We start from the raw sequence: 224521 nt of genomic DNA on the forward strand, positions 1-224521 counted from the left end.
AATTTTTCAGCGGCTCTTAGTTTACAGAGTAAAATTCAAGCTTGACCATAGCACGTAGGTCTGACATTTACTTATTTCTAGTCGCTCTAAAGAGTCCCCAAAAGAATAAAATTACTTCATCCCTCAATAATTTTGAAAATCCATCAACTTAGCCATTTTACTTTCATTCCTACCCGACCTTCAAAATTCAGCTTGAGTTGTTGCTAAAACATTCTAACGTTCCTTTGCTTTCAATTCCCCCCCCCTTTTTTTCTATAAGAAGCACCTGTGCATAATTTCTCTTCACCACAGTGGTTCCTGAAATTTACATATATCTCCTGGAGGAAAGGAAACATTTTTTGACTTTGAGTGATACTTGTGGATAGATGGACAAGGAAATGAACATTTATAGGAGCACAAAAAAAGATAATACAATTGGGTATAGTTGAGAAAAGGCTTCATGTTAATTTTTGGTTCACTGTCCCAGAGGTATAATTTTAACTTTCCAATGAACTTGTATTTTAGGTGTAGTCTGAACCAGCTGGACCTAATTATGTAAAGTGACCTCTCTCTCTCCCTCACACACAATCAAAACCTACGCAAGAGAGTTTTTCTTTCATCTCTTACAAAGCAATGATCTAAAGTAATGATAGTTATGTTCATTTTTCTGTTGCCCGTTATCAAAAAGGAAACAAATGGTACATCAAAAGTGTTAAAAACAATTCTTATTTCATAGTACTGTGTATGAAAACAAACCAAAAATTGCTCATGAAGATATTTAGTAGCTCAAAAGGAAAATGAAAACAAAATACTTTGAAATGGAACAACAAAAAGCTGAATTGAAAATAACTTTATAGCAATCAAAAGTACCAAAGAGCATAGTTTTAAAATCGTAGTGCCCAAAACTTCCCACCTCTACCCCACCACCTCTAGGTTTCTTTGACATCTCAGAAATGTCTTGTTTGCATCCAGCATCATTGATACCTTTGAAACTAACTTCTTGACTCACATCATTGGTTTATGTAAACTAGGAATACATCGTTTAAAGATCTTGCACCCTTCCATTCCCAATGTCAGGAATTCGATAGGAGATTACTGTTATGGGGCTGAACTGGGTGAGTGAAATACTAATTAAGATTACTATAAGCTTCTCCTGGATAGGATTAAAGAAGACCAGACTAAATTATTTATGTAATCACTTTGCTTTGGCATTAAGAGTGTATCATTTGGTTGAGCAGAGCCAAGCTCAAGATGATGCTGGAGATTGGTAATTAGATATGGGACTTTTCATAACTTGATAAAAGGCTCCATCTAACTCAAGAGAATTGTGACAGCTGCTCAGTAGCTGATGTTGGAAATGATCCAGTTGTGTGTGTGTGTCTGTGTGTGTGTGTGTGTGTCGTGTGAACCCTTCTTGTAAATGGCTATCTCATGTTACTCAGTGACTTCATAAAACCCTTCATATTATCATTAGAAACCACACAAAAGTCATTGGATGAATCCACCAAGAAAACCAACAGGTGCAGTCAGGCAATTCAAGTTCTAGTTTCATCTCTGACACTGAATTATCAGGTAAGACTGACTCTTCTGCCTCAGTTTTCTCATCTGCATAATAGGTCTGATATTATCCAGCAAGAATTAAAATAATTACAAAGTTGTTAGTACTATGAATAAAATAGTCATAAAAGCAATATGGATTTGAGTTACTCCTAGGAAAAACTCTAGAAATCTGTAATTATTTACCATGTGTTTTCTGGATTTATACAGATATATGAATTACAATGTATGTGGAAAATAGCTGCTTTTATTTTTTCAGGAATTTCTATATACTATTAATTACCATGATAATACCTATAAAAATGAAGATAACAAACATGCCTTTGGTTGTAATAGATTAAATTGCACTCTAATAGTACTTAGGGAGGGTTGAAATTATCTGTAGTCAGTTTTACCCTCATTCTACTATTAACCCCTGTATGACACAGACTGTATACCATTTATCTTTTGATCCTAAGTGCCTAACAGAATAAATTCTTGATAAGTTCTTTTAAAGATATGAATAATAAACGCAACAGAGAATGAAATTTGGCATGTGCCTATTTATTCCAGACTTCAAATTGTGCTGTTCTGTCTGTCAGCCACCAGAGGGCACTTGAAGCCCGTAGTTTGGTTCCATCCGGGGCTCTCCCTAACTCTAGTGTGTTCTCTTGACAGGCCTAATTTCAATTCGGGCCAGCCAGATTTTTCAAGATGAACGTGCTATTGAATTAAAACTTAATGTGAGGACCTCAGAATGTGGTTCTGGTATAAATTAAAATGAAGCTACAGTGAGATGCGCTGCTTTACTGGTATCATTTTCTGAAGTCAATCCAGTGTTTCAGACAGCAAGTTGGATTTAAATAGCATATGCCATGACTGAAATAGTTCTGTTTCAGCTATTTTATCAAAAAAAGAAGGACAGTAAATTCTTAATAAAAAGTGAAAGAAAATCTCCAGTGTCTTATTTCCCTGTCATCGTGGTCCTCTCTCATAGAGTCCTTTTAGAAGGGAATAATACTCATATCTTCCTTTTTCATACTATGTTAGTGTTTAAAAAAGGAAAGTATAAATAGAACATTATATAGTGCCAAAATCCTGTAGACACTCAATGAATGTTGGCTTATGATGATGATGGTAAAGAATGCCAGTTAATGAAGGCAGATAGATTCTGTACTTGGGGTTCAATGTCGCTCATAAAATAACGTTGAGTACAGGAACTGGTGCCAGTACTTAGGGCATTCATAAATGCTCTGGCATAAATGCTCATAAATGTTCTGATCACCAGAACTGAGTGATAATAAATGGCTTTCAGTTACTGCAAACCTTCCGAATCCAAAATTATCTGTTGAGGGCACATCTTTAAGAATTTATCCTTTCTAGGTGGCTATTTATATCCAAATTGGGTTTTGACAAAATAAGAGGCATAATGTCAAGTAATGAAAATAAAGACGTCCATCAAGCCCCAGCCCTTCCGACGTGCAGGCGATTTGGGTAGTGATATATATTGTGTCATTTGAGGAGCGTTCAGTTTGGCTAATACAGCATGTGAGTGGTACTCTGGTTCTCTTCTCGGAAGTATCATTGATGTGCTTGGTGATTTCATTAGTCACTTACAAAGTTCTACATGACTATTGCCTATCATCCACATGATTCCTTTCTGCTAGGGATGCTGAAAATATAAAAAACCAGGAGAATCACAGAGCTCCTCTTAGCAGGTGTAACATAAAGTCAAAGTTATAGGAAAGGACTTTACAAGTCCTTATGTATATAATACATGCTGTACTTCTAGCAATGGGGCTCATGAAACAGTTTTGTGTATGGGATCTATCTCCCAGATTTTGTCTCATGCATAAACATTTTTGGCAGACCTAGGTACTGAAAAACACAGATGTATTCACTGATCAGCTGCTTTTCCTATGTTCCTGACCCAGTTCTTTCACAATATGGAAACTTTGTAGAAACCTCCAGTTAACCAACTATCCCTTTATTATTATCCTCACTCCCTTCATGGTCTCGTTCCCTCCTTTTACCCATTGATGGTAAAAGTTGATGGTTTATCATTAGAACTCCTTTACAATTAACTTTAACTTCTCTCATCCTTTTTCCCCCCAATCACACACAGTCCTGCTTAAATGTAACTACCCTGAGAGCTTACTCCCTCCACGCATCTTATCTCCTGAACTTTGTGTTGAAGAAAATTACACAACATTCTGATAAGTCCTATTCTAAAATAACAACTACAACATTCTGAAGTTGGCCTAGGCTGGTCAAAAATGTTAATGTCATGAAAGAATGAAAGGCTATAAAAATTGAAAAGGGAAAAAACCAGGGTGCCTGGGTGGCTCAGTCAGTTAAGCATCTGGTCATGATCTCACGGTTAGTGGGTTCAAGCCCCACTTTGGGCTCTGCTGACAGCTTGGAGCCTGGAGCCTGCTTCCGATTCTGTGTCTCCCTCTCTCTGTTCTTCCCCCGGTTGAGCTCAGTCTTGGTCTCTCAAAAATAAATAAAATGTAAAAAAAAAAAAGGGGGGGGAGGGAGCGGAGAAGGAAAGAAATGAAGATCAAGAATTGTTTTATGTTTTAAAAAAAGAATAGATATTTGCATTTAAAAATTTTTTTAAACGAAGTTTATTTTTATTCATTTTGAGAGAGAGAGGGAAAGAAAGAGAATCCCAAGCAGGCTCTGCACTGTCAGCACAGAGTCCAATCGATGCAGGGCTCAAACGGTCAAACCATGAGATCATGACCTGAGCTGAAACCAAAGATCGGATGCTTAACCAACTGATCCACCCAGGTGCCCCCTAGAGAGATATTTGTCTTTAAAGCGATGTGACAGTCTTACTAAACAAAATTATAAAGAATATTATTAGGACACTTGGTAATTTTTTTTTTAATTTTTTTAAACATTTTTATTTATTTTTGAGACAGAGAGAGACAGAGCATGAATGGGGGAGGGTCAGAGAGAGAGGGAGACACAGAATCTGAAACAGGCTCCAGGCTCTGAGCGGTCAGCACAGAGCCTGACGCGGGGCTCGAACTCACGGACCGTGAGATCATGACCTGAGCCGAAGTCGGACGCTTAACCGACTGAGCCACCCAGGCGCCCCAGGACACTTGGTAATTTTTAAACATAGGCTATAATATCAGTATTTTAAATTTCCTGAATGTTACATTTGTATTAGGAGGAGGAATGACTTTGTCCCATGTTGTAGTATTTAGGGATGAAGTGTTACATCATAACAAACTTTCAAAGGGTTCAACAACAAAAACAAAAGTATATATACTTAATATGGAGAGAATGATAGACACTGTTAATCTAAGAGAAGGATATACTTATCACAAACAGCCTTGAAATTTTTCAAAATAATATTTTTAAAAGAAATAATGGTCACAATTCTCAAATGAACACTTCTCGCTGCCCCCAAAATTCTACTATACTTCCCTAGCCTACACTTCCCACTCCCCCAAATGCCCGTTTCACACTCCTCTCCCACAGTAACAACACTACTTCCTGCTTTACCAACAAACAGCAGCAATCAGACAAAAACCCAGCATCATCACATCACCAAATCTGTCAGCCTTCCTGAATCTGAATCCACTTTCCCCACTTTCCTCCACTTGTGCTCTGGATCCCAGCACTCTCTCTTTCTTGATAATTTCTTTCCTGAGGTTACTCCTCTCCAAAATTTTCCAACAGAAGTTTTTCCCTCTATTTCATCAACCCTTACAGCAGAAATTTGGCCTGGTAACTTGCATCTTTTACAAAAAAGCATGTCTTGGTCACAAATCTCCCTCAAGGAACAGCCTCATTTCTTTGCTCACATTCAAAGCAAGGAAGACTTCTTAAAGAGATTTTTTTGTTGTTTAATTTTGAGAGAGAGAGAAAAAGAGAATGTGAGAGGGGAAGGGACACAGAGATAATCCCGAGCAGGCTCCGTGCAGGGCTCGAACCCACAAACTGTGAGATCATTACCTGAGCTGAAATTAGGAGCTGAATGCTTAACCAGCTGAACTACCTAGGCACTACTGTAGGAAGGCTTCTTAATTGAGTTGTCTATACCTCCACTTACTTCCCACTCACTCACTCAATTTGGGGTTATGGAAATTGTCATTTCACTGAAGCTATTCATGTCAAGGTCAAGAGAAACATCTACCTTAATAACCTCTTAGCAATAATGGTAACAAATGACCACTCTCCTTGTTAGACACATTCCTCTCTTCTTTCCCATGTTGCAAAACTCTCCTACTTTTTCTCTTAACTCATGGCTGCTGTCTCTCAGTCTTTGCTAACTTCTCAAACCTCAATTATATGGCCTAAGTTCTTCTCTGTCTCAGGGTTCTTGACTGCTTTGTGTTATTTTGGCACTCAAGTGAAGCCTATCAATTCTTTCTCATAATAATATATTAAAATGCACAAAATAAAATTCTTAGAGTTACACAGGAAACTATATTAAAGTATAATTATAAATATCTTTCAAAATAAATGCACAATATTCATCTTTATTAACACAAAAATAATGCCTTATTCAAATATAATTCAAATTATAATTCAAATATAATTCAAAATTAATGCATTTCAAATATAGGTAGGCTTAAAATCACATCTTATTTTTAAAATACCAATTTAAAGGCTATTTATTTCTTAACTTTTATAAGAACATTAAGTTATGAGGTGGTGTTTAACCAAGCATATATATTACATGTGATATTTATATGATATATTGGACATTCCATCAATTTCAAATTTTTGTTTTAATGGTTATAAGTACTGAAAATATTGATTACTTAAGAGACATTTTTTCCTTTTTTTTGCAAATGGAATGAAAGCTTCTTCAGCTCACTTTGCAAAGCCAGGAAATCTTGTCTCAAAGAACACCAGGATTCTTTTTGAGTTACATTTCAACTATAATAAGATTTGGTCCTAAGATCAAAGATCACAGGCTAGGACAATATCTTCAATAGAGTTTATTGAAAAGAAAAGGATTATGGATCTCCGGTTCAGCTTTAGTATTATCAAGATAAAAGTAACTTCTGAAAGAATCAATAGTTTCCCATTGTCCCTAGATTTCTCTTTTTGAAGAAACTGACAGCCATCTGAGGACGAAGCACCTTCTCTAACATTTCAAGGTTTGGAGGGTGTCAGCCTTGCTTCTGGTTGCCTTGCTTCCTGATCAGTTGCTAATCCTAGTCACCTTATGATTTTTTTTTTAAGTAGAAGGCACAATAGTCTTGAAATGAAAGTTTTATCTCATTCATATGGTTAAAAATAACTGCCAGGGGAGCCAACTCATGGATAAATCATTTTTTTTCAAAGTGTTCCAAATGTGGAGTGTTTTGGCTTTTAGAGAAATTAAAGCCAATGGTCTTTAATTCAGATAAGCATTTAAGTCTTGTTCTCTGGGAATGCCAATGAACTATTTGGTAAAGATGTCCTTCTTAGTCTGATCCTCTCTCTTGACCAATTCTTTTTTTTTTACATTTTTTTTAACGTTTTATTTATTTTTGAGACAGGGAGAGACAGAGCATGAACAGGGGAGGGTCAGAGAGAGGGAGACACAGAATCTGAAACAGGCTCCAGGCTCTGAGCTGTCAGTACAGAGCCCGACGCGGGGCTCGATCTCGTGGACCGCGAGATCATGACTTGAGCCGAAGTCAGCCACTTAACCGACTGAGCCACCCAGGTGCCCCATCTCTTGACCAATTCTTAAATGCAGTTAATTATTCAGAGTAATTATCAGAGGATAGTGTTGATAACTTTTACAGTTGTTGGCAAAGGATTTTAGGAATAGTCTTAATTCTTAGTGCATGTCTATGTTAAAAAACAAAAAGTGATGACATCATGAGGTTCTTCCTTTCCCATTAAGGTAAGAATATTGGATATATTACCAAGTATCGCTGCAATCAGGAAGGAAAATAATGCTTTTTTTTTCCAGTTGAAGTTTTGTTTGGAGAAATAATGTTTACAAAAAACAGACCGATAAAACTTTTCACAACTTCAAACCTGTCAACAACCTTGCCCATTTCCAAAAGAGACTCACAGAATAAGAATTCTTCCAGCCACATACTCAAAGGGAACAGGGAGGCTGTCAATTTCTCCATTTCTTGTTTCAAAATGTTAAGATATTTTTATAATTCTACCCTGAATGAGAACATTTGACATGAGAACCTCTCCTAGATTTCTGCCGGTTTGGGAGCTTCTGGGTAAAACCTGAAACTAGCCCCTGTACATGGAGGGCACTTAGAGACAGAAGAAAGAAGCAGGCCACTTCAGACAGAAGTTTTAATAAGCGGGGAACTTACATATGAGGCTTGCCTTGGGCAGCAGAAAAACAAGCTGATTTCTGCACTACCTGCCATAATCTTAAAAGTTCACATAGAGATCTTAACTTGGTTCAGTGATATATCACACAGTCCAGATGATCTCAACAGCAACTCACTCTCTCAAGGCTGCGTTCCTGAAAATAGTTCCCACTGTTGGAAATGGTGGGCAGAGTGTGCATTCCAAGCCTCTGATTGCCTGGGTTTAAATTGTGGGTCAACTGGTGGTCACATCCCCTCTACCCACCTACTCCAACAATTTCCTCTGTTCCAGTCCAAAAACCAACTTGAACATTTTCAGTGAATATGGCTGAACTAGTCTCTCCAATTTTATAGGATGTTAGAAAAAAGAATTTTGTTAAATGGAAATTCCAAATTTCAGAAGTATCCTAGCTTTCATCTTGAGATTTTCTTGCATGAAAAAATGCCACTCTTAAGAATTTTTACAAATAAAAACTCTGGTGGCATGATCCATGAAAGAACTAATCAATAAACATGACTTCATTCAAAATTTAAATTTCTGCTCTCCAAAAAGCACTGTCAAAATTGAAAAGACAAACTACAGACTGGGAAAAAATATTTGCCAAAGGTTTATCTGATTAAGGACTGTTATCCAAAATATAACAAAGAATTTCTTAAACTCAACAAGAAAACAAAAAAACAAAACATGGGCCAGAGACCCCACCAAAGAAGATCTACAAATAGCAAATAAGCATGTGACAAGATGATCCACATCATATATCATCAGGGACATGCAAATTAAAACAATAAAGAGATGCCATTATACACTTATTAGAGTGGCCAAAACCCAGAACGCATTGAATGCTGAGGAAGATGTACAACAGGAACCCTCCTCATTCTATTCCTGGTAGGAATGCAAAATGGTATAGCCACTTTGGAAGACAGTTTGATGTTTTTTTACAAAACTAACTGTACTCTAAACCATGCAATCCAGCAATCACACTCTTTGGTATTCACCCAAACGAGATGCAAATATATCTACATAAAAACCTGCACATGGATATTTATAGCAACTTTATTCATAACTGCCCAAACTTGGAAGCAACCAAGTTGTCCTTCAGTAGGTGGGATGGATAAGTAACCTGTGGTACATCTAGACAATGGAATATTATTCAGCACTAAAAAGAAATGAGCTATTTAGTTCATTGAAACTTAAAGGCATACTACTAAGTGAAACTTAAATGCATACTAAGTGAAAGAAACCAATCTGAAACCCAAAGAATACAAGGTCAAGAGTGAACCCTAAATTACAGACTTTGGGTGATAATGTATCAGTGTAGGTATATCACTTGTAACAAATGTACCACTCTGGTGGGGGATGTTGACAATGGGGGAGTCTCTGCATATGTGATGGCAGGAGGTATATGGGAAGTCTTCATACCTTTTGCTCTACTTTGTGAAACTAAAGGGCTCTAAAAAATAGTCTGTTAAAAAACAACTACACTGTAGCCTTTGTGTCCCTTACATGAGGTAATAAATACACAACTAATACACTAGCATCTGAGATGGGAAGAGTATACTTATGTTGTTATGGGTCTAATAATTCCTTTAAGTAGTGATGAGCATAAATGATGTTTCAAGATACCTCCAACAATTGTAATATTATAGAAGAATATCTATGATTTCCAGTGATATCACAGACACCAACGACACTACTGTGGTTTGCTGTCTACGTTAATAACTGAAGGGAATGCAAAATAAAGCTGTAATATTTTTCCCCATCAAAGTTCACAGCCATCTGCCCTCCGAGATCTTAGCCACTCTTGTGGCTTCAAATTCCATCTATGTGCTGCTGAATAAGTCCCAGGTTTTATTTGTTTACTTAACTTGGCATTTACACTTGGTCTATAAGAATAGTTACCATTGTTGAGGGCTTCCTATATGCTAAGCACTATTATAAGCATTTTACATTTACTAAGTCATTTACTTCCCAAAGTAATACTATCAGTAAGTTCTATTCTCATTTTACATAACAAGAGACTTGAAGACAAAGACGTTAAGTAGTTTGTCCTGGCTACTGAGTAGCAGAGTGAAGCATAGAGCCCTGGAGGGCTGCCTTCAAAGCCTGTGCTCCCAGACTGTAAGCCAACCCTTCTCCTAATCAGTACTTCAAACTCAAGTTGGAGAAAACAGGGGTGTGGCTCACTGACCTCAGAATGTACCTCCTCCAGCCTTTTGATATCAAAGTAAATGATCCACCATCCACCTAGGCATTAATGCCCCAAACTTAAGACATCATAGGTTTCCCTTGCTCCACCAATGCATTCCAAAATATAATTCCAAACGTAAATAACAATGCTATCTTTAACCTATATCCAGGCATCTGTCCATTTCTTAACAATTCCAATACTTCCTTTCTTTTTAAAAAAAATGTTTAATGTTTATTTATTTTGAGAGAGAGAGAGAGAGAGAGAGAGAGCAAGCAAGCAGGTGAGGGGTAGAGAGAGGGAGACAGAGAATCCCAAGCAGGCTGCACACCGTCAACACAGAGCCCGATGCAGGGCTCAAACTCACGAACTTTGAGATCATGACCTGAGCCAAAATCAAAAGTCAGACACTTAATCAACTGAGCCACATCCAGGAGCCCCTCCAATACTTTTTTTCTAATTTCATCCTCATTATCTCTAGTCAAGAACACTACAATAACATACTAACCAGTCTTATGTCCATTCTTGTCCCCAATTTAATCCCTTACTGCAAAGCAGGTATAGTGCATTTTCTGAAACATAAATCAAGGTTTAAAACTTGAACAACTGCTTCCTTAGGTTTTAAAAGCCTACTTTATCTTGCCCTCATATCGCTTTCCAAACTTACCTCATGCTTCCTTCCCCCTCATTTGCTATCTCCAGTTGCACTGGCTTTTTGTTCCTTCCCAGTTATTTATTTAATTGTTTGTTTATTTGTTTTTAGTTTATCCTTATTTGCCATTATTTTGAAAGGGAGAGAAGAGGGAAATAGAAATAAAATCCAAGCCATCACTTAAAAATGTGACCATAGGCACTGTTATTTATGTGTCATTGCATCATGGCATTTGATAAAAATGTTTCCTGATTTTCTTGAGATATGATGAACATATAACATTGTGTTAGTTTAAGGTGTACAACATGATAATTTGATATATGTATATATCACAAATTGATTACCACAATAAGATTAGTTAACACGGTCATCTCTTCATATTATTATAATTTCCACAAAAATCAGGAACAAGACAAGGATCCCACTCTCACCATTCCTATTCAACATAGTACTAGGCAGCACCAGGATGGCTCAGTTGGTTAAGGATCCAACTCTTGGTTTCAGCTCAGGTCATGATCTCACCATTAGAGAGACTGAGCCCCATGTTGGGCTCTGCACTGAGAGCATAGAGCCTGTTTGGGATTTTCTCTTACTCCCTTTCTCTCTGCCCTTCCCCCACTCATATGCATGCATGTGCGCTCGCTCTCTCTCTCTCTCTCTCTCTCTCTCTCTCAAAATAAATGAATAAACTCAAAACAACAACAACAACATAGTACTAGAAGTCCTAGCCAGAGCAATTGAGCAAGAAAAAGAAGGAAAAAAGGCATCAAAATCAGAAAGGAAGAAATAAAGCTGTCACTATTTGCAGATGACAAGATGTTATATATAGAAAACCCTAAATATTCCACCAAAAAAAAAAAAATCCTATTAGAACTAATAAGCAGATTCAGTAAAGTTTAGGGAAAAAATCAACATATAAAAATCAGTTACATTTCTGTAAACAAATAATGAAATATCTTAAAGAGTAATAAAGAAAATAATCCCATTTACAATGGCTTCAAAGACAATAAAATACCTAAGAATAAATTTAGCCAAGGAGGTGAAAGATCTGTACACTGAAAATTATAAGACATTGATTAAAGAAACTGAAGACACAAATAAATGGAATTTTGTTTTGGTCTCATAAACTGCAAGAATTAATATTGTTAAAATGTACATACTACCTAAAGTCATCTTTAGGATGACATCTTTAGGGATTCAAAGCAATCCCTATCAAAATCCCAAAAGCATTTTTCACAGAACTAGAAAAAGCAATCTTACAATTTGTATAAACTACAGAAGACCCCAAATAGCCAAAAGCAATCTTGAGAATTAACAGAGTTGGAAACATCACACTTTCTGATTTCAAACTATATTACAAAGTTATAGTAATCAAAAAACAGTATGGTAATGGCATGAAAACAGACACATAGATCAATGGAACAGAGACCCCTGAAATAAACCACTGAATATACAGTCAACTAATATTGGAAGAGGGAATCAAGACTACTCAATGGGGAAAGAATGATTTCTTCAATAAATGGTGTTGGGAAAACTGGATAACCACATGCAAAAGAATGAAATTGGACCTCTTACATCTTTCCAGTTCTTACTCATTCTATGTTTGTTCCTTATTTAAGATAATTGCTCTAGATGTTACCTCAGTTGAAACTTTCTTATTTGACTGTAAGCTCCATGAGGGCAAGGACTTTGTATGTCTTCCTCATTGACACATTTCTATTACCTAGAACTATTTTTGATGATCAAGCATCCTTAACAAATATTTGTTGAATAAATGCATGAATATATATATATGAATATGGGAAATTCACTAAGAAGCATATATATATATATATATATATGCTTCTTAGTGAAAATATAAATTAAAACAATATTTTATTTGAGTTTATTGGAGTTTAATACACCTAACAGAATGCTGGGCAAATAGTAAGTGCACAATAAATACTTTTTTGATGAACTGAATATGACCATTATATTGTTAACCTACTTTCAAAGTAATACAAATTGCTAATTATCAGCAATACTTGGCCAGGAAATACTGTAGAGTGTTTCAAAATATAAAGTCAAGATTGAAAGCTTTTTGTTTACTTCAAAACAAATAACAAATGGTTATTACCATTTGCCAAGGGCATATAAGATGTTGATTTGTTCTCAGTTCTGTCTAAGAAATGTCTTCTCAACTAGGATTATCCTAGCATGTAGATAGCTATTTGGGGAAGGGAGGCTTAATAACATTGTGTCTAAAAAAAATTGGGGTCAATACAGTTTCCATATTTAAATCTCCTATATAAGGTTTTGGGAAAATAAGAATTGCCAAATGACTCAGCCCTCTGAGAACACTGCCCCACTGGTCCTTCACCTTCACCTTATTAAATATTATACCCAGTGAGGCATTTTTCAAATTGGCCTGTATCATTTTCCAGGGCTTTGCCCTTGACACAAAAGTATGATTTACTAATAAAAATGTTTTCTTAATTAGAATTTGGAGGGGGGGTTGCAAACAAAAGTAACTAACTGGAAAACTTAAGCAAAAGGAAATTTATATAAAGAATAATGGAAGCTCCATATTCTCACAGGAAATGTGGCAAATCAAAACATGGAAACAGGTAGGAACCAAGCCACTTTCTTTCTTTTTTTTTTCAATGTTCATTAAATTATTAATGTTTATTCACTTTTGAGAGAGAGACAGAGTGTGAGCAGGAGAGGAGTGGAGAGAGAGGGAGACACAGAATCCGAAGCAGCTCCAGGCTCTGAGCTGTCAGCACAGAGCCCAACATGAGGCCCAAACCCACGAATCAGGAGATCATGACCTGAGCCAAAGTCAGACTCCCAAGGGACTGAGCCACCCAGGCGCCCCTGTACCAAGCCACTTTCTAAGCCTTGGAGGAAGGAACCTCAGAACAGTCCTGTGTGAACAGACCAGTCAGGGCACCTCTGAGGCAATGAATGAATTCCAGCATTTACTCTCTCAAGGCTCCTCTGCCCAAGGTTCAAGCTCCAAGGAGAATCTGATACTCTGGGTTCCCCCCACCACACATATACACACCTTGGGTCACCAGACTACATTTAATTGGGAAAGAGATTATTCCACAAAGGAGAAATTGGGATGATGTTTAAAAGGGAGAAAAGATAGTGCTCCCCACATAAAAACTGTCTACTTCAAACAACAGAAACAAAATTCTCAAGGCATTAAAAAACAAAATAAAACCCACATGCTTGCCTGAGAACAAAGGTTTGTTCTATCAGTAGGTTTTAGTCTCTTTACCCCTTTACATTTTTCTAGTTTCCTGACTTTTTATTAGAGAATGCTGCCAACAGTGTCACCTAGTGCCGGCAAGTGCCTTAAAGATAAGTGAGTAAAACTACTAGCTTTCCCAAATTGCCTACTCTCATGCCTGCACATGCACACCTCCAAGTAACTGGAGAAAAGACACCATTCTTGTTGATTTCACTTTAATTCAAGACTGCTATGACCACTAGTCTGATTGGCTGCCTGCAGGGAGTATTTTCCGCTGACCTTTTGACTCTCCAACTCTTCTATCTTGTGGTGAATAGAGTCTAAGATGGTCCCCAAGTAGCCCTATTTTTTCAGGAATCTGCTCCAATCAGGATTTCACTCCAGCCATTTCAATGGTTCCTGGTTATAAACTATTCTAGTATAGGATATGGGACAAAGTTTTTCATTAACTTCTGATTTATTTGTTAACACTTTTGAATGACATTTACTACCTTTTTAATACTAAAACCACTTAAAATATTTTAGTATTATTTCACCTATTCCTCATATTCTTTTTTAATATATAAATTCAGAAGCATCTGAAAAAAATAAAATTTTTGAATTAAATTGTATTTAAATTACTTTTTAATGAAATCATCTAAAGTTTAATTTAGGTTAATTTAATCTAATTCTAATTTAAAAGCAGCAGAAAGAAATCAAAATTAACCAAGCAATTCCAACTTTTATTCCCACAGTACATTTTATTTTGGTTTTTGATATTGAAATATATATACACTTCTACACATTTCACAGCTAATAATTTAAAGTGAGTATTTTTGAAAATGCTGCTAAGCAATTCTTGATAAAGCTGGTAATTATTGCTATATGACATTGCAGTCTTCAAATTTAGTAAGTTTGGCAAATAATTAATCAGCAAATTGGCATTCAATGAGCTGATTTTCTGCTAATTGACCAACTTCCAGATAGAGGAGGGAAGGGTGAGTAAAACCTGCAGAAACATCAATTTTCAGGAAGAAGAAGTAAGAGAAAAATAGAAGATGGAAATGATTGGAGAGGTAGGAAGAAACCCAAGACTCTTCAGAGGAATGGAATTTCAAGAAAGATGTTACCAGTGTCACATGCTACAAAGAGTTCCCAGAGGCAGTGGTACCTTGCAGGCACTAGTTTCTGTGGGATGGTGACATGGGGAGTCAGTTTGCAGAACATTATGAGATGAATGTAATTAACCGGATCTAACAACAACAAAAACATTCAACCCCCGATGAGCTAGGTATAAACTCTTGAAGAGCAAGGGCCTAATATTATTATTTTTCATATTTTAGAGTTCTCGCTTCTATTTCTTCTCTCTTCCCTCCCAGCTAGAGTAGTCAGGTTTAGTAAACACAGGATACTGAGTTAAATGTGAATTTCATTTAGATAATGAATAATTTTTAGGATGAGTATCTCCTAGGCATTGCAAACCCTCACTAGAGGTGTGCTAAACTGGGGGGCAGTGGAGGGGTTAAGTGCATTGGCTCTGGAGTCACTGCTTGGTCCTCACTGCACTTAGCTACGTGGCCTTGGGCAAGTCACTCAAAGTTTGGTGCCTCAGTCCACAGCTTGGAACAATGGGGATAACAATAGTAATTGTCATTAATTTTAATCATAAGAGTCCTTTGGGGATTATTGTGAGTTGAAGTCTCTAAAGCACTGGGCATGGTGTTTGGGACATGCAGAGAAATCGATACATATTAGTATGATTGTCAATTAAAGGATCAGCACTAATTTATATGAATGTGAAGGGGGAAAAAACGTGTGGGGTTTGTGCATTAGGTGGGCTTTTAGGCCCACCTGGTGATAATAATTAAAGCAGACTGGCAAATGAAAGCGCTTAGGCCTAGAATTGAAGGGGGGTGGGGAGTGGGGCAGGATTCATGGAAAACTTGCCCATTGATCTCTGTTGTCAGATCAAGTGGAGTCATTACACTCATGGGGACAGCCTTCAGACGTCAGCACCCAGGTTTGCCTGTGGAAGTCTGATCACCACAGACCGGTCGGGGAGGGATCAGTTCTCCCGCGCAGAGGAGTGTATCTGCGTGCAAATCCCAGAGGTGCGGCGGGACGGCCCGGGGCGGGGCGGGCCTCGGGTGGCTGAGTTCGTCTGCGTGCGTGGGAAGAGCGTGGCGCGCGAGCGCGTCTCCGCCCGGACCCGAGCCCGACACTGGCTGCAGCTGCGAGTGAGCGGCGCGCACGGACTCTGCGGGGCTGGCGCGGCGATGGGACACCTGTGGCTCTTGGGAACCTGGGGCCTCTGGGGGCTGCTCTTGTGCGCCGCGGACCCCCGCACAGGTAACTCATCCCGGGCACGGTCCGTGCAGACGCAACCCCTGATCCCAGGGGTGGCGTGGGAGAGGCGGGACTGCCTGCCACCAGCCCTGCGCCAAGGCTGCGAGTGCGGCTGCATGGCGATCCTGCGGACCTGGGACCTGCAGGGCAGGCCTAACAGAGAGAGACAGAAGAGAAGAGGGATTGCTCTGAAGTCTTAAGAGTTCCTGCATGAATTATGGAACCTCACCGCCCCCACCCCCAAGTGACTCCATTGAAAAAGACACTGAAACTTGGCTGGGGGTGGGGATGGGGGACACAGTCTGAGTCCTCTCTCTTCTCACTCTTTTTGGGTCCCTTTCCCCCAAGGTATGGAGAGCAGTCCCCCCCCCCCCCCGCCGCAGGACAGGAATGGATCTCTGTGACTGGTGTCAGTCACTTTCAGGGGCAGCTGCCCTGTGCCTTCAAAGTAATACCCAGGAGAGAGTTGGAAGAGATGATAAGATAAGAAATTGGAGTTGTCCGTGGAGATAACGGGAGAATGAACCTGAGATAGGTGAGGAGCAGCACGGTCTTGGAGATAGGGTTCAGAGTCCTTACTGGAGTTTCCTACTCTTGGCTGTGAGCTGGTGGGAGTTATAAATGTGCCTGAAGCAGAATCAGTCTTGGAGCTCTTGGCAAAGTCAGACCTAAAGTATAGACACATCAGAAGTCCATACTAAACTTTTTGCATGCAGGAATGTACTATACGATTATAATTTCTTTAACCTTTTCTCATATATCCATTTTAAACAGTAATTTGTGTGGCCTTTCTTTTTGGTCTCCGCTTAAATTTTTCCACCTACTTTGAGAATTGTTACTGAATCTTATAAGTACCAGATTTGTATAGTTTAAGCAGAAAACGAACTCTTGTAGCCAATGTGTATCTTTGAGTTGTTTTAAAGCATACTTCCAGTTCTCCAAAAAAGCAGTCCACTCAGTGACCTTGTGTATGCAGAGGCCCCTCCCTGTTTCTAGACCTCTTTATCTTTCCCAAACTTGGTCCAGGCCAGCTATTCACATTCGCCCTGCAAGATGCAGACGGGGTGCCCCTTCTTTCAAGAAGCCAGTATGACCCAAGCAGTGTGGATGAAGTGCCCCTTCTTAGTCACCCATGGCCCCTGTGCTGTCTTCTGTGTGCTGTCACTCTGTGCTGTCTATCCTAACTTTTGGAAAGTTGGGACTGTCAATGCATTTGTATATCCCCAGGAACCTTACACCATTCATTGAATGAGTTAGGGACCATTAGAGTAAGAACTTACTATCATCAGGAGGCTGAAAAGATTCCAGAAATTATCTTCCCTAAAGTCTTACGCTGTCACAGAAAACAATTTCTTCTTAAGACATATCATTACCTTTTGTACCTGGACTATTCTTTCAATTGACCCAGCTTTGCACTTCTTCTGTGCTCTTATAACGAACAACCCATTTCTCCACAGTGTTATTTCTGCAGCATTGTCTGCTGCTGTGTGGGCTGCTAACTGTAGTTATGGAACTGTAGTTAGTGAGCACTACATGAAATTAAGGGTTGGAATAAATCTTTTGTAATATGATAGGTAAGAGTGATGAGAATGATCATGTATTATTCCCACTCTTTGTGGCACCTAAGATAGTACTTTGCATAAAGCCAATGGGTATTAATTAAGTTAATGACTTAGTTTCTGTCAAATCATTGGTTAGTAGTAGAGCCACAAATAGAATATGGGTGTATTTACTTTCAGTCCTGTATCTTCATGATGTTTTTCTTTTAACATTGTAATATGTGGTACTATTTGATGCTTGAAATGAGTACTTGATGCTTTTACTTCTGCACTGTAATATCTTTCAGGTGGCTCCAAAATTATTCCCAAAGTCACAGAAATAATACCTAAATATGGCAGCATAAATGGAGCGACAAGGCTGACTATCAAAGGAGAAGGTAAGGTTGCCTCTTTTTTTCTTTTTCTTTTTTTTTTTGGCCAAGGTTGAAGCATTTTAAAGACTATAGCACATTTAGAGATTTGTGGTTTAAAAAAAAAATCCATAAGAGTTGTTTCTCCATTTGGCCAGAATATTAACTCTACCCCTTTGACAACTAACAAAATCCCCAACAATCTCTACCATCCTGATCATCCGAATTCATATTATAATCACTTAATTTAACTTCCAAGGTCTGGATTATAATGACTGAACTGAAAGGAATATTTTTTTTAAATGTTTATTCATTTTTGAGAAAGTGAGCATGAGCAGAGGAAGGGCAGAGAGAGAGAGGGGAACAGAGGATCCAAAGCAGGCTCCGCACTGACAGCAGAGAGCCCAATGTGGGGCTCCAACTCAGGAATGGTGAGATCGCTACCTGAGCAAAAGTTGGACGCTCAGCTGACTGAGCCACCCAGGTGCCCCCAAAAGGAAAATCTTGAATCCACCTTTGCAGTTATTTGCTTTGTTCTTCATGGGTCTAATAACATTTATCTTTATCAAATATAACATTTGGAGGACTTGGGAAGTAGAATGTTTAATAAGAGGCTGTGATGGATAACTAGAATGTTAATGAAGGCAGAAAGGCAATTAAAAGCAAAACTTAGGATGGCTTCTCCTGCCACCCAGTCCTTTTCATATACTTCATCAAAGCATGGGTTATGTATGACTTTCTCCTTGCCTGGTCATGGGTGGAAATATAGTAGGCAATCAGTGAACTTCTTTAATGAACAACTGTTCCTAAGATTAAATATATGGTTCTTTTAGTCCTAAGGCCTTTGCATTCTAAATAATGGTAATATTCTGTTCATGGATTTTTGAAGGATAGGAAAGAAAAGCATTTTTGAAAATACAAAAAGCTGTTATTTAGTCTTTAAAATAAAAAGACAAATGAGAACCTTTGGGAGTTAGAATGGACAGAGCAACACATTTAATTATTCTGTCATACATACTGAAATGTCTTTCGATACTTCTAAGTAACATTTCTGCAGAATTCGATCTCTCAATGACATATTTAAAATGGTTTATGCCTCTAAATTGTGAAGAATATATTTTGGACTAACGTTTGATTGTTGTTGTTTAGAGCTAAACACCTAAAGCCAATGTATTTGCTGAAGACTAATTTAAAAGAGGCTTTATCCATAGTTTCCTTGTATTGTAAATTGCTGTTAAGATGTGCTCGAAAGCTATTTGGTTCTTAACAGAGTTTTCAAAGCCGTAAAGAAATGCCCAGACTAAAACAAAGCAAAACACAACAAAATAAAACAGAACAGAACACCACTCAACTATTTCTTTCTGCCTTGAGACCTAAACTTTTTCTGATCTAAAAACCATTCTTTGAGATTAAGGACGTAGACCCAGATGGCCCTTAGTTATAAATACAAAACAAAACATTCTATTCTTAAGGTGTTTTGGAAGAACATCTTTATGAATTTAGCTGTAACCTTTGCTCTTACATGGCCTTTCTGAGTCACAGTGTATTGTGTGCCACTCGTGTCATGGTGAATTTCTAGTTTTCCCATCTGTCTCAATTGCTGGATGCTCTTGCTAGAGATAGAGGATCATGGGATAGTGAAATCCTATTTGAGTTGCAGATACCTGCATCCCCACCTTGATTTGTCTTCCCTCTTCTTACTTTACCCACGTACTGCAGGTGACTAAAAATGTGTTAGCATATGTCTTTCTCAGAGGCTGAGTCCAAATACTGTTTTATATAGGTTTTCAGGGCCCATGATATATACAGAATGTGTATAGAGCAATGCAATGAATTTACAAAACACACCAGACTTCCAAAGCTAAGTGAATGTGCTACTTGAACAAACTTTTTTGAAGAACTACATACACATACTCCATCAGTGCTCTCTAGCCCATATTTCATGTTTAGAATTGCATGCAGACCTAATTTATTAATCACACAAGAACACTTTCTAAATGGAATTGTCACTGCTAGATGATTACCTAAATGTTGGTCCCATATGACTATATAAATACTTTATTTTTGTAAAAGTCATGATGAGAAAATTAAATGTTATAGAAATGTTCGACTTAGAAAGTGAATTCCTGAAATTCCACCATCTAGAAAGGTCTACCGTTAATATTTTGGTGTATCCATGTGACTTACGGCTATTTCCGCATATCATATTCACCACTGCAGGCAGAAATTTGCTGCTGCATTACTTTGTTCTAAAGGCTAGGCTTCAGGAGCCAAAGATATAATTTTACAATTATGTGGCCTAAGTAAAAGTGTCTTAAATATTTTTGAAATATTTATTTATTTGTGAAAGAGAGAGAGAGTGAGACAGAGTGCTAGTGGGGGAGGGGCAGAGAGACAGGGAGACAGAATCCGAAGCAGGCTCCAGGCTCTGAGCTGTCAGCACAGAGCCCAACGTGGGGCTTGAACCCACGAACCACGAGATCATGACCTGAGATGAAGTCTGGTGCTTAAAAACCCCTAAGTAAAAGTGTCTTGAGCAATGGCATGATCATGGAAATAATTGTGTCTCTGTCTAGGAGGCCTACTTTAATGAGGAGTGTTATCATTTTGATTAGTTCTGGAGTGTTTCTAACTTTCTTGGCCTTGTTACTTTATATTCATACCTTGTATTTCTCAAACGTCTTTTTTTAATATTTCTCTTAAGAAAGTGAGTAAGATGGAAGGAGTAGCATTTTACTTTTGGCTTTTTTTTCTAGAGATTTCCCTATTACATATATTTTTGTCTAACCGAAGTATTGAATTATATAGTTTTTATAATGTTATGAAAACACAGGGACTTTTTGGTCCAGTCTGACTGGCTTTTGTCCCATCTCTGCCCCTTCCCACTGTGTGACTGGGGCCGGTTACTCCTCTAAGCCTCAGCTTCCTCATCAGTAACATGGGATATTAATTCCTACCTGTTGGGGCTGTTGTAAATATTGAAAAGGATGATGTATCTAAGGTACCCATAGATACTATCTGTTCCGTAAATTAGAGCTATTTTATTTTTATTATTTTTATTTTATTTTTGCATTTATGTTATAGGTTTGGTTCCATTCTTTAGGAATCATCCTTCATCACACTGCACCTTTCCTTCTCATTGTTTTGAATGTTACAACTTTGCTTTCAACTCTGCTTTGTTTTTAACTAGAGAAACCCAAATAGCCTGCATTGTGCAAAACGACTACTGGCCTTAACAACACTGACATTTTCCATGATAGCAGCACAGGCTGCTATCAGGAGAACCAGGTTTGTGTGCCTGGCAAGTCTTATCTCCAGTTTTTCTGCAAAAGAAAAAAATACATCAACATGCCAGGAATTTCCATCTGAAGCTTCAACGTTTTCTGTTTCCAGGGTACACCCAACCCTTCCTGTAATCTTTGTGCTTTGGAGTACTTCCAGAGGTATCTTCTTCATACTCAATTATTTTTTAGAATTATACTTTTATATTGAAATTCTTTCTAGAGGGGATTCTTTTTAACTCTTTGGAGTTAGCTAAAACATTAGAAATATTTCTATAGTTTTTTTAAGGAGAATTTATGAGGATATTTACAAATCTTACAGATTTGGCCTATGCTTTCCTATAGATTTTACTCCTGGGAGATATGTCTATATATGTGACATAAATACTGTATAAAATTTATGTATGACATATATGACTTAAAAAATAAATGTGACATTAAGCATATAGATGACATTAAAACAACTCCTAAGCAAAACAAACAAACAATATCTTCTTTTGTTGGTTTTATTTTTTACAATTGTATTTGCCTTAAGAATGCTTATGAACAGATCTATGTTACCATATCAATTATGTGACATGTGCCTAATAGGAAAATAAATACATGCATCACATCCTGAACCACACCACTAGTAAAACTTTCCATGCTTTAGTTAGTTTCCAGCAGCCCTTCTGTGTATTTCAAACTCAACAGGAACTCCAAAGATAAGCATTAGCTGGCAAAAGGAAAGAACACGTTTTCAAGTAGCTAGCTTTCCTCTGTTTTCATGTATCTTTTCAAAATTCCATTTTAGCAGTAACTGCCATCCTAGAATCAAAGCTTCAGATTCAATGCAGATATCTTTTACATGTTAAATTGGTACTTATATTTGAACTTTAGCCTATGTTGGATAAGTTCTGTTTGTTTACAGTTTATGCTTAGAGGAAGAAAGCGGTATTTATTGAAATCCCTCCCCTTTGTTGAGTTCTGCTTATGTTTTCTATGTTTAAAGGACAGGAGAAGAGCTAAGAACATAGAGTCTGGAGGAAGTTATGTATGGTAATGGGTAATAGCTTTGTAATGAACATTTTTTAATGTTATTTTTCTCCCAATATCATGTGTGCCAGGTTGACATCTACAATTAGATTCAAATCCTAACCACCCACTTATTAGTTCTGTGTTATTTATAAAAAGGAATATTAATACTGAACTTAAACTTCAGGATTTTTGTGACCAATAATAAGAGCAAATATCATCTGAGCTTTTAACATGTGAGCCAAGCACCAAGCTAAGCAATATATACAATCCTTGGTTAGTCTTCCTACAATCTAATAAGTATGTTATTATGTTCATTTTTCTGATGAGGAGACTTAAGAATGAGAGAGTTTATGTCTAAAATTCTAATGCCCAAAGTCATACAACAAGGACATGTGGAGCTGGGATTTTACCCAGGATGTCAGGGTTCCTTTAAAAGCGCTATCTCCTGGGGCAGCTGGGTGGCTCAGTAGGTTAAACCCCAACTCTTGATCTCAGCTCGGGTCCTGATTTCACTGTTCATGGGTTTGAGCCCCGCATCAGGCTCTGCGCTGACATTGCGAAGTGTGCTTGGAATTCTCTTTTCTCTGTCTGCCCTTATCCTGCTCATTCTCTCTCTCTGTCTCTCTCTCTCTCTCTCTCTGCAAATAAATAAACTTAAAAAAATAAAATAAAATAAAAATAAAAGCACTATAGTCTAACATGTAGCTTTACCAGAGCTGGGGCTTTGGGGCTTTGGCATTTGATGAACCTCTGGAACAGTGTAGTCCTACTTCCAGTCCTACCTTAGACAAAGCAATATTCATGTTTTCTCATGGACTTTTTAGAACACCGAAAATGTTCAATACTTTAAAAAGAAGTCACGCCACAGATATCTGTCAACCCCAATTCAGCCACTTCAACTATTAAAGGTTGTTAATTGTGAGCACTTGTGGTAGTAGTGATTGTTTTCTGAAACAAGCTGCAAAACTACTAACAATTTAAAGCAAGTACTTAATATTTATTTTTTCTAACATTAGTAATATATACACAGGATTTAGAGTTAAATCTACATCTTTGGGTTTAATATTTTTCGTGGCTTGCAGATTTTAAGTTTATTATGGTACTGTGGGACAATATGCTATGTAGGTGATTAGGTTCTGAAATTCAGATAACTTATAAACATTAATGACATGTATGCAAAGGAAAAAAATTCATAATTAAAAAATATTAGTCATCAATTTGGCAATAGTGCTGTTTTAATGTTAAGCACTTGTGATAGAAAAAAATAACATTTAAAAACGCACATACTTTTTAAAACTAAGAATTTAGGAATTTTAGATTTTGAAGTGGTCAACTACTGCTCATTTACTAACTTAACTTTATTCCAGAAAATATTATAACATTAACAAATTCATAGATTCACTCTGCATGTTAGAATACTAAGTATCTTTTAAACATTTTTATTAGAAGAATATTTAATTATAGGACTTAATCAATAGAACATTATCCAATTAATCTTAACCAAAGATATTATTTCTTGGGTTATTTTCAAAATTGAATGTTATTCCAACTATATAAAATACTTACCTGTGGCATAAAATTACTTAATGGATATTTAACTACTTCCAGATCTAGTCTGGAATTTTCATATATTTATAGTAAGATTAAAATAATTTTCATCAATTAAAAAATAATTTTCTACTCTGTTTCACATCATCTATTTCTCTGGTTCTATTGAATCACACCCATTAGCATGCAAACATACTGTTATTTCACCAACCTAAAAAAAAACAAGAGCAAAATCATCAAGTTTCCTCTTGCCCCACAACCCCCTTCTGGCTACCACCCACGTCTCTGCTTCTGTGTACCGTAAAACACCCCCGAAAGGTATGTTTCTCTTCACTGATTGTCCTCCAATATTCTCTTGACCCCATGCCAATTATTTATCCATTGATCACTGAAATAGCACCTTCACTGCTGCCCCTCGTCTATATTCTCAGAATAGAAGCTAGTGAATCTTAGAAAATGTAAGTCACATCACGCCCCTCCTCTGCTGTGAAGCCTCTAGTGCTTTCTCACTCATAAAAATAATCTAAATGCCTCAACTTCTGGTCCCATGTCCTGCCACTCTTCTCACACATACTTCTCCAACCGTGCTTGCTAATTCTTGAGTCCAGAAACATGTTCCCAGTATAGGACCCTGAACATCATGTTCCCTCTATCTAAAATGCACGCGCCATAGATAGTCTCCTGGCTTACTCCTTCCAAAAAGCTTTCTTGACCATTTATGTCACATGCCTCCTATATCCCAGAAACAGGGTTTGAAATCAGAAACAAGAAGGTCTTGGAAACAGGCACGTGAAGGGGCTCATGGTATGAGCACAAAGTATGCAGATCTGTATGTCTCAAGTTAGTTCCTGCAAGAGAGGATCCCCCACAGAGGGAACAGAGCAACCACGTTGATGGAGTGACTCATTCAGGAACTTCTCTCTTTGTCCACCTCAGTGCTTGTGCAATGGGCCCATGAACAGAGGGGCCATGAGGTGAAGGCCATGGGCCAATACCATGGACTCCCTTTTCCTGAGGCTAAGCTGCTCACTGCAGTTGCTGAATACCTGACCTGCCAGTAGCAGAGACCAATACTAAGCCCTCAGTAGGGTCCATCCCTCAAGAAGTCTACCACCTATTTAGTCACAAGTTGATTGCATTACTCCCCTTGTCTCATGGAAAGAACAAAGATCATTATTGCAGGAACAGACACTTCGGATATAGATTTTGCCTTCTCTATCCACAGTGCCTCTGCCAGTTCCATCTTAGAGCTTCCAGAGTCTGAGTTATTGCCATGAAATTCCACAGAATAGTGCCTCATAACAAAGAAAACATTTATAGTGAAAAAGTTGTAATTATTGGCACATGACCACAAAACCTGTGTTACCCTGAAAGATGTGGCCTAGTAGAATGATGGAATGGTCTATAAAAGATAAGTCAGCTATAAAAGGGGTCTATAAAAGATCCCAGCTAGGAAACAACGTTCTGTGGGGTGAGATGCTAGCCTCCATCACATGCCATATGCATGGAGCCATGGCAGATACATGCTGCTGTTTCCCAAGAGACAGAATACTTGGAGCTGGGAAAAAATGGTTACTCTCTGTCAGTATTGCTTCCAGTGATCTGGAAACTGAATCTGTGCTTTCTGTCCCTACAGTTTTAGATTCTGCTGGATTATAGAATGCTTTTTCTTTCTTTTTCTTTTTTTCTTTTTTTAAGAGAGAGAGAGTGTGTGCACATGAGCTGGTGGGGTAGGAACAGGGAGAGAGGGAAACAGAAGATCTGAAGTGAGCTCCATGCTGAAAGCAGAGAGCCCAATGAGGGGCTCAAATTTACGAACTGTGAGATCATGACTTAAGCCAAAGTTGGACACTTAACTGACTGAGCCATCCAGGCACCCCTAGAGAATGCTTTTGCCAGGGATCCCTGTATGGCTTCCACTGAACTGAAACGACCACTACTACTTGATCTGTTTGAATTCATCAAACATAATTAGCAGACTACTAGAGATAATCAGTACTGATGATCATGGAGAGGTAGGGTTGCTTTCCCTAATGGAGATAGGGAGGAATATGTCTGGAATTCAGGGTATTAATGGAGTATCTCTTGGCTTCTGTGTCCAGTGATAACTGTGAATAGGCGATTGTGGTAACCATAGCCTAACAAGGGCAAGGCAATTAAGGGCTCAGACCCTCAGTATGAAGGATAGTGTCACTCCATTAGTTGAAGTACTGGTTAAGGGTAAGGAAATCTATGTGTGGTAAAAAAAATAAAATGGGTATGGTGAGTATTCATTATAGCCTCAGGAACCATTGTGTTAGTGTGGCGTGTATCTTGCCCCACTAACCTTCTGGTATTAAATCTTTAACAGAGCTCTTGGCTTGAAAATGGATTGTACTTAAAATGTGGGGCATAAGCATGTCTATATGTTGTGAAGAGTTGACTGTAAGAGGTGTCTTTTACACTCAGCTTCACATCCTCTTGTTCTCACCTCTAATGCTAGCCACAGCCATGGCAAATTGTCCCTCATATACTTTGACAAAGTCTATGCTTGTAGCTCTTGCTTCTGTGCCCAAAGCATGTCTTTGTCTATTGTCCCAGGGCTTCACTGATGCAATGACTTGGGACATTGGAATCCATATGGCATGTGGACATATGTGCAGCCCGAAAGTGCAGGAAAAACCCTTTTCCCCTAGGGAGAACTCTCAACTAATGCGGACGGGATTTGATGAAGTGATGTTTCTTGCCATTGATTCTTTGATTCCGAGAGGTAGTCTGTAGTTTCCTTGGAAGTTTCCAGCAAGATTGAACCCCAGCTGTGCTTTTGGCTCAGGTTTTCTTTCTTCAGGTTTTATTCTTTTGTCCCAAAGGGGTCATCACTTGAATAAACCATTTGCTTGCAAGTTCTCACCTCAGACTTTGCTTTTTAGGAACTCAAAGTAAAGATTCCATCCCTTATAAAATAGTGTTCGCCTCATCTACTCTTCCTACCCCATCAGGCCTGCTTGGTTTCATAGCAGTTATCCCCAGCAGATATAGCAATTGGTGCACGTCTGTTTTCTCCAGCCTTTCACACCCTACCACTGGAATCTAAGCTATTTAATTCCATGCCTAACAAATAATACGTTCTCAAGCATTAGTTTTGTGGAGAAATGAATTGAAAGCAATTTTTTATGCTTCCAAGGAGGATTATAATCTTGGGATAAATACAAAATAGGTTAACTGCTTACTTTAGTACTATTCCTTATTATTTATTGATGATTCAGTACTGAATGACAATTGTTAGATCTTTGAAAACAGAATTCCATTAATAATAATTCAGTGTTTTTACCTTTCCAGGTTTTGCTCAAGCAAACCAGTTTAACTATGGAGCTGATAATGCTGAGTTGGGTAACAGTGTGCAATTAGTTTCCTCTTTCCAATCATTTTCTTGTGATGTAGAAAAGGATTCAAGTCATTCAACTCAAATTACATGCTATACTAGGTATGTTTTATACTACCTTTAATAAGAATATCTTTCTCATATACATATTAGTTTTATATAGTTTTTTATATAATCTGGATATTAATAGTATTTTCTGATGATCAGCTGTCTTTATTTCATGTAGTTTAGACTATTTTATAACTTTATTATATTGAGTTGTAATGCTCTTTCCACATATTGGCACAATAAAATATATTCTAAATCTTCTCCCAGGTTATTATAGCTATTATCTTATCATTGTTGATCCCTTTTAGAAGATAAATGGCTACTATTAAATCATAATGATGCTCCTCAAAATAACAAAATTATGCTTTCCTGTCTGATTTGATTAATTTTGTTCAAAGTCTTGACATAATCATTAAGATTAAAGATGATCCTTTTGTAGAGTGACATTTCAAGTTCTTTACTATCAGCCCAAAATGATGTTTGTTATTAGCAACTTAGAGGAAAAAATTAATCATTATAAATGGCAACTTTTACTAATAAGACAGGTAGCATGTATTCTAGAGGATTTCATCTACATTGAACTTGTTGGCTATTTTTCAGCAGCAAAAACTTTCTTAGAAATTTGATCAAACTTTTTAAAAAGCAAATCATAGCATAACTGTACCAAGGTGACAATGATAGCGTTTCAAGTTATTATTCTTATATTTGTTAATACATTTGTTTTCCTCCTCAGTAAGCACCAGTGCACTTAGAATAAGCATTTGCCTGAGGTCCATGATGCTAGAATCTGCAGTACAGAGTTCAGGATGGACCTCTCTCCATAATATAGAATGGAATTCTAATAATATAGAATGAAATTTAGCTGTACGTCAATTAGAATTTTTGACACTTTGTTTTCAAAAATGACTTGTAGTCTGGGGCAGTATTTTTTATTGATGATATACATGAAATAAAAGGGTCATTGCATTCCTTATATGTTCTTCATTTGCTTTGCAGAGCAATGCCAGAAGGTTCCTACACCGTGAGAGTCAGTGTGGATGGGGTTCCTGTTACAGAAAGTAATACCTGCAGAGGTCGCCTTGACAGCTGGGCATGCACCTTCAATGTACATGGGATCTCCTCTTTAGCTTAACGGATAATCGATCTCGTGCTTGCTCTCTTGCAGAACTGGGCTTTTATTTTTTAATTTTACAGATTGTTATCTTTTCCACATTTAAAAAATATACTAGCAGGTAGCTAAGGATAACTTCACTCAGTTTTAATTATCTTCTATAGTAGTGGAATCTCTTTTATCATTTATTTGTTTCCCTCTTTAATTTTACTATTGAATTAAACTTTTAAACTTTAAATTGTTTCCTCACTCATACTCTGTTTTCTCTTTCTCCATTTCTACTCTTAGTTTGATTTTCCTTTTCTTATTGTCATTGGATTCACCTTCATTTTAAATAGCCTATTTTTCCTTTATTTATAATTTCTAATGTAAAGAGATGAAATATAACTGCACATACCATAGAAGTCATGCAAAATGTAATTACCCTATATAGAGTTATTTACAATAATACATTTCTTCTAAGGATAATCCATATATTTTTTAAAATTATGTGTGTCTATCAAAAGTATTAGAGTTTCCATCACCCTTGTGGGCTCCCTGGACTTCTGCTCTCTCCCAATTCCAATCATGTTTGTCACAATTCTTAAGAATTATACCTGCATTGCTCTAGAAAGTTATCATTAGCTTAGTTACTAAAGCTTACTTTGATGGACTTTTTCCAGGTTTTGCTTCTGTTTATGAAATATGCTTTGTTATTTTTTCTCCATTGGCTTAAATAAAAGGAGGCTTTCTGTAATTTTATTTCAGCAAATTCCTAAAAGTTGTTACCAGAGAACCTTATTACTAGGGTTTGACTTACACTGATAACGAAGGATGATTGAATGTGAAAATTCCAAGCTAAAAACATTTTGAAATGAAAGAAGATTTTTAGTGGCTAAGGAAAAGATCTTGAATCATCAGAATAATATTCTAAACTTTATTTTCTTATATGTAAAAAGATATATTTTGTCAGTCATATTATGGATATTGTTGAAATGTAAATAATGTAAGGAGCAGAGATATTAGCTTATTGACAGTATTATTTTACAGGCAAAAAGTTTCAGAACCCCAACAATAAAGAGCATCACACCTTTATCTGGAACTCCAGGTCTGTTATAAGACAGCCGAAATATTTTTTTTTGTTTTGTGGTCTTTAATTTTTAGTATATAAAATTATTATATCTGATAATTTATAAGTAATATCTTTTTTATTAAAGTATTTATTTATTTTGAGAGAGAGAGAGTGCACATGTGTGAGTCCGGGAGGGGCCGAGAGAAAGGAAGAGGGAGAATCCTAAGCAGGCTTCTCACTGTCAGTGCAGAGCCCAGCGCGTGGCTCAGACTCACAAACCGTGAGATCACGACTTGAGCCAATACCAAGTTGAACGCCAAACCGACTAAGCTATCCAGGTGCCCTAAATAACACATTTCTGATTGTACAATAGCTCTCAATATTGTCTCAAAAATGATTTTCAGTGGGTGCATATGAATCTGCTATAAAGTATTTATACCCCTATCGGACATTTAGCTGGCTTCCAGTTCATTATAGTTATAATTATACCAGTGTATAATCCCAACAGGAATATGTGAAAATACCCTTTTCTATACTCTTGACAATTTTAAGTACTAAGTTTTTTCAAGTATTTATATGAAAAATATAGTAGCTTATTTCTAATTTTTCCAGTTCTTGATTTATGCAGTTAAATTTACTCATTTATGGGGCGCCTGGATGGCTGAGTCAGTTGGACGTCCAACTTCGGCTCAGGTCATGATCTCTCAGTTTGTGAGTTCAAGCCCCACGTTGGGCTCTGTGCTGACAGCTCGGAGCCTGGAGCCTGCTTCGGGTTCTGTGTCTCCTCTCTCTGCCCCTCCCCAACTGTGCTCTGTCTCTCTATGTCTCTCAAAAAATAAATAAATGTAAAACAAAAATAAAAAAAAATTACTCATTTATGTATATTTATTGACCATTTGCATTTCTTCTTTTATAAATTACTTGTTCATCACATTGGTTTAACTTAATGCTAGTCAATTTTTCCATATTAAGTTACAAAAATTCTTTATATTTTAAAGATATATATATCTTTATGTGGAAAGTATTTTTTTTAATTTACCATTTACTTTTAAATTTCATTAATGGTTTTTCCTGTCATTAAGACATTTTTTATTTTGTAAATTAAATCTATAGCTCTTAACCATTGTCATTCCTTCATTCATTTTATGCTGTAGAAGGCTGTACCACCCCAAATTATATAGATATTTTATAAATTTGTACTTATTTTTCAAGAGTTTTTATGGTTTTAGTTTTATATTTAATTTTTATTTCTCTTAGGATTTATTTATTTTTTTTGGTAGAGATCTTATTTATTTTTTCAAATATGTTATTCATGACCCAGGCAGTATTTATTGAATAATTCATTCTGTTTTTCATGAAAAACTGCTTTAATAAATACTTTAATAAATACTATCTATAAATACTTACAGATAGTGCTTTAATACCATAAATACTCATGTTTTATTGTATTTGCTAGAACTTTCAGAACAATGGTAAACAATAGTGATGAACATGGGATATAAGTATCTGGATGCCTGTTTTATTGGGAATACCTCTGATGTTGGGTATTAAGTGTATGGGTGTATGGATAGATAATCTTACACAGATTTTTTTGTTTGTTTGTTTTAGGCACACTAATAACTATCCAAGGCAGAATCTTCACTGATGTCTACGGAAGTAATACTGCATTAAGCTCAAATGGGAAAAATGTTAGGATTTTGAGGTAAATTTTTGATGTGGAAACATATGCTTATCATGGTATTTCATGATGTGATATTCCAAAATAAATGGGTCCAATGATATTAAAATCACTACAATGTGATGGGATTAAGCAGTGTATTTTCAGCCATATTATAGGAAGAAAAGTAGATTATTAGGTGATTCATCCATCAGCATGGAAGCAAAGGGCTAATATGCCATTCTTTTTTGGTTTGATGTAACTCTTTTTTTTTCTTTGATGGATATTATTAATGGAAGGAACATGGAGGTAAGTTCAATAGTAGTTGAGTTAGTCATAGAACTTTATTACTGGATAACTTGTTACCTAATCTAACTGCCTCAATTTGTATATATATGTAGCTGTGTAGCTTGGAGGTTTATAGCTTAGTCAAGATCAGCGGGATGGGGGAAGACGGGGGGAACCGAAGCCTCCTAACATGCAGTTTGGCCCTTTTTCTTCTACACCATGGTGCATGGGAGAGTGCTGAAACTGAAAATAGTAACTTATAGTGACAGTGTAGGATTTGAACACTGGTTCCTCTGTTTACCAGCTATGGACCAGATGGTAATATTGGCTACTTACCTAATATCAAGAAATAATTGTCCACATTTTGGACCAGAAACTAGCATTATCTTTCTGTAGCATAGGTGTGCTACACCTATTTCAGTCCTGCCTTGGAAGACATAAAGCCCTCTTCATTTGCTATAGAAGGAAGTACAGAATCAGTACTATGGCTTTGAAGAGGCTCCATGCTTATCGAATACATGTATAAAATGGATAAATAAATTAGATAACAGTTCATACAGCAATTAGAGGTTTTTTTAAATACTGAAAAGGTGATATATATGTATACACACATATGAGTATATAACTGTGTAAAGCAAGTAATTTGAAAGGTTTTACTAAATGAAACAAAGGTAATTTAGGTAGCATTCTGTGAGGTAGAACTCAAATCACATTTGTATGTATGTGTAATACTCTGAAAATGTTTATATTGTTTCCTTACATATAATAAAATAAGTACTAAATAGAGAAAAAAGTACTTAACATTTTGTATAGATAGTTTAGCATAAAGATTTTGTTTGCTTCCATATAGTTGAATGCCATGAATGGCTTATATTCTAATTCTTAGATGGTATTTTCTAAGTCATCCTTTCGTATAATAATGCCAGGAAATAGAAAGCTTAACCTTCAAGAAGATTCCTTTTTTCGCAATTGTAGCTGAAATTTCTTGTGTTTAGTACAGGGGAATGGATAGAAATTATTTCATGAAATCACAGGACTGCAGTCAGCAGCGACCTAGAGATCAGGCTACCTAGTCCTTATATTCTGGAGACCCTGAGATACTATATATAAATGTAGAAAAACTTTTCACACATCTATTGATGTGAGAGGTTAAGAAGGTCTTAGAACTGCATTTATCTCATTTCTACCATCTTAATTGTGACACCAAGTACCCCCAAAGCAGTTTACTGGGCTTGATTCCCTTAGCAGGGAGCAGTGGCCATGTTCTGAGCAGGAAGTCAAGACACCAAGGTGTTTAAGCTGCTTCTGCTTCTCACAGGTCTTGTCAATTCAGCCTCATCTCCAAACTCAGATGAGGTACAAATTATAGAGGACACACAAATAACTAACGGACTTGGTACCCACTAAGGAGATTTTGGTATAAAAGATAAGATGGAAAAAATTTTATATATTTAAGGCCAAATAGGGTAGTAATCCCACTGATAGACAAATCCAGATCACTGTGGGAATCACTGGGCATGGTTAAGAGCACCTGCTGGAGTCCAACTGCCTGGGTTTGAATCCCAAATCTATTCCTTATGGCTGTACGCTTAAGCAAGCTACTTAACCTTCCTGCCTCAGTTTTTTCATCTATAAAATGGAAGAGTAATAGTTACTAACCCATAAGATGGTTGTAAGGATTAAACATAGTAAGTGCCTATAGGTGTTCGCTGCTAAATTTATTATTTAGATGCAATAAAGTGGGAGGTTAGAAGGAGAATATGAATCCATAAATCTCATACTGGGTACAGTAATTCAGTGTACTTGTATTACAAACCTAATGTAATGATAAAAGATTAGTGTGTAAGAGTATATTAAAAAGTGTAAAGTTCTCTGCAAACTCAAGTCCTAACTTTAAGAGTTCATGTTTGTATCTGCACTTACTTTGAATTTGGGATTTGTTGGCATGGAACCTGGGTGGTTTGTTCTGAGTGCAGCAAAGAATACAGTACCAGTCATGCCTGCAGGCTTCCAATAGCATCGGGGTCTGTCATCCTTAAAGCAGTAGGTTGACCTGGTCATCTAGGGAAATGCACAGGCAGATGTTTCCCTCAAGGCTAACCCTGCCTCTTCTCAGCTTTTTATTTCCATTCCAGTGGCATTGAGGATGTTAGTTCTTTTCATCCTGATTACTCTGTGGGGTTTCTGCTGTGGACCTTGTGTAATTCCTACCTGTAGGAATTAAAGGAACATACTTTGTATTACAAAACACAAAATTCTGTTTTGTATTTGACTTAATTGAACTTCTGATGGAAGAGTTCCCATTATCTGTTTCCACATTTTCTGTTCCTGTGGTATTATAACTTTCTAACACACCAAATGTATTATGATTATCATGTTTGTTATCAGGTCTTTCCCAGTTAGAATGTCAGTCCCACAAGGGCAAGATTTTTGTTTTATTCCCTGATGTGTGCCAGTATCTACAGCAGAGACTGCAACATAATAGATGTACAATAGGTGTTTGTTGAATGAATGAGCGATGGATAATAATAAGTGATTGTGAGAAAAATATAAGGTGTCAGCGAGCTTAGTCGGAGGAGAGCATTTTGAAATGACTTACTAAACATAACTTGATCTTTTCCAATAAAATATTTATACAGAGTTTATATTGGAGGAATGCCCTGTGAGCTTCTCATACCACAATCTGATAATTTGTAAGTAATTCAAATAATTTTATTTAGAATATGAATAGTAGGTATAAACATGCCAGTGTAAATAGTAATATCTAGCAATACTGTATAGTTGAATACTCTAAAATACAGTTAAAATTATAATATTTTGTACGGTAAATCAGCAGTCATTTATATAGTTAGATGTAACCTGATATCCCCTATTGTCTCCAGTACAGTATGATATGAACGACTATTTAGATTAGTATGTTTTAGGATATTTTGAGAAATATCTGTGTCAAATGACTATTTCATTTGGTAGTATTTAAAAATATTTAAAAGGAATATCAATGGGGATAGCCAAGTTAACTACAAAATAATTATAAACTGAAGCTTTATTCAAGTATCTTCAACCAAGGCTGGGAAATATTTTCATTTTACAGAAATTTTTGTTGTAGCAACAGTTTCTGTCCTGATAGATATTCTAAAGTCCATAAGATGTTTTCAAGGAAACACAGTTATTTTATTTTATTTTACTTTATTTTATTTTATTATTTATTTGACAATAAATGGATCTTTATTATATAGATCCTTAAGGGAAATACAGTATTTAAGAACTCTATTGTCAATCTAAACTTTGTAATTAACATATATATTTTATTAGGTATGGTCTAAAACTAGATCATCCAAATGGAGACATGGGTTCTATGATTTGTAAGACGACTGGAACCTATATTGGTAAATGTTGATCATCATTCTTCATAATTCTCAGAAATGCCTGACTGACTCTGTTTCCTTGTTTCATATTCTCTTAGACCTCCCCTGCCCCTTCATCCCTTTCTTTTCAACATTTCCTCTTTACCTTGGCTTCTTTTCAGTTTCATGTAGGCATGTATAAATTACCTTTTTCCTAAGGTTTACATTGAGGGTAAACTTCAGATTTCTTTTTTTTTTATTCTTCTGTCATCCAGAAAATTACATTACTAATTTAGCTGTTTTCCCTTTAGCCTTAATTTTTATGTTGTTTTTTTTCCCCCTTGGTCTATGTACTCCAGGCACATAAATCTTTCCGTTCTTTTTTTCCAGTTTTATATCGACATAGATCACTATGTAAGTTTAAGGCATACAACTTGATGGCTTGATACTCACATATTGTGAAATGATTGCCACAGTAGGTTCAGCTAGCATCCATTATAATCTTTAGTTCTAGAATGAGCTTCACTTCATTCTGTCTCAGAGCCTTAACAAGCCTCCTCCCATCTTGAGAATTTCCGATAAAATGTCATGTCTTCAAAACAGCCTTCACTGATGCCCTGCCTTCCACTCTCAAAGTTCACTCTCCTTCTCTTTGATAGCTTTATCACAATTTTTAGCTCTCTGTGTCATTGCGCTTGGCTCTTTCCTCTACTGCACAATATGCTCAGTTTGGAGAACTGAGAGCTCACCCTGCGTCTCTCATCTCCCTAGCAGAGTGTCTCCCCCAAATAAATAGCTGTTGAATGAATCAAGGAAATTTGAGGGGTATATGGTTATGCATATGTTCTTTTATCATCCTTCATTCATTATTATATTTTGTCAGGTTTTTCTAGTTATATTTTTAAAAAATTTAAGTTTATTTATTTTTAAGAGGGAGAGAGTGTGTGAGTGGGGCACAGGCAGAGAGAGAGGGGGACAGAAGATCTGAAGCAGGCTCTGTGCTGACAGCAGAGAGCCTGATGTGGGGCTCGAACTCACGAACCATGAGATCATGACCTGAACTGAGGACAGACACTTAACCGACTGAGCCTCTCAGGCACCCCTCTAGTTACAATTTTGAGACATCTTAGTGTGTATATTTTAAAATACTTCTTTCAGATAATGTCTTTGAGGATTAATAAATGGTTGTGTAATTACAGTTTTAATTTTAAATGTCTTTACTTTGGTTTTAAATCAGCTTTATAATGTATAGTTATTGTTCTCCTGTGATTGGGAATTTAATTGATTGTGTATTTTAATTAATTCCAGGTCATCACAATGTCAGCTTCATCTTGGATAGTGATTATGGAAGGTAGGTCATTTTGTAAATAATAATTTTCATAATTGAGTCAACTGGGTAAATAAAATAAAAGTATATATTTACTTTGTGCTATAGATCCAGAGATTAAAGAACGGCTAATCACTTCCTTCTCCCAAATTAATGTTTAAGGGGTCCGTAACTCCCTTTCTCCAGTTTGTATCTCAGACACAGCCTTTCAACTGTTGGGAAATCTGGCATTACCTAAAACAACAAAATAAATCTTTGATTGTGATATTGAAAAGGGTTCTTTTATGTCTTACAGCTTTTCTGACTTAATTGTAATTCTTTTGATAACTGAATAGTTCAGTTTTGATGTGAACTAATGTAAGAGTAAATAAAATCCCACAGTTAATATTATCGCATAAAGGTATTCATTTAAAGCATCAAGACATACAGAGTGATGAAAGATGGCAGTTACAGCTCTCAATTGTCCATCTTAGCACCAATGTTAATCACTTATAATCATGATTTTTAATAAAGCTAGAAATCATCTTGGAATCAATCAAGATTTTATTTACTCTTAACATTAGTTCACATCAAAACTGAACTATTCGGTTATCAAAAGAATTACAATTAAGTCAGAAAAGCTGTAAGACCTAAAAGAACCCTTTTCAGTATCACAGTCAAAGATTTACTTGTTGTTTTAGGTAATGCTAGATTTCCCAACAGCTGAAAGGCTGTGTCTGAGGCACAAATTGGAGAAAGGGAGTTATATGTAGATATCCTACATCCTAATTTCACTAAGAAAGACTACCATATGTTTATAGAAATATCAGAATATGCAAATCTCAACACATGTTGCAAACCTCATATTACAGATAATAAAGAACATTTAGTCGCAGGCATGGTACTAAGCACTTTACATATATTGTCTAGTTGAATTCTCCCAAAGAACCTATGAAATTGAGTGTTACCATCTCCCCTGTGTTGCACACTGGGAACAATGAGACTCAGGAATGTTGAGTAATTTGCCCACGGATATTCAGCCAGTTGGAAGGAGTGCTGGAATGTGAACCCACACAGCTTAACTCCAGCCTCTGAGCATTCCGTTCCAGTGCTCTGCAAAGAGTGGTGGAGGGTTACAGCCATAGAACCACATTGGATCACTACGTAACATCCTGATCCAGAATTCTTTGACCATGGCAGGATTACCCCACCTCTCTGTGCATTTGTAAATGTGTGGGACATTTGTTGGCTGTCACACTAACTGGGGCATGCTAATGGCCTTTTATGGGCAGGACCAAGATGTGCCAAACCTAAATGAATTATTCTGCCCAATGTATCATAGTGTCTTCCAATGAGAAAATGAGCCAGTTAACAGAAATCCAAATAAATCATACTATCAAGCCATCCAATACTAACATAGCTGTAGTAGATCAATAATAGGATAAGTCTTTTGATTTCTTTTTTGTTTCTGAAGAGAGATGAATGATTAGAAAAGATTGAAAAAAGATGAAAAAGATTGAGAAGAATGGCAATATTACAATCAAAGTAGGTGTTATTCCTCACAGACTGCAAAATAAGGATGATGTTTGATCCTTTCATGCATAGAACCGTAATTGAGTTGGTGAGACCAAATCCATTATCATTGTATTTGAGGATCATCTGGTTCCAGACATCCAGAAGGAATAGGTTTATAACAAAGTGATGATTGGATTGCATACTTTATTATAGACCAATATAGACTGGACCAAAACCATGAAGAATATTATTCAAGGGCAGACCATAGTGGATGGCATGTAAATGGTACTATGACTCACTGTTGTGATTTCCATGGGGCAAATGACATAGTGTCCCATGATTTACCAGCTTTTTTTTTCAGCAGGGACAGTACCTACATATGTATATAGGCAATAGGATTTTATTGAAAAAATTAGAAAATCATGTTAGAAGCAGTAATTACTGAGTTTTAAATGATTTCTTGAAACGTGTTTGCTTTTTTTTAATGCCACTGTCATTCTTCTTCAGGTGAAAAAGATGAATTCTTAGTTCTGAGTCTGTGTGAAAGGTATTAATTACCAAATCCGTCATAGATTTCTCAGAGAAATAATTATCTAAAAATAGGTTTGAGTGATCAAGCTTGAATGTGATTGATAAGTATATATAAATCAGCATGTTGCATTAACATGCCCTGAAACTTTCAATTTTAAAAAGCCAGCAAATTTGCACATAATATAGGCAAAAATATTGCTTAAAATAGTTGATTCTGTGATCTTGGTGTATAATTCCTTTTTTTTTTAAAGCCAGTAGCTTTTCTTTTGTATTAATGCCTCAGAATTGAGGAAACTGTGTTTCTATATAAAACAATCTTAGGACTTTAAGATAACTGGTAAAAATATGGCATATACTTTTTAAAAGCCCAGTTTTATGATTACATGGCATTAAAAAGTTAAATCATTTTATAAATTAAAAAATCCATATTTTACAAATTTCAGGAGTCTTCCTGAATATCAAATGAACCAATTAAAGACCATCGTGGCTTCCATTCTCTATTTCTTTTAATAGTTCACCTTCTCTCCTCTATTACCCCAAGTTCAAACAACAGCTGTTCCAAACTGATAAGGTTCAGATGAGGCTGCCTTAATTGAGAAATGCCTAGTCATTATCAATGAATTAGTGAAAATCATCTCAGTGTCATACCAAATAAATTACATTCACATTTTATTTCAGGAGGCAATTTTCCCACCAACTTAAGAAGCAGGGTTAATTTTTCAGATGCAGGATCTGGCCACAGACAATATTTTTGGAGTTGGCATCATTTCAGATCTTTGAGAAATCAATTGAAAGGCTTATAGCATACAACCATGAATCCAGTATGAACTTCTTAAATAACTAATTTAGCATTCAGTATTTGCAGAGACCCTTTAGTCTTGCAAATGTGGATCATAGTGCTTGGGTCAGATTTGTAGTTTACTGCTGGTCTCAACCACAAGATTTGCCTTATCCTTTTAGATTCTAGTTTGGTGTGTTAGAAATATAATGAATGGGCTTTCAGTCTTAATACTTGAATTTCTTAACTTCTCTAATTATGAATTACATTGAGGTAACTAAGGGAACAGCATTTAACTTCTAGGATCGGATTCCTTACCGTCCATGCTCTCCAGGCTATGAAAGTGCAAATCTTATGTCTGTCAAAAAATGTGAAGAAGTTCTATGTTTGTGAAGGGTGACTTAACTCTGGTGCGTTACTGTTAATCTGCTTTCATTCATTGTGCTTTCATGCAGATTAGTGAGTGGCAGGAGAAGAGAACTGTGTAGGATACAGGATAGGAGCCAGAGGTCAGGACTCAACTTGCCTGACTTCAAATTCTATTTCTACCACTTACTCCCCATGTGATTTTGAGTAACAGAAGTGGATTCTCTGACTTGTACCTACCTCATGGGGTTAATGTAAGGATAAAATGGCATAATAAGTTTAAAGCTTAAAAAATCTTAGATTAAAAGCTTAAAAACCTTAGCATGATATCTGATAAGTGTTCAGTAATGTTAGTTACTCTGATGTCAAATGGGTTATAAGAGAGGAGAGACAAGGGCCGTCAACACAAGAGACTGCATGAAGGGTGATCCTATTTTTTTACATTAATATGAATTCTTTACTGAGGTATAATTTGCATATAATAAAATGTACATAATTTAAGTGTGCAGTGTAGTAAGTTCTGACAGATGACTACTTGATTTGTATACTGTTATATTTATGTAACCAATAAGTACATCAAGATATAGAACAATTTTTATCTTCCCAAAATGTTCTGTCCAGCTCTTTTGCAAATTATGACATGATTTATATCACTAAAAAAATAACATTTTCCTAAAGTAAAGTTTATTTTAAAGTAAGGATTTTTACTTTTTTTTTTTTTACACAGGAGTTTCCCACAAAAAATGGCATATTTTGTTTCTTCTCTAAATAAAATTTCAATGTTTCAAACATATGCAGGTATGTGACCTGTGTGTGTGTGTGTGTGTGTGTGTATGTGTGTGTGTGACAGAGAGAAAGAATGAGAGGGACAGAAGGGGGATATGTGTGCTTTCATCAAATCGAAGATAATAATGATTTAAGGGAACTATATTAATTTATGTATTGCTAAGAAAGGAAAAGCACACAAGATGGGGAGCCTAATAGGAAGCCCTGACATTAAGCTAAGTCCCTGAAAACTATATTTTAATATTTATTTATTTTTGAGGCAGGGAGAGAGAATGTGAGTGGAGGAGGAGGGTCAGAGAGAGAGGGAGACACAGAATCTGAAGCAGGCTTCAGGCTCAGCACAGAACCAACGTGGGGCTTGAACTCACAAACCGTGAGATCATGACCTGAGCTGAAATTGGACGGTTAATGGACTAAGCTACCCAGGCACCCCTGAAAACTATATTTTAAATAGAAGGTTGAAAAACCAAGGGAAAGACAGAAGAGAAATTTGCATGTCTCTGCTTGGGCTGTGGGTTGAGGGAGGAAAAAAAATTCTCCACTGTCAGTTTAATCTACGAGGCAGTACTCTCAGATTTATGGTCTCGGTATGGTCCAAAAGAATCCTCAAGCAGATTATAATTTATTGTAATTTACAGAAATCTCAGGTTGGTAGACTCCTAGGAGAGTGTCAAAAGCAAACACAAACCCTCCTGGAAGAATTACACTTCATTCCAGGTCAGGAGTGATTGATGGAATGGCACGTTCAGATTTCAGAGATGTTCAAACGTGAAGAAAAGTGTCTTGGAATCAATCACATATGACATATCCTGGCTTTTTCTATTTAATGTGAAACTCATATGTAAAAATACAAAGAACTTTGATAGATAGAACTAATAAGAATAAATTTCAATAAGAATCTACCATATATCATGCACTGGCTATTTTACTAATATACCTAAAATTTTTATATATGAAGCCAGAAGACTTCCAATCATAGTTAATGCATTACCGTATGAGAAAAATACAAATATAAGATGTTGGCCCAGAAATAGAAGAAAAACTTATTATTTAAGAGCATAGGGGTAAAGAGGCTGTTCTCTTGCCTTCCTGTGTTTTTTCTTTGTTTGAATCAAACAACTCTGCTCAGCCCAGGTTTTCCTTAATTTCTGCATCCTCCATTACCAGTATCTCTTTAGTACCAGTCAGCACTAAAGACTGGTTCCCACGAGATGTAGGTCTCTGTGAGAGCCATATTAATTGTCCTTTTTGCAGGGTTGCACCAGAGACCAAATTGAAACATTTAATTCATTCATTTAGTAATCCAGTGCCTGTGCTGTGCTATGTGCCAAGGCTAGGTAATCTAGAAAATTTATAAAACTCAAGCATTTGGGTTTATGTGTAATGTTCATGAAATTTTATTTAATGTGTTTCTCCTCCCTCTCTCCAGAGGTCACTATGATTTCCCCATCACGAGGAAGCATTCAAGGTGGCACCATGCTAACAATAAGTGGACGATTCTTTGATCAGACAGATTTCCCAATCAGAGTTCTAGTTGGAGGTATTTTTTATGACTTTTAATATATTACATTATAAGAATAGATCCTGGCTTTTAAATAATTTGTAAGCAGAATAATAGTCTTTTTTCAATTAATGTCTTACATTTATTTAAGTTTATTTATTTATTTTGAGAGAGAGCGCGAGCTTAAGCCAGGGAGGGGGAGAGAGAGAAAGAATCCCAAGCAGGCTCTGCGTTGTCAGCAGAACTGTGACATCATGACCTGAGTAGAAACCCAGAGTTGGACACTTAACTGACTGGGCTGCCCAGGCACCCCCTTAATGTCTTACTTTTAAAGCTGAGTATTTTCACATGGGCATTTGGTTTTGGGGCTTGATACTTTTCCCATTGCTACTTTTCAGTGAGGGCTATTTCTTGCAGCCTTACCTGACCAGGACTTGGGCTCTGAGTTCATCACCAAAGGACATTGTGTGGGAGCATCGTAGTTGCCATCCACAAATTCCCCACCATACTTTGAGACACATATACCCTCTATTTAGCAAACTTTTTTTTTTTAAATTTTTTTTTTCAACGTTTTTTATTTATTTTTGGGACAGAGAGAAACAGAGCATGAACGGGGGAGGGGCAGAGAGAGAGGGAGACAGAATCGGAAACAGGCTCCAGGCTCCGAGCCATCAGCCCAGAGCCTGACGCGGGGCTCGAACTCACGGACTGCGAGATCGTGACCTGGCTGAAGTCGGACACTTAACCGACTGCGCCACCCAGGCGCCCCTATTTAGCAAACTTTTAAATGCCTTTCTTGAACTGTTGTATAATTCTCAGGGGGTTGGTTATGGGGAAATGTAAAGTACATGGGGATACTCTTCTCATTCCCTTTTCACTGACTGTGTTTTATCTGGACATCAGGAATCACTGATGATGTTGGCTTTGGAAAGAGCATTAATGTGTTCTATCTTTACAAATGTACATAGGGCTTGGTTCTCTTGTTATACATCATTTTTATGTGTCTGGTTGAGACCAGTTCAAGGCAGGGAGCTGTGTAGCTCAAAAAGGAGATAGAGGATGAATGTAATAGAGGGGATCTGCCCACTTTGTCATAATGATCTTACCTACCTTGATGAGCAGAGGACTGCATGTCTGCCCATGCAATTGGGTACATACTTTTTCTGATACAGCCCTCTGCCATGGTACTTTCTACTTGTAAGGAATATACCCATGAGCCAACCAAAATGTGATTTGAAGAAAAGAAATTAATATAAAATAACCTCATCTAACATTTATATCTCTATCTCTATGAATCCTTACTGGTCACCTGCATAAATATTAAAACTGAGGCAATAAGATTTTTAAATATCATGTATGTTATTTTGAAGTTTATATATAAATATGTTTCAAATATTAAAACCAAGAACATAAAATATTTTTAATTTATATACTGTGCTTTAGGATCTGATATTGTGATACAGTTGACATGCAAATATAACTATAGCATGCTAAATTTTTATGGTACTTCATTGCCATTAATGTGGCAACCAGGTTTAAGATTTTAAATCCTCAGTAATTCCTTTTTCTTTTAACTTGTTACTTTTTTTAAAAGGTGGGGTTTTTTTTTGCATTTTTTAAAATATAATTTATTGTCAAATTGGTTTCCATACAACATCCAGTGCTCATTCCAACAAGTGCATGCCTTAATCCCCATCAACTATTTAACCCATCCCCCATCCACCTCTCCTCTGGTAACCATCAGCTTGTTTTCAATAGTTAAGAGTCTGTTTCTTGGTTTGCCCCCCCCCCTCTGTTTTCCCTTTGCTTGGTGGTTTTTCTCTTAAATTCCACATATGAGTGAAATTATATGGTATTTGTTTTTCTCTGACTTATTTTGCTTAGCATAATACTCTCTAGCTTCATCCGCGTCATTTCAAATGACAAGATTTCATTCTTTTTATGGCTGGGTAATATTCCAGTGTGTGTGTGTGTGTGTGTGTGTGTGTGTGTGTGTGTGTGTGTATACCATCTCTACTTTATCTTTTCATCACTTGATGGACACTTGGTCTGTTTCCATAATTTGGCTATTGTAGATAATGCTGATATAAACATTGGGGTGCATGTATCCCTTTGAATTAGTATTTTTGTATTCTTTGGGTAAGTACCTAGTAGTGCAATTGCTGGATCATAGGATAATTTTTTTTTTAACATTTTGAGGAATCTTGTTCTGTTTTCCAGAGTAGCTGCATCAATTTGCATTCCCACCAACAGTGCAAGAGGTTTCCCCTTTCTCCACATCCTTGCCGATAGCTGTTTCTTGTGTTGTTGATTTTAGCCATTTGACAGGTGTGAGGTGATATTTCATTGTAGTTTTGATTTGTATTTCGCTGCTGATGAATGATGTTGAGCATCTTTCCATTGGTCTTTTGGCCATTTGTGTGTCTTCTTTGGAAGAGTGTCTATTTGTGTCTTCTGCCCACTTTTTAATTGGATTGTTCATTTTTTGGGTGTTGAGAAATCGTCAGTAATTTCTTGAAAATAATGATTTGTTTATGTATCTTTCCCTTGCTCCAAACAAAATGGGCTAAGTTGGTTTAATATACTGTTCAAATGCACTGTTTTCTAGTTCAATTACCTTGCATTCACAGAGCGTTCAAAATCACGACAGGTAGTGTTGAAGTATGTTTTCCAGGCCACCAGGCAGGACTTGGAAAAGATACCTTCCTCCATTTGCTAACCCTTGCCTCACTTTTCATGGGCTGTGATTCCCATGTCAGTAAATACTTAATGGACTCACCTTACATTAGGCTCTGACTGTGAGGAACACTTGGAAGTCTAAACCATAGACTCTTTGTTCAATTCAAATTGTGCTTATGTATAAGTATAATCATTCTCATTTAGACCCTGTCTGTTTTGGTTTCAGTCTGCCTGTGAAAATACCATTTACAAATTATTATCTCTGTTGTTTTCATTTGGAGAACTTGGACTATAGGGCCATTTTATTTATTTATCTTACCTAAGAGGGCTGGGATCATCTGCTATTGCAGATTCTGAACATCATGAGTTTATTCAGCACCTTTTCTGTAGGAGACAAAATAGAAAGCTTCACTTTGGACTCAGAGTGAAATCTCTTACAGTGACATAGTTTTATCATTTTTTAAAAATTTGTTTCTCAGAAATTACAAAATTTTCTAACTCAGGCTTGTGATGTTTTGCCAGGAAAACATTACCATGTAAAAGTATGACAATTAATGAGTGATGAGCTTTCATGGAGAACATATAAAGGAAATGAAGAACCCCTAGCTTTGTTTCTTTGCTTATGCAACTTGGTTTTTATCAAAAAAGTATTTCAAGATAAGCTGATTGTGATTTACATTATGGAGCTCTGTAGTAATAGCTTTACACCTTGCTTCTTCCTAGGCCAAGCCTGTGATATTTTGAATGTCACAGAAAATAGCATATGCTGCAAGACACCCCCTAAACCTGATGTTCTCAGAACTGTATATCCAGGTAAGTTACCAGAAGAGAGAACAGCCATTTCTGCATTTATGTAAGAAGACATATATCATTAGGGCTTTAGTACATTCAGGCTGCTAAAACAGAACACCATAGACCAGGTAGCATATAAACAACCAACATGTGTATCTTACAGCTCTGGAGGCTGGGAAGTCCCAGATCATGGTACCAGCAGATTGGATGAAGGCCTGCCTCCTCATAGATGGCACCTTCCTGGGTCTAGAGAGCTCTGTGGGGCCTCTGTTATAAGGACTCTAATCCCATTTATGAAATTAGGTCCAATCTCATGACCTAAACAACCTCCCAAAGGCCCCCCCTGCTAATAACATCACATTGGGCATTAGGTTTCATTATACAAGTTTTGGAAGGGATACAAATATTCAGCCCATAACAATTAGTAACAAAAAATATTTGAACTATTTAGAATTTGTGGTGAGAATTATAATAAATTTCTTCCTAGTTTTTGGATCAGGAAATATTTGCATTAAAATAGCTGCATCAAAGCTGCACCAAATTCCTCAGACACCCTACTGAAAACAACACATCTCTATTGAATGAGTTCAGTGGTGAGTTTATTTAAAATTAAATGAGATTACTAAATGTTGGTGCAGGCTACATGGAAATTGTATGAATGCCTTTCTGTGGTTAAAAAATAAATGGGAGAGGTTAAATCCTTACTTGTCTGGAATGTTTTAAGAGTGATAACGGGATGGGAGAAAGGGGACTCAAAATTCTTTCCAGACTTTGGCCTGTGGCCAAAGTGACATCTGCAGTGATAGCACTGAGAGGCTGTGCCTGGATCTGAGGGTGTGTTTCTCATATCTTGTGCACAAAGTGAAATTGGTTTATAATTGTATCACTGGTTGGTATTTGGAGCCAAGAAAATTACATTTATCAGCCTCTTAAATTTCCTTGTTTTGGATGACATTAGAAAAAAATGACCAGTTTCAGAAGAGAATTTTGATAATCACAGTTGGTAACTTTAAAGAGAGTTGTGTATATCAGAGCACACTGCTGGTGCAGAAGTTTGAGACGCACAAACTTCTCTCTGAACAAACTCCGCTGAAGAGGAGGAGCCTTTGTTTTCTAGATCCAGCCGCTCCAGAACAGCTTAAGGCTGCTGAAAGAAGGCATGTGTCTGATTGTTGTGTTTCAAGGAAGAAAAAAGAAAAAAAGTGAGATGGCTCCCTTATGATTAGGAAAAAACTTTTAATTACAGAGTTTACATTGGCAAGTGTAGGTTAACTTTAATGATAATTCTCTCTGATTCTGTCCAAGAAGGAGATGAATTCATAGCAGATGTAATGTCAAAAAGAAGAACAAATAATGACAAATCTTAAAGCCAACACTGTCTGTTCCTTGATTACTTGTAAACCATTAGTAGAGTAACTTTTGTTAGAGTAATCAGGCAAAGGTTTTGAAATCAAATGGTCTGAACCGTGAAGTTTTGAGATTTAACTGTATAAAACAACATGAGTCATGTCATAGGTAATAATTATTATATTATTATCTTAAGTAAAGCACTAATATCTAATCCCCATAGCAACCACACAAATAGTAATATCACTCCTATTTTACATATGTAGAATCTGAGGTGCAAATATATGAAATAATCATAAATAAATTGTAGACTATCTTAACAGCACTCTAAACTGTGGATACAGGTATATGTACAGGTATGTGCAATTGTTTCGTTAACATGCATGCTCTAAAAATGTGAATAACAGTAGAATAATCTATAACTACCACCCACATAGAGGGCCATTGAGACACCACATCAAAATTCTGATGAGAATACTTTTTTGTTACATTCAGGTGGGAGAGGCCTAAAGCTTGAGCTCTGGAATAATAGTAGGCCAGTACATCTTGAAGAGATACTTGAATACAATGAGAAAACACCAGGGTACATGGGTGCCAGTTGGGTAGATTCAGCTTCCTATATCTGGCCTATGGAGCAAGATACATTTGTCGCACGCTTCAGTGGATTTTTGGTGGCTCCAGAATCTGATGTCTATAGATTCTACATTAAAGGTGATGACCGTTATGCCATTTATTTCAGCCAAACTGGACATCCAAAAGATAAGGTAAGGAAGCCATAGAATACTATTTAATATTACAAAAGCTATATGGCAACCTTTATATGTATCTCATGTATCCTAATCCAAACCAATGCATATATTAAAGAGTTTATGAGAGATATTTTCATGTGATTGGGTTCTTGGCTATTTTAACATGTGTTACATGAACTATAAAGTCATCATAGAAAACCCATGGCCTAAAAAAAAAATGCTTTCCTGTATCTAAATTTGCTCTAGGAAGGGAAAAACATGCATATTTCCTTTAAATATCATTTTAATTATGGAAGAATTATAACCATACTTAGGCAATTTGGGAAAGAGTGAAAATATTTCACTATTCTACTACATCTATTTCACTATTACTTGGTCATGACATCAAAGTCTATCATTTCTTTTTGTGTCTATTTTGTTTTTTTTTTTTATTTAAAAAAATTTTTTAGCGTTTATTTATTATTGAGAGACAGAGAGAGAACATGAGCATGGGAGGAAGAGACAGAAAGAGGAGGAGACACAGAATCTGAAGCAGGCTGCAGGCTCTGAGCTGTTAGCACAGAGCCTGATACGGGGCTCGAACTCACAAACCGCAAGATCATGACCTGACCTGAAGTCAGACTCTCAACTGACTGAGCCACCCAGGCACCCCAATTTTGTTTTTTATATACATAAGATCACACCTCCAATTTTATAGTCATTTTTGTCACATATAAATATTTTCACATTTTATTAAATAATTTACACAACACAATTTTTAATGACTGAAAAGTGTTTTATTGCATGGGTTTACTAAACCTGTATAACTTTGTGCATGTGGATAAAGTTTTTAGTTTACTTCTGACTTTTCATGACCACAAATAATACTCCGTTGAACATTAGTGTTCATTAAATTATTCTGCATTAAAAAAAATTTTTTTTTCAACGTTTATTTATTTTTGAGACAGAGAGAGACAGAGCATGAACAGGGGAAGGGCAGAGACAGAGGGAGACACAGAATCTGAAACAAGCTGCAGGCTCTGAGCGGTCAGCACAGAGCCCGACGCGGGGCTCGAACTCACGGGCTGTGAGATCATGACCTGAGCCGAAGTCGGACGCTTAACCAACTGAGCCACCCAGGCGCCCCAAATTATTCTGCATTTTAATTATTTTTTAGGAGTTTTCATAAATGTGAAACTAATGAACCAAATCAAAAGAACATTTTATGACTCCATGTACATGGCAAGATTGCCCCCCAACCTGGAGGAACAAATTTAAATTGTTGCCTGTAATATATGACTTCTAATTTTACCATAGCTTTTCAGCACGTTTCCTCCAAAGATAGTATAATCTTTCCTGATGGGAAGCCCAGAATTTTCTCAATCTGGCATGCAGACCCATTTAGTGACCTTGGCATCTTTCAGACCTACTTTTGGTGATCTCTTGTAGATTAAACCCCTAAAACCTCTCCACAGAGCAAGAGGATGTTTTATTTAACAATATCAACCTTCCTCCTGGTATATATCTTTCTATTTTCCATCGCAGTACTAATTGTGGAAAAGCTGTGGTTTGTGTGTATTTATGGTATAGTGGTTCTGATGTTAGGTAAGGGTGGAAAGTATGAAGTGAACTTTGATAAGTTTTAAACACTGGATTTCACCATGGATAACAGATCTTAGAAGAAAAATATGTAGTTTCACATTTTCTGTTCATGAAAGCTCTAGGACTGACAGAAATAATAAATGATAAACAAATGCTGAAAAGTTTATTAATAAGTTCTCCTCTCTCTCTCTCCCTCTCACTCTCTCTCTCTCTCTCTCTCTCTCTGGGATAAGGTGAAGATTGCGTATCATTCTTCCAATGCCAACAATTATTTTTCCAGTCCAACACAAAGTTCAGATGACATTCATCTTCAGAAAGGAAAAGAGTAAGGTTTTTTTAATTTTCATTAAACTGTTATGTGGTATTTAAGAACTGTAAGTTTATATCTAAAAACATTGTCAATTTGTTTTATTGGTAGAAATGATGTTATTTCATTGGCTTAATTTATAATTGGTCATTCTCTATAATTTTATTAAAAATTGCTTCTGTATTTCCAAGAATATTGACATTCATCTAACCAGGGAAATTTGAAATCTAAATATTTCTGTTGCAGAAATTATAATTTTGTGAAATTTACTTGATCCTGTTCTTAGTTTCTTACTAGGACCTTTCAGTCAATTCAGCCATCTAAGCTGAGCTCTTGAATATTTCTAGAGAAGAAACATAAAACCACATGAATTATTAACACAGCTAACATATATTTAATATTCACTGATTTAGATATTGGGCCAGGAAATTTAATACAAAAATATTCAAATCTACTCCCTACCCTTAAGGAGTATATCACTTAGTGCTGAAAGGTCAAGTCCAGGGAGAAAATGAGAGTTTCATTCAAATATGAGATACCATTCAAAAAGGCATTCAGGATTCCTGGAAAGCAAGAGGTAAAAGACATGATAAATTCAAAGTAGCTAAGTTACACGGAGATCTAAAGACTCCGTGATATCATCTTCCATTTATCATTTGTATGTGTTAGGTTTTGCTGCATAAGATACCAGCCCGCCCCCCCAAATTTTGTAACTTAAGCAACTCAATTTTGTGATTGGCCAGGCAGTTCTTTTGGTTCTGTCTACTCTAGTTGGTGATGGATGGCCTAGGATGGCCTCACTTATATATCAGGAGCCTCAGTTGGCATGGCTGGAACTTAGATATTTGGGATGTCCCACTCCACATGGTCTCTCGCCTCCCAAGAGCTACCCCAGGCTTGTCAAATTTGTGAATGGGTTTCCAGCAGTGAAGAAAGAAATTCCTACTGTACATAATCTTTTTAAAGATTCTGCTTGTATCACTTTTGCTAATATCCTATTGGCCAAAGCAAATGGCCAAATCTAGATTCAAGGGGGGTGAAGAAATAGACTTCACTTCTAGATGGAAGGATATTGTTGTTTTTTTCCCCCTTCATTCTATCACACCATCCTTCCAGATATTGACAGCACCATGAAGATCTTTTGGAACTAGACAGAGAGGGTTGGGATTAAAGGTACCTGAAAGCAATTACGCTCAGTGTTCTCACTGAAATCTTAGTAATAATGACATGGAGAAAGCGTTCCATTCTTTCTATCCTCCTCCTTCTACTATCACTTCTTTATGTACTTAAACACTTGCTTTTTTAACCAGGATCAGTGGGCCAATTCAGGGTAAATGGAACACCTAATTAATCCCTACTGCTATTAAGTGTTAATACACTTTCAGGCTTTGCCTTGGCCGTGGAAAATGCATTTAGTTTACCTGCTTGGCAGGAGCGTAGAGCTTACATGAAAGTGAGCCCTAATACATCTGCTGTCTGCTTTCTGCAAGGCAGCTTGGAATTTACACACTGATGCTTATAATGATGGCTGTGAATTTTGAAACTGAGGCCACTGTACTTGGCTTATTGCACAGTGGTCCCTAGACCTTTCCAAAGGTAGCTGCTCATTTGCCAAATTCATCCTACTCAGATAATATAGCCCCATCTCTAAGTGAATTTCTTTTTCATTACCCTGTTCTACTTTGAATCAGTTACTAATTTTTAATAATCCTTTAATCTTTAAAACTCTCTTAGTCTCTGTTATTCATATGAACAAAGAGAATTATATGTTTTACAGGACTTTGTGAAGATTAAATATGATGTCTATAAAGTTCTCAGTTTAGTGTGTGATACATAGAAAGTGCCTAATTAATATTTTTAAGCTGCTAACAGGGTACAGAATTTAATGGTTCTTCTTTGAGCACTACTTCTTTTTTTTTTTTTTAATTTTTTTTTTGTTTTATTTTATTTTTGAGACAGAGAGAGACAGAGCATGAACAGGGGAGGGTCAGAGAGAGAGAGGGAGACACAGAATCGGAAGCAGGCTCCAGGCTCTGAGCCATCAGCCCAGAGCCCGATGCGGGGCTCGAACTCACAGACCGCGAGATCGTGACCTGAGCCGAAGTCAGACGCTCAACCGACTGAGCCACCCAGGCGCCCCTGAGCCCTACTTCTTAGTATTGCCCACATTCATTTGGTAGAGCTGGCAAACAGATTCTCAGAGCAGCCAAGAGCCTGATGGAATCCTCCTGTATCAGTTCTATGAGGAGGATGACCCAGAGCCTCATCATCCTAGAAAGATGAGAGGTGATAAATGTCCCTCATTCAGTCTTTCATGAATTGTGAATATTTATTCTTCATATACAAAAGGGTATCTGTTAAACGATGTGAGGCAATTTAGAGGAACTCCCAGCTGGCCTCTCCAAAGATGGGAGCAATGGTGACATTGATTGAGATTTAAGTAGGTAACCAGTAGCTTTTCACTCACCTGTAACAGCCAGTCAGCAAATACCTTATCCTGGACATGCAATTAGATGATCCAGCTTGTTGGAGAGGCCATGATCAATCTAATCAGTAATAGTTTCCTGAAGCAGTGTTTTATTTCCCCAGTTATAACTGGAGTCATTATTCAAGGAACTAGAAAGGAACTTCCATCCCTGACAACATTTAACCACTCAGATACAAAACATGATATGTCTAAGTTTGCCTGTTATTTTCTTATACACATTAGAGTATTTAAACTCTGTATGCCTTCTGTGTTTTATGCCAGGGAGTTTGCATTATAATCTACAATGTAATTTTGTTTTAAGCTCCTTGAGGATAGGATAGGGGAATGTATTTTTTTTCAATAAATATTTATTGACAAAACTGAATGAATTAGTCACGAATGGGGACAACTCTGTATCTCTAGTGCAGATACCCTACATAATTCATTTTATTTTAAAAAAACTGCCATGAAAGTTTAATATTTAAAATCAGGGATACTACAACATAAATCATTTAATAGGGAGGTATTTTATATAGTGTTGAAATTTTATTCATTGGAAAAAATTTCATATTTTTCAGGTACTACATTGAAATCTTGCTGCAGGAGTATAGACTGAGTGCCTTTGTTGATGTTGGCTTGTACCAGTATAGAAATGTCTATACTGAGCAACAAACAGAAGATGCAGTAAATGAAGAACAAGTTATCAGATCCCAGTCGACAATTGTCCAGGAAATACAGGTTTGCTGTGAAGATAGATCTGCTTTGTAGAAAGTTAACATTCCAAGATAGCTCTGTTCAGTTATTAATTTTACTGTGGAAGATACCACTTGAGGGGAAAGCAGTCATGGAAAATTATTGACTTGTGGTTAGAAGTATCTGTATTATAAATGAAAGAGGCTGTTATTTGATAAGACTGAAACTTTAAAATATTTTATCATTTGCAGTAAAATAGAGCAATAAAGAAGCATTGAATAATTATCATGCTTTTTAAATGTGCTTTTCTATACAGTGAAGGTTTTTTTTTAACTGGGAAATAGGTTATAACATTGGAAAACTGGGAAAGAACTACTGCAAGGAGTGAAGTTCAAAAGATAACAGTAACCAGCCCATGCGTGGAAGCTAATTCATGTTCCCACTACCATTATAGATTAATCTATAACATGGAAAGAACTGGTAAGTTGCAAATAATAAAGGAGATTTCATGTCTCTTCATTTAGAGATGAAATTATAAAAATTTAGTCTAGTCTAGTTCTTTCTGGAAAATATTGTTTTGATAGTGTGCTAGACAAAGAAGCTAAAAATGTATTATGAAGAAAAACCTTTGGACTGGGATAAAAAATGGTATCAGTAAAAACAACTTCCTGGTATATACTATCATTTTCTTTTGTAATGATCACAATAAATGTATATCTAAGTGCATAGAAGGATTTTATGTATCTGTGACTCACAGGGATAAGTTAAGATAATAAGAATTAAATTCATCATTACAGAGAAGTAAATATTCCAATTTCTCAAAAAAAAGTTGTGAGATACTAATTTATCTGTTAACAAAAACATTGAGTCTCTATATTTTATAATAAACCTGAAAATATAAGTTTTCTATTTCTGTTAATTGTTTCAATAAGTAAATATTAATGGGTGATTACTGTTTTCCAAATAGCTTATATAACAATAATAACAATGGTAATAACAATGCTTATTACCATGGGAATATTAAAACAATAAAATACGATCCTGATCTTTAGGAAATTACAATCCAATGAAGTAGTCACTATTATTGAACTCAAATTACTTTCAAAACACAATTTTATTAAATGATAATATATGATACAGACTACGGGTGCTTTAAAAATTCAAATATAAGACATCAGTGCTGGCTGTGGTTAGTGCAGAAAGATTGCAACTCTTTTCTTTTTTTTTTTTTAAATTAAGGCCCCTAATCATTTGCCTTTTTATTTTTATTTTTTTTTAATTCATCCAAGTCTTGGTACCTGGTGATGCTTCTGACTTCATACTGCAATCAGCTTTAAATGACCTCTGGTCTATAAAACCAGATACAGTTCAAGTAATAAGAACACAAAACTCCCAAAGCTATGTTTACATGGTAACGTTTATATCAACTAGAGGTAAGCATCTATCTCATTTTGTACTTCTGTAAATTTTTCTCTAAGAAACAAATTTATATTCTCTAAAGCTCCACTGAAAAAATTAAAAACTCCATACTACGTGGCAATGAGAAAGAATGAAATATGGCCCTTTGTAGCAACGTGGATGGAACTGGAGAGTGTTATGCTAAGTGAAATAAGCCATACAGAGAAAGACAAATACCATATGTTTTTACTCTTATGTGGATCCTGAGAAACTTAACAGAAACCCATGGGGGAGGGGAAGGAAAAAAAAGACAAAAAAGAGGTTAGATTGGGAGACAGAATCAAAGCATAAGAGACTCTTAAAAACTGAGAACAAACTGAGGGTTGATGGGGGGTGGGAGGGAGAGGAGGGTAGGTGATGGGCATTGAAGAGGGCATCTTTTGGGATGAGTACTGGGTGTTGTATGGAAACTAATTTGACAATAAATTTCATATAATAAAAAATTTAAAAAAAGTAAAAAAAAGTAAAAATTCCATAAAATGGCAGAGAAAGAAGTGGATTCATAGCCTTGATCACTTTTAGGAGAAATAGAAAATAAATGGTCAATTTTTTTCTATTGTAATTAAAATTTTAGTCCTATTTCAAGGAATGTACAGCTTCAATGCATGAGAAACACTATATATACCATAAATGCACTATCTGTATAATAGGCTACTTCATATTTAGAAAAAATAAGCAAAGATATGAATTCTGGAAATGAGCTTTAAGTAGTTAGCATGTCTTGGGAGACACTAGTCTAACCAGATCTTGCCTGATGAAAGGATTCTGTGGTCAAATCCACATGGGAAACTGCATACCCCAGCTTATCCTTGAAGATTGACAGATCTCATTAGAATAATAAAATCCCTGAGAATTCCTACAGTGAGAAAAAAAAAAAAACATACAAAAACAAAAACTGAAAGAAAACATTTCACCTGTGTTTAAGACACCATTTACCAAAATTATTTTTACCTCTCTGTCCTTTTCAAGCAATAGCTATTAACTTCCTATTAATGTTTTGCATTTTCAAGTCTTAAAGTCAAGTTTAACGACCAAATTTAGTGTTTGGGCTATGTAGTTCAAAAATAGGTCCCTGAATATGTATGTGTTTACTTTTCTTTGGGCAATAATTATGTTCCAATTCATTGTTTATTTCTCATTTTATAAAATTGTTTAATTTGCTTGTTGGATGGAGGGCAAAGAATTTCATTTAACATGAATTGAAATTCTAAAAATTTCCCAAAGTTTAGATTGTCAAAAATGCTGTATAAATGAAGATATGGTGATCCTTGTTCTCCAAGGAATACATCTATAGTTCAGAGAGAAATTTTACAGCTTCAGCAGCCTTAAGAAATATAGTACCAAAATCATAAGTACCAAATCAAATTCTAGGACTCTACCCAACAGAGGTCAGTGGGTTTCCAATGGTGAAGCATCTTCCCAAAGCAGAGATAAATCTGAGGACAAGCCCTTATTTCTCTTAAAGTGAGATTGTATTAACAGGCCTCCCAGGCCTCGGGCTATTTCCTGGAATTCAGTTTTGTACTGTATTCATGTTTAAAGAAAATAGCAATATCCCAACCTAGCCCTCTATACTATGATAATGGTACTGGGACAAAACGAAAAGAAGTTTTGGAATATCCCACTGGTCGTTGATCTTTACCTCATGGTCCCAATACCTCCTTTTGTTTATCCCGTAATACTTTATTTTAAGCCATGGATATTGAACCTTAAATGAATAGCACTTTATCTGCTATTTTGCTGTTTCTGCTACGGCTAAATCTTTAGCTCAAATTCAAGGATCCACATCTTCCCCATTCATCCCCCTTTTTTTTGTGATAATACAATAAAACCAATTTTGTTACTCATGGATATATTGGTATTTTATTAAATTAACATCTTCAAATCCTATTTGGTACTTCATCACAGGAGACTTTGATCTGCTTGGTTATGAAATGATTGAAGGGAACAATGTCACCCTGGATATTACAGAACAAATCAAAGGAAAACCCAGTTTGGACACATTCACACTAAACTGGGATGGAATCACTTCAAAACCTCTGACCCCATGGTCATCAGAAGCTGAAGTATGCTCTTAGCTAATTTATTAAATAGAAAGCTATTTAAATATCACCTTTCTAGTAAAACAAAAGAAAACAAAATAAACCCCACACTTTAAGGAGCGGTAATATACTCTTTTACTTGACATGATGTGTTGGAGCCAACCCATAGAGAGTGGAGAAGGGAGGAAACATCACAGAGACACAGGGGATGAAAGGGGGGGTTCTTAGATCTGTGCCAACAGGATCCATTGTATCTCTGTGTGGGGCAGCTGTTTTTGTAGAAAGAATGTTTGCTTGGGAGTTATTGAATTTTGACAACTATCTACACAATGAGTTTAGGTTAATATTTGTTTGATGATTAACATCTTACTTTATCTCCTTAATTCTAAATGCTAATTATATCTGTGCTTTGCAAGAGAAGTAGATGTGGAAATTACAGGAAAACTTGTGAATAAATGTGTACCAATTCCTGTATAATCCAAGATCATTTATTATTTTTAAAATAACCATCAATACAGTCTTATAGTATCTGAATCTCTTCTTTTGAAAAACAGAATACATTGTATATTTTGTATATTGTATTTGCATATTTTGAAAAACAGAATACAGTGTATAGTTTTTTCCAGTTAATTTTGAGCTAATGGGGAAAACTATTCACTTGGAACCTGTTTAATTGAGTGCTAATTCATTTAGGTTTGCCTCATTGCCCTCTTTAAAAAAAACTACTAAACAAGTATGTCTACCTTACATAACAACGGTGTAAGCTAATGTTACCCAATTGGATGTAACTATTGTGATTCTAAAATAAAACTCTTGAAAAAGTCACTAGACACTAAAATTATTACATATTAACTTAAAATTATTTAGGAAATGATCTCATAATGATGGCTGAAGTATGGGAATTATGCAAATGTTCAATTATAACTAATTAGTGGAATGAGTAGTAATAGTATAAATGCTCTAACTCTTCATGAAAAAGAAGTTACTAAAGCTCATATTTTTAATTTAGTTTCAGGCAGCCGTAGAAGAAATGGTTACTGCCAAGTGTCCACTGCAAATTGCAAATTTTGAAGAAGGATTTGTTGTGAAATACTTTAGAGATTATGAGTCTGATTTTAACCTGGTATGGAATGTACATGAACAGTGAAACTGACCAAATAAGAATTTGTATAAATGCTTGGAATCTTGTGATTCTCTTTGGACTAACATTAATTCCTATTGTCAAATTGCAAAAATAATTTGTTACACATTTATTGGTAAGGTCTGCTTTATCATCTCCTTGCATTATAATGTGATTCATTTGTGAAATTCACCACATATGAATTTTCTCGATCAAGGGAAAGTAAGAAAGATGATGGACAATATAAGATCTATAGGGTGTTTTACTTGTTTACTTGGACGCAGAGTATATCCTGTTTCCTCGTTGGCTTCTGAGCATATAATTTGTAGTAGAGCTTCCCTTGATTTTTGAGATTACCCTCTGGTCAATTAGTAAAATACTTGTCCTTATTTCTCTCTTGGTGAGGTATAAGAACTTTTCTTTGATGTACAGTAAAGAAAATTTCAGAATACTCTTATCTTCCTAATTCTTATTTTGAAAATCCGAGGAAGCCAGATATTCACCATTTCCAAATGAATACCATAAGAATAAGGACTATATAGGCTAGTGATTTGATTCAGATCAATACCTTAGAAATGAAAATGAATCCTTAAAGATATTTATCACATGCTTTAAATCACATGCTTTAAATCTGTTTAAATGAGCAGATTTATTAGTGAAAAAACAAGGAAAATCTTTCCATTTAATTGGCTCTCATTTCAAATTAATTTAATAAACATGCATGTACTTGGGTTCTCCTATCCTGAATGTAGTGCTAGCAGCCTTGGGAATTGCACAGTAATTTACACTATGCTCTTTCCTTTCTTCATTTCCCATCATCACCCTGGCACACGTTCTTTGCTCTATCTTACTTTGATTATTTGCATTTCCCAGCACCATCTTCTTACATCCCTGCTTATTTCACTTATTTTACCCTCTCCCTGAAGCTCCTTAGTCCACCTTTCCTTTGAAATGAGTCTTGTTTATCTTTAAAGACAACTCATGTAATGCTTCCTCTGAGTTATCTTTCTTGATGCTTTATATGTGAGTTAGGCCTCTCTTCAACCTCATAATTATATAATATATGTATAATACTTCAACATCAGTATTATAATCCTTAGTTCCTTTGTCCCAAACTTCATGGGATAGGAAATATCCCATATAGGGATAGTGTTCTTCACCACTTGAACCTTGAAGATTCAACAAAAAACAAATTAACAAACAATAACCTGGCACATAGTGAACACTGAATGAATATTTGTGGAGGGGTGCCTGGGTAGCTCAGTCGGTTGAGCATCCGACTTCCGCTCAGGTCGTGATCTTGGGAGTCTGTGAGTGTGAGCCCTGCATTGGGCTCTCTGCTGTCAGCACAGAGCCTGCTTCAGATCCTCTGTCCCTGCCTTTCTTTCTGTACCTCCCTCCCTCACTCTCTCTTCGTCTCCCTCAAAATAAATTAACTTTAAAAAAATTATGAAAAAATATTTGTGGAAGGAATGAATAAATATCCCTAAGAGTTCATGATATAAGAAGAAATAGGGGCGCCTGGGTGGCGCAGTCGGTTAAGCGTCCGACTTCGGCTCAGGTCATGATCTCACGGTCTGTGAGTTCGAGCCCCGCATCAGGCTCTGTGCTGACAGCTCAGAGCCTGGAGCCTGTTTCACATTCTGTGTCTCCCTCTCTCTCTGACCCTCCCCCGTTCATGCTCTGTCTCTCTCTGTCTCAAAAATAAATAAACATTAAAAAAAATGATATAAGGAGAAATATAAGATTTAGGAAATAGCCAAATACAGGTACAAGGGATTATATGATTGTGGAGCCAAAGGAGTGATACGGGATGAGAGCATTAGACTTTCAAAGAAGAGAGAATATTTCAAGTTAAAGTGGTGTGGGAAGCAATGGATCCAAGTTGGAACTTGAACAAATTGGGTGGAGATGTGGGGGAATAAAGCAGGACAATAAGTCATGTTTTCATTTGAAATATTACTGTTTCTGTAGGAACATATTAACAGAGGGCAGAAGACAGCGGAAACTGATGCTTACTGTGGTCGTTATTCCCTGAAAAACCCAGCTGTTCTCTTTGACTCCACAGATGTTAAACCAAACAGACTACCATATGGAGACATTTTATTATTTCCTTATAATCAGGTGAACTCAACAAAATGATATGCTAATTTAATCTGTAAAATACCTTGATAATAAAATTTCCTGAAATATAAGACAGGGAAAACTGCTTGTCATGTGAAATCATGTCACATTAGACAGGTACTGTGGTTCACATTCTGGGGGCTTGTGATTTCCTCTTCTGTTGGTTTTCAAAAAAAAAAAAAATGAAAAAAATATGTAATATCATGCACACGTATTCTGCTTTATCTTATAATTTCAGAGAAAATTACTTGCACATGAATTTAAATATTAAAACAATTAAAAATGTATAATCTCCTCAATATATTTTATTTATTAAGAAGAAACAAAAATGGATAGCCATCATAGAGTGATCTTGGGTATCCAGTCAAGGAGAAGTGAAGGGAAAGCATGAGTAGAGATGGGAGTTTTAGGATAGGTATTTAAGATTGGCAATCATAGTCTTGTTTACCCTTTCTCTGGTTTTAAAATTCTCATGTTGTGATATACATCCTCAAGTTCTAAGTTCTAAATATATTCGGTATGCTTAAGATGTTGTAGACCATTAAGATTGGTATTTAACTACCATTTTACAGTGACATGCATCTTTACCTCTAAATGCTTAGTTGCATTCACATCCCAATTAATCCACTTCAGTGTTTATCTCCTCTTTGTGTGTTTGGGCTTTTACATCCACTGTAGAGTTCACTTAGAGCTGGATTTAAATTTTACATTGCTACATGACTAAAGGGAGTGAATTATTTTCATTTTTTAAGGAAACCATATCTAAGAAAACAATAAGGAATTAATCCTTAATTGTAAGGTCGTTCAACTCCACTTCCTCTTCTAGAAAATCTTTCACAATTCTTCTATACCTAATTGGCTGAAATTAATTATCCCTGTCTCTGTGTTCTGAAATATTTTGTATGGAAAATTATCAATATTTATTTACTGGATTAGGTTGAGTTAACTTGGATTGCTATAAAACAACTTAAAGCTAAGATATTATTACTGATTTCTTTTTTAATTTTCTGTGTAGTTATGTTTAGCATACAAAGGATTCCTGGCAAATTATATTGCTCTAAAATTCCAATACCAAGACAGAAGCAAGATTACTAGAAGCAATGATATACAATTTACATATAACTTTACTAATGGAAACAAGTAAGTTACATTCTGTGAATGTAAAATGGAAGTTATAATACAGTATATAACCTGAACATAAACCCACTCTTTGTTAACTTTTTAAATTTTTTTTCCACTTTTTGTTAGTTTGGGTTTTTTTGTTTTGTTTTTGAGAGAGAGTATGTATGCATACAAGCAGGAGAGGGGCAAAGAAAGAGAGGGAGAGAGAGAATCTTAAGCAGGCTCCACACCCAACATGGAGCCTAACACAGGGCTCAATGTCACAACTATGAGGTTATGACTTGAGCCAAAAATCAAGATTTGGACGTTTAACTGACTGAGCCACCCAGATGCCCCACTTTTTGTTAGTTTTTGACAAATGCTGTGCAGCATAGATCTGACTGCTGTTTTCATGCCCTCTACATTAGCATCCTAACAGAAATAATTGTGGCAAAAATAAATAGATAGATTATGAAAATAAGAATTGGTCTAGTGTTATCATCACCCATGACCATTTGGAAGGTAAAACAATGGTAAACCTTATAATTTAAGTCATGTATTATTAAATCTAATAATGTTCCCACTTACTGAAGGCAGGTAGAAAGAGACTCCTTTATCACAATATTGTCATTAAGCTTTGATCACTGAAAACAAGGTGCTTTCTAGGTGTGAGCAGAGCAAATAAAATATTTCAATGAATATTTCAAAATTAATGGAGAAGAGACACTTTTTAATGCTTGGTTTGCCAAAAGTTAGACACATAGAAATGCAAGCAGAGAAATATAAGGGAAGAAGATAGATGTCTAAGAAAGCTATCTAATGACTATAATTGCCACACCCTCAAGCACAAGTTAGTTCTGCATAATTACGTTTTGTTTTTTATTATTGTATCTTCTGAAATTTGTGTCAATCCGCTTTTGTATTTCCACATAGAACGCACATACAAATTTCACACACAATAGAGTCATAATGAAGACATACACATGCACATATACACCTTTTTTATTTGAAAACGTGTTCTCCAGGTGCATTTTGCTATAAACATTCCCTGCGTGCCTGAATTGAACAGATTAGATTGACAATTTTAGTTTTGGTGAGCATCACCTGCATGCGTTTGACTCATTCACTGTGACAAGATTTTGGAACATTTTACAGATCTTGGTTCTTTCATATTCATCAAAGCATCACTATATTGCTAAATAGGTCTTTCCTTTTAACCTGCAATTTATCTGCTGTAAAATACATTTGATAAGACTGATGGGCTTCCTTTACCCTAAATGCTATGATATCTTTAAACAAGAATGTCATGATTTTCAGAGGAATACGGGTCACTGGGTAAAATTATTGCCAGTCAAGGCAAAGTAAACTCCCCTGCTCCTATTGTGTATTTCTAAATTTGCTTTGATTTAGGTTAGACAGGCCACCATCAAGTAGATGTGTTAGAGTTAGATTATTTTTAGTACAATGTTAGTGTTAGAAGTGCCATTGCCCCCCCCCCCCAAGAATTATGGTATAGCCTTTCCAAAACAGTGATTTTTGTAGCTATAAATCAAGTTTCAAAATCTGAAAAGTGAAATATGATTTTCTTTTAGAAAACACTGTTATCTAGGGATGCCTGCATGGCTCAGTCAGTTAAGCGTCAGACTTCTGCTCAGGTAATTTCACAGGTTGTGAATTCAAGCCCCGTGTCAGCTCAGAGCCTGGAGCCCACTTTGGATTCTGTGTCCTTCTCTCTCTTTGCCCCTCCCCCGCTCATGCTCTGTCTCTCTGTCTCAAAAATAAATAAATGTTAAAGAAATAATAATAATAATAATAATAATAATAATAATAAAACACTGTTGTGTAGCCACAAAGACAGTGTGCTGTTCACTTAAGTTTTGATATCATTTGTAGTCTCTTTTTGTCTGATAAAGGGTCCTGTTCAGTATACTAAATTTTCTAAGTAGTAGTTTCTTAAACTTTAGAATTATATAATTAGGGTAGAATTCTACTGAGACCCTAAGTGGTTTTTTTTTTCATATTTATTTAAAGAGCACTTTATCTTGCTGTAGTTCCACACACAGTTTTCTAAAAATATGTTAGCTTAAGCTAAGCTTTGAGGCACTGAGGTGGATCCCATGATGAGTTTGGGAACCATGAAGGAAATTAAAATAGTAGGTGCTCAAACAAACTAGTCAGTTAATAATTACAGCAGTAGCTGATATAAAGATTATTGTTAAATTGTGTTTAGTTATTTTGATGGCAATATTTTTCTCTTTGTTGCAAACGCTCATAGCTGAATTGCTTAACTATAACTCATAGAATTCCAATGCAGTTAATATCAAGTGCAAAATCTGAATCTAAATTACATATTTAAGGGGTAATGTGCTTTACGTAAATCACTTACCACTTTTGTCTCATATCAGGAGACAGTGCAACTCTAGGGAGCCCTTTTGGGAGTAATAACAAGTTCCAGTTTTGCTTCTTGGTATTGAACTGAATTTACTGTTCTATCCTTGACATTTTTTACTAAAATAGTTTACTTTATTCTTGTGTCTCGTTTTTATTTATATGCTTGCTCTACACCAAGGCGCATACTCCTTAATTTCCTTACCTACCACTACAGAATATTTCACCTTCCTGTGGCTATTGCCAAGGCTACAAATAAAAGAAAACCCATATTTACAGTATACAACATTAAGTCTATTACTACCAGTTCAAATTTCTGTCTGCTGTTTCTTGTTATGGCTGCACCTCTGCGCTAATAAAGTGTGTTTAATGGTCTTCTTGTGGGAAAAAAACCACTTTTACTCTTTAAGAATTTAGTGCTTTTTTATAGTGTATTGGTTTACATTAATCAACCATATTTCAGCTGGACCTACACTTGCATAGACCTTCTGGACCTCATACAAGCCAAATACACTGGGACAAATTTTTCTCTTCAGAGGATTGGTTTACAGAAGGCATCAGAATCACAGGTTTTCTATGTAGATACAGTATACATTGGACAGACATCTACAGTGTCTGCGTGGGATGGTATGTTGTATCGTTTCATATCGATTCAAAACCTCTAAATCTATCTTGTAGAAAAATCTTACCATGGGAATTATTCTTTACTTTACATAGAAACATTAATCTCTAAATATTTGACTCATTCTTTTATCTGAATATTATTTAAATAATATTATTTTTTATTCTAAGGATAAATGTACCCTTAATGAAAACTTTGTCATTATGGCAAGAATTAGTCTTTCTAGTCCTGGATTCTGTTTATAGATATATAAACTGTGACAAATATTTTCATTTTGCTTTGTTTGATTTTTGAGAAACTAATCACAAAGATATGTGTTCCTAAAAGGCAGCTATTGACATTGGCATCTGTTTGGTAGGATTAAACTGAATATTTTCATGGACATCATGGTGATAATTAATAATACTATAAATGAAAAATTTATTTCTGGTAGTCTAAGCATTGTTTTATAGTCATGTCAGTAGACTCCTACATATGAGCTGTGATAATAAAATAATTAAAATTAAACTGTGATCTTTAAAAAAATCAACCTAATTCTAAACAGTCACCTTTAACAGTGACTACTCACATTTTTCAGAGAAATTTTAAAATCCTTTCCTTTGGAACTACTTTCAAGTGCAAGGTCACGAGTCAACTGGTTAAAATTAAATGTACTACTTTAGAGTCACTTCTTTTGAATCTGCTCTCACCAGAATTTACATTCTGATCAGTGGAGCACATATATAAGACAGCTCACTTGGGCTCAGATGGATGTTGTAGTTCAACAGATAGCATGCATTTAGTACCTACTGTGTGCCAGGCAATGTACTAGCTACTAAAGAAATTGCTGTGGACAAGACAGCCCGAGTCCTGTCCTCATGCAGTGCACGTCTTAGCACTACGTTCAGGAACCTAGGACAGAGCAGAGCTAACAGGCCCACAGAAGGCTACATGAAACCCAGGGTTTGGTGGCTTTTAAATATTTTCTTTTACCTGATAAAGCTCATATGTTGACAGACTTTAAAGCTTTATATTCTAGAAGTAAAAGTTTGCCAAGCTCCAAAAACTACTTGTCTTAAGATCTTCTTTCTAAAATTTGATTCTAAACAGCTATTCCTATTCCATGACATGGATATTATTTGATGATTTTCTTTTTTAGCAGCAGAAGCTATGAAATTTTATTTTCCATTTATTCCATGTTCTTTAGAAATGCCAAAGAGAAGACTTCCAGCATTAGCAAATAAAGGGATATTTTTAAAGAACTTTCAGGTGAATCAGACCAAAATTAATGGATCAAGTATTACCAACCAATATTCTGTCACCATGACTTCATATAATTGCAGTTATAATATACCCATGATGGCTGTGAGCTTTGCACAGGTAAGCTTAGAATGTTGCAACTTACTGTTTTCAATTTATGGAAAATTAGCTTTGATCTAATAACCTTTTTAAAAAATTTTTATAAATGGCTGACATTCAGATGGAATATCTTTTAATAGGACAAGATAATTATTCTAAGCATAAATGAAGAGTTAGAGGCTTGTTAGACTTGAGCATGAAAATTCACTTTAAGCATTAAAGTCTTTAAGAAATATATCTATGGGAAAAAACAAGGGGAAACTGTCTTAAGAAACAGATTTAACTAGAATTTTCTCTGTTGACTTAAAAGGAAACGCTATGGGCTCTTTCAGTAAAAGTTTTGAACAGAGATTATTGAAAGAAAATTTGAAATTCTGCAATATGTTCTTAAATTGTTTCTGTTAGAAACACCACTTTTTGCTTGTATCAAAATTGGTACTGGGAGGAAAAAGATAGCTTTCCAGAATTCCAAAAGGACCTGAATAATTTTTGTACTGCTTGAGTTATTTATAGTAAGATCAGTATTAAATACTATAAATGTAAGTACTTTAAAATGTAATGTCCTCCAAAACTATCCAAGGAATTAATATAATTTTCCACAGTGAATCAAAAACAAGTATAATAAGCTCTAGATTGGAGTTAAATAGTAATTAAATATTTTTGTGAAAGTCTCAAAGAGTGTTTTGCTTAATGATAGTCTGATTCTGTGATTAAAAATACAGGAAAACTCTTAAGTATTCCACAAAAGTTGCTTTACCCTATGCTGGCTCAATGTTGTAATCTTAGTATCTTCAAGATGAAATGTCTTGTAAATATGTTTCAGTCGTTTACTCTTAGCTGCACAACAGAATGTAGTATCAGGGGTTTGTGTTGTTAAATAATCAGTGACATCAGCTCCCATTTTTCAAGATTCCTCATTAAAATTGGTAATTGTATCCTCTAGCTTTTGTTATTCAGTCAAAGTTAAATTAAGGAATATGGGACATATGTTTGTGACCTTTTTAAAAAAATTCCAGTGAAAGATACACGCAGTAATGTGCACATCTGTTAAATGTTATTTGTATTGATAAATAATCCAGTATGTGCTCTTTTGCATCTAGCTGCTTCTGTTTGATATTATGAGATTTGTGTGTTGCATGTAGCTGTAGTTCATTCTTTGTCATTGCTTTACCGTATTCCGTGGTGTGAATATACCACAATTTAACCATCCTGTTGAAGGGCTTTTGTCTTATTTCCAGTTTGGGGCTATTATGAATAAAGCTGCTGTGAACTTACGTCTTTTGGCAATTATGTTTACTCTTTTCTGTGGGCAGTGAGGCTTAAAGTTTTAAATTCCACAAGATTCACAGACAACCGTGAGGGATCTGAAGCAGGAGGATGTTATCATTTTCACTAGTACAGTCACTGTGTATGAATTTTTATAGCATGTGTCGCTTTTGTCAATTGATTGGCACTCAACGTTAGGCAGGTTTTTCTTGAGTCTGGATCAGAATCTGTGCTGATTATATACTTTGGTATATTGTTAGTTTTCTAGTCCCCATATGTTATTTCTCCGAAGAGATTTCCAGTTTTTTGATAGCGAAGACTTCATCTTATGTTTCTTTGCCTCCCCACAGTGATTAGCACTGTACCTTGAATGGGATGCCTGTTCAATAAATATTTGTTCGTTGAGTGATGGAGGGTACACTCTGAATTAATGAGGTATTACTAAGGTTCCAGCTGATTGCTGCACAGATGACTGAGTTGACTTTGGCCTCATTATTGCAGCTTTGTAGGTATGGCCTGTGTTGATTTATGTGTCTCTCCTTAATGTTCTAAGGAATCCTGAATACCTGAGGCTCATTTATGTCATGTCACAGGATTGTACGATGGTGAAATAGAAATCATGTTAGCTGTTGTTATGTTTAATCATTTTATCAATATTTATTTTGGAAATTAGATAATCACAAATGAGACAGAGAATGAGTCTGTTTACAGAGGAAATAATTGGCCAGGGGAGTCAAAGATTCGTATTCAGAGAATTCAAGCCTCGTCTCCACCTCTAAGTGGCAGCTTTGACATTCAAGCTTATGGACACATTCTCAAAGGTATATGACAAAAGTTCAGAACGGTTGGACAATGCCAATCTAGGCAGCCATAATAAAAATTTTGGTGTATTTCTTTCTAATATGATTTCCGTACATAATTTATATCCTTGAGATTATGTTAGTGACATAAAGCTAAATTATCCAGAACAAATTATATTTTCACTTTTTCTTTATTGCCTCACCAGATATACCAGGTTACATTCCCAAAAGTTTGTTTTTCTTTTATGTCCCCAGCTTACAGGTTCTCTATAAAGTTAATCAATAATCAAAAACAAAGGTTTTTGAGCCAGAGCTATCATCTGAGGTACGTTATTCATGTAATTTTTGCTTCTAAGAGATTCATAAATTCTTGGCCTAAATAAGACACAAATTTCATTTTTACTGTATTGGAGGAGGACAGTTGGCTTACAATATGTAGCACACACTTCATGGATTTTAAGAGTGAAATTGGTTTGTGAATTTTTGACCCCTGCTATTTGCTGTCCCTCTGTTGAATGCAGGCCTTCCTGCCACTGTGTCGGCTGCAGATTTACAGTTTGCTCTCCAGAGTGTGGAAGAAGTGGGACGAGTCTCAGTAACACGGGAGGGAACATGTGCTGGATACTCATGGAACATCCAGTGGAGAAGCACACGTGGAAGGCAGAATCTTCTACAGGTTCCCTCCTCTGGCTTGGCTTTTGTTTGTTTGTTTGTTTTCCATGTGTTGCTGGCTTATTGCATCTTGCCTCATTTTTTTTAAAGAATTAGAGACTGTCTATATTTAAAAAATGCAAACTATAGACTAAACATTAAAAAAAGAGAAATTGAGGGAAGATTGTTCTAAGTTAAGTTGATTCGATGTTCTCTTTCATGGGGAATTGCTGTTGGTACTTTATTTGCTGTCCCCTCTGAAAAGAGACCAGGGATATGTGTTAGAAGACCCTTGATAGGGGCAGGAGGAGCCCAGGCAGGGCTTATAGGTTATCCTGTGTACCCCCAGGTAGCTCCTGTGGTAAGCTGTTATCTAATTACCTTTGCTTAGTTAGAGTGTGAAGGGGGTCAGAGGAGAGGAGTTGGACCCAGAGTATGTGAAGGAGAGGAATCTAGAGGAGTCTGGGAGCTCAGACTGTCAAAAACATTAAAAAGATGATGCTTTTGAGTGATAGTAAGAGTGTGAGGGAGGAACCTGTCTGTCTCATGCACTATTGGCGAGAAAGTTGATTCGTATGATCATTTTAGGGGATTATTTAGTAGAATCTGAATATAGATACCTTCTGATTTAGCAATGTCAGCTATATAACTGTATAATACTGAAATAATAACACAAATATGAAATGATGTAGGCACAAAAGTAGTCACTGTGATAGTATTTGTAATAGTAAAAACCTAGCAACCTGGCCCCATCAAGAGAAGAATGGTTGTTAAAATGACACAACATTAGCCTGAGTACCATGCAGCCATATATAGTGTAGACCCACATATATTCACCCGGAAAGGTGTCCATGGCAGAAGGTGGAAGAAAATACAGAAATCTACTTATGGGACCATTTTGAGAAAAGAAAAAAAAATGAGGAGAGAGGGGAAAGAGGAGACCAAAAACAAACAAACAAACAAACAAACAAACAAAAAACCGTATATAAATGTAACATATGATGTACCTTACATAGACTATGGGTGTGCAGAATAGTAACAGTCATAAAGATATGGAGGTAATTTAAGAAAACACATGGTCTGGAACTAGAATTAGCAGATTCTGTAGCTGAGTGGCTCTCGTGACTGGTCTTCCTCTTGGTATCATTGCTGATGTCTGTGCATTTACCCCCTTGTCTCTTTTCTGACCAGTCCTTCCCTGCTTGCTCATCACTTCTGCTTCTTATCACCACTTTAGCACACACAGGGCCCAGCGTGGAGACTCCTGTCTCTTTGCTAGCCACTGTATATATGAGAAGGCTGCCGTATTGGCAGAGGGATTTTGAAATAACCAAGTTGTATGTATTGATTTGATATGATTCATTTTTATCATTGGCAAAAAATATAATTCCACAAATGGATGTAAAACCAGGATAATCAGGGGTGAAAAATGCTGAAGGGGAAAAGTTGACTCTCAGGTGGAAAGAGGTATAACTTATTCAACTATTCAAAAATCATTTATCAGAATGGTCACATTTAGGACAATCATAGAACATTTTGAGAAAATAAAATTTAGTAAATTGATTTTCCTTAGACATGCTTTATTATAACAATTCAGGTTGATTTTAGTCATTCAGTTCAACTTGTAATTGATGTAATATATTATAATGCAATCATGTTAGCCCTTTTTTGGGGGGGGTAGATTATGCTCACTTTGGAAGAGGCTCCTTTTTCAAAAAATGTGACTAAGGTGCTTTTTTGAATGATTTTTTTCATCTTTGACTTTTATTCACTTTCAACCTTTCTTAATTAAAAAAAACTAGTATAGTCATATTTATCATAGCCTTTCTAGTAAAATAATTTTGTGTAAAAATAGATTAATGATTCCAATATTATTGGAGAAAAAGCTAATATGACAGTTACGAAGATAAAAGATGGTGGCTTATTCAGACGGCGCATACTTGGAGACCTACTTCGTACACCCAACCAACAGCCACAGGTATTTCTGAAACTTTTCTCATGACCTGTAAATAATTTTAAATATGTACCAAGTTTGTAATACATTAAAGACCTGTTGAAACAGCAGGAATGATGTCTTTATTTTCATCTGAATATTAACTCGATAATATTATCATGACTTTTGGGAAAATTACCTTCCTTATGATAAAAGTGTGGATTTCTAAGCTTGACTACTACCTGTTAGAATTTGAAAATATGCTTTTTAATTTAATCTTTAGTTATTCTGTGAAGTAATTATTAACATTCCTACTTTAATGATGAGGAAATTAATATGTAAAGAATGTAGGTGACTTTCACAAGAGCATCCTTTATTGTCCTTCATAGCACTAATCACTGCTAGGGCATAATATGCATTTACTTCTTTTTCTTTATGCTTATTTATTTATTTTGAGAGAGAGAGAGAGAGAGAGAGAGAGAGAGAGAGAGACTGAGAAGGGAAAGCACGTGTATGTGTGCACAAGCACAGGAGGGGCAGAGAAAGAGGGAGAGAAATCCCAGGCAGGCTCTGTGCTGTCAGCGCAGAGCCCAATGTGGGGGCTCCATTGCACAAACCAGTAGATCATGACCTGAGCTGAAATCAAAAGCCAGACACTCAACTGACTTAGCCACCCAGGCACCTTGCATTTACTTAAAAAAAAAATTTATAGTGCAACTCTCTGTCTCCCCCCCCCCCACTAGAATATAAATTGAGTGACAGCAGGGATGTGTTTAATGTTGTCTTAATGCATTTTAACACTTAGAACTGTGCCTTTGCATACGAGGCACATGTGCTGAATGAATGGTCAAAGCAGAGAGTATAAACAGAATAGACTAATTTTTGAAAACAAGCAAACAAACAAAACCCCATCATTTGTTTAAATCTTATGTATATTCTCCATAACTGTGCTACCCGTTCTCTGTTTCTGTGTTTCATTATTTGAAGGTTGGAGTCTATGTCAACGGAGGTCCAGCTAAGTGTTCAGGTGACTGTGGGTTTACGTGGGATTTCATGGCGACTCCAGTAGTCCGGGCCATAAACCCATCTCAAGGTAATCTCCCGCTTTTTAACTTGGAGTAGAGTGTGGAAGACGAGTAGCAAAAATGTAAACTAACAATGATTTTTAAATATACTGGTTTCACCACCTCAGGCATGCAGACATTGCTACATAGTTTTTTAAAAAATCTATCAGAAAGCTGTGGAAAGAACATTAATTACTTACTTTTGAAAAACAAATCACACTTGAAGTTGGACTCGCCAGTCTACTTCTCTAGTTTCACCATGTTAGAGTCGGGTCTCTAAAATTTCACTCTGACGAGGCATTTTTGTGAAATTCTGCTTGCTAGGGTATTAACAGGAATCTTTCGTCAGATGAGACCACTTTTAGGAGATTTAGTACTAAAAAGCTGGTAATGAGACAGCTGCTGTTGAGTAAAAGAAAATAATTAGGTCCTAGACTTGAGAATTAGAGGAAAACACATTGCCAAGAACTCAGTCTTGGATGACACATTGTACCATATCTTCATATTATGTAATTACTTTAAAAACGTGATTACTCTTTGTGTCTGAACTCCCCAGCACGGAAGTAAACAGCAGGGGCTAAAGATTGTAAGGAGTGGCTTTTCTTTTCAGTCAGAATGCTAAACTCAGATGGTATAATCACAGATTTAATCTTGGTAGCTAGTAGGAAAATTCATCTGCTAATTATATATCACCAAAAAAAAAAAAAAAAAGAAAATTTAAAAAATAACTCATCTTTATGTTGAAAGAATATGTTCTTCAGACTTCTTTACACTAATGATACTACTTTGGGATAATCCATGTTACATGGGATCAAAACTATCAAGTATAAAAATTTGATGAACTTTAATTTGGTTGTGGTCCCTTGATATTTATATTTTTACATCTATCCTTGTATCTTATAATGAATTTCCACTTTTATATGTACTTCCTGAAAAAAACTGTTTCTTACTCAAAATAATTAACAATCTAAATTGTTTTTTTGCCATATTTTGATAAATTTTAAAATAATGAAAAGATAAGTATAAATAATGCTGTAAAAAATACCTATCTTCTCTTCACTGAAAATTAATGCAGTTAACAGTTTGTCATATTTACTTCCAATTATCAATTTAAGAAAGAAAATTTTATAGGAACAGCTAAAGTCCTCTTGAAACACAATCTCTGGTTCTAGTTCCTAAAGATCTCCCCAGAGGCAGTCACAATAATTAATTTTGTGTGTATTCTTCCATGCCATTGTTAATACCTTTTGTAAAGAACACACACACATAAGGTAATTTTAGTGTTTTTAAGCTTGTGAAAGAGATGTTAAAACGTAAACATCAGAGAAATTACACTGTAAATATTATTTGCATCTGACTTTTGTCATTCAGCATTCCTTTTGAGAAATATATGTATGTTTTTATGCATATCTAATTTGTCATTTTAAAATACTTCATGAATATACCAACTTATTTTTGTCTCTGTTGATGGACATCTAGACTGTTTCCAAACTTTTGTTTTTACATATAATTGCATTGAGCTTTGTTGTACAAATCTCCTAAGGTGTACATGCTAGAGCTTATTTAGGGTACATGCCCAGAGATAGAATGGCTGGATAATAATTGAGTATGTGTGTATTCAGCTTATTAGATGGCCAAATTTCTCTCCAACATGCCTGTACTTCCAGCATATGTGAGAGCACTGTATTCCTCACATCGATGTCAATACTTAGATTATCAGCCTCCTAATTCTGGTCAATCTGATGGGTGAAAGAAATTGTCTCATCATTGTTTTAATTTGTCTTTTCTCTGATGAGTAATGCATGTAAGAATCTTCTTATTGGTTCTTGGACATTTAGAGTATTTCTTCTGCAGATTGCTTGTTAACATCCTTTATTTATCAGATTGTCTTTTTTCGACTGATTTGTAGCTGTGTATTTTATATTATGTTTACTGATCCTCTAGCACATCTTCTCCCAGTGTGTCACCTGCACGTTGTTTTAGTATCTTGTTTATGGGAGCAGTCAAATCACTGATTTATTCCAATTTACTTATCTTTTCCTTTATGGTTAACCATGACTTTTCAATGTTATTTAAGAAAACCATCTGTACATTAAAGTTAAGATGTTTGATTATGTTTTCTTCTAAAATTCAAGAGGTTGACATTTTTCATTCTTAGCTATTAAAATCCATGTGGAATCCATCTTGTATGTGATGTTATATAAGTAGGGTGACTATACCACTTATCGCCCAAATCTGGACACACTTTTTTTTTTATAATATGTGAAGTTTATTGTCAAATTGGTTTCCATACAACACCCAGTGCTCATCCCAAAAGATGCCCTCTTCAATACCCATCACCCACCCCCCCATCAACCCTCAGTTTGTTCTCAGTTTTTAAGTCTCTTATGCTTTGGCTCTCTCCCACTCTAAACTCTTTTTCTTTTTCCTTCCCCTCCCCCATGAGTTTCTGTTAAATTTCTCAGGATCCACATAAGAATGAAAACATATGGTAGCTGTCTTTCTCTGTATGGCTTATTTCACTTAGCATAACAGTCTCCAGTTCCATCCATGTTGCTACAAAGGGCCATATTTCATTCTTTCTCATTGCCATGCAGTACTGCATTGTGTATATAAACCACAATTTCTTTATCCATTCATCAGTTGATGGACATTTAGGTTCTTTCCATAATTTAGCTATTGTTGAGAGTGCTGCTATACACATTGGGGTACAAGTGCCCCTATGCATCAGTACTCCTGTATCCCTTGGGTAAATTCCTAGCAGTGCTATTGCTGGGTCATAGGGTAGGTCTATTTTTAGTTTTTTGAGGAACCTCCACACTGTTTTCCGGAGCGGCTGCACCAGTTTGCATTCCCACCAACAGTGCAAGAGGGTTCCTGTTTCTCCACATCCTCTCCAGCATCTATAGTTGGACACTCTTAAGAATGAATGGAAAAAACAGTTATGAGTAAAATGCTGAGACAGAGGGTGTACCCTGGGAATATCTCAGCCACTTGAGGATGCATATTACCCCAGACAGAGGAAGCTTATTTTATCACAAGTGGAAAGTGCCCACAAGTATTGTGCAGTTCATCTTTTTTCTCATGAATTTGTGATGGCAGTTCTGTCATACGATAAGTTATCATATAGGGATGCCTGTTTAATTTGTCATAATGATAATTTTCCTTATATCATTCCATACTTCAGACAGATATTCTGCTGCTAATCTCTATCAACACAGATTTAAAATATGAACAAAATATAGAGCAATTCAATGGGAAAAAATTTACCATTGGTAAATATGTGTCTGTTTTCCCTGCTTATTTACCAGCTTATTGTTTATAGCCTTTAGATGAAAATAGGCTTATTTGTCTCTGCAAAACATTTGAATTCATAACAACAGATTCTTTGGTTTTTTTTCTTTTTCATATTGTTATTTAAATTGATCATTTTCAGGATCCTTTGAAGAAAGCACAATTCTAACTATAGTAGGCTCTGGATTTTCCCCCAGTTCAGCTGTATTGGTCTCTGTTGGACCAGTGGGTTGCTCTCTTCTTTCTGTGGATGGTAGGTCCTTTGTAAAATTATTATTATTATTACATTTAATTGTTTTTCTCATAAGAGAAAGTAGAGTCAAAGAGCAGTATTAAAATAGTCCTTCTGTAGAGTACCTCTGGGGACATGAAATTGGCAAACTTCTCTGGATAAATGCATTATGGTTTTTTTTTTTAATTTTTTAAATGTTTATTTATTTTTGAGAGAGAGACAGAGTGTGAGCAGGGGAGGAGCAGAGAGAGAGGGAGGCCGAAGCAGAATCTGAAGCAGGCTCCAGTCTCTGAGTTGTCAGCACAGAGCCCAATGTGGGGCTCAAACCCAGGAACCACAAGATCTGACCTGAGCTGAAGTTGGACGCTTAACCAACATACCCAGGCACCCCAAATGCATTATCTTTTTGATCTTTGGTTATGACCACAAACTAGTTCTTTCAGTGTTGGACAGTGTGTTTTATCCCTTAACTGTTGATTTTTGTTCTTTTTCCCTCATAAAGTGATTATATAAAAGCTTTCCTTCTTGAGGTGCCTGGGCGGCTAAGTCAGTTGAGCGTCTGACTTTTGATTTTGGCTCAGGTCACGAACCCAGGGTCGTGGGAGCCGCATGTTGGGCCCTGTGCCGAGCGTGGAGTCTGCTTAAGATTCTGTCTGTCTCTCTCTCTCTCTCTCTCTCTCTCTCTCTCTTTTCCTCTGACCCTCCCCTACTCACATGCACATAAGTGCACAAACTCTCTCAAATTTAAAAAAAAAAAAAAGCTTTTTTTGGTGTGTCTCTGGGACACAAAAATATAAGAGACACCACTCTGGTATTTGATGGTGCCCATGCTTTGACAGTGTCACATTAATAATGCAGCAAAGAGACATGGTCATCCTCCCTGACTTCGAGTCCAACAAAATCTCTATCCGTTAATAATTTCAAGATTATTCACATTTTTTACTCTTGAAAAAGTGAGAGCCATGATTGTGTATTTCCCTAAATATTACCTTTCATAATTAATCCTAGGTGTTTTCCTTAATTTTAATAGGATTATATAAGCAAATGTGTCTTTCATATAATTTGTTTTTAATTCAGATACTCTATGCATTCTTGAGATCTAAGTCAGTAATGCATCTGTATTACAAATGTGCATATATTGTTCTAAATGAAGTGTGAAGGATAGATTTTCATTTAGTTTTTGATCACCTTTCTTGATGAAACCTGATATTTTACTTAACATAAATCACATATTTGACCAACAATTTTAGAATTATTGATATAAATGATTTTCCAGATTAGGATTTTAAAATTACTAGTACAATAATCCCCTCCCCACTTTTGGGGGGCCACAGTAGAAATCAGGAGTAAATTGTTCACTTTGCTTTTATTATTATTTCACCTACCTTTTTCTAACAGTGTCTGAATCATAACATCAGGTAGTTGGTAAAAACTTTCGCCCCATTCGTATATGAGTAGTTTTCCTCAGATATATTTCTTGGGATGTAAAAATGAAGCCCACTATTTATATTTGCAAATGTAAACTTTCAGTAATCTTATCTTACAAAAACATTTGTTTTATCATGTTTTTCTTTTGTTTCACGAGAAAATGAGATCAAGTGCCGGATTCTGAATGGCAGTGCTGGACGTTTCCCAGTTGCTGTGTCCATAGCCGATGTTGGACTAGCACGGAACATAGAGGGTGAGGTACTCTACTTCATTTATCAGAATCAGATCTCACACATCTGGCCTGCTTCTGGGAGCCTGGCAGGTAATAGTTAATTGTTCTAAACAAAGAAAATTGCATACATTTCCATCATTTCGTTGTACTGTTTCTAGAACAGGGTGGAGGGAGAGGAACCCAAAGCCCCCTCATATAGAACAAAGGAGACTCCCCTTTTGGAAAGCACAGTAATTAAATGGCTGACCAATTCTTTTGTTTCTTATGAAGCACAAGTCAGGGTGACTGCTTATACTTACATCTTAGGTTATTGAATTAATATCATCAATTATTACATGTTTCTATAACAAGCTCATCAATTATGTCAAGATAAGATTTATTAGTTATTATTCTGCTTACCAGCTGCTCCATTTGTAACCACAGTCTCAATGGAGCTACTTGACCCAGAAAAAGTTCCAGGAACAAATCGGGTAAAGGAAGCCTGACGCAGAAGATGAAAAAAAAATAACACATTTTTCCTGTCCTGCTTCATTTCCCTTAGTTTGGGATTTTTGCCTTGGTCTTGATCCTTTTGGTGTGTTTTGTGTTTTTATTTCACTGTATTTTTATTTTGTTGGGATTATTTCTGAGTTTCCCTTTTAGCGATAATAAAATTTGGGATTTGGTAAGAGTCTTAGTTGACTTTAATTTCATTGAGAGTCTTAATTCACTTTCAGAACACAATATGGTTGAGCATATAAAACCAGCATAATTTCTCTTTAGAATGAAGAAGACACTATAGAAAATAGCAGTTGATAGTAATGCCCCAAAACAGATGTTGGTTTGCAAATCTGTTATTTCATTAAATCACTTAGCCTAGTTTCCTTTATGGTTCCGGACTTCAGAGCTCAGGCTATACTATGTGGCAGTGATTACACACACTGAGCCTAGTCCTTGATCTATTTGACGACCCATCCATTGGATGATAAGAAAATTCTTGAAGGATGAGTTAGATTCTTGCCAAAGTTTCCTTTTGGTATTGTTGACCTGTTATTGTTGTTGTCATTTCCTTATGAAGGTGGTACTCTTTTGACTCTGTCTGGATTTGGTTTTAATGAAAATTCAAAGGTGTTAGTTGGAAATGAAACCTGCAATGTGATTGAAGGGGATTTGAATAAGATAACCTGCAGAACACCAAAAGTAAGACATCTGATTTTAGTTGTTTTTTTTTTTTTCTGAAAACTAATGAATTAAGGGACATCTCAGGAGAAGTTTAAACAAGTGACATATTTACCTAGGAACTGCAGCATTATAATGTTCCTTCACAATTATTTCTTCAGCATCTTTCTGCTAAGATCCAAATAGGTAGTATTATATCCACATTCTAGATACCTAACATTTAGAAAGACAGACATAGAAACCAATACTAAACAGTGTGTTCGATTTGAAATAATAGAAGTAGAAACAAACTGGGGGCGCCTGGATGGCTCAGTCCGTTAAGCGTCCGACTTCGGCTTGCAGTTTGTGTGTTCAAGTCCCATGTCAGGCTCTGTGCTGACAGCTCAGAGCCTGGAGCCTGCTTCAGATTCTGTGTCTCCATCTCTCTGGCCCTCCCTCACTTGCACTCTGTCTGTCTCTCAAAAATGAATAAATGTCAAAAAAAATTTTTTTAAAAAGAAGTAAAACAAAGTAAAAATAAAATAGAGCGAGGAGAGGCTGTCAGAAGAGTTTCACAGAAAAATAGATGGCCTATCAGAGCTTGAAGGATGAAAGAGAGTTGATCAGGTAAATCTAAGTATGAAAGAACCTTAGCACTAACAGTCTAAAAAAATTCAGAGAAGCAAATCTTTTGGTTTTTTTAAGGACTATATATTTTAAATGTGTTAAAGTTTCAGTTTGTTGATAATAAATAAATACATAAATCTAATACCAAAAAAACACCCCCATGTGAAGTTCCTTGTGGAATATTGCATCTTAGCACTAAATTGTTGTTCTTTCTCTTAAAAAATAGTGTTTAGGGGCGCCTGGGTGGCTCAGTCAGTTAAGCGGCCGACTTCGGCTCAGGTCATGATATCGCGGTCCGTGAGTTCGAGCCCCGCGTCGGGCTCTGTGCTGACCGCTCAGAGCCTGGAGCCTGTTTCAGATTCTGTGTCTCCCTCTCGCTGACCCTCCCCTGTTCATGCTCTGTCTGTCTCTGTCTCAAAAATAAATAAAACGTTAAAAAAAATTAAAAAAAAAAGTGTTTAAATTTAAACCAAGACTCTTGTTTGTTTATTATGTGCACAATGATGCTGGATACGGTAATTAACATTAAAAAAATTTAGCAGACTAAGTGGGGGTATTATGTAGTTGAAATCTATAGGAAGAGTAAATTAGAGCACGTGTTGGACCGAATGATGATGAGAATCTGGAGGATAGGGTAAGTGAAAACATTGTTTAGATTTTGTGTTTCAGCTAAAGGCTGAGTGTGCATTAAGCAAATACTACGTGCTGGAAAAACTGTTTTTCCTAATTGGGAAATCTGTAGGTCCTCTATCAGTGAGAACACCAAACGTTTTCCTTAGGGGTCCAAGTATTCGTCTTGCATTGTGAATCCAAGTCAGCAAAAGATATAATAATGTGATTTGTCAATGAAGAGGAATAGATTACATGAGTGTATTTTAAGAGCAAAATGTCAAAACTTTTAGTATCTTATGCTTTATTAATTTAAAAGAGTCACTTGTCCAGAGCATCTTAACTATATTGCAGAGCCCTTAGGAATCCAGTAATATAGATACATTTAAGTTGGTCATAACCTCCCTCAAAACCAGTACATCATATACCTTTATCTAAAACATTAAAACACGTAGCCTGCATTTGACACCACAGCTTTCTAAATATCTGAAAATTGATTCTGATTCACAACTTTGAAACAAAACATCTTCAGCAGTTTATTTTGAATGGTTCTAGTTGTTTTTAGCCATCAGATTTCTTCATCTCAACATTGAATATTTTCTAATTTTTTTCTTCTTATTTCAGAGAACTGAGGGTACAGTTGATATTTCAGTTATTACCAATGGATTTCAAGCCTCAGCAAAGGATGCTTATAGTTATAACTGTTTGCAGACCCCGGTTATAACTGATTTTAGTCCAAAAGTACGAACAATACTAGGTAAGGAAATTTTTAATGAGATCAGTCATTTGACATGTGCATGAAAGATATATATGTATATGTAAGATGCATGTTTGTAAGATATATATACATACGTCATCACACATACATATACATCACATATATAAATGTAAACTATTTCTAGAAAGGTTTTTGAAGTATAGTTTCTCCTGCAATTTTTTTTTATTGTTTATTTGTTTTTGAGAGAGAGGGAGGGAAATCGAGCATACATGGGGGTGGGGTAGAGAGAGGGGGATACAGAGGATCCAAAGAAGACTCTGTGCTGACAGCAAAAAGCCCATTGCAGGGCTCGAACTCAGGAACTGCAAGATCATGACCTTAGCTGAAGTCGGACACTTAACCAACCAACTGGGCCACCCAGTTCTTTCTTAAAGCAAAACCAGCCACAAGTTCTATTAGTCTATTTATTATTTCACTTTGAACATGTGTGATAAGGAGAAAAATATTAAGTTTTTTAGAAAGTACTTTGCCATCTTTTTTTCCTCTGTGAAACAATTAGATATGAATTTTATCTCCATATGGCAGATATCAATTCTTGCACTGATTTTTCTTTTGCCCCTGCAAGCGTTAGGATTTCCTAAATCTGATGAAAGATAAGAAATGAGTTCATTTACTTAATATGCAAATTTTATGCCACATAATAAGTGGAATCTTCTTCTAAAACTTCTGTTCTCTTTTAAAATAATAGGAGAAGTTAATTTAACAGTTAAGGGTTATAACTTTGGCAATGAACTCGCACAAAACGTGGAGGTGTATGTTGGAGGAAGACCCTGCCAGATTTTTCACTGGAATTTCACAGATATTAGATGTCTTTTGCCCAAGTTGTCTCCTGGAAAACATGATATCTATGTAGAAGTCAGAAACTGGGGTTTTGCATCTACAAGGTATAGTAATGACCATAAACTCATGGGGTTGTGGGACACATGGGGCTAACAGCTTTGGGATAAGAAAAGAAGTAGCCATTCATCTTCTAATATTTGCAGTTGCTTTCTTCACCCATCTCTATCTCCTTTTGCAAAAGATTCTGAAAATATAAAGTGCAATACGTGCTTAGTTTTGAGAACAATTCAGATTATGTTGTAGGATTCTCTGTAGAACTAGATTTGTGTATATATCACATATTTTCATTCATTCTGGAAATACTTACCGAGCAGTTAGTTACTTGTTCACTGCTGAATTCACAGTGCAGAATAAGAGGGACATGTCCTCTGCCATTAATAATACCCACAAATTTTGTTGGGGAGGCAGATTTCAAACACATTACATCAATAACTTAATTATAAGTATGAAAGAGGCTATGAATAAGAGGTTGCAGGTCTGTAAGAGCATATAGTAGAGAGCACTGACTTTTCCTGAGGGACAGGAAAGCATTCTCTAGAAGGTGACAATTAAGCCAAGAAATGGGTAGGAGCTGGCCATCTGAAGGAGAGGATGGAGAGAATCTTTCTCCAGCTTTTTCCTGTAGGTAACTTCTCACTATTTTCTTCCTGGAAGCTGTTTGTTAAAATTTTGAAGTAAAATTTCAGTGCTGGCCTAAGGAAAGTACTGGTGTAGATACTTAGAAAAAGAGAAAACTAAAATTTAGGAATTAAGAAAAAAGCAGGTAAAGCTGAAGTCAGAATAGGAGGAGAGATTATCACAGCAGAATCTTGAGGTGAAGGAAGATGAGCAAGAGCAACCACGAACGAACCCCAGAACTACATCCCGCCTTTGATTAACAGGGCAGCTGGTTTGTGCTTTTGGCGTGATGGAGATAATGAATAGAATTGATAGCATACACAGCTGGGTGTTTCACTGGCAGTTTAAGAAATACCAATCCAGGGGCACCTGGATGGCTCAGTGGGTTGAGCATCCCACTCTTGATTTCAGCTCAGGTCATGATCCCAGGGTTGCGGGATTGAGCCCCATGTTGGCTTCTGCACTGGGCATGGACCTGCTTAAGATTCTTTCTCTTGCCCTTTGCGCCTCTCCCCCCACCTCTTCCTCAAATAAAAAAATAAAAATAAAAAAATAAATAGCAATTCAGTTGCATAGAGGAAGTGAAATAAAAGTTAATACAAAGACTCATTTTACTTATGGTGAGAGCTAGGATGTAGGAGTCTACTTCTATGTATCAGGTCAGAACAGCATGACCTCCTCGGAGACACATCGTCTGTAACAACGCAAAACAAATTTAAAACTCCCTCATTGAAATAGTGGGAAGGGAGATCATGACAAGTTTCCAACATATATAGAATAATAAATTCAAATTAGTTGCATACAACTTTTATTTCTTTTTTAAAATTTTTTTATATGTTTAATTTTTGAGAGAGAGAGAGAGAGCATGAGCAGGAGAGGGGCAGAGAGAGAGGAGACAGAATATGAAGCAGGCACTGTACTGACAGCTCAGAGCCTGACATAGGGCTCAAACCCACGAATGGTGAGATCATGACCTGAGCCAAAGTCGATGCTTAACCAATTGAGCCACTCAGGCGTCCTATTTCTTAAATGAAATGTATGGAATTTCATTTCTATACTCTTACAGATCATGAATGCTGCCTTTATGTTTTACTGTAATGAATATGTAAAATATTTTAAAGGATAGCATATATTTCTTGTGACCTCAGTTCTCATAACCATATTTATTTCACAATATTTTAATTTCCTCCATCTGAAATTATTCTGCCATGGGATTTTCAGAAAACTAATTTTCATTGTTAGGGAAAAACTATTATTATATACATTATGATTATATATATAGTATGTTGTTACATATGTTATATGATTATATTATTATATATATACACACATACATACAAACCATCCAACCAAATTAAAGCCATGATAATTATCAGATTATCTAGTTTGAAAAAGTAATGTCTAATTAAATATTCAACTTCTTCCTCCTTTGAAATGGGTCATATTCTAATAAGAGTTTAGCAACAGGGCGCCATGGAAAAGTCACTGAAACATCTACCAATTTTTCTTTTGCAGAGATAAGTTAAGTGCTTCTATACAGTATATTTTGGAAGTGACCACCATGTTTCCACAGAGAGGCTCTTTATATGGTGGAACTGAAGTCACTATTATGGGCATGGGGTTCAGCACAATACCGACTGAGAACACTGTGCTCTTAGGTAAGAGTTTCATCCTCACCAAAGAGTGTTATCCCTTTTTCTCACTGTAAAGGATGTGCTTATAGGTGCTGAGTTATTACACAAATACTGTTCAATCATGGAAACGTTATTTTTCTATTAGTGTATAAAAAGTTAAGTGTGGTTAAGGTAGTAAAGAGAAATTGAGTAACTTTTTTAATTTTAATAAATATTTTACATTTGATGCATATAAAACACTTTAAAAAGCTAAGGTCTCTGTTGTAAAAATAATCAGTACACAAACATGATAACTATCAGAAAACTATCAAAGATCCTGCTACATAATGTGGAGTTTTTGTGGCTCCTTTACTGTTTACTACTTATACTTCATTTCTATATTTTACAAAAAGTATTTGAGAAAAAATTTCCCCCATCTTTTTTCTTTCTAGGGTCCTTCCATTGCAGTGTGATTTCATCATCAGAAAATGTCATAAAATGTATTCTTCATTCAACAGGGAATACATTTAGGATTACCAACAGTGGAGAAGATTCAGGTATCAGCCAACATTTGTATATTGTAAATAATGGAAGCACTTTACCCTGGTATTGATTTTATTTTCATTTATTTAATACTTCAAAGTACTCAGAGAATAAATATTGCTATTTCTTTCTATAATTGGTCAGTAATTTGTCTATACTTTATCTCTTTGACATAGGGGGCTACATATAGAATGAGCCAGTGGTAGACTTGAGTCTAAAACGCTAGACTGCAATTGCCAAGATGAGGAATCGCCATTCGATTTTATTGCAGTCCCAAACCTACTGAGTGTCTGTTGTTTGTTATTGGTCATAGGTCCCTAAATAAATATTCAAATTGACGTTATATAGATTTTCGCATGCCTCTATGCCTGAGAAAATTATGTTTAAAAAATTGACCATAGCTTTAAAAAAATATTCCATGTGACATTTCTGAACAACTTGTTATTGACTTTCTGATTTTTTTCAAACTGTTTCTTGATCATCAGTTTTGGAGGTGAGTGGCTTATTTTTTTCCTTAGCTTCTCATGATCATACTTTCCATTATTTCTGTTTATTTTTGTTACATGTTTAAATTATGCACATAAAAAATTTAGGATGTTAGCCTAAAAGAGTTTTTTGCTAGTAGCTGTACAAAAATGCAATATTTGCAAAGATAATTATTGAGAATTTTTACTCCTTTTCCTTTTTTCTTTTAAAAATGTGTCTCAATTCTTGCTCCTAGTACATGGATTAGGTTATGCCTGGTCACCATCAGTCTTAAATGTATCTGTGGGAGACACAGTGACATGGCATTGGCAAACACATCCATTTCTCAGGGGAATAGGATACAGGGTTTTCTCTGTATCCAGTCCTGGAAGTGTAATTTATGATGGCAAAGGATTTATGAATGGAAGAGAAAAATCTGCATCAGGTATGTTTCCACTTTGTTGAATTTCGTGTTATGTTTCTTTTTCCTAGATATAATAAAAGGATATTGTTTATATTTAAAATACTTTTGCATAAATAATATGTATAAATACACAAATGATTTATTTGACATTGTATTGCTATAGTAAAAACATTAAAAATTTATAAACCTATTATAAGTGAATGTAAGCAATGTATTTTGTATATCAGAGATGATTTCTGATATCAGAAATGTCTTTCTTCATTCTGGAATAACCAACCAATTGAAAAAGTATTGAGATAAGCAAAATACAAAGAAAACTGGAGTATGACACCAAACTAGTAGCAAGTAACAAATTTCTGTCGATTGGAATCAGCCTTAAAATCAGTATTTCTCCTAGAACAGTTCAGTGTAAAGTGTACTGTTAGACTGCCTATTTTGTTATATATATATATATATATATATATATATATATATATATATAATCACTTTGAACTTTTTCTCATGAACACAAAGTATTGTTTATTTTTCACTGCATGTTGAGTTTTTCTTTAAAATTTGGTAAGTTATGCCATACTTAATGTGGTTTTCTAGAAAAATTAATGCTGGCTCTTGTCTTCCTGGAATGTAATTTCATTATACAAGATGGTTCTTTTATAACCAGTGAATCATTTTTTTTACTACTTCCTGTTGAAATGTCATGTGCATGAAAAATAATAAACCTGTCATCTGCATGTGTGTTTGAATGATCATTTGAAATTTCTTTTTGAGGATGCATTAATTGCTTGTATTTATTACATACAATCTTATTTTATGGCAGGTTCATTTTCTTACCAATTTACTTCACCTGGAATCCATTATTATAGCAGCGGGTATGTTGATGAGTCTCGCTCTATTTTTCTCCAAGGAGTCATTAATGTTTTACCAGCTGAAACCAGGCACATTCCCCTGCATCTGTTTGTGGGTACCACTGAAGCTACATACGCTCCAGGTAAGAGGGTTAAAGATGGAAACTCTGTTACTCCAGTGACCCAGGGTGTATGTGACCTTTCTGGAGGAGGAGGCTGATGACTAGGTCTAACACTGCTTCTGTCTCTGACCAACCACACGACCTTGAATAAATCTGGACTGTTCTAAGACTGGAATTTGTTCTATAAAATGAGGCCCATGTTAATGTTGTCCTACCATTCTCCCAGAATCCTTGTGTGCCTCAAATGAGATGTAGTGTGAAGAAGTTATGACACTCTGAGGGCACCTGGATGGCTCAGTTGGTTGAGTGTTGGCTCATGTCATGATCCCAGAGTCAAAGTCTCCAGCCCTGCATTGGGTTTCACACTGAGTATGGAGCCTGCTTGAGATTCACTCTCTCTCTTTCTGTCTCTCTCTCTCTCTGCTTGTCTTCCTCTGTCTGTCTGCCCCAATCATGCTCTCTCTTTCTCTCTCTCTCTCTCTAATAAAAAAAAAAAAATGGGCCACCTGAGTGCCTCAGTCGGTTAAGCATCCAACTCTTGATTTCGGTTCAGGTCATGATCTAACAGTTTGTGGTTCCAGCTCCATGTCAGGCTCCGTGCTGACAGTGCAGAGTATTCTTGGGTTCCCTCTCTCTCTCTTTTCTCTCTCTCTCTGCCTCTCTGCCACCCACCCCCACTCACACTTTCTCTCTCAAAATAAACTTAAATAAAAAATAAGGTTCTGACCCTCTGTATGTGCCCCAAAATATATTAAGATGTGAAATGATGTTAGTGTTTTATTTTCCCTATAGAATCTGGCTTTAGAAACATTGAAAAGGAAATTATTTTTATATTCACTTTTCTCTCTTTACTGCACCATCCTTGTCCAGGTCTTTATTTTAACTTTGTATTTCCTGAGCCCGTCTTGTCATTAAAACAAAAGAAAAGAAAAAGTTTTAATGGAATATAAGCCACCACCATTAAAATAAAGAGTAATGCATTCTGAGAACGGTTCTTGTTTTAGAATATTTATACATGACTTACAGGTAGTTCTTTTTATCTAAAGGACCTGTGAGTTTGCACTTGGGAAGCTCTGGGACAGACTGCCTAGCAACAGAACCCCAGTGTGGCCTGAACAATACTGGGGTTAAAAATTCAGATAGATTGGTCTTTGAGCTTTCAAGTTGTTTTTCACCATCTATAAGCAACATTAGTCCATCCGCTGGAACACTACATGAATTGATAACAATTACTGGATGTGGCTTCAGTAATCTCACATGTGCTAATAAGGTAAGAATATAATGATCTCCTTTTTACTACTGTGTACTCAATAAAAGGAAAATGTTTCATCCATAACCTCATAACGTAATTCCTAACAGCTTTATTGCAATATAATTCATATACCATACAATTCACCCATTGAAAGTGCATAATTGAATAGCTTTTAGTATATTCACAGAATTGTGTATCCATCCCCACACTCAATTTTAGAACATTTTACCTTAACCCTTAGACATTATCCCCAACCTCTCCAACCCTTCTAGCCCCAAACAACCATTATCTATTTTCTGTCTTTATGGATTTCCCTATTCTCGACCTTTCTTATAAATAATTGAGTAATGTATAAATAATAGAATGATAATAATAATAAAATAAAATGTATAAATAATAATGTGGTCATTTGTGACCAGCTTTATTCACTTAGTGTAATGTTTTCAAGGTTCTTCAATGTTATATACTATGTTTATCAGTGCTTCATTCCTTTTTATGGCTGAATAATATCCCATTATATAGTATACACATTGTATTTATCCATTTATCATTTATGGGCATTTAGATTGTTTTCACCTTTTTGGCTATTATGAATAATGTAGCTATGACCATTCATGTATGGTCATAATTTAGTTTTAAGATTGATCCAAGAGATGCTTTAATCAGCCCCCCAAATCAGTTTTATGAAGAAAAAAGTTTGCACATGATTAAATTTTTAAAATTCAGTTGCTGTTAATATAAAATTTAAGTTCACTCCAGAGTAATGTATTGACTTGTTTCCATATTCATCTTACTTTCAGGTTACGATTGGTAGCTACCCTTGTATTGTAGAAGAAAGTAGTGATAATTCCATTATTTGTCATATCGACCCTCAAAACTCAATGGACGTTGGCATCAGGGAAATTGTCACATTAACTGTCTACAACCTGGGCACTGCTCTCAATACGCTGTCCAGTGAATCTGATGGGCGTTTTGTACTTTTGCCAAACATCGACATGGTGCTGCCAAATGCAGGATCAACTAGTGGAATGACCAGAGTGACCATAAAAGGCTCTGGATTTGCGGTTTCTTCTGCAGGTGCAGAAGTCTTTATGGGTCATTTGCCATGTAAAGTTCTGTCCGTAAATTACACAGCCATTGAGTGTGAAACATCTCCCGCTCCCCAACAGCTGGTGAAAGTGGATCTTCTAATACATGGAGTGCCTGCCCAGTGTCAGGGGAACTGCAGCTTTTCATACTCAGAAAGTATCACTGCTTTCATAACAAGAATCCTCCCAAACTCCATCAAAGGACCTGGGGAAGTTCTTATTGAAGGAGACGGTTTTGGCACTGCCTTGGAAGACATTGCTGTTTTCATTGGAAACCAACAGGTCAGAGCAATAGATGTTAATGACAATAACATCACTGTGCTGGTGAGTCCTCTCCCAGCTGGACTTCATCCTCTTAGTGTTGTGGTGGGAAGTAAAGGTGTGGCTCTGGGGAACCTTACTGTTAGCAGCCCAGCAGTTGCATCTGTCACACCCATTTCTGGAAGCATTGCTGGTGGAACTCCTTTGGTGATCACAGGAAATGGCTTCTATCCAGGCAACACCACAGTCACTGTTGGGGATGAACCTTGTGAAATTATTTCTGTCAACTCCAGTGAAGTCTCCTGCAGTACCCCAGCAGGGATGGTTGGGAGGGTCGATGTGAAGATCTCCGTTAATACAGTTGCTTATCCAGCTCTGTCATTTACATACACCTTGGAGGATACTCCGCTTCTCAGAGAAATTGATCCAAGGACAGGTACTCCAATGCCTTCCTTTTATTGTCTTGATATGATATTATCAGTAATATTTACTAGTGTAGAAATGGAATAATGTTTATCTGTGATTATTAAGATGTGTTCTTAGACAATCCACTTAACTCAATTAATACATGGGATTTGAGTTCTGTGTGGTTTCCGTTTTGTGATTATTTTTTGCACATTCTTATGATGAAATTTTTAGTCAAATTCCAACTTCTACTTTGAAACAAAATCCCCATTAACATGACCTGAATTTCAAAATGAGGAAGAAATAGATGGGTATCTAGGAGTTGAATTGATAATTTATGTCATTAATGCTGGTATGGCACAGGAAACAACTGTTAAAATTCAGGGGTAGGTGATCTTACTAAACATTGAGACTTTTTCTATGTATCTTGTTTCCATGAAGCTACAATTGAATACTAACTTATTAACTCAACAGAGTACTTTTTAAGAAGGTAATTGGCCCATTCAGATGGAAAAAATATTATGAAATAAGATTTGCATAATGATTTAGCATAACTCATTTTTCTAAGCTAAGAATAGATTGAGATGTCTTCTTAATTTTTTTTGTCATTATTCTATGCTGTTTCTGATAATCAAGGTGTTGGAATGCTTATCATCTACATAATGAATTCTGGAGAGGCAGCTATAGTGTAAAGGTGAGAACATGGCCTTGATGCCTAGGTTCAAATCTTGGTTCTTCTAATTTATAGTAATACAACTTTGGACAAATTTTTTTTAAATATTAGTTTCCTTATACATGCAAGTACCTACCTGATAAGGTTAAATAAATTCATTCATAAAATGTAACTTAGAGTGGCAACTTTAATAAGAAAATAATTAAATGTTAGCCTTAAAAAAATTTTTTTTTACATTTATTTATTTTTGAGAGACAGAGACAGAGCATGAGCAGGGGAGGGGCAGAGAGAGAGGGAGACACAGAATCTGAAGCAGGCTCCAGGCTCTGGGTTGTCAGCACAGAGCCCGACGCGGTGCTCGAACTCACAAACCGCGAGATCATGACCTGAGCCGAAGTTGGACACTCAACTGACTGAGCCGCCCAGGCACCCCTAAATGTTACCCTTTTAAAAGGCTATTTAAAAATAATCTTTTTAAGTTTATATTACCAGAAAATGTGCCAGGTTTGGGTAAGATGTATTCTCTCCCTTCGAGAAGTTTGCTAGTGAAATTTTCTTTGATACATTAAGTTTTCTCATTTAGGAATTTTTTTTTTTTTTTTTTTAATTTTTTTTTTTTTTTCAACGTTTTTTATTTATTTTTGGGACAGAGAGAGACAGAGCATGAACGGGGGAGGGGCAGAGAGAGAGGGAGACACAGAATCGGAAACAGGCTCCAGGCTCCGAGCCATCAGCCCAGAGCCTGACGCGGGGCTCGAACTCACGGACCGCGAGATCGTGACCTGGCTGAAGTCGGACGCTTAACCGACTGCGCCACCCAGGCGCCCCATCATTTAGGAATTTTTTTTTAAAGCGAACATTAATATAGCAATAACATACATTTCCCCATGTATTTGTAATCATTGCAAATGATGAATTGGATATTGGCATGTGTTTGTATTTCTGTGAGCCATTTCTGTTCCATCTTTTTTGCCTGAGTGTATCCTTCTTTAAAAAAAAAAAAAAAAAAAAAAAGGTTTATTTAGGGACACCTGCCGGGCTCAGTCGGTTGAGTCTGACTTTGGCTCAGGTCATGATCTCATGGTTCGTGAATTGAAGCCCTGCATCAGACTCTCTGTGGTCAGTGCACAGCCTGCTTCGAATCCTCTGTCTTTCTCTCTCTGCCCCTCCCCCAGTTGTGCTCTCTCAAAAATAAATAAAACATAAAATAAAAATTAAAAAATTAAAAATAAAGTTTATTGATTTTGAGAGAGAGAGAGAGAGAGAGAGAGAGAGAGAGAGAGAGAGAAGGAGAGAGGCAGAGAGAGAGGGAGACAGAGAATCCCAAGCAGCACAGGGCTCAAACTCTTGGAACCTTGAGATCATGACCTGAGTCAAAATCAAGAGTCAGACTCTTAACATACTGACCCACCCAGACACCCCTGAATGTCTCTTTCAAGCAATGTATTTGAAGTTATGGAACTTGCAGACAAGGGAGAACTGAGCTGCTTTATTTACCAAAGAGATAGGCAATAGATCAAACTTAGAACAACACTTCCATTTGAAAGGTGAAAATGCTAGACAAAATTATAAATTTAAGACTAAAAAATCATTTTTTTTGGCTTGTATCTTAAAACTATTCCTAACATGAAAGATCTTATTAATTTCTGTGGTCTTTAAAATGACCATTTAAATGTCAGTGGTCTTAACTATGGTCAGTTATATGGCCATTTTTACCATTACTACTTGAATTAAAATCAGCCTACTATTTGATGACTCTATGTGTAACAAGTTATGTTGGTTAATATCTATTCACTTATTCTTTAAATATTCATTTGGCATTCATTTGGATGAACTATGAAAAATTCCATGTGTTTAATGCCCTTAATGCATTTTTGTGAAAAGGAAGAAGGATTGAAGTACTTTGTTCTTTGTGCATTTATTCAAGGCATCAACATTCATCTATAATTCTTTAAATTAATTCCTTGTTTCTGTATTTACTATCTTACCTATCATAATTTGTTTATCAAGTATATATATTGAAAATATTTAAATTAAGAAAAAGAATCCATCCTCAAAAGAGTTGCCAATATCAGGAAAGTACTAAAAATAAAAAATTCTAAGCCTCATTCATAAGATATACTCCAACTCACCACCCTGCTCATTCATACTTTTTTTTTTATTTTGAAAGAGAGAGAGAAAGAGAGAGAGAGAGAGAGAGAGAGAAAGCATGATCAGGGGAGGGACAGAGAGAAAGGGAGAGAGAGAGAATTCCAAGCAGGTTCCACACTGTCAGTGCAAAGCCTGACGTGGTTCTTGAATCCATGAAGCACAAGATCATGGCCTAAGCCAAAATCAAGAGTCAGACACTTAACCCACTGAGCCACCCAGGTGCCCCAGACATTCATACTTCTTAATTCTAAATCTTTTTCTTCTCTCTTCCCCTCTTCTGCAGTAGCCTGAATTAACATTAACAATAGCAGAATAACAATGTGCTGGAAAATAATGAATGTTGAGATAATTTATAGTAAATATACTATAGATTATAATATATGGTATAGCCAAACTTTGTATTTTGTTAATATTTTTTAAGCTTTAAAATACTGGATATTATTTTGTTTATGGAAGTAATTAAGTATATCTTTCAATGCATATATAAGTACTGGATATATTGTTTTCTTTTTTTTTTTTTAAAGGTCCACCAGGAACCCAAATTCAAATCACTGGATCTAATTTTGGTATTGATATCTTGGAAATTTCCGTGATGATAAACAACATCCAGTGTAATGTAACCATGGTCAATGATAGTGTATTGCAGTGCATCATTGGAGATCATGCTGGTGGCACCTATCCTGTCATGATGCATCATAAGACAAAAGGCTTTGCTGTGTCCACAGTTGTATTTGAGTACCCACTTACTATTCAGAATATTCATCCAAGCCAAGGTAGCCATGAATGTGTAGGAACCTACAAATATTTTATATTGTTTCAGTAAACACTTAATCTTATTTAAAAAAATATTCTTTCAACACTGCTAAGATTCGTAGTTCCTATAACACATTGAAGATAGTTTGGTTTATCCATCAAATAAGTATGTGCATGTATCAATGAATCACTTCAAAATATTCATTTACTGCCTATATTTCTGTTAGTGTTAACATAATTTTATAAAATCATATTTAGATGTCACTGACCTATAATTACGAATACATAAATATTTTTTTCTATTTGAAAATTATTTTAGTGGTTAAAGAAAGTATAATCAAGGTACTCTTAATTAAATAGTAATTTTGCATTTATGTTTTGACTACTCTGAAATTCCTTTTGACATCTCTGGTAAATAAAATTTTAGTTCCTAGAAGTAGTTGAAATAAATGACAGGATGTAATGTTTACTCAGTAAAGGTTTTAAATTAATACCATCAAAAGGAATTCTGTTGCATTAATATAATATATACTATATAATTTCAGTTCTAAGAATCATTTCATTTATTATAATATACTTCCATTTCAGGTTTTGAAATATGTACACAGAGGAGGTTTTCATTTCATTTCATTTCATTTCATTTCATTTCATTTCATTTCATTCATTTTCATTTCCTTTTATTTTTCTTTATTAGGGAGCTTTGGTGGTGGTCAGACCATGACTGTGACAGGCACTGGGTTTAATCCACAGACCTCAACTATATTAGTGTGTGGCTCAGAATGTGCAGTTGACAGGCTTAAATCCGATTACACAACACTATTATGTAAAACTCCACGTAATAATGGTAAGTAGTCAGAAAAAAGAGTGGCAGTCTCTGAGAAATGGCTAATGTTAAAGAAATCAGAGTCTAAATTTCTTCTTCTAAGATTTGGAGGCAATTGAATCACCTTTATGACTGTCCTCATTTAAAAAATTTCTTTAAAAATTTTTTTTAACATTTATTCATTTTTGAGAGACAGAGACAGAGCATGAGTGGGGAAGGGACAGAGAGAGAAGGAGACACAGAATTCGAAGCAGACTCCAGGCTCCGAGCTGTCAGCACAGAGCCCGACGTGGGGCTCGAACTCACAAACTGTGAGATCATGGCCTGAGCCAAAGTTGGACGCTCAACCAACTGAGCCACCCAGGCGCCTCTGACTGTCCTCATTTTAAACAATTTCTGTAGAACTTTGTTTTCTAGGTTTATATGTCTTTCAAGACTCATGACCTTTGGGCTAGATTAAATTGTTTATAATAAATTGTGGTTTTTCAGTTTATCAGGTAAACTGAGCATGCCTAATGGAGAACACATTTTTAATTCCTATTGAACTGTTAGATTTCCGTTAAAGATAGGAAAGTATAATGGTTATGAGTGTAAACCGTGATAATGCATTGCCGAGATTCAAACCCAAGCTGTGTCTTTGGGCAGGTTATTCAACTACTCTGTGCCTCAGTTTCCTCATCTGTAAACTGAGAATAATCACATTTTCCTACTTTATTATTGTAAGGTTTAATAAGTTAATGTATGTAAAGTGGATGGAATGATATCTGAAACATGAGATGTGATTTGCTGTTGTTATTATTATTACTCTTATTTATTTTTATTTGGTGGTTAAGAGCCCAGGCTCCCAGGAGTCCCTGAATTTCATTTTTCTACTTACTGTGTCACCTCAGTTAAGTAACTGAACTCTATTTCAGTTCATGCATCTATTAAGTGGAAATATTATTAACCCTAATTCTTGGGTTATCGTATTATTGTGAAGTTTAAACATCTGGTATTTTAAGTACACAACACATTTTAATTATCCAGTGAAATTTAAGATGAAACAAAAGGAATGCTCTAGGTGAATAAAAAATATGGTTTATACACATTTAAAAAAAATTAACAAAATTTGAGGAAGTCTTTATAAACATTTTTACTTCTTCTCTGACTTTTTAAAAAATGTTTATTTTCGAGAGACAGAGGGAGACAGAGTCAGACAGAGTCCAAGTGGGGGAGGGGCAAAGAGAGAGGGAGACACAGAATCCGAAGCAGGCTCCAGGCTCTGAGCTGTCAGCACAGAAACAGACGTGGGGCTCGAACCCACGAAACATGAGATCATGACCTGAGCCGAAGTTGGACGCTTAACCAACTGAGCCACCCAGGCACCCCTGACTTCTTAAACAAAGAATATTGAAGAAAATTTAACACTTTTATGAATGAGCTTATTTATCATTTCAACATCAGTTTATATGCTGATTTTTTTTTAATGCAACAGTGCTGTCAAGATTTGTCGAGGTTTTTGGGGCTGTCTTGATGCCAGCTCTGCTTCTTTGTACACTTTCGTACCAGGTGTCTGTGTTCTTTCTGTCTCTTAGCTCACTTCCAGCTGTCAGTCCTTGCTGCTCTCAGCCTGTGTGTCTTACCAGTTCTCCCTCCCTTCCTGCTCTGATTTGTGGTGTCGCATCCTCTAGGGCTGGAAACCACAGGGAGGTTTGTACCATCATCTACAGTAAGAGTCTCCAGTAAAGGGTCTAAGGGGTTTTCTCTTTGACTACATGCATGAATTTTGACATTTTTTGGCTATTGCTAAAGATCCTTATTAATTGAAAAATAGCCTGTGTATATTGGAAGTGATTACAGGAAAAGGAAGATGTTATTGAAAATGGGAGTTTTGGAAAAGAATAAGGGCCTGATGGCAGAACTGTCCTCAGTTCGATCCTCTTCTCATAGGCAGAGGACCTGAGCAAGCCTGTGAAGTGAGTGTGGTCAATGGGAAGGATTTGTCACAGTCCACGACCCCTTTTACGTATGCCATGTCACTGACTCCACTCATCACGGAACTATCTCCCAAAAGAGGCAGTACAGCAGGGGGCACCAGACTTACGATCACGGGATCAGGCTTCAGGTACTGTCTTCACACACACATACATCGGTGTGTATAAGCTCAAGGCATCACTCTTCCTTTCTCCTATGCAAGGACAGTGCTTAAAATACTCACGTAATGTGTACCCATCTGCTCAGAAGTCATGCTTGAGGCACATCCTAGTACTAATAGCCAACATTTATCAACTACTTACTCCATGTCAGGCACCTTCCTACCCCACAGAAACTTCCTGCCTTACCATCTTAGATATTTTTATCCCATTTTATGGCTAGGAGACTGAAATTAGGTTAAATAACTTGCCCTAAATCCTAGTCAGACCCCAAGTATAAATCACATCTTGTTATGTTTCCCCCACTATCTCATCACCAACCATGATCTGCTTCACTGAGTTGATGAAACATGTCTTCCATCATGTCCATTTCATTGTAAGTGGCCGGATTCCTTCTTCCTAAACATATTCATTATTTGGCTCAAATTTATATACTGCACGGTCATTATTCTTCAAGTGGATAAGGCTGACTTCAAAACCACAGATCATTTAAATCATAGAAGGCAATTTTAATTTCTCAAGTACTTAATTTCTCAAGACCTTGGACTTGAATTTTTACATGGATATTAAATTCTGAAGTCTTTGAATTTAGTGAAAATAATCACATAAACAAAAGGATCCCTGAAAGTCTCTACCAAAAGTGGCTCTTTAGAGACCAACATGGATTCTTTCAATAAATTGAACCCAGGCAATTTTTCTCCTAGCACTGGAATGCCTGCTAATTTGTACAGCAGCTTTATGTCCTGTCTTCTTAATCTCTGTTTACTTTTTTTCTTAACACATAGTTTGAAGACTTGCTATTGAAAAAAGTGTCAGTCTGCACTTTGATGGATCATAGAGTAAGATCATTATTTTTGCAGTAGTGCATATCATTAATAGGGTTTGAAAATGTTACCTAGAAATTTGAGGGAAGAAAGTCAGTGTTTTGTTTGTCCCCTTTTTTATTTACAGTGAAAATATGCAGGACGTTCACATCACCATAGCTGAAGCCAAATGTGATGTTGAGTATTCCAACAAGACGTATATCATCTGTGTGACAAATGCCCACACCCCTTCAGGGTGGGCTCCAGTTAACGTCAACATCAGGAGCAATGGCATGGCCAAACTGGTAAAGGTGCTGTTGAGTATAGTACTAATGACAGTAATAGAAAAGTAGAAGAGAAAGGAGAAATAGAAAACATTATGGGAGATGACATAATTGTTAATGGACTTTGTACTCTGTTAATGTCTCCAAAAAATAACTGAAATGTAACTATGCTAAATTTAAAGTAACATGTTTTTGTTGCTTGTTATTAATATTTTATGATTTCAGGTTTTTACTTATTCTGGATTGTAGGCTAATTGGTAATTGATTTTTCACTTTATAATTATTGTGAAATAAACCAACAGACAGCTGTGACATATTTAAAGTAGATTAAACTTGGGGCACTTGAGTGGCTCAGTCAGTTGAGTGTCTGACTTCAGCTCATGATCTCACAGTCTGTTAGTTTAAGCCCCGCACTGGGCTCTGTGCTGACAGCTCAGAGCCTGGAGCCTGCTTCAGATTCTGTGTCTCTTCTCTCTGCCCCTTCCCTGCTTGCGCTCTGTCTCTGTCTCTCTCTCAAAAATAAATAAACACTTAAAACTTTAAAAAAAAAAATCAGGTAGGGGCGCCTGGGTGGCTCAGTCGGTTAAGCGTCCAACTTCGGCTCAGGTCATGATCTCGCGGTCTGTGAGTTCAAGCCCCGTGTCAGGCTCTGTGCTGACCTCTCAGAGCCTGGAGCCTGTTTCAGATTCTGTGTCTCTCTCTCTCTCTGACCCTCCCCCCCCCCCGTTCATGCTCTGTCTCTCTCTGTCTCAAAAATAAATAAATGTTAAAAAAAATTAACAAAATAAAAAATAAAAAAAATCAGGTAGATTATACTTTGTTACTAATGAAAATGTTTCCTGGTTTAGGTTCCTTCTTGTTTGAGAAGTTGAATGAATCATTCTGATAAAACATCTGTATTTAAAAGCTTCTCGTATTTTATTACAGGATGATGCTGACTTCCTGTATGTCGATGCCTGGTCTTCCAACTTCTCATGGGGAGGAAAATCTCCCCCCGAGGAAGGGTCTCTAGTTGTTATTACAAAAGGACAGACAATTTTGCTGGATCAAAATACACCTATTCTGAAAATGTTGCTTATTCAGGGTAAATTTCTGACAACCTGCTTATTAGATTCTGTCTATGGAATATTTCTGTGAATAAAATTTAATTAAAACTCATGATTATGAATATTTATAGTGGTATGATGTTTTTAATACAATATGGAATACTGTGTTCTTTAAATTGAACATTATAATCCATTTGTGGTATGCTGTTATTTAGTGTGTTGTAACCATAATCTTTTGATGAAATGGAATGGAAAATATCAGAGTGTCTTGCCTTCTTATGGGTAAGCACCTTCTAAAGTTAAATGTTGTTTTGTGAAACTTTTGTTTCAATAATAATGTATGTGCATGTGCCTATGCCTCTCCACATGTGGTGAATCACAATAGTAAAAGGTATTTCCCATTCAGAAAAGGACTGGTATAGTGGGCCCCAGGGGTTATAAAATCAGAGAGATTTGCTAAATTCTATGCTAAATGACCACCCCAACTCCCATTGGGTGCCAGGTTGTGACTCTCACCTTTGTCTTTCAAACTACTTTCGTTGTACTTGGGCTTCTCTCTGCTTCTTGATATTCCATTAGTACAGAGGAGGAAATAACCAGAACTGTTACAACTGCATGTAAAAGCAACAATGTTTGGTGAAAGTAAAATGTTTTGGGCTTTCAGGTATCAACTTTGCCATAATGGCTTTAGCTGCTCAAAAACCTTTGTATTTTGTTTTTGTTTTAACTTCCAGGATAATAGTGTGTTTCAAGTATTTGAAGTTATTAACTCTTGGACCTTTGGACAAGTAAAGTTTACTGTTCACAAATTTACATCAGTCTCATAAAAATATATCTCAGCACATTCTTTCATAATGCTAGTCAGGCTATAGGTGTTGCTGGTGCAAATTAATGGATAGGAGTTCAGAGCTAATGTCAGCATTGTAATGATTTCTATAAAAAGTGCTTTTCTTTAATTTTTAGTTTAATTTAATTTAACTTTTTCTTTTCTTTTTCTTTTCTTTTCTTTTCTTTTCTTTTCTTTTCTTTTCTTTTCTTTTCTTTTCTTTTTTTTTTAGAGAAAGAGAACACAAGCAGAAGAGAGGGGCAGAGGGAGAGAGAAGGAGAATCTTAAGCAGAATACATGCTCAGCATGGAGCCCAGTGCAGGGCTCAATCCCATGACCCTGGGATCATGACCTGAGCTGAAATCAAGAGCTGGGCGCTCGACTGACTGAGCCACCCATGTACCCCTAATTTTAATTGTTTTTGGCCTTAATTTATATTTTGAAGACTTGTGTTTATAGAACATGTAGCTGCACTATTTAAAAGCATAGAAAATAACAGTGGTCAAAGGAAAATAATCTGTCTAGGGATTTAATTTTCCATCAACTCTTGGGTCTTGTCTGAAATTTTTGTATTTTATATTGCTAAAAAGCTGAAGTTAAAGTGACATGCATAGTGATAGCGGATAAGAATAAGAAATTAGGGCTGGCTCAGTCCGTTAAGTGTCTGACTTTGGCTCCGGTCATGATGTCACCGTTTGTGAGTTTGAGCCCTGCATTGGGCTCTCTGCTATCAGCACAGAGCCTGCTTCCTCTGCTCCTTCTCTCTCTGTCCTTGCCCCACTCACGCACATGCCCGCTCTTTCTCTCAAAAACAAATAAACATTTAAAAAAGAATAAGAAATTAAAATTTATGTGTAATTTGATAAATAGCTTTTAATAATTCCTTTGTTATATTTCAAAATTGTATGGTTCACAGGTGGAACTCTAATATTTGATGAAGCTGACATTGAACTCCAGGCAGAAAATATTCTAATTACAGATGGAGGCATTCTTCAGGTATACGAGAGAACCTGATATGGAATCCTTGCTAACCTCTTTCCATCTCTTTGTAAAATACCACTTGTAAAATGGATGGTTAATTATAACAGGCCCTCACAAGTTTATCTTTATGTAGGTCTCCATTACTAGTGTAAAATCCCCTTTTTGGGAAAATGTCTTCCAGAGTGTTCTTGTGCTTTTAATGGGAAGAGAATAGCATACTATCATAGAGCCAAATTTTTTTTTTTTTTAATTTTTTTTTCCAACATTTTTTATTTATTTTTGGGACAGAGAGAGACAGAGCATGAACGGGGGAGGGGCAGAGAGAGAGGGAGACACAGAATCGGAAACAGGCTCCAGGCTCCGAGCCATCAGCCCAGAGCCTGACGCGGGGCTCGAACTCACGGACCGCGAGATCGTGACCTGGCTGAAGTCGGACGCTTAACCGACTGCGCCACCCAGGCGCCCCCATAGAGCCAAATTTTAAATAGAACAGAAAAAAATAATAGCTCTGAAATGTGGCTAAAGTCAATCAGTATACTTTCCAAAGATCTGACTAGAAAATGTAAGGTTTATCTTCTGGAAGAAAGATACTAACAACGGAGCAATCAATTTCTCAAAAGAAAGGGTTACTTTTTAAGTGGTTAAAACTGTGGATATTGACTTAACTTTCCAAATGATGCCTGTGAAATCCCTTGCAGATTGGGACAGAAGCATCCCCGTTTCAACACAGGGCGGTCATTACCTTGCATGGGCACCTGCGATCTCCTGAGCTCCCAGTATATGGCACCAAAACTCTGGCTGTGCGAGAGGGAATCCTGGATCTGCATGGTAGGGCAGCCAAAAGGGCTCAGGGAATTGGTCCAGGAGATACTAGGCAGGAAACAAGGGATAACCCTCCTGACAACTCTCTAAAGGAAAACTTGCCAAGCTTCTCCTGTCTTTACATGTCCCCTCTTTGTTCCTCTTTATCTCTGCCCTCCCCTTATCCAGGGCAGGTCAGCCCTTCCTACTACCAAGACTCACAACCCAAGTCACTCCTGGGGACACCATTCTGGATCTTCTCTACACCGTTCTGCTTCTTCCTTTGTATGTGTTCCCACAACACCTTTTGCCTATTTCAGCACCTACCAGAGTACATAGTGATTATTACTGCTTTCATTTGTCTATATACAAAGGCATTAAGTCTGGAAGCAGAAGATTGTAACTTCTAATGTTTGTATTTTAAAATGGGCTCTTTCTAAAATATAAGTTTATAGTTGTACTTCTATATGACTATATTCTGGAAAATTACCAGCAAATAAAAATGACTATGATCATGTTTGAGGTATCAGGCTTACTTATTTAAAGGAAGCATGGTGTGAATCCTTTTTATGTTAAAGTCTTCTATGTTGCAATAATCTGTTTCTTTCATAAATTTAGAATGTATAAACATAATCTCTATTATGATAATAACTGTCACCCTGCATTGTGCTAAATAAATAATGTAATTTTCAGAAGTTTACACATTTCATTTGTCTCTAGATTATCAATATAAGCAATTTATATCAACAATGGCAAAGGTGATAGGCTGCTGCCTGTTTTAACAATAGTATCAAGTCACATTTATATTGTGTTTTTATAAAGATGATTGTTTTAAATGGAGTATATCATTGCAGAAGGATGATTTTTAGTTTTATAGACCCACACATGTTATCATAATGTAATTGTTACTTTTATAAAGCAAGCATTCTAAATATTTCTTTTTCTTTTTTGAGAAAGGTATAAAATGCCAAGGTAAAATGAACCTTTCCAAAGTTGATTCAATCCAGGCAAATATGAAAAATACATAAAGCTCTCACTATGCAAGAAAACACGTCTTTAGACATACTCAGTCTGGGGGCACCTGGGTGCCTCAGTTGGTTGAGCATCTGACTTCAACTCAGGTCATGATCTCATGGTCCATGAGTTCAAGCCCCATGTCAGGCTCTGTGCTGACAGCTCAGAGCCTGGAACCTGTTTTGGATTCTGTGTCTCCCTCTTTCTCTGCCCCTCCCCTGCTTGCGCTTTGTGAATCTATCTCTCTCAAAAATAAATAAACACTGATTTAAAAATTAAAAAAAAAGAAAGAAAGACTCAGTTTGTCTGTTGGCTCCAGGTCTGCCTGTTTCTGTGATCTGGACTCGTCTGGCTCATACAGCAAAGGCGGGGGAAAGGACTTTGATTTTACAAGAAGCAGTAACTTGGAAACCAGGCGATAAGATTGTAATCGCAAGCACAGGTCACAGGTATGATGTCTTCTGGGCATGATAACTTTGATTTAGAATAGAGATTTTTTTTTTAACTCTGCAAAAGAGGGATGATCCAGAAGGTCTACAACTATTTGATTTAAATTTGAAACCTCTAATAAAGAAATATAAATAGCCAAGTACGTATTTGCTAAATGTTAGCATCAGGTTGAACACCACTGTGTTGTTTTAATTGGTTAATTTCTAATAGGAAAAAGTATAAATTTGAACCTATAAAATGTATATTAATGAAATATTTTAGTTGTTTTTCACAGATAGATTCCCATGTAAGATTTTGCTTGAAAAAAGCATTCTGCTATTAAGTCATTTAAAACCTCTGACTTAGAGCTTTAGCTAAATACATTAATGAATGCAAAAATGTAAACGAGCTGCTTTATTTGGGGTCACCAGAGAACACGTTGTCAGGCTGCTGGGGAACTCTTTCATATGTTACAGTCTTAGCAGTGGTTCCCATGGAGCAAGGTTGTTAGTAATGATTGAAACAAAGAGAAGAAATTATTACAGATTGAGTGATGATTAACACGACCTTTTACATGTCTGACATTTTACAATTGAAACGGCCTATGACCCTGAATTTCTGCTTAATTATATATATTAGCAAACGAGAAATAAAAAGAATAAAAATAATACAGCTACACCAAGAATATTGGTGGGGAAAGGGAGCAGGAAGAGCTTTATTTTTGCTTTATTGTTCAAATTATGGGTAATAGCAAAATTGGGTATGGTCATGCTTATCAGGTAACAAGTAGTAATTTATGGTAAGAAATGGCTAAATTATGTTAAGGTCGTGACTCAATTTAGAATTAAAATTCAAGATGGCATTTTGATTTTGCCATTTTCCAAGTTAAAAATAGACTTGCAGATGTTAGGAAGAGTTAAGTATATACTTAGCTTTATAAGTGCCCTTTTTTTTCCTGCCTTTGGAAGAAATTTTCATTACATAATGGCAAAATAAAAAGCAGCAAAATGAGAGGGCTTCCGAGTAGAATAGAAGGTTCTTGTTTATAGCTTTTCTGTGTGAAATAACAGGGTAAATTTAGAATTTAGCCTAGAGGTATTTAATTTTAAGGAACAAGAATTAAGAAGTTTCCCACCAAACTGAACTCATTGTTTACTATTTCATTCATACGTTGTATTTAAGAATTTGTAAAAGCAAGTGGTTGAGAAAACTACTAAAATTAGTCAGCCTGGACCCATTTCCCAGCAATACCACTTGCCAGGTCTGCAGCCATAGTATTTCATCTCTGTACTTCAGGAAAACTAGAATGCTAATAGTGTCTATGTCAGAGTCATTGTAAGAATTAAATGAGTTAGTATGTGTAGGCACTCAGAGTGAAACTGGCTCAAAGTAAGTGCTGTATAAATGTTAGAGATTATTACAAAAGCATAAAAATTGTGTTCAGGTGCACATAACATATTAAAATGCTTTGTACAACCTTCTTTTCTAAAGAAATCTGTGTATCATCTGAATCCAAGAGAATTTGGGGGAGGCCATCCTAAATCCCTTTCCTATATCGCCTAAGGGATCTTACGCTCTTGGTATACCCTTAACTCAAGCATCATTAATCCTTACCTCCCCATGGCTTCCTTTGCCCACAGTTCCTTCTCTGAGTCTTTTGTACTTTGGCTTTCTCCAACCACTCACTGTCTTGAAAAATAACTTTATTCTCTTATCTTTTCTAGCTGCTTCCATTTTGCTTAAAAAAATGATTAATTTGCTTAAATATTATGCCCATTTTTTTCATTGCATCGTTGTTATCCTTTTTTTCCCCTTAAGCCCTTACAGTCTAGTTTTGATCTTCACAAAAACTTTCCCAGTGACTTTCTGACTATCAGTATCTGTCACTTCCTGCACATCACCAAGTTCTTTGGGTCCTGCCCTTGAAATGTCTCTTCCATCAGCTTTCCCTGCCCTTAGTTTAATTTAGACTCTGTCCCTCACACCTGGAATATTACATCACCTTCCGATGTGGACTCCATTCCTCTATTTTCCTCCCCTCACTAATTCGTTCTGCATTAATTTGTTAAATCAATCAAACACTGTTCCTGAGTTGTGACAAGCACTGTACTAAGCGCTCAGCACACAAAATGACTTAACCTCTGGGTGCCTTACCTGCAGGAGCAGCCAGGTAGTGGAAAGGACGAAGAAGCAGATAGGAGAGCCACAGCAGACATGATGGGCCTGCAGTGTGGCAATGGTGGGCACTGACAGGGCATGAGGTAGAGTGTGTTGGGAATCCAGAAGAAGGGCTGGGAAAGTTGAGAGAGGTGTCTTTTTACCCAGTTTGCATGTGACGTTGTCATTTGAACTAGTATTTAAAAGAGGAAAAAGATTTGCCAAGGGAGAGATGAGTCAAAAGGGAAGGTCAGGAAGACACAGAAATAACTCCCCTAACCTTACCTCTGTTGAAAACACCAGTCACACGCTTCGGTAGATAATACACAATCAGGCACGGGCACACACGTCTCTGTAAAGTCAGGGGTACTTTCTACTTGGCATCCTTCGCTCTGTGCCTAGAAAACCAGCTAGACACTCAATAATTGTTTGCTGAATGACTGAATACATGAGTGAGTATATTATAGAATCGAGAGGTCCTTTCGCTGTGGCTGGAATTGGAGGTGTTTTGAAGAAGTGGTAGAAATAAGACTTCATATACTTCCCCTCAGTCTTGTCTTTTCCCTACTCAGAAACTTCCAATGGCTTATCAACCTCAGCACTGTTGACACTTTGGGCCTGACAAGTCTTTCTTGTGTGGGGCAGCCCCTTGTGTTATAGGATGTTTAGAAATATCCATAGCCACTCCCCACTAGATGCCAGTCGGACCCCCATTTGTGACAGCCGAAAATGTGTCCAGGCATTGCCAAATGTCTCATGGGCAGATATAATCATTCGCAGTGGAGGACCACTGAGTGTGATCTTGAAAGTTTTAAGTGAATGGCTTATTTGAATACTTTATAGGAATTAGTCCAGTTCTCTCTAAACAACTGCAGCACTGGGAACATATTTATTTAATTGAAATGCATTTATAAAATTTGCTCACTCAAAGAGTTAAACACCATTTTCGAATTCCTCTTCAGAATATTGTAAGACACTTAAAAATTTCCTAGTTTATAGATGGAGTGTTCAGAGAGCATAAAACAAATGCACTGAAACAAGATTATGTTGATTTAGATTAATCTGGAAGGGTTTTTGTTGAAATTTTTACAGACACGGTCAACGAGAGAATGAAAAACGCACCATTGCATCCGTATCTGCTGATGGCACAAACGTAGTACTCACTGACCCGCTGAATTACACACACTTAGGAATCACTGTCACACTCCCTGATGGAACTCTGTTTGAAGCAAGAGCAGAAGTTGGAATTCTCACAAGGAATATTTTAATAAGAGGATCTGATACTATGGAGTGGAATCACAAAATTCCAGCATGTCCTGATGGATTTGACACTGGTAATTTTAGCAACCTGAGTGTGTCAGCTTGTAAATTGTTTCCAGACATTGTAAAAGTGCTCCCTGGGAGAAAAATCACCCCCAGTTAAAAACTGCTGTTGAAAGAGCATACTAGGTTGTGCTCTAGTACTAAATAAACCTCAAATGGCATTTCTCTTTAAAATGAGAAAGGTTTCTGGGGCGCCTGGGTGGCGCAGTCGGTTAAGCGTCCGACTTCAGCCAGGTCACGATCTCGCGGTCCGTGAGTTCGAGCCCCGCGTCAGGCTCTGGGCTGATGGCTCGGAGCCTGGAGCCTGTTTCCGATTCTGTGTCTCCCTCTCTCTCTGCCCCTCCCCCGTTCATGCTCTGTCTCTCTCTGTCCCAAAAAAAAAAAAAAAAAAAAAAAAAAAATGTTGAAAAAAAGAAAAATTTTTAAAAAAATAAAATGAGAAAGGTTTATTTCTCACTCATGTGCACGTGTCCAATATGCTCATTGTTATGATTCTAGGATATAGGCTGATGGAGACTCCACCTCAACATAGGCCTCTGTGATCTCGGGGACAGGGCAATGGGATGGCCAGGGAGTCAAGCAATAGCAGTTAATCACTTTGGTCCTGAAGACACGTGTCTCTTCCACTCAAGTGTCATTAGACAAGAAATGATTCCATAGCTTACCTCAGTTCTTATATGTGTGCCTGTGTGTGTATGCGTGTATATATAGATAGAGAGAGAATAGATAGATAGATGCTTTTATGTAATAAAAATACCATTACAATATGATGTATAGTTAAATATTAAGAAATATGGTTTAAAGATAGACTTTTCTTCAGTGGGTTATATTAGAAAAGGTTCTCTGGATTCAGTGTCACATAACCTACATTCTGATTCCAGTTCATGAAACCTAATATCATCCTGTTTAAAATAAGAATGTTTCCTGTTCTGCCTACTTACTGTAGTTATAGGAATTAAGTGGCAATATGCATATTCTAGTGCTATACAAATATAGGATTTGCATTATGTTAATCTCCAAGTATTGGGGCAAAGCTTCAGAGATAGTAAGAAAAAAATATCTTTATTAGTATTAATTTAACCAGTCAAATATTTATTTAGTATCTTTGAAAAATGCTGTAATAGGTACCTTAGGGAATGCAAAGGTGAACGAGATAAGGTACTTACCTTTCTTACTCTCTAGAGGAGGAAATGATGTGAATGCAAATAATATCCCAGGATGAGATTAAAATTATGTATGAATAAAAAGGTATAATTAGGTATGGGGGATCTATATAATTAGAGGATTTTGCCATGGTTTTTCTTTATGATATCTTAAAAAATATTTTTCAAGGTGAATTTGCTACACAGACATGCTTCCAGGGAAAGTTTGGAGAAGAGATAGGAAGTGACCAGTTTGGAGGCTGCATTATGTTTCATGCTCCTGTCCCTGGTGCTAGCATGGTAACTGGAAGAATAGAATACGTAGAGGTAAGACGCATTGTTAGTAAATCACAGTGGTTTGCCAAAAGTTATCCATGGCAGTGACTAAGCACTGAACTCCTGCTGTTGACCAGATGCTGCTTATGATCTGGTAGAGGAGACAGAGAAGTAAACAGACAATTTTGATACACCCAATTATTCACCCATTTAAATCATGCCAAAATTTTGTTTATTTTTCTCACACCCCACATAAAATTCGTCAGCAAGTTCTACCCACACAGCCTACAAAATATAATGACCTGCATCCACTCTCCCTCCACTACTGCCACCCAGTCCCTCACCCAAGCCACTGTCCCCTCTCACCTGGACTACTATGATTCCCTCCTAACTAATCACCATGCTTCCACCCTTTCTCCAATAGAATCTCCATGCCACAGCCAAATAAACTTTTTAAAGTATAAATCAGATCTTGCTGCACCCTGTTCCAATGGCTTTATATTACACCTAAAACAAAAAGCCCAAGTCCTTCCCATAGGACCCACACGATCTGTCCCCCAGCTGGCCTCTGACTTTATCTCCTGTGACTCTACCCAGGCTCATGCCATACTAGCTGCATGGGCCTCCTTGTCAAGCACATTTCTGTCTCAGGTTCTTTGCATTTGCTCTTCTTTTTGCTTGGAATGCTCCTCCAGCAAATGCTTGTATGGCTCACATTCATTTCGGTCAGGTGTCTTTCTCAAATGTCCTCCCTTAAGAGAGGCCTTTCCTTACTGTCTTTATTTGAAATAACTGCCCAAACCTGTTTTCCTTCATTTACTCATAGCTCCTGACATATATATATCTATTTTCAATCTCTCTCCCTAGAACATAAACTCAGTTAGTTCAGAGATTTTGTCTTTCTGGTTTTCTACTGATTGTCCTCTAGCTGAAACTGTGCTTGGCATACAGCAGGTTCTCAACTGATTGTTAATGTAACCAATATGTGAAAAAATGAATACGCAAGTTATCCCCAGGAGATTAGGAGCCCCTCTGTAACTTACTCCTATTCAGTCTATATAATCAAAATTTAGCACAGTTGTTATCAGATGTTCAGTAAAAGGGAGGAGGATAGGAAGGATGAAATGATGAAAGGAAGGAAGGGAGGGAGGGAGGGTGTGTGTGAGAGAGAGAGGAATAGTAAAATCCATAAATCTATTAAATTGGAGACACCCAGATTGCAAACAACGTATTGAGGGTGGTAGAGGCAACACCTGTATCTCCCTCTTTCTAGGATATGTTACACATATGTGACATCTGAGATATGGACTAAATAAGGTCAGGGTCAATCTGTGTATTGATTGTTAGTAATAGTTTTTTATTTTTAGATGAAAAATGAAAATAAATAGATGCCCTAATATTTTTTCTAACATTATGGGATCATATTACACCTGCACACTTGCACACGCACTCCCACACACTGGTATCCTCTGTATTAAATTAATGGATTATAGACCTACTGAAAGAAAGCACAGCACAGTGGTTAATAAAAGCACCAACCTAGAATCAGACCACCTTTAATGGAGTTTAAATGGAGTTTTATGACCATGAACAAGATTCTTAGCCATCGTAAACTTCATCTGTAAAGTGAAGTTGGTGACAAATGGCTACCTTGTAGGACTGTGGTAAAGATTGATCATGCATATAGGACACAGCACAATATCTGGCAATCGGTAAACATTCAAGAAATATTTGTTATTATTATATAAGAATCAGAGTGAAGGAGAAAAATAAGTCTTTGAAAGGTTTTATATTGCCAAACATGGAAGTTTAGTAATAGATTGAGGTGAAAAACAAGATTCAAAGATGGCTTTTGTTCATTCATTCATTTGGTAACAAGTATGGGCTGTTATATATTGAATAAAACAATGTGGATTGAAGGTCAAATAACAGATTTGAAGGATAAACATGAATAATATGGCAGATATAAATGTATCGATAATAATTAATGTAAAATTGGAGATTGTTATGAAACAAGAAAATATAAGCCAGGCAAATTATGAGTCTTTGTGTATCACTAAATAGCTATGATTTCTGGGCTTGACAGATATTCCATGCTGGCCAGGCTTTCCGCTTGGGGCGATATCCAATTCATTGGCACCTGCTCGGAGATTTGCAATTTACATCTTATGTAAGAGGCTGTGCAATTCACCAGGCCTATAACAGAGCGGTTACTATCCATAACACACATCACCTGCTGGTTGAGTGGAATATTATATATGATATCAAGGGAGGAGCATTTTTTATAGAAGATGGTATTGAACATGGCAATATTTTGCAACATAACTTGGCAGTCTTTGTGCAGCAAAGTACTAGTCTTTTGAATGATGATGTGACCCCAGCTGCATTTTGGGTAACCAACCCAAACAACACCATACGACACAATGCAGCTGCTGGAGGCACTCACTTTGGCTTTTGGTACCGAATGAACAACCATCCTGATGGGCCATCCTATGACCGAAACATTTGCCAAAAAAGAGTTCCTCTTGGAGAATTCTTTAACAACACTGTTCATTCTCAAGGCTGGTTTGGACTATGGATATTTGAAGAATATTTCCCCATGCAAACAGGATCTTGTACTTCTACAGTGCCAGTGCCTGCGATATTTAATTCACTTACTACTTGGAACTGTGAAAAAGGAGCTGAATGGGTCAATGGAGGAGCCCTTCAGTTCCATAACTTTGTGATGGTAAATAATTATGAGGCTGGAATCGAGACCAAGAGGATTCTGGCTCCATATGTTGGGGGATGGGGTGAAACCAATGGAGCAGTGATTAAAAATGCGAAAATAGTTGGGCATCTTGATGAGCTGGGAATGGGGTCTGCATTTTGCACAAGGAAAGGCCTGGTTCTCCCATTTAGTGAAGGCTTGACTGTATCTTCTGTACACTTTATGAACTTTGACCGTCCCAACTGTGCAGCTTTGGGAGTGACATCCATCACTGGAGTTTGTAATGAAAAATGTGGAGGTTGGAGTGCAAAATTTGTTGACATCCAGTATTTTCACACACCAAACAAGGCTGGCTTTCGATGGGAACATGAAGTGGTACTGATTGATGTTGATGGTTCACTTACAGGTAATGTTATATTCTAATTTCTGATAATATACATTGGAAATATGTTTATGTTTACACAGAGAGTTGAACTGTCAAAGCAGACTCACATGAGTCACAGATCTTACCCAGCATCAAACTTTGGCAATGATTTAAAGATATAGGTCAGCACTAGGCACAGATGAGACACTCTTTTTGTGGAAGAAGCCCAAATTGTCAGGTGTAGCCTTTAAAAATATCCTTTATCCTTTTTTTTTTCCTCTTGCATTTGCACTTTGGTTTGGATTAACAGCAAATTTTGAGGAATATTTATGGGAACTCTGACCACAAAGGGAAATTTTTTGCTTATTCATTTTATATTCAGTTAATTATACAGATAAGAAACTGTTTACATGATTACCCAAATTCTCTAAGCTAATCATGCCCCATCAATGTATATATTCCAGGTTTATTTACATAAGCAATGTAAGCAAACTAGAAATATCCTGCTAAAATACTGTAAAAGAAAGGAATAAGTTACAGGGCTACTGTTAACTCTTTCCTCTTTTTTTTTTATTTTTTAACGTTTATTTATTTTTGAGAGAGAGAGACAGAATGCGAACAGGGGAGGGGCAGAGAGAGAGGGAGACACAGAATTTGAAGCAGGCTCCAGGCTCCGAGCTGTCAGCACAGAGCAGGATGTGGGGCTCAAACTCACAAACCATAAGATCGTGACCTGAGCCAAAGTCAGACACTTAACTGACTGAACCACCCAGGCGCCCCAGTCCTTTTCTTACCACTCTAAATTCTGAATTTGAAATTAGTTCAAAGAATATGTTAACTGTAGTACAAAATTCAACATAGAGCATGCCACATTTTCTGTAACTATTCATAATTTCTACAGTTTAGTATCTGTACACATTTTAATGATATATTTGTCTAAATAAGATCACAAGGATTATGTGTGGGATTCTGCATAATTCTTTAAGAGATCATTGACAAGTAAATCTACAGATATTAACAATTTACTTTTGAAAGACTTTGTAAGATGGAAAAAGATTCATCTCAGTATTCAAATAGACTTAGTTCTCAACTATAGTTGTTGACTTTTGACTGTTGTTCTAATTGTGGCTTTTAGAGGGAGAACATTTGGGTGATTCTCATTTATAAAAATTTGTATAACCTTTATTAGTTTATCTAATTCATTCAGGTTGGGTATTTAATGGTAGTTGGCAGTCCATTGGTTAAGAGTACAGGCTCTGTGGTCAGACTGCCTGGATTTGAATCCTTCTGTGTATCCTTGAGTAAGTTACTTATCCTATTTCCCATCCTTATTTGGCTCTCATGGATTCTTCAGATCCTGTGTTTCATCTACATCTACAATAATCTCCCTAACCAAAGAATCCACTGCAAAGCTTCCATATGAGGTCCTATTCCCCCATGCCAAAAAAATAAATTACCAGGACTTTTAGATTTTGTTACTGGTACTATGGGTCACAGTAGCTATATGTTGTAGACAGTTTGGGGTTTTGTTGGTTTTTTTAGTTTTCTAACATGATACAGGAAACATGCTGTTTATGTCCATCTCCTAGGTCACAGAGGACACACTGTCATTCCATACAGCTCATTGCTGGACCCTTCCCACTGCACACAAGAAGCCGAGTGGAGCATCGGGTTCCCTGGGGCTGTCTGTGACACCTCAGTCAGCTTCCACCGTTTGGCATTCAACAAGCCTTCTCCAGTATCTCTGCTTGAAAAGGATGTGGTTCTCTCAGACTCTTTTGGTAAGTGAAATACAATAGTTTAAACTAGTAACTTGAGTATTTTTCTATTTTCATCATCATCTTTTTGAGTTGTCACTCACTATTTGGAACATGGAAAAATTATAATATTTTTTTTTTTAATTTTTTTTTTCAACGTTTTTTTAATTTATTTTTGGGACAGAGAGAGACAGAGCATGAACGGGGGAGGGGCAGAGAGAGAGGGAGACACAGAATCGGAAACAGGCTCCAGGCTCTGAGCCACCAGCCCAGAGCCCGACGCGGGGCTCGAACTCACGGACCGCAAGATCGTGACCTGGCTGAAGTCGGACGCTTAACCGACTGCGCCACCCAGGCGCCCCAAAAATTATAATATTTTTATTAGTCATTATCAGGCAGGAAACAAATAACACACCCAAAATGGGCATGTGAGGATATCGAATAAATGCATGGACCAGCATGATGTTCTGCTGCTCAAGGAACCTCCAGATAATATTACTACAGAGAGTAGGAAAGTTGACATAGTCCTTGGAGCAAGACGGTAAAAATACACTGTTGTCCCTGCTAGTGAAGGCAGAGCCTTTTGATTATATTTGTTGATTGAAATGGGTTGGAGGGGCATTTGTTAGGTCAATAGCTGTACACCAGGTGCCAGGGATTATTGGTTCACCGATTTGTTTTAGTAATGATATCATACCTGGAATATCAGATGAGCTTGACATCATTACCTGACTAGGTTGAATTAATTTGCTGTCATTATTCATGATCCCTCTGGCATTTGCACCAGCCAAACAAGCAAGTTAAATGGCAATGTGCCCTTTGGTGGAGAGATGCAGGAGCCCACCGAGAACCCCCTACTTCCTCACAGGGAGAGAGTCAGGGGACTAATGAGCTCATTACACATTCCTCTCTGCCTCTCTTCTTCCTCTGCTCCCCACTGTCCAAACTCATGAAGAATAGTGGACAGTAGATCTGCAGGGGAAACAGTAAGTACGAAGCAATTCTTTTATCATTTATTATGATGTTATCAGTTATTATATTTAACTTTTAAAACATTCTTACTAGAGTTTCTTCCTCCTATGAATTGAAAAGGTCATACAGCAACTCTCTGGGTAATGGTTATACCCACTATCTCAGTGGCTTAAAAACATGAACCCAGCAGCCATTCCTTTTCTTGTGATTACCAGATGTCTGGGATGGAGCAACATCACTTAAACTTTTAGAGACAGTGGTACAATAAACAATATTTTAAGCAAAGTATCTATGAATGTTTTCTTCTGATTAAAAACTGAGAAGCTAAAACAAAAAGGAACCAAAACACCAAAAGGAAATGAAGCTATTTTGTCTGATGAGATAATCCATTAATATTTCCCATTATTATGTTATCAAATAGTTACTTATGATAAAAGTTTTAATCATATCTTCAAATACTTTATGACTGAACATTAGCTTTTTATAAAACGTGGTCTAAGATGATTTTCCAGAGGACTCAGAGATGTACAAACCACTGTGAGGAAATTATTTTAAATATACAGCATAATAAAAAAATATACATGCCTTTAACTATTTTTCAGTAGTAATATTTAAACATTTTGAGTCTGTAGTTTAGGGTTTGTTTTTTGTCATTGTTGGTTTTTTGGTGGTGGTGGTGGTGGCAGTAGCGATGATTTTAGAAGTTTTTTTATTTGTGTTATTATTCATTTTTATTTTTTTTTAAAAAAATTTTTTTTTCATCATTTTTATTTTATTTTTGGGACAGAGAGAGACAGAGCATGAACGGGGGAGGGACAGAGAGAGAGGGAGACACAGAATCGGAAACAGGCTCCAGGCTCCGAGCCATCAGCCCAGAGCCCGACGCGGGGCTCAAACTCACGGACCGCGAGATCGTGACCTGGCTGAAGTCGGCCGCTTAACCGACTGCGCCACCCAGGCGCCCCATAAAAGTTTATTTATTTTGAGAGAGGAAGAGAGTGGGGGAGGGGCAGAGAGAAGGAGAGAGAGGCTCCCAAGCAGGTTCCATGCTGTGAGCATGGAGCCCAACTTGGGCTCAAATCCACAAACAGTGAGATCATGACCTGAGCCGAAACCAAGAGCAGGATGCTTAACCAACAGAACCACCCAGGTGCCCCATTTGTTTTTATTTTTGATTTAAGAAGTCTAATATTTCTGAATTTATGAGATTATAGCTTTCTTGTGAAGTCTCTCTGTGCCTTTTTGTCTGATCCTTTCAGGAATGAAGATTTTTATTTAATTACTAAACTGAACACCTTGGTGGCAAGATCTATAAATTTATCTTTCTGTCACCCACATAGCTCAATACAAGACATTGCGATAGTGGAGACTCAGTAAGCATTGAATTACAATGGAATTAGTTGTAGTACCCAGACCAAATTACAGAGTAGAGAAAACATCATGCCAGGTATTTTCCTTTATAATGTGACATAAAAAATAAATCAATTTTCATAGTCAAGCAAATTTGACTATTTTTATTTTATCTCCATTAAATCCAAATAAAATTACTTAGTACTAAGAATTAAAAACAAAAAAAAAAGATCACTTGTTCTCATTTTATATATATACTAAATGAATCAAAAGTTCAACAAATATACTAGAAAAGTGGGAAATAAGATTTGATATAACTTTACATATATCTTTAGATGTCTTTATCAAAGGGTCTTATACATGGTGATGTGTGTATCTTTATGTATATATGTATGAATATACATATCTTTATGAATTCATATGTAAAGTTAGACCAGATGGCAAATTAATTTTTGACACTGTTAGTGATACTATAGACCAGATGGCAAATTAATCTGAGACACTTACTTTTAATGATACTATTTTTTTAAATATCAATTTCAAATTTCAGTCCAAGATGCTTAAAATCAACGTGCTGAAAATGAATGCATCTGAAAAAAAATTAAGAAAACAAAAATAACTATTAAAAATGATAATTAGTTTTATTTACAAAACAATCATGAAGGAAGTTCAGCTTAAAGTATAATTCCATGCATCAGAAAAACTTTGGTGGAGGTTGGTTCTGCCAAACATAGAGCAAATTCTAGGGGTTGTGGATGATTGTCATGAACTCTTATCTAAGTCAGCTATTGCTTCCTGACAGACTGTCCCCAAACTTAATAGCTTAAATCTACAATCATTTGTTTTCACTCTCGTGTCTGAGGACTGGGGGTTGGGTGATCTTGGCTGTGCTCGGCTAGGATGCTTTGCCTGAAGGTGAGGAACCAGTGGGCTCTGCTCCTCCCCAACAGTTGAATTCAGGTTGTTCCATGTGTGTTTATTCCAGAGCACATGCTGAAAGGAGAGCCAGCTCCCTGGGGCAGGATCTCTGCATTGCAACCAGAGGCTCAAGATGGCAAGGCTCACTCAGCTAGCACTTTTCAAATGGTTATGAGTGTCTGGTCCCCCAACATCAATAGGCCTGAGGAGTCTACACTGCACTTAAGGAAGAGAGAGGAATAAATACTCACTGAATAAAATTGAAATCATCATAGTTCTTCTCATACATTGGAGGTCATTTGGAACTGTATGTTTTCAGGGTCTCTGCTCATGACCTTTTTAAATGCAGTGCTAATTCACAAGCTTAAGAATTAATGAATTTGTTCCTCCTTAATATTGGAACTTTTTTGCCTCATTCTCCAAAGAAAAAGGATGAGAGTTTATTTTATAGTCTTTCTTGTAGCTTCCTCTTCCTAAATTTATAAGGGAAGAGTTTGCAAATTTAGCATAAAGTTCAATCAGAGATGACAAGAGAGAGGGAAGGGAATGGAAAAAATAGAATGTAAGCAATTAATCATAGATCTCTTCTTTACATTGTAAGAATTCTTCTCAAATCTTTAGCTGAAGTTGTCAGGCACTCTCTCATGAACAAGAATTACCAAATTAAATATTTTTTTTCTCATAACAGGTAGTTTAGGTCCCAAGTTTGTTCACAAAATTTAGGGTATCATGGCCACTGTTCATGGTAAGTCTGGTGGCAACCTAGATCCTTAAGAGCTTTAAATCAAATCTTTCCATTAGTACTTGTTACTCAGATTTTGTTAACTCAACAAATACAGGAAATCTAATAAAGAATTAGAACTTATATTGACATGCCCTGCAAATGAAGCATCCTGAAGAATTAAGTTCTTAAAAGAATAGCAACACAGTACATAGTTTTAAAAAATTTTTATGTATTTATTTATTTTGAGAGAGCGAGAGAATGCACGCACAGCGCAGGCACAGAGAGAGAGAGGGAAAGAGAGAATCCCAAGTAGGCTCCACGCTGTAAGCACAGAGCCTGGCACAGGGCTCAATCCCACGAACCATGAGATCATGACCTGAACCAAAATCTAGAGTCAGACACTTAACCAACTGAGCCACCTAGGGACTCCTCAAAAGAATTATATTTTAGACCAATAATACTTAAAGCACTGTGTTAATATATTTAAACACTTTTGTTATAGTGGTCATAATCATCATCATGTTTGAATTTTATCTTTCCCTAAGGAATAATGATGTCATCTCAGTTCAGAATTCTAAGTGAGAAAGCATTTTGTATTTTAGTTAAGTGGAATATTAAACATTGGGGCCTTCAGTTAACAAAGACATTTAGAATATAAGTAATGAAATGCTATGTTGACTTCTTCAGAGACTTCCGTTGGCTTGGCTAATATTTGACATTTGCACTTCTTGGTAAAAATAGGAATTTTCTAGAGATAGAGATCACTATTATTTGTTTGTTTTGCATTCTGCTATAGGCACAAGCATTGTTCCCTTTCAGAAGAAACGACTGACTCATATGTCTGGATGGATGGCTCTGATTCCAAATGCAAAGCACATTAACTGGTATTTTAAAGATGTAGGTCACATAACCAACATATCCTATACATCAACATTCTATGGATTTAAGGTAAAGAGCTATAAAATTCATCTTCTAATAATTATGATTGCATATAACACGAATGCAGCATGGAAGGTGCTTGCCTCACATGCTGACCTGCACACACTTCATGACCCACCCTGAATCTAAGCAGCCAAAAAAAAGGAACCTTGTGTAGGAATCGAAGTCAACAATCTCTGCCATATTCCCATAATACTAAGCTGGTGTCCTTTTATTATCACCGTAATAATAACTAGCATTTATTGAGTGCTTATGATGTTCCAGGTACCAGTCAAAGGCTTTATAATTTGTATTATTAAAAATTTTTTTAATGTTTATTTATTTTTGAGAGAAGAGAGAGACAGAGCACTAGTGGGGGAGGGACAGAGAGAGAGGGAGACACAGAATCCAAAGCAGGCTCCAGGCCCTGAGCTATCAGCATAGAGCCTGACACCAGGCTCCAATCCACGAACTGCGAGATCATGACCTGAGCTGAAGGTGAACACTTAACCGACTGAGCCATCCAGGTGCTCCTATAATTTGTAATTTCATGTATCAAACACAAAAAACAACAGGCCAAATCCTCTATGCCTACCACCTAGATCTATCTGAATCTAACATTCTGTGTATATTTCCTTTTGATTTTTAAAAAAAAAAAAATTTTTAGATAAAATGGAAGTCCCCTGTTTGGCTTACCCTAATCTTATTCCCCCACTTTCCACCTCTGGTGGTAAACAGTATCCTGAATTGGGATTCATATTCTTCTACTTATACTACAGACGTGTAGCCAAAAACAATACCTATCATTGTTTTAAATGTTTCAAACATTATAGAAATAAAATATTCTCTAGATATGTGTGTATGTGTATGCATATACAGAGAGAGAGAGAGAGAGAGAGAGAGAGAAAGACTTTTGTTGCCTTAGGATATAGTTAGCATTATTTCCATAAATGTGTAAATGTTACTAAACAAAATATGAATGCAAAATGACAAACTAAAACCACAACTTAAGTCTTAATATAAGCTGTATCTATATGTCATCAAAATTAATGTATATTATGTAGGATATTACCATATAAAAGAAATCATATTTGGGGGAAAACTTTTATAGGAAGAAGACTATGTAATCATATCTCATAACTTCACTCAAAATCCTGATATGTTTAATGTTCTTGATATGAGGAATGGCTCTTCAAATCTGTTGAGTTGGAATACTAGCAAGAATGGAGACTGGCACCTTGAAGCAAACACAAGTACTCTGTATTACTTGGGTATGTGTTCATTGGGCAGAAGTGATTCTTTTATCTAATGCTTTGTCTAAAGGAAGAGAAAAATAGCTTAATGAGCAAATATGCCATACAGTGTCCTGCATATAGCAGGAATCAAGAAATGTTTGCTGAGTGAAAGGATTAGAGACTGAATTTATGTTGAAAAGGGCCTTGACAAAATGAACAAATCAGGAGACTATAGATGCTGGAGAGGATGTGCAGAAATGGGAACCCTCTTGCACTGTTGGTGGGAATGCAAATTGGTGCAGCCACTCTGGAAAACAGTGTGGAGGTTCCTCAAAAAATTAAAATAGACCTACCCTATGACCCAGCAATAGCACTGCTAGGAATTTACCCAAGGGATACAGGAGTACGGATGCATAGGGGCACTTGTACCCCAATGTTTATAGCAGCACTCTCAACAATAGCCAAATTATGGAAAGAGCCTAAATGTCCATCAACTGATGAATGGATAAAGAAATTGTGGTTTATATACACAATGGAATACTATGTGGCAATGAGAAAGAATGAAATATGGCCTTTTGTAGCAACGTGGATGGAACTGGAGAGTGTGATGCTAAGTGAAATAAGCCATACAGAGAAAGACAGATACCATATGTTTTCACTCTTATGTGGATCCTGAGAAACTTAACAGAAACCCATGGGGGAGGGGAAGGAAAAAAAAAAAAAAGAGAGAGGTTAGAGTGGAAGAGAGCCAAAGCATAAGAGACTCTTAAAAACTGAGAACAAACTGAGGGTTGATGGGGGGTGGGAGGGAGGGGAGGGTAGGTGATGGGTATTGAGGAGGGCACCTTTTGGGATGAGCACTGGGTGTTGTATGGAAACCAATTTGACAATAAACTTCATATATTGAAAAAGAAAAGAAAAGAAAAGGGCCTTGAGTTGAATTAAGAACTTACATTTTATTTTTTACAAGAATTTTTTAACGATTTTATGTATGTATGTATGTATGTATGTATGTATGTATGTATGTATTTATTTATTTATTTAAGAAAGTGAGCTGGTGGGGAGAGGGGCAGAGGGGGAAAGAGAGAGAGAGAGAGAGGGAGGGAGAATCTCAGGCAGACTTCATGCTCAGTGCAGAGTCTTACACTGGGCTCGATTCCACAACCCTGAGATCATGACCTGAGCTGAAATTAAGAGTTAGATGCTGAACTGGCTTAGCCACCCGGGTGTCCCAGAACTTACATTTTATGTTTGAGATAACACCAACACTGTTACACATGGCCCTGACATTTATTTCACAAAATTAGAGGAAATGAGTACAAAGGAAGCTGTCAAATATTTCGTTTCCATTTTTATTATTTTATTATTTGGGGCAATTATAAATATTTAAGAATACATTTTGAGTTCCAGAATACTTGTTTTGTCAAGACAGTTTGACTGCTTCTCAATAAGACATGTGCATTTCATCAGAATTTTTCCATATGTATTGCATACGTTTGAGCTCTACCAAGCTACTATCTAAAGCATATTTTCAAGTTGCCATGGCTTTGTCTACATTCAAGTTCTTTAGTCATCTTATGAATTTACTGTTTTTAAATTTTTTTTAAATGTTTATTTATTTTTGAGAGAGAGCACAAATGGTAGGAGGAGCAGAGAGAGAGGGAGACAGATGATCGGAAGCAGGCTCCACACTGACAGCAGACAGCCTGATGCGGGGCTCAAACTCATGAACCCTGAGATCAGGAACTGAGCTGAAGCCAGACACGTAACCACTAGAGCCACCCAGGTGCCCTGATCATCATATTAATTTAAAATACTTTCCTTCACCTCCAGTGTCAGGAAGAAATGAACTTCAGCAGAGCCAGCCCATTTCTGGGACCCTGGATCCTGATGTGAAAGATGTTATTATTAATTTCCAAGCTTACTGCTGCATTCTCCAGGATTGCTTTCCTGTACATCCCCCATCAAGAAAACCAAATCCCAGGAAGCGACCAGCCACATATAAGTATACAGGCCTTTTGTTTGTTAATACCTTTGATAGCACTTGATGGTTTTCACACCTCACTCTTGGTTGAGAAAATAATGCCCTGGACCTGCGCAATGCCTTGTAAGTCACCAGGCATGTCCACACTCATTACTTCACTTGGGCCTTATAACCACCCTGATGAGAAAATGGAAACGTCTCACAAAAATTATGTGTGAATGTTACTGGTAATCTCAAACTTGCAGAATGTTAGATATGGATTGCTAGGCCAACTCACTTACTATATATGTGAGAAAGCGGGCGCCAATGACCTTTAGTGAATTACGCGACTTCACAAAACTTTTTTTTTTTTTTTTTTTTTTCAACGTTTTTTATTTATTTTTGGGACAGAGAGAGACAGAGCATGAACGGGGGAGGGGCAGAGAGAGAGGGAGACACAGAGTCGGAAACAGGCTCCAGGCTCCGAGCCATCAGCCCAGAGCCTGACGCGGGGCTCGAACTCATGGACCGCGAGATCGTGACCTGGCTGAAGTCGGACGCTTAACCGACTGCGCCACCCAGGCGCCCCAGCGACTTCACAAAACTTTTGATGACACTTTCAGAATAGCACCAGAAACTAAGTCTCCTCATTAATCCAATGCTTTCTTAGCAGGTCATGTCTTCTTTGTCTAGAATAACTATCATGGCCAAATCTTGTAATACAACTTATTTTAGTTCAAATGTTTGATTCCCTGGGGCGCCTGGGTGGCTCAGTCGGTTGAGCGTCCGACTTCGGCTCAGGTCACGATCTCGCGGTCTGTGAGTTCGAGCCCCGCGTCGGGCTCTGTGCTGACAGCTCAGAGCCTGGAGCCTGCTTCCGATTCTGTGTCTCCCTCTCTCTCTGCCCCTCCCCTGCTCATGCTCTGTCTCTCTCTGTCTCAAAAATAAATAAAAACATTAAAAAAAAAATTAAAAAAAAAATGTTTGATTCCCTAATGTATGTTAATTCTCCTAGTTAAAAATGATTTTTCTGTCTTTGAAACTTACATAGACCTTTACCTTTATGTCTCATGTGAAATGTCATCTCTACCTTGTATTATAGCAATTACCATATATCATGGAACTAGTATGTGATGACTGTACTAGCCTTTAAGACCCTTAAAGGTATGATCCTGATTTTATGTTATTTTTGTCCTTTATGGACAAGTAATCATAAAAATAATGTTAGCGATGATAAAAGCTAACATTTAGTGGGCACTTAAGAGCCTACTACTATGCATCAAGTATGCCTCAATATTTCTTATTAGGTGAATTACATTTCAAAATATAGACATACTACAGTAGCTACTATACAAAAAGAATAATTGAATTTACTTATATATTAACCCAATCATTTAAAAAAATGTGCTGAGCACCTGCTATGCCTCAGACACTGTGCTGAGCATTGGGGAGTCCATTGTAAACAACAAAGATGTGGTCCCTGCCCTCATTGCACTCACATTCTATCCAAAGAGATAGATGCCAACAAAAGAAAGCAAAGAAACAAAAAAGTAAAGAGAAAATAAAGCACATGAGTGTAAGTTGTAATAAAGGTTATAAGGGCAATGGTTAGGGGCTGGGACAGAGAGCAACATGACAGGGACCTCCTTTGGGTGGAATGGTTAGAAAGGATGGGAAATTCCAGCTGAGAGCCAAAGGGTGAGGAAGAGAGGACCATGGGAAGGGTGGGAGAGGAGTGTTCTAAGCCAAGGAAGCATCTTGGCCCTGAAGTGGGAAAGAGTGTGGTATATCTAGGAACAGAGAGAAAATCAGCATGGCTGGACCCTGGTGAGCAGAAGAGAGTAGCCTGGAAATATTGTTGGAAACAGGTAGACATCAGACCATTCAGCTCAGGCAGGCAGTTAGTATTAAGAAGTAGAAGCTTTTAAATGATTTTCAGCTGAGAAGTAACATACTCCAAATTGCATTTTGGAAAGACCACTTTTGCTACTCTGTCAGCATTACAGAGGGGCAGTGAAGAAAGGCTCATGAAAAGACTCTAGAGAGCTTTGTAAGAGACATGGGCCATCAGGGTTATTGACCAAAAAGCCCTTATGTAGTCTAGGGTAGAAAAAATAGTTGAAAATTTAATTAATATTCATTATGACTCACATAATAGGTTTAGATTGGTCTAGACCAGAATGTGATAGAGGAATATGTTGTTATGCTACGTGAATAGGTCTTAGAATAGGGTTTTTCCCTTTCATAGTATGAGTTCTGCTCTCTAGAAATGGCTATAATTGGATTTGTTAAATAGTATTATGCAGATAATGCTATCAGTAAAAACAAACAGAATCTTGATCCAGAGCTGGTACCTCAAGATTAGGATGTAAAGCTCTAGCTATTCAACACACATATGCTTAGTTTAAGAAGTATTAGGCTTCATTTCATTGATTATAACGATGGGCAGTAAGAAGAAGAATGTATAAAATGCATGGTATAGTGCTAGTAGGGGTAAGAATGAAAGGCTATTAATCTTGAGAAGAGCTAGATAAAATCAATTATCCAATCTGTACAATGCTGGCCAGGTTATTTAGTTAGAAAGATACAACCTTAAACAAACCTTCCCTAAAATTGCTTCTTGAAAAATAATGTATTATTGTCAGTCTAACTGCTAACCTCACTTTTAAAACTATTAAAACAAATTTTTGTAACAGAATTTTTGATTAACACATTTCTTAATGATAAAATTAGTAATTTAAATGTATACTACAAGTATACTTTTAACCAAACTGTATATTGACCCTTTTTTAGAATTCCAGAATTAGTATCATAGAATTTTTAAAGTTTTTACTAGTTAAGGAAGCAACCACTGATTGTGAATGTTTTCCAGTAGGAAAATATCATCAACTTTATAATAATATTCTTTACAACAATTTGGACTTGAGGTGGTTTCTGGAAAGTATAGTGATGAAAAGAGGAGACTGCCTCTCCCCCAAAGCACTTTTTATATCTATTTCAGTTTAACATAACCCTCACTCTGGTTGTACACCTACCATCCCTGACTCCAGCCCAGGGGCTTAACCTCATTGACTCATCGTTGCCAATTCACATCGCCAATTCCATCCCTCCCTTCACAGAATCTAACTGACCATATCCTATTTCCCCTTTCCCCATGCAGTAGCACCACATGTAAGGGTCTTTAAATGGACAAAGGATGCATTCCTTTTCTTTTTTAAAAAAAATATTTTATTTTATTTTTTGAGAGAAAGAGAAAGAGTGAGCCAGAGAGGGGCAGAGAGAGAGAGAGAGAGAGAGAGAGAGAGAGAGAGAGAGAGACAGAATCTCAAGCAGGCTCCATGCTGACACAGAGCCCAATTGCAGGGCTCAAACTCATGAATTGCAAGATCATGACCTGGGCTGAAATCAAGAGTTGGGTGCTTAACTGACTAAGCTACCCAGGTGCCCCAGGATACATTTCTTTTCACTTTCTGTCATGTGAAATCTTATAAGGAAATTAAGTAATTTACATCTTAGCCAAAATGAGGGTATTACAATGAGGATTTAGTGGGAGAAAAAGTGATTCAGACTGTAGATGGAAAGGAAGTTTTCTTCGATGGAGAAAAAAAAAGCTGTATATGTAGTCATATGTGTTAAGTGTCCTACCAATTGCACCTATCAGCTCGTCTGCTTAGTGACAATGTATAAATTCTCTAATTTACATTCTGTCATCCCCGAAACATCTATTATAGTGGTACACCCTAAGGAGATGGTCATTAAGTATATAGAGATAGTACTTAATGGAATCATTTCTCTTCTCTTTTCAGCTTATGGTCAAATGATTCTTTTTGGCAATCATCTCGAGCAAATAATTATACCATACCTCACCCAGGGGCAAATGTGGTTATTCCTGAAGGTAAGTATATAAATGTAAGTAAATGAAATGCCTATATTTATGTGACATTAGGATAGATACGACAATAGTTACATTCCACCTTTAAGCAGCACACCTTGGGGAAAGAGCAAATGTGAAGAGATGGATTCTATTATTGTGTCCTGGGTACCAGACCTAGCCTTCTGGGTTTTATGTGGATTTCAACCTGAAGATTAAGGATAGCAGATTTCCTGGGAGAGGTAAGAATAAGTCATTGTGTGGAAAAAGGGTTGCAAACTTCAAAACCAGGGCTCACTGATAAGGTTGTCATTGTTTTTATCTACAGGCAATAGTTTATGGATTATGTTATATTTCTCATAATAAAGCATTGTTTTATAGGAACATGGATTGTAGCAGACACAGATATTCCGCCAATGGAAAGTCTCATTATTTGGGGAGTTCTAGAACTGGAAGATAAACACAGTGTGGGAGCTGCAGAGTCTTCTTACAGAAAAGTTGTTCTAAATGCTACCTACATATTGCTTCAGGTAGGAGGAAGGGTCTTACAATTTATACCTTTATTAGTCTAATTCTAGGATGTTGGAGATTTACTGAAAAAATTATAGGGGTGCCTGGGTGGCTCAGTCGGTTAAGCGTCAGACTTCAGCTCAGGTCATGATCTCATAGTTTGTGAGTTCTAGCCTCGCGTCAGGCTCTGTGCTGACAGCTTAGAGCCTGGAGTCTGCTTCGGATTCTGTGTCTCCCTCTCTCTCTGCTCTTTCCCCGTTTGCTTTCTGTCTCTCTCTCTCTCTCTCTCTCTCTCTCAAATAAATTAACATTAAAAAAATTATAAGAACATATGTTCCATCGATGTGAATAAAAAACATAACTGGCTCTAACCTATGATATAAGTCCAATATATTTCTGCTGCCCTTTAAACTGGTGACCACACATTCCTTAGGGAGTAATTATGCTACTTTTTACTGTGAAGTTTGTCCATTTTTAATCCTACGTAGAATATTTGTATTATTGTTAGGTAAAGCTAAACCCACAACTTGCTCCAACAACCAGAGAATCCGATTCCAGGAGTTGTGGAAAAAAATAAAAAATTTAAACCTTTTCTTTTATTTTTTCTTTTTTTTAAATTTTTTTAACATTAATGTTTATTTTATTTTTGAGACAGAGACAGAGCATGAATGGGGGGGGCAGAGAGAGAGGGAGACACAGAATCGGAAGCAGGCTCCAGGCTCTGAGCCATCAGCCCAGAGCCCGACATGGGGCTCGAACTCACGGACCGCGAGATCGTGACCTGAGCCGAAGTCAGACGCTTAACCAACTGAGCCACCCAGGCGCCCCATAAACCTTTTCTTTTTTTAAGAAAACAGTGTTTCTTAAAATGAATGGACATAGATGGAATTATGACAACAGGAGAAGATTACTAAAAATATTTCAGTTGTTTGGAACAATCACCTCATTCTCTCATAAAGCTCAGACTGTCTTGAATATGTAACAGTATAATTGGTTGAATTGTTCTGTCAGTTTTTATTGTTAATTAAAAAGAATGGCCTAGCCAAAAAGCTGTTAAGTGTCCTAAGAAAATAAAAGTAGTAGTAACTTTTCTTTGCTAAAACTAGGCCTTTACTGCTTTAAAGATATGCAGTATTTTAGTATTTAGATGCATGAGCTTTGAGGTAAATTAAAGGTACGACTGAGTCCTTACCTCAGTTGGGAACCTTGGGTAAGTTATTTGACCACTTTTAGCAACAGTTTTCTCCCCTATCAAGTGAGAATAATAACAGCAATTCATGGGCTTAGTGTAAAGGTCAAATGATATAATGTATGTAAAGCCTTACACATTATGCCTGGCAGAGAATCAGCAAGCATTTAGTAGTAGCTATTATTATCAACAAAGAGGGCTCCTTAAGAAACGAAATAGATGAACATAGGGGAAAGGGGGGAAAAAAAAGAGAGAGAGAGGGAAACAAACCATTAAGAGAACAAACAGGGTTGACCGAGGGAGATGGGTGGGGGGTAGGCTAAATGGGTGATGGGCATTAAGGAGGGCACTTGTAGTAGATATTGTATGTAAGTGATGAATCGCTGAATTCTACTACTTAAACCAGTATTACACTATATGTTAACTAAAATTTAAATAAAAATTTGAAAAAACAAAACAAAACAATGAGGCCTCCTAATGGGCACAGCTTGGAATTAAGTGTGAGGAGTGTACTTCATATATGTCATATTGTGCTAAAATAAAACGTCATCTGTCCAGTAGCACTAGTTTAGGTCTAAGCAGGTCTCAGCTTTAAGACAGTGCTGACAATAAGTAGCTAGTAAGTCCGACTTTGAAAAATCATTTAAGCAGCCTATCCCAAAGTGACAGGGTTAAATCAAGGTCGCTTCCAGATACAATAGTGTTCTTTGTATAACAAATTTCATTCATTTTTACTAGAGGAGGCTACCAGTATCTTTCTAATTCCATTTTTATGGGTGAAATTTTTTTCTGCCCAATTTTTAAGTATTAACAATTTTCTGCTTCACTGCAGGGAGGTAGATTGATTGGTGGCTGGGAAGATAACCCTTTTAAAGGAGAATTACAGATTGTTCTTAGAGGAAATCGTTCTACTCCAGACTGGGCACTTCCAGAAGGACCAAATCAAGGATCAAAGGTCTTAGGTATGTGTTTCCAGATACCAAAAGTATCATGTCAGTTTTGAGAATCTATTTTTTTTAATTTTTTTAATGTTTTTTTTTTTTTTTTTAATTTTTTTTTTTTAACGTTTATTTATTTTTGAGACAGAGAGAGACAGAGCATAAACGGGGGAGGGTCACAGAGAGAGGGAGACACAGAATCTGAAACGGGCTCCAGGCTCTGAGCTGTCAGCTCAGAGCCCGACACGGGGCTAGAACCCACAGACCGTGAGATCATGACCTGAGCCGAAGTCGGACGCTTAACCGACTGAGCCACCCAGGCGCCCCTAATGTTTATTTATTCTTGAGAGAGAGAGAGAGACAGAGACAGAGTATGAGCGGGGCAGGGTCAGAGAGAGGGAGACACAGAATCTGAAGCGGGCCCTAGGCTCTGAGCTGTCAGCACAGAGCCCGATGCGGGGCTCGAACTCACAAACCACAAGACCATGACCTGAGCTGAAGTCAGACGCTCAACCAACTGAGCCACCCAGGTGCCCTGAGAATCTATTTTAAGACATATGGCACTAAAATACTTACCAGTTCATGATGTTATGGTATCAGAAGACTTTACAGACATTTATTTATAGTAAAGCATTATAAAAATAAATTTTAAAATGTTTAAATCATGTCACACTAAAATAAGTATAGATGTGCATATTTGAAACCAAAATATAATTCATTGCAAAACTAACATTAATCTCTCCATATGTGTATTATTTCTCCAATCTGGTTTTCTTTATAACTGTCTCTTTTTATAAATAATCATACTTTCTCATATCTTAGTGCTTTTCCCTTAAAAGGTAACTTTTCTACACATTATTCTACTTATAGTGTTAATAATCTGTGAATCAGTTGACTGCCATCAGTTATCCAGTCACAACTGTTGCTGAACTTTATACTTTCCTGTTGGATGTGTATGGCTGTACGTATTCCTATCTGAGCCTGGAAAGTAAAGGAACTGAGAGGGTTTATTTGGTCATGATTAATAACCAAGTTTATTAACAGTGCTGCATATCTGTTGGAAAGATACATACAAGCATGTGCTGCAGTCGCTTTGCAATACAATTTCTAAACGGTGACAATCAGTAAATAGGGGCATAAAAAATGGCTTTGACTGAAGGAGTCAGCTCTCCACTGGTAAGTGTTCCAAGGCAGACAAATTCCATCTTAAAAAGAACTTGCTTTTATGTGTTTATTTTTTTGTTTCAAAAGTAACATTTCAAACAACATAAATGATATCAATAAAAAATATTAAGAAAAAGTATACATCTTTCCAATACTACCCCATCATGAGGAAACTAGTATCTAGTATCATGTAAAAAATTGGCAGTTTTTACATGTCTTCTCATGTTCTTTATATATGTGTACATTCATATTGCATATATTGATTTGTGGTTATAGTATTGTGCCTTTTACAAAAACATGGTCAAACTAAATATATTCCTATGCAGTTTTCTTTCTCAGTTAACATGTTATGGATATCTTTCTACGTCAATATTTACAGATAACACTCTGTCTTTTTATAGCATATTACCCTAATGTATTAGTATATTATAATTTATTCCATCATTCTCTTATTGATGTACATTTAGATTTATTCCATTTTTCCAATATTTTCTAGGATTATGGTGGGCATTCTCATTCATGTATCCTTGTGCGCTGGCTTTAATTTCTATGGACCAGATTCCTAGAAGTGGCTCAAAGAGCCAAAGCCATCTTGTATAACCCTGAGCAGATATCCAACTTCATTCCATTCATTCTAAAATATCCAATCATTTATTAAAATGAATGGTTTCATTTTATATTAGCACCTAACTCAGTACTATGTGGTGAATAAATAGAAGCTTTTCTATTTCAGGGGTGTTTGGTGAGCTGGATCTTCATGGATTTCCACATTCAATATATAAAACTAAGCTCTCAGAAACTGCAGAGGCTGGTTCCAAAGTCCTATCTCTAATGGATGCTGTGGATTGGCAGGTACAGGAAATATTATGTTGTGGGAACTGAATACACACAGTGGGTCAACTTACAAAGGTTTCTTTTTTATTCTCATGCACATTTTTTTTCCATAGGATTGATCAGATAAGAAACATATATTTTGCATTAACTTGCACTCAGAAGCTGACCTGATAGTAGGCATTTAAAAATTGGGATTTTAAAGGTCCTTCAGAATATATAAAGAACACTATTTATCTTTAGTTATGAAAGGAAAATATGAAAGTTTTTGAATGGAAAAAAATTTTTTATGTGTGTCTTTCCCATATTTCAGGAATATCAAGTAATAGTTAATTATATTAAAAAAACTGGCAAAATTTAAGAATATTGTACTGACCAGTTTTTAATATAAGTATGAATATATTTGCTTTGATCTATTTAATTTCTTAAAAGTATATTGCCTGTGATTTTATTTAGTGACTGAATTAAATTTGAGGAGATGTTGAGATAAATCATAATTTAGAATTCTTAATATCAAACACAAGCATATTTATTTTTAGAGACCTCAATGTATGTTTGTTCTTTCCGATAATACCATGTTGCTAATCAGATATAAATTAAATTAGAATTTTAAAAGTTATTATTAAGAAATAGAAACCTATTTTGAAAATTGTTCTTGAATTTGGCACTTGAATTTTTCTAAGGAGGGAGAAGAGATTGTGATAACAACTACAAGCTATGATTTCCACCAGACAGAAACTAGAAGTATCATTAAAGTCCTGCATGACCAGAAAATTCTGATTCTCAATGATACCCTTTCCTACACTCACCTTGGTAAGTAGCTGTTCTTTAAATAGATATGTAATTAACATGCCTTGAAATGTTCACATTTTTAGTGATCTCCTTTGTAATTACAACTATTTGATTTAAAAATCTAACATTTTTGAGGAACATTTCACTCTGATTGGTACTAGTACCCAAGGGGCACTACTGTATTGGCTTCCAATAGTCCCTGCTGTATGCATTCATTCATTCAGCAAATATTCAGCAAAGACTAACATGTAACATCCCATGGGGGTAAAGTTAGCACTTTCTGTTTTAAGCAAGCTTCTAGGTGATTCTCATCCACGTGAATTTTGAGAACCCTTGAGCCAAGAGCATCTTTGTCCCAATTTGTTTTGTTAACACATTTCTCACCTATAACTGCATTTAGAAAAGCTACAACAAAATGGTAGAACCATAATTCTCAAGGATTAGAAGGAATTCATCAGAATCATCTGAAGATGATCTTTCAACTTACAGGATCAAGGCTATCCCAGCACCCACTCTTTCCCCATTTGACATTCTACTTTCATCTGAATCTAAGAAAGTGGTAGCAGACAGGAGTGTTATGTTAGAAAAGCCATACAGATGCTTCTGGTGCTCATGAGAACTTCAGCTATAATGTGGCATGATTGATAGGCAGATGTTTGACGTTCATGGAAAAGAAACTTCAAAGAACTTTTTATAGCAGTATTTTGATAGAAGCATATGTATCTATCATTCTATGTCACACATTTTTTTAAATCAAAAGGAAAAATCTTGTTGACCAACACTGTAATTATAAAACAAGTTGTTTTTATAAGTTTGACATTATACATTCTTTCATTTAAACTACCAAACATTTATTTCTGTTGAAATACACCTGCTTGCCTTAAAATTTTGAGTAAGAGTTCTAGAAGTGTAGAATGTAATTTAGATTATATTTTACAAATCATTAAGATATAAGTGTATAGACTGCGCTTGATATGCTACTACACATTTGTAAAAAAATGTGATCAGTATAAAATATGCTATAGGAAAATTGGAACAAACCAAAGTTCAGGCATCATAAAAGATAATATCTGTGTGCTTCTGATTATCCATATGACCTTGGACAAATTATTTTACTTCTCTACTTCATATTCTCAGCTTGGCCTTACAACAGTGATTTAATTTATAATTTGAAGTTATTGTTATTGTTACTACAATATTGGTATTGTTACTACCAAGTAAACAATAACTTCATAATTGCTGATTATAATCATACTTTTGGTGTAAACAGAAGAAATGCTTTTTATTTATTTCATTTTATAAATTAAAAAGTATTATGGGGGGATCTAAGATGGCAACCTAATAGGAAGATGCTATAGACTCATCGTGTCCCTTGAACACAACTAGATAACTGTCAAATCATTCTGAATACCCAAGAAATCAACCTGAAGACTGACAGAACAAACTCTACAACTAGACAGAGAGGCCACATGAAGAAAGAAGGTAGGAGGTGCAGAGACATGGGTTAGAAGAGAAATGAATCACTGTGGAGGTGCTGTGGAGAGGAGGGAGCCCTGGTCATGGAGAAAGGCAAGAGAGAGCATAGCACACAGGGGTAAGCACGAGGAGAACACTTCCTCAAAGTTATTGCCTAGGAAAACAGAGGGGCTGATTTTCGTGAGTTTTTGCAACCAGCAGGTCTGGAAGACTAGAGTTTTAAAGGTATGTGGGCATGGCTTGTATAGAGCCCTGAAGGTTCTACCCTGCTCCTGGAAAGAAGGCAGGCAAACAACCTGGGAGGCAGCTGGCAGAATCTGAGGAATGCCTAAAACACAGGGAGAGACTGTTCCCTCTTCTTGGAGCAGTTCTGTGAAAGGTAGAATTCATGGAGATGCGTCTCTGTCTCGGCCATCCAGGGGCCTCGTTTCCCTTCCCTGTCCCTCAGCATAGCTGCAGAGCCACATGCAGCTGGTCTCTGACACTGGCTGCCTGGCCTGCCTCTTCCGAGTCCCACACCCCTGTGCTCTGGCGGGACTGCCCTTCTTGGTCAAGCCAGCCTCAGTCACAGGGCGGTGGGCCTCTCCCTCAGAAGACCAGTGCAGGTCCCCATCACACCATGTTCCTAAAGCCTGGAGTTTTAAAAGTCAGCAGGCTTGCCTGGGATAGAGCCCTGAGGGCACTACCCGGCTCCTGAAGTGAAGGCAGGCAGACAACCGGGGGGTGGGGGTGGGGGACAGACAGTGTGGAAGCAACAATCTGAAAAATGTCTGGGGCATACAGCAGGGAGATTATTTGCTGTTTTGGGAGTGCTTCCCTGAGAGGGATTGTGCCTGGAGACTCCTCTCTGGGGACAAAGGAGCTGCCTAGCACCATTTCCCACCCCTGTCCCTCAGCATAAACACAGAACCACCTTCAGTAAACAGCACAGCACCAACACTGGTTGCCTAGTCTACTTACACCAGCTCCCACACTACTGTGCTCTACCAGTAGGGCCCTTCTCAGTCAAGTGTGCCCCAATCCCAGCATGGTGGGCCCCTTCCTTAAAAGACCAGCAGAAATTCCTGCCCATACCATGTCTCCTGACCAGAGACTTCTGCAGGGCTTCAGTTCTAGTGGAAGTAGCATCAGGTCTCACTTAACAGGCAGACCAGAGCAAACCTACTTAAAACCCGGCACACTATGGCCAAGGACCAAACACTGCCCACTGCAGGCAAGGAGAGCCTCTGCAGACAACTAGCCTGAAGGATAGCAGCCAAAACACTATAGCAGTGTACATCCAGCAGACACTAGAGACATGATCTTTTCCTCATAAAACCATCTAAGGAGCAGGACACATAACAGACTTTTCTAACACAAAGAAGAAGACAGATATTTAGACAAAATGCCAAGATGGAGGAATTCATCCCACATGAAAGAAAAAGATAAGGTCACATCCAGAGATCTAAGTGAAACTGATATAAATAACATATCTGATGGAGAATTTAAAGCAACAATCATAAGGATACTCACTGGGATTAGGAAAAGAATGGAAGATGTCAGGAAGGGCCTTACCACAGATATAAAATAGTTAAAAAAAAATTGAAATGAAACATACAATAACTGAAATTTGCAACTGACTGGAAGCAATGAACACAAGAATAGAAGGAGAAGAGGAATGAATAAGTGATATAGAAGCTAGAATAATGGAAAATAATAAAGCTGAACAAAAGAGAGAAAGAACTATGGATCACAAGAATAGATTTAGGGAACTCAGTGACTCCCATCAAATGTAATAACATTTATATTATAGAAGTCCCAGGTAAAGAAGAGAGAGAAAAGAAGGAAGAAAATTTATTTGGGGAAATAATAGAAAATTTCCCTAATCTGGAGAAGGAAACAGATATCCAGATCCAGGAGGCACAGAGAATTCCCATCAAAATCCACAAAGCAGGCCAACACCAAGACATATTGTAATTATATTTGCAAAATATAGTGATAAAGGAAAAAATTCTAAGAGCAGTAAGACAAAAGTGGTCCCTAACTTACAAGGGAGGGTTCATAAGGCTAGCTGCAGATCTCTCAACAGAAACCTGGCAGGCCAAAAGGGAGTGGCATAATATATTCAACATGCTGAATGGGAAAAATCTGCAGCCAAGAATACTCTATGACAGCAAGGCTTTCATTCAGAATAGAAAAAGGCACAAAGAGTTTCCCAGACAAACAAAATCTAAAGAACTTTATGACCATTAAACTAGCCCTCCAAGAAATAGTAAAAGGGACTCTATGTGGAAAGGAAAGACCAAAAGTGACAAAGACAAGAAAGGAACAGAGAAATCTCCAGAAACAAAACAAAACAAAACAAGTAATAAAATGACACTGAATAAATACCTATCAATAATTACTCTGAAGGTAAATGGATCAAACAGTCAAATCAAAAGACATAGGGTGTCAGAATGAATTAAAAAAAAAAAAGACCCATTTATATGCTGCCTACAAGAGTCTCATTTTAGAACTAAAGACACTTGCAGATTGAAAGTGAGGGGATGGAGAAACATTTATCACACAAATGGATGTCAAAAGAAAGGCAGAGTAGCAATACTTATATCAGACAAACTAGATTTTTTTTTTATTTTTTTTTTTTTAATTTTTTTTTTCAACGTTTATTTATTTTTGGGACAGAGAGAGACAGAGCATGAACGAGGGAGGGACAGAGAGAGAGGGAGACACAGAATCGGAAACAGGCTCCAGGCTCTGAGCCATCAGCCCAGAGCCTGACGCGGGGCTCGAACTCACGGACCGTGAGATCGTGACCTGGCTGAAGTCGGACGCTTAACCAACTGCGCCACCCAGGCGCCCCTCAGACAAACTAGATTTAAAAACAAAGACTGTAACAAGAGATGAAGAAGAGCACTATATCATAATAAAGGGAACACCCCAACCAGATCTAATAATTGTAAGTATTTGTGCCCCCAACATGAAAGAACCCAAATATATAAAACAAGAACAAACATAAAGAACTAATTGATAATAATACAGTAATAGTAGGGGCTTTAACACCCCACTTACAACAATGAACAGATCATCTAAGCAGAAAGTCAACAAGGAAACAATAGCTTTGAATGACACACTGGACCAGATGGACTTAACAGATATATTCAGAACATTTCATCCTAAAATAGCAGAATACATATTCTTTTCAGGTGCACATGGGACTCCAGAATAGACCATATACTGGGTCACCAATCAGGCCTCAATAAGTACAAGAAGATTGAAATCATACCATGTATATTTTCAGATCACAATGCTATGAAACTTGAAGTCAACCACAAGAAAAACTTTGGAAAGACCAAAAATATATGGAGGTTAAAGAACATCCTGGTAAAAATGAATGGATCAATACAGAAATTAAAAAAGATATTCAAAATACATGGAAACCAATGAAAATGAAAACACGATGGTCCAAAACCCTTAGGATGCAACAAAAGCAGTCATTAGATGGAAGTATATAGCAATACAGGCCTACTTTAAGAAGCAAGAAAAATCTCCAATAAATAACCTAACCTCGTACTAAAAGGAGCTAGAAAAAGAACAACAATTGAAGCCAAAATCCAACAGAAGAAGGAAAATAATTGAGATTAAAGCAGATATAAATGATATAGAAACTAAAAAAATAGACCAGATCAATGAAGCCAGGAGCTGGTTCTTTGAAAAAATTGATAAAATTGATAACCCCTAACCAGACATATCAAAAGGAAAAGAGGAAAGGGCCCAAATATATAAAATCACAAATGAGAGGATAAATTAACAACCAATACTACAGAAATAAAAACAACTATAAGAGAATATTATGAAAAATTATATGCCAACAAATTGGACAACCTAGACGAAATGGATAAATTATTAGAAACATATGTACTACCAAAACTGAAACAGGAAGAAATAGAAAGCTTGAACAAACTGATAACCAGCAAAGTAGTTGAATCAGTAGTGAAAAATCTCCCAATAAATAAATAAATCTCCCATCCTGAGCCAGATGGCTTTATAGTCTAACTCTGCTAAACATTTAGCGAGTTAATAGCTATTCTTCTCAAACTATTCCAAGGAAACAGAAATAGAAGGAAAACTTACAAACTCATTCTACAAGGCCAACTTTACTCTGATCCCAAAACCAGACCAAGACTCCACTAAAAAAGGGAACTACAGGCTAATATCCCTGATGAAGATAGATGCAAAAGTCAACATACAGAAATCTTTTGCATTTCTATACGCCAATAATGAAGCAGCAGAAAGAGAAATCAAGGAATCAGTTCCATTTACAATTGCACCAAAAACCATAAGATACCTAAGAATAAACATAACCAAAGGGGTAAAGATCTGTACTGTGAAAAGTATAAAACACTGATGAAAGAAATTGAAGAAGACACAAAGAAATGGAAAAACATTCCATGCTTGTGCAATGGAATAGCAAATATTGTTAAAAGTCTATATTACCCAAAGCAATCTATACTTTTAATCCAATCCCTATCAAAATACCACCAGCATTTTTCACAAAGCTAAAATAAACAATCCTAAAATTTGTATGGAACCACAAAAGACCCTGAGTAGACAAAGCAGTCTTGGAAAAGAAAAGTAATGCCAGATGCATCATAATTCTGGACTTCAAGCTATATTACAAAGCTATAATTATTAAGACAGTATGGTATTGGCACACATACAGACACATAGATTAATGGAATAGAATAGAAAATCCAGAAATGAACCCATAACTCTGTGGTCAACTAATCTTCAACAAAGCGGGAAAGAATATCCAATGGGAAAAAGTCTCTTCAACAAATTATGTTAGGAAAACTGGAAGCAACATGCAAAAGAATGAAAGAGGACCACTTTCTTATACCATATACAAAAACAAATTCAAAATGGATTAAAAACCTGAATGTGAGACGGTAAACCATTAAAATCCTAGAGGAGAAACAGGCAGTAAGTGCTTTGACATAGGCCGTAGCAACGTCTTACTAGATATATCTCCTGAGGCAAGGAAAACAAAAGTAAAAATAAACTATTGGGACTTCATCAAAATAAAAAGCTTCTGCACAGTGAAGGAAACAATCAACAAAACTAAAAGGCATCCTGCACAATGGGGGAATAATGGCATATCTGATAAAGGGTTAGTATCCAAAATATATAAAGAATTTATACAACTCAACACCTAAAAAACAAATAATCCAATTAAAGCATAGGCAGAAAACATGAAAAGACATTTTTCCAAAGAAGACATCCAGATGGCTAAAAGACACATCAAAAGATGTTCAACATCACTCATCATCAAATCAAAACTACAACCGGTGTGATTTCACCTCACACAAGTCAGAATGGCTAAAATTAACAATACAGGAAATAATAGGTGTTGAAGAAAATGTGGGGAAAGGGGAATCCTCTTGCACTGTTGGTAGGAATGCAAATTGGTGCAACAACTCTGGAGAACACTATGGAGGTTCCTCAGAAAGTTAAAAATAGAACCATCTATGATCTAGCAATTGCACTACCTGGTATTGACCCAAAGGATACAAAAAAAATAATTCAAAGGGATACATGTACCCTGATGTTTCTAGCAACATTATCTACAATAGTCAAATTATGGAAAGAGCCCAAATATCCATTGACTGATGAATGGATAAAGATGTGGTATATATGTATATATATACGTACATATATACACAGTGAAGTATTATTCAACCATAAAGGAGAGTGAAATCTTGCCATTTGCAACAACGTGGATGGAGCTAGGGGGTATTATGCTAAGTGAAACAAGTAAGTGCGAGAAAAACAAATACCATGTGATTTTACTCATACGTGGAATTTAAGAAACAAAACAAATGAATATGCGGGGGGGCAGGGGAAGAAAGACAGCAAAAGCAAGAAGCAGACTCTTAAATATAGAGGACAAGCTGATGGCTACCAGAGGGCAGGTGTGTGGGGGGATCGGTTAAATAGGTGAGAGAGATTAAGGAGGGCACTTGGGATGAGCACCAGGTGTTGTACGTAAGTGTTGAATAACCAAATTCCACACGTGAAACCAATATTATGCTATATGTTAACTGGAATTTAAATAAAAACTTGGAAAAAAAATTAAAACTATCATAATTTCAGTCTGCCATCTATGTATGTTTAAGCATGCAAATCTAATTAATTCACACATTTGTGTTGACTTTTGGCATATTAGAAATTTATGTTGCCTGTGAATTACAAAGGAACTGATAAACACAGGTATTTCTCAGCATTGGTAATAATCTAGCTGTCTTTTCTGTTGTAGCTGAAAGATACCATGTTCCTGGAACAGGTCAGAGCTACATGTTAGCAGCTGATGTTGGGATACTGAGTAGGAACATCAAAATATTTGGTGAAGATTACCCAGGATGGTTCAAGGAATCTTTTGGTGCACGTGTCCTGGTCAGCTCATTCACTGAAAATATGATGACATTTAAAGGTTGGTACAAATTTGAAAGATAACATGGTCTCTTCTATGTTTGGTCATTTCTTAAACAATTGTCACTTCTTTTTAGGATCACACATGTTTAAAAAATTCAAGTGAGTACATTTTAAAGATCTTACTGGCTTTAATCAATGAATTGTGAATCAGGCAGTGTCTGATCTAGCGGATAGAAAGGAGCTCCAAAGAGCTGTGCAAAATGAAATACTTTTACAGGCAGAAGGAAGCAGGTTACTTGCCTCTAGGGGACGTCAGGGGCTAATCAGGGAGATTACCTAACCAGTGCTGATCAGGTGATTCCTGACTGACTGGTTTAAGATTCCATTTCTGGGAGTGGAACTGTAATTAAGTTCAGTCTCAGTTTGGTGACATGGGGCCGAGCATAAGCAACTCCCAATTTGGGCCTGTTGTCTTGTTTTTAACACATGGGAGAATGAAGCCTTGAGAGGGATTATGTAAACCCAGGTGCTACCCTCAACAACCAAATCCCTAACATTTTCTACTTATTTTATCTTCATAGACAATAAGAATTATTAAATTAATAATGACCTTAGGTAACAGCCCAGCTTCTCACCCAAACAGAAATCATTTGATAACAAGCACAATAGATCTGTTAATTTTGTTTGAAGGAAAATTTCAAATATATACAAAATTTTCAAACATAGAGAAATGTATAATGAACCCCAGTGTACCCATCACTAGGTACCACAATGGTCAACTTTGGTCATTCTTGTTTCAACTATACGACCACCCACTCTCTTCAAGCCCCTGGGTTATTTTGAAGCAACCACATACCTTTTTTTATTGAGATATAATTGATATAACATTGTATAAGTTTAAGGTGTACACTGTATTTATGTTGATACATTTATATATCCCAATATGATTACCATTGTAGTGTCAGCTAACATCTCTTTCATGCACATAATATGTCTTTTGTGTGGCGAGAGCAATAAAGATCTAGTCCCTTAGCAATTCTGAAGTTACAATACAGTGTTGTTGACTGTAATCACTACGTTGTACATTAGATCTCCAGAATTTATTTAGCCGCAGGCTGCAAGTTTATACCCTTAAACAACATCTTCCTAATTCCCCACCACTACCACCCCAGCTCCTGGTAACCACCATTCTCTGTTTTTATGAATATGGCTTTTTTAGATTCCACATATGAGTTTCATACAGTATTTGCCTTTCTCTGACTTACCCCACTTAGCATAATGCCCTCAAGGTCTGTCTGTGTTGTGGCAAATGGTAGCAAATGGTAAGAGTTCCTCTTTTCTTAAATGGCTTAATAATGTTCCATAGTTCATATATGCCCCATCTTCTTTATCCATTCATCCATTGGTGGACACTTAGGTTGTTCCCATATCTTGGGTATTGTAAATGAAGCAATAACATATTATTTCATCTAAAAATATTTCAGCATGTAACTTTAAAAGACTTTAAAAATGTTTGTAAGAGGGGCGCCTGGGTGGCTCAGTCGGTTGAGCGGCCGACTTCGGCTCAGGTCATGATCTCATGTCTGTGAGTTCGAGCCCCGCGTCGGGCTCTGTGCTGACAGCTCAGAGCCTGGAGCCTGTTTCGGATTCTGTGTCTCCCACTCTCTGACCCTCCCCCGTTCATGCTCTGTCTCTCTCTGTCTCAAAAATAAATAAACGTTAAAAAATAAATAAATAGGGGCGCCTGGGTGGCGCAGTCGGTTAAGCGTCCGACTTCAGCCAGGTCACGATCTCGCGGTCCGTGAGTTCGAGCCCCGCGTCAGGCTCTGGGCTGATGGCTCGGAGCCTGGAGCCTGTTTCCGATTCTGTGTCTCCCTCTCTCTCTGCGCCTCCCCCGTTCATGCTCTGTCTCTCTCTGTCCCCAAAAAATAAATTAAAAACGTTTAAAAAAAAAAATAAATAAATAAATAAATAAATAAATAAATAAATAAAATAAAAATGTTTGTAAGTATCAGATGCTAAAATGTTAATGTAATTTCTTATATCAAATGATTATTCAGACTCCCCCAATTTATTCTTTCTCTTTCCTTCCTTCCTTCCTTCCTTCCTTCCTTCCGCTTGCATTCCCTTTGTTCAATCAGGATCTAAATAAGACCATGCTGCAATTGGTTGTGAATTTTATAATTTTTTTAAACATTTATTTATTTTTGAGACAGAGAGAGAGACAGAGTATGAACGGGGGAGGGTCAGAGAGAGAGGGAGACACAGAATCTGAAACAGGCTCCAGGCTCTGAGCTGTCAGCACAGAGCCCGACGCGGGGCTCGAACTCACAGACATGAGATCATGACCTGAGCCAAAGTCGGACACTTAACCGACTGAGCCACCCAGGTGCCCCTGTGAATTTTAAATCTCTGATTCATGTATCTCTTCTTGCAGTTTATGTACAAAAGAACCTAGATCACCTGTTCAGTAGTATTTCCAACAGTCTAGAATTTAGTAATTCACCCCTAGAACTTCACTTGTTCCTGTATCCTTTGTATTTTCTATCATAGGTAGTTTAGAGCTAAAAAATTGATCATACTCAGACCCAATTTTTAGGCAAGAATTCTTCATGGTTGACGGTGTACTTTTCCACTAAGTAGACATGTAATGTATGATTATTCCATTTGTGTCTGATAAGCTTCTTTTGTGAAGTTAGCAGCTATTAATGATCATTGCCTGGATCTGTTAAATCACTGAGGTTTAAAGTGGTGATATTTTAATTCTACCACTCCCTTCTTATTTGTAATCTAGAATATTTCTGTAAAGAGAAGCTTCCCCAGACAACTATTTGACTACCCTGAGAAATAGTTTATATACGAATTGTAGGAAAAATGCCTGATTCTTTCCTATTATTACCTAGTTCTGAAGTAGTAAGTTGGTGCCCAACCATTCTCCAAAGGTGACAAAGCATCTTTATTTTTTGTTTGTTATTAGTGTCATTATGAGCTCTGTGGATTTAAACATATTTGGTGTTTTCTAATCCATATATGGATTGTGATTGTTAATCTTACTGATATTACAAATGCCCAGTTGCCATTGACAAATGAAAATGGCCCATCACTGACCTTCAAAACATTTTCATGTTGATGCCTAAGTCCTTTTGATTTAGGTTTCGTTAGCTTCTTCAGTTTCTGATATGACAAACGCATGTCTTTTGTTTTGTTCTTCCGAGCCTGAGACTAAGTCCTTCCTCCAAGTAATGCTGATTCTTTTATTTGGAAACTGATATTTCGATCCCACAATCTGGGTTCCAGGATTCACTCATTTATTCTTGACTTGAAATGTTTAGCAGGTCTTCACTTGTTCATAATTCTGCCTATTATGTTTTGCAACAGTTCTAATTTTAGAAAGCTTTTATACTGAGCAAAAAGTCATCCCAGTATAGCTTCTACCTGTTGGGTATAATCTGTCAATAGGAGCTTAACTGATGGTAACAGTAATGATGATCATGGCACAATATTCCAGGCACTGTGCTAAACATTTAACATAGATTATCTCATTTAATCCCCATAGTGCTATGCATAAATATTGTCCCCTTTTAAAGACAGATAAATACATTATTAGAGGGATGAAATTGCTCTGACCATGGATACTAATCCACACCTGCCTCACTTCAAATCCATGATGAATCCAATACTCATGACAATTTTTCCTTGCTCCTATAAATTGTTTTGTGATGTTATACACATCTATGGCTTTTATAGGCCCAGATGATCTGTAGTAACCATTTCTTCTCTGTCTCTAGCTTATGATTATGTTCTTCATCGTACATCCAATTGCTGGCTCATGGGTTTTGAGACAGGCTTTTCCCTTGCAGTACAAAGTAACTCTTCTCCACTGCATTTTATTAAATATCAGTTTTTGAAACAGGAAATATCCTCTACTGTTGCTTATGAGCCATGATTCTCTGTGGCTCTATTTTCTTATATAGAATATAAGAATAATAAAACTTCCTAACTCATAGGATTTGAATTAAACCACAAATTGCCTTTTAAACCCTTAGTGCAGCACTTGGCAGAGTAATGAGAGTAATCTCTCATGGATTGCTATTGCTGTTATTACTAATCTATGAAATTGTCTCTTGTCACCTCAGTGGTACTTATGACAAACTGATGAGCAGATACTTACGATGCTTATTCTGGAAGGGATTATGTAAAGATAATGCCCTTAAAATCTCTTTAGAGCATCAAAATTGAACGGTTGGGTAAATTATATCTTGTGCTTTATGTCATGCGTTCTCAAAAGGGACAATATCACTACCAAGGGGATGAAAAATGGCTCTTAACAGGACCAAAAAACTTAGATGAGCAATGGTTTGTGGCCCCCAAAGAGCCACCATATATTAACAGATATATAGTATATCTGAGGTATTGAAATTTCATGGGGAGGGGAGGCTATTAGAAAAAAGTCCAAAAAGGCCCTTGTGGAGGGCAGTGAAAAAAAGTCCGGAAATACTGCCTTATTTAGATTAAAGGAACAAAGAAGAACAAATGAAATTTCAATGAAAAAGTTAAAAACAAATTTGTTATTTGGAAAATTACAATTCTTATAGCTTACAAAAACACAAATTTTATTATTTCAAGAAAAAAAAAATGTAACTCTTTCTTCCCTACCCTGCCAGGAAATGCAAGGATAAGCAATGTGGAATTTTATCACTGTGGTCAAGAAGGCTTCAGGGATAGCACAGATCCAAGATATGCAGTAACATTTCTTAACTTAGAACAGGTTTGTACTTGAATTTTTGTGTATATTCAAAATGAAACATTTTGATTTTGATTTGATTTTCATTTAACTTTACTAAAAATGCCATATCTTAGAATTGCTAAAACTATGATCTAATGTAACTTCCTTAGATACATTTCGCACCAACTTTTTTAGACTCATAGCATTTGATTTACCCACGTCACGCATTTAAAGTCAGTAAAAAAAAAAAAAAAAGGCAGAAAGAAAACACAGAAAAAAGGAGCACAAAGGTGAAAGAATTAAAGATCTGTGATATTATTTCATATCTCCACTTTATATTGCAGTGACCAAAAATACTTCCAAATAGTTTCTATTAAACATAGCGGGGTTTGCTTATATTTCTCAAGTGAAAAGTATGTGTGCATATCCAAGCCTCTGTCAAAATAGATGTGCTTAGAAGGCTGGTGATTGAAGAAAAAAATGAGAGAGAACATGTTTCTTATGGAAATGAAAAATAATGTTGCAGGTTTGAGGTTGCAGCCCCAGTCCTACTCATTGACTGGTTCCTACAGACATTTGACTGTAACCCCCTGCCTAGAGCATCACTTTTTTTAATTAAAAAAAGTCCCTGCTTAATCATATAATAAATTATTCTGAAAAATACTTTTTAGTTCCTTAACATTTTATAGGTAATGATAGAAAATAAATGCATAGAAAAGTACTTCAGAATTTTTATCTACATTTAAATATGCATTTTTGCTTTACTTAATCATAATTTGAAGACATGGAAATTTCCAGAATTAAAAGATATACAGGGAAATCATCTTCTTTCATGGAAAGTAAATTGAGTATTTTATTTATGAACATTTATTTCCTGAAAATCACTTACTTCAAATTTTTTCTTCAAATATATTTAATTTTATTTGTAAAATTTTCACTGAATCCTGATGTTTCATAGATTCAAGATCATGGCTCATCTTATATTCGAGGCTGTGCCTTTCATAATGGCTTTTCCCCAGCAATCGGTGTGTTTGGAACAGATGGAGTGGACATAGATGACAACATCATTCACTTTACAGTGGGGGAAGGTAGTATGATAATATTTTTGTCCAAATAACATGCTTCCTGAGACAATCTTATCTGAAGACTCTAGAGCCATGCTGTTTAATTGATCTTCTTGTGAGAATGGAAATGGCCTATATCTATGCTAATATGGTAATTACTAAACCACATGTGGCTACTGAGCACTTAAAATGTGGCTACTGTGATTGAGTAACTGGATTTTTAATTTTAATTGTACTTTTTTTTTTTTTTTTTTTTATAGTGAGAGAGAGAGTGCGAGTCGGGGAGAGGGCAGAGGGAGAATTCCAAGCAGGCGTGGAGCCTGTCATGGAACTCACTGCATGATCCCCGGATCACGATCCCAGCCAAAATCGAGAGTCACATGCTCAACTGACTGAGCCACCCAGGCACCCCTAATTACACTTAACTTGAATTGTACTTGCTTTATATTGAAGTAGTTGCATGTGGCTATGGCTATCATAGCCATAGCAGTACAACTCTAGAATTATTTACCAGACCATGATATCGTGTGAATCATCTAATCACCAATAGTTTAAATTACTATGACTCTTAAAATACTCCTCACATATCAATCAAAAAGATTATTCACAAATAAAGGTTACTATTTTTTAAAAATTGGACTTGGTTTTAGGGGTTATACTTTCTTGAATATCAGTATAAAGCACAATACAAACTCATTAATGTGTATAAAATTGATGTGTTTGGTAAAATCTGAGGCAGAGCCTGTCAACCCATGTATTTAATAGGCACCCCAGAAGATTTTAATGCAGGTAGTCTATTAAAGAGGTAGAGTTCAAAAGGTGTACTCTAGAATTTAGGAGGTTGATTTGTCAGGCTCAAACTAGAAAATGAATTTCATGGAAACATGAAAGACATTCCCCATAGGACTCATTGAGGGGATTTTTACGTATTTGAGGGGATTTTATTAATTTTTTGCAGGAATAAGAATATGGGGGGATGCCAACAGAGTTCGAGGAAACTTGGTGGCACTTTCAGTTTGGCCGGGAACCTATCAAAACAGAAAGGATTTAAGTTCAACTCTCTGGCATGCAGCAATTGAGGTAGAGTGATCAGATTTATAGTTATACAAAGGTATACAAAATTATAATTTGTAATTTCTTCACTGAAGATTATAAATTCTGTAGAAACTGTAATTCTCAAAATACTGAAAACGATTTCTTCCTTAAAGATTGGTGAACTAATAAAATAAGCTAAAGAAAGGAGAGAATAAACTTTCTTAAAAGATGTGGAAAGCTCCCACAGCCATTGGATTTTTGTTTGTGTTGATGTCCAGTGGTTTAAATATTCTCTTATTTCCTTGTTTCTCCAACATTAGTTATCACTTTGAAGTTCTGGTACAGGGTCTCTCTGCTGTTAATTGACTGAGTGCCCTGTCGATATTACTACTTTGAATTTAGTTTTCTTCTTCGTAAGGAAAATTAGAGTAATAGACTACAGAATCTTTAAAATCTCTTTCTCATCTAAAACTCTTATGATTCTCTATGCAAAGTTACTTAGTCTAATCGGTATTCTTAGCTGAACCCTTCTTGTTGCTCATAAAGTTTCTTCAATCACTGTAGGTTGTTAGGGGTAGGATGAGAAGGCAGGCAAGCAAATAGAAAGTACAGAGGAAGGGTTTGGAGGAAATAAAGCTCCATCTTGTTTTTATTTTACTTACCTATGCCATAGGAACCAAAAGGAATTTTAAAAATAGCTCTCTTCGGAATATGGGGTAAGGATTGAGTTTTGTTTTTGTGCAACTATTAACAATTACCTTAAAGTAAAACCTAAAATCCTGAAACATATACATTTATGATAATGTTCTCTTTCATCTATTTATAGATGTGAAAATGTCATCCAATGGCAATTCTAAATCTTTAAAGTTTTCTGTACCTTTTGAAAGAAAAGACACTAATTTTACTTTTATGGATTTCACTTGACTCTGTTCTCTTATCATAATATTTAAAAATAAAAGTGCTTAATATACTTTAAATAGTTGAAGTTTTGGCTGTTTCACTGACACCAGAGGCGAAAACTAAATCTTCTGTACTATATGCATTTCATTTTTTGCCACTTTGGTCTCATAAAATAAAATTGTTCAGTGACTGCCTAACCAGTTTTTATTATAGCAGATTTTATTTAAACTAGTGAGTGCTTCTATTGAATCTTATGGTCTACTGTAATTGCCTTAGTTGTTTTTTTCTTAATAAGTTAAATTGGTAACATAATATAACCAAAGAGTGATAAAATCCTACTAACCTTGCTGTAATACTGAATTTGGCCCTTGGCTTATAATTATTGAGTGACACCCAGTGGATTTTGTGACTGAAATAAAAAAAAATATCTTTCATGTAGTTTTCTAATGAAATCTAAGGCATAGTATCTAGTGATGATTTTATACCAAGAACCTAAGGTAATTTCAATACTTCATTTATCATGTAAATTTGGACAGGGTGAATAATGAAACACATTTTTCCTCCTAAAGAGTAGTCATAATTAGTTTTCCTATATATGTTGATACTTGATCTCTTTGTATAGTTGTATAAGAGCCTGACCCATGGCATTTTCTTTATCACTGTGCTAGGTAAACAGAGGGACCAATACAGTCTTACAAAATAATGTCGTGGCTGGATTTGGAAGGGTGGGATACCGTATTGATGGTGAACCTTGCTCAAGTAAGTCTTTTGGCACAGAGCCACTAAAACTAGGAAATACCGTGTTCAAATTGGTTAGAAAGAAATAATTATTGTTTGTTAGTTCAATATATAGTATCTCCTCCTCCAGGACACTAAAAGAAGTCAACAAGCTAAATTATTTGAAGATACCATTGGGTCTAAAGAAAAAAGGAATAGACTTTTAAGGATAATTACTCTTCCATGTTTATGATTGAAAAACTCTAGCAGTCACTTCAATTCTTGATGTGGCTGGTGTTGGACCAGTGAGTGCCTCATCCCACTACTACTTTCACAAAAGTAACACTTTCAAGCATAGAGATACATATCTCTAGGGATATGACACTGTTTCATGCTTCTTCTTTAGAGGAATTAATGTTCACTTTTCCTGTGTTTAAACCTACAAGCATGAAAAAGTCAAAGGGCATAAACAGTTCTCGGATACATTTCTATTAGATGAGTAAAAGTCCAAAATTAACCAAACAACTACTCTTTTGGCAAGGCTGTAGGAAAGCTAGGACATCTACACATTGCTGGTTGAATGACAAATATAACCAACTCCTATAAAGGGGACCAGGGCAGTAGCTGCCAAAATTATAGGAGCATTTGCCTTTGGCTCAACATTTCCACTTCTGGCAATCTAACATTTGCCTCTACAACACTTAGAAAATGATTTATGAACAAAGTGATTCATCACAGCATTGTCTGCTAGCAGGAAACTGGGCCCTGCCTTGTGTACAATAACAGTGGACTAGTTTTATAAAGCCAGACATTGGAACACTAGGGACCTCTCAAAAAGAAGGAAGAAGATACATATTGATGTACTGATATGGAGAGAGAAATCCCCAAAGATATTCTTAAGTGATAAATGGAGATTGCAGAACAATATATATACAATATGGTTTTGTTTGTGATATGCTTTATGGAAGAAAGGAAAGAAAATATGAATATGTAGGGTATTTGTGTTTAAAGAGACACAAAGTGTAAAAACAAACAAACAAAAAAAAAAGGTGAGTAAGATCAGGGTGACTGGTGACTTATTATTGTATAATTTTTTATAACCTTTTGGTTTTTCAGTTAGTTAAATGAATTATCAGATCAAAATAAAATAAATACTAGAACTGCAGGGTTCACCTCTTGAGAAACTTAGGGGAAATGGGACTTTCTCTGAATACTTTATATCCCTTGTACATCTGGTTTTTATATCTCAGTATGGTTGTTTTTAAGATTGTTTGAGTCAGTATTTTTTCTGTAAATTCAAAAATCATTGGGCTTAAGCTAATATTATTCTTATGCAAAATACATTTTGAAGGAATAAAACAACTTCCAACAAATTCCTTATTATATGCTCTTATTAAATATTTTAATTCCCAACAACTTAAAGGTTTTCTTTGACTAAAATTTTACAATATGTAGTTCTTCTGCAACTTCTTTGAAGTAGTCTTGGATTTTTTTAAGTCAAAATATGACCTGTGAATATGAACATTTACTAATATGTGTGTTTCACCAACTAATTAAATATTTAGGAATATTTAATTAGTGATATTCCTAAATAATTGAGAGTGTTTACAAGGAAGTTTGGGATTTAGAGAAATTGAAATAGGAGACATCACTGAGGAATTGAGGGTTTATGTTCATGGAATGGGACACCAACCTATCCAGTCCACCTCCCAGGCAAGTGGGAGGCTGGCACCAAGAGGCCCACAGTGAGAAGCCAGGAGGTGGGGAGGGGAACCCTGACCCACACTGGGTCCCAGGGGCAACACTGCATGGGACCAAGGGAGAGACATGTGAACAGCCTCTTATGGAGAAAACAAAACAGAATCCAGGCAGTTGATAAGTAAAATGTCAATCCCAAAGCATTAGGAGGAAAGAAAAGTCAATAGAAGATAGGAGGAAGTCAAACACCAGGAGATTTGGACAAGAGAACTGGTACTAAGTAAAGTTCAGGAGGTGATGCTGCTGTATATAAGGAATCCTTCAATGTATGTATGCATGGTTGGGAGGGAGTTATTAAGGTTGCTGATCTGACTTGGACATAAATAAAGTTTCATAAATATCCACCTCAATTATCCTATATATTTAAAACAATTTTTTTTAATGTTTATTTATTTTTGAGAGAGAAATAGAGCACAAGCAGGGGAGGGGCAGGGAGAGAGGGAGACACAGAATCCAAAACAGTGCCCAGGCTCTGAGCTGTCAGCACAGAGCCCAGCGTGGGGCTCAAACCCATGAACTGTGAGCTCATGACCTGAGCCAAAGTCAGACACTCAACCGACAGAGCCACCCAGGTGCCCCATAACTATCTTATATATTAATAATGAGTATAGCATCCATTTATTGAGGCACTTTATGTGGGTTATTTAATTTCAGTTTGAAACTACTCTCAATTAGGCATTAAAACATTTTTTTAAGTTTATTTATTTATTTGGAGAAAGAAGAAGAGGCAGAGAGAAAGAGAGAGAATCCCAAGTAGGCTCTGCACTATTGGTTCAGAGTCCGACGTGGGGCTTAATCTCACAAACCATGAGATCATGGCCTGAATCAAAATCAAGAGTCAGATGAACACTCAACTGACTGAGCCACCCAGGTACCCCCAAAGTTTTTATATATGAAGAAACTGAGGTTCTAAAAGGTTAAACAATGTTTCCAAGGTCATACATACATTAATTCAACAGGTAGTTAAATGAGCACCTATCTCTGCATTACCCTCTAGACTCTGGGAATACGGTGATCAATGAGGTAGACAGACACAGTGTATTCTCTCATGAAGCTTACATTCTAATAGGACAGAGGAGATGGACAATTCATGAATAAGTAATAATAAAATAATTTTAATTGCCATGTGGAGAAACCGAGGTGCTACTTTGAATCAGATAGTCAAGAGAAAGCCTTCTAAGGAAGTGACACTTAACTTGAAAATGGGGTGACCGGAAGGAACCAGCAACAAAAAGGTGTGTAGGGGAAGCATTTTATAAACAGCAAGTGGTATCACTTGTGTTTCAAAATTAGCCTTCTTTGAATCCAAACTTCATGTACTTTCTCATGAAATTCATGTTTGGTTTAGTCAGATATAGTAAATTCAGTGTGCTAGCAACTAAACCAAACTTATGCAAATGAGTATACAATCATTCTACTGGTAAAGGAACAAATTAAGTAAGATTAAATACTGAGTAGAGTAAGCCATAAATGGCCAAGCCATAAAAATATTTGATCATCATGTTTAAATTTGCATAAGAATTATATATAGTAAAACCTTGGTTTGCAAGCATAATTCATTCCGGAAACATGCTTGTAATCCAAAGCACCTGTATATCAAAGAAAATTTCAAGAACCATGGGCTGAGTCATATCACATGACATTTGGCATCACGTACTACTCATATTGCAAAACATCACTCATTTATCAAGTTAAAATTTATTAGAAATGTTTATTCCTCTTGCAAAACACTTGCAGAACAAGTTAATTGCAATCCAGGGTTTTATTGTATTTAATTTTTAAAAAATTTAACCTGTACTGTTGATAAAGCTCTAGGACATGACTTATAATATTCTCCATTTTCATATTTCCTTCCAAGGTCAGTCTAATCCCATGGAAAACTGGTTTAACAATGAAGCACATGGAGGTTTATATGGTATTTATATGAACCAAGATGGCCTTCCTGGATGTTCTCTTATACAAGGATTTGCCATTTGGACATGCTGGGATTATGGAATTTATTTTCAGGTAAATGTGATCCAATATGGTGCTTGTTTATCTTGTTTTATGATTGTATTTTGTGCTATGTGACCTACAAGTTGTTTTACAGACCACAGAGAGTATGCATATCTATAATGTGACTCTGGTTGACAATGGAATGGCCATTTTTTCAATGATTTACACACCAGCTGCTGTATCTCACAAAATTTCCAGTAAAACAGTGCAAATTAAGGTAAGAAATGAATACAGCCACAATAAGAAGAAAAGGTGAACGTTTTGAAGTTCCAATAAGAACAATCTCCTTGATGGGGCACCTGGGTGGCTCAGTTGGTTAAGCATCTGACTTTGGCTCAGGTTATGATCTCATGTTTTGTGGGTTCAAGCCCCACGTTGGCCTCTGCACTGAAAGCTCAGAGCCTGGAGCTTGCTTCAGATTCTTTGTCTCCCTCTATCTCTCTGTCCCTCCCCCATTCACAGACAGTCTCTCTCTCTCAAAAATAAATAAATGTTAAAAAAATTTTTTTTAAAGAGTGATCTCTATGACTTCATAGCTTGGCTAGTCCAAACATCCTCCCCTTGTTCTCATTGTCTTCTGCCAGGAAATGCTGTATCCTTCCCTCTCCTCCATGTTCTCCTCACCCCTTCTTGCTTGCCACCTGCTAATATTGCCATAGTTAAATTTTCATTTCCTTTGTGAAACCTTTCCTGAATTTGCTTAGATAGTATTGACACTTTCTCCTCTTTTTGTTTCTACTTTTTCCCTGGGCATATTTCTGTCACAGAAATATGTCATTATGTATAAAAATTTACCAGCCTGTCTTCCCCCTTCCAATTTGACTGTAATTCTATTCAGGGCATAAAATCACATCCTTTCATCTTGGTTTTATGAATGATCCATTCCTCAAACTGAAAGGCTGTGTTTTGCTACAGTGGAATTTAGAATTACCCATTATAATGTTTTTCTTGAAGAAAAGCTATTATTTAAGCTGTACTGTTTGAATTTTTTTAATAGAGCTCATTAATTGTTGGAAGTAGCCCTGGATTTAATTGCTCTGATGTCCTAACTAACGATGATCCAAATATCGAACTTTCTGCTGCCCATCGGAGCACCAGACCTCCATCAGGTGAAAATTTTAGAAATTTAATTTTGGTGTTCATATGAATGCATATTTGAATTTTATTAACTTTCTTTCTTTTATAACAGGTGGGAGAAGTGGGATTTGCTGGCCTACCTTTGCTTCAGCACATAACATGGCACCCCGGAAGCCCCATGCAGGGATCATGAGTTACAATGCCATTAGTGGCCTTTTGGATATCTCAGGCAAGTTTAAACATAGTCTTGAAAAATCTACTTAATCAAGTTCTATAAAGAATATGTAGAATATATCTCATAATGTTTCACTGTAAATAAAAAAAAATAATGATTAAATAAACTTATATATGAATTTGCTCAGTATGAGAAGCAAAGAAATCAGATTATCAGTCAATTTGAAAAGTGGTCCCCTGCCAAATTTATATATGTTAAAGAAGTCCCATTTATTTTACCTTCTAAAACAACAGAAATAACACTGGTATAGTGATTTAACATTAATTAGTTTCTATCAATTATAAAAGCCCTTTTATGTAAGTAGGGTTATATATTATTATCTCTCTTTAGAACTGAAGAAATTTAAGCTTATAAAACCTAAGAGCATAGTAACATCTACTGGCTATATTATTCTGTTCCCTCATTTCTTCAGTGCTTCTTCCATAGTTGATACTGCTTTGTGATCATTTATATGCTTACTCCCATTGACCCATACCCTTGCTTTTCCCTCAGGCTTCCTTTTACCCAATCATCCAGTCTTATTCCTTCCAGGCCCTTGACCAACTAGCTGTGTCATTTACCACTGCCTGTAGTCCATGTTTATCCTTACCTCAGACCACTCCACTCTTCACACGAAGTGGATCACCCTGTGTACTACCCAAATTTCTATCCCATAGCAGAATCCACCCACACCATACTCTTTCAAGGCCATCCCCAGTTTGAGCTGAAATGCACAGGCATTATATAATAGAGTGATTCCAATATTGTCCATTGCTCAGAATCTTTTGAATCCTTCTTCTACAGTCTGCCATGACAATTCTTACCATTCTACTTCATTTAAGGTGGAACATTATTTTTCTCAAACTTGGAAAAGCCATGGCAGCAACATGGGAGAATACCCTCATCCATATTGACACTCTCCCTTGTCTAGCTTTATATTCTTTACCCCTGATCTAACACCATCACAGTTTACTCTCCAATATATACTCCTAATTCCTGCCAGTACATGTTACTCAGCTTGTGCAGTTCCTTTGGTAAATAACTCCTCTCATCCCATAGCATGCTTAGAGCTTTCCCAGTGAGGCCATGTTGAGACTTGACCAGGCTTACTGCTCTGTTTTCTAGAAGGGGGGGCAGAGACAGGTCCTGAAAAAGGCAATATTTTCCTTATAAACAACTACCTCTTTTGAAGTCTTGTCAGGATTTCAAACAAGTAGGGCAGGGCAGCTAAGCTCTAATAAGGAAGAAGTGGACCACTTGCACAGATCTGGACATTCAAGGGGAACCCAGAGTTTCAAGGTTGAAGTTCATCTTCTTCTATATTCCCATCCTAACTCAGCGTTCCATTTCTTTTCTATTAGAGCCATGACTTTGAAGTAGGAGACTTGCCAGTCTGAAATTCCACCTTCTAGGAACGTTCTGCTGGTTTTGTGATTAGATCCTGAGGTTTGCTTTGAATTTGTGATTGATCACCACAACTTACATTTTCTTTCTTCAAAGCATCAGTGAGGGTCAACAGTTGACTTCTTCTAGTTTCCTTGTAATTACTATTTCCCCTCTTCCACTCAAATGCCAAAGTTACTGTACAAGCCAGAGCAATTCTTTCCACTTTGATATTATCCCAGTTTACCACAGGTGAAATCTTAACAATTGCACTGTTACAGCATTCCAGAGACTGTCAGTACTACACCTGCCACCAGTAAGGGTGTCCTCATTCCCATCTAGACAGCAAGTGAACTAGATTCATCATTGCATCATTACACTGTATATCCCAGGACCACTTATGGTTCCAGCTGTCTAAATCAGGTGGTCTAAAAGTAAAGCCAGAGATAGGATTCTTGTGCAGGTGGTTTATGAATGATGCACGTTCACAAGAAAGGGAGTGAGGGAAGTAGGACAGGGCAGAGGAAGGAGTAAGCAAGGATATGGTCCCAGCTGGAGTCTAGCTCCTTCTTGAAACCTCGCAGGGCTGTGCAGTGTGAGCTGTACCACTTAGTTTCCCCCTCTTGAGGCAAGGGAGCCTTCTGTATCACTTGCCAATCAGGCATGGTAACCTTTTGGTGGTGGTGCTAGGAGTGCATAATCTCTTAAGAGACAGAGCTGTCATCTGATCTGATCAAAGGCAATTCTCCAGAGAAGGGGGCAGCTGTGAGTAGTTAGCAGCCAACACAGGAACTAAGGGGCAGTGCACTGGGCCAGGAAAGCAGATCTATACAGCTTAAACAAACAGTATCCACTACTTTGCTATTTCATTAATATTCATCTACAGGCTCATATTCATGTATATACAATATCATCTTAAGAAAAAAGTATCAGGAAGAGTAGTAGATAGCACGTAACTGATTTAAGAATTCTGGAGTCACCTTTTTTTTCTCCTATTTTTGAGTTGTTGGATTTTAAGTACAATGGAGATTAAGTTTTGGATTCAATAAATGTTATCTTCTGGTCACACAATATATGAAATAAGGCCAAAAAAACCCAAAAAACAATGTGTCCATTAGTCTTTGCTGCATAACAAATTACCACCCAAATTTAGAGTCTTTAAACAACCATTTATTAGCTCATAATTCTGTGGATTGGCAGTTTGGGCTCTGTTCAGCTGATAGTTGTCTGCTGGTCTCATCTTGGATTATTCCATAGGCTGCCATCAGTTTACAGGATGGATAGGGAGTAGTTGTCTAAGACAGTCTCACTTCCATGTCTGGTGGTTGGTGCTTGCTAATGGCTGGGCTGGTCTTTGACCAGAGTAATTGGGCCACATTTCTCCTAGTCTCATTCACATTCTGGAAATCACAAGATTCCCCAAGAACACCAAAAGAGAGCAAGCCCTAATACACAAGACTTTTCAGATCTACTTAAATCACAGTTGCGCTTGTCCCATTAGTCACAGCAAATCACATATCAAAGCTCAGAGAAAATATGAGAGGACTATTCAGTGGTATTGATATAGGGAGGCAACAATCTAACATAACTAGTGGAGGACTAGCTACCACATAAGGAAAGAGCTCCCTGTTCAAGGTGGTGTTAAATGATGCGTTTGCTGGAATGTACATGAAATGAAACTGATTCTATTACTTTCTTCATAAAAAATTATTTATTATTTTTTTGTTATTTATGTTTTAGATTCAACATTTGTTGGATTTAAGAATGTTTGTTCAGGTGAAACTAATGTGATATTCATTACTAACCCTTTAAATGAAGATTTACAGCATCCCATCCATGTGAAGAACATACAGCTGGTTGATACCACTGAACAATCAAAAATATTCATACACAGGCCTGATATAAGGTATAATATATGAAATCCCATTTTTTTTCTTTCCTGTATTTATAGCTTTGCCTTGTCTTTTTCCCCCATCATAGATCTGAGAAAGTTGCTATATTAAAGTAAATATTAATTTCTATAAAATTTTAATCAGCATCATGAAAATTAAGGCTAATGCATCTGTATTTTCAGTTAAATTGAAAAAGTAGGCTTTGATGTGTATATTTTCTCACTCTGTTTTTTCCATGCATGATAATACCATCATTCAACATAAAATATTGAGACCAGGTTAGGAGCGTGTTATACATTAATATCTCTCCATAAATAATCATTAGGAATGAGAGATATCTCTATCATTTCTTCCCTTTTCCTTACCTCTTTTGTTTCCCGTTGCTTTCCAAATATCTTATCATGTTCACTCCATCATGCACTTTGAAATTAAATGTCAGTCATTTTAATCACTGTGACTGAGAATATGCAAAAACTTACCACAGTGACTTTTCAATCACAAAAGTCAGTGTCAGACTATTTCTAGAAGCTGAGCCACTTAGATTCTAAATCTTAAAAGAAGATAGCCAATAACTGCTACACTTTGTAGGAGATGCAAATCAGGAATTTAGATGTAAGACAAGATTGGAGGAAAGAAATATTTTATGAGAGATCTTTGACCATTTTCAGTATAGGAAGAAGACAAGGAATACTGCTAATTAGATAGACATCTCTTCACAGAAATGCAGTGTTTCATAAATAGTTTGACTTCATCTGATTTTGTGGGTTTTTTTTTAATTTTTAATTTTATTTTAGAGAGAACACACGAGTTGGGGAGAGGGGCAGAGGGGGAGAGAGAATCTTAAGCACTTAATCTTAATTTCCATGCTGAGCGTGGAGCCTGACACAGGGCTCGATTCCACAACACTTTCATGACCTGAGCTGAAATCAAGAGTCAGATGCTCCAAAGACTGAGCCACCCAGGTGCTTATCATCTAATTTTGTTTTGATGATAACTGCACACCTCTTCATTTAGTAATTAACTATTGAACTGTAGTATTTTTGGCTCAATAGAGCCTCCCCCCACTAGCAGATTATTAGCTCCTGTTTAGTTATCATTGAATCTTTCAGATGTAATATATAATTTTCATAACTAGGTCATGAAGAAAATACATTTTAAAGTAGTCTTTGAGCTCTGTGCGTTTATTAGGATGCTATTGATGTTCTCTCAGATCCCCTTTACAAGGCCCTAGTGCTTTAAATGTTGGCCAATAATAACCTACAGTTGCCCACTTTTCCAGAAAATTGCTGTTAGCCAAACAGGAATAGCCTTGGGGGGCTAAAACCCTCCCTAACACCACCTCTTTGCAATCCATGGAAAATGACTAGTTTATACAGGAGTTCAAAAGGGCAGCCTCCTTATCTCCAGGTGGAAGCAACTCTTGGTACAGTTAATGATCCAGAGGTACCCCTGAGATAAGATTGAAACTAGTCCACAGGCCACAGTCACCTTGTTTTCTTTCCCTTTCCAACTATGTGGCTTCTCTCCTTCTTTTTTGATGGTACTCCTTCAATAAATCATTTGAACAAAAATCTATATTTCAGCCTCTGTTTCTTTGCAATACGAAGTAAAGACAGAGCCCTAATCCATAATATAAGTGTGCCACTGGGTACTCTTCCCACAGACTTGCTCACAAAAGCACTCTTCTCATACTTGAATACAGAGAACACATGAACTATGTATTCAAGTCATCTCCAAAACTGTTATAGTACAGTAGTATAGTATAGTAACTTACCCCACATGTCCCCCTTACAGCAAAAAGGGAGCAAGATGCTAAACACTACCTAATAGATCTGAGCTTTCCATTATTATTTTGTTGTTATAACTCTGGAATAAGATGTATTTCCCCATACTATGTAGCATGACATAGTGTAACTACGCAATATACCATGTATACATGCAATGTGCAGTATTTTGCAAATTAAGCACCTATTTTACTATTAGAAGCAGCTAACAATCAACACTCCAGGTAGCTTAAGTTGAAGGCAGAATGCCATGTATGGTTGAACTGCATAATGAATGACTTTATAGTATTTCATCTCTTACAGTTTGGGTATTTACATAATGGTTACTGAAATATATAGCATAACAATTATAATCCAAGTATATCTGTTTCTATCTACATAAATAAAAGTCTATAGGAATATATACTAATCTGCAATTGGTAATGGCCTAAGAGCTTGAGATAGGAAAGTGAAGGAGACTGAACTTTTATTAAGTATTTGCATTATTTTATACTAAGCATAGAATACTTATAAATGTTAAAGACCCATGAAAAAAAAATAGGAAGGGAAAAATAATAAAGACTTCCCCGCCAGCACAGGGATTTTGTATGTCCTGCACAACAGAGTAACTGTTCACCTGCTTGATGGGACAGTGTTAGTACACTGTGAGCAATGTAGAAAGATGAAATCTTCCCAACAAAATATGGAATAGCAAAATGGAATTCTAATTTTATATCCTACAGGTATAACTTGTACTTTTGAAATTCCAATGAATTAATAATAATACCAACAGAATGGAAAAGCAGACCTCATTACAATACTAATTATATATGCTACTTGGTCCTACTTTGAATCCTTTCTGAAATGATAAGATTCAATCAATCAAAAATTCTTTTGGATACTCTTTTTTTTTTAATTTTTTTTAATGTTTATTTATTTGTGAGACAGACAGAGACAGAATGCAAGTAGGTTAGGGGCAGAGAGAGAGGGAGACACAGAAGCCGAAGCAGGCCCCAGGCTCTGAAATGTCAGCACAGAGCCCAACACGGGGCTCAAACTCACGAGCTGTGAGATCATGACCTGAGCCAAAGTCAGACGCTCAACCAACTGAGCCACCCAGGCACTCCTGGATACTCTCTTATCAAACACTCAATTGAGTGTTCCCCTAGAAACAGGGGAAGGATACTTAATCTAAATATTCATCTGTTTTACTTTTTCTCCACAGTAAGGTGAATCCATCTGATTGTGTAGACATGGTTTGTGATGCCAAAAGGAAATCTTTTCTCAGAGACATGGATGGCTCCTTTCTGGGAAATTCTGGTTCAGTGATACCTCAAGCAGAATACGAATGGAATGGAAATAGTCAATTTGGAATTGGAGACTACAGAATTCCTAAGGTGATGCTCACATTCCCAAATGGAAGTAGAATTCCTGTCACTGAGAAAGCACCTTACAAAGGTTCGTTGGATATTATTCTGTTAGTCCTCAAGTTTGTGAAACAAAGTACATATGTTTTTATGTTTACTAATTGGGGTACTCAATCAATAACATATTTTCTACTTACTAATCTTACGTAAATGAAAAATATAGTCTGTTGATGCTTTTGCAAAGAGATTGCTTTTCCTTGCTAAAATGTATATATCTGTTTTTCTAGGAATTATTAGAGATTCAACCTGTAAATACATCCCACGATGGCAGGGCTATCGGTGCTATGGGATGGAATATGCAATGATGGTTATTGAAAGCCTGGATTCTGACACAGAAACTCGAAGACTCTCACCAGTGGCTGTAGTGAGCAATGGTTATGTTGATCTCATTAATGGTAGGTATTCAGTGTAAACAAATTAGAGTTACTCAAACATTTGCTATTTATTACATGCATGGAGACATCACATATAAAACTAGCAAACATCAGGATTGCTTTACTTTCTGTTTGTAAGAAAAGATACGTGTGCAGGAGAGATGCTTGACACCTAAACAGTTTCCCATATTAGAAAGCAAGGACAGTTATTGCAAATTGACCATCAGAAGAAGAGGAAAGTTATTCCTTGAGTGATCTTCATACCTGTATTAATAAGGTGGCATAAATATTTGAAGGAAAAATTGGCCTGTCTCCAAAAAGACATTTTGCCTTACATAAATTAAAAAACAGACAGTGTGAAAAAATAACAACAACAGATAATGTGTTATTTGGAATACTTGAGAACAGGTATTTCCAGCCCACTTGTTTTTCATTTTCATGAATCTTTATAAGGCTTAATCTTGAAACAATGTGTTTTGGGTTTTTTTTTTCTTTTCTTAATTCCTTTGACTGTCAAGAATATCTTGACAAGCTCCAGAGTTTAGGCTCCTTACATTCTGGTCGTGGGTGGCTCTAGTACAGAGGGATGGCAGTGGCCTCCATAAGAATTCAGATCAACTCAGAAGTCCAGGACTTTTTGAATACCTAAGATGAACTTCTAACATCTGCAGAAAACAGAGGGCAGAAACTCGTTGTATTACCCTGAAATAGTCAGGGGCCCAAAGATTAGTCCCTAAGAAGACTTAAGAGTCTTTTAAGTGCCGAAGGGGCCTGTAACCTGCCTGAGAAAGATTTCTGTGCCCTGGCAGTGTCAAAACATGTACTGAAATATCCCATGATTCAACAAAGTGGCCAGTACGCCACAAAAATACTCATTTTTTAAAATGAGTCGAAGAGAATACAATGAGCTAAATCAGGGGTGTCCCAAAGTTACATGATTTCAAGTCTTTCCCCACTTCCGTGGCATCAACAATTTGCCTGGTTTCTCTGGCCTGCAATCAACCCAGTTACAAGTGTTGCCTTTAAATCTTACAAAGCAGAGAGCTTGTGGGAAGAATTTTGGACCAGTCAGTGAATAATGGAGATGTTTTTTAATTACTCTTTTTAAATGGTGGAGAAAGATTTTATTCTATTTATTTTTACATTTTTCTTTTCTGAAAGACAATACAAGCTTTCTACTTACAATAGTGACATGACATTTCTCTTAAAAATAAATTTAGGGGCGCCTGGGTGGCTCAGTCGGTTGAGCGTCCGACTTCAGCTCAGGTCATGATCTCACGGTCCGTGAGTTCGAGCCCCGCGTCGGGCTCTGGGCTGATGACTCAGAGCCTGGAGCCTGCTTCCGGTTCTGTGTCTCCCTCTCTCTCTGCCCCTCCCCCGTTCATGCTCTGTCTCTCTCTGTCTCAAAAATAAATAAAACGTTAAAAAAAAAAATTAAAAAAAAAATAAATTTAAATTTTCATTAAAAAATTTTTTTTTAATGTCAATTTATTTTTGAGTGGGGGAGGGGCCGAGAGAGAGGAAGACACAGAATCTGAAACAGGTTCCAAGCTCCAAGCTGACAGCACAGATGCGTCACATAATGTGGGGCTCGAACCCATAAACCGTGAGATCATGATCTGGGCTGAAGTAGGACGCATAACCGACTGAGCCACCTAGACACCCCAAAAATAAACTTAAATTTTTAAAAGTGACTGTCAATTTGAAGAAGTCTTAATTGATAGTAACATTGCAAAAATTATGATGATATTGAAAGAATCACGGAATCATGAGATACACTACATTAGATTGGAAAAAAAAATTTCCAAAGATTAAAGTTTCCTTTAAAATTTTAATACTCAATTTCATCTATTTTTAAAATATGGCTTTTGCTACTCTAAATTTTTCATTTAATACATAGAAATTTCTTTCTGTTTGTTTTCAAAACCCACAAAGAAGGTTTGTTTAAAAGTACAATTTATATTTTGGATGCTAAGAGAAAGTTCATATTCTACATGAGATTCAGAAGTTTATACTGATTCAAAATTTGATTGAAGTTCAGTTATAAATATTGATTAGAATTCCAAGTAAGCCAGGAAATTGAGCAAAGCTATTGAATAAATACATCAAGAAAATTTATCATTCCATATCTCACTCAACGTTTTATAACCCAGCTGAAGTGAAATAGTTTGCTACAAAGATCATATTATGCCTGTTCTGGAAATGTCTGGATTCCACTGTCTTTTGGCTTTCTAGAAGGATTATTGAAGTATTATTTCTCAGATCATTAATGATGTTGACCCCCCAGTGGTGCTTATAATCCCAGTCTTTAATAAAAAATGTATTAAAATAACAATGCAGGAAGATTAAAGACTTCATAAAAAACATACTTAAGAGTGTGTCAAATGCACAAATTAACTGATGAAGATGAGTGACTGAAGGAAAAAGTTAATGAATCCATGGGTTAGCCGTGTTTCCAGGTACAAGCTCTGTTTTTAACAAATTAATGGTTAACAGCATATTTCTCACTAAAGAGGCTCCCCACCTGAATTCACATTTAATAAGTAGGAGAAAAGATCAAGCACTTTCTTACCATGTGGCCTTGGCTTTAATATGATTATTAAAGTAGAGATTCATAGAAACCTGTTTCCTTCAAAGACCTTCTAGTGCAAACTCAACACACTAACTTCCCTTTTTTCACCCTGTGCAGTATAAAAGTATGGGTAGTAGGGAGAAGTGGCTTCCCTGCCTTCCTTTTTTTTTTTTTTTTTAATTTTAATGTTTATTTTTGAGAGAGAGAGAGAGAGAGAGAGAGAGAGAGAGAGAGAGAGACAGAGCATGAGCAGGGGAGGGGCAGAGAGAAAGGGAGACACAGAATCTGAAGCAGGCTCCAGGCTCTGAGCTGTCATCATGAGATCCATGAGAGCGTGACCTGAGCTGAAGTCAGAGGCTTAACTGACTGAGCCACCCAGGCGCCCCTCTTGCCTTCCTTTTTTTAAGCTAAGGTTTGAGAAATGGCTTAGATCGCTGGATAGATGGGTGGATGGATAATGGATGTAAATGCTGAACCTGACCACTGCAATTTGTTTTTAATACAATTAGTCTTCAGACTTTGCACTAAATATATTCATAATATGGAACATGAACGTTTACTTATGTGGCTTTAGGCCCACAGGATCATGGCTGGTGTGCCGGATACACATGCCAGAGAAGACTGTCCCTGTTTCATAGCATTGTGGCTCTGAACAAATCTTACGAAGTTTACTTCACTGGCACCAGTCCTCAGAATCTTCGACTGATGTTGCTTAATGTTGACCATAAAAAGGTAACACGAGATAGAAATAATTTCTTGAGTTATTGGTGTTGCTTATTGACATACATTTCTATGTGCTAAGGACTTTCTGTCCTCCCCTGTTCTCTTGAACATTGTCAGCCCTACAGCTCATTTTCAAGGGTCACCAGCGTACTACTAAAAATCCTGTCAATCCAGAAGGTTTCATCAGCCTGAGAGCATAGATGCATACCAAACACCCTTCCCCCATATACACTTGATTCTCTGCTCTACGTCTGAGGCATGACAGTGAGGCCTACGATTTGTGTGATGGGCAAGCAAACCTGAAATTTCACATAAAAATAGTGCACATCCAGAATTGGTCACTGGAATTATATATTTATTTTTCCAGGCTGCCATTTATATATTTCAGAAATACACCTTTGGAATTTACCTGAGAGATCACAGCATGTTGTCTTAAATATCTTCAATCATATCAAATCTTGGCTATAAACTGAATTCAGGTGGGATGATTACATTTATATATATATACCGTGTCAGTGGAAAAGAGTATGAGGTTAAGCAATAGTCTCATAGTTGAGATTTTCTTTTCTCAGAGTACAAGACTCGAACATCCCAAAGTATTAGGAATGTGAAGAAGGGATGTGGATAAGATAAAGCAGAGGAGTAACAAAGAGAGACACCTGCCTCTTCTCAGATGATACCAACCTCATCCTTTCAGTTGCTGGAGACAAAACCTTGGACCCATTCTTGATTCCTCTCTTTGGGTCATATTCCTCATGCAGTCCATCTGCAAGTCCTGTTGAGTCTCCCTTCAAAATATCCAGAATCTGTGACCACTTCTCACCACCATCACTGCTACCACCCATTTTGAGCCACCATGATTTCTTCCCTGGATTAAGGCAGTTGGCTCCCCACGCCTGCTGCTGCTCTGTCCCTGCCTGCTCTAGTGTCTGTACTCACCTCAGCAGCCACAGAGGTACCTCCAAAATATAAGTCAGACCAGGTCACTCCTTGCCCCAAGCCCTGCGATAATTTCCCCATTGGGCTTTGTACAAGAGCCAGAGTCCTCTGACTTCTCCTCCAGCCACACTGGACTCCTAGGTGTTCCTGCTACCTACCACCACCTGGGCCTGTGTTCCAGATGTTGAGTCTGCCTGGAACATTCTACCCCAGGTGGCTAACTTCCCCTCTCTACAGACCCCCTCCAATCCCCCAATGGGCCTAGCCTGTTCACCCCTCCCCAGCTGGCTCTCCCAATTATCCATACTCTGATCTCCCTTTCCTTTTCCCATAGCACTTACTGCCTTCTAACATGCTTCATATTTTACTTTTTATTATTTCTACTGTTTATTTGTCTCTCTCCTCACACTAGAATGTAAGCTCAAAGAGGGCAGGGACTTTTGACAGCTCCTAGAATAGGGCCTGGCTTAGAAAGGCATTCAAGTTTTGAATGAAAGAGAGTATTTTTAATTTTAAAAGTAACTGCAAAGTAATGTGACTGTTAATGTTCTGAGATGTTGAAGATAATTTCAAAAGAAGATTCCCAAACTATGTATAGCTTATTATATTCCTTATTAATTTCTCCCTGCCCTTGTGAAAGCTAGTCTCCTTACTTTATGATTACATCTGATATTATGAGATGTGAAGAATATAAACATGGAAAATGAACAAAATTGAATCAGAGAGTATAGTTATGTTGACTAATTTTTTAGTTTTACTACCAAATTTGTCTCAGAGGTAAGCATTTTTTTTCAACGTTAACTAAATTTGTTTGGTTGCGTTATAGAGCACTGCTAAATTCCCTATTTCCCCCTGCCCCTGAAGCTCAAAGCCTATATTGAACTTTTTTACCTTTGAAAGGAAATGTTTCTTTTAGAGATACTCCTTTACTAATTCTTTCTTACATTATACTTTTCTACTGAGAATCATCAATTAAGAGTTAAGCTATAATGTCAGTATGAATGGTTGAATATAAGACCATTTACAAATTTTAACTCAGTATTTATCATCAATTCATAAAACTTAGTTTTAGTATTTTACAGAAGATATATTTAGTTGAAGGACATTTTAAGTGCTAAATTCTAAATATTGTTTCCTTGTTTTCTTAAGAAATAAAAATGTTGTTTATTTTTAACAGGCTGTCATGGTAGGAATTTTTTTTCACACACTTCAGCGTTTGGATGTCTATGTGAACAATACATTGGTTTGCCCCCAAAATACAATATGGAACCCTAAAAAGAAACACTGTGAACTTAAAAGACATCTGCACACAGGTATTTCCTCAGAAAAATATTTAATTATGTATAAAATTCTTTGTAATGTCTCATTATTAATATTTCTAGTTCCTTAGCCATTGACAAATGAAAAGAGAAAATATTTTTTGCCACGGTCCACCAAATTCTAAGATGTATTCATTTATAGCATATGTGTCCCGAAAGATTATTCCTGATGGAACTCTTATCTATCTGTACACATGTGGATTTTGTGTATGAGGCACATTCATTGGCCCCCCTGAGAACATTTACATTCTACACGTAGTTCAGTTAATCCTATATACAGAAGAGATTTTGCTTAGAATGTTTACCCTATTTCTGCTTTACTTCTATTTCATAGAGGTCAGAGCCAAAACTAATTGGCAGTCACCAGAAATATTGCCAAGAAAGCTAGTATAACATCAACCAAACACCATGAAGTCAATATAATAAACTGGATTTAAATGAAATATAGGGAAAAGGCTAAATGTCCATTTATCAGTATTTTCAAGGCCAGGATTTATATCTTCTCATTGAAGTCTTTTTGTTAAACAAGGTACTTATAAATCCAATACCTTCCATTCCACATGTGCTACTTATCATTTTTAGATGTGCCCCATAATGTTGGTTAACAATTCCTCAAGTGCGTGCTGTAGGTCATAACATCACCTAGACTTCAGAGTATGAATGGATAACCCATATCTATTACTGTCTATGGAGCAAGTCCTATTTCTACTAATAGTCTGAATAGCTAATGTTTCCAGAAATGTTCCTGTGTGCCAGGCACTGTTATAAGTGCTTTGTATATAATACCTCATTGTTAAATATTCTAATAATAATCCTGTGAGGTAGGCAGAGATGAGTAAACTGAGACAACAGGAGGTGTCTTTGCCACAGTCTCTGTCATAGCTCTGGCTGCCATAACAAAATGCCACGAACTGGGTGGCTTAAAGACAAATTCATTTTCTCTGAAGGCTGCAAGTATGAGGTCAGGGTGCCAGGAGGGTTAGGTTCTGGTGAAAGCTCTCCTTCTGGCTTGCAGATGGCTGCCTACTCACTGTATCTTCACAGCAACAGCAGACGTTGGGATCTCCTCTTATGAGGGCACTAATCCATCATGAAGTCTCCACCCTCATCTAAAGCTAATTACCCCATCTCCAAATTCCCTTACACTAGGGGTTAGGGCTCTAACATGTGAATCTGGGCGGGGGGCGGGGGGCACAGTTCAGTCCATGGTAATGTCAGAGATGGTGAGGGCAGAGCAAGGACTTGAACACAGATAGTCTAGCTCTAGAAGCCATGCACTTAACCATTAGGCCATATTGCCTCCTTGTAAGCTAAAAGAGTCTGTGTTATCACTTTCTATATGTAAACAGCTACTCATATTTGCAGCTTCATTTCATTATTTTTAACTCTTTTGAAAAACAACACTTTGGGTACCAAGTACTCTATCATTCAAGTTGGGGAAATAGAAATGATCTCAACAAGGACTATTTAATATAGGGAATTGATTATACAGGTGTTGAAGGGCTGAAAAACAGTATTACCACTGCCTTCTTACAAGATTTTTTTTCTGATATAGCATTGTTTATAAATGAACATTTTTCCTTTGGCACTTAGAATGCAAAATAATTTCCCCGTATTGTGAATCTATACATATTGTTTTAGATTACCCAAAATGTTTCATTATGTATGTCTCTGCTTCCTTCCATTACTGTGAAGACATGAGGAAGTTACCTGAGATAAATGGTGTATGCACCTCTAAATGTAGTTTGAGAGAAGTTTCAATTTATAATACAAAAGCATATTCTTCAGATTCATAGAATGTTTAAACCAAATTGCATCTAGAACTTACACTAGTAGCTCTGAAAGAGATACATAGTGATAATGAAGTGGCTTCTTAATACCAACTGCTATGAATGTCTATTACATTCATAAGAAATATCTTCTTCTTTCTAAAACTTTATTTTTTTATTAAGCCTCACTATGAATGTGGTAAGAAGCTACGTGTCTCATTCTAGTACTATTATATAATTCCTTTGGGCTCTGTTAGTGGATTTATTAGCTTAGACAGTTTTGACACTCTGCCATAAATATATGTGTATATATATATATATACACACATACACACATATACATAAACACATATGTATATGTGTGTATATATATATATATATATATATATATATTCACTCATTTTATATATATAAAAATCTCAGTCACTTTTCCAAAAGTCATTTCCGAAGTAGAATTTGTTTTGCATTAAGCAAAGATTTTTCAGGCTGAAATGTAAACCTGTTTCATTGGTATAAAATCATTCTGAGATACTTTTGTATATACTTCATTTGTATTATATACTTTTCTCCTTAGTAAAAATAGAAGCACTGAGTTGTAAAAGCTCCTTAAGAGTTGATATATAGCACTGCATAAACTAGATAGCTATTAAAGTTAAATTTACATTTTTAAATTACCAAATGCCTTGGGTAAAGCCTTTAAAATTCTGAACATGTAAATAGTGTTCCAGGTACAATATAGGCTCTTGGGTTCATAATTGAATTTTATTTCTCAATTATACTGTATCTATGGCTAATTGTTTTTAAAATAAATTTAATGTATAATGATGATTAATGGTATTGTTTAAAGTGTTGACTTTAATTTTGCATGTCAGTTCTAGAAGTGTTTTTTTAAAGGCGTTACTGTTTTTAATATGCATACTTTCCTATGGAAGAATAATGTTGAACTTTTTCAGAATTTCCTAAATTTAACAAATATTAAATACTACTAAATACATGGTTATTATGATAATATAAAGATTTTTACTGTGCTGTTTTGGCTTTTTTCCTTCATAGAGCAATTCCTTCCTCACCTGAATTCCACTGTCCTTGGTGAAAACTACTTTGATAGAACCTACCAGATGCTTTACCTTTTGGTTAAAGGAACTATACCGGTTGAAATCCACACCACCGCGGTCATATTTGTTTCTTTCCAATTGCCTGCTGTTACAGAAGATGACTTCTATAGCTCTCATAACCTGGTTAGAAATCTTGCCTTGTTCCTAAAGATACCAAGTGACAAAATCCGCGTTAGCAAAATAATACAAGGGCAGAGTCTGCGGAGGAAGAGATCCACGGGACTCACAGTTGAATTGGAGATTGGAGATGCTCCTCCTCAGTTCATAAACAATGATACCACAGGTATGAAGAGTAGGTGTTTGAGAGAGAAGAATGTAATGCTAGACCCACGATGACCCTACCAGGGCCTGGTAAACCTGCCCTCAGGAAATCCCACCAACCCCACATCCTGAACCCTGTAAGGGCCTAGAGACCCTTTTCCTACTCTACCCCTGTAATCCCAAACTGTTTTGGAATTATGAAGGAACTATAGCCTCTATTTTGTTATTGTAGCAATTAGTAAATTCAACAAAAAGATTTGAGCTAACACAGAAGATTTGAGAGGTGACATAAGGAAGTGACTTTATAGCTGAGAGATTAAGCATAAAAAGAATCAGTCTATGAAAAGAGAAAGGTAAGAATGTTCAAGTGTAAGGAAATGGGAAACCAAAAGAAGCTCTTCTCTTCATAAGCTGAAAGGACTGTGGATGTTTCCTTAAGGAGAAGAGTAGATCTTTGGAGATGCTGAGCTGTAGTAAAGTCACAGATTTACCCTAGCAAATGCAAAGGTGCGAGAATATGTTCTGTCTTTAATTCCTGTGACTGATCCAATCAGTGTCCCTAGCCGTCACCCTTTTCCCTGTCCCTTACTCTCCATACCCCCATTTTCTAGGTATCAGATGAAAATCAGCTCAGCTGTCACATCAGAGGTATCTTTGCTGCTTTAAATTACGTCCTTAGAGTGACTCAGTTTGGGCATTTGGGTAAATGTTCAACCCTTCAGATTTTTTCCTTTCTATCTGTTTAATTTGGTATCTGAATACCAAGGGGACTTTCCTGTCTTCAGACCCCCATGTGGCCTCTTGCTTTCATAGTCGCTGCTATAGGGTAGGTGGTCGCAAGCCTCTCTTGAGGTGCAACTGTACCATCCTGGCCTCTTGGCATGCTTCTCCGGCATGAATCCCCAACCATGCCCATTGCCTCCAGTAATCAAGCACAAGTCTCAACTAGGCACACTCATCTCCAAAAAGATGAGATGTAGATCCCTGTCAGAGGAAGATTAGCATCGAGCTAATGAAGCTTAAGCTTCCAGGCCTTTCACTTGTACAAGTCATGGGAGGGACTTGAACTTTTAAGACTGGGAGAAGGGTCCATTTAATAATGTGGTCTAATCATTGTTATTATAAAAGTTGCAAAAGTAAGCACTTTCCTTATTCTTTTTCTTAAAGAGAGCCTCCAAACTATATAAATTTTAGACCCAGAAAATCTGGATCTATCTGATCTCTGTCCAGCATCTTTTTCATACACACCTGGACTCTATCATGTATAAACCTGGGTACTGGGTAAAGTTCTCACCTCTGTCTCTAGGGGACATGACTCATGGCTCAAGGAAAGCCCTACAACTTGGCAAAGAGGCATTTCACAGCAAAATATTGGGAAGTGGCAAGAAAGATGTGCACGTAGAAAAACTCCTGGCTCTCCACGTCCTTCACATAGTGTCAGGATATCCAGGAATTCCCAGGTGTCTAGAAAGGGGTCACTCAAGGGATCCCTACAGAGGGGACCTCTCGACAGATTGGTCAGGAATAAAAGCTCTTCAGGTTAAGGACTTTGGTTTCTTAAGGTGGCAGTTAGCAGAAATGGGTGCCTTCATGTGTCAAGCAGCCAGAGAAAATGTGTAAACAGTGCAGGCAGGTCGGACCTGCCACGCTGCACCAAAAACCAGCGAGGACGAGTGGTAATAGTAGTCTGTGGATATGAAGCACCTTTGTACTGCTACCCCTGGGTCACATGAGCCCTCATGCCTGGGAAGCCATCTTGGAGGAGAGTATATGGAGGGAATGGGGTGGAAGAAGGAGTCTGAAAGACTGAGCATTTATTCAGAGGGTCTAAGTCAACCAAAAGAGACCTGTTAAACTGACAGGACTGAAATTCCCTATGACCACGATTTTGAAAGTGTTCTGTGAGATCAGCTGCCTCCTTCTTCATGAGCACACTGAGCTTCATGGTTCAGCCTTAATGGAAGAAATGCAGTGCTCCTCGTCCTCAAGGCAGGACTCTGGATCTAGAAGGCACTGGATACCTAAGCACGAGGTGTTGTCAAGATTCAGAGTACACCAAAAATATCCTGCATAGAGTTGTTTTTTATTTTTTATTTTTTTTAATTTTTTTTTTCAACGTTTTTTTATTTATTTTTGGGACAGAGAGAGACAGAGCATGAATGGGGTAGGGGCAGAGAGAGAGGGAGACACAGAATCGGAAACAGGCTCCAGGCTCCGAGCCATCAGCCCAGAGCCTGACGCGGGGCTCAAACTCACGGACTGCGAGATCGTGACCTGGCTGAAGTCGGACGCTTAACCGACTGCGCCACCCAGGCGCCCCTAGAGTTGTTTTTTAAAAGATCACCCTGACTACAGTGTATAGAATGGAGTGGAAGAAGGAGAGAATGGATACAAGAAGCCAGTTTAAAAGTTGTTTTAGTAACCCCCTTCCCCCAATGATGGCTTTGACTACGATTTTGACAGTGGGGACAGAGAGACTGAGAAATCGGTAACTGATGATACGGTATGGGGGAGAAATGAAGTAGAAGAAGGGATCAAGCCAAAGTAGCAGGCTCTGACAAATGAGTATGATGAATAGAGGTGCCCCTTCTTAGGTAAGGAGCTCTGTGGGGGCAGCAGGTCTACGAGGACCCACCAAGCTAGACAAAGACAATAGAAACTACCTGTAGTGTTAAAATTAAACTTGAAAATCAAGGTCCAAAGCAAGTAACAATTTGTGGGTAATGTAGTGTTAATTTCAGAACTTACTAGCAGACATAGATGCGATGATGCTAATTATCCTTACATTAGAATTCTATTTTAAAAAAATGCTATGTGGCAATAAACTTGCATGACAGTGCTTCACTTCTTAACAAAGAAGGACATGGGAACGTATTAAATTAAGAAACATATTTCCCACTATGCTGTCATTCATTTTTCTTGTGTCTATTTTATCTACCTTTGGTTTTTCTTTAATTGCAGCTTAAAAACATATTCTCCAGAGTTCTCCATTTTCCTAAGCTCATCCATATGACTTTGTCATGTTGAGCTCATGTGCAGAGAAAAAGCTAAAGCATTCCATAATTTGGATGGAGGAGTGCAAACAAAAACTAAAGTGAAAAACTCTCATAATTCTATATTCTTAGATCCCATATGACATATTACTGTTTCCCCATAGGTCAGATGCAGTTATCTGAACTCCAAAAAATTGTTGGTTCTCTTGGACAAGCTGTAATTTCAGGAAAAACCAGTAGTATCCTTGGATTTAATATTTCTTCCATGTCTATCACCAATCCCATCCCCAGCCCAAGTGACTCTGCCTGGATTAAGGTAAGAAAGGGCAACTAGAAAAATATATCTTAGGTATTTAAAACATTGCTGCTTATTTCTTATTTTAACTCTTTATATTTCAATGCAATAATTTAGAGAGCATGTCTTTCTAATTAACGTTGGCTGTTTTTAATGGTATACTAAAATGATAAAGTAGTTGAAAAAGGAGCATATCTTCTAAAAAATTATTATTGGTATAAAATGTGATTTTCTTTGAATATTTATAACAGTGCTTCATGAATTTGATCAGGGGGAAATATTTTAAGAAAATTAATTTCACATATTAAGCATATTTTTACGCTTATTACATGTTACACTTGGCTTAAGATGAATTTGCTACTGACTGTAATTTATCATGTGAAAACCACTTCATCACTCATGACCGTTAATTTACAGGTGACTGCCCAACCAGTTGAAAGGTTTGCATTTCCTGTTCATCATGTGGCCTTTGTGTCCTCGCTCTCAGTGATCACTCAGCCCGTGGCAGCACAGCCAGGACAGCCATTTTCTCAGCAACCTGCAGTAAAGGCAGTAGATTCAGATGTAAGTTATAACCCAGAGCTTTAACTGAGTGAAGGAATTAAGCTATAAATTCTGGAAGGTGAGCCAACTTCTGTAATCCTGGTATGCTGGCAACCTGAGGATTTCACTACCCCTTGAAAACTGGACTAAAACCTGTGGATATCATATTTTACTGTTTTAAAAATGTTCCTTTTCAATGAACTTGTTCCACTGCCCACCCATATTTGTGAACTCCTTGTACAGGAGAAGCTTCTACAGATTTCAAATTTGTATTGAGGCATTTTAAATAATATAGTTTTGCATATCTTAAAAAAAAAGCATGGCAACAGGACAATTATAATTCTCTATTACTTTTTTCTTTAGGGTGATTGTGTATCAGTTGGGATTACTTCACTGACTTTGAAGGCCATACTAAAGGACTCCAATAATAACCACATCACTGGTCTTAGTGGAAATACAACAATTCCATTCAGCAGCTGCTGGGCCAACTACACAGACCTTACTCTTCTTAGAACAGGTGAGTGTACTATTTTGGATCTTCACATATACATCCACAAATAGGGATAATTATAATTGAACAAAGCATTCTATAATACTCTGATCAATAAATTATAGAAATTGGAACACTATACCTGCCTTGTTTCAGAGAACATTTCAGATAACATCTAGCTTACAAAAGTATCCAAAACAAAATAGAAATTAAAATAGGTAATTAAGGAAATTAAACAGATAATCTGAGGCTGTGCATCAAAATTATATCATGATTCATATTTTTATCCATTTGTTGATTTTTCTAAATTTTCACTAAATATGCATTACATTTATAATAAAAACAAGCAATACATAGATTTTCAAATTGAAGAAAAGGGAGGATAAGATAGGCTAATATAACTTTAATGCCCCATGCAGGGGTTCAGATTTGGACTGAAAAGTGGGTTCTAAGCTTTCTGAAAGCCATTACAAAGGCTTTCAGTGATTCCACACTGTGATTCCACAGTGCCCATCAGGAAAAACCAGTAAACAAACCGGTTGTTGCAGAGAATTATAACTTGCTCTGAGATCAGAACAAATGTGTCCTATGAATTTTCATAAAGTATACCAAATGAATCTGTATGAAGTGATATCTTCAATATTACAATAAATAGTTATAACTTCCACTGTGATGTTTCTTATATTATCGTTATACGGGTTGATGGCATAACTCCAATTGGTAAAAGCCTTCCTACTGAGGCCAAAACAGATTGTAGACTATCTACTGGTGATAGATTGTAGAGTATCTAAAAAAGAGAAATAGATAAATTACTTATACTTGAGACAGGCTTCTGTTAATCTGTTTACCATTAGTCTGGGCCCATTTAAGAACTTTATAGGCCCTAACTTCTGAAAAGTTATATTGGTACTCCCCACTTCTTACCACTGTTCTCTCACACATATATACATACTAAAGGTGAGAATAAAGGTAAAAAGTGAAGAGTAAAATAAGTAAAAGAAATTCCAATAATAGTCTGATTCTTTTCATATCAACCAAATATCAAAGACAAAAATCATTGCCCCTAAATATCTTTTTTCTTATTTTTTACTTCTTCTTGCTTTGATGGTACCCTAAACCAGACAAGCTTGGTCTGCCTACTAGGCAGCAGTATCTCAACCCAGTGTTCGATGGGACTCAAATGAAAATGAGTTGTGATCCTAGACAGGTACCTAGAATACCCTATACACTTGCTGGTTAAGGGCAGAGCCTAAGTCTTTCTGAGTCAGTGTAAATGGTAGTAGAACTGGGATCCTCTTCTGGGAAGTGAGGCACTTAACAAGAACCCAGGTGAAGAGAAGGTTGCCCACTGCCTCATGAAGGTGGACCCAAATGGTACCCAGTGGCAAAAACCCAACCTGGATGTTATGTTCTTCAAAGTGCCACTTCCAAATAGCAATGTTCCAAAATAACCAGTATCACTGGAATGCTGAAACAATAATATAAGTTTTGGTGTTTTATTGCGATAACAAAATATCATTCCCCTTTTATACACTAAATTTTCCTTCCTAGTGCAAAGCTTCCCTCGAAGTATTTATCTGACTGCTGTGGAGAACAGCCATTGATTGCTTCTAATCTCTTTCTTGCTTGCTTACCTGCTGTCCTACTTTCTTACTTTCATCAAGTGTACGGTCTCAGTTCTCTGGTTGTATATAGTAAGGAACACCAACGACAGTCATCTCTTCATTATCTTTAGATCAGTTATCTAGTTTGTAGATTAACCACTATAAAATTGTAATAACAACAAAGCACATGAGAAAAAAATAACAAAGCATTGTTTTTGTAACTCTTTCTGGTAGGCAACCCCCATAGTTACTGGAAGTAGGAAATCCCCTTGCAGATCAGCCGAGAGCCTGACAGTGTGGCCCCACACCCTCTTCTGCTTTTAGCTCAATAAGAAGCAAAGCAGGGGCCAAGATAGAGAGGAGGTATGGGTTGTGGTTTCTCACACAGAAAATGGGGATGTGAGAATTAAGTGAGAAAAGGGTGGAAGAAGAATAAAGTAAACAGCTGAATCTGCATCTTTGAGCAATCTGGATAAAAAATAGTATTCCTAGTGGATAACAACATTTGGGACATGTTTACCTGGCAACCTATATGATATAAAGTGCTTGTTTCTGTTCTTATTGCTACATAACACACCAGCCCCAAATCTAATGGCTCAAACAACAACCATTTCACTTGCTCACAACAGTGTGGGCCAGGAATTTGGACAGGGATGGCTTATATCTGCTCAGTGATGTCTGGAGCTTTAGCTGGGATAGCTTGACTGAAATCATATCCCTAAGGTTTTGATTCTGGATTTTAGCTAGGTTCTTCAGTTCTCCTGCAGGGAGTGGCCTCTCCACAAGGCTCTCTTGGGCTTCCTCACAGTATATATAAAACGTACTGAAAATACAGTACATTTTAAGAAAAAAATACGCCTGCCACGAAACTGCAGTTTTTTTCAAACTGAAAAAAGGAAAGAGTTAAATACGCCATTGTCATGGATTGTAATGGTGGCAGAAAATTCTATAGAACAAGGACCGTCTGTCTTGAAAGTTACAGAATGCACTGGCGTTGTTTGTGAAAGCACAATGAGGTCAAGATCTAACTATACTCTGAAAGAAAGGAAAGGAAGGGGAAGGGAAGGGAAAGGAAGGGAAGGAGAGGAAAGGAGATGGAAGGGAAGGGAAGGGAAGAAAGAAGGAGGGGGAGGGAGGGATGAAGGGACAGAGAGGCAAAGAAAGAAAACAGAAATGATTTTTTTAAAAAAAGATAATAGAAGGCGAGGAATGAAAACTTCAGGTTTGGACAAGAATTGCAAACTCGGTGTGGTAGCCATTATTAATGACAGCAGGAGTTGTAGAAGCAATTATGTCAAGGAAAAATATATTGGTTATCTCATGTTCAAAACCGGGGAGATTTAACATATGGATTAAAAAATATTTGGATAAGCTTTTTATGTTCCACATTCTAAAAATATCTAAAAAGTTTCCTTAAGCTTGTCTGCATGGAAGTAAGAAGAAAGGGTCACAATCGTGCAACACAAAAATAGCATCTGACTTAAAGGAAGTGTGAAAAACAGTAAAATTGTTGAATCAAAATGGAGGGCATATGGTTTTTGTTGTACTATTCTTCCAACTCTTCTGTGATTGAAACTTTTCAAAATAAAAAGTTTAGTATTTCGGCATCCACCCCCATCTCCCCCAGCTGAGGCTGAGGCTTCTCTACTGCAGGCCAAGTATCCAGGGATGGAACAGAGGCTCAGTATTTTTACTTCCTTTCCCTACTGTCCCTCATTTTAAGCAACCTCTCTCTAGTCGTGAGCACTAGGAAGATATCCCTAAGAAGCAAGTACTGATGCTACAGAAAGAAAATCTAGCCAGATTTCCCCTGCCCACAGTTGATGGGCAGTTGGAACTCTAACTCTGAGACCTCCTCTATGCGTGTTTATACTTCAACGAATCTATTTGGCTCAATTTCCAAAAATACTTCATTAGGAATTATACAGTACTTTTAAGTCAATGAAAACCCAACTGGGTCTGTGTGAAAACAAACAAATTATAAAAGGAAGTCAAATTCTATAATGATGTTTCTTCCTAGGAAAAAATTATAAGATTGAATTTATACTGGATGATATTGCCCAGGTGGAATCTGGGACTCTGAGCCTACCAGCACAGTCTATCGCTAGTGGTGGTGGCACCAATGGTGGCAGCAGCAGCAGTGACAGTAGCAGCGGCAAAGCATCGACTGTGAGCACAGCTGCGCAGACAGTGATTGTAGTAATTAGCTGTCTGATGGGAAGAGTGTTGCTCTTGGAAACATTTATGGCCACAGTCTTGATTTTGAACATAAATCTAGGTAAGCATAGTTCATTTCTTATGTAATGTATGTGTATGTCTCCACATACTGAGGTTCCAGTAAATGTTTACTAAACAGAGATCAAGGGCACAACCATTGTGCATGACACCACTGGGAACACAGAGACATGGTCTTGGCCATTGAGAAAGTAATAGCTTCAGTGGTAGAGATAAAGACAACCTTACAGGAAGTGTTATTCACATTACATGACGGCATATGGGAATGTGGGGAATGAGAAGATAATGGTGGGCTCTCTTTCAGTTACAAGGGGTAGAAGCTCAGCTTGAATTGGTTTAGGCAGTAAAATGAACTCACTTAACTGAGAAGTCCAGTTGTGATTTCTGCTATAACTAGACCTAAGCACTCACATGATGTCATCCAAAAATTATGTCTCTCCATCTCTGGGCTCCATGCTACTTGATGGTAGTAGATTCACTCTCAGGCAGACTGACCACCCCCAAACCTCATGGCAGGGGTACCACCTGTGTCTTCACGTATGTTCTACCAGCCCGGCAGCTAATGCAGAAAGAGCAAACGACTTTCTCGACACTTTCAGCAAAATCCCAAAGCAGTATCATTGACCTAGTTTGGGTCACACATCCATTCTTGAACCAATCACTAGGGCCACCGGGTGCTGTGTACCCCATCCCAGCTAATGCCAAGGTCATTTTTCTCATCTCTCAGGCTGATACTTCTTAGGCTTCTTTCCTTCAAGCTCCATGTCCCTTCAAGTTGCCCTGTGTCCATCCATAATGTTACAGATCTGTTCCTCCTTTAAAGTCTTGGGGCTCCACTTACAACTTCTTCTTTTTTATTACTTCTTTCTTGACCTTTTATAATAGCCTCCTGAATTCCCTGCTTCCGAACTCCTCACTTTCAGCCTATCCTCCATATAGCTGTCAGATTTATGACATGTAGTGATGTCATGTAGTGATTTGTCATGTCAGATCCTCAAAGATTCCTCACTACATGCAAATTGTAATCAACACCAAAGGTCCTGAAGTCAGTTTTGAAGATTTCCTCCTGTGACAAATCATTCCTAGAAAAGATTCTTACCATCCTACGTATTCCCTCCCTTTGGGCTTTCTCTGCTCATGGCATCCTGCCAGGCCTTGCTGAAGATCCAGCTCCTCCACCAGGTTTCCCTTCTTTCTTCCCACTCGCTAATACATGTAATTCTCTTCTCCCTTGTTCTCCAGTTATGCTTTGTTTCTACCATTATTATAGCCTTTCCTGTGGTATACTTGTATTAAACTTACACAAATTCAAATCTACCTTCCTTCACTAAATAAACTGTGAGTACTCAGAAGATAAGATCACATACCGTATTTATCATAGGTGCTAAAAATGTGGTTTAGTTGATTTTAAATATTAAAAGGGGGACAAGTCCTGCCTGTCAACATAGGAGGAAATGTTGAGTTGGGGTAATATAGGCAAACAGTAAAAAGCTTAGATTGGCAGGTATTAATCAGTTTGCAGTTGATCTAATAGGGGAATGATGAAGAGTTTCTGACAGATTAATGAGATGAAAGTATCACATAAAGAATACTGATAAGATTTAAGAAGATGAAAACGGTTCTAGAGATTGGTTGCACAGCAGTGTGAACATACCTAAAGCTACTTGTCCACTTTAAAAATGGTTAAAATTTGGGGTGCATGGGTGGCTCAGTTGGTTAAATGCCCGACTTCAGCTCAGGTCATGGCCTCACGGTTGGTGAGTTTGAGCCCCATATTGGGCTCTGTGCTGACAGCTCAGAGCCTGGAGTCTGCTTTAGATTGTGTCTCCCTCTCTTTCTCTGCCCCTCCCTCACTCACTCTCTCTCTCTCTCTCTCTCTCTCAAAAATAAACATTTAAAAATTTTTTAAATAAATAAAAATGGTTAAATTTTATGTTATATGGATTTCACCCTGATTAAAAATAAAATTTAAAAAATCAGGTTGATCTATACAGAACCAATACAGATCTCCAAATATCAAAAGATGATAAATATTCTAAGTTTTAAGATACCTAATTAGATTCTTATATTTGAGTAATAATCAAAATCCAAAGAAAGATTTAAGAAGAATTTGAGATGGGGTAATAATTTAAAAGGATACTGAAGAATTTCAAGCAATAAAAGCCAAGACCAGAATTTAAATTTAAACATAGATAAGGTCAGGATGAAGGGACACATTGAGGCTGGTTCTGGGAGTAGCAGAACAAACTGGAGGCTGGGGTTTCAAGAACAATGATCAAACAGGAATTATCTGTTCTTTCCTCTTAATGGCAGAAATTAATTAGGAGACAGCTGTCAAGGGAGAAGTGTGGTTTGAAGAGACTCAGTCCTGGCCTCTTATAGCTGAATAAGGGTGGGTTTAGAATTAAGGGACAAGAGGGAAATGATCAGCACACAAGTTATTGTATTTTTATAAAGCCAGAATTCTAAAAGAAGCAAAACCAGACGTCCATTTTACAATAGCATGACAGGTACTGCTTGAATTTGTTTCTTCTCAGAAGCATTAAACTATAAGGTATAACTACTGCTTAGTATATCTTTGTGCATTTTGTATTTACTCACTAAATGCATTGTTTTCTAATTATCCTCACTGACTTTCAGCCTGCTTGTTCCCAAAAACTTTGGAATTATATAAAATTCAGAAAATTCTATTTTCAAGTCATTAGTAAATAATATTGTTCCTGGCATTTTCTCCTCCCCCCTCTTCCCCCCCTCCTCTCCTTCTTCCCTTCCTCCCCCTCCTCCCCCTCCTCCTCCCCCTCCTCCCCCTCCCCTTCCTCCTTCCTCTTTTGAATGTTTATTTATTTTGAGAGCAAGACAACATGAGCAGAGGAGGGACAGAAAGACACAGAATCCAAAGCAGGCTCCCGGCTCTGAGCTGTCAGCACAGAGCCCAATGCAGGGCTCAAACCCATGAACCTCAAGGTCATGACCTGAGCCGAAGTCAGTCACTTAACTGACTGAGCCACCCAAGCGCCCCTATTCTTGGCATTTTCTTTAGGACTTTTTTTCTCCAGATAGAAAAATTAATCAACATCTTCTCCCTTGCTACTAAATAATTGCTCAGTAATCTATCCTTCAATTAAAACATAAAATGATTTCAACACCACTGTCCTAGTCTTGGGCTACTATAACAAAATACCACAGACTAAGTGGCTTTCTCATGGTTCTGGAGGCTGGAAATTTATTTCTCATGGTTCTGAAGGCTGGAAGTCTGAGATCACGGTGCCAGCATGGTGAGGTGAGGGCCCACTGCTAGGTCACTGATGGTGCCCTCACAGGATAGAAGGGCCTCAGGAGCTCTGGGGGTCTCTTTTATAAGAACACTAATCCCATCATGATGGTTCCACTCTCAGGACTTAAACACCTCCCAAAGGCCCCACATGCAAATACTATCTCATTGGGTGTTAGGTTTTCAATGTAGGAATTTGGGGGTGGGGTGCATTCACACCATACCAACTATTAATGAAATGAAATGCTGGGATTTTTATAACTTTGCATTCTGAATTAACACTTCTATTTGTAAGAAAGTCATGAAGTTCCACTAAATAAAATGACATCTTGAATGTGAAAAATACAAAATTTAAGCACCATTATTGTCTCTCCCCAGTTCCACAAAAAGAGTCATTATTGATTCAAACAATACATGGTCAACTTTGAAATACTACTTTTTTCGTACTGCTTTTGCCCTATTAACCATACCATGAAATATTAGAAATGTTAAATGAATGAAACATATTTTAAACCACACTAGATGTTACTGCTACTTAAAAAAATACTTGTATTGTTTTCACGTTTCAGGATGCAACTAAAAGTGTGCTGTTCCGAAGAACAGGCTGAAAACAAAAACACAAGAGCTGCTTTTTACGAGCTATTTTATTGCGCAACAAGAAAAAGCCTATAGCGTTTTCAAGAAAATAAGCGAAAAATATTTTTATAATATATAAAATGTACTAATTAGCTTTCATGACAAAAATCAAATTTATTCAAAATATAAGTCTTTTGATTCCTTATATTCATATGTTCTTATTTCATTTAAAAAAAAACTTTAAGAAATCTTTGATTTGGAAGCAGATATGCCACCTCCAAGTTGCTATACCTACAAATCATAGAGTCCTTTATGTTTGCAAGAGCTTGTCTAGTTTTGACTTACCCACTTTTAGATCAGATTGGAAGCATTTTGAATTTGTGTATGTACTGGGGGATCTGACTTCCTTTATCCATTCATGACGCTCTGATTTCCAATGATCTAAACCATTCTAATTTCTTAGGATTTTGGAGAAATGAGATTTGTTTTATACCTTTTTCAGACAAAGTTGCTGATTTTCAGATCTATAGTAATCCTGTAAATTCTAGGTTGCCCTGAATTTCTGGGCCTGCCAAACCCTGGCTACCATTCTAAGAGTTTTTGTTGTTGTCTCTGGAGCAAACTTTTGGAAAAAGCCCAAATTATCTCTGCTTACGTTCTTCCCACTCAAAAATGCCTCAGCTATGAGTGTAGCTTCCTACAACCCCATGCTATAGCACAAGAAATACGTATTTTTAAGAGAATAAAATAAGGGAATGCAAAAAAAATCATAATTAATGTAGATAAGTTAACCAAAAGCTCTCATACTATGAAAATTGTACTTTTTACTCAGAAAATTCTAAAGGAAATGCTTAATTTTGAAGAAGAACTATCAATAAAGGCATTGTAGCTATGTCCAGAGCAAGAAAAACTGATACTCAGAAAAGTTACCTTCCAGCAAGTAACAACACTAAGGAAGCATTGGGAACAGCTGCGAACATTCAACAAATTTCAGACCTTTCTCTTCTGTCTGCCATTTCCTAGTATATTCACCCCACCTCATTGTTAATCTTGGTTAAGAAAAATAGTAAACATTTACCAGGTAGCAAATCCAAATATCTTTGTATAAACCTGGCATTTTGTTCAGTCAAACTGAACAAATCTATTTAATCAAATCTATCTATCTAGTCAAATCTATTTAGCATTTACTAGATATGAGACATTCTAGTGAGAAGACTACAGGGAATAAGATGCTGTCTCTACTTTCTACCAGCTCACAAAGTAGTTGGGGAAATAGTCCTGGAAAAAGGTAACACTGATGCAGTACAGTATGTGAGGACCACAGCTCAAGGGTGATGCCTGAGATGAGTGTTGAGGAATAAAGCATGAGATGAACCAAGGAAGGAAGAGAGTCCTGGCAGAGGTGTGGTGGCAAGAACGAAGGCTGAACACCAGTAGATGGTGAGTTCCTTGAAGGCAGGGCACTCCTTATGCAGCATGTCTTCCTGCCATGTAACAAAACATCCAGCACTAGTAGATCCTGATTCGCTGTTTAGTGGACAAATGAAGCATGGAATGTGGGGAAATCAGCAAGCAGTCTGATGTTACTGGAACACCAATCTGACATAAGGAACGGCACCAAGCAAGGCTGGAAGGAGAGACAACAGTCTTCTGTGCCATGCCATCAGAGGAGCTTGGATTTATTTTGTAGGTCCTAGGGATGCAGTTTTAACTAGGTATTAAAATAGAAGTTTCGGCTAGGACACATTTTAAAGGGGGGGGGGGGGGGTTACCAAACAAAGATGTACAACCTTTTTAAGTAGGTAGCCCAGAAGAGTAGATTGGAGGATTTTTGGAGAGCAGTTTTTTGGAAATAGCTATGCTGAGAGACCCTTTGCAAAGGGAAAGGATTGGATGTACTAGCTTGCAATGCCAAAGCAAGAGACAAGGATTTTAATTAGGCTTATGGAAGCTCAGAGGTTTGAGGCACGCAATGGATTGGTGTCGGACTCATTGCTGTTAAGAATCCTAGACAAAAAGGTTTTAAATAGCCTTCATTCATAAGCTGGCCACCTTTAAAAAAAAATGTTTCTTTGAACAATGCTGTCTTAGAAATTCATTTTTAATTTTTTAGAAATACTTTTTAATGTTAGAAGTGGCTATTTACTGGTATATTAGGATTGTTCTATCCACGATGTGAAAAATTCATAAAAATAAATATAATGCTTCCACTTTGCTCAATGTAAGAAACAGGATAAGTTAATAAGAAAGAAGAAAAAAGAATGTCTTCCTATATTTCTGATAAGTAAAACATTTATGTCTTGTACTACTGTTTCTACTCTTTTCTAGGCTCTATCACTTTTGATCATTGCAGTGTCTCCCAGACGGTGCATCTACTACTACCACTGCGGTGCCTGAGTGGCTCAGTCGGTTGTGCGTCCGACTTTGGCTCAGGACATAATCTCATGCGGTCAAAGCCCCTCATGGGGCTCTATAATGACAGCTCAGAGCCTGGAGCCTGCTTCAGATTCTGTGTCTCCCTCTCTCTCTGCCCCTCCCCCACTCAGGCTCGGTCTCTCTCTCTCAATAAACATTAAAAAAATTAGAATACTACTACTAACAATAACAATAAATAAAGATTCACCACATGCTTACTATGTGTCAGACATATGCTGAGTGTTCTATGTGGACTCTTTCCTTACAATAACCCTGTGAAGTCATTGCCCCCTTTTCCAGATGAGGACACTGTTGAAACCTAAAAAGATTTAATAAAATGCCCCAGTTCACAGAGCTTCCAATGGTAAAGCTAGGATTCAATCTACCTCCAGAACCAAGTGGCAACATTTCACTGCTTCTCACTTTTCTTCAAGCACTGGAAAGTGTTTCATTCTGAAGAAGTTTTTCATAAAACGTATTTATGTCTAAGACACAAATTCTAGGTTTATACTTTTGACCTCTATGGCCTCAAGCATGTTCTTAGTTTTTCTCATTCTCGGTTTCTTCACACGTAAAATGTGGAAAATATCTACCTTGCAGTGTGGTATTTGAGGACTGATGATAGCATGTATATGAAATTCAATAATAGTGCCTAACAGGTGGTAGGTGGTAAATGGTAGCCACTCTTGCTATTTTTAGTACCATAATGTTGCCTATATCATGTCAATCCCTGGCCCAATAAATCATTAGACTTCTTATTACACCAGAACAAGGTCTAGCATGTAATAAACACTGTGAGTGTTAATTAAATAGACTCTTAGGCTGGGTACAGGCCACCTAGAATAAAGACTAATTCCCCATCTCCCTTGCCATTAGGAATGACCAACTTTTGTGTAGTAAGTTATAAAACTGGAAATAATCTTGTGGAATATTGTAGAAAGTTAAAAACTGGCTGTTAGGCATCGCTTTGCCTTTTCTTCATCCTTTTCTGCTGTGTGGAACAAGATGTGTCCTTGGGCCAGGGAGACAAAGGCCAGCCCCTGAGTGCTCAGTTGCAAGGAGCTTGAGTCCCCGACAATGTGGTGCCCTATTACCAGCCCTTGCTCTTGCACGGTTTCCTTGTTACTTGGCAGAAATACTAAACCTAAACGACGTATCTCCTGGTTTCAGAAGATTCTTGAAAGAAACAAGAGAACAGGGAATTAATCCTTCCCATCCAGGGATGTGGGCAGGGATAATACCAGGGCAAGAGAATAATTTAAAATATCACATATATCTTTGAAGTTTTTGCCTGTATCCTCCAAAACAGAAGTGCTTAAACCTTGATCTGAATCCATTGCATATTTGGTTTAGGAAGCCTACCTGAAACAGGTGAACCATCACACTTTTCTTCCATGTTCATCAGTGGGCATTTTCAGCTTCCTCAGGCCAGTACCAGCTGCCAAGAAGTGTTCAGCTTCCAATGAAGGAAACACTCACCTCTCCAGAGAGTAGCTACAAACACATTTGTAAGACCAAAAGGAAAAGTACCTGCTGTAGGGGTTACAATAGGTATTTGAATACTTGTGGGCAATCTGACCAGCTGTAACAAGCCTCTAGCTGTCTTACTTACAGGTCCTAATAGACTACTGTAATTATGATGATCAGATTGTTCTAAAATTAGATAACTCCCTATGAAAAAACTGTTCTTTCAGGCATTCTGTTTACCCATGACAAGCTGATTTTATTAGAGAAGTTCCTCCAGGTTAAGTGTTCTTTATGCTTTTCACTTCTCTAACATGCTTAGCACACGCTGTGCCGATGGTCAGTGTTGAATAAACTGTTTCATTAAACAAATGAGTAGGCTGCACAATGAAACTTTACAAGATTTTTGAGATAAACAAGTCCTTCCAAATATTATAGAAATTGCACTTTATCTTCACTTACTGCCTTAACATTTCAAATAACAGTGTATAAAATTCACATCCAGTTAGACAACACAAGTTGTGGTTGCTATGGTAATGGGCTCAGAGCCTATGAGCAGAAAAAAATAATTCCTTTTGAACAAGATATTTATTTGTGTGTCCAGTTACGTGGCAAGAGTATTTTCCTTTGGCTTTTCTTTACAGTAATTTATTCAGGCAGATGACCTTTTATGTATATAAGTTCTCCTGAGGAAGACAGAAAATAAATATATTAAGTTTTTATATTAAAACAGTATATACAGAGAAATGTTTTTAATAAGAATTGATGGTATGTCTCACATTTTAAAGGGCCAGACATGGTCACAGGGGGATCCAGGAGCAGCAATTTGAAATGAAGAGATTAAAAAGCAACAATCAAGACACATGTCCTTCCAAGTGAATTTGAATTGATGGACAACAGCAAATCTCTATTTTGAACAGGACCTTTATTGTGAAGAAGCTTTAAAAATATTTATATTAATCATACAGCAAAGTACCAAGCTAATTTAGAGGAAAGAAAAAAATAAAATACAAAAGACTAGTTAGAGATGATTATGAGAATTCTGGTGTGCTAAAATGATAGATACTGAGAAGAAAGAATGGACAAAACTTGGTAACAGATACTATTAGAAGCACAATATCCCAGAAGTAGTGAGAAAAAGCATGGAGAAGGTAGGGTTGTAGGTGCTTTCCTTGTAACAGCTGTTTTCACGTTCTTTTTTTTTTTTTTTAAGTACTCATTTATTTATTTTGAGAGAGAGAAAGAACGAGAACGAGTAGGGGAGGGGCAGAGAGAGAGAGGGAGAGAGAGAGAATCCCAACAGGCCCTGTACTGTCAGCCCGGAGCCTGTTGTGGGGCTCAAACCCATGAACTGTGAGATAATGACCTGAGCTGAAATCAAGAGTCAGATGCTTAACCAACTGAGCCATCCAGGCACCCCTCCCCCTCTGTTTTTAAAATCAAAAGGGCAAAGGAGTTGAGGGATGTACTCAGAATGTAACTTTAAAATTTAGCATTCCTTCTTCTTTCCCCCTTTTTATATGTTACTAACAAACATGTCTATTTCTGGCTGCTGGTAACAGAAAATTCACTCCTCTTTTTCCTGGAAGCACTATGCCCTGCTGTGAGCTGAAAGAAGATTCTGCTAGACTTGAAGATGATAAAACTTTCGTTGACCTTATTGCTTTGTTTCCAACACATTTCCACATACATTATGCCACTTAGTTTGCAAATTAAACCTATAAGGCAGGAATTATTAATCTAATTTTGCAGATGAGAAAACTAAGCTCAAATGTGTTTAAGGCTGAAGCCACCATGTCCATCATGCTACAGCTGAATGAATTAGGCTTTCATTGTTCATTCAGTGTTGTTTCATTTTTAAGTTTTCAATTCACATACGAAACAGATTGTGTTATAAACTGTTACTTTATATTGGTTGTCAGCATGTTAACACATTTACCCTTAGAAATAATAAATGACCTTACATTTCCAGATCTCAGATCACATCTACTTAACTCATAATATAGCTGAACTATATTACAGCTCTAATAACAACATGGACATTAGCCAAAGAGGTATTATGTTGTTGAACCTCACTACTGGAACACAGAAGTGAAGAGTTAAGGGTATCTTTTTTAAATGAATCCATTTTCTTTCCTTCCTTCCTTCCTTCCTTCCTTCCTTCCTTCCTTCCTTCCTTCCTTCCTTCCTTCCTTCCTTTTAGAGAGAGAGCACAAGTGGGAGAGAAGGGCAGAGGGGGAGAGGCAGAGAGAGAGAGAGAGAGAGAGAGAGAGAGAGAGAGAGAAATCTTAATCAGGCTCCACGCTCAATGCAGAGCCCAATGCAGGGATCAATCTCACAACCACGAGATCATGACCTGAGCCAAAATCAAGAGTGGGGTTGCTTAACTGAGCCACCCAGGTGCCCCTGAATCCATTTCTAATAAAAGACATGGATTATTTTTATCTATTCCTATCCAGGCCTCTTCTAAAGGTTAAGTTGTTTAACCCTAAATTATTCTTAAACCTTGGGTCTTCCTGTATTTAGCAATAAAAATTACTACCAATTGAATATACTATAGTAATATTTGTGATGGAAAATATTTAAATCCTTCACAGAAAGTCAGTTTTCCTTTAACAGAAAATAAGAAAGCTGCTTCAGACTTTCTGTTTTCTCTATTAAGCAACTGATATTATGTATTAAATGGTGATGACGGATATTAAAAAATAAGTTAGTTTTCCAGAACATTAAAATGTATTATTTTGAAAGCAAGCACGATTCTCTAGAATAGAAAGATCAATAAAACAATCCATTAAGATTATCATCAGAAAATCCTTTGCTTTCAAACGTATCTATTCAAAACTGTCACTCTGTGAGCCGCGAGGCTTTGTTTTGCTTGATCGAGAAATGAATGTGACTTTATAATCTGTATTCAACCACGAACAGCTGCTCATTAATAAAAGGCCATTAAAGTCCAAGTCAGAACAGCAGGTCTAAAATTATGCTTGAGGAAAAACCATCCCTTTAGTGAAAAGACAGAGAATTGGGTTGGGGAGATCTGGAAACACTGGGCTGTGTTTGCAAGGTCTGCCCTAACTACTGGGCAGGGATGGGAGGACAGTTGACAGAACACTACTCAGACCCACATGGAGAACTCAGAACAACAAAGCCCATACAGGCTTTGAACTGGGAGATTAAATGGTGAGCTGGAAGTTGATAAAAGTGAATAAATCAAGTTGGTGATTAGGGATTGGGCAGGGGCAAATCAGAAGCCTCAAAATGGGCAAAGTGTCTGAACACAGAGCAGGTAGAATTAACTGCAACCCATGGAAGACAGGCAATTCAGAAAATTTTTCATATACCAAGTCTATGCCTTATCCTCCTCCCACTTGACATTTGGTGGTCCCTATTCCCACCCCACCCAAGCCTTGGGCGGAAGACTGGTCCTCAAATTGCACACTCCCAAAGGATGGTCCCCATGTAAGATCCCAAGTTATTGGCAGCTGTGATTCCCAATTACAGAATTACTAGTCAACGACTGAAGATGATTTTAAATGTGATTTCATAGGTATTTTCAAAGTAAACCAAGTCTGCAATCTTTAACAAGTTTTGTTTTGTTATTGTGTTGGAAAAGAAATATTCAGTAACTAGTTGTTTCTAGAAAAATATATACCTTTTGTTTCGTTTCATTTGGAAATGGCAAATTTAATTTAAAAAACCCTTAAGAATAAAAAATATCATAGGGGTATGATAGTTTGAAGCAAAGATATGTGTCTAAGAAAAAACATTTTGAAAATATGTTTTTGTCAAGATGTAGGCTATTTTGGATTATTGATTAGGGGAATCCAAAAAAAAAAAAAAATTGAGGGATTTTGCATTGTTAGGATATAGGCATGTGAAGAGATTAAGGTTAGAATAGGTGTTTAAAAGACTGCAGAGGATTTAGTGGGTTTACGGAGGTACAGTAACTGGGAATGATGATGAAATAGTGTACTAGTAGTATAACAGCAGCAGCTGCAGTAATAGCTATTGTGTATGTATGCTTGCCGCGTGCCAGGCTCTGCCCTAAGAGCTTTGAACCGGTTAGCCATCCTAGGAAGTAGGGACTATTATGTGCACAGGCTGCTTTCAAGCAAACAGGCTTGAGCAATGGAGTATAAGAAGGGCCCACAGAGACCCCCTGGCTGAATACAGGCCCATCAGGGGTTCCACCTCAAAATATCCATAGGCCCTAACTGACCAATGGGCTACTTACAAATAGGCACAATTACCAAAAAAGGGAGAATTCAGTACTTCACCATACCTCCTTATCTTCCCCCTTTAAAAACAGTCCCAGGGACACGTGAGAGGCTCAGTTGGTTGAGCATCTGCCTCTTGACTTTGGCTCAGGTTATGATCCCAGGGTCCTGGGATGGAACCCCATGTCAGACTCCATGCTGGGCTTGGAGGCTGCTCAAAATTTTCTCTCCCTCTGCCTCTCCTCTGCTGTGCTGTGTTGTCCCTGGCTCCCCTGTGGTGTATTCGAGAAAGTTCTATCTCCTTTGTTCTGCCTCATACACATTTTTTCACCTCCAGGGCCATTGTCCACCTGATGGTGTCTCCACATTTGGGGGCTCCCATCCAGTGGTGAGACACCCCATTATGGTCATGTTACTGATGAGGAAACTGTGAAATAATGTATCCAAAGTTACATAGAATCATTCTAGAGCAAAAGTTATAAACATACAGTTCATCTCTTGGGGATAAACAAGTTAAATTACAAGAAATGTGGTACGGATTGGAGTGGGAAGGGTACTTACAAAGTAAGTGGGTAGGTGAGTGCTGGTTAGGTGACTTAAATGATTGTAGTAAAAAAGAGATAAAAAACCAAAACATAACACGAACTGCTTTCAGCCTCTGACCATAAAAACTATTGCTTTGCGACAGTGGAGCAGATAGTTTTCTGACGGCCCCTCGCCCACAACAAGCAAAGAATCCCGGCCTTTTAATAGCATACAGGACAAAAACGGACTTGAAAGAGAGAACCATAGAAAGAAAGAAAATCTTAGTTTGGCAGAATGGCTAGCTTGCGCTGCAAGCGACGAAAAAATGCAGGAACAAAGTTAAGTGCCACTTTTTAACTTCTAATTAAAGGAAATTCAATAACTTGGAGGAGGCCAAGTCCTGAATTAAACTAAATGTTTCGCACCCCTAAAGTGGAGGAATGATTGAGACCTGGCTTACCGACAGCCAAATTACCCTGAGACAGCCGCAATTCCCCCATTTTGCAATCTAAATACTGCTCTCCCTTGATCCCATCTGGTAGGGGGATTCTGTAGGTTGAACGAAAAAGGGGCTTGGTTGGAGCGGAGGAACTCTGCACAGAAAGTAGAGCAACACGGAAGAAACCCAGTCGTTGTGAGACGGAACAGTCCGTACTGCCAGCAACAGACACAGAAAACCTACCCGTACCCTAGCCTCTGCCACAGACACGCCGGCCACCGCTCTCCCCGCCCCGCCGGCGCTCATTGGCTTAGCCCGGTCGCCGGACTCGCAGTCTCTTGTCTATTGGGCCAGACAGGACCTGGGCGGGGTGCGGAAGTGAGGGCCCGGAGACCACCGAGAACAGCCTTCCAGGAGGGCGAAGTGGGAGGGGCTGGGGGAGTGTTTCCCGAGGAGGGGGCGGCCATGGCAGCTGCGCGTCGGCAACGGCGGCTGCGACGGAGCGCGCGCCCGGCTTTGAATGAGCGGGGCTGGGACTGAACGGGCGGAGCGCGAGCTCGGGGAAGCGACCGGCAGCGCGCGTGCGCGCGCCTTGTGTGCGCGCGCGGCCCGCGGCAGCTCGGAGCCTCCGCCGGGCGGGCGGGGAGGGGGAGGGGCAGGTGAGTGTGTGCGGCTCGCGCGTGCCCGCGAGGGGCTTCCCTCCGCCACTGCCCCCCGATCCTAACCTGGGGCTGGGAGGGGGGTCTTCTGCCTTTCCCTGGTCAGCCTTCTTCTTCGTCCCGCACTTCCTGCCCTCCCACCTTCCTTTTCGCCCCTCCACCCGGTTTCTCCCCTCTACGGCCGACTGCCACTCTGGGGTACTGTTTCCGGGTCGGGGTGACCTCTGGGGTGAAGGAACTGCGACTGGGAGCAGGCCCTGGGCGTGCAGCCCTCACCACGCCGCGCTCACGCGTGGAAGGCACGCCTGCGGGACGCAGGCGCGGAAGCCCTCGAGTCTCCGAATGGGCCCCCGCAGGTCCTTCCTGCCCTTCTTCTGCAGGCCTTGCTTCTTCCCAGATTTTTCCAAAATCCAAATCCCAACCTACCCCTGCACCCACTTCTAGCGATTTAGAGCGTTTTTCTGAGCGCCGTTTGCATGGCGTTGGGTTGTGTAACCTGAAAATGCTCTTGTTTTTCTCATCTGTACAGTGGGTATGATTTTTTTTTTTTCATCAGCCAGTTTCAGGTGGGTGACCATAAGTGAAAGCATTTTAGTCATGAAACTCCTACCTTTTGAGGCATTCAGGAGACCTTAACTCTATCAACCCTCCTTGTTAAGAGTTCGGGTGTCACATATTTGAGGGCCTTTAAGTGGCAGAGATGGTACCTTCAGCGTTCCACTGTACAACCCACTCCCACGTTCCACTTCTAGTTCCCTTTCTCTTTGGTTTTTCACATGTGAGATCAGGTAAATTTTATTTTTGCAGTCTTGTGATATTCCTTAACCAACTTGAGACTTACCAACTTAATTTGAGGCTGCTCCGTACTGTACTAGATCGTATGTATTTTTAAATTTTATTTTGGTATTGAAAAATTTCAAAAATATGTTTTTAGAATTACAGCAATTGAAGACTTATTTATTCTGGTGTGTACTAACATAGATTTTGGCTTGGCTTGTTTGACAAATTGTGACCTAGTGACTCTGCTGAAAGGGTCTCGCCAGCACTTTAAGGGTTACAAGGAAGGAAGATACATTTAATCTTGTAGTTTCTAATGCAGTGTCTTTTCACAAGTGTAGATGAATCTTTCTCTTGACCGAGTGGAGTTCTCATTCCTGTTGATTTCCTAGAGATGTTCATTTCTCCAAAAGCCCTGAGGATAGGTTGCTTCAGAATTCTGATTCTTTTCCTGCTGTATCTTAATTTTTTGCATTTTCTTACTAATTTTAAAGGAAAATTTAATTTAAAAATCAGGTTTTATTAGCATTTTCAGTTTTGAAAGTATTTTGAAGTAACCAAACTGCAAAGTAGCCTAAGATGCATACTTAACAAGTTGATGACCTTTCAAAAATTAAACTGAGACAATAAGTACAAAATTAAAAGCTTTGTCAAATGCAATATGCTGTGGGGAGAGCCTGGGCTTTGGGGTCAGTCTCTAAATCCTGAGTGAATGAATCTGAGCTTCACTGTCAGCCTCATCTGTTAAATGGGTATAGTGGAACTTAGCCTCCTTTGTCCTTAGGAGTCCAGCAACGTGATAGAACATAGATTGTCTACAAATATGTCTTGAACATACTGAATACTCAAGGAATGTTCATTTTCCTTCATTCAACAAATATTTGAGTACCTGCTATGTGCTTATCTATTGGATAAGATCTAGAAATACCAACCTGAGCAAGACTGATGAGTCCCTGTCTCTTTGGTCCCTTACATTGTCACTAGCCTGTGACAGTTGAGAGCAAACTAAGGGTTTCTCTGTACTGGGTCAATAGTTTTTCCCATCACCCAGGGTAGCATCTGTTAGATAGTAGGTGCTAAACATATATATTCGTTGAATTGAGTGGGCACATTAAGCAACTGTGGGTCTCAACAATATTCCTGCCTGCAAATGAGTGTAATTTATAAAATCAGAAGTATAGTTAACTTGAGTGCATTTTCCCGTTTCATTGCAACTGGTTAGAAAATTTAACCTGGAAATTATAAGATCATCACTGTGTTACTAAGAATGTGCATTGTTAGTGAGGTGTTCTTGGCCTTGGAATTAAATAGACCTCCGTTTGAATCTGAGTCATTGGGTGTAGGAACAGGGAAACATGGGCTTACTCTTAGTGCTTCAGTTCTATGAAATGAGAACAATATTATCTATCTCATAAGATGCTTTTATGGGTTAAGAGATAATTTTTAGATAATGCTTAGCATATAGTAGCTGGTCAACGAATATTCGTTCCTCTCTTTTGATAATCACAAAAGCAAATTTTCCATAGAATGAAGATATTCTTCATTGCTGGGGAGAGAATTCTATTGTCAGTAATAGCCCCACTTTCTGTTTTTCTGTTGAACAAAACTTTATTTTTATTTTAGAGAGTGAGAGTGTGAGAGGGGGAGAGAGAGAGAGAGAGGGAGGGATGGAGGGAGGGAGAGAGAGCAAGAGAGAGAAAGAGAGAGAATCTTAAGCAGGCTCCACGCTCAGCAAGGAGCCCACCTAGGGCTTGATCTCTCAATGTTGGGATCCTAACCTGAGATGAAATCAAGAGTCAGACGTTCAACTGAGTGAGCCACCTAGGTGTACCTGTTGAACAAAACTTTAAATTTTAATTTCAGTTACCATTGAAATCGGCCAAGTTGACAAATACTGAACAATGACACACAACAATATTTGTGGCAAGGTGATGACAGTGGTTGCAAAGGTTCTATATGAAATTTATTTTCAACTGTGCGTGCGTGTATATATCCAGAGACCCACACCTTTCCCCAGTCCTTAGATATTAAATATCTTCTCCCTGATAGAGTATTTCCTCAGTTCTTTTCCCTTTTCCCCCAAGTGCCACATTCCATACAGTCTCTTTTCTAGTTATCTTTTTTTGTTATAATTTTTCTGAAATTTTAGCCTAAATTTTTATTTAGGGAAATTTGCTTTCTTTTGGTTGAGAGTTTTATTTTTGACAAATCAGCTTTAAAGTGAAGCTTTTGTTCATCTTAACTAGTCAGGTCATTCTGTTCATAATAAAGCAGTTAAACCTTTCAGGTCTGTCTTTGCAGCTGATAGCTGAAGGTACTAGGTAAACAAGATTCCCTTGGGAAAGATGGTACAGGGCAGATAAGGTATATAGAAAAAACTCTAGTACAAAATATAGAATATAAGTACTGTAAGAGAAATATACTGGAATTAAGAAAACTTGATAACAGCCCAGCAAGAAATAAAAAAGGCTTATGCCAGAGAGATTGCAGTGGAAATAGAGAAGAATATGGGCAGTACTAGGAAATGGAATAAGGCCTTTTGACAGTTTGGACATCAGAGACTAGGAGAAAGGAGCAGTCAAAATTATTGCATTTTTTGAAATCCAGTAAACCAGTAATTGAGGGTTTTGTTGACAGAAATATTTAAGTTACTTGAATAGTGAACTTCTTAATTTTTTTTTTTTTTTTTTGGTTCATACTCTGAGTCACTATTTTTTCCGTCCTCTCAATTAGTAAGCCAACTCTGAATACAGGCATTCAGTAAATCATTCCATTCATGTGGAGATAAGGCCTCCGGTTGTACAAAAATGTATGAGCATTGCTAAGGGAGCCTTTTGGAACTCTGTTACTATAGGGTCTACTTGGCCTTTCTGCCTTTTTAATTGTAGAAATGAAAGGAGCTAGCTGTGTGTTTTGCTCTTCTTTGAAGGGACTGGCCGTAGTGGCTCTATAGAGCAGTTAGGTCAGGTACCATAAGAGTTGACTTGTATTTCCTTGTTTGCTTGTGTTTCTTTTTTTAATAGTTTATTTATCCTGAGAGAGAGAGAGAGAGAGAGAGAGAGAGAGAGAGGGAGAGAGAGAGAGAGACACCAAGAATCCCAAGCAGGCTCCATGCTACCAGCCTAGAGCCTGATGAGGGGTGGGGCGGGGTGGGGCAGGGTGAGGTGGTAGGGAGGGCTCAAACTCCTGAAACTTTGAGATCATGACTTAAGCTGAAACCAAGTCTGAGGCTTAACCTACTGAGCCACCCAGGTGCTCAGTTTGGAATATTTTATTCTTTCTGTTTTTGTTTTGTTTTTGTTTGTTTTGAACTTTTATATTAAGGCATAACATACAAACAGTATATATAGTATACTGGTGTTGTTACCACTCAGATTGAAATGTAGATCTTAGTTCCCTTATGCTTCCATACAACTCCTCCACTAGAGGTGACCACTATTTTTTACTATGTTCTTTTTAATTTAATATAATATCTTACTAGTTGAGAAAACGGTTACATGCTGTTTTCAAGACTTTAGGAGGTTATTACTCATATCTGGTAATTAAAAACAAAGAGTACTGTCTGCTTTAATCCATACATGAATGAAATATATTTTAAAACACCAGGTTATTCATAGAGGGATGGTGTATTTATCTAGGAAGATTTGAAACTTCTATTTATAAGTTTTATTGCCTATCTTTAAAAAAAAATTTTTTTTTAACATTTATAATTGAGAGACGGAGTGAGACAGAGCATGAGCATGGGAGAGGCAGAGAGAGGAGGAGACACAGAATTTGAAGCAGGCTCCAGGCTCTGAGCTGTCAGCACAGAGCCCGATGTGATGCTCGAACCCACCAACTATGAGATCATGACCTGACCCAAAGTTGGACACCCAACTGACTGAGCCACCCAGGCGCCCTTTATTGCTTATCTTTATAAAAAAAAAAAAGTCAGCATTTTAATTTTGGGTAGAAGTAACATAAAGCTCTCTCTGATTCCATGATAATTATTACTTAAGTGAGGTTTCACCCTCTTTTAAGTAAATATATATAGAACTGATGTCCAAACATAGTGTTTATGCTTTTTTATTTTGGAAAAAATAATGTATCAAATTATGTTTTCATTTGTTTTATCAAACCATTCTACTCCAAATAATGGTATTAACCGACTGTAATGATTGTTTCCCAAGTTGTTACTAATGGACTCGGAGGCAGATGAGTTTTAGTTGTGTGGCTTATTGCCTCACTTTGCGCAGAAAAGTTAATTTCAGTGTATATTAGTTTGCTGATTGAGGCCATTAAGAAGTTGGATGATATACTGATATATTCAAATTATTCCAACATAGGAATCCTATTCTAAGTGCTTACTTGGTAAGTTTCCTCCTGTGACAAAAGGCAAGGAGCCGCTAAAATGTGAAAATTGCATTGTCAGAAACACTACTCTGTGTGTGTGTGTGTGTGCGTGCGTGCGTGCGCACGCGTGCACATGCATGTGTGCAGTTGTAATTTCTTCTGATTTGATTTAATGTTATTTGCTCTACCTTCCGACAGTGGAAAAATAGTCATCTTTCATTGATTAGTGAACTGTATTTTCATTTTCTGTCTTGTATTTAGAGACTCTGAATGTGGAAATGTTTACTCATTCTCCTTGGCAATTCATTCTTCTCATCACTCCCAGTCCCATCCCAAGATACTACTGATCCACTTTCTGTCACTATAGATTTGTTTGTATTTGCTAGGGTTTTTAAAAAATATATGGAATCATATATGTTTTCTGTCTGGCTTTTTTCATTCAGCATAATTATTTTGAGAAACAGCCATGCTGTTGCTTCCAATAGTAGTTCATTACTTTTTATTGCTGAGTAGAAATCTACTCTATGTATATACTATGGTTTGTTTATTCATTCACCTGTTGACATATATATTTGGGTAGTTTCCAGTCTGGAGCTATTAAATATAAAGCTGCTGTTCTAGTACAAGTTTTTGTATGGGTACATGCTTCCATTTATCTTGGGCAAATTCCTAGGAGTAAAATGGCTGGGTGACCTAGTACGTGTTTGTTTAACTTTGGAAGAAACTGCCGACTATTTTCCAAAATGGCTATACCATTTTACATTCTCACTACCAGTGTATGAGAGTTAAAGTTGTTCCACATCCTCACCAGTACTTGGTATGGTCATCATTTTTTAATTTGATTAATTTTAATAGGTATAAAATGGTTTTAAACTGTGGTTTTAATTTGCATTTCTCTGATGATTAATGTTGACCATTATTTCATATACTTATTTATCATTGTATATCTTTGGTGAAGTGTCTGTTTAGACCTTTTGCTCATTTTTTATTTTTAAATTTTTGTTTATTTATTTATTATTTTTTTAAATTTACATCCAAATTAGTTAGCATATAGTGCAACAATGATTTCAGGACTAGATTCCTTAATGCCCCTTACCCATTTAGCCCATCCTCCCTCCCACAACCCCTCCAGTAACCTTCTGTGTGTTTTCCATATTTAAGAGTCTCTTATGTTTTGTCTCCCTCCCTGTTTTTGTATTATTTTTGCTTCCTTTCCCTTATGTTCATATGTTCTGTGTCTTAAAGTCCCCATATGAGTGAAGTCATATGATATTTGTCTTTCTCTGACTAATTTCGTTTAGCATAATACCTTCTAGTTCCATCCACATAGCTGCAAGTGGCAAGATTTCATTCTTTTTGATTGCCAAGTAATACTCCATTGTATTTATGTACCACATCTGCTTTATCCATTCATCCATCAATGGACATTTGGGCTCTTTCCATACTTTGGCCATTGTTGAGAGTGCTGCTATAAACATGAAACAGCACACCTGTATCCCTTGCATAAATGCCTAATAGTGCAATTGCTGGGTCATAGGGTAGTTCTATTTTTAGTTTTTTGAGGAACCTCCATACTGTTTTCCAGAATGGCTGCACCAGTTTACATTCCCACCAGCAGTGCAAAAGAGATCCTCTTTCTCCACATCCTCACCAACATCTGTTGCCTGAGTTGTTAATGTTAGCCATTCTGACACATGTGAGGTGGTATCTCGTTGTGGTTTTAATTGGTATTTCCCTGATGAGTGATGTTGAGGATTTTTTCACGTGTCAGTTTGCTATCTGGATGTCTTCTTTGGAGAAGTGTCTATTCATGTCTTTCGCCCATTCTTCACTGGATTCTTTGTTTTTTGGGTGTTGAGTTTGGTAAGTTCTTTATAGATTTTGGATACTAACCCTTTATCTGATATGTCGTTTGCAAGTATCTTCTCCCATCCTGTCATTGCCTTTTAGTTTTGCTGATTGTTTCCTTTGCTGTGCAGAAGCTTTTTATTTTGATGAGGTCCCAATAGTTCATTTTTGTTTTTGTTTCCCTTGTCTCCGGAGACATGTTGAGTAAGAAGTTGCTGCGGCCAAGATCAAAGAGGTGTTTGCCTGCTTTCTTCTTGAGGATTTTGATGGCTTCCTGTCTTACATTGAGGTCTTTCATCCATTTTGAATTTATTTTTGTGTATGGTGTAAGAAAGTAGTCCAGGTTCATTCTTCTGCATGTCGCTTTCCAGTTTTCCCATTACCACTTGCTGAAGAGACTGTCTTTATTCCATTGGATATTCTTTCCTGCTTTGTCAAAGATTAGTTGGCCATATGTTTGTGGGTCCATTTCTGGGTTCTGTATTCTGTTCCATTGATCTGAGTGTCTGTTTTTATGCCAGTACCATATTGTCTTGATGATTACAGCTTTGTAGTATAGCTTGAAGTCCAGGATTGTGATGCCTCCTGCTTTGGTTTCCTTTTTCAAGATTGCTTTGGCTATTTGGGGTCTTTTCATACAAATTTTAGGATTATTTGTTCTGGCTCTGTGTAGAATGCTGGTATTATTTTGATAGGGATTGCATTGAATATGTAGATTGCTTTGGGTAGTATTGACATTTTAACAATGTTTGTTCTTTCTATCCAGGAACATGGAATCTTTTTCCATTTGTTTGTGTCTTCTTCAATTTCTTTCATAAGCTTTCTATAGTTTTCTGTTTATAGATATTTCACCTCTTTGGTTATATTTATTCCTAGGTATTTTATGGTTTTTGGTGCAGCTGTAAATGGGATCGATTCCTTAATTTCTCTTTCTGTTGCTTCATTGTTGGTGTATAGGAATGCAACCGATTTCTATGCATTGATTTTATATCCTGCAATTTTGCTGAATTTATGAATCAGTTATAACGGTTTTTCGGTGGATTATTTTGGGTTTTCTTGCTCATTTTTAATTGAGTTATTTGTTTTGTCACTGAGTTTTGGGAGGTCCTTATATATTCTGGATAACAGTCCTTTATCAGGTATATGCTTTGCAGAGATTTTCTCCTAAGCTGTGGCTTTTCATTCTCTCAACAGTGTTTTTGAATTTTGACAATTCAGTAACTTCTACAGTTACTAATTTTGATGTAACCCAAGTTATTGATATTTTCTTTGATGGATGGTGCTTTTGGTGTCCTATCTAAAAACTCTTTGCCTCACTCAGAGTCACCACGATTTTGTCCTTTTTGTTTTGTTTTGTTTGTATTTTTTCTCTTAGAAGTTTTATAGTTTTAGGTTTTGTATTTAGATTTTTATTCATTTTGAGTACTTTTTTAAGTGATGTGAGATATGGATTGAAGTTTGTTTTGTTTGTTTTTGTGTCTGGATGTCCAGTTTTCCCAGTGGTATTTGTCAAAAAGACTGCCCTTTCTCCATTGAACTGTCTTTACATCTTTGTCAAATTTCAGTTGTCCCTATATATATGGGTCTATTTCTGTACCTTTTATTCTGTCAGTCTTGACTCCAACACTACACTATTTTGATTACTGTGGGTTTATGTAACAGGCCTTGAAATCAGGTAGTATTAGTCTTTCTACTTTGTTCTTTTTAAATGTTGTTTGGCTCCTATAGGCTTTTTGTATTTACATTTGAATTTTAGAATTGTCAGGTTTTAGAGAAAAAAAGCTTGCTGAGATTTTGTTTAGTATTGCATTGAATCTATAATTTGATTTAGGGAGACTTAATATCTTTATTTATTTATTTATTTATTTATTTAATATATGAAATTTACTGTCAAATTGGTTTCCATACAACACCCAGTGCTCATCCCAAAAGGTGCCCTCCTCAATACCCATCACCCACCCTCCTCTCCCTCCCACCCCCCATCAATCCTCAGTTTGTTCTCAGTTTTTAACAGTCTCTTATGCTTTGGCTCAGGGAAACTTAATATCTTAACCATGCTGAGTCTTCAAGCCCTGAAAGATCTTTTTAAGTTAATTCAGGTCTTCAGAATTTCTCTAAGCGATATTTTATAGTTTTCAGTATGTAAGTCTTTCATTACATTTGTCCTAAGTATTTCATATGTTTTGTGCTTTTATAATTTTTTTTAAATTTCAATTTGTAATTGTTTGCTGTTAACATATAAAAATATGGTTGATTGTAGATTCCATTGAATTTTCTAGATAGACACACACTGTTTTCCTTCTTCCTTTCCAATCTGGTTTCCCTTTATTTTTTTTTTTTAATTTTTTTTTTAACGTTTTATTTATTTTTGATACAGAGAGAGACAGAGCATGAACAGGGGAGGGTCAGCGAGAGGGAGACACAGAATCTGAAACAGGCTCCAGGCTCTGAGCTGTCAGCACAGAGCCCGACGCGGGGCTCGAATTCACGGACCGCGAGATCATGACCTGAGCCGAAGTCGGCCGCCCAACCGATGAGCCACCCAGGCGCCCATCCCTTTATTTCCTTTACTTATTGGATTGCACTTGCCAGAACCTCCACTACAGTGTTGGCTAAAAGTGGTAAAAGGAGACATGCTTGTGCTATTCATAATCTTAGGTATGAAGTGTCCAGTTTTTCATCATTAAGTCTCATGTTATTATATAGGTTTTTCATAGATGTCTGTGACCGGGTTGAGAAAGTTCCCTTCTATTCCTAGTTGATAGTGAGTTTTTACTAGGAATGGATTTTGGGTTTTGTCACATTCTTTTTCTACCTCTGCTGAGATGAATATAGGGTTTTTCCTTTTTAGTTTGTTAATATGGTGAATTACATTTGATTATCAAGTGTTAAATCAACCCTACATTCCTGGGTTATTCCCCACATGGTCTGAGATATTATCCTTTTATATATTGTTGATTTTTATTTACTGATTATTTTGTTAAGAGTTTTATATTTCTCTGCCCCTCCGCCCTTCCCTCCCTCCCTCCCCCCCCGCCTCAAAAATAAATAAGCATTAAAAAAAACTTTAGGAGCATCTGGGTGGCTCAGTCAGTTAAGCGTCCAACTTCGGATAAGGTCATGATCTCACAGTTCGTGAGTTCAAGTCCGTTGTTGGGCTCTGTGCTGACCACTCAGAGCCTGGAGCCTGCTTCAGATTCCATGTCTCCCTCTCTCTCTGCACCCCCCCCCCAATAAATAAACATTAAATTTTTTTTAATTACCAAAAAAAAGAGTTTTGTATCTATGTTCTTAAGGTATTAGCCTCTAGTTTTCCTTCCTGGTAATATCTTTGGTCTGGATTAGTATCAGTGTAATTGCTGGCCTCAAGGAATGAGTTGGAATTCATTCTCTCCCTTTCAGTTTTCTGGTAGTTTGTGTAGAGCTGGTATACTTTTTCCTTTTGGTTTGGTAGAATTCACCAGGGAAGCCATGTGGGCCTGGAAAAGTCTGAACCACAAATTCAGTTTCTTCAATAGATAGATTTTCAGGTTATCTATTTCTTCTTGTGCTTTTATAACTTGTTTCAAGGAATTTGTCCGTTTTCTCTTATATGTCCAATATAGGCATAAAGTTGTTTGTAGTAAAAGCTGTTTAATATCTGTAGACTTTCTGGTAATATCACCTCTTGTTTATGATATTGGCATCATTGTGTTATTAGGGATGTATATATTTTGGATTGTCATGTGCTTTTGAGTAACTGACCCTTATGAAAGGACCATTTTTATGCCTGCTAATACTATTTTCTTTGAAATCTACTCTCTGACATTGAAATAGTCACTTCAACTTGTTTTTGATTAGTGTTAGCATGGTATATTTTCCCCCATTCTTTCACTTTTAGCCAACCGTATTTTTATATTTAAAGTACATTTCTTTTTTTTTTTTTTAATGTTTTTATTTATTTTTGAGACAGAGCATAAGTGGGAGAGGGGCAGAGAGAGAGGGAGACACAGAATCGGAAACGGGCTCCAGGCTCTGAGCTGTCAGCACAGAGCCCACCGCAGGGCTCAAACTCACGGACCGTGACATCATGACCTGAGCCGAAGTCGGACGCTTACCTGACTGAGCCACCCAGGCGCCCCTAAAGTACATTTCTTGTAGGTAGCATACAAAGATCTTATTTTTTTAATCTAATTTAATAACCTCTGGCTTTAAATGGGATGTTAGACAATTGGCATTTAATTAGAATAGGTTTAAGTCTTTCATCTTGCTGTTGGTTTTTGACTTGTCCAATCTGTTATTTGTTCCACTTTACCCTGTTTTCTGCCACCTTTTTTTTTTCTTTCCTTCTCTTCTCTCTTCTTTTCTCTTCCTTTCCTTCCTTTCCTTTCCTTTCCTTTCCTTTCCTTTCCTTTCCTCTTCTTTTCTTTTTTTCTTTAGAGAGAGAGTGCGCCAGCCAGCATGAATGGGGGAGAGAGCAGAGCTGGATGTGAGGCTCAGTCTCACCTAACTGTGAGATCATGACCTGAGCTGAAATCAAGAGGTGGATGCTTAACTGACTGGAGCCACCCAGGCACCCTCTGGCACCTTTTCTATTGACGATTTTTTATCTCCTTTGTAGGCTTACTAGTTTAACTGGAACTTGCCCCTTAGAAAATATGATTTAATTGATTTACTAGGGTTAGGTCCAGGTATGATTATTTCTTTAAAGAATCCCAAATACGTGAACCACTGGACTAGATCATCTCTCTGGTTACTTCCAAGTTATTAGCTATGTGACTTTGGGCTAGTTATTTGACCTCTCTTTTTTTTTTTTTTATTTTTTTTATTTTTTCAACGTTTTTTATTTATTTTTGGGACAGAGAGAGACAGAGCATGAACGGGGGAGGGGCAGAGAGAGAGGGAGACACAGAATCGGAAACAGGCTCCAGGCTCCGAGCTATCAGCCCAGAGCCTGACGCGGGACTCGAACTCACGGACCGCGAGATCGTGACCTGGCTGAAGTCGGACGCCCAACCGACTGCGCCACCCAGGCGCCCCTTATTTGACCTCTCTTAATCAATTTCCTCATCTATATAAAGGGCATAATACAATGTATCTATCTAAAAGTTAAAAACATTTAAAAATATTTGTGAATAGTACTGTTATGTTCATGTGGTTCAGACTTCAAAAGGCACAAAAGACGGTAGGTATACTGTTTTACGGTTTTTTTATTTTTTATTTTTTTCATAGAAAATAAAGATAATTGGAGTTGAATTAAAAAACATTCTGAGAATATTGAAAATTTAACTATTGAAAATTTAAAAACCTAGTTTCTCAAATATTGAAAATTCTCAACTATTGAAAATTTAAAAACCTAGTTTCTCAAATTGTCAATATGATTTACATTTTAATTTTAAAATTCACGGTGTTATATTTGTGGTTTCTAAAGAAAAGTAAAATGTGTCTGATTTTCACAGCTCATAACAGGATCTTTCAGCTTGACTTCAGAATGGGAATATAGCATATGAAATCAGCTTAATGTATTTATTTTTGTGCTTTTCCCACAGGTTTTGATTCCCACCATGGCTATTACACAGTTTCGGTTATTCAAAGTTTGTACCTGCCTAGCAACAGTATTCTCATTCCTAAAGAGATTAATATGCAGGTAAACAAATTTTATGTTCAAATTGATCTGTTTATCATTTTGCTGATTTTGGATACCTTCATAATTATAAAAAGACAGGGCAGACAATATTTAAGCTAAATAACTTGATTATAGTATTCATTCATTATTCTTTGATATTTTAAAAAACATTTTCTCGGGGCGCCTGGGTGGCGCAGTCGGTTAAGCGTCCGACTTCAGCCAGGTCACGATCTCACGGTCTGTGAGTTCGAGCCCCGCGTCGGGCTCAGAGCCTGGAGCCTGTTTCCGATTCTGTGTCTCCCTCTCTCTCTGCCCCTCCCCCGTTCATGCTCTGTCTCTCTCTGTCCCAAAAATAAATTTAAAAAAACGTAGAAAAAAAAAAAAAAAAAAAAATTAAAAAACATTTTCTCTACTTCAGATCTAGAAAGTGGAGTTTTACTTCTTTTCATTCTTTCAGATTCTTACCTCTTCAATTAAAATCACATTCTCATTCCTACAGAATTTCAGAAAAAAGCAAACAAACTTATAATAAGAGAGTTTATATGTACATAATTATTTCATTACCAGAATGTTTTAAGGTGGTTAAGTGGAATTAGGCATAAGTATTTCTTTATGTACCACAATATGAATGTTGTTTTTATAGTAAAACAAAAACAAAACTTGAACAGAAAAATCCCAAACAAAACAGTTTTGTTTTGTTTTGTTTTAATCTCTTAAATAATATTCCGGAATGTGGAATGTGGACTACTTAGTCCCAGTCAGTTAAGTCATTCTGCTTCAGTAAGTCATCCGGAGATTGGAATTCCTTCTGTTTTGTCATGCTACTGTACCCTAGAGCTGCAGTGCTGTATGCTGAGGTACTTCAGGGCTTCACATTAAATTCACAGGGGTATCATCAGGATATTTTTACATTTCCAGCAAAACACACAGTGAATGTGTTTTAGTCAGCATCTGTTAACCCTGCACAAACTACTAGTTCGAGGTAGTTCACATTAGGTCCTGCAGCTGTTTTGATGATATTCTTGAATGTTTGAGATAAGTTTTTGTTTACTTGTATTTTTGGTGGCCTAGCTTTGCAAAGCTAGGATTTAGGTTAGAATTAAAGCAAGTACTGAACCAGAATTAATGTGGAAGAGAAAAAGAGGATGGTAGTAGCCAATCTGATTTCAAGTTTTGAGAAATTGTGTCCAGTAGACATACACACATTGCATTAGTGATTGTGGATATTTAAGAATGAAATAAAAATATTTTTCCTTAAACTTATTTATGGTGTTTTTTCAAATGGCTACTAAGTAGTTAGGACATACATAAGTATTAAATTGTTTGGTCCTAACTACTTAATTAGTGGAACTGTTAGGGATTTGTTTTGGCCTAGGGGTACTGTGAAAGAAAAAATACTGACACACACAGTAGGGTAGTCAAAAGAGGAAGTAGAAGGCTGTTTGTTCCTTTTGTGGCAGACTTGATTTAGAAGTTGCACACAACGATTCTGTTCTCAGCTTATTGTCCAGAGCTTAGTCATATGGCCACCTAGCTTCAAAGGAGCCAGGAAATATATTCTCTGGCGAAATGGCCATTTATAACTACTAAAACTCTGAGGATTAAGGACATTTATTGTTAGAAGTAAAGTGAATTGGGATTTTTTTAAAAAAGAGGTCCATAATATGGCAGTGGAAATGAGTGGATGAAATAGAGTGAAGATGATCACTGGAGGAAGAAAGGTCAGGAAAGAAATGGAAAATTTAGGTGATTGTTGAATTCACCCAGGAAGAGAATGGGATTTGGGAAATAGGGAAAATAGTGAACTAAGTAAGTGCTGAGATCATCAGAGCATGAGGAGGAATGGCCAGAAATTCATGAGGTAAAGTAGGATAAGAATTGGCATTAATTGGGGTGCCTGGGTGGCTCAGTCGGTTAAGCGTCTGACTTCAGTTAAGCATCTACTTTGGCTCGGGTCATGATGTCATTGTTTGTGAGTTTGAGCCCCACATCGGGCTGTTTGCTCTCAGCACAGAGTCTGCTTCAGATCCTCTGTCTCTCTCTCTCTCTGCCCCCCCCCCCACCCACAATGTCTTTTTCTTTCTCTCAAAAATAAACAAACACTTAAAAAAATAAAGCATATCTTTGAAAAAATAAATAAATAATGGGCATTAATTGCCAGAAGGCTAGAGGTTAACAGAAGATAAATTATAGGTGTTTTTCTCTTTGCATATGTATTTTCTAAAACTAAAACACTTTTAGTGTAAGAAATTGCATTTGATTTTTAAAATATTAAGGATAATTGTTGCCATTATAAATTTCACTATAATTCTTAATAATAAATATATTTAGGATTGATTGTATGTTCATTCTGAAAGAAAGCTGATTCATTTTATAGAATAAGCTTTTCTTAAGTGTCAGAAGGAACCTAGATCATGTGTTATAAAATACTGGGTTTGCATTATAAATTTAGTAGTAGACTGTATTATCTGTTTATCCTTTAAATAAGATATGATTTCTAATCTTGTAGTAAAAATAGCTAACTTTACCAGTTAGCTCTAAGTAGATTTATAGATTATTTAAAATGAAGCAAGTGATTAATCATTTGTAATAGCTACCAATTTTTTAGTGTCTTATTATATACCAGGCACTGTCTGGTGTCTAGCCACTGGAAATATGTCATTTAATTAAATCTTCACAACAACTCGACAAAAGTAGGTTTGAATACCTGCATTTTACAGATGGGGATGTTGAGGCTGAGAGGTTAGTTGATTCTAACTAGACTCATAATTAAAAGAAGTAACATTGAAAACTATGGTTTACATAGTTTCCTTAACCCATGCTCTTTTTTTTTTTTTTTTAAGTTTATTTATTTTGAGAGAGAGACAGTGGGCAAGCAGGGATGGATCAGAGAAAGAGGGAGACAGAGAATCTCAAGCAGGTTCTAAGCTGTCAGTGCAGAGCCTGACTCAGGCCTCAATCCCAAGAACCGTGAGATTATGACCTGAGTCGAAATCAAGAGTCAGTTGTTTAACCAACTGAGCCACCCAGGCACTCTGATAACCTGTGCTCTTAACAACTGAGTTACAATACGTGTCTTGTTTAGTGTAGTGCTTTTCCTACTAATCCTTAAAACTTACCAATTACAGTTTAATTCAACCCAGTGATTTTCAAACTTTTGAATAGTTTAATAGGTAATCTTACAAAAAAAAAAAAAAAAAAAAAAAAAAAAAAAAAAAATATATATATATATATATATATATATATATATATATATATATATATATAAGACAAAAGCCAAGCCATCTTGTTGAAAATGGCATAGGTGTCTCAGAGCTTCACCTACAGAGCATGGTTTGAAGAGAAAGCATGGTTTGAAATCACTTGGCATTTTTGTTTTTGTATTTATATTCCTCCTGAATTTATCTATAATTTGAGTCCTAAGCCGAAAAGCAGTTTTCTCCAGTCGAAGATTTTAAAAATATTGAAAAGATACCTGATGCATGCCTTTTCTTTTCATATTTTAGTGAGCAACTGTTAATTATTAAATAATTGCAAAATTGTAAAAGATCTTTTATAAGCCTTCAGTTACTGTTTATAATTCTTTTACCAATGCTTGTTTTGGTAGTTATTAAAATAAATTATTTCATTTTCATTTTAGATCTGGTAGAGGACGGAAATTAAGTGGAGACCAAATAACTTTGCCAACTACAGTTGATTATTCATCAGTTCCTAAACAGGTAATTTTTTTTAAGGTTGAATAAGGGTTCCAGAACCATAGTTTTTAAACTGGACTGCAGACCATTAATTAGTATGTCATGAGGTTAATTTGGTAGTCAAGTCAGGATTTTTGTTATATTTTTTAATCCTAAAATCTTTTTTTGGTTCTTCATAGTATTTTCTGTTACTTTGCTGAGATTTTCTATCTTGTTTTTCCATTGATTTCAAGAGTGTTTGCTATTGCTTGTTAAAGTTTTTTTATAACTACTTTAAAGTCTTAGATAATTATAACATTTATATTATCTTTCCATGCAAGTTGAAATTTATTGATTGCTGAATAATTTTGAGTTGTTTCACAGACATTTTGAATATTACATTTGAGATTCTGTCTTCTATAAATTCTATCAAGAATGTTGATTTTTTTTTTTTATCAGGTAATCAACCTGGTTAAGCTTAGGATGCAAGTTTCAATATTCCTTCCATGGACTGTAGCTTTAAATGTCAGTTCAATTTTTAAAGCATTTGCTCTTGTTTTGGTTTTGGTTTTTTAATGGATAGAACTGATTAATTTCTAGTAAAAGTAAGTGTTTTTTTAAACTTTTGGTTTAGTTTTGGTATGTGTTATAAAATTTGTATTTTCCTTTTGGTCAGAAAGTTTGAAAACCAATTGTTTAGACAGCCTATAGTTTTTTTTTTTCTTTTCTTTTAATGTTTATATATTTTTGAGAGAGAGGGAGACAGCGAGCAAGTGGGGTAGAGACGGAGAGTAAGGGACATGTAGAATCTGAGGTAGGCTCCAGGTTCTGAGCTGTCAGCACAGAGCCTGACAAAGGGCTCGAACTCATGAACTACAAGATCATGACCTGAACTGAAGTTGGTTGTTTAACCGACTGAGCCACCCAGGCTCCCCTAGAAAGCCTATTTTTCTAATAAATGATGAATTGAGATGTTGATTAGGTTACTCCTTTGTGACTGACAATATTTGTCAATGAAATGTAGACAGATGTTGAAGAGTGGACGTCCTGGGATGAAGATGCACCCACAAGTGTAAAGATTGAAGGAGGGAATGGGAATGTGACGACACAACAAAATGCTTTGGAACAACTGGAACCTGACTATTTTAAGGACATGACACCAACTATAAGGAAAACTCAGAAAGTATGTTAAAGATTTGTGCTTTTGGAAGTTAAACTATTAAACTGCTTTTCAGATTCCTGTAGTCAAAATTAGTATAATTGGTATTTGTCAGAAAGCCTCTTTCTGATGATCAATTTGTTGTGTTTTCTGTCATATTAAACAGGTTGATATATTCAACCTGCTAGACGTAGATCTAGTAAGTTGTACCCCTACATCTGTTAAAGTTTTATAAATATTACTGAAATCCAACTGTAGACCAGATTCTAGATTCCAGTCTGTTCTGTAGAGACTAAGCTGAATAAGATAAAGTTCTGACCTTAAGAGAGTTCACAGGTAGTGATGTCTACAAACTGATGGATATAGTTTCCATTGTTCATAACCATTGTAAAACTGATGTAAGGCTCTGAGAGCACAATAATTGTGAGCTTATGTTAATCTTCCACACTTTAATTAATCCATTTTGAGTTAGATATGGAAGATCACTTAAAGGTGGAGGGGAATTATTGGAAAAAGAACAGTGACTGATTATTTTCCTTTCTTTTTATCAAAAATAGTACATATACTTAAAAAATTAAGTTAAAGAATATAGAAGAACTTTTAATGAAAAGCAACAAACTTCGGTCCCATCATTCCCCATAGCCAGTTGTACTTCCCATAAGCAATCGCTCATAACTTTTCCTGTTTGGGTTTGTAATGTTTTTTATCATATCTATATATAATATGATTAAGTTGCTGTGTCTTGATTTACCAATCACAGACATTGTCCATTGGCTTCATACTATCCTAGATGAGGTTTGTTTCATACTACTCTCACTACTATTCCCCCTCTTCCAAATATTATGATGTTATTATTCCAGTCTACCTCACTAGTCACTCTGATATTTCAAAAAAATAAATAAGTAAACCTATTTAGAGTTCCATTTCTTGTTCAGTCATGCATAGAAAATATTTTTTTAAATATACTTTATAAAAAGAGGACATTATTTATTCCACTCTTCTCTAATAGGGTTTCTTACCCTCTTCTACCTCCCAACCAGTTTCAGCTGTAAATTTATTTTGACAATTTCAAGGCTGATAACATTTACATTCTGTAATCATGATTGTTTTTGTTAAGCTGTTCAAATGTCTCAGTGCTGAAAAGCATTAAGTTGTGTATTTTTCAAGGAGTTTGAGTTTCTTAGTAGATGAATATCTTATATTTTGGAAGAATACTGCTGTTCTTAATAGAAATCCAGAATATTACACTAGTACCTTAATAAATTAATTAGACTGAAAATGTTTAAGCTACACAGCTAATACTACTGCCTTGAAAGAGTTAATACATTCATCAATAACCATATGCTAAGAGAGCTTTTAGAAAGATGTAACACGTGTTCTTATTTAATACAGTGACTAAAAGTGCCAACTTCTATTTTATGGGGCTAGTGAAAGAAAAGGAGGAAAATTTATTCTTTTTAGAAAAAGTAAAATGGAATTTTTATTAATATGTAAGTGATCTGTATGACAATTGCTTAAGAATTTTGATACTCTTCAGAGATTTAAAAAAATTATATTATAAATTTTAAAAGAAGAAAGGCAGGACATATTTAAAATAATTATAAAATACTTTGGTCACTTAATTATCTTGTTTCTTTTTACATGATATGTAAAATACTCCTGTAATTCTGTTTCAATTAATCTTTCAGATAATTATTAAGAAGAGAGAACCATTAAATTTTGGCATCCCAGATGGTAGCACAGGTTTCTCTAGTAGATTAGCAGCTACACAAGATATGCCTTTTCTCCATCAATCTGTAAGTATGTAATAGTATCTAGATAAGAGTTTGTTTTATTTGTTTTCTTGAAAAGAGAAGAAAAAAAATCAAAATGAAGTGAACATAATATTTGTATTTCTCTGCTTTGAAACAGGTTTAGCAGATTGAGAAAGATTAATCTGGAGTTTTACCAATCTTATCCTTTTATGAGATTGTAAATTTCATCAGCAACTAAGATCAGAGTCCCACTGTATACATAAAAGATCGAGACAATATGTTACTTAAAAATATGACCGTTAGGGGCGCCTGGGTGGCTCAGTTGGTTAAGTGGCCGACTTCGGCTCAGGTCATGATCTCGCGGTCCGTGAGTTTGAGCCCTGCGTCGGGCTCTGTGCTGACAGCTCAGAGCCTGGAGCCTGTTTCAGATTCTGTGTCTCCCTCTCTCTGACCCTCCCCCGTTCATGCTCTGTCTCTCTCTGTCTCAAAAATAAACATTAAAAAAATATATATATATGACCTTTGAAGAGATTACCACTGAAATTTAAACTTAAAAGCAGGTAGTTTTAAGTGAGTCATGAATTGTTTCCCTAGTAGAGTATATTTACATTTAAAGTGTAAGTTGACTTATAGTTGGTTTTGACTTAAATGCATCAGTTTTAAGGACAAAAGGAGTAAGGAAAATACATAACTGTTTCCCAACCTTGGAAGTATCTCAGAATCAGCTTTGAATTTTTTTTTTAATGTTTTTATTTATTTTTGAGAGAGAAAGAGAGAGTGAATAGGGGAGGGGCAGAGAGAGAGGGAGACACAGAATCCGAAGCAGGCTCCACTCTCTGAGCTATCAGCACAGACCACGATGTGGGGCTCAAACTCATGAACCGTGAGATCATGACCTGAGCCGAAGTCAGACACTTAACTGACTCAGCTACCCAGGCATCCCTTTGAATTTTTTTTTAAAAACACTAATGTCCAGACTTCTCCCCAGATCTAAGCTTTATCATGCTTTGATTAATTATTGATTAATTTATTATATTAGTTATTGTATAACAGCCCCGCACTTAGTGACTTAAAACAGTAAACATATGCTTTATCTCCTACAGTTTCTATGGATTGGGAATCCAGAAGTGACTCAACTGGTTGGTTCTGGCTCAGGGTTTCTAATGAGTTTCCAGACACATCATTAGCTCGGGCTGTAGTCATCTGAAGGCTTGACTGGAACTGGAGGCTTCATTTCAAAGGTGGCTCATTTTACATGCCTGGCAATTTAATGATGGTTGGTTGCACAAAGCCTCAGTTCCTTGTCACGGATCTCTCCACAGGGCTGCTTGAGTTTCCATATAACATAACTGCTGAGTTTTCCAGAACAAGCAGTCCTTGAGAGAGAGAGAGAGGACATGCAGAGATGAAGCCACAATGCCTGTTTGTGACTTAGTCTTATGAAGGACACACTGTCACCTCCAATTATTTTATTCATTGGAAACTAGTCAGTAAATCCAGCCTACATGCAAGGGGAGAGGAATTCAGCTCTACCACTTGAGGAAGGAATGCCAAAGAATTTGCAGACATATTTTTAAACTACCACCATCTTATTTGTTTGTTTAAACTGCACAGGTGTTTCAGAGTACCCTCTCCTTAGAGGACCCATGTTTATGTATGTTTTTAATTCATTAATCAAAATCTGTTCCTACTAATGTGAGACAATGTGTTAAGTGCTAGTAATATAGAAGAAAGTAAGCAAAACACGCAGAGTCCTTGCTTCAAAAGAGTGCAGTCTGTGGGGTAGTTTCAGTGTTAAATAAATGATCACAAATGATCACACATAAATAATGCAGATTTTGATAACTGCTGCGCAGTTACATCATGCTATGAGAGCATAATAGTACCATAGATGTTTCTCTAAAAGAACATAGCATGTTTCTTATTTTATATTTCTAAGTTTTATACTTTATTCATATATGTTTGATCCATATTGGTAAAGTGGTTCAAATTTTTCCAGTGAATTAGTAAAATGTTTGCCACTTAACTGGAGTTATAAGTTATTATAACACTAATATAGCTCATTATGAAGTTGTAAATATGTAATTCCTCATAGAGTTGGAAAAGGTAAATAGGGTAGGTGGAGAATCTCCAGTGCTATTTCCACATATTTTCCTCCAAGCAGATGAAATAAGGGAGTATTGCTTAGGAGAGAATGGTAATCTACTGCACTTTGTTCTCTGCTCCAAAAATAACGTATCACCCATTCTACCAATTAGGCTTCTTTGAAATTCCACATTCTATTTTTTTTAATTTAGTCATCTATATTGTTTTGATAGCTTTTTATAGTAAGGATATTAACTTTTTTCTGTCATCTTTTATAACTTTTTAGTTTGTTGTTGGCTTTAATAATTTGGTTTGGGGGCGCCTGGGTGGCGCAGTCGGTTAAGCGTCCGACTTCAGCCAGGTCACGATCTCGCGGTCCGTGAGTTCGAGCCCCGCGTCAGGCTCTGGGCTGATGGCTCGGAGCCTGGAGCCTGTTTCCGATTCTGTGTCTCCCTCTCTCTCTGCCCCTCCCCCGTTCATGCTCTGTCTCTCTCTGTCCCAAAAATAAATAAAAAATGTTGAAAAAAAAAAATTTAAAAAAAAAAAAAAAAAAAAAAAAAAAAATTTGGTTTGGATGTTTTTGATTGGCAGATACTTGTTTTTATGTAACAAATCAATCTTATCGTTTAAAACTTTTTTACTTAGAAGGCCATCTTTACTAAAGGACCAGATATCACTCTTTTTTTATGGTCTTAGGAGTTAACTTTTTAAATATCTAAATGTTTTATACATAGAAAGTCAAATATCTTAGTGGAAAAATGGATATGAAATAGACATAGCCTGATAACGAAGAAATGTTCTCAAATCCAAAGTAAAATAATAAGACACAATTTTTAAATCTTAACAAAGCAGTGAAGAAGAAAGAAGGCTGTTGGCCATATTGACATGACAGGAAGACAAGGCTTCACCTGCTGCTGTTGGTGGGATAAATTGGTATAACTTTTCAAGAGGGTCATTTGTATTTGGTTCAGTGGTTTTAGTTTTTTTTTAATTTGATTTAGCTATTCTAATTTTAGAGATTTATATTAAACAGATAATCAGAAATACACTAAAAAATTTTTAACAGAGGGAGTGCCTGGCTGGCCCTGCCCATAGAGCATGTGACTCTCAATCTTGGGGTTGTGAGTTCGAGCCCCACTTTGGGTGTAGAGATTATTTAAAAATAAAATATTAATTTTTTTTTTTTTTTAGCAGAGGATGGTATTACATTTACAGTTAGGAGAAAGCCATACAATTTACTTCATTTTTAGGTGTAAGCGCTCAAAAGAAAATATAATAAATCTATTCACAGATTGACACCAGTTATTTTATGTTCATAGTCACTTCCACACCTAAGTAAACATTCTGGAATGAGCATTTTTATTGTTTGGTGGAAGAAAAAGTGAACTTTTAGAGGTCTGGCCTGGGGAATAGTGGAAGGTAGTGGCTAGCCTACTGGTATCAGGTAAGTAGGACAGGCAGAAGGAAGCACAATGTAGAAGTACTCTGGTGAAGAGTAAATTCTGCCTGATTTATTGTGTTTGCCTTGGACCCACATAGTAAGAGCCATTGAAAAATCTGTAGGTTACTTGTGCTTAAATGAAAATGCCTGTGCCGGCTTGGAAACTTCAGTTCCTCAGGTTGATCTCAGCACAACGTAGTGAAGCACCTCTAATCCCGTCTCCAGTCAGTCTGTCTCTTCTCTTGTCCCCACCCCACCCTGTCAGCTCACTGAAAAGAGAGAAACCGAAAGAAGAAATGTTCTATTCTTGTCCATTCCAATTTAAAGTAGGCAGAAAAAGAAAAGTCAGTATAAAAGGACTATGCTTTAAAACATAAAATAGGAAGAAAGCTGGACCTGCCCAGGACTGCTGAGTACTGAAAGTCACACATCACAGGAAACCCCTGAGTTCCAGGCAGACCAGGGGCCAAATCATCTGGGCCTTTGATAGGACATGAAGAAGACACAGAGGAGTGACAAAATCTGAGTTATGTTTTAAAAGATACCCTTCTTAGGGTGCCTGGGTGTCTCAGTCAGTTAAGTGTCCGACAGCTCATGTCATGGTCTCGTGGTTCATGAGTTCGAGCCCCACGTCGGGCTCTGTGCTGAGAGCTCGGAGCCTGGAGCCTGCTTCAGAATCTGTGTGTCGCTCTCTCTCTGCCCCTCCCCTACTCATGCTCTGTCTCTGTCTCTCAAAAAATAAATAAATGTTAAAAAAAATTAAAAATAAAAGATACTTTTCTTGATCCCTAACGGGAGAAAGGAGAGCTCTTTACTCTCATAATTTTGTTTTGTGTTTTGTTGTAGCCTGAATTAGGTGACTTAGATACCTGGCAGGAAAATACCAATGCATGGGAAGAAGAAGAAGATGCGGCCTGGCAAGCAGAAGAAGTTTTGAGGTATTTTAGTAATATTTACACTGCAACTCGAGTAGAGGAACCAGACTTGTTCATGTTACATTCAAAGTCAAGAAAGCTTATTCTGCCAAACATTTTATTTTTCTTAAATCTTTCTCACTTGAGCTTAGATAACATGAGATTTTTTATTTCAGACTACATGTACTATTTTACATGATTAAAACTTCACAGAAACCAGAAATTTAAAGCATTATAGAAACAAAAGAGTAATAATGTTATTAACGGCAAATGAGATCTTTTTCATATATACATCATTTACTATTTGCTTTATACTACCTTCCTTCTAAAACATAGTTACCTTTTGAAATGTGAGCCACCACTGTATATTCCTCTAAGTCAGCAATTCTACCTTTAATTTTGTTTCTCTGTGGCCTAGAATAGTGCCCAGCACTGCACATTTGAATGGCAATAATGTATATAGCACTCTACATTTGTATATGTATCTTATTAGTTGATGTACTCGAAAGCCCTGTGAATTGTAAATAAGTATGTCAGGTACTGCCCATTCTACAGAGAAGAGAATACTATTCTAGAGGTCTTCAGGTTTGTTTTCGTTGGTGTTTATGTTCTTATCTCCGTGTTTTTGTGAGCAATAAATATAATTCTTGCTATTGCTGCATTAAAGAGTAAAGAGAAAATTTACCTTGAAAGAGTTTGTGACCATCATCGCTGATGAAAAGCTCAGATATTTAAATGTGGGTAAATTATTTTTGTGTTTTTTAAAGATATAGCAAAATACATTGATGTAAGTTACTTTTAAAAGATAGTTTTTATAATAGGGATAGAAAATAACAACTGATTTCATTGATTTCATTTTTGTATTTCTGTCTTTATCAGTTAACTACAGTTACCTTGAACAGACAGCAGAGGGTGCAGTTAAATAAATGAGAGTTACGGCTTTTTTTTTTTTCCTTTTTTTTTTTTTTTTTTGGTCTTGTCCTTCCTATTTTAAGCACTTTTTTTTAAACAGGGATGGGTCACATTTTAATAGTAAAATTATGAGAGTTTTAAATATTTAGTTTTTACTTAATCATTATTCACTGTAAAGGAATTATTTTTTAAATTGTAAACAGCCACATTTATGTTGCATACATCATCAAAAAAGATGTTACTTTTTTTTTTTACTCTATTTTTGGATAAATCATAGATATAGAAGTCTGAGTGTTTTAGAATAAACAGTGGTCATTAGCCACAGGATAAAGGAAAGGCCATTCATTCTGAATCCAGTAATAACGACAGCACTGTACAGTTTATGAGTTCACAAGTATCCTAACATTCACTGTACCAAAACATTTTTTTCCACCCTATCCTCTTGCACTCTGAACAAAACAAGACAAAAAAAACCAAAACCCTAAACTTAGTGTTTTATGTTATATGACAGCTTAGGAGAAGGGGCCTATCAGTCAGTAATATATATGCTTCATGCTGCAAGTTGCATAAGTTAGAGTCGGAGAGACATGAAGGAGTCATGTGGTTTATTGTCCCCAGAAGAACACTGCAAATTGTTAGTGTATTCACACTCCATGTCCTCTGACTCAGTCCATTTCCCATTGCCAATTTAATACTGCCAGTACTGTAATCAATATTGTTAAGGAAGAAGATTCCTATACTTTAGAAATTCCAGGTGCGTATCTGGAGAGGAAAAATAGGTTTTCTCTGCAGTAATCTCTAAATTGCTTCATTTTCCGGGAACATTAATTGTTGATATTTACACTTAAGCTAGTAACAAGGTGAAGGCTTATTTGTTTGCAAACAGCCGGCCCTTTATAATTCTTTTCTTATCTTCCTTTTTGCCACTGACATTTTGACTGTTTTAGGGCAGATTATCAGTTTTGCTTGAAAGGTATCAGAGCTAGTGAAATGTAGATTTTTTTTAAAACTATTCTTCCAAAACTTTGTGAAGGTCAAAGTATTGCCTAAAATAGCTCTGTACTTTCTTGAATTTTGGTCATACACCTCTCTGCTTACTCCCACTTACAAATATGATGAGACAAAGATTTCGCTTGCCAGAGTCGGCTTCGAGCTGCCCCATATATAGGTAATCCACACTGGATTTTCCTGTTTTATAAAAGCTTGTGTTGCCTATCCCACGTACAACTGTGACCTACCACTTCCCTCCTCAACCTTGCATGTTTCGACTTATTTTCTCATACCCTCATCCAGAACCAGCTTCGGTTCTTTTCTCTCCTCTCCATCACCCCCTGCTACTCTCACTCCCCACATGAGTCAGTCAAATGACAAAAGAGAGGCTGGTGATTCTAGGTCTGTAGAGTCAGGGAGGGGCCAGGGAAGAGGTAAGGATCTCCTAATGTATACTCAGTAAATACCCACCATTCTGCCACTTCATCAGTAGAGCTGGCCAAGTGTTAATCTGTAAATAGATTTCTAGCTTCCAGTTGGAAGGCTGGTGTGAAGTTTCCATTTTCTTTGGGCATTGTGTTCTGCACATCTGTGTTCTTGACTTCCTTTAGCAGGGTGTTTTTAACTATTATAATAATAGAAGATTTAATCCTCAACATCAGGCTTTTCTGAATGCTATCAAAAAGAAGGTGTGGTGCAGTGGAGGTGGTGGTTTAGTGAAAATAATCTGAAGAAGAGGGATTAGAAGATGTGGGTTCTTTTACTTAAGTTTATGACTTTGGGCAAGGCACTCGGCCTTTGTTCTTCATTTTACTTATTTGTAAAATAGACATAATACTCTTGTTTTCCAAGCTTTGTTTTAAGGATTAAAAGAAATACTAGTTTTGAAAATCTTTGAAGTTTTCAAAGCAGTGAGAAGAATGAAGATTTTTTGAACTTACATTTGATGATAGCTATTTCTTTCTGGAATTTATTTGCCATTTTACTTGTGTGGTATTTTCTAAAAGTAAATTTAGGACTGTGTTTCTCTTCAGGCAGCAGAAGATAGCAGACCGAGAAAAGAGAGCGGCGGAACAACAAAGGAAGAAAATGGAAAAGGAGGCACAGCGGCTGATGAAGAAGGAACAAAACAAAATTGGTGTGAAGCTTTCATAGCAAATGCTCTTCACACATCATAGTGCCAGGAGGAGAAATAGGAGTTCCACAACTCAAGCAACATTTCGAGGGATTTCAGAGTATTTTCAAGAATACAAACACATTGCTTGGTTTTATTGCATTCATCTGGCCATCTAGGACACCAGGATTCTCTCAAAGTACCTTGAGCTCTTAGTGACTGAGACTCAAAAGAAGAAAAAGACCTATGAGGCAATATTTTTTTTCAACGTGCTCCAAGTGTAAGACAATTGTTTGCTGTAGAGAAATTATTACAAACGGAATATACCAGTACCTCTTCTAGCTAGTGTTTCTAGCTGAATAAATGGGTGTAAATAATTTTATGGTGGGAAAGAACTCTGCTCTCTATAATGCTTTCCTTCATTGTGCATAATGATAAAATAAATAATTTTAAATATTTTTTTGTTTCCATGATTATCTGACCTAAATCAGACAAACCACAGGGCTTTAACTTCTTTATTTTTGTTGTCAGAAGCTGGTGTTGACATACATTTCCTCTAAATTGAACTGGTATTGTTTATGTTTAATATGACATTAAGGGATTTGATGACTTTGGTTTTCAAGAAAATCACATTAAATGCAGTACTTTTGTTTATCATATATATTTTATACATCATTGTTTCTTTTAGACGGTGTTGTAATGTTATACATATTTGTAATTTATATTGCATGTATAAATTGGAAATCAGCAAAAGTACAAATTTGCATTATCATAACTTGTGAGTTTTAAAAACTAGTATTAGTAGTTTTTCCCTTTCGTTAGAGATTTTAAGATGTTATAGTGTTTTAAGTACCTTAGTCCCTTGCACAAAAGCCATTAAATTCCAAATGCAGAAAGCCTTCAGTTCTAAAATTTCAAAGCTTTTAGGTGATTTCTGTATCAATTTTATATATCTGACATAATGCAGTTCACCATGTTGTTGGCTAAGATAATATTATGGATTCATTAAATTTCAAACTGAGATAGGAATAGTATTTTTATTTTTGGGTGTTGACTGGCTCCAAAATCGTTTCAAGGAAAAAGATACATACTGTGTTTATGGGAAAGAAATAGATTTGATAGTTTAAAATTCCATTAATTTTTCTCCCCAATTAAAATACATCCAGTCTGATTTTCTATGGCTTTAGAATTTTTAAAGATTTTTACTTTCATAAAAGTTGTTGCCCAAAATTAACATTCTGTGGGTTTTTTTTTTAATGTTACAAGTACTCTAAACTATTGCTGATCTGTTAGAATTTAAAATATTTCATAGTAAAATCACAGACTATATAGTGAGATCACCCTGGGTCCTTATTCTAAGCTCCCAGACTAAATATGATTGTAGAATCAGTTGAAATTTAACTTTGGTAAAAAGCTGCTTTTTACAGTCCCAAGCCACATTTTCAATCATTAGGTTTATTTGAGTTTCTGCCAATATACTCCCAATTATATAGAATTAGACTTAAATTTTTAGTAATAAAAGTATTCTCTTCCCTTATTTGTATTTATTTATTTTTGTTCATGGGAATGCTACATGATTTCTCTAAATTTGGTGTTCATAAAGGATAACCTCTCTTTTAGCACAATAAATTTTACTGCTTTTTCCCAACAGTTGACAAGTATTGAAGTCTGCTGTGGTCATGACTTTCATGAGTGTGGGATTTTGTTTTTTGTTGGTTTTTTGATTTTTGTTTAATTAGAAGTAAAAACTGGTTAGAAATTATAGTTTGTATGATTAATTCGAGATTTTTCTTATGGAAAGAATGAATAACAATTCTGGGATTTTTTTTTTAAGCCTCTTTTGATATGTAAACTGAATACCTGTGTTCAGTTTGGGTATAATATGGTCCCGAAAGAAGTTGTGTTGTTAAATACATATGATAAACACTTCATGGTAACAAACTGGCTCTTTTAGCTTTGAAATTTATACTCTCTGTTTTTGTTTGAATTTTAATTAAGAATTACCAGTTCTAGGAGCTTATTAGTAAAAGTAAAAAAGAAATATGGATAGTCATATATAGAATTAGTGAAGTGCTACCCATTATTTGAATTATGCATTTCATGTATTGAGGTACCAAGTAATGTGCAGACATGTGAAACTTTGTTTTGTGTGTGTGTGTGTGTGTGTGTGTGTGTGTGTGTGTGTGTATGGTTTCCACTTATTTTCCTCTTATTAAACTGTAGCTAGGGATATCTTCTAGTTGACTCTTGGCTCTTTTTTAGTAGCATAATTTAACTGAGTCAACATTTGAGAACTTAAAATTCAGCATTTAAATTCCTCAGTTTTGATGTGCACTTGCCTCTGGCCAGTATGGTGACTATTCTCAGTTGAAGATTGGTGGTTGGGAAGAAGGTGGTAGCTACAGAAACTGGTACCTGGATCAAGCATCCAACACCACTCTATATGCTACCAGTATAGTGCAAATCTAACCATGGCCAGTGTTCCAAAAAGCCTAAGTTTTGTCATTAATGATGTAAGTACTAAGGGATGGTCTGGGCCTGATATATCTAACACACACCTTGTTTAATCCTGTGTAGTTCAGCTTTAAGATAACCTACTGCAACTATTTTCACAGTCTTTAGCCCCTTGTTTAAAAGAAATCTTTCATAAGGTGTGTAAGAAAATTAAGTTACTGTGGTGAGTAGTTTCGGCTGAAACCACATTGAGGGGTGGGGGTTTGCTTCCGGGAAGAAGTTTCTCCCCTCCAGTGAACTGGAGTGCTGAAGAAGATGGTGGGTCCATGAAGAGCTTATTTCAGTAGTGAATAACTTAGTAAACTTGTGTTTACCATTTACAAAGATTTTTAAAATTTGAGGTCCTCTCTCCTAATAACAAGGAGCCTTTTTTTTTCTTCATGTAATTTACTTCACTTTAACCAAAGTTGTTCCAAGGTTATAGGATCAACTTGTGATTCCTTTTGTATTCAGCTGTTTTTCACTTTGCTTCCCACCTCTTATCTGCCATGCCCCTTAGTCATGACCATTGGGCATGCTCAGTAAGTAACTGAGGTAAGTTTTGAGAGTAGTAAGATGCTTTTCTTTCTTTCTTTTTTTTTTAAATGTTTATTTTTGAGAGAGAGTGCGTGAGCAGGGGAGGGGCAGAGAGAGAGAAGGAGACAGAATCCAAAGCAGGCTCCAGGCTCTGAGTCGCCAGCACAGAGCCCAACTCCCGGCCTGAACCCCGAGCTGTCAGGTCATGACTGAGCCGAAGTCAGACGTTTAACTGAGCCAACCAGGCACCCCAGAGAGTAATAAGATTCTTTTCACCAAAACTCTTGGTTTTCTAGAGGTGGAAACAGACCCTATTCTAGGAACACACTTTCCTACACACACCTGGCCCCGCAACACACACCTTTCTACCCTGACTACCTGCTACTGACCTTGCTAATCCACCAGCAGTATCTTTTGCATAGAAACTTTCACTAGAGGGTTGCCTGGTTAAGCATCCAAATCTTGATTTTGGCTCAAGTCATGAATTCACAGTTTGTGAGTTTGAGCTTCATATCATAGTTTGGGGCTTGCTTGGAATTCTCTCCTCTTGCTGCCCCTCCCCTGCTCACTCGCTCGCTCTCTCTCTCAAAATAAATTAAAAAAAAGAAAAAAACTTTCACCAGAAGTCTGTGGCCAACCAGTCTGTGGCCTTCCTTCCAGGAACTTCCAAGGATATTAATGATTTGCTATGTATCGATCTGATTGCACCAATTGTGAGAGCTCAGAATTCTCAGAGTTGTAGCAATGGTGCAGTATTAAAAAAATTGCCTGAGTTTGCAAATCATTTGAATGGAGATGGTGGTTTTAAGTACTGAGACTATTATAGTGCCTGGCTCATACATAAACACTCAGCAAGTGGTCGTTGTGAGGCCCTGTACACTTTCCACATTTTGCTGTGCTCTATTGGCAGCCCCGTTCCTGTGGACAGTGGGAGTTGACTGATTTTGCCATATTACTTTTAATACACCTTTATGGTGAACTACAAGTTTAATTACAAAAGGGAAAGCTTTATGTGTTCAGAACTGAGAATCTAATTATATCAATGACTTCTCACAGTCCAGTAAGGTAGACATTACCCCATCTCACATATGAAGAAACCAGGCAGTTGCATGTTTGAATAACAGGAAAATAGCAAGCTTTGAGAGCAGATGACCTTAGTGGTTAATCAGCATTATTGTGGACTATGATTTTTAAGGCCTCTTTGCTGGAAATTACCACCTGACAAAGTTTGCCATCAGAATTTCCTTTCTAGTTCTCAATAAAAATGATGTTACAAATTATAATAGATAACACCTATTTTTGTTTCCTAAGAACTTCTTTAATAAGGAAATTAGCTTGGCTTTTATTTTCATATAAATAACTGTAGTTGAGTGCCAATGCCATTATGACTGTATTCCCAGTTTACTTGGGTCAGATATTATATAATCAAGGCAAAATGAAATATGGTTTATATTCATGCAGTTGTAAAATTATGACTATTAGGTCACTTGATTGGGTCATTATTTTTTTTTAATTTTTTTAACATCTATTTATTTTTGAGAGAGTGTGAGTGGGGGAGGGGCAGAGAGAGAAGGAGACACAGAATCCGAAGCAGACTCCAGGCACTGAACTGTCAGCACAGAACCTGATGTGGGGCTCAAACTCATGAACCGTGAGATCATGACCTGAGCTGAAGTCAGATGCTTAACCAACTGAGTCACCCAGGCACCCCGATTGGGTCATTATTCAGTGATGCCAAGGTCACAGTTCTTGTGCATGTGTAGGTCAGTGCTGTACCCAGAGACCTTCCTGCTACAAAATGTGTCTATGACCTTGTCCAGTTATGTTCTTAACATGTGTCTTTAGGATCTGGTTGAGAGTGTAAATGGCACAGAAAAAATCATTTCTGTGCATAGGAAATTCAAAGGACATACTCTAAGTTGGTGGTATGCTGAGAGAGAGCATTATGGTTTCTTATTCTTATGTCAGTTTAGCTCATTATAAGATAATAACTTTTGCCCCAAACCAGTTTTATTTGTTAAAATAGTCCTTCATTTACACATCAAGGCAGTTTCCAAATGTGGTGATTATTCCTAAATAAAATCAGTGCTTACCTATTTTATGGAGACAATGTCATCATCATTAGATATATTGGCCTGTGAAACAAATTTTTAATTTTTTTGACTATTTTTTGTAATGGTAAATGAAGTAAGATGTGCATAAGGATATAGATATATTTAACTTATTTCATTTAAGTTTAAAGCACATAAAAATACAGATGTTTTTTATTTCTTTTTGAAGCTTCACAGTGCACCTGAACCTCATAATTGCCTATCTTGATTAGAAGGAACCCTTATGGAGTAAGATAAGTACACGGGTGAGGGGTGTCTGGGTGGCTCAGTCGGTTAAGCTTCCAACTCTTTATTTTGGCTTAGGTTATGATCTCACAGTTTGTGGGATCGAGCCTCATGTCAGGTTCTGCACTGATAGCACAGAGCCTGCTTGTGATTCTCCCTCCCTCTCTCTCTGCCCCTCTTCTGCTCGCGTGCGTGCACTCTCTCTCTCAAAATAAATAATAAGTACATGGGTGATCATTTTAAAAATTTTTTTCTGTATACTACTTTCAGTGGGAGATGTGAACATTATTAAGACTGCTTTCGTTGTTCATTTTCTCTACATAACCAATAAGCCAGAAATAATGTACTGGTTCAGAAGAATTAAAGGTCAGTTTAAAATGCCAGTACCTATTGTTTACTGTAGAAAGTAAGGCTGGAAAACCATTTCAAACACTGTGAGCTATTTGATTGTGAGGAAGGGGAAGGAGGGCTTTACCACACCATCAAATTGGAGAAATATTGCAGTTGTTAATAGTTCTCATACTCCAGTTCATTACAGTTCTACTCAGGCAAAATTTTTCAAAGTTATTCAAAATTACTTTGACCAAAAATGACAGCTTCCGGGAATGAAAGTAAAACTATCCCTGAAGGCAGATCAGAAGATCACCATGGGGAGGAACTCTAGGGCAGTGAGGAGCAGAAGGCAGGATGCCTGCCTCTAAAAGCATTCACAAGGGGGCTGGCTGTGGGCTTTACAGCCAGAATCATTCTGCATCATCATGGTCCCAAATGTTTTTATGGCCTCGGTACTGAGAATGAGAGATCGTCTTCACAGTTAAACCAAGAGATCACTGGCAAACATGTATGAGAAAAGATTAGAAAACATCTCCACGAGTCCTAGCTTCAGCAAGCACAACACAAAGGAATAAAAGGCATCCAAATTGGCAAGGAGGAAATTAAACTTTTACTTTTCACAGAGGACATGATACTCTATATGGAAAATCTAAAAGATTGCTAGAACTGATCCAGGAATTCAGCAAAGTCACAGGATATAAAATCAATGCACAGAAATTGGTTGCATTTCTACATACCAATAAGAAGCAATAGAAAGAGAAAGAATCAGTCCCATTTACAATTGTACCAAAACCCACAAAATACCTAGGAATAAACCTAACCAAAGAGGTGAAAAATCTATAAACTGTAGGGAGCTTGTGAAAAATTGAAGAAGACACAAAAAAAATGGAAAAGTATTCCATGCTCATGGATTGGAAGAACAAATATTGTTAAAACGTCGATAATACCCAAAGCAATCTACATATTCAATGCAATCCCTATCAAAATAACACCAGGATTCTTCACAGATCTAGAACAAACAAACCTAAAATCTGTATGGAACCAGAAAAGACCCCAACAGCCAAAGAAATCTTGAAAAAGAAAACCAAAGCAGGAGGCATCACAATCCCGGACTTCAAGATGTATTACAAAGCTGTAATCATCAAGACAGTATGGTACTGGCACAAAAACAGACACTTAGATCAATGGAACAAAATAGAGAACCCAGAAATGGACCCACAAACGTATGGCCAACTAAACTTCGACAAAGCAGGAAAGAATATCCAATGGAATAAAGACAGTCTCTTCAGCAAATAGTGTTGGGAAAACTGGACCGTGACATGCAGAAGAATGAACCTGGACCACTTTCTTACACCATACACAAAAATAAACTCAAAATGGATGAAAGACCTCAATGTAAGACAGGAAGCCATCAAAATCCTAGATGAGAAAGCAGGCAAAAATATATTTAACCTCAGCCGCAGCAACTTCTTATGTAACATATCTCTGGGGGCAAGGGAAGCAAAAGCAAAAAACTATTTGGACCTCATCAAAATAAAAATCTTCTGTACATCAAAGGAAACAATCAGCAGAACTAAAAGGCAACCAATGGAATGGGAGAAGATATTTGCAGATGACATATCGGATAGAGGATTAGTATCTAAAATCTATAAAGAACTTCTCAAACTCAACACCCAAAAAACAAAGAATCCAGTGAAGAAATGGGCAAAAGACATGAATAGACACTTCTCCAAAGAAGACATCCAGATGGCTAACAGACACATGAAAAAATGCTCAACATCTTTCATCATCAGGGGAATACAAATCAAAACCACAATGAGATACCACCTCACACCAGTTAGAATGGCTAAAATTAACAACTCAGGCAACAACAGATGTGCTAGTGAGGATGTAGAGAAAGAAGATCTCTTTTGCACTGCTGGTGGGAATGCAAACTTGTGCAGCCACTCCGGAAAACAGTATGGAGTTTCCTCAAAAAGTTAAAAATAGACCTACCCTACCACCCAGCAATTGCACTACTAGCTATTTATCCAAAGGATACAGGTGTGCTGTTCCAAAGGAGCACATGCACCCCAATGTTTATAGCAGTGCTATTGACAATAGCCAAAGTATGGAAAGAGCCCAAATGTCCATCGATGGATGAATGGATAAAGAAGATGTGGTATATATATACAATGGAGTATTTCTCAGTAGTCAGAAAGAATGAAATCTTGCCATTTGCAACAAGATAAAAAGGTAAGTATCATATGACTTTACTCATATGAGGACTTTAAGATACAAAACAGATAAACATAAGGGAAAGGAAGCAAAAATAATATAAAAACAGGGAGGGGGACAAAACATAAGAGACTCTTAAATATAGAGAACAAACTGAGGGTTGCTAGAGGGGTTGTGGGTAAGGGCCATTGAGGAAGGCATTTGTTGGGATCAGCACTGGGTGTTATACATAGGGGATGAATGACTGGAATTTACTCCTGAAATCATTATTGCACTATATGCTAACTTGGATGTAAGTAAGTAAATAAATAAATAAATATTTAAAAAAGGAAGGAAGAAAGAAAGAAAACATCTCCAAGAAGCCTTCATTTGTTTAGGACAGGAGAGGACAGAGCCCTTTAGTATTACTCAGAATACTAGTGCAGGGAACTGAGAGGTATCTCACAGGGGCTCTTACATGAACTGGCTGGTATTTAGTGAACTGGTTTTCTAGCTGTTCTCAGAGGTGATACTGAGACCACCGCAGGGGAGGAGAGGGAGGCAAATGGCAGGGCTCTGGGCTGGGTGTCCTGTGACCCAAATTCACTTTTATGTGACTTACATATGGGATTTTTATGTTGAAACATTAAAAAAAAAAAAGAGCTACACCTTTTGGGGTGCCTGGGTGGCTCGGTTAAGCATCCAATTTTGGCTCAGGTCATGATCTCATGGTTCATGGGTTCAAGCCCCACCTTGGGTTCTGCACTGACAGTGTAGAGCCTGCTTAGGATTCTCTCTCTCTCTCTCTCTCTCTCTCTCTCCCTCCCTCCCTCCCTCCCCCACTCATGCTGCTCTCTCTCTCAAAAGAAATAAACTTAAAAAAAAAAGAGATACACCTTTTACAAAACTTAAACACTACTGAAGTATTCACATCTTTTAATACCAACTTTTCGGAGTAGCATTTAAGTCTTTTTGAGATTTTAAGAATTATTTGGAATTATTGTTGTAACCATTAGTTATAGCCATTGTGACTGTAAGAGAATCAGCAGTCACAGCACAGTGTGTCTTCCAGAGATTTAAAAATATTACCTGATATACTATGGTTTTACTCTATGTGGACTTTCTAATTGTTTTTGTTTGGAACAACTGAGAGTTTGACATACTTTCAAGATTTGATTGTTAATTTCCTAGGTTATTCCTTCATTGTGCACACTTTGCCTGGTAAGATTGGGAATAAATGAATTTTGTAGAGTACACAAGTAGTAGACTCAGAAGGGCTCACTGAGCCAAAATGGAAATTAGAAACTACCCCTAAACCTTCTAAAATGAAAAGTCCTCAAGAGAAAAACATATCAGACCCAACCACTACTTAGGCAAGGCCTATGACAGATTCAAATCACAGACTTCCTTTCTCTCCTGTCACAAATGTCAGCAACGCTTGGCATCTGAGTGCAATGCATTTTCCCCCCTTTCCGAACAGCTCGACTTGGAAAGGTCAGCATATCCCTTTGGGAAAAAATCTTTTCTTATAAATTGGAATGTTTGCACACATAACTGTAGGAAATGTTTAACATTTGCTTTGATGGGACAGCAGTTTGTTCAATAGAGTAGAATTGTTCTTCTTTTTCCATGTTCCTGCCTATTTGTTCATCACAGGCACACAATTACTGAAAGCAACTTTGAGTACTTCTTTCTATGAGATCAGATCATCCTGTCCACAAAACCAGCCAACGCCTTGGGCTTCCGAAAGGCAAGCTATGTTCCATCTTTTATTTACTCCAAGGGATTCATCTGTGAGAGACTGTTCTGAATAAAAGCAGTAATTTTCCACAGACTGAAACTCTGAAGAAGGGGAGGAAGGGTGGGGAGACAGAGGGTGAGGAAAAGAAAAACAGAACTGGTCCAGGATCTCCTGTTTCACCTTCGCACACATTCGTTTCAATGTGGATAGGATACTCAGCGTCCAATGTTTCAGATGAGATAATTTTGTTTGAATCTTTTGTTTTACTTAAAGAGGGACACAGATCGTTATGACAACAAAGCAATTCACTGTTCGTGATCAGCTGCCTCCAATTTGATAATCAACATAAATATTTGTGGTTCATGGAGAATTCTTCACCAGAGCCCATCTTCCCATCCATCTTGAATTGATGAAGAACAGTGCTGAGTTTGTGTGTTATATTCGTTTCTGTAGCAACAGTGGATACCAAAAACAAGTTTATAATTTTTCTGAAGGTAAAAATGCTTTAATTTAGCAATGACTAAAAATAAACATAGGGAGGGACTGTAAGGAAGAAAACAGCATCTAGGTATTGGTCTAGGCTGGACTACAGGAAGGGACCTGAGTCAGCACAGCTCATTATTTTGGGACACTTCCGATTATTCACCTCCAGAAATAGTTTCCCTTCCATTTCAGCCAAATTCCTCTATGGTGTGCTAAGTGCCCATGTGTGCCCTCAGGCACGTGTGTATTCCAGTAGAAGAAATGTCCTACCAGAGACAAACTACCTCTGTCCACACGCTTGCCCTACATCCTATCCCTTCTCATCTTCTCTCCTTCACTTAATCCTTTCTCTCCTAGGTTATCAATTTCTTTCCATTTCTCAACTATGAAAGCATACAAACGTGTTCTATATCCTCTCAATATTGAAAAATAAAACAAACACTTGTAATTCCTATCCCCTTGTATCTACTACCAACTTCCCTACTCTCTTTGACATTGAAACTTATTTAAAAAATTAGCGGCACACGTTGATTTCTACTTTCTCTCTTCCATTCACTCTCCAACCCACTTCAATCGTCTATTTCTTCAAAGAAAATGATCTGGACAGTCACTAAGAGTTTGTCAAAGCCAGTGGGCATGCATCTGTTCTCCTGTTACTCAACTTCTTGGTTGGATTTCCACAGTTGACCACTCCACTCTTGAATCGCTCTCCTCTCTTGATTTTTCCCAGTACTACCTTCACCTGGTTTTTCTCCTACTTTTGGGCTGCTTCTTCTCAGCCTGGTTTGTTGGTTCTCTATCCTCTATCTGAATGTGGACATGCCCTACAACTCAGTCTTTGGCCTTCTTTCTTTCCTTATACTCTCTCTGGATGATTTTATCCATCCCATCATTTTAATAGTATGTAAATGCTGAAAAGCCCCAGGTTTATAACTCCAGCCCCAATGACTCCTGTGATTTTCACAGTCATATGTAAAATTATGCATTTGACATTTCCACATATATATTTAATATATATTAATTATTATTCTCCCTAATGCATTTCTCTTTCCATTCTCAGTAAATGGCCCTACCATTGACTCAGGTGCTCCAGAGTCATCCTTAATTTCTCTCTTTCTTAAACTCTACCACTTCCCCTCCCCACATCCGATCTCTCTGCAAATCACCTCAGTTCTAAGTTGTATCTTTATTCAAGTTAGTCTCTATATCCACTTCCACCTTCAAGTTGTCATAATCACTCATCTAGACTATTTCCCTGGTGTCCCTGCTTCCACTCCTGCCTGCTTACAACGCCTTCTGCACATGGCAGCCATAGTTACAAAAAAAAAAAGGAAGAAAAGAAACAAGAAAAAAAACCCAGATTATATCACTGTCCTGTTTAAAGTCCATTCATATTTCTCATTGCACCGGGAAGGAATTCAAACCAACCCTAACATGGTTACATGGCCCCATATGAACTAGCTTCCTCTCCACTTCTCCCAGTCGCCTGCTTACTCCACTTCTTCCTCCACTCTAGCCACTCTGGCCTCCTTGATGCCCCATCACATGCCCAACCCTTTTCTGACTCAGAACCTTTGCTTTTGTTCTTTTTGCAACAATTTACTCCCATATCTGCACATACCTGGCACTTTTTAATCCATCAGTACTAATGTTATTTCTTCAGAGATTTGTTCCTTACCATTATTCCTGTTACTCTTGGTCAAAACACTTTATTTACTTGGAAGTACTTAGCACTTAGTACTTACCAAAAATGATTTTCTTCATTTATTGGCATGTTCTGTGTCTTTCACAGACAGAACCTAAACTCCCTGAGGGCAGAAACCTTATCTGTCCCTTTCAGTATTGGTGACTGATCCAGTGAAGTGCCCAGCACCCAGAAGTATTTGTTGGGTGAATTAATTCATTCAACGACAATTTTTAGAACCCCTACTATGCATACTGTTTTAAGTTCTTGACATACATCTGTGAACAAAACAGAACACAGATCCCTGCCCTCAGAGACCTAGTATTTTAGTGGGGGAAATAGGCAATAATCAAGACATAGAAAGTCAAAATACAGTATGTTTAAACGTGGTAAGTGCTATGGGAAGAAGAGTCTCTGGGTGAGAACTTAGGATATTCTCTTCGCTTTGTGGTAGAGTGGAAAAAACCATTTGCTTTGCAGACACTTGAAATCCTGGCTTCTAGAGATGAACCATGAAACTGTGAGCATTTTACCTCTTTGAGGTTTAGCTCCCTTATCTGTAAAATAGAATAATACCCCACCTCACAAGGGACAAATAAAGTAACAGAGATCAAATATTACCTCAGTAACAGAGATCAAATATTACCTCATCCTTCCCAGCCACCCTATTATTCCAAGGGGAGGAAGCATACAGTGCTAGCACATTCTC

General features: G+C 36.9%; 2 protein-coding genes and 1 long non-coding RNA gene across 5 annotated transcripts; 2 read left to right on the forward strand and 1 right to left on the reverse strand.

The window, feature by feature from the left end:
* Positions 1-15987: 15987 nt before the first annotated feature.
* PKHD1L1 (PKHD1 like 1) lies at positions 15988-175890 on the forward strand. The gene is made up of 78 exons (XM_058698855.1): positions 15988-16221; positions 18065-18154; positions 27292-27436; positions 28379-28487; positions 29523-29580; positions 31153-31246; positions 34129-34182; positions 34802-34875; positions 36142-36184; positions 40057-40127; positions 41545-41655; positions 45019-45108; positions 46930-47198; positions 48998-49089; positions 52117-52276; positions 52576-52711; positions 53521-53664; positions 55598-55755; positions 56741-56854; positions 58826-58975; positions 59991-60115; positions 62928-63091; positions 64273-64445; positions 66364-66511; positions 67012-67166; positions 68997-69119; positions 70062-70167; positions 73575-73685; positions 75250-75414; positions 76382-76503; positions 78322-78454; positions 79164-79359; positions 81449-81591; positions 81999-82103; positions 82811-82999; positions 83796-83966; positions 84992-85215; positions 85998-86982; positions 90300-90548; positions 91223-91372; positions 93281-93455; positions 94435-94591; positions 95498-95654; positions 97359-97438; positions 98122-98251; positions 99558-99687; positions 102917-103158; positions 104480-104616; positions 106652-107681; positions 109229-109420; positions 114157-114308; positions 115390-115549; positions 117347-117518; positions 121283-121371; positions 121729-121877; positions 123879-124008; positions 125882-126000; positions 126663-126792; positions 134540-134713; positions 139320-139423; positions 140340-140469; positions 141404-141525; positions 143049-143139; positions 146714-146862; positions 146945-147067; positions 147848-147959; positions 148040-148156; positions 151265-151430; positions 154405-154637; positions 154834-155001; positions 158127-158284; positions 160392-160527; positions 163356-163700; positions 166836-166987; positions 167384-167530; positions 167873-168026; positions 171624-171881; positions 175679-175890. Exons 1-78 carry the CDS (start codon positions 16149-16151, stop codon positions 175687-175689), a joined length of 12753 nt encoding a protein of 4250 aa, XP_058554838.1. The 5' UTR covers positions 15988-16148; the 3' UTR covers positions 175690-175890.
* On the reverse strand, positions 167396-185116 carry LOC131494448 (uncharacterized). The gene is made up of 4 exons (XR_009253407.1): positions 184767-185116; positions 180344-180503; positions 179463-180250; positions 167396-167504 (listed from the first exon to the last, which is right to left on the reverse strand). It is a non-coding gene; the product is annotated as an uncharacterized LOC131494448 (long non-coding RNA).
* A 98-nt stretch (positions 185117-185214) lies between these two features.
* Positions 185215-212467, forward strand: EBAG9 (estrogen receptor binding site associated antigen 9). 3 transcript variants are annotated; one of them, XM_058698852.1, is made up of 7 exons: positions 185215-185404; positions 197890-197987; positions 201607-201685; positions 202665-202823; positions 204488-204595; positions 208926-209017; positions 211930-212467. In XM_058698852.1, exons 2-7 carry the CDS (start codon positions 197905-197907, stop codon positions 212048-212050), a joined length of 642 nt encoding a protein of 213 aa, XP_058554835.1. In that variant the 5' UTR covers positions 185215-185404; positions 197890-197904; the 3' UTR covers positions 212051-212467. The 3 variants fall into 3 exon arrangements, with proteins under 3 accessions (XP_058554835.1, XP_058554836.1, XP_058554837.1); XM_058698853.1 differs by lacking the exon at positions 185215-185404 and adding an exon at positions 185856-185970; XM_058698854.1 differs by lacking the exon at positions 185215-185404 and adding an exon at positions 196353-196497.
* The last annotated feature ends 12054 nt before the right edge of the window (positions 212468-224521 follow it).

The sequence above is a fragment of the Neofelis nebulosa genome, chromosome 14 (genome assembly GCF_028018385.1).
Source record: "Neofelis nebulosa isolate mNeoNeb1 chromosome 14, mNeoNeb1.pri, whole genome shotgun sequence".
Taxonomy (NCBI): domain Eukaryota; kingdom Metazoa; phylum Chordata; class Mammalia; order Carnivora; family Felidae; genus Neofelis; species Neofelis nebulosa.

Coding starts and splice junctions, on each gene's coding strand:
- PKHD1L1 (XM_058698855.1), top strand. CDS start 16,149: ATGGGACACCTGTGGCTCTTGGGAACCTGGGGCCTCTGGGGGCTGCTC. Junction 31,247..34,128: donor AAAAATGTTAGGATTTTGAG/GTAAATTTTTGA, acceptor ATATTTATACAG/AGTTTATATTGGAGGAATGC. Junction 34,183..34,801: donor ATACCACAATCTGATAATTT/GTAAGTAATTCA, acceptor ATATTTTATTAG/GTATGGTCTAAAACTAGATC.
- EBAG9 (XM_058698852.1), top strand. CDS start 197,905: ATGGCTATTACACAGTTTCGGTTATTCAAAGTTTGTACCTGCCTAGCA. Junction 201,686..202,664: donor ATTCATCAGTTCCTAAACAG/GTAATTTTTTTT, acceptor AATGAAATGTAG/ACAGATGTTGAAGAGTGGAC. Junction 202,824..204,487: donor CTATAAGGAAAACTCAGAAA/GTATGTTAAAGA, acceptor TTAATCTTTCAG/ATAATTATTAAGAAGAGAGA.